Source organism: Excalfactoria chinensis, chromosome 3 (assembly GCF_039878825.1).
Source record: "Excalfactoria chinensis isolate bCotChi1 chromosome 3, bCotChi1.hap2, whole genome shotgun sequence".
Classification (NCBI taxonomy): Eukaryota; Metazoa; Chordata; class Aves; order Galliformes; family Phasianidae; genus Excalfactoria; species Excalfactoria chinensis.
In genome coordinates this window covers 21,995,481-22,230,102 of record NC_092827.1, presented here as the reverse complement: position 1 = coordinate 22,230,102, position 234,622 = coordinate 21,995,481, and the positions used below count along the sequence as shown (strand labels likewise).

The window sequence follows — 234,622 nt, the reverse complement described above, 5'->3', positions numbered from 1 at the left end:
AGAAGTTCTGCTCCGTTAGAAAAAGTGAAATGTTGAACAGTGCTAAAGTAAATAAATAGTAGGTAGAAAATAGAAGTCAAGAGATTGCACATGTAACTATTTTCTTTAATGAGTGTAACTGAAGGAGCGTGCTACTTCTGGGCCTCTGGGCTGCAGGGTTTGTGAAAGGCTCAGAGCTTCGGGAATTCTGTGGAGACAGACTCTAGCCTCTATATCTGACCTTCCAAGTTAACATAGAACATCAAACTACAACGTTCTTACCTCAGTTCACATCAGTCCATTATCCATCACAGCATGATACTTTGGCAAATATTCTCATAATAATAGCACAAGGTGAAATCAAACAAAAACCCACACAAGCCACATAGATTAAGTTATCATATACTTGTCCGTGATGGTGGCTGTTCACATGGGAAGATGAAAAATACCATTCATAAGGAGCTGCTGGGTAATTTGCAGCCTACAGTCAGTCCCATCTTCTTCCTAGTAGGTTTGGTTTAAGTGATGAAACATATGATTGGATATCTTTCCATTTTTTTAGCATCAGTTTTTATAACTGAAATTTCTTAAATCCATCCATATATATATATATATTTCATTTCCCAACATTTCTGGCCTCAAATAAAGGCCAATGGTTGTGAATTGCACAATTTATAATGGTAGCATCACCATTCTCACCACCAGCACCCACACGTTTGTTTTGAATTGAACACATTTGATAACTTTGGACACCCCTTTGTTCCAGCATTATGAAAAAGAGAAAATCGAAACTCTGTTTTCTCTTTATGAAGTGGTTAACTGTAATACGCCTTTATATTGAACTACCTTGATTAAAAGTTCTTTTTAACAGTTCTCAGAGCGTTGTTAACAAGTGAGTCGTACATACCAGTTTCTCCTTAGACAATCTGTTCGTTTAGATGATGGTTTCAGTGGTTATTTAAGGCACATTTCAGAAAACTCAGATTATGACAGACTGATAAAATCAGCATGTGTGTGTGACTGTGTATGCATGCAAATGTGCAGCTGTCTTTTGTGCAGAAAGTAATTTATTTTATCTTGCTACTGGAGTATGGCATACATCTTCTTATGCATACACACAGATCTTTGAAAAAACGAACAGTTCTGATTTCTGTCTTAAGAGCTCTATCACCTTAATGCAAATAAAAAGTTCCATTTTACACTTCCAGTTCTACTTTATACATACATTATCAACATATTCATGTTTAGTTGTGGTTCGTGTGCAATGATTTATATCAAGTTATTATGTCTCCAGTTGAATTACCAATTTGGAACAGATAAATAAAACAAAAGATAATTAAAATAAAATATTCCATGTTGCTGTATAAATTGGGCAGGAGGATATGCTTTTTAGAAGTTGAGTTTTTCTAAATAGAATTTGATGAAAACTACATTTTGGGTACATTAAGTAATATATTTTTAAATAATGGTGTACCATTTTGAGAATAAGAAACGGAAGTTTATTGTTATATTATTCTATAAGATATGCTGTTGGAATATATTTCTATATTTGAGACATAATAAATCTGTAATACTACTTTGTTCTGCTGTGATTTTGCTTCTGAGACAAGTGACAAAGTGACACCCACTTCATCTTATTTTAAAGGCAAAAGCGAGACCTTGCTTAGAGTTATTCATGATTTTGTTGCAGTTTAATTTTATTACAGACATTTTGAAAAATGACTTTTGTTATGTCTTCTGATATGTCCTGTATTTTTTTAAGCTGCAACTGGTTGGACCATCTCCTTTATTAATAAATATCACACCTTGAAATCATACCTCAAAACTGCTCGTGCTCCACTCAAAATGTACTAGAAATGCAGAAATAATTGTTTAAATTCTCCTTAAAAACCTAACTAATCATTCATCTATTTGAAAGGAAGGATAGTGGCGCCACACCTCCTACATGCTCTGAATAAGGTTATATGTATGCATTCATACAAGCTGGTTCAGAACTAGTGTACAGGGCTTTTTGTTCTTTTAATGGGTCCTATCAGATATCAGTGGTTTTATATATATTTATACATAGCTATACACATATAAATATACATATAATGTGTATGTAAATGCATTAAATTATGTTATCATGTATGTAATCTGTACTCATTTATATAATTGCTAAGATAATTCCATTATCATTTAGGACAACTGAGACTTCTTTTTAAAGTTGCTTAAATTTTCTGGATCCTTAACAACTGGGAAGAGTCTAAAGAGTTTAAAAAAAAAGAGAAAAAAAAGAGAAAAAATAGAGTAGACTGTACAAAATCAGTGTTTCATTATGGGCCAGAACATCTTAATTTTCAATTTACTTGTAATGTCACCACTACAGTTGTATGTCATTGGCCAAAATCAAATGTTTACAGGATGCTACCAGTGACAGTTTGTATGGCATAGAAGAATTCAACTTGTAGAAGTCAAACTTGAAAGGTGTACAGCATTCCAGTGGCAGTTATTTAATTTGCCTTTACAAATGCATAATCCTGTGAGACTTTATGAAGACAAGGTGAACTCTGAGTGACTGAAGTGCAGAGCATTTGTATATTCTCTGGTGTGCTACTCTGTATACCACATAACAGTCTGTCTTCAGTTTGGAATTTGATGGGCATCTCTGCTCTGTCTGGACGTCCATTTCAACAAGGTATTTGTAGTGTTAAGTATTTCTCATTTTGGCCAGAGGTAAAAACCCTTAATTAGTCAGGGAATAGGTCTGGAAGACCTGATGATAGTCAAAAACATGCTTTTTTAGATTGCATTTGCCCTCTTAATGCATGATGAAGCTAAAAATTAAATTCATATAAAGCCATCTGGTAACAACATAGCAGCACATCCAATCACTATTGAACTCAGCTAGAGATACCTCCGACAAGCATTGGCATGGATGTCTGTGAACAAAAAGGATGATCTTGATCTGTTCTGTTCTTGCTCTGTCACGTACCTCTCTCAACATTTATCCTGACTGACACATTCCTTCTGACCCTATGACTTTGCTTTCTGCATGACCTGTTTACATTTTTAGATAAATTTGTGTTTGTGTTGAGTGATTACACAGGTAATACAAAGGAGCCATGTGAGAAGTTCAGATATCTTCAGGAATAAGAAACCAGTCCCATGCAGCTGCTTATTTTGCATGCTACGTGTACCTAAAGGACTAGAAGGCAGCATTTTGTCTTGGTATTATGATAGAAGTCAAATGCCAGACAATTTGGAGCTTCACTGCACTAAATAGTATGTACCTGGTGCTGTGAGTTACATCTCTAGTCTTGACACTGGAACTGTGTCATTTTTTAGGGACAGTACAGAGAAGTTGCACTCTTGGCTTAAAGTTCACCTATCTCTTCACAAAGTGGGATTAGAACAGTGGCTGTGCTATAGGCTTTGTCTGAACCACTGCAGGAAAATGATCTCTGACACTCTTCAAATACCACTGCAATGTGAAATTGCTGCTTTTTTTTTATCACGTGGGAGGTCAGATGCTTCCGTTTTCTCAACCACTTACCGGAAAGCCATTTGTCTAGATTGCTGACTGCATACTTTTCTGTTCCATTTTTTTCTCACCTTGTCTTCTAAAGCTTCTACCAACATCTATGTAAATTGACTTTGACTTAAAGATGACTCCAAAGATGGCAGAAAAGGTCCTAGGCTTCCACTCATAATATTCTGAACTGTTTCAGGATTAACCAAAGGCTTCTAACAACGAAGACTTTAAAATCATGCTCTTCACAGTCTCTACCAACTGTTCCGCTCACACATTCATCAGCGCATTGAGAGAATCTGACATGTGGTGCTTGAATGACGAACAGGCCACATGTGAATTATACAGAATTATCTGTTACTATCTCATCTGCAGTCAGAGAAGTTGCAAACTATGATTTACAGTGTGTTACTGGATACTTGCTCACATGGCTTGAGCAAGAGCTTGATTAAAAACAAAAGAAAACTAAACTAAAAATCCAACAAAAAGCAGCGAGAGTAGGTTTTCTTGCCATCTTAATTCAAATAAATCAGCACCAAACATAGTACACGAGGAATCAGGAACCTCATATGAATTAAATGGACCTTTTGTATTCTGTTTTCCATGTTTACAACACATGACACAGGCAATTCTCTCGACTGCTATATTTTCAGCTAAACACTTTGTGCTCTGTTCCTACAACTTTTTTTTTTTTTTTTTTTTTTTGCTGCCAGATGGGCACCATCAATTATTATTATTAATACAAATAGATATTTCCATTGCTTTAGCAGATGTTAATGCGTTATAAAATAGGTGTTACTATTATCCCTACCTTACAGGCACAGAAAGGTGGAGACATTTGCCTGAGATAAGAGCAGAGGAGAAGCAATATAGTGAAGACAACCAAAGTGTCCCAGTGCTCTAAGCACCACTTGTGGAGTGACAGATACACTTCACAGGCCTGTCCCTGCAGCTCAGATTCTTTACTGATTGTAGGCTTTATGAGAATGTGTAATTTACATTTATCAAGTACTTTACTAGCTTTATGTGGGTTTTGTTTTTTGTGAGAATCTGGGCATGTGCCCAGACAAAATCGAGCATGTGCATGTGCGAGAGTGGTTGTAATTTGAAGGTCCTTCTGTGGACACAACCAAGATCTCCTTGAAACAGATCCTGGAGCACCTTTTCATCAGAGTTGTAAATCTGCACCAGTAGGGCTGAAGGCTTCCCTCCCTCTTCTTCTTTGCACACTTCTCCTTCTCTGTGGGATGGTTCAGCAATGAGTTAAGGCTGTGTTAAGAACTCCATAGCAGGGGACCTCAGGGCAGATGTTGGCTTGAGATATAAGAAAAACATATTTTCTAGGGAACAGTTCTCTGAAAGAGAGAAACTGAAGCAAAGATGTGGGAACGGGATCTTCTCTGTATAACTTGTTCTGGTCTCTTCTGGGGCTCCAACTGACTTGTGAGCAGAAACATTTGTGAAAATGAGAAAGATCTTCAACTGAACTGTGAGAGAAACCTTGGAGGGGGCTTTTTGTCTGCCCTTCAGAAGTCCTTCCACAAAGGAGAAATCCAGGCTCAAACCCGGAGCTACACAGCTGCACAGAGACCAAAAGTTGGACAAGACTTGGGGGAGAAACATGGCACATACATCAAACTCCCTAAATTAATCTAATTGAAAAACAACACTTTTCATGCTCACTTATTTTCTTGGTTGCTGAGCTGAGCTGTCTTTTATTAACTTGCCACAAGAAAGTGTGTTCTCTTTTATTTGGGCCAATTATATACCCACCACTGGGATTCCTTTTCAAAATGAGTGTTTCTTCCTTAACCCCTGAAACAACTCTTTTCAGCCTTCTCCACGTGTAATCTGCTTTATTATTCAAGACTAACAGCTCCCACAGGGAATGCTCTTCCCCAGACTTGTGCTGCAGGGATGGAACAAAGACAAGACCTGCCAAACTGGTTACTTGTTTAATTGGGATGTGAAACTCTGAAAAACCATTTTGCTGACATTTCCTTTCCTTTTCTTCACATGTGTTTGGGATTTTCTTGGTTTGATAACATGCTATAAATGCTTGTCAGTAAAGATGTGTAGGTAAGTGCACCGTTTCAATAAATCTCTTTTTTTGACGAGAATTTGTATATTTATCAGGGGAAAAAAAAAACAACAAACCAACAGAAATGGTTTCCTCTTCAAAAACAGAATGGATAAAGACACACACACACAAAAAAAATTAATTAAGGAAACAAACTACTGATCTTCATTAAATTTCCTGTTTTGCAATCTATTAATGCAGACAAAATTAAAGAGTTGCTAATTAGCAGGATCTACATTTCTTACCATTGGACTTACACCCATTGACCAGAAATTTACCCTCAGATACACTAATTCACCAACATTATAGTGGCCTTGAAATCCTCATAAACATATGTCTTATTCTGTTTATCTTCGCTTGTGCCAGAATACAAATTAACTTCTTAATCCTCAATTTTCTTCTCATAATCAAGCCACTGTGCTTTTGCTCTTCCACCTATCCACAACAAAAAATAAGCTGAAGGTCATGACTTAAAGTTCTGGGGGAAATATAACACTTCAGAACTGGAATGAAATTCCAAAACTTTCATTAAAAGTTTAAATAAAAGATCATAACAACATTAGACATTGGAAGAGTCCTGACCTAGGTTGCTGGGGCAGGGGGCCCAGGTCTGGCCCACAGCTGGTAGAAAAAGCAGCCTGAGAGGGCTGGGCTGCACGGTGCCTGCAGACTCTTGATGAGGAGACAGTGCCTCTGGGGACTGCAGGTTCCCAGCTCCAAGGAGGAGCCTGCAAGCTGCATTTTCCCTTTCTGACTTAGTCCAAACATGGAGGTGTCCAAGAGCTCTGCATCATGTCCCACAGAATGGTGCATGGCGGAGAGTGCATTTCATCTGAAAAGTGCTTAAAGAAATGCCTCTTTGACAACGATGGAAAAATATTCACTACAAAATTCCCAGCCTGGCAAAAAGCTCTGCTAGTGTTTCTGAGTGAAGTTTCGCTGACATTTTCACAGAGGTTTGCTCATTTTTGGCAGGAAGGTATTTGACCCCTCTCCTCAATCATGTTACACCCCATTTCCACCAACTGTTTCTAAGTCTTTTACCATTCTCTTGGCTTCTCCCATGATGTAAATACAAACTGCAGTAGAAGGAACAGTGTTCCTCCAGATTTACTCTAAAATAACTAAGTAGCATGACTAAATGTTTCCTAGGATATTTTCCTCTCACTTCTCTGAATCTTTCCCCTTAACTGACCTCTTCTGTTAAACAACCTATAAGAAATGAGTCAAGTAATAATTGTCAAGGCAACAATCAGATGACATGCAGATGACATGCATTGTTTTTTTTTTTTTTAATTCAGTAACTAAATATAATACACACCTATGCTATCACTCCCCTTACAGACCTTGGCTACAAAGCAGAAGGAACAGGCTTGCATATGTTTGCAGCCATTAGCAGATGTGTACATTCTCTGAAAGCCTTTCTTGTAGCTGTGTCTTCTAAAAGGGGGCTATAACTGAGATCAGCACTGGTACCCTCCTCCATGTGCAGCAACAGCAGAGCAGAAGGCTTCTACCTTAGTCTCTGCTATGCCCTGGCTCTTGAGCTTTTTAAGAACTGTCAAGCTAACCAAGCTGTTTTAGTTAACTGATGGGACCTTTCCTTCATTTTTTAAACAGACTGTTTCACTAGAAAGATATCAGATATAGTAGCTTCCTTCAGGAGGATCAGTTCCTCCAGAAGTGCAGCTAGGAATGGTAACCTCCCAGCTGATATATCTGGATCGTGAAACACCTGTCCCAAGGTAGATTTTCATTACACAAATGTACATTATTTGCATTCTAGTGATTGAAAACGACACTGTTGCTTTCTACCAAGGTAAAACTCTATTAGATAGCAAATCACACCTGTGCTGTTTTCCTCTCACTGGTTCTGTCTTTTTTCTCTATGATCCAGTTTCCACCATTGCTAAAAAAATACCTCCCATTCATTGTATCAATAACCACTATTTACTTTTCTGAGGACTGCTCTAAATTTCATGTATTTATAATTACCCATTTTGTACATAATTACCACAATCATTTATATGCAAACAGCTGTTTTGGTAATTACATTGTTTGCTCATTTTCCCACCAATATCAGGCTTTTTCAAAGTCATGATTCAGTCTTTTCAAACTGAAGAAAATGTGATATTATGTTAATGAAAAGTTGGGCAATTTCCCATTTTTCCCTTAAAAAGAGAAAAGGAAGTGTTTCTAAGACTATTTCTATGTGACATAGTCCAGCAGTTTTATGTAGATACTTGAGCTATCCCTATTCCAGAATCAGCGCTGTTGTTGCCGCATATTTCCAGGTTGTTTGTAATGCAAGCAGCATGCCAGTCAGAACCTATATTTTGACACTAAGCAAGTGGAAGTACACTTCCTACACTATGTGGTGTAGAAATACATGGGGGGAAAAAAAAAAAAAAAAAAAAAAAAAAAAAGAGTTGATCATTTGTGGACCTCTAAAGAGAGCTGACAAGTTCTAAACCATTTTGCAGAGGTTTGTAATTGATAATTTAAAGTGCATGTTTTTCTGTGTGCCTCCTCTGTGGTGTGCAAGAAATCCAAGGCGAAAAATCAAAGGGTCCTGAATTCATTGAGTACATTTCTGTAAGGGATGCTCAAAGAGATGCTGAGCATCAATTTGCTATGAAATCCAGCTGTAATTTTTCACTTGGGATTTCCTTTCTCTTGAGCCTGTCTTGTATGCTTCAGTTTCACATAGAGCCACAGCTGTCTTAAAAGTTCTAACAGCACCATCTTCTGACTATCATCTTGTCAGGAGAACTTTTAGGTAATTTTATCTTTGCTTCATTGCATCTCTGAGGGTCCCAATTTTGTGAAAAGGCAACAACTCCCATGCTTCATGAGTTGCTTTGAAGATGCAGTAAAGGGAGGTTAACTGCATTAGACACTGAGCAGTACAATCATCTGCACACAGGTAAGAATTTCTACCCTTTGGCAACCTAATATTGAAATATATACACACTGCCAATGAGAATGCCAAGAGAACTAAATGAAAGTAGAAAATGTTCTACTGATATTTTTGATACTGGCTAGGATTGTATGCTAGATATTTTCTGTTTTCAGAGGACTATTACTTTATAAATATGGTCAAGCTAGTAAAGTTGTAATGTATCTCAAGGTGGCCTTATTTAACCTTTGCTTTGTTAACCATAAGACTGCAAATCCTCATTTCAATAAAAATGGCTGGCGCAAATTTTCTGAAGGAATCCTTTTATTTGGGTAGTTTTGTATGTCAAACTTATTTTAATTATTGCTTACATTCTATCATATAGGGACCCTTTCTCCCTATTTTTGTCAGGATGGGAAAGTAAAAAGCCAGTAGTGACTGATTAAATCAACTTATTTTGGAAAGCCTGAGGATTGATGATTGAAGTTATTAAAACTTAAGATACAGCTTAGATGGCATAAACCCAGAGCCTTGTGTTTCATTTAAACTAGAGAAATACAAAGGCTCTGAATCTCTGGATTGTTTCCTTGCTTTTGTCATTGGTTCACTATGGAATGCTGGAAAACAAAAATTCCATATTTGCATGTGTTTGTGATGCATTTATAACAGAAAAGTGAAATGAATTAGCTTTTGTGAGACATTCTGAGATTGAAATTTGTATAGCAGAACAGAAATAATACTATTCCAGACAATAAATGCTTTTGCTTTGTTTCCTAATTCTTGCCTACTATCCACTTCTTTTTTTGATAGACAAAAATTTTTAGCCATGTATTTGCCTTGACAAGACTCGGGAAGCTTGTTCTGTGCTCATCTGTAATACAATAATAGCAGCATTTATCAATAGCACATGAGAATTGAGAGGATAAATGGCTTAGTGATAAGGAGGGATTCAGATATAGCAGTAGTCATGTAAGTGTATTTAAGTTATTTGATTATACACATAATGTGATATATTACCTTATTAGAAAACCGTACCTTCTTTTCTAATTTTTATTTTAATATGCTCACTTGGCTTCTATGTAATAGTTTGTTCTGTACTAAGGATTATCTTTGGCCGTGCCCAAAGAAAGTTACTTGCTCAGGCTATCTTTTTATTTCTCATATCAATTCCTTTCAAATGACTTTCTCCAGTCTCCATAACATTTATGTCTTTGTACTCTGAATTATCTACAAATTATGAAAAAAGTCTGTGTTCAGAGACGAGGACTTACTGAAACTGAGAGGAGGTTTCTCTAATTAATGCCATAGTGGGGGGATTCAGTGCATTGCAAAAATCTTAATGAAGATGCACATGCTAAAACGAAGTGCAGTGCAGTAGAGAATTGAAACTCATGCCTATAAATACATTGCGGTTGTGTTGATCTTTATTTCCCTGATGACACTGACCTATATGTGAATAAGCTAGAGAGAAGTACAGGTGGTTATAGTGATATTCTTTACTGTATAGCTCCTTTAGGGCATTTATTGTCTCTAGAAAGCAAAAGTTTCAGGCTTTATGCTTCAGTTTTAGCATACTCCATGTCATCTACAATTTTTTACATTGGAAGTATATCTCCTAAATCATGGTGAACTTGCTGGATCAAAATATTTTCTTTCTGCTCCCATCTCTGCATTTATTTTCAGATTAAAAATAAAAGGCAGATGAAACCACATCTCAAAGGTCATGAGAAAGTGGAGAACTATCTCAGACTAGCTTGGAGCAAGTAAAATGTGCATCAATTTAAAATACCCGTGAGGTGATATCCCCAGATGGGTTTAGTTCTTGCTTTGATTTCTGGCATATACATACATATTTGTTTCATCTCCTGTACAAGTTGAAGACTCTGAACATCCCAAGGGACCAAAAGCCCTTGAGGAAGAACACAGATGCCCTGTGAAAGATTTTAGTCTTACTTTTCATCTTAAATTTTCAGCTTCTAACCCTCTTTATAATTCTGCACTGTAATGTGTATTTAATATAACTACATTTGGGAATACATCATGCATACCCCCTGGAATACCTATGTGCTTCCAAGTGTAACCACCCCAACCACTATCAAGGTCTTCATTTGTCTCTTCCATCCATTGCACTAGAAGACATCAGGTCAATTCCTTGCTGATCTGATGATCACAAATCACCAGCTTCCATATCAAGGCCTGCTAGAACAATTACTTGCCTGATCACTCTCTTGTCCCTTATCACTTCCTCTCATCTGGTTAAGGTAACAGATTTGCAGGCAATCTTGTCTTCCTGTCTGCTTTTCATATCAATGCTTCTGAACCTTTTCTAATCACTGTCCTCTGTGACCCAGTCCTCAAAGTTGCCTGTCACTTCCTTCACATTTCTCTTCAATATTAGCTTTCTAAAAGGGAAAGGTAAGGCATAACATGTCTTTGGGGTAATGCAACGTTCAAGAGAGAATGAAGTTGAGGCAATGCAATGTCATCTCTTATTACATGCAAAGAGGAAACAGATTTCCATTTCTTCACAGCAACATCTGCTCTTTTAGATCAGCATTTCATACAATACTACAGAATCTTTGTGACAAACTATTTCTGTATTTGTACTTTAAGCCATGGCATACATGAGAAATTCTAAACCACTATAAACCTTGCTTTACTAGTTTTACCCTTCCTAGCATCACTACTTATTCTGTCACTTGTTGTTTTCCTCTTCACATGCTACTGGTTTTAGTTATCTGTCTGTTAGCATACTTTCTGACTATTTGCATACATACATCTTTCAATGTGATGTTTACTGCTTGTGTGCTGTCCTTGCATGTTTATTAAAAATAAGAAAAAAAAAAAAGAAAATGTCTCTTCTTGGGATACAGACTGGCCACTCAATGCATTTTAAATAATTGCAGAACCATAGAATTGCTATAGTTGGAAAAGACCTTAAAGATCAAGTCCAAACACAATCTAACCATAGTACCCTAACTAACAACCCTCCACTAAGTCATGTCCCTGAGCACCACATCCAAACAGTTTTTAAACACATCCAGGGATGGTGAATCAACCAACTTCCCTGGAAGTCTATTCCAGTGCTTAACAACCCTTTCTGTAAAGAAGTTTTTCAGCAATCAATCTGCTGATGAGTGCCACAAATTGATTTATGGACTTGGAATACCAATGGAAAGGCCAGAATACAACCTGAAATTCCCAAGCTGTACATTTTGCATTTGACTTCCAGTGTTCCTCAGATGACAGATAAATGTCAGCTACAAAAAACTAGGTCCCTCTAGCGTATGACCCTATACATGGCTAACCTGTGGCATCTTCCAAATAGTGTGTACATCAAAGTACATTCAGAGTACAGGACTTACTTCTCTCTGAAGAACTGAACAGAAAGTAGAGCATGGATTAGGCTTCTCACACCCTCCTTTGTCTACATGTATCAGTCCCAGTTCTCACTGTCAAAAGGCAGCAATACTTTTGCATGAAAACAACAGTTTTACCAGCTGAACAGATAGACTGAATTTTCATAATTAGACAATAGACTGAAACTTCACAAAGCAAAGTCATATGCGATGGCAGCAAAGTACAGCCCAAGCACTGTTGTTTTCATGCAAAAGTATTGCTGCCTTTTGACAGTGCAGTCTATCTGTTCAGCTGGTGCATTTTGAGGTAGCTTTATTATATTTGATTGATATCACCTAGAGAGTTGACACTCATTTGCAGCAGTGAAAAATGAATCTTTCCCATGACACGGCAACTCTGTGACAGTACTGTGCACACTGAAAGGAAACCTGGATCTGGAATTTATCCAATAGCCAGCATACATCTCAGTGACAAATAAAGGAAAGTTGCAAAAAGGCCAGATTTTAGTCCCATGGGTTCTACAGGCAGTTGAAAAGCTTGAATTTCTATAATTTCTAAGCTTACTATTGTTTGATAAAAAGCACTTGCAACACTTTTACCAGTTGATGGAAATCTGATTAGAATCCCAGTATAAACTCTTTTCCCTCTAGGGCTCACTGACTTTTTCTGTTTCACTGCCATTGACATAAATTTTGAGTCGGTAAAATCACTATTCTTATGTTTATTTTTACCTGATACTTAAAGTATTTGTCAATTCTTAGGACTCAGACAACCGCAGAAAGATCTGACTGATAAATCACAATGCACTGAGCTTCTGCTGTCCTTTCAACTATGACTGTGCTGTAACTGCTGTACTTCCTAAGCTTCTTCATCAAACTCTAAAAAATAGGTAGAATTAGTCCCGGGACTGCTTAGTGATCTTTGGGTCCTTTTCCCAAGGAAGACCACAGGAAGTGAGATAAATCTTGAAAAGTTTTGGATGAAAGTACTTTATAGAGAGTTTAGAAATTCTTAAGAAGCAGGAAACAAGTTTGTTTAAAATTAAGGTAATAAAGTAAGCATTATAAGAGATATAAAGCGAAATTGGTTATTCACTGAAACATAATTTTCAGCCACATAAATAATAATAGATAGCAGAAGAAACTATTGTGAGGGAAACTGTGATAACTGTAATGATAATCAATCTTCCAAGAAAGCTCAAGCTGAGTTCCTCTCCATATGACACTTAATACCTTATGCTTACATAGTGCATATTGCCATTGGAGGCCGAAGTCTGACTAATGGGAATAAATTAAGGAATCTCTTTAAGTCATCAGCATCCTCCTTTATAACTTGTTGTTAAGCACTACTTTAATTAATCAAGTGTTATTTAAATGCAGATTCTGGCTATGTCCAACTCTGTTTTCCCTTTGGCAGGTGTGATGATAAAGCATGTCAATTATCATACATGATGTCTGTTCGAAAAGCCTAGTGCAGACTTGTAAAACTCAGAAGTTATTGCAGCGTTTATAATTATCCTTGAATCATTTATGATCATCACGGCTGAAATCCTCTGGGACACCTGCACAAATTAGGGACTTTCATGACATTTTCAAAAGTAGTTTTGAAACCAGGAATTAAAAATTCCAAACTGATCTAGGACTCCAAATGTTACTTTACAACTAGAATGAACATCTTCAACCAAACACAACTTCATAACAATGCCAACTTAAACATCATTGAATCCTCATGTTGACAAAAGCCAAGGTTCGTCCAGTGCAGCACCCTAAAAGTGCTCAAATACCTCCCTCTGAGGGCTCAAGGACTGGCTACACCTGATCAGCAGCTAAAGACCTTGTGGAAAGTATAAAGCCAAGCCCCACCCTTTGCAGAGTCCTGACCTCTCCCTTCTGAGGTTTTTTGGCCCCTTCCAGCTGAGCCACTCAGCAGGGAAGCAGGACAAAGAAATCATGTGGGGGAAAAACAAAAAACAAACAAACAAAAAAAAAAAAACAGTTGTTTTCTCAGCACATTGAGAGGTTCAGTACAATGCTTGTCAAATGCTGGTCAGTGTGACAGGTAGGGTGGGAGCACAGGGTGGACAGAATGTTGCCTGCCTCAGGCTGCATTGGAAAGTGTCTCAGCACACTGGATTAAGCTACACAATAAAAACACGGGAGTGAAGGTAGCTTCCTCACCTTTCAGTAAGACAGCAGTTTGCAGAGGTTTCTTTAACTTTGGGAGATTTGCACTTTTTTAATCTGAGGTCACCTCCTACTTGGAGGCCAACTCACCTGACTGCATCATGTGTGCCGCTGTACATCCACAGCTGTTTCAGTGGTAGCAGGTGACTCATGAGCTGACACCAATGCTCCCGGATCTTTATGGGGCTAATCTGAGCACCTCTTCATCCCACGAGAGCCCACTGTCATTTTCCATCTATGGAATATTCCTCCCCTTCATTTTCTTCACCTTCCCAGGTATGTGGCATGCACTCTGTCATTCTTGGCTGTTTATACCTTAACTGTAAATTAAAAGCAGAGTGCTTTCAATTCTGGTGGTGGATATTTTGGTATTCCAAATTAAGTGGCCTTAATATTTTCTAACAGAATTGTTTTTCTTTCAGTAGCATACTTAAATCTTATTGCAGGAGGGAAATTTCTTAATCATTGAGAAACTCACATAGGAGATGTGGGCATTCATCCACTCAGGCTGCTCTGAACCTTAAATTTGTCTCTAAAATCTGGCGTAGGCTGCAGGACTGCTCCAAAGGGCAATATGGAGGAGGCCATCTTGCTTACAGGGACTGATGAGGAACTTAACTCTATACGTGTGCATGATGCCAAACCATTTGTCCTTTAGGGTACAGGGTGAGCTCAGGCTCCTGTTGTTCATTAGTACTGATGTAGCTTCTACTGATACCTCATCTTGGTCTCTAAAACTCAGCTTTTTAGGTGAAAGGGAATGCTGACGATTACCTTTTACAATCAATATTGGGTTTTAGGTCAAAGACTGCAAAAACCTTAGCTTGAAAAGGAATTCATGGCATGAATTCTAGCTACATGGGGCCTTCATGCACTGTGGGCTTCGGCAAATTGCTTTAGCACCGTGTGCTTATTAGCTTAGTATGTTCCCCATTCAGCTTCTGGATCCTAGAGACAGCAACTTAACTCCTACAGAGCACCTTGGGAACAGCGAAGTATGTGAAGAATTGGGGTCATCGTGCTGTGCTTTTTGATGATTGTACCTGATACAGACCAAGGTCCTGGCTGAAAAGGGGACTTATGCTTTTAAGTCACTTAGAAGCTTTTGAAAGTATCACTGCTTGCTGTATTAGCTGAAAAATGTTTTATATAGAATGTGATACTCCCCAGTTGCTTCAGGATATGTAATCTGGACTCTGAACCCTGTGGTCACTGTGAAGCCTCCCATTCACAGAAATGTTAAAGAGATGTAGACCAAGAAAGCTTACTGCATTTATCTGCCGAATGTAACAGGAGATCTTCACATAGTAGATGATCTAATTTTCCTTAGACCCAGCTCATTATTTTGGGTGATCTCACTACAGAAAAGAATGGAGTTGCTTATACAATTCTATCTCAGCAAATAGCTTAGAAGTACAGTAGCTTTTTCACCTTGTCTGCATTCTTAGCTTTACTTCTGTTCTACAGCTGCCAGTTACAAACTTGTTTTTCATGTGACTGAAGACAAGTAATTTTTTTTTCGTGACTCCAATGCTCAGTAATTGTGTATATCTAAAAGAAAAACAAAGCAGATACACAAATGCTCACAAAAACTGCCTGTTTCCTCTGTGCATTTGAAACAAACCTCATGATTCAAGATGGCTTTTTTAGTTTCTGTAACTATCTCTATGCTAAATTCAACATGGCCAGGGCATGGGTCAGTTCTGTTCCCACGACCAACCTGTTGTACAGCTCTGAACTACTTTTTAATAATGTGTTCACTCTGAGTATGGCTTTGGCTCATGCTAATTAGTACTCTCACACATTGCAGTAATTCAGGGTTCGCATAGGCTGAGGGACAGCTCCAAGGGGCAATATAGTTGAGGCCATCTTGCTTACAGGGACTGATGAGGAACTTAACGCTATACGTGTGCATGATGCCAAACCATTTGTCCTTTAAGGCACAGGGTGAGCTCTGGTTCCCATTGTTTGTTAGTATTGATGTAGCTTCTACCGATACCAGGAGATAAACACAGTTGCAGGACCAAAAAGAGCATTCAGCAAGGAGGAGATCTTTGCTTCAGCCAGAGAGGATGAGACCAGAATTATCAAATAACAGAGCAGCCAAGCAAACATGGCACACAACAGCAGGCTGTTTCGTTTTGTATTTTTTTCCCTTCAGAGTGTTCTCCAACTTGATTTGACCCTGTTATTTTGAATGAAGAGAGGTGCCACACTCAGGTGAAAAGGCTTGGGGTGGTGAACCCAGGCAGTAGCCACTCAGGAATGTACCTGCTTCCTGCAGAGTTCAGGGAAGACTGATGACAAAAATAGCTGTAAAGGAGAGGAAAAAAAAAAAAAAACAAAACAAAAAAAACCTAATCAGACAATTATTCCCTATTTAGTGATGGTTGACACTTTCTAGTTGACACTTACTGATTTCTGCATTAAAAAATAAAATATATTTCAAATTAATTATTCAGGCTGTTTAACATTATCTCTCTTTTCCCTTTTGACTTGCATTTGCCATATTGGATCAAATTTATATGACTTTCACTCTCAGAGGGTTCTTTAAAATGTTCTTTAATAAGAGTTGGCTCATTAAATAGGCTTTGAAGGTTTTTATATTCCTCCTAGGATACAAAAGGTTTTTATTAAACTTGACTCTAGTAACTTGTTTATCAGTAGACATATAGTTGATTGAGATAAGCCTGCGATATTGAGTTTCATGAGGTAATGTTAAAAATATTTTTAATCTTTTCAGGTTTTTGTTCTGTTCTAAATTGTGTCTGTTGTATCATAAAAATATTAGAAATACCTCTTCTCCCATAATTGCATTATGGGACATTTCATTGTATCATTCTTCAATAAGAAAAAAAATAACGTATTTCTGGCTTAAAGAAGATGCAAAGGTAAAATTAAGTGGAAACAACCAAACACTGAGACGTATGCTTGAGAGAAAAATAAAGATGGTAGAAGTACTCTGTGTTCCCCAGCACTGGCAGAAAATATCAGCTTTGTGAAAAATAAAATAAAAAAAACAAACCAAAACAACAACAAAATAAGCATTATTTCTCTACCAAGAGCACCAAAGAGTGAATGTGTTTGATGTGTTTTTACATGTGAAAGGAAGACTTATAAACATTCATTTTTTCATTAGTCCGGCACTGGATTTCAAAATCAATAAAGCATTCCCTGAATCAACTTTTGCTGCAGATTGTCATAAGGTAACTTTTGGAGTTCATATTCTGCTAATACACTACTTAAGTTTGCACAGCTGGGAGACTTCTATTTTTTCCTGCAGCCTTTTCTCCCAGCTCCCCCATTCTTTTTTGTTATTGTTTGAAATTCTGAGAATGTTTTACACACATTTCCAATGTACAACATTTGGACACTGATAAACGAATGACAAGTATGATATAAAGCCTAGTGCAAGACCCTGCGGGGTCTATCCAAAGAGAAGCACACATCTGCCTCCAGCTGTGCGGCTATTTAGGAGCAAAATGACTTGTCCTGGGTTGGGCAGAGATGGTAATTATTTTCGTTGTTGATGTGAAGATCAAAGGTTATTCTCAGGAAGTAAGGACAAGGACTGTGGTATTTACCAGGAAAGATTTATACAGGACATAATTTAGTACATGGTTTGCACATTAACCTGGTGCTAATGCATGTAGATGACAGAGAAAATGTAAACAGTCCTGATGCAAGATAAATTATAATTGGTGAAAAGCAAATTAATCTACTGGTCATGAATCTCCCACAAGCTAGCAGAATCTTGAGCAGCTGCTGCATTCCACAATCACACTTTGAAAAGAGGCTGCCTGATCTGAGGATTTCTTGCTACAGTGCAAATAACTTCCTCCTCCTGTCACAGTGTGGCTTTTTTTTTACTTTCTTTTAATTAATGAAACCATTGCTTTTAACAACAGCCTCCAGTCCTAGATGTCCTACCTCATGGTTTTCTTCTCATAAGAGTGAATCCTTAGGGTTTGGGATTTTCAAGGTGCAAATTAAACACGAACCCCCTCCTCAAAAGCACAGAGGTAAAAGTTTATAAATTACTTTTTTTTTTTTTTTTTTTTTTTTTTTTTTTCATGGTAACTGAGTTTACCATGACCTCATGGTCAGTAGATGAGATGTAATGTTTACTTCTCCACAGTTTCCTGATACCAGGCCAGAAATCCATGAAATAACTTTCTAGTGTTTTTGGTACTTAAAATCGATTTATACATGAAAAGTTTTTCCTCTGTTAAAAGTTACTCAGTATAAAATGCAAATATACAAATTGTGTGAGGAAAGAGGGAAAAAAAAACAAACAAACACAAAACAACAAACCTATAGAAATGATATGTACATTAGCATCTCTTAGAGCAAAGCAAGACTGAACTAAGATTTATGCACTACCTATTAAGACATGTAACATTTTTCAGTTACACTGACACAAGCGTAAAAGCTTTTCTTTCAAAACCTATGAATTCCAGTATCAATAGAATCTTAGTTCTCCTTTCTAAGTCAGATTGATCTCTGATTTGTACCGGTTTAATTCAGGAAACTTGCATGAGCTAAAATGAGCCACACTACTGTGATATCAAGATAAATGAGCTTTGATTAAAGACAAAATGTTCATTGCAGAGTACCTTGACAAAGCATTACCTGTTTGGGGGAGGCTTAGCCAAAAAAAAGATGGCAAAGCTATTTTATACTTGTTGCTCATTCACAAATATTCATGGGAACTTGCTTTTCCATTTTTGTTAAAGTTCAGGTATTCATCTCCTGAATAAGTGTTAGGCAATGGACAAACAATGCGGAGAATGAACTTACAGACTTCTCCCTATCTTTGTCTGACTTTCTTTCCATTTGTGTATGAGCAAGAAAGCACACCCAGGGACCCAAAAGCTGTATTCTCTTCAGATGGCTTTGCTATGATCCAGCCATCAAGTGTCCAGGGCAGTGGTAGACTGCCCAGAGAATATCTCCGCAGGCTTTTGCATGGTAGAGAAGTTTCCACTATAAGCAGATTTGGTTTTCTAATTTCGTGCAGGCCCCACTAAATCTCTCAGCATAGACTAATCTGCTATTACAGCAAGTGCAGCCAAAAACCAGAAATTCTCCAGCTAATTCCGGCTGCAAGCCAAACCTCACTGTTTCCCACTGTTCTGCCCTCCCACAGAACAAAATCTTACTGGGTTCCCTTAAAATAGCAAATGAACTTTGAATTCATTGAAGGAAAACCAATGCAAAACTGGGCTAATGAAGTCAGGGGGTGCTCCTAGTTTAACACATAAAGACTTAAAATATTATATATTTTAGCATCCTTTGAGAATTTATGTTATTGAATCTAGAATGACCAGAGTTGGAAGGGACCCATAAGATTCATCAAATCAAACTCTGTGATGCAGCATTTCTGTATTGCTAAACCAGTGCGATGGTGTGGATTAACTGGTCCACAAACTGAAGAAAGCAGCAGCAAGATAGTTTGGAAAGGAAGCTCCACACCTGTTTTTTTCAGGCACAGTAACCACCTGGCACAGTAAGACTAACAGTGATGAGATAACCAGTCATTACAAGACTGAGATAATTAAAAACTGACCTGATAGGAGCATCAGGTACAGAAACCATAGCTTCTTTATTTACCTCGATGATTTCAACATTGAAAGACGTGGGTGCCAGCAGTCCATAGTGTCAAACTGCTAAGAAAGGAGCACTGTGAAATAAACAGCAGTTTTTTTGCGGGCACACAGAGAGTTTCTACCAAACAAAGTAAATCCACGTCAGGTGGATCAGCTACTACCAGGAGAGAAATGGCCACATGTGCTTTCTGGCTCTGCTGACATCTGCAATACCACACCAAAACTACTATAAAGTAATAAGCATCAGGAGAGAGTCATCTGCACTCCCACTGATTAGTGACCCAGAAGACTGTTTGCCCACATAGCTATCACCGATTCATTTAGGAAGAAATATCCTCTAGTATGTATTGTATTGTCTGTAACAGTAATACTTTGTGAGGAAAGTTCACGAGGAGCTCAACTCTTTTTTATTTCCTTTTTCATTTTCAGAATGTTCTAGTGCATTTTTTTTTATGTTTTTGCTCCATTTTACTCTTATTACTTGGTTAATGCTATTTTTAATATTTCCCCTGAATGAGGCTGAAGCAAAATTGTTTTGCATCAGTTTCCATTCCACAGAGATTTACTCCTATTCCCTATAATAGTAGCAATAAATAATAGTAAAAAGTGTTTTGTATTGACAAAAAGATAAAACTTTCAGAAGGTTTTTGGGAAAAAAAGTTATCTTTAGCTTTCAGAAGATCACACAGTACACTCTTTATAAGCAAAAGCACATTGAATGAAGTTATATAATGTAGAGTTCACCTCTCAAGTACATTTTAACACGTGTCATGTTTTCAAGGATGAATCTATTCTCTATGATTTTACCTATGTTATATATCTTGCAGTAGAAGCTCATAAAACTCTGCAGTATTGCTAGTCACTTAATAAAGACTAATAACATTAGTTGGCCAGAGCTGGGAAAAACAACTGAAATGGTCCATGCTGCTGACAAAGCCAGATTGCATAATAACTCTCAGCAAATCTGTAGAACGCGAACAAACTCCTTTGAGAATCTTTCATTTGTTAAAAAAAGAAAGAAAAACAAACAAACACCAACCAGTGGCAATATCAGAATCCAATGGATTTTTAAAAACATTTTTACTAGCATTTTCTTGCAAACCTTATAACCTCCTACTGTCACTGAAACAGCTGTTTCACAATATAACTGTGGAGAGCATATTAATAGCTATTGTGCTATTAAACAGGAAAGAAATTAGCAGCCATTGCATCATCACATTCAGTTTGTTCATTGAAAAGAAGAAAAAAGGAACAAAAAAGCCTGTACTTCCTCCAAGCCATGCAGCTCTCTTACATCTTCTTCTTTGCAAATACAATTGCTGAAGCTGGGTTAATGAAGACTCCAGTTATGTAGGAATGCAGCCTTCAGGCAAAGTTCATCAAAGGAATACAGATAATTGCTTTAAAAATACTGGGAAATCCTTAAAAATACTTCAGTGGCACTTAACTCATCCACTTTCAAACTGTAAACTCGTCCTACAAGTTACTGCAGACTTTGCAAGGGAAGCCACAGTGTGTGGTGCAGGTCGGCCTCCCAAAGCCATGGGGCTGCTCCTGGCTGGCCATAAATTCCCTGCAATAGCACATTCCTCACCATGTGAATCACAGGAAGCCACAGCTGCTAGATTTGGGTGGATCACCTTGTTCAGTAGCAAGATCAGCTGGCTGATAGGAGAAAGGAAAAACAGAGGAATTTCCTGGCAGCAGCCTGTAAGTGATGTATAAGAATGTTCCTTCATACCGATTGTGTTTAGCTGGTGGAACTCAATGCTGCAAGAGCACATGGAGGGAGATGGGATCTGGAGAAGGCTGATCAGTTCATTTCTAGCCACTGAGAATTACATGTATAAAGGCTAAATTTATAGATGAGAGTTTTAAGAGACAGAAAACTTTGCAAACTTCAGGAAATAAACCAACTTCTAATAGATGGCTTTTGACGTACTACCTATTTATTTCACCAGTATTCACAGGTGGCTGATGAGTAGTCATGGAACCCTGTTAGCTGATTGAAAGTGTGACAGCTTTATACCTGCTTATAATTTGGAGCACGTTTTAGACTCCACAGTTACATTAAAAATGAGTTGGCATTTTGTTGTGTGTGTACCCTACCATTTTCAAGTCCAAATAGTTTCTATGCAGTGGTGTTTAGCTCAGAAGTCATGGTAGTTTCCAGTTTCAGTGAACAATGTTTTACTCCTCACTGTCAGACAACCTTTGATCTCAGCAATAACCTGATTTTATCTGCTCCATGTTCCCAGAATAAGGCTGCTGAATGTTAGAAATGGTAGAAATCATTTGGCAAACTTGTATCCTGCTTCACCTTGCATTAATTAAGTACAGGAATGTCAAGAGGATAATAATTAATTCAAAATGCATATGAAGATATTCATCTGTGTGAGAGCAAATCTTTCAGGAAGACTCTTTACTGACACAGTGCACTGTTGATTTTGCTGAGCTGAGCTCTGCGCTAAAATGTTATTAATTTATGGCATCCTTAGTTACTTGCTATTGACTATTATTTGGTGAGCAGATTTCTGTTGCCTCTGGCTTGTAGACTGCCAAACTATTACAATGAAGAAATCTGAAGAAAAAAAAAAAAAAAGAAAAAAGAAAATAAATGAAGGAAAAGTTCAATATTAACTCTAGGATACCATCTTCAGTCTTTGTGGCTGTAACATTTCACTACACTGACATGCAAAACTGCAGGTCCTCTCCTGCACTGAGCTCACGCCCATTGTAAAACCTACAGATGGGTGAAGGCAAAAGAAGAAAGTGCTGATGTAGAGACCAGACACCGTGCTTGGCTGTGTCCTTGGGCAGAGCATGTCCCCTGGGGACTGCACCCCACCACCCTGTGGAAGCATGGGGTGATCTGGTGGCATGGTGTGCTCAGCCCAGTGCTGGGCTATGATGCGGCTGCCCAGAGGCCCCCTGAAGGTGGGTGGGAACCCCCAGCTAGTCCTGGTGCTTTGCAACACCTTGTGGTTGGAGCAAAGAGCTGCTTTTGGTTGCTCCTTGAGTGCCTTCACATTAACTACCGGTGGGGATGATGAGGGCAGGAGCAGGATTGCGAGCTTTGGATTTTGCTAGTGTTTCAAGACTCGTGGTGATTTTGAAGCTCTGAGGTTAAAAAACTTCTTAAATAGGAGCATACAGTTTTGTTTTCTTTTGTTTTACCCCTTTTCCAATATTCAGATCCATACTTTAACAACTCATTTTTAAAGGATTGTGTCTCCAAATGACTAAATCAGGCTGCAGAGGTTTAAGTTACTTTTCCAAAAACTTTAAAAAAGAAAAACTTTTTTGAGGCCTCCTCCAGTATAGCACTGAAATCTTTCTTGAAAGCCACGAGAAGTTATAGTGAAGGAAAACTTACACATAATTGAAAACTCAGAATCTAGCACTAGCAATAATTCTAGGCAGCTTTGTGTAGGCAGGCCCCTGCACAAATGCATTAGTTGTAATTTGGATGCTGTTGCAGCTGGCTGCCTGGTGGCTCAACATTTCCCACTGCACTGCAGCATGGCATCGGCAGTGAGCAATCCAGTCTCATTCTCCAATGCAGTGCATCTGTCCCAGCTCCCAGCTGCTAACTGTAAATTCCTCAGCTGTGTTAGGAGGTATCACCTAGGAGCAGATAAGCATATATCAATATTCATTTTCAATTCAATCCTTTGTTTTTATGCTCCATTATTATTATTGTTATTATTATTATTGTACTTCTGAGAATAGAGAACTAGTTTTCTCATCCTGGTTTTCACATGGTAGCCAAGTGCTTGGCAAATAAATCCCTCTACCTTCATAAGAGAGTAGCTAGATGGAATTTACCATATAAGTCTAAAGAAATCTTGCAAATTGGATACATTTGGGCCTAGCTTCATAGGTGAAGTTGAGCAGTGTAGTAGCATTACCTGGCCAAGCAAGACACAGCGCTTCTATTGAGTGGTGGAAATACTGCATTTCTCACTGCTAGGGAAGACTTTCTGAACTGGGCAGCAGGAAAAGGAAATGTTGACAAAAGGGGAAGTAAAAATGATGAAAAAAAATCATTCAGAAGTTCTGCAAGAATAGGAACAATAGAGGAATAAAACTCCTCATCTATTTGTTCTGTTGCTAAAAGTTTAGCTGTTTGATTTTGTGTTGTATCCCCCAAAAAAGATGCTAAATGCCAAATGTTAAAAAAAGTATGAGTGTACGGGTAAAAAAAAACAAAAACGGATTTATCTGGAGGATAAGAGTTAAATCTGTTTATAATTCAGAGTGCAGATACACATTCATGCTGGTGCAGCAGAACTTTTCAAGACTGAAATAGCTTCTCAGGTTGCAATTTTTAAATGATTTTCCATATATTATGTGGATTGAGATTAATCTTAATTTTAAATTGGTCAGAGAGCCCTTCAGAATTAATCAACAGATTTCTCCAAGTTGTACATATTTTTCTACCTTCCTTTCTTTGAGTCCTTGAATTTAATAATGTAGGGATTTCCTTCTACAAAGATGGATCTGCTAAATAAATTTGAATGAACTTAAACACTTAAAAAAAAAGAAGACTAAAACCCATGAAAAATATGGTCTGATAACATCAGGAGTCTGAATCTATAATCCCCAAAACACAACTGCTTGAAATTAAATCTGAATCTACACTCTCTTCTATTGTTATTTAGAAACATCAATTCCTTTTATGGCTTTTTAGAACCTTTTCTGCAAGCCTACAGCCTGAACATAAAGTTTATATAGGAAAATATTCTAGAATAAGGCTATTATTATATAAGACCCATAACTCCTACGGAATTTCCCTTACGAAAAGGGAACTCCACACTGGCCAGTTGGCTTTCCTGTCATCTTTGCTGGTAGAGACATTCTGAGGGGTTATATTGTTGGTAATGCCCCATATGCTTCCTACATTAAGAAGGTGAGGGAGAAGAACACCTGCCATAAGTCATAATGAAAATCACTCTGCAAGGTAGAAAAGCCCTAAAAAAAAAAGGGGGTGGTGGTAGTGGAAAATCTATTTCTGAATTTCATTGTGGAGTTGTAGAAGGCATTCCCAGCCAAAAACTGATCAGGTTTAGAAACAAGTGATGGGGACAGTCTCTATGTTGCATTTGCAGGATTATGGAAAAGGCTAGAAAAGAAAAAGCAAAGAGCTGCCATGTTTCTAAAGCAAACTGGTGGGTTCTGAGGGTGTTCTGTGTTGGCAGCACTGACAGACCACACCTGTTCCCTGGTGTAAAACACCAAGCAAACACAAACACATAACAGCAAAATTACATTCCTGTGTACCTCACAACAGATGGTGTGTAGAAATCACAGAACAAACTGACATTTAATAATACAACTGCTCAATATAACTGCACTTTGAAGCAGGTTTTATGGTGCCAAGTATCGTATACATCTCCTAAAATGTACCTGTAAAATAATCATGCACGTATTACAGATTTTGATCCATTTATTTGACAAACATAACAGTGCTGGGAGGGGAGGGCAAGGGCATCACCTTTCCTGCAGCATCTACTGCAGCTCCAGCTGCGGGCACAGCTGGGAGCTCCTCTGCTCCACCCCACACATGGCTTTTTGTAGCTTCAATGATTTTAAACTAAGACAGGGAAGGTCTGGGATATTAGAAGGAAGCTTTTCACTCGGAGGGTAGTGATGCACTGGAACATGTTTCCCAAGGAGGTTGTGGATTCCCCATCTCTGAAGGCATTCAGGGTCAGGCTGGATGTGGCTCTGGGCAGCCTGTTCTGGTGGCTGGCGACCCTGCACATATCAGGGGGTAGAAACTAGATGATCATTGTGGTCCTTTTCAACCTAGGCCATTCTATGAAGATTCTGTGATGATGATGAATCAACAACCAACAAACACATGAATCAAGTACTTCATTTTACTTGTAGTTGGTTTAGCCACCATTTCAAATAGAGCTACCTGAGTGGTTTTCTGAAAAAATAGTCCATGCTTTTACCTACAAACCTACCTCGTGGTGTTTGGGTTACAGCATATTTCACACAGCAGCGTTAGACCTCCAGCCATGGATGTGAGCAAACCAACTTGAATGTACTGCTGTTAATTAAGTGGATGAAACAGGAAACAGGGAAAAATTAGCTCAAGTTCAGTGGTTACTTGCTGCAAATTTGTAAATGGGCTCTCTAATGTGCAGATAGGTAAAATAATGCTCATGTTAAAAGTTATGTGGAAAACAAAGGTTCTCAGCAAGCTAATTTTACTCTGTTAACAAAGCATGGTTTCAAACCATTCTTGTTAACCATCCACCCACTTTCTCTTCCTTCAGCACCTCAGATCTGCAGATAGGAGGTACAATTGCAGTCCTTTGTTTCATCTTGAGATCTCTTTACAAAATAAAGTCTGCTTTTATCCTGTTGAAACCTATGTGCTTTCCTTCATTGTTTAATGCTAAAGGAGCTGAGGTCTAACTTTAAAGTAATCCTTTGTGCTGCCTTTTTACTCCCTCCCCCCTGCTCCCTATTCTTTGTTGTATGTATAGTCTAACTGTGTGCCTTCAATTGAACTTTTCCCCCGGTAAATCACACACTTAAAGCAGGAAAGAAAAAAAGAAAAAAAAAAGAGGCTGGGGTGAAACCCTGGCCCCACTGTAGTTAATGGGGTTAGGTTTCTACTCTAGTGACCACTGCTCTTTTTGATGCTCCTTTTAATCCTTCCTGAGATGTTTTTCCCCTTCTGGAATGGAAGTGCTCTGTGCAAATTTCAGATGTAGATGGTCTGCTAGAATGAACCCAGGGCCACAAGTTTGTGTGATTCAACTGGCTTTGTCAACAGCACTTGGTGCAAGAATGGAGTCATGTCCTAAGGACAAGTACACCATTCTTAACATAGTTGCAGTTCTTAATACAGTTCCAAAAGAGTGAACATACAGAAACTGTCCTTGCATTTACATTCATATTTGTTTGTGTGCCTACGCCTTTGTTTTTATTTGCATTTTTATTTCTTCTTCTCTATTGGTGTTTTTTTAACCTGCCAGAGTATCACAGCATCCAAGATAGACCTGTGTGCTCTATGGGGTGCTGTGAGAATTTGTAGCAGAATAGAATGCTGCAGAAGGCAAGCAGAAAGGGATGTAGAAGTAAGGAAAGATGGTCAGAAATAGTCTTCCTTCTTGGACTACCAAAAATAAAGGAAAAAGGAAAGAGGAAAATAGAAAAAAATTACCAGTTGAATGTTGCAAAATGTGGTGGGGATCTTGGCTGCTGAGTGGGGCAAGCAGAAGAGATTGTCTGCAAGACTGATGTAGTGAGGTTAGGGGGACAGAACAGTTAAGACATTATGCTGAAGTGTTTCCTGTGGTGGCCTGCAGTTTTTCTTTCATGCCTGTGATACAGCTGCTCTCTGACGAAGCCGCAGGAGATGAGATTGATGGCAGGCTTGTCAAAAGAGTGCGTGCCTGAACACTAAACCCTTCCCCCTTCCCCCTTCCCCCTTCAGTAGTTTCATCCCATGGTGATATCCTGGCCATCTCCTTCTTTTCCATTAAGTAATCCCACTGAGAGCACACTGAGCCCTCAAGGCAGCACATGCTTTCTGCTGAATCAAATCAACAGGAGAACAGAGATTGGAATAGATATGCCTGTTCACTTGGAAGGAGCAGCTTCACATTTATGTATCTTTCCCTTCCTTCGTCTTTGAGACCTGGGATATGCACCATCAGGATCCTGGGGAAATGACTTTCTGAAAGTCACAGGGATGAGCTGATACTGAGCAATGGTACCACCTTTCTGAAAACAGTTCTGTAAAAATTCTTAACTTTCTACACATTGGCCTTCTACAAGAAAAACTTCTTTTTACTTAGGCTTTTATAATTCATGTAGCTGCCTATACTCATCTTTAGCCTATAAGAAGGAGTAGTTCCACAGTCATCATAGTATCTTTTATCCCTTTGAGTTTCTCTTCAAGTATTTTCTTATTCTGTTCTCCTGAACTATATTTTTCTTTCAGATACATCCATGAGAAGGATACAAAGAGACACCATAGAGATCAGTGGTGTTAGCATTTTGCATAGTATGCTGAGATACTGGGGATGTTGTCTTGAGAAATGGAGAAAATGTCTAAAAACCCTCAATCTCTTTAGGTTTTCAAAAAGGTGACTGAGGGGATGATTTGATTGCTGTGTTTAATTACATTTGTAGAAACTTTTTGACATTGCAAACTCATCTGAAATAGGAGTCTCATGAGGACTGAAACAGCCAGCAAGCATCAATGAATTCAGAACATAGTTCTTTGTTTTCTTACTTTTACAGCTAAAGCTAATTCCTGCATTTGAAAATACTTTACTTAAAAAATTACTTAAGTGAAAAAAGGTTAAATAAAAGGTCTAGCAAACATTTTGTATTGACCTAACCTTTTTGTTTGTTAAAGCAAAATCTGGGTTAACTCATTATGTTGATACTAACTGCTCTAGCAGTCCAACTATCACTGTATTAATTATTCTAGTGCTAAACAGACATCCCCCGCAGTGGGCTTTGTATTCTCAAGTTGATGTAATCAAAATGCAACAGGATTCTGGAATCATCTGAGCGTTCTAGGGTATGCAAATAACCATGGTCTTCTGTCAATGGGAAAGTCAGGGAATGGCCTACCCGTATTTTTATCTATTAATTTGTCTCATATATGTTGAAAAGGAAAGGGAAAATTTAGCCAAGTATTGTTATTATCATTTTTCAGTCTTAATATTGATTTAAGGCTTTCATTTCATAATGTATTAATGTTAGCAGTGACCTTCAGATGGAGCTTTCTTATGCCCTCTAACTTCTGCCTTCATGATTTGAAGGTCCTCAGCTTTATAAAAGGCACTTCGCTAAAATAGCTATTGTGTAGATGGTAGCAGAACACGTCTCATTTACAATGTTATAAGGAATGTAAGAAATATAGACATCCAGGATGAGATTGTTGAAGCACTCAGGGATATGGAACCCTTGGGTGATGACCCAAACTCTTCTCTTAATGAAGAATATCAAATTCAGCATTTAATTAGAAGTAAAATTATGAAATGAAACAATCTATTTTTTAAATTCTTAGGAGGCAAAATGACTTTGTTCATATGCAACTCTTGTATCTGCTTTCTGGGATAAGTGGTATCAAGGGTCTTTCACTCTACAGAGTACCAAATTTAAGACAATAAAGATGAACCGTCTTCAGCAAAAGTACTCATGTCTGCTCAATAGGCCAGACAGCAGCTCTGGACTCCAGCAAGCTGTTCTGAAAAAGAAAGCATTTGACTAATTGGACAAAGGTGGTTGGTGGAGCTCTAAAATAATCACTACCATCCCTCATCTTTCCCAGCCCTAAATATGCATTTGAACTCTATCTTTTAATCATTTTTTTTTTTTTTTTTTTTTTTTTGGCAGAACTCTTTAATCTCCTGTCCTCCATACTCACGAAAATTCATTTGCATGTGAGTTTAAATAAAAATCGCTATTTATAGTAAATTCATATTGTCTGAATTTTTAATATACTGTCATGAAGAATTTTTCAGTGTTTTGCTTTCAACAGTGATTTATACGTGTGCTCTACATATACCCTCTAACTACTGACATTTGATTTTTTTTTTCCTTCCAGTAGCAGTCATCATTACTCCTTCCTATCTTTTTCTAAAATGCAGTTCAAAGTCATTCAAAAACAGCTGCAAATTTGATTTGAATTTTGTTTAACTGTTCTTACAAAGTGAAAAACTAAGATTTTGGAAATGAGAAATTTCCGAATGCTTTAAAGTCTAGTGTTTGGTTTACAGCGAATCTAAGATACCCTTCATAAGCAGGTTTTGACACTATCAGTGAACTCAAAATTGGATACAGAATCACAGAACTGTGGGGGTTGGAAGGGACCTCTGGAGATCATCTAGTTCAACCCTCCTGCTAAGCCAGAGTAGCTTGCACAGGTAGGCAACCAGCTGGGTTCTGAATATCTCCAGGGAAGGAGACTCCACTGCATCTCTGGGCAGCTCATATCACTGTTCTTGTCACCCTCAAAGTAAATAATTTTTTTTTGTTTTTTCTCACGTTCATATGGAACTTCCTACTACATTACAGTGTTAATACATTTAAACTTGCAAGGCTAAATCTAATGTTCAGATGTGCTTTCTGTGAACATTATATCCTCATTCTTTTTTGGAAAGTGAAGACCTGAAAACAGCTGTTAGCCTCAAGAGAACAATGTTTTGAACATTGTTCGGATGTTTGCTGCTGTTTTAAATTGTTTCAGGAGACCAATGTGCAGTGCTATTTAGTTCCTTACACAAATAGATAAAAAGTTACATAAAAAATTAAAGACAATAAACAATGAAAGCAAAAAGAAACATCTTGTTTTATAACCAGAGCACACTATGTGCAAATACTTCTTTTCATGTTTGTCCATTGATATCAAAATGTAGCATCAATTGCAGCAGACATATTTTTTATCATGACAGCCCTTTTCCTTTTTCATCCATTCATCAAAAACTATAACAGTCTCCTGCATTATTTATGACTTGTAAGAACTAGTTTAAAGTAGTACCACCATTGTATTTATTGCTTAGATCATTAACATTTGGAGAGCAACTATGGTCTAGTGAAATGTAAGCGCTAATAGATTATTCATTCCTGAATATATATATTCACAGTTCTCACACAGCCAAAACATGTACTTACCCACTCTTTAGTTCTCCACTATTCAAAGCAGAGAGCTATTGTTTTATAAGCCAGGATTTATTCTCTTTTTCTTTCACAGGAGGCTTCCATTACATGGCTATCAGTGATAGTACTGAAAATCAGCATGGGGGGCTAGGTGAACCTACGTTAAGCATGATAAGTGGAAACCAGGGAAAAAACAAACACACACAACAACCATAAAATATAAAATTAAAAGTATTCTTGATCTTTGCTTGTATCAGTGTTCATTGCTGTCACTCCTTTTTCATTTCAAGAAAGGAGCTTGCCTGGTTTATCTTACTGTTTTTATTAAATGAAAACAACAGTGGCACAATTAAAGATCTCTGGGTGCAGTTCCTTAAGGAGAAGAACATCAAGAGCAGATGAAGGGCTGTTGAACCTATAGCTGTGGGAATGCTTGTGGGAAAGGCTGGAACAGCCAGGAAGAAAGTGTCAGCCAATAAACCTGAAAAACTGTCCAAACACTATCATAAAGCCCTTCTCTTAATAACATTTTTAATTCTAATAATATTGTTTGGTTTGTTTCTTAACGCACTGTGTTTATTATAATGCAATTCTTGAAGCTGCCAATCTATGGGATCTCCCCTAAACTCCCTCAATACACTGTTTTGGTAGTTTCCCTTTGTATCGAGAAGGTCCCTTAATAACTACACACTGCTAGAGGCATTAAATAGGCCACCCACACTTCTAACATGCACAGTCCACATTTCTCTCTGTTCTTCATGGCAGCTAGCCTAATGGAAACGATGTCAAGGGGTGCAGTGAAACACACTGTTTGCCTCTTGACTTCTATCTTAGGGCGGATCTTTTCCTGTTTGACAACTATTCATTTACTCAGAGCACACTTAAGTGGAGTTCATTTAGTGCTGACAGGAAAGGAAGAGTGCCACCTGCCATATCATCATCAGCAGACCTGGCTTACAGCCTACGCTGCTGCCCTCTGGTCAAGCCTGCATACGCAGACCTGTAAGTTGCTCTAATGACACATTGCTCTCAAGTTTATCGTTCACACGTGTTGCATGATTGTGACCCATAAGCAGCATCTGCAGTGGTGGGAGCCTCATTTCTGGCTGACTCCAGACAGCTCATGCTTGCTCTGTGCTCCTCCCGTCTGTCTGGCCAGCTCCTCTGTCTGCCCAGAAGTAGACAAGCGAGCACAGATGAGGTTCTCTAGGAAGTACATGTCTGTGTGCAACCTTTTATTACAGACAGAGCTCATTTATTACAGACTCTGCTTATTTAAAGTTGCCTGACATTTCTGACTATAAAATCTAATTTTCAACACTGAAGTGTAACCGTCTGATCTGAAATGGTCCAAGTCAGTAGTCCACCTCAGACTGAAGTGATTGTGTGGGGCATGTGCTTCTTTATTTGAAACTTTCAGGAAGAAAGTTAGGGACAAAACTACACAGCTTTACAAGAAGTGCACTTCTTTTCCCACATTACAAAAATGATAGCTCTTTGGTGAGTTTTTCTTTGAAAATTGTGCGTGCCTTCATAATAGCAGGGATGACTGCCAGCTCAGCTGGCATATGGCAGCCTTTAACGTAGGGGGGTATTCTTTTAGTGAAAATGTGTCCAACTCTGGCTGACGGTTAGGCCACCAGCTCAGAAATTACAGCCTGCCCTGTAATTGCAACTTCCTTTGCTGTTGCTGGAGCCACCTGGAAGAGTGTGGACTGGTTGTAGGCTGCTCACCTCCATCTCTTGACCTACCAGGCTCCTGTCTGCAGCACTGTGAAAACTCATGTCTGAGACTGACAGCTACTCTACAAGCCAACTGTTTGAACCATTCAACTGATTTAACTGTTCTCTACTGCCTAAGCAATGGACCAGTTCCATTTATGAACCGTACTTCTGATTAGTGGTGATCCCTGGTGTGTGCCATCCCTCTGGCAGTGCTGTGGCACAGAGGGGAAAAGCACTAGTTAGCACAGGAAAGTTAGCTGAAGCCATTTCTCTGATATTACACATTATTCCATAGCATAGTCAGAGCTACTGCTGCGACCTGAACAGAGGATGGCCAGAGTACTCAAACTCACCCAGTTAAAAAATGATGGTATTTATAACAGAATTCAGACATTCAGAAACCCTGTATTCAGTCAGATTTGTAGAGAGGCAAAAAGCCAGGTTCCTTAGAAGGATCAATGGGGAGCAACACCAGGAAGAAAAAAAATTACTTTCTGAAGGCTGCCCCTTGCAGTCAGAGCCCAGCACTCCTCCCCTGCTATCACACTGCTATCAGCAGACACTAAAAATGTGACCTACCCTTCCTAGTGATAATGAACAAAGAAGAAGGCCACTCTAAGTGTGTTATCGAGTTACTTCATTTGTTCAAGTGGAAGAATTTTTGTCTGGTGTACTGGGACATCAAAGGGCAGATTCTGTTCGCTTTTCTGTTTTCTTTTTTCTTTTTTTTTTTTTTTTCCCCAATTTGCTTTAAATGAAAGCCCCTGGACCTTTACACATAAAAGAATTGTAATCCAATCATGTTCAGATATTCAAAATATAGGAAATTCCAGTATAAAAGTCTTTCACCCTGACAGTGTTTGTATGAAAGCATAATTCAATAATACATAAATACAGAATGCAACCAGTTATTTTTTACAAGTCAATCACAACCTACATCATTTTTTATTTCCTAACATATAATCACTTATCTCTGTGTCTGCTGTACAAAATTTTATTGAACTGGTATTTTTACTACCTCTCTGTTACATACCTAACATTATTTCCCAGGCAACTGTTAAAAAAAATTCTCAGCTTGATCCTTTCTTCTTTCTAGAACTCTTATTCATGAGTAACGAACCTGATCACTTACACATTTTTCTACTTAATTTGACATTTTCTTCATGTAAGTATCCTGAATTTTAATGAAGCAATTAAGTCCTTCAATCATAATTACAAAGAAATACAATTGCATAAAAGAAAAAAAAATGCATAATACCAAGCAATTGCGCACTATTGTTTCTAATAATTGTTTCTAATAATTTTTACTGTTGTAAAAGAAAAAAATACAGTCTGCATTGTTTTCAAGCAGAGCAGCTTCTAGAGAGCTTTTATCAACAGCAGCTGTCACAGATGGGTTATGTTAGTTAAGAAGATTCCAAAACAGGAAAAAGAGAAAAGAAAATGCTCATATAAATGAGAAGTATATCAGCTTGATTATAATAGTCTTTCATGAAAAGAACATTTAATGCTGGACTCATCTGTGTTTCCTTAGACATGTGTGAGGAAGTGTAGACCATAAAAATATAGTCCAGAGTACTTTTTCCCATCTAAAAACTTGCATTTATTCACATGCTCAGTGATTAAATAGAACACAATTTATCATTCTGCATATTTTGAGGACTTCGTAGGAGCCTGGATGAGCAAACTGTTAAGAAGATCATGAATCCAAATGCTAAATTTGTTAGTAAAAGAATAATACTTTATTGCCAGATTTGTTTCTGAATGGTACTTATATTTTTATCTTAATGTATCACAAATTTATATAGCTATTCATTTTTATTTCAATCTTTAGAGAACTTTAATTAAAAAAACTGTTTTACATTGACTTAGCATAGGCAGTCACAAACCAAAATGTATTAATAATCTGAAAATGACTGGAACTTTGTCTGACATGATCTCACATTTGTATTTTTAGTCATGTCAATAGAATTAGCTGTAGTATACGCTGAGATTTCTGTATCTATGCTACACAGCTCTTCATGAAGAGAAAATAATGGTGGTGGCTGTTGTCAAGTTCATTGCATAGTCAGATGGAAGAACTAATTAGCATCAGAACATTGACTTAAGTAACACTTCTCTAGCCAAATTCATCAGCATAATCTAATAATAAGCCATTCATTTCAGTTTTTGTTATTGAGATTATGTCTCTACATTCTGTTGACTTGAGTGCAATGCATATAGTTCCAGAAATGTGAATATTATCTTATGTACAGAGGGCTCTAGCAGTCAGAGGTCCTTCTGATTCCACAGTTCATGTCCTTGGCAGCCAAACTGGGCACCTTCACTAGGACAGTCAATAAATGGAAAAGAAAGATAAAGATTCAGATCATCTGAGGTTAAATTGGGATCTTGTCTTTCTGGGCCATGCACCAAAGGCAGTACAGTACTGTGTGAATGGAGGTAGTACTACTGTTTGTCACTTCTCAACAGGCCAGCCAAAGACCATATATGATATTCTAGGTAGTAATAGTAGTTTCAACATCTAAGTCCATCTGACAGAACAGATAAAATATGTGAGAGGGTCAGAAATCTGAACCCTTTCCTTTGGCCGCATCCCTTATACTCATGTAGGCTGAAGTTATCCATATCCTCCCAAGGCACCTAGCTTTCTCCATTTATTGCATAGGGAATACAGATTCTTGACTCAGTGTTATGAATTTCATTCCATGATACTGGCACAGCAAGTCAAATGCAACTGTGTGATACCAATATGCTCCTCTCAGAGCATGCCTGAACAAGAGAGTAAGATACACACAGTGCACTTTAAGCTATACTGATATCTGAACTGTACAACCTGCAGAGGAACAACACATCTCTGCACTTAGCCATGGCTATGCTGCTTTTCAAACTAGTTACTTTCATTCTTGATATTTTGGCATCCTGGATATATTAGAAAGGTTTCTTTAACTACCTGTATGACATAACCACTGGTTTGTCGATGGAAATGAGGTGCTGGAGGAACATCATTGTAATACACTGAATAGAATGATTAAACCCACGTGATCTCAGATTTATTAATCACCTTGTAAGGTGGTGTTTCTAGTGTAAAATGAGAACTGCAAATGGAAAATGTGAAAACAATGCATAGGTTTGGATATGCTCCAGAACTTCAGTCTTTTGGAGAACATGCTTCACTGAAAATTTGTCTGTTTGCTTATTAAGAACTAAGAAGCTCACCTATCCCATTGCTGACATCCTCATCTGTTCAGACATCTGTAGTGTCTGAAACAAATAATTAATTCACTAAAGTTACAGTTTGTACTTAGATTGAAGATTGTTGTGTTTGTGATAAGTAAAGTCCCATGTTCCTGGAAACATAACTGCTATTTCAAACAACATTGATCTAATCCCTCTAAACCTGCACCCTATTGTTATTGAAAATCAGAGCCTAGAGAAATCTGTTGAAGATCTATGCTTCTAAGCATGTCTGTAAGCTCTTTTTGGATATCTGCTATGTATAGAGTTTTCTAAACTCTGTTAAGATAAGGCATGGGGTGTTCTATGTGGGAACTGTCATATAACACATTGTAAAATTTGTTAAAGTTTAAAAAGTTTTACTGTATCAAGAGGTCAGAAAGATAGGAGATTTGGGAAAAGGAAATGTGTTAGCTTGCTTTTAATAAAGACAAAAGGAAAGGTCACTAATTAATGCATACTAAATCTACCAAAGGATTAGAAGGTGCAAAATTCTAAATAAAAAGGTAGTAGTGATTGCATGAGCAGATCCAATGATTCTTTATGTTTTATATTCTTTGTGAGCATAACAAAATATTTGGTACTAAAAACTAAGGTTTTTTTTTTGTTTGTTTGTTTTGTTTTTTTGTTGTTTTTTTTTTTAAATAAAGAAAAACCAAAACATTTCACAAAACTGTATTTTTAGGAATCATTAACTATGAGAGGTAGTAAACAAGATAGCAAGAAAGATAGAAAAAAAGAAAGTAAATGAGAGATAGTAAAAAAGGATGTATAGCAATGAATGACTCATAGAGCCAACTTCTAAGCAAAATAACAGACCTCAGTTCAAACTGCTGGTAAAATTAAATTTGTTTGAATGAGATATCTTCAAGTAGCCCTCTGAACCAGTAAAATTGAAACCAGCTATTGAAAGTACATCATCAAAAGGACTCACTGGAACCAAAAGCGGAAGAGGCTGTTACTGATTTCAACATGAGTGAATTATGCAAATAGAAAGAGATACAAACAAAAATATAATTTATTTTTCCTTAATCGGTGTTAATCAAACACAGAGTAAGAGTTTTAGTTTGCTATTTCCCAAAAGACAGTCAGAATGAAATATTAAGGTAACTCATCCTTTTCCCTAACAATTTTTTTTTCTTGTTCGTTGTTTCTACTATGGGAGGATCTTGGCCTAGCTCTTTTTCCCTTCAGCCATAATTTATAAAAGGTCCAACTCCTATGTTTCCAATGTAGATGTAGTGGAAAAGCTAAGAAGAGCACGTGTGTAAGGGAGCAAAACCAGCAGCCTTTTTTGTTCTCACTTCCATGAAGTAAATACCCTTGTTTGGTAGACCACAGGAGGAAGTTCAGCCCGCATGTAACATTTTCACCCAATCTCTTGTTCAAAAGCGTTAACCTAGTTAGCAGAACTGAAGTCATTCTGCCAGAACACTGTATACCTTTGGCATTCCCAGATAATCAGACACAGAATATATTCCTGTAGGTATAATTGAATTCTGAAATAAGTACTTACTGTAGTATAAAATACACTTGGGCAGCATTTTCATTACAGCACTTAATCCAACAGGAATCTGTATGAGTGCCTCAGAATTCCCCCAAAGAGTATCACGTTTTCAAAAATAGGTTTGACAGATGTACAATGGGTCATGAAGTACTTAACAGAGATAACACCTCGAAAACATGATTACTTCCACAATGAAATGAATAAAAGAAAGGTGTAGAGTCTTAAATAAAACAAGTCTGAAATGCTGCACATCTGACTGGTGTACCAAAGAGGTCGAGCTTTCCAAGAAGAGAGCTGAACCTTATTACAAAATGGATGTGAAATATCTGCTCTCAGGACATGGCTTCCAAAATACCAATTATTTTATTGTGACTGTAGCACATTTAAGACAAAGGCTGGTAGGAGAAGTATTTTACTTGCGTTTTAAAAAGCATTCCTAAAATCTTTGAAAATTATTCTAGTGATTTACTTTCAAAACCACTGTACCTAATCACAAGACATAATAGAATAATTCTGAATAGGTTTTCAGCTGCCAAATTAGTTTCAGAACTAAAATAAGTCTAGAACTTCTACGTCTGACTTTTCAATATTATAGAAAAATCTACATATAGAGGCACGTATTTCCATTTGATCACTTTAAATGATATTTCTATCATCTTTACCAGAGAGATTGGAAAGTATGTTCAGGTAAAAAAATATGTGCTATAAATATATTTCTGATAAGAAATCTCATTAAGTATATATATAAATTCCCTTATGTCCAAAAAGAAACAATAATATACGAAGCAGATGTTTTCAGCATAGGCAACTGTAGAGATTGTATATATAGTTACTGAAGTTGTATGGTATAGAGTTTTATTTCCACTTACACAATATCAAAATATTTCACTGCTATGTGTCTGATTTACCCAACCACTTGCAGTTGCTTCTTAACTATGCAGTTTGTACATCTGTTAGCTCTGATTGCCTAATAGTGACTGTCAGGTAATCAGAACAGATTAATTTGCATGATGATGATATATTACTTCTTCAACGGCTACCAGCTGAATAGACAAATCTCTGCTTGATGGGATGACTACAGCCCTCCTAAAGCTTTTCAGAATTATTACAATGCTTGCCAGCAGTAATGATTCTGTTTCTCTCCTCCCTTCTCTTAAGTGCAAGCAACCACTCCCAGTTTAAACCAAATAAAGAGAGAATTTACATACACAGAAGAGAAGGAAAATCTCTTCCCTCCAGACCTAGTTCTGCTGCAGTTAGAGGCAGTGGAAGTTTTGCCAATGACCTCAGTAGGAGTAACACTTTGTAAACTTCCTTTCTTCTAGCAGCCCAATAAACTTCTTATCTGCACATTGACTGCCACATATTTGTACCACATATTTTTACCTACAGTTTGACTAGCTTAACACTGGGAGAAGTTACATAGTCATAAATTTTGGAAGCGTTTAATAGAGCTTTTAGGCACACAGCCCCCTGCAAATCAGCAGAAACTATGCAGCTGAAACCTGACATTCACTCTGCAAGTGCTATTGAGGTACCTTTTTCTTGTATATCCTGACTGCTAATGGACATAAGTGTTTTTATATCAGAATAATGAATGTAAAACAGATATTAGTTACTTGTTATATACACTATTGAAATGTGAATTAATGAAACAGAATTTGTGTATGGATGGCAAACTCAGGGAAAAAGATACAAAAATAAAGATATTACTGCCTATAATTCAACCTTTGACATATTCATTTACTAGTGGCTGAGGAGGAAAGCTGGTGTTGCTTTTTTTGTTGGCTCTTACAGTTCTAGTTATAATTTGAAATTTGGAGGAGGGAAAGCAATTAGTGAGATTATATGTATAATTGAAGAGTAGACAAATGCAGGCAAGGCTATTTTCCAAATACCAGTCTACTAGTGTGTCTCTGTGAGGACTTGAAAGAGTATCATAGAGGCCAGGCAGATGCAGTCTTTTCTGACTAGAGGAAGCAGAAAAGGCAACTGTAATGCAGCTATGAAATAATCACGTATGCCCATTAGGCTCTGGACATATATCTCTCTTTAAACAGAGCTGCTGCACAGCCATCATTTACATTAAAACTCCCAGCCCATTACTAACGGGTGACCTTGTGACCTTCGTTTAAATGCTTCACATCCTATTGCTTTCCTTTGAGCCACCTACTTTTTGAATACTTTTACAATGAGTCTTAGCATTGTCATGTATTTCCAGGTTCCAATTCTGGAAAGTGTTTCTGTTTGAGAAAAAAAAAAAACAACTCCACCATGTGCATTACTTTACTTTTCTTGTGAAATTAAAATGAAGCATGCCATTACCTTTTGCTTTCCATAGCAATTGACTGAAAATACATTTGTGAGCTTCTCTGTCCTGAGCTCTGGATGATGGCAGCTAATTTTCCCAGTCTTTCAAACAAACAACAAAGAAAAAGCAACTAATGTAATCATAAATGCATTGAAATTAAATACTAATAAAGGGTCTTTGGAAGAAAGCATATATTCATGTTCCCACTTAAAATAAAGGTTTATTCTACTTGAAAAAGATATTTGAAGCATTCCAGCTTTCTAAAGCCTTGCAGTGCACTTCTGCAATAGCTTGTTACCCATTACCGAATAGATCTAATTATACTTTCTCTGTGGTAGAGTTACAGTTACAGATGTTTTTTTGCTACTGATTGGAACGTCAGTAATAATTTAATTAGATATTATGACAGTTTCCATGCCTTATATGTTAACACAGTTAAATTCTCTCTGTAAACTAGTTTTGAGAACAAATGTTTCTGTTCAAGAGCTTTTACAGTGGAAATGTTTCAAAGGTAGAAAAAGCTAATTATAAGGCTTTTTTCCCCTTCTAAATCCTGGAACATTTTCCATGGAAATATGGTCAGTGGCTGAAATGTCAGAGAGGCTCTAACTGTCAGGCACTGAATAGTAAATGGAAAGTATATGAAATTTAAACTACCTTACAATCTAAGTTAAGCGGTACTATTTGTTTATATAACTATAGTGACCCTCACTGTGCAGAAGATATGCTTTTTACTGTGTGGTTTGCTTGTATGCAAGAACATTGAATGGCTGTATTATATTTAATTAAAAGCAATAGTGGGCCTACCCAGATGTTAAAAGGGCTTGATCTCAACAGTGTGTTGACATCAGATGAATAGGAGAGGCCACCTGCTAGCTCCACTTTTGGCTTTGTGGATGATTTGCATTCCTGTGGCCTGTTGCTCTGCATGATTGCTCTCAGCACTTTACAGCCCCATGAGCTGTTTAATATCATGGATACCTTCCAGTCATGCAGGCTATCTCCTTTTGTAACATCAGTGCGAAAGAAAGAATGACCACTTGCATGATTTTGATGGCTAGAGTATGATGTTTTCACTTAGTATATACCACATCAGAGAGCAGGAAACGCTTTTATATAAACTGGCTTAAGATAAAAATTAATCCATTCTTGCCTAAGAGCACCAACAGACTTTTTTTCTCTTTCTGAAGGATAATGCTCATCATTTGAATCTGCCTACGATGTGGCTCAGTCTGTGAGCAGTACCCTTGTCTTTTCACTTGAGCTCAGAACATATTTAGCGCAAACATATAAAATGAGGATAACTTACTAAATGTGTTCAGTGATTGCCTGAACGTTGAAGATCCCTTTAGCAGTCTAAATGTACTCATGAACACAAGTGCAGCTGTTAGCTGTATGATTGTATTTAAATGAGAAGTAAGAAGAACAGGATCAGAAGAAAAAGAAACAATCATAACAATATTTTGCAGTGGGTAATATTAAAAGACAGAAGAAAAATGTGAGATGCATATTTCCATATATTTTCCTCTCCTGGAGTTACATTTGCTGTGTAAGTGTAAGTTTCAACTTGAATGGTACAGCATCATCACTCAGGGAGCAGAGGGGTGCCATTAGCCACAGTTGTTTTCCAGATTATTTTGCATTTGTGATCTGTATTTATTATTTCAGAAATGCGTTGACTTCATCCCAGACAGTTCCACTAATATTTCCTTGTAGTTTAATACTTGGTATTAAATAATTCATTCAGCAGACACAAAAATGCATCCCATTATGCTCTGATAAAAGGTACATTCATTTACTTAAGGTCTAGAAGCAAAAGCTAACAATTTAACTTACAGTAGACTGCTGAAAAATACATTTGCTTTTTTGTTTGATCTATCTTTTTCATTATGCAGTATGATGATTAAGGTACAAGACTGAAAAGTGGATATATATGCAATAGGTGCAATAATTCAGTTTTAACTTCATGTTAAAGGATTGTTAAATGTTGAATATTTTAATTCAACCTTTTGCTATGACTGGACAATGATTTTTTTGTGCTAAATTAGCAAACTGAAATCTAGGATAGCTGAGATTAAAGCAGAATGTATATACCAGGAATACAGTTTTTCTGACTCATTACTACTTAATGCCTTGTGATAGTGGTATATGAAATTCCTATGCATTTAAGATTGTGATTTCAAAGCTGCTCATGTGTCTTAATTTTTATTACTCAGCATACCCACGGACAACTCAAGTCTTCATGCTTAGAGACAGTAGAGATTTTATTTTGAATTTCAGAGGATAAAATGCCCCTCACACTTAAGGGAAATATGGTTTCAGGCTCATCCTTTGGCTGTAATGGTCTGACTGTTTCTACACCACGAGACTTCAGAGGTCTTGGGGCATAGGAGCTGCCAGAGTCTTGTGGCTAACTAAAGTTTTTCACAGGCTGATTAAACATTTTCTAATCAGCAACTGTGATTCAGAACATCAGTGAGTGAATTGGTACCATCCCAGGGAAGACTGCAGTGACAGCTCAGTGACCTGTGCCAGTGCCACTGGCTAAGTAGTAGGTGTGTGGCTGCCCCAGTTTTCTTGCAGGAAAATTGACCCCAGTTTCCAGATTGTGAAACACGATCAGGCAGAGATATCTCTTCAATCTGTAATTAAATATACAAAACCTTAAATGGGAGTAAAGATGAAGACAATTCACCATGTAGATCATTTCTTACAAGCTGCCTTTATTGACTCCCTGCTTTCTAAGTCCAGCTCATGGGTCCCTGATTCTGCCTCACTCTTGTACAGGAAATCCAACACGTGGCTGTGAAATCTGTTAGGGAACTATATTTGGGTACTGAATGTCCACAACTGCAGCACTTGAATACTACTATTTTATTATTATTATTATTATTATTATTATTATTATTATTATTATTATTATTATTATTATTATTATTATTATGGTTGTCCCAGTAGTAGGATCTGCAGAGAAAAAAGATCAGATTCTTGATAACACTTGCAGTGTCTGCATACACACCAGACCTGTGGTGTTCACCTGGACTGCCATTGCAATTAATAAAACTATAAGGACTTAGAGAGCATGTTGCAACTAATACAAATGTTGTATACCAGCCATTTAAAGGTAACTGTGGAAGCTAGGTATTGTATGCCCCGATTGCAGCATAAACTGCAACTACTTAAACAACACCATGTAAAGATAAGAGAACATACTGATATCCTCCCAGAAAGCTGGATTGCAGGGCATTTAACTAAGAATTCATACAGCTGGTGTCCACTATGCTTCTTCTGGAGGGGCCACACAGGCTTAGGAAAGCTCAAGAAACTGAGACTGGCAGCAAATTAAAGTTTAATATGCATTGCAATTTGTATCTTTTAGAATCCTACATCACTTCCTCATCATGACTGTGTGTTAACTGCCATTACATCTGAGTATACGAAGTAATAAATATGTCCCAAGTGCCAAGTAAATAATAATAATAATAATAATAAAACAAACCCGAGGCATTTCTCCATGTGGGAACCATCCCTAGTGAACTATAGTTCTGTAAAATGAAACTTATTACTGTTCTTCTACAAGTGTTTTCCTTCACTAGAAAGCTGCTATGGAAAATGACAGAGTTTACTTTTTTGTTGAGTGCTCTGTATATGTTGTATGCCTTATCCAGATACAGCTTTACAGATGGAAATATTTGAAGTGAGGCTGAGTGCTGTACTGAGTTGCGATCTGTTATAACAGGAGTTTTCTCAGTCTAATTCATTCTGTTTTGCACTAGTCAGGTGCTGCAAACCAGCTGTTGGACTAGCTGATATATACAGCTGTAAATTCTCCTGATGCATGAATGCCCATGTAATGCTGATAGAAAAAGACTTGAAAGCTTCGTTCCAATAGAATTTCAGACACAAAAAATCATAGAATCATAGAATCACCAAGGTTAGAAAAGACCTCCAAGATCATCTAGTCCAGCCATCCACCTATCACAAATAAATATATCACCACTAAACCATGTCCATTAGAACTGCATCTAAACATTTATTGAACACCTCCAGGGATGGTGACTCCACCACCTACCTGGGCAACCTGTTCCAGTGCATGACCCCTCTTTTGGAGAATTTTTTTTTTCTACTGTCCAGCCTGAACCTCCCCTCAAGGAGGGAACTCAAGGCCATTCTCTCTCGTCCTATCACTAGTTATGTGGGAGAAGAGGCCAACCCCCACCTCACCACAGCCTCCTTTCAGGGATTTGTAGAGGGCAATAAGGTCTCCCCTGAGCCTCCTCTTCTTCATACTAAACAATCCCAGTTCCCTCAGCTACTCCTCATAAGACTTGTGCTTCACATCCCCCACAGCTTCGTTGCCCTTCTCTGAACATACTCCAGGGCCTCACTGTCTTTCTTATAGCAAGGAGTCCAAAACTGAATGTGGTACTTGAGCTGCAGCCTCACTAGGGCTGATCACCTCTCTGCTTCTGCTGACAGCACCATGTCTGATACAGGCCAGGCTGCCACTGGCCTTCTTGGTCACCTGGGCACACTGCTGGCTCATGCTTAGGCAAGCACTGAGCAAAAACCCTAGGTCCATTTCCTCAACCATCTTCCAGCCACTCTGCCCCAAGCCTGTAGCATTGCCTGGGGTTGTTGTGACCACAGTGCAGGACCCAGAACTTGGTCTTGTTCATCCCATTGGCCTCATTGCATCAATTCAGTCTGTCCAGATCCCTTTCTACAGCCTTCCTAACCTCAGGCAGATCAACAGTTCCTCCCAGTGTGGTAACACCTGCAAACTTACTTAGGGTGCATTCAAACCTCTCATCCAGCTAATTAGTAAAGATAGTGAACTCTGGTAGAGCTCAGAGGGTTGTGACCAGCAGTGCAGAGTCCAGTTGGAGGCTTGTATTTAGCTGTGTTCCTCAGAGGTTAGTGCTGTGTCTGATCTTCTTCAACATCTTCATCAGTGACCTTGATGAGGGGATAGTGTCCACCCTCAGCAAGTTTGCTGATGCTATGAAGCTGGGAGGAATGGTTGACACACCAGGAGGCTGTGCTGCCATTCAGTGAGATCTGACAGGCTGGAGAGTTGTGCAGAGAGGAACAAGATGAGGTTTAACAAAACCAAGTATACAGTCTTGCATCTGGGAAGGAAGAACCACAAGTACTACTCCATTAACTCTACTCACCAGCACTCTGTGGGCCTGGTCCTCCATCCAGTTCTTTACCCAGCAGAGAGTATACTTGTTCAAGCTACAGACTGACAACATCCTTAAGAGAATACTGTGCGAGATAGATAGTGTCAGAAGCTTTGCTGAAGTCTAAGTAGACTACACCAACAGCCTTTCCCCCATCCACCAAGAGAGTCACTCAATCATAGAAGGAAATCAGCACCTGCCTTTCATGAATCCGTAATGGCTAGCCTGATCCCCTGCTGTTCTGCACATGCCATGGGATATCACTTAAGATGATCTTCCATGGCACCAAGGTCAGGCTGACAGGCCTGTTGTTCCCTGGCTCCTCCTTACAATCCTTCTTGTAAATGGAAATCACAGTGAAATGAAATGAAGTGAAATGAAATGAAAACAAATTGGATTTCCCCAAATAGGTGATAGTCCAGAACATTCCTGCACTACACTACTCCCTGCCTCTTTAGGTTTATGAACATATTCATATAATTTTGAAGCAGAGCTAACTTCTACCGCACTCAAATAAGTTTTTGCTGAACCTCAGCAACACTGAAAATGACCTAAAGCCAGCTGTGTCACTCATACTTGTCAAGGGGTTATATTTAATTAGCGCTAATTAAGGAATTTAAGTAGAAGAGAATATGATTATATAAATCTAACTTTTAAAACAAATATAAGATTATCATTCCTTTGACCATATCTCAGAGACTGCTTTAAGATAATATCTCTAAATATGTCCCAAACATGATAAGGAATTGATAGTGGATGTTTTTGTTGCTATAGCAAATGGAGTGTCAAGACATGATGAAAACAACTGCTATATATTGCTATTGTATACATAGTGATGGGGTTGCAGGGCACCACTCTCTTTGCTTATCTTTGTCTATTTTTAAGCAAAGTGTTAATTGAGTGCAAATGTGTCTGATTCTGTGATGTAGAGAACTGTGCTTTGTTGACAGTCTTTAGTCTCTTGATTGCTTGTTTGGTACTGACCAGCTGTGGCCTTGAGTGATGAAATATCTTAAAATATGAACTGTGCTTTCTTCAAAGTATGTATTCTTCCTTCACAGAAACCAAACCTTTAGATTTAGCTTACAGGAAGAGAGGAATTTTGCTACAATAAGTGCTGTGGGGGATGGGGATTTGGAGGGGGGGCTCAGTTAAAGGAAAGAGGATACCGAGGAATGTTAAAAGCAGATACTGTTATCACTCAGTTTGAGTACTGAGTTTACCTTCAAGTACAGTTGCTTCAGATCCTCCTTCTCTAACCTTAAAGAAAGCCTTTCACAACTATTGTGACATACTTTAAAAAAAGATTCAGCATTGAGGGAGGGTGGGAGGGGAAGATCCCTATTTTCTCCTCACAGTATTTTTATAGGGACTATATAGTGAACCCTCTGGATTACACGAACCTTTTAAAAGTTCTGCCTTCACAGTAACAGTTCAAACAAATAAACAAACAAAACCACAGAAACATATTTTTTTTTTAAATCAGAAATTCTAACCTGGAAAAATCTCAGAATATTTTCACATAAACTCCAATGTTTAGAAAATTAGAAAATATACATGCCATTCTTGATGGATATGTGTTAACAACTTCTCCTGCAATCATTGCAGGGAATCAAACACACTTTCCCTCAGATTCTAATAGAATATCTATATCTAGCATCTATATTTGAGGACAAGCCTACCCACAAGACAAAATCTGAAAAGCTTAGGACCTTCGTGCTTAAAAAATAAAGAACTGACCCCAGTCTCACCTTATAAGCACACTTGGGTGGTAACTGACTGAAGTCTATGGCTCCACTGGATCTGGAATGAGGCCACTGGGACATTCATTTCAACAAAGCTACTCAGATGGGATGAGAATTTGCAGGACCAAGTGCTAGTAAGTTGCTTGTCCCTCAGAGAAAACATCTCTTGCTACCTCTTTTCCAGAATACAACTCATTATTTGTATTTTTAGCATAGTCTCTGGTGTGTCTGTGAAGTGTGTGCCTCACAAGATATGTTCCACTTCCTTGAAAAATAAATGTAACAATCGTATTTGTGGCTCACATTTGCTTCAGTGGGATTCCTGTTTGCTATGTCTTTGTAAGTCACACATTCTCTGCTCTCAAATCAGCTCTCTTACCTTCATTTGGCTCCACTGGGAGAGAGCAAAACTGTCTGTGATTCTCTTCTCTAAAGCATTTCCTTCCCTTATTCTTGTGTTTATTATCTGAAGAAGGTGAGAAAGTTCTATCTGGCTTTATAATTTTCCTGGCTAGCCTTACTGCTTTCCATTGGCAGAAAAGTTGGCATCCTGCAAGCACATCTTTCTAAGTTGTACTTGGTGGGAACTTACACTGATGTGGGCACAGCGCAGATCTTAGCAGCTGGAAATGGACTGTCAGGCCTAGCCAAAGACAAGTGTTGAAAAAGACCAGAGATTCTGATTTTTATCAATAAATTCACTAGAGTATTGCCTTTTTATTTGCAGCAAGCACATGAGTTGGATATGTTTGGATATGTTAAAGTTGCAGTCTTTCACATGTGCATGCCATTTACATATGTATATGTGAGGCTTCATCTTGTACAAATCTTTTTGGTAAGCTGGTATCAACAATTAAGCTAAAAAAAAAAAAAAAAAGGATCTGATTTTTATTTTATTTTTATTTTTATTTTTTTTGCAATTCTTCAGTTATGACAGATGACACTTCAAAACAGTGCGTGGGTAGCTCGCTTGAGATAATCAAAACAGATTTACTTCTGGTGTGATGAGCCAACAGGAATTACAGTGTATGGAGCTTGAATAGACTGTACCCAAATTTCTTACAATTGGAGGCTGGAAAAGGGCAAAGAGAGAAGGTAAAGTAGAAGGGGTTAGAAATGGAGTATGTTATTCCCCTTCCTTCCAAAATGAGTTCCAAAATTATAAAACTGCTGTCAAGACTGTGTTCTCAACCTACAGTAAAGAGTCCAGTCTGCCAATGGATGATTTTCCACCTTTGAGACTCCTGTAATTTTTCAGTGAAGCCAACATAGCAGAACACCCACTGAATAAAACAACTCTAACTACTGTTTGGAGGGGGGAAAAAAGAGTTTAAATTTCTGTCATCAGAAAGAAATGTTATTCCTAAGCCACTTTGTTGTGGTTTATTACCCAGTCGAAATGTTACCTTTGAGGATGTTTTCCCCCTGCTACTTGTGAGCACATTAGCAGGTATCCTGAATCTGGAATATCTCTTCTTGAAGCATGATTATGGTTATCTACAGTCCTAAAGCACCGCACTCTTCAGACTTAAGAAGGCAGAGCAAAGGTCAGTGGAAGCTCAGCTCATGACTTTTTACAATCCAGCTTTTTCTTTAGCACACACTGTGAGGAAGTCCAAGCTGTGGTGTTTCACTCTCATGAATGCCTTTTGGCTTTCACTTCAGCTTTGAATGTAAAGTTGGATAACTGTTTTAAAGGGCACTTGAATTCAGTGTCCTCTGTAACATGCTGTTCTGCATCTGTTTAAGAGGTGTTCCATGTGCTTTTGGCAGATGATATATCCAACCATTTTGAAATGTTTTAAAAGGCCAGTTTTCTGAACTGCCTGCTGCTGTGTATGCTGTAATTCCAATTCAGGATTTTGAAGTTAATGGTAGATTCAGTATTTTAGTTTTACTTTGTTGTGAAATTAATAAGCAAAATAAAATACCCTTCCAAAACAAATAACAGAGGAAGAAAAAAACAAAAACAAAAAACAAAAACAAAAAAACAGATTTAAAGATTCTGTGGTATGTCTTTTTATATTTGGAAGACTTCATCTTGTTTCTTCTGATCTATCAAGAGTCAACAGTTTTCACTGTAGCAATATGGGAGGCTTCAGGCCCAGAAAATATCACTGCAAAAGAACAATATTGTTAATTGTTGGGTAAATAAAAAACATTGAGGGTAACTCCCAGACTAAGAAGATCAAATCTTTATAAGCTTATCTATTGTGACACTCCTCACTGTCCTGTAGACAACATGAGATGAAATACAGAAAGGTTGTTTCACCTTGCAGCATGATGCAAAATATTTATCTGAGCAAGTAAGATGGGATATGTGGGAGCCCCCTCTTTCATTTCAGTTCTGCTCATTAGAAAAAATAAATAAAAATAAAAAAATAAAAGCTGTTGTGACAGAGCTCATGGCAGAGCTTAAAATTCAAAGGCTGTTGAACTGCTTATCCTTATGTCAACCTTAAACCAGTGCTACTTTTTTGGCAGTTACAGCAGACAGCCATTCTAGATGGGAATGGTTTGCAGTTCCATTCATCTGCCATGGACATACAAACAACGTATCACACCTTGCATTTCAAATCCATTAGCTCCATACAAACATCTCATTCACTAAAGTGCTTGAAAAGATCAGGCAGCCATGTTATGAGACTGATTCACTCCCCAGATGGACTAATTGAGTCGTGGTTGTCCCATGTTCTGTTCACCAGCAAACAAGTACCTTGATTGTAGTTTAGGTATTCATATGACAGTATTTAAATTCTGATAGGAATATACATGAATGCTATGCAAGTTTATGTCTCAGTATTAACAATAAAAGGTACACCTCACTGTGTGTTTGTGTTTATGCAAATTTTCTACTTAGAAAGTGTATTATTGGAAATACTAATCTAGCACATTTTCACACGTATAGAGAACGGACAAGTTCTTCCAACTTAGCATATACTAAGTATCATCCTCCAAGTCATGTGCTTACAAAATCCAATTGGAATAGTATGTATCCATAATATATAGGACCTGATACTTTTATTTAGACTTCTAAATTTACATTAAAAAATGCAGCTAATGCATTTTTAGCTAACAAAATACTGTTCTATAGAAGGAAATGGTCATAACAATCAGACATTGCTGGTGTTGAGGGTGCTTAACTCCGTACTTCAGTAGCTTTCATATAAAGCTGGCAAATAGGATATTGGGGTGTTCACTCAGGACCAGTTATTTTGAGTAATCAGAACTGATGACATAATGAAATGCCTTTCTTTTTGCCCTGTACAGCTCCACATTTAAAAATATTATGTGTCTTAAGTTGGGAGTGCTCAGCACCTCACAAAACAGTCCTGGAGCAGCACAGATGTACAGTTGCATTTTATTAAGCTAACATTAAACGTTCACTTTTCAGCCTTGTTATCAATTTTATGCTGTTCGCATGCCATTGTAGATCGCCATTTTCAAATTTGTTGCTTTTGCCTTACAGTAAGAGGCAAGTTTACAATATTGCAGAACCGGCTGCACCTTGGTTGAAGCAGATATATTGCAGGCTTATGTTAAGCAGCCACAGTGTTACACTGTTTCTTCTGATCTGTCACACCACTGTGATCACCGATTAGAGCCTCTCCGGAGCCAGGGCGGCCAAATGTGCTGCCATCCCTCCAATCTGTGTGGCAAGTCTCTTACGGACTCTCCCGACATGAGGGAGGTTTGGTAGCTAAGGAGGGTTTTGCCTTAAAGAAACGTATCAAATCGGAGGTGGTTGTAATTTGGAGCATAAATCATACATCAAGTAACCTAACTGTAGTTTGCCCATCATTTTTTTTCACAAGGAAAAAATGCATAAAAGGTATTTTGATGGGGAATATATAAGTGGTGTTGCGGAGTGAGAGAGAATTCTTGCTTTAAAGGAAGACTGACCCTTTACTTGAGAAAACGTACTTTATCATTAAGGTTAATAAAGGTATCTAAAATAGTATGTGTCTGCAAAATTCCACAATAATTTAAAATGGATTCCTGTTGAAGAGCAAGGCTCACCTCAGACCGACTTCCACATTTGTCAACTTGCAGATCAGGGTCTAAAAAGTTTACGTCTCAGTGGGAACTGTCCTTTATCTCCTTTCAGAGCAGGTGAATCTGTCAGAAGGGAAGAATGATCCCAACAAGACTCATTCTAGCCCACTTTATCTTTCAGTCTTGTTTTGCTTTATTAAATTTTTTAATCAATTCGTCAGGTTAGTCACCAAGCTTTATTCTCTATTATTACACTAATTTTAAAATGATACTATTTTGTCTGCAAGAATAATGAGATAAAGTCCTCGGGGATCGGCTGTGGATACGTGGCCACTCCTTTACTCATGCTCTCATGAGGAGGATTAGTCATGTGTTGGTTTAACACATCCCTACAGGCAATGTCTTATTGCTTAAGGTTCAGAAATATGAATAATAAAACTAGACCATAAGCTATTTAACTTGCTAGAAATTAAATTTAACAGCTTCAGCTCATGAATCCAGCTGTAAAAGTACATAGAAGGCATTAAATTAACAGGAACACGTGGAAATCTACAGGATCGTATTGCAGAGGAACCAAGTTTTGTGTTTGTCTTACCAGATAATGTGGTAAGACTAGACAAAACAGATTTCTTTTTCTTTTCCTAGCATGAAACTTTTCATTCCACTGTGGAAGTCCTTCTCTGAAGAAATGTCACTGCTATAGAACAATACTCATAGCCCTGATTTGTCCTTAACTCAGAAAAACATCGCATCTCTCAACTCGTTACTTTCCTTCATCCCATGTTGAAAAAATAAAAAAGTAGAAGCACTTATGCAGGATTAAAGCACCCAAAGAATCACATGCCTTTTTTCCTTCCCAAATGTAGTGATTAATCTCCCTAAAAATACAGCCTCTACCTACAGACTCGTGCATATTCTTAGATCACAGCCACAGCAGTGCAGTGCTAATAGCATTAGTGTTTGAGATCATATCCATATAAACAAAAATTACTAAAATCCTGCATCTCAAAATAAATTCCAGTCCAAAATAAGGTGTTTTTTGTTTTGATTTGTTTTGTTTTGTTATTTTTATTTTTTTATTTTTCAAAGTAAGGGCATTGCTTTTGTTACCAATTCTATGCACTCACTGCAGCAATAGGCAGTAGTACAGGGTGGATCATCTGGGAGTGTTCAGTGATAGCACTTAAGATATGTTTGAGTCTTTTGTGGCAGAAGGTTCACATAGGAAGTTGTTTTTGCTTCCTGCTATGACTGGCTTTAAGATGAGTGAGAAAGTAAGGATGATAGTGTAGGGGCATCATAAAAACATGAGCTTTTAATCTGTTATAGATATATCAGTAGGGTATTATTGGGGTAGGCCAGGTTACAAGCAGAAATGAACATCTGGCCACTTGTCTTCCTCCAGATCCTACATGTACAACACCTGCAGAAAGCCCGAATACTGTGTAATTACATGGGACTTTAGGATTTCTCATTGTGTGAGGAAAATAAAGTGCTTTTTTTCCCATGAGGAAAATCCCAGTTCTGCTTTTGAGGCCAAGACTCCTTCTATGCTGAAATGGTGTTCTGGCAGCAAAAGTCATGACAACGGACTTTGATGGTATATCTCTGTACAGACCAGTGTACCAGTAATGGCTAAGAAGGAGAGCCAGGGCAGTGATCAACTGTTAGCCATCTCTCTTCCTTCGGCAGAACTACACTAGCTGCACTAACAGTAGGATGTTCTGCTTATTCATCCATAGCACTCAATAAAAGATGAACTGCTATCAAAGTCTTGGGTCATATCTTGTATGAAGTCAGTGTTCCCCTGCTGCCTACATATCCTTTATGTAGTTCCCGGCTGGGCAGCCCTTTAGGAGAAAGCTGATTTCATCATAACCTCATATCCATCAACTTTATTGTTTTCTGACATCATTGCTCATGCCCTTGTATGTCTGTTGCTAGGTGACATCACCTATTGTGAAATCACAGCTGAAAAAGTGTTGTTCAAGTTGTCATGCTTACTGTCCAGCTATTGTATCCAGCCTTATCTTTTGTGGTGGTAGAGATGGAAGGCTATGGCAATATAGAAGGGAGCAATCAAACCTTACTTTAAAATTACAACCTGATTAATATGCTTATCCAAAACATAGCACTGCATACTGGTACGCATGATGTGTTTTGTTCACATCAGGGGCATATATTAAGATATGTCTTTATGTCCAGATAGACACAACCACATCATGTCTAAGGCATAGCTAATAAGTAATCCGTCTCAGGAGCTGCAGTCCATTGGCTATTATAAAAAATCAGGTGAGGAACAAAAATTGAATCTGCTTCTAAGGAAAACTCTTTAATTCTTCCACGTGTCCACTGGGTAAGCACTTGGTGTATTTTTTAGCCCTTTGTTTTCAGCTATCTTTTCATGCATGCTGTCATTAGTCCTTCTTAGAATTCTTCTAAGCTCTTAGATTTCGTGATGTCTTATGCAAATAATCCCTACTAGTTAAGAATTGCCTAAATATGTATTGAAATAAAAAGATTTCTATCAGTTTGAAATGTTTCGCTTGCCATGAAATTCATTCTTGCTTTTATGCTATAAGGGAAAAATGTGACATACTCAATTTGAACCTTAGTTAAAAAGTCCTCCTTTTTTCTGATTTGTCATGATGGCATGTGTTAAGAATCAAAGGAATTATTTGCTTTCTTAATGGGATGGGAATGTAATTTGCAGTTTGTTTTTAAAAGCTGAAACACTGTTTTCAGATATCATTCCTCAGAAAATATGTTTTCAATTATACCCCCTCCCCTTTTTCTCTTAGACTAGCTACACAGTATTTTAAAGCAAGATACATTAATGTTTTACATAAAGATGCTTCTCAGATATCTTCTTTTCTAAGTTTCCATTTTTTTTTTTCTTAGAATTGCTTATGTGATATCTAAAATAATAGGCCACTTATTTGATGATGTCCACCTCACTAATTGTTGACTGTGTTCAATATTGCTCTGTCTCATGAAAAGCACAGACCATGAGTGTTATATTTATAGACTGATAAGGCCAATTGGCAGTAAAAATGAAATGTTCTTTTAATGTTTTAATTAAGTCTTGTATTCTCTGTCTGTGTGGAGAACTAGCTGCATAATAATTCAAGTCAGGGAATTTCAGGTAACCCAAATTTTGAATACAATAATACAGTCATACAATATAATACAATAATTACCATACTGAACAGACCATTTATGAATATATACAAAGATCCCAAATCTGTCTGGGCGGACAAGAAGATTAATAAGAATTGCTTCATATCTTCCTTCAGAAACAACACTTCAACTCTTTTTGTCTTTACAACTCTCTCCTGAGTGGAGTCTTCATCAGTGTTAAGCTTGTTCCTTTCTGGTTAAAACTCTGCCTTACACTTTGGGAGCTTCACCTATCTTCTCTACTCTCAGGGCTTGACTTTCATCTCCTTCCATTAAAGAAGATCCCATCTTATTATCCCCCTAGCATATGACTGTTTAAGTGCCAGAGCAATGATTTACTTAAGAGATCTAACAACAAAAAACATATAATTTCTTGCATTTATTATGAGGTCTTCAGAAATGCATCTGCCCCTCCTTAGCCAACGTGCTCACTCATAAAATTTAGTCATGACACGGAAAAACAGAAAACAGCAAGAGATTCTGTACTCCTTGGTTTATTCCTAAGTGTTTCTGTCCAAAGTAGTTTATATTTTTGTATCTTTGTCAGTAAAAGGCTTTTAAATCTGATTATCTTCTGATTACCTTCCCCTTCCCATATTTCTGCTCTCTCTTTTAGCATTTTGATAAATTAGGGTAGGGACCATTATTTTGTGGATGTTTTTGTTTTGTTTTGTTTTGTTTTTAATGCCTAGATACAATCAAGCTCAAGAGAAGTGTGGAAGTATTATTTTCATATGTTCATAATTAATATCTTATATGTTAGCAGAATGATCTCTTGCTGGAAATCATTGTTTCAATAAAAAGAAAATAGTCTGTAGGTACAACAGAACACCTCTAGATGTAGCATTCTGTGAATTAGCATCCTGTGAATTAGCATTCTATGACCTTTCTGTCCTTACTGTAAAAAACATAAGTATCAGACATTTCATCTATGAAGCACAGCATCCTGTCAGTGATGGCAGTCAGTACCAGATGTTTTAGACAAAGGTGAAAAAAATCCTTACAGTAGGCAGATGTTGGATTATTTCTCTATTAAGAAGATCTCATCCTAAACCCTAATACTTAGAGATTGTCTGAAACTCTAAAGAATGAGGTTTCAAGTTCATTCCAGAAATCTTCTTTAGTGTCTTATTATGTTTGTTGTGGAACAATGGCAGGAATTGTGTTGTGTGGGCTCCAGATGTAGGTTCAACATTGTTTCCCATGCCGGAGCAACATGCAAGAGCACAATCTGCTCAACCAGTATATTAAACTGTTTAGCTGTTAGCTCCTAGCAAGCATAAAGAAAAAAAAAAAATGGCAACAACATTATACTAACAGTTTGGAAATTTGATCGATATTCACCTGGACAAGAGAGTGCATTTTCCTGTCTCTAGGTTGTACTGCTGCTAAACTCCTAAGATTTTCTACAAGTCATGGAGATATCTGTCCTTCATAAATAGCTTGACGTACTTTTGTAATGGAAAAGCTTTGGCAACTTAAACTCAGTGGTTGCTATTTCAGGCACCCATTTACCATGAGTAAACACCACTGTGTTTACAATGGGAACACAAGTTCATTGTCTCAAGAAACTACATGGTGACAACAGTATGGCCATGAGCAGGAAATGGATGCTAATGAGGCTGGAAGAGCTGCTCTGGCAATTCCAGAAGTCTCTCTGGGACCAACTGCAAAAGAAATTAAACCTTCCCCTCCTCACTGTGATGCACTGGAGAAAAGCTCTTGCCCTTGTGTTTATAGGGCTGCCTCTGCTGTTAGGCCTTCTGGAACTCCATGCCTCTCTTCATTCTTGTCCTTCAAACAACCCACTGAAAGAGAAGCATAAGAACTCAAACACCTCCATTAACATTGCTGTATGAGCATTTTTGATAGCTCACTCCTTGAGCTCAGAGTTATAAATCTGGTTTATAATAATGAAGGCATTGGGTCAAATTGTTCCTTAACATGGTATGAAACACCTCAAAAATTTCAATGGAAGTCCTGTATGGGCAGCAGACAAAAAAGCTTTTTATGAAAGCAATAAATAATAGCTTCAAGTCCAAAAGTCTAAAAGTCTATTTACCTGTTCTCCTCAAGGGAAGCTACAGATATTTAAGAATCTCTCAGCCTTAGAACCAGCAGTACTTAAAGGTCAAAGAAAAGTCAGAATTCTAACACTAATGTATAACTAAAGAAATACTCTGTGCATTGTTTTTAATTCCTTATTACTCAAATTCCTGGCTGTGCAGTGATCCAGTGTCAACATTTGGTTTGGCATTTAGGATTCTCTCCTAGGAAATAGGAAGTGTGGGTTCAGTACTCTCAAGGCTTCTCAAATCCTGAGCCAGTAACTTCATGGCTGTTCTTCTGTGCTTGAAGTTTCCTACTGGCCAAACCTTACTCATGATATGAGCATATGGCACTGCCTACAAGAGACACCTAGGCTTCCTTCATTGCACAGCAGAAGCAAGCCTAAATCTTGGCTGCTCCAAAGAACTCCCTGTGAGTGATGCGGACACCTACCACTCTGAACTGGCTCTGCAGAAATATTCAGCTAATAGGCAGTCTACATCTCTCTAAAGGCTCATAAATGCTGCAGTGCCTTATTTAAAAGCCTAAAGTAGGAGGTTTGACTAATACTGTTCATGCCTATTTTAATTCTCCGCAGTCACATGCAGATCTGTATCTGTTAACCCCAGCAGGCAGCTGAGCACCACACAGCCACTTGCTTCCTCCCTCCCTGCGAAATGAGGAGAGAATGGTAATGGGAAAATGGAGAAAAATTAGGGGTTGAGATAAAGTCAGTTAAATAGGTAAAGCAAAAGCCACACGTATAAGCAAAGCAAAACACATATAAGCAAAGCAAGAATTCATTTGTTACTTCCCATTGGCAGGCAGATGTTCAAGGCTCATTCTTTGTAATGGTTACATGGGAAGGTAAATGCCATCACTCTAAAAGTCTCCACCTTCCCCCTTCCTTCACCCAGCATTTATTACTGTGCATGACACCATGTGCTGTTCAGTAACAGATAAAACACGGGTGTGTTACCAACACTGTTTTGATCACAAACCAAAAACATAGTACCATATGGGCTGCACTGAAGAAAATTAATGCCATTCCAGCCCAAATCAGCACACTAGGAGCACACTGTCACATTTTAAAGCTACTCTTTGCAATTAGAAAGATTAGAAAACTGCTAATTTTCTAAGGAAGCTAATTCTTTCGTTGTCACAAACCCCTAGACCTTCTATGTGAAATGAAACCCTTCATGCTACTGGTATACAAATACCTTCTGCTTTGGAGGCAAAATATCCTTTAAATGGGGGAGAGAATTAAGGGTAGAGTGGAACAGTTGATATTGTGAATGACACTCCTATGAGAAAGAATGTTCTCTTTTACAACATGGCATCAATATCTCCATTTGAAGGTTGATTTTTTATTATTTTTTTCTCCAGATGAACCTTAGTTATGTTTTTGTTTCAGATGCTTTGGACTTGAGAAAGTGTTTATTATAGCAACAGTATTATGTAGTAGAGCACATAAATATTTAGGTGATCTTGTCTTATATTATGATGAAGTGAAAAAGTGGATATAAAAAACTTACAATTTTTACCAGTATTTTATTTTAACTTGCTTTTGCTACTATTACATTGGAAAGGGAATCTCGTTGTAAATACCATTCCACTACTTCCTATGCAGTCCCTTCCTCTAGAGTTACAGCACTGATTCAGTCTTTGCTATTGAAGCCAAAAAATACAACCTTTTGTCCTAACTTACGCATGCTACCAAAGAGGATTTCAGATCACAGAACACAGCTGAAAACTGCAGTCTGACTCCGAAGTTAAATGCAAACAGAAATGGAATAAATAAATGACACACACATTTACTTGAGGATCTCAGATTACTTTGTCTTACAGTGCATGTGATACTTGTTTTTCTTCCCCATTACACACTATTTCAATTTATTTTTCATTATTTAGTAGTATTTTGTCCAAAAGTTTTGTGCTACATTGATAGTTTAACAACTGCATTCAATTGAATATCCATTTTAATTATACATTGTTTAGTCAAAATGATATAAAGTAAATTGAAATATGCCATATTAAACACAAAGAGACTACCTTGGCAAGCATGCTCCCTACAAAATTTTGCTGTAAGGAACAGAAAATTGCACAAGATGCATTATTTCTGTCTTTTCCATCATTGTTATTTTAGTTAGAGAGAAAGCAGTTTAAAAGAGGAGTTAATAGGACAGAGTACATATCAATAATTTAGGAATGCAACATAAATCTTCAAAGAATGATTGGAAATTTTCTAGAGGTTACAAATGTTTTGGAACCCTAGTAATCTCAGAATTAAGAGAAGGTTGAAAAAAAAAATCAAAATATTAAAAAACATTGAAACAAATCCCTGTCTACGCATGTACAAATGCATTCAGTAGATGGTAGCTGCTGTATTTTTAATGCAACATCATGTATTTTAAGCACTCTAAAGAAAAAAAAAAATGCCCTCCAGGCTAAGTATAAACCTTTATTCTTAGTGACAACATAGCTTATCTCCAGCACTTAATACCTTGAGTCTGAGTTCTTACACATTCTTATAGTTTTGACTAAAATCAGGAAAAAATAAAAGTTCGTAAAATAACTCTCTGTACTCTGATTTTGCAATATATTTTTAATGTAGCATGCAAATACAACCTTGCTTTGGATGTTACAGTTCAGAAAAGCCATTTCATTGACCCACTTAGCTGCCATCCTCCATTGTGTTTTTAAGGAATTGCCATTTAGAACTCAGTTATCTCAGTTAATTGAGGGGGTACTACATGAATCTTCTTGGAATCAATTATTTCAGTTTTATGCAGCCACCACATTGAACTCTGGTTGTTGTATCTGCATTAGGAGGATAATGTTTGTTAAGTAATACCTTTGCTTTTTCAGGTTTTGGTTGGCAAATTAGGACACGTTTATACTGCACTAGAGGACTTCCTGCATTTATTTTTTGTCCCATGTTGAGTACTGCTGGTGACAGAGAATAGATAGAAAAATTATAGTGACAGACAGGTTACTGTACTGGCATTTAAACACTGCTGTTCCTTTGGGACAATTTAATGACAGGGACATAGCAGATGAGCAAATACAGTCATTTGTGAAGGATAGGTATATAGCCAACACCTAAAAAAAATAAATAAATTCAAACATAGTCATTCTTGGTATGGTCACAAATTATTTTCTGTTGTATATCAGCTTAGTAATTACAAGAATAAAACAAAAAAGAATAATGAAATCTAACTTCTGAATTTTATTGTCTACATATATTTGTGCCAAATTAGATAATACATATATATTGTGCCAAATTAGATAACTGTCAGAGCTGTAACTGATTCACTGTCACTTCCCAGAAAAGTTCTTGCATATTAGATTTTAGTATATTGGATCCTAGGATTTGTAATAAAATCACCAACAACCAAGTTAGCAACTCATCAATCTCTATTTCTCTTGTTTTTTCACTGCCTATTTCACTCAGTTCCTATCCGGGCTTCCCAGAAATGATCCAGTCCTACTCCATCTCTTCTTCCCTGCCCTTAATGCAGAAACCGCATTCAGTTCTGACAGTCTGTAGCAGGGACACATTGGCTATTTGTCTCTTTTATCTACCTGCCTCAAAGCTATTACTGTATAACCTTTAGAAGATTAAGTTTGGCACCATATCTCATGCAAGATACAATGAGATTATATATTTCTATTTTCAGATTACATTTCTTTTTCATCTTTCCCTAATAGCAAGATGACAGAAAATAAAATGATAAACTTGTACATGTCATTTCTGGGTATTATCATTTAAATTAAAATCGCTATACACAAAAAAATGACTAGATCCACTTTTGGCCAGTATCACAAAACTTGACATAGATAATGCTGTACGTGTCATCCTGCTGTAATTTCAGTCCACTTTCAGATTCTGTGGTGACTCTTTCTCTGAAACCAGCAGCAGGTTTGCAAGTAATACTGGCCTGAGACTTTCCCTGTCTGCACAAAGCAAGTAGAAATCAAGTACTGAGTTGAATGGAATGACAGTACGATGGACTTAATCACATTAGCTGGATTGGGTCTTATTTAAGCATATGTAGCCAATGCGGCTATCTATATCTGAGTAGTTACTTCTGATTCTTGACATTAGGTACATATGCATACAGCAGAATGTGGTTCATGTGTTCTTAAAATAAATGTTTAAAATAAGTTAGAAGAATTGCTCCCTATGAGAACACAAAAAAGGTCTACATCTTTTTTGTTGTTATTGTTTCTCTCTTCTCTGGAAAACTCTATTCTCAAAAAGAACTACAAACTTCACTTGCCAGCTGATTATTTTGTGGTATTTTGCTTTAATTCCAATAAATGCTAAGCATTTCAGAAGAAATGAATCTAGCATAGAAGTCACCCCAGCATCTCCTTATTCAGTAAACACTTCTTAAGGATGATTTAGGGTTTCTGTGTAGTGAGTGACATTAGGGGGGTGCTTACTGGAAGAGCAAGAAACCCAGCCCGACTGACAATCTATACTGTTCTGCTGACTCTCAATAACATAAAGGGAGGAAGGAAATTGGAGGCTTCTGCCTATTCTACCTTACACTCCATATAAGAAATAACATCTGTAATTACTGGCAGAAAAGACTGGCTGGAGAGGGAGATACCAGCTGTATTTATGTGCAAAACAGAGATGGAAACAGTCTGTGTAATGGTAGGCAAAATACGTGCTCTGAAATGTTTTCTTAAATATCATAGTAGCAGTTTTAAAATCCATTCAGGCATCATCTCTTTGTTCCTCCTGATAAAGCTGAGTAGTAGGTAGGATCCCTAAGACGAAGAACTTAGCATGGGAAAGATGGAGTCAGGCAACAGACATATTTGTTCACCATTTATGGAAAATGTAACCCATAAATAAACCCTTTCTGCTTCAATTAGTTTTTGACTGCGATAAGCCTCACAATGATTACATTTAGCTGTGTAGTGCTGGCACTTTGGAGGGCCCTTGAGAGGTTCAGAGTACCATCCTCAACAGTGAAAAAGGCAGTTTCCTTCATATATACAGCATAGCTGACAGTACATCCCTTTCTTTGAAGAGTCTGTGCATCAGTGAATGGCTTTCATGATTAAGAAACAAACTCTAAGCTCATAGAATTTCCTTATCTTTAACTTAATACTGCTTAGTAGCACTAGAATTATTATCTTTTTTTTTTCTTTTTTTTTTTCTTTTTTTTTTTCTTTGTGTGTGCTAGTTGGCTAAAACACTGCTATCTGATTGAATTAGAGAAAGAATAGACAAGAACAGGATCCAACATCTGGCAAGATGCAACTTGGACTTTCTTCCTGATTATGTCTGTTTCAAATGCCAGGTGTCTATCACCTGGGGTGCAGTCTTTCTTTGGCAAAGTAAATCTATTACTACTTCTCTGAAGAATGCTGTCTCTGAATGATGCCGTTGCTAATGGAACACTGATTTACTGCCACAACTGTAAAGAATCTTTTTTAACATTGTGTTACACTTCCCATCAATTTAGATCAACCAGACCTACCATATGTGAGAAGTTATCTGCATTTTTCTCCAATAAAACTGAAATGATGAAAGCTTTGCTTTCCCTAAGGTATCATCCACTATTGGTAGCGCAGTTGTTTTTTCTTTAGCCCCCATCTTCTCTGACAAGGCTGGAGCATATTATTCCTGCAATGCTTGCCAGAATTCTATGGCTTATTTGTTGTTTGAGACTCACCATATGTGTCTTTGATCCCTGCCTAGTAGGCACCTTGGCTGCTTGCCAGTTTGGCACTTAATGATTATCAGCGGTATGAATAGCTCCCTTGCTTCTGATTCTGTCCTTCTCGCTGTCATCAAATCTCTCTTTAAACAACTTTCTTATTTTATTTTAGATGCTTGTAAATGATCGACTTATTTTTACTGTGCCTCTCTTGGCCAAGGGTTTGTGTCGCACTGCAGGAAATCCAGCAGTTCGGTGTTTCCACTTCTAATGATCTGACTGCCAACTACCTGTGTAATTGCATGGAAACAATAAGCAGTACAGAAATATCTCTCATGGTAATAGCTGAAGTTTCTCTGCATTTTACCCAAATGTGCTGGTTCTTACCATCTGGTACACTTGGTGGCAGGATTTCCATGAGATTATTTATTGTAGTGAAAAGCATTCCTTTTAATAAACATTTTAAAACCTTTGACCAGAATACGGCAAGCCAACGACAATGATAGATTCAGAGGAGTATCAAAATGATAAATAGTTTTACGAGACAGATGGAGAGCCAAAAGCCAGCCATGTGCAATTTCTGTTCACTATTCTGATATACCACTAAACACATCTGAGTCCTTCCATGTGTTCTTGTAAACTGACATTCCTCCAAAATGCCATTTTTGAACAAAAAAAAAAAACCAACCCCAACAAACAGAATCAAAATAAAGAACAGCACAGGGCATGTAAAGGTCCAGACCACAAGAGGCCTGTGTGCTGCAGTAGAAAGATCTGCCAGAAGTCTCCATTCCTTCCATCAGTAAATATGCTGGTCCTACCACTGAGGCTAGATAAGGTTAAGCAGCACATGGTACCATGACAACCTTCAAGTTAATTCATACTGTAGGGTGAAGTTAAGTAAGTTTTTTAACCCCTGCAACTAAATGACAGCATCAGCATGATTAGGTCTGCACATAGTGCACTCAGAGCTGCTTCTACTTTGTATTGTTCCACATGACTCCCATCCATGTGATCTGGTATAGCTCTAAAGCTTTTAGCACAGTGCTTTTCCAGTAGATAAATCATCATTATCTTAAGAACGAGCCAATTTCAGATGAATACTGTGCTCATACAAATATGTCTCGATTTTATGGCAGCTGTTTACATATAATTAGGAGCACCAGTCGAAAAAATCAGTGCTAAACTGCCAAGAATGAATATATATATATATATCTGTTTTCAGGGGAATGAGAGGTGCAAAAGAAAAACAAAACAAAATGAAACCAACAAACTACGAAAATCTGTTTATTTGGGATTATATTTTCAAGTATCATCATTATGTTTTCCTTCTCTGCTCAACACTACTGGGATTTCAGTTAAAAATGCTCCTTTTCACCTTAGTTAATGGCACTCTGAGTCTTAAAGCAGATTTGTGCTACAAAATGTTGATAGAGGCCTTAGTGTGGAAGGGGACTGTGATGCACCGAGCCCCAGAAATACAACATTCAAACCTGGCATGATGTTTTTCTGGTTATGATAACAGTGAAAATGCTTATACTGAATCTTGTCATGAAACTAATTTCAGACATATATATATATATATAAATGAGTAAAGGTCTGATTCCAGTGCTGGAGTAACTGGAGAAGAGTCCAGGTCAAGTAGGCAGGAGAGGTACGTTGTATACACAGGTGTACTCTACCTTTCCCACATAATTGTGTTTTTCAGCCTATTTCCAATTCGGTGAAAAAACACAGTGCAAAACAAACAAAAAAATTTACATCCATGCAGTATTTTTCTCTTCACATACATCACATCTGAAATCAACAGCCTGTCACAGGGACACAGAAGAATACGGCTTGTTTTATGATCAGCCTTTGTGTATTTTATCCCCAGTTTTACAGGCAGCAGGACTCAGAGTCAGCACGTAGCGGGTAATTTGTGGAATCTTGAGCTCTGAAACATGTAAGAATTTTGAAGGCAAATACTTATCTGGTAGAAAAGAGAAAGGATATGAATTCCTTCAGATTTCAGCCAGCAGAGAATCGCCTCTGCACTTTCCTGTGGGCAGGTTTGAAACTGCAGAGATGCCCAAGACTGGTGTTTTATAACACACTGTAAAACCATATTTAAAATATTTTTTTTCTGTCACGATCCTCAGAAAACAAACATTTCCCAGCCCTTCAAACACATCCCAGCGTTGTTTTACAGGGTTTCAAGAGACAGAAGAACAAGCCTGAAATACAAGTGATTGCCTTGAGACTCTCATGCCTATCAGCAGAGGGCTGAAGCAGGGACTTGGCTGTAAACTTGCTAATCTTCTGTAAAAAATGAGGGAAAGGTGAGTGAAATTATGAACTTGCTGATACCCCAGAAAAGGAACTATCCAGAAAGCATAAGGTATTTCACTTGAGAGGAGCCTGGAAAATTGGCTGACACTAAGCACTGAAGGGAGATGACAAAATACAACCTGCTGCTTTTGAAGAGAGCTGCTAAATGTGAGCAGTGTGCTGCTTGCTCTAAGTTTCCACGGCCCAACTGCAAAGCAGACGTGCTGACAGGCACAGGAAGACTTTTGTCAAAGATGTGCTGCCACCTGAACTGCCAACCAGGAAAGGTTTTATCTGGAATCAGGGTCCCCAGGCAGGCCGGCTCCCTGTCAGTCCTTCCTTGACCCTCTCTCCTTGCCCAGCGCAGAGCACAGGCTGGGCTCCATTCCCCCAGGATGTGTGTGCTTGCCGTCGCCCTGCGGCAGAGCGGTTGGCCGTCCCACGTTCGTGCCTCCCGCCCGGTAGAGCTGTTGTCCCCGCGTCCCCTCAGAGCTCCCTCCTCGCTTTCCCGCAATGTCAGGCAGCTGCGGAGCCGGCCAAGGCACCGCCCGACGCGGGCTGGCAGCGCCCGGGCTGCGCAGCGCTCGGGACGGCGCGGAGGGGCAGGTGAGGAGCGGGGGCAGCGGCAGCCACCGCCGGCTGCGCTGAGGCGCGGTTGCCGCATCAAACTGTAGGCGGCGGGGGTGCCGGCACGGCGGGCTCTCGCCTTCCGCCAATCGCAGGCGCTGCCGGGACCGGGCTGCAGCCAGTGGCTGTAGCGGGAGCGGGGCTGGGAAGCCGCGCTGACCTTGCGGCTGGCCGCCCGCCACCCCGCCATGGGTACGGTGCCGTCGGCGCTGAAGCACTGCCTCAGCTATCAGCACCTCCTCAAGGAGCAGCTGTGGATCGGGGAGCCGACCGCGCCTCCGCACCCCGGGCAGGTACCGCCCCGCGCCGCGGGGGGTGGAGGGGTGGTCTGGGGCCGGCCCTGGGAGGCGCCGCCGCCGCCAGGGGGAGAACGGGGCGCGGCTACCGCCATGCACCGCCGGGTGGGGGACCTCGTCTCGTCCTGCAGTTACCTGCGGCATCGCTGCGCTGTCTGGTCTCTGAGTGTCTACGCACCGTGTTGGCCTTCTCTTGGTCAGTACTGCAGTACTTCTCATGTGCTTGAGGTTACGAAGGCCCTGCGGAGGGTTCTGGATAGGCTGGATCGATGAGATAAAGCCGACTGTATGAGCACCATCAGGACCAAGTGCTGCGTCCTGTACGGCGATCACAGCAACCCCAGGCAGTGCTACAGGCTTGGGACAGAGTGGCTGGAAAGGTGCACAGAGGAAAAAGATCTGATGTGTTGGTTGACCGCCGACTGAGTATGAGCTAGCAGTGTGCCCAGGGGACCAAGAAGGCCAATGGCAGCCTGGCCTGTATCAGAAACAGTGCTGCCAGCAGGATCAGAGAGGTGATCACCTGCCTGTACTAAGCCGTGGTGAGGCCATACCTCAAGTGCAGTGTGCAGTTTTGGGCCCCTCACTGCAAGAAAGACAACAAAGCCCTGGTATGGTTCCAGAGAAAGGCAGTGATTCTGTAAGGAGTCTGAAGCATGAGCCTTTTGGGGAGCAGCTGAGGGATCTGGGGTTATTTAGTCTGGGGGCAGCTCAGAGGAAACCTTATTGCTCTTTACAAGAGGAGGTTGTGGCGAGGTGGGGGTCAGCGTCTTCTCCCAGGTAAAGGTGATAGGATGTGAAGTAATGGCCTCAAGGAGTACAAGGAGAGGTTCAGACTGGCTATTAGGATTGTTTTTTTTTTTCTCAGAAAGAGTGGTCAGGTGCTGGAACAGGTTGCCCTGGGAGGTGGTATAGGTGTTGCTCTGAGGGACACGGTTAGTAGGCATGGTGGGGGTTGGTTGACAGACCAAGTGATCTTATAGGTCACTTGCAACTGTAATGATTCTGTGAACATGGCAGGTTTTAAACTATGCAGGTGGGCATCTTCTGAGTTGATCCGGTATCAGGGATGAAGCACTGTTAAAAAAGAGTTCCACTCGTGCATCTCACACTTCTACCCTTCCATTATAATTCACAGTGCGAAAAGTGAGATAGTTTAAAAATTGTGGGGTGCCAAAAATCTTGACAAGGCACAGTATCATATTTGCTTACCTGAGTTCACTTTTCACAAACTCAAGTTCTGGGCCTCTCATAGAGCTGCCCATGGTGCTGCCCACAGTTCCAAGCCATGCGGGTACTGAGCCTGCTCCTGGTGCTGCTGTTGGCACCAGTGGAACTGTCATACCCTCCTGTAGATTGCTGTGCTCTTATCAGGCATGGGCTTGTCATGGAGCCCACCAACATGCTGGTCAATAGGAATATTCAAACGTTTTCTTCTGCATTACCTCCCTGTTGTTTTGTTGGATGATTTTAGTAATATTTTTTTTCACCTTTCATGGATGTTCAGATTTTCATTTTTCTCACATGGGTGCTCAAACAGCATCTAAAAGTTTTCCTTATGCTTGAGTGCATTCTTGTAACTACTATGTTCAAGAAAAGATGTTCTACTTTATATGATAGAGAAACCACAGTAGTTCAACTGATGGCTGTAAAAATTGAGATGTTTTTAGTTTGTTAGATAGCTGCTGTTAGGACCTGGGGGATGAGTGGGCATAGAGGGAAGAGCTTAAAATAGGAGTGTGTTGCCACACACATACAAACTTGTATACTCAGATTAAATATGGAGTAGAAGTTTTAAGAATCAAGTGCTGGGGATTTGTAGTAGCTTTTGAATCAAAATGACAGACCTATATTAATTAGGTTTAGAAATCAAGTTAGATGATGCAGTGCCCATAGGAGCAAAAGTGAATGACTTCCTAAGAGAGTTTGAAGCTTGGTTAATAAGGACTGTGGGAATAAACATTTAAGTGATTCTTAAAATACAGGCTGTTCCAAATTCAGTTTTTTGATTGTGTCACATGACTTACAGTACATTGGACGGAAATGAGTTTGGTGAGTCCAAATGTCTACTTCAGTGTGAATATTCATCTTCTGCTTTCAATCAGTGCATCCTACGCGACTGCAGAAAGGTAGTAGCTCAACATAAATAGGTAATAAGCATCTTTCTCTTGGACAAGTTGTATTTTTATGAGCCACTGGCTAGATGTACTGGAAGGTGTGTTATATTAATATTTATCTGCTTTGTTGAGAGCTGCTTGTATCTATTACACGCAGAGCTAAAATGATTAAAAAATAATGCTCTGGTCTCTCACTGCTGGATGAGGCTGTGACTGTAGGAGCCACAAATCTAAATAATGCTTATGTGTACAATGTAATCTTGTCTAATTTCTGGCACAGATTTAGGGTCCTGTGTTGGATTCAGTATGCTGAGTTATTAACTGATTGATATGTTATCACTGCAATCATAGTATACATTAATGTTAGTTATATAACTGCAGATGAATTCAAAACATGTATAAATTTGTATAATAACAAACCAAAGCTCAGGTCCTTTAATTTAGACAGTTAACATCTGTTTCAGTGCCTAGGTCACAGTGATTTATATGTTATATGCCTAATTATGTTTAATGACCTAGACCTAAAATGCACAGCCTTATGATTCCATGTCTACTCACAAACTGACACTCTTGAAGAAGGAGATATATAGAAGAAAGACAGGGAAACTCCAGCAGAGGGCTATGAAGATAATTAGGGGCCTGCTCTACTTCCTTTATGAAGAAGGCTGAGAGCCCTGGTTGTTATCGGCATGGAAAAGACTGAGCAGGGATCTTGTGAATATCTTATGTGTGAGAGCCAAGTTGAGGCCAGGGTCTTTTTGGTGGTGCCCAGTGGTAGTACAAAGGGCAGAGGGCACAAACTGGAACCTAGGAAGTCCATCTAAGCTTTTTTTTTCTGTGAGAGCAACAGAGCACTGGAACGGGCTGCGCATAGAGACTCTGGAGTCTCCTCTGGAGATGTACAGGACCTGCCTGGATGCTTTGCTGTGTAATCTACTGTAGAGAACCTGCTTGGCAGGTGGGCTGTGCTCCATGATGGTCCCTTCCAACTACTATGGTCTATAATTCTGTAGCTGTCTTGCTTTTGCAGTTTTAATTTAGTAGTTTAGATACTGAAGTATGCTGTCATTTTTTAACGGTACGCTAAAAACCTCTCAGATTTATTTTTAAAGTAATTCAAGAATAATGTGATGAAAACTGACAAGTTTATCTCTTTTTGTCTTTACCACCTCTTGTGTTCAACAACTTATTCTTGATTGAAATTACAGCATAAAAATGGAGATGTCTGATATTATGCTGCCTGGGAAGAAAAGGCATGTCTGTTATACATGAATCTTTTAGTTACTCCTCAGAGTGATTGATTTGGGACATACTGCACTTAATGTTCTTTTTATCTCTGTGTAATTATATGTTCCAGCAACAAAAGTGCACTGCAGACTCTTCTTATATTACTAGGTTATTTTACTTTTTTATTTAACATATTTAGTTTAAGAATTATACAGGATTTCTGGTATTGCAAATATATTATAGCAATTACAGTGTACAATAAGTACATCATAGTTTACATTCAGTTTGTTTTGTTGTGCTGAAAGTTGCATAGTCTATTTTTTGTGGGAGGAAAGAGAATTTGAAGGTTGTAAACTTTATATTGTGGAATTCTGGTTTCCTAAGTTTAGAAGGATGATATTACTGAAAGATGCTTAATGAACCCAGTACTCAGTAGAGAGAAAGTACATTAATTTCAAGGGGCAAGGATCTGTCATCTTTTTTTTCCCCTCTCTCTTTCTCTCTGTGCTTTACCCAGAACTTTCAAAGTATTTAGACTTAACATTGTCTTTCATGTAGTTTAAATAACACATTGCTAAGAAACTTTGAAATTCCTGATTTTGAGCCTTGTGTATTCCTCTACATGCTGTGTCAGTACAGAATGCATCCCAAGAATGAGACTTTTCTAGTTTGTTACAGATTTCCACCCATTTCCAAGCATTGCTTATTTACATGATAAGACAGAAGGCTTATGATGTTATTCAACCAATAAATACAATCAGAAGAATGAAGTAGGAAGGGTTACTCAAAATGAAGAATAATTTAAATTGTTAACTGTTGATATCAGCATGTTGTATCATTTCTTGATGACTTTGGGGATGGTAAATGACATTTAACATGCTAACACTGAAGGTACAAAATGAAACACAAAATACACTCCTACTGAGTTTAACAGCAGTAGAGAGAGTTCGCTGTCAGACTCTTTCCAATATTTTCCTTTAAGTCAAGTGGAATTTTCCCTTTAGAAGATCAGTTCAGTAGGCTCATCTCAATTTTTTCAGCCAGATATTCTTCATGCTGTGATATAACAGCTCGAGAACATTGCTGGATAAAGCGTTGAAGACTGGAAAGTCTGAAAAGGCCAAGCAGTCAGTTTTCTAAAGGTGCCAAACAGAATGTTACAAGGTCAAGGTCGGATAATAAAGTGTAGGTTTGACACATGTGAAGTCACTGACTTTTTTTTTTTTTTAAATGCTATTGGATTGTGAATGATGGAAAGATAATAGAAAATTTTTAGCTGATCTATGCTATATTGGGATTGTTATGTAGGTTTAGAACTTTGTAATGCAGCTGGAGATGTTGTAAAGGATTTTACAGATCTTGCTCTGCAAATTTGGGAATTAAAAAAATACACAGGAAATTTCTGCTCAGATCCAACATCTGTTTTTTGGTGAGATCTTGTTTTTGACTTGTCCCACCTCCACCTCCTTCAAAGACTGCATACGGGCAGGGATGTTCATTTCCTCTCTTGCCAGCTCAAGGAGGGAGATTAATTTCAGACACCCCATGTGTCAAATCATCATTCTGAAAATTCATATGTCTTGAGACTATTCTTCTTAATTCATTTTCTAGTTGCTTTTGCTGGGGGTGAAGATAAGTGACTTGTCTAAGATGAGCTAGATTCATTTAATTTCTACAGAAATAAATGGAGCTTTTATCATTAGCTTGGATTTTAATCTTAATAGTGGTTCAATTTACAATTTGTGGATCTTCCAGTTTCAGAGTTGCTGTAATTTGAAGAAGGAAATCTCACAACCTGCCTCATCAAACTAGGAGTAAGTCAGGCATGGAAGGTTTCGTAAAGCAAAATGTTTACTGTTCGTAATGAGTCAAATTTTGAATCCTGAAAATGATTGTTGATGATACTAAGAAATTGTAATGACAGCAGTTTCTGTGGTTGCTTGGATCAACAATTTGTTTATTCTTCCTTGGGCTTAAAGGTAGAATGCTGGGTACTTAGAATGAAGTTACATTTATTTACTCTCAATTTTAATCCCTTTTTTTTTTTTTTTAATCTTATAATTGTTTTTGAGGAAGAAGGTAGCTCTTGTTCTTGCAGAATCTGAGATGAAAGATTCACTTGCATATGAAGAGGTGTAAGAGGTGTGTTAGAATTTCAGTTTCCTTGTCAATATCACATGGGGAGAAACTGGTGCAGTGTAGGTACAGTCCAGACATAAAGCTGAAATGAGTTCTTGTCACTCTCTTCTCTTTCACAGCGTAAAAATTGTGGTATTTAACCAAGGAGATGATTCCCTGAAATCTTAGGAATTGAAGGTTACCGAAATCCTTTGATGTGTCAAATGTGGAAGGAGTTATGTTAAAGGAAACTGTAGGGGACTCCAGCAAAGTAGTTATTTAACACTTCAGGCTGTGTTGAACTCTCTTGTATTGTTCAGCTCCCTCATTCATTCAACAAAGACTATTTTCTTTAGCATTCTTCTGTTCCCCCCAAATGTATATTTTGAAAGATACATGAAGTATGAAGAGGAAAATGTGTGTTAAAGATGGTGCTTACTGTTGTGAACTTGCTGGGGAATGTGTGCTGAAGTGTGTGCCAGTGCACATCATCTTGTACACGTGGACCCTGGTGCACTAGTAGTGCCATCAAGGACCATTCACCCAGCTGCTTGTAAGTAAGGCTCATCAATTAACTGATCTTCAGAAAATACTGGAACAGAAAGATGTTAATTTTAAGAATGTGAAAGACAAGCTGCCAGACACAAATTTATAGGAAAAGGTTCCCTTTGACTGTCTAACCCATCTATTTTCTGTCACGTGGAAGAACTCAGCAGGATATTGAAGCTCTCAGAAAACTTGCTTTATTGGCTGATTTGGAACGTCTGAGATAAGAGCATGTAATATGAGGCCTGTAACTGCGTGATCAAAATCAGGCTTTCCAACTGTGCTAAATACCAGTAAAGCTAATTCAGCATTTTAGCTTTTCAGCAAAAGGGAAATATTTTATTGCTGCTGTATTAGTGGTTTACACAGGCATAGACCTCATGGGACAGAAATGTCAAAATTGTGCACAAACTATAAAGCTGAGTAGTGGAGTGGAGATAAAAGGTTTCTTTTCAGTTTTGCAATGTATTGGTAGGGACGTAGGATTTAATGAATAAAGAGTTTATTCAGGAGATTATGAATCAGATACGGACTTTATTTTTCTGACTTTCTGGCATTTTAATCAATATCTTGCTCCAAAGGAGTCAAAAAACAGAAAAACCTTACAGGGTTAGTTTTAAGGTTTCTTAAGGTATTGAGTTGAAAGTAATCAACTTTCCAGACTTTGACTGGGTTAGATGTAATGATTGGCAGTGAAGATTTTGACCATTGTTTGAGACAAAATCTGATTGTGAAACAGAAGCTGCGGGGGATAGGGAGTACATTACTTGCTCCCTATCTCAAGTGTTGTGGTACCTCATGCTGTTATTAGATTATTCCTTTGTTAAACAGAGATTTATTTTTTGGCTTGATATAAATGAATGAAACTTACTCCAATTTTTATATTCCGTTTGAATGTATTAGCTAGATTAAATGTATTTAAGAGTGCTTCTCAGCAGCTTTAAAAAAAAAAAAAAAAAAAAAAAAAGATTTATTACACGCAAAAACTGCTAAGAGTGTGTTGGTAAAAAGCTGTACTGGATAGACTCGATAGATATTTCTTCTTTGTTTGGCTGGTTGTTGGTTTTTTTTTTTTTTTTTTTTTTTTTTTTGTCCACAGATGTTAGCTGTTTTGTATGAGAATAAAGGTGTTAGTTTATGAGTTTCTTGGAAAAAAAGAAAAAGTTTAAAGGCTTTGAATGCATGAGATGTGGACTGAAGCGCCAGAGGACATGGGTGGAATGTTAGGTGAAACCCACTGGGAAATAATTGAACAGCAGCATCTGGAAAGGAACTATATGTGGCTTTAGGGTTTACTTTTAATGCAAGTAGTTAAGATGAGATTAAATATTGGTGTTAGTATGTGAGAAATGGGGGAGCAAGCTATGTGATGAAGGTATATCATGTGGAACACTGGGATTAGGAAAAAGATTTAACTGAATCTATAGCTGATCACAGCTGAATTTTTAAAAGCTTGGAAACGTAATTTGAGTTGAACTATGTGTTGGCTTCATAAATGGCAAAACAGCTTAAAATAAGAATATATTGGGAAAGAGAAGAGAAAGGATAGGGAAGCTGCTTGGACCTACTATTTGTCACTTTGCCTAAATGGTATGGAAATGGCTTAGTTTAGCTATGAACCCAGCTGGCTGTTGGCTGTATGGAGAGGAATGTGCTGGTGCTTGAGAATTGTCTTACCTCCCTTCCTGTCGTCTTTTCATCTTTAGAACTTGATGAAGTTGCTTAAGTGTAGTTGACTGGTACTGTTTGAGAAGATCCAAGGTAACTGAGACATCTCAGAATGTTGGCCAGTACCAAACAGGATTTATGGGAGATCTGTGTAATGGTAGCTGGCAGTCAAGTAGGACACATCTCAAAAAGTGCTTGTAATTAACCATCTGAATTGTGCCCATATTACTCCATTGAATTGTTCTGTATGCTTTTGGCCATTGCTGATGGTGCTGAGAAATGTCATCTAAGATGCTCTATCATATCTTGTACTCCATGTCCCAAAAAGGCCACAGGTCCCTATGTCCTACATTTTGTCTTAAGACTGTATATGTGAAGGTGTAAATTGACTTTACTAAGCAAACCTGTAGACAACAGTGTAGTGTTGATATATTCTTGTTCACATATCTTAAATTCCAATTCAGTTTTATCAGTAAGGTCATGTGTGGACATTTTGGGCTTAGTGGTATTGCTGGATTCACAGAATCACAGAATCACAGAATGGCCTGGGTTGGAAGGGACCTTAAGGATCATGAATCTCCAACCCACCTCCCACATGCAGGGCCACCAACCTCCCCATTTAATACTACACCAGGCTGCCCAGGGCCTCGTCCAATTTGGCCTTGAACACCTCCAGTGGTGGGGCATCTACAGCCTCTCTGGGAAGCATGTTCCAACACCTCACCACTCTCATAGTAAAGAACTTGGATTGCCGTTTAGACCCTAATGGTTATCATCTATCTTCAGAGTTTAGAGCAATCCTTTGTTAGTAAAAAGAAAGGACAGCTAATAATGATAATTTTAGATATTATTTACATATTTTACATTTAGTTAACACTGACCCACTGGTCTTATTATCAATCCTACAGCAGTGCATTCTTCTTTTCATATGTTGTGTCTCTTAGTTTCCAGAATATTAAGGCTGAAAAAAAGTCTTTGCAAGGTCAAGAAGTGGAAGCAATTAAACATCAGGAGATCCCATGATTACTTTTGCCATGACAACCTTTATTTTTCCAAAGTAGTCTGAAGTGATATGATTCCATTCCGTTTTTCTCTTTGTCACAGTTTCTCCAGTACCACTCATATTCTTCTTCCTTTTCCACTTCACTGTTTTCATGTTTGCATGATTAGATACGTTAAAATTTTATACATTGGTGTCTGTTCATAATACATACTATACATTGGAAACTTAACCAGTTTGTCAGAAGCCTCAAGTATACATAACATATCTTTACAGTGACATATAATTCTATTTGCTTTGAAGTAAGATGATAAATAATATATTTATTTTAAAGTGTGGCAGCATACCTGTATTTTTCTGAATTTTAGATAAGGAGAAATTTCAGTATCTTTAATTGTTATCACTTAAATGGTCAGAAATTGATATTCTTTAAATATAATCACAATTTACTGATTCTGATGTGAAAAGTGGAACATTCTTATAACACTGAGAATGTTGTAGTGTTCAAGATACCATAATTTCCTTCCTGCTATTGGGAAATTATTATGGTAACACCTTACAGATGTTACTCTTCTAAGGAGCTTCATAGATCTCAGATTCTCCTGGAATAAAAGTTGCCAACTGTGGCTAAATAAATAATCATTAAATTACTGTCATTTTTATCAGTGTCTTTTGGGGAGAGCTGTGGAAAAAGCAGCAGTAGACCAGCCCAGCTGTACTTGAGCTAAAAATTTCCTTGATTAGGTATTGGTTTTGGACACAGAAGGTGATTTTGATGACACTAATAATTGAGGATAGTTTATTTGCTTCCAGCTTTTTACTTGAATTCTCAAGGATCTAAACATAACTCACTTTTATTGACAATGAGGTATTCAAAGAGCATATCTGATAGGGTGAATGGACTGCCTTGTCAGTGTATTCATTTTTTTTTTTTGCCATTGATAGCTTGAAGTATTATAAAGGGCAAATTGCTTTCACATGTTGGTCTTGTAATGATGATCATGCCTCTGCTTTTTCAGTGTGTGGAAAAACACCACTCTTTCTACATTCTAGAATTCTGTCTTCAGTCTTGCCTGTAGAACACCATACACACCATAATACTATTACCATAAATAATAGTAAAGGAAAGTGTGGGAGGTTTTGGCTCCAGTGTCATCAGTATGCTGTTGATCACAGTTCTCTGTATCCTTTTCATCCAACCCAGATGGCAGAGTATAATTGCTTTTCCAGACTTTGACCAAGATAGGGAAATGGATGAAAGTGAGTTGGCTGCAAATCAACTTGGTTAATGGAGAAATGCTGCTTGTTAGCCAAGGGGAGCATTTAGGAAAACAGAAAATGGTAACATATACACTCTGTCCTGAAAATTCATTTTTAGTTTTTGTTAAAGTGACCAGCAGTGCTGGGATCTTACTAACAATAGGCCTGTAGTACTGTTTGTTATTAATGATTCCCCTGTAACACAAGTCTAACTGTGGTCATCAGTGCCTCTGCTACTGCCTGATTCTAGTAATACATTCCCTTCATCATTATTTTGCAAACATTACACAGTCATCTGTGACTACGGAACATCTGTCTGCTTTTAGGTTGCATGAACTATTGTTAGCTGTGATTGACACTTGTATGCAAACTTCTGTGATAACACATGCTCTCCATTTGTAGAAAATTTTTTTCATTTAGAAAATGGCAATTCAAGTTGTCCGTGATAATTCAGAGTTCAGATTCATCCAGGAGTCTGTTAGTTGACATACTCTGTTTAACATTTTTGTTCTGTCACAATACTTTATGTCATATACATGCACGAATGAGGAGGAATATCTTGGAATAAGCTTAGAATAGCCTATGGACTTGATTTTATTCTTCTGAGTATTTTGTGATAGTTCCGCTCATTTCAGAGCATCCAACATCCTGGCAGGGAATAGGGCATGATTTGCAGTTGCTGTTAGAACTAGCTGCTACTATTGCTGGACATTCAGTCTGCAGTTCCTGACATTTCATATCCTCAAGGCTGTCAGAACAGCAGTTTGAATAGCCTGCATCTGCCCGGACAGGTTGGAATGCTGGAACAGGTTGCCCAGTAAGGTTGGGGATGCCCCCTCCGTGGGGCTGTGTGGGGCTTTAAGCAACCTGTTCTAGTGGGAGGTGTCCCTGCCTATAGCAGGGGGATTGGAATTAGATGGTCTTAAAGGTCTGTTTCAACTCAGTCCATTCTGTGGTTGTATGATTAGGTAGTCTTACTAGGTTTTGCTCTCTTATTTACTGTTGCTAATTTTCTCTCTAGCATAGCTGTTACTGTGTACCTGAGACATAACCACCAGTTTGTGTTCTGTTATTTCACTGTACCTGTGCTTTGCACTGTTTTGGGGTTAGAAGCAATACATGAAGAGTTACAAAGCAGTAGACTGCATTAGAACTGATGCCAAATAATATAGTCTAGCAACTCATTGTTTTATATACTGCCATTGGGGGGAAAAAATTGCACATGCCTGATGTAGTATTTCCGTATAGTTCTTCAAACCTGGAAGAAATAATACTTTTACATTCTGTGCTTGCATCGAATAATGAAGAGATCAAGAAGAAAATCCAGTTTATGAGGAAACTGAGATGTCATTAATAAGTACAGAATACGGTGAGATCAGTATGATAGCCAGTGCAATTTGTTTAAGTAACAGGAGTAGTTTCAGAAAGCAATCCAAATGCACGATATGATAAAAAAGTGATGAGGAGACTTTAAGCCTGTTTGTATTACTTTTGAACTCATAAAAGAGGGAAAATGAGAAATAGTCTAAGAAAGAATGTTGGTATAATCTTTCATGTAGTTTGAATAATATAATAGGAAAGAACTTATTTTCTGTACTAAAAATGTATTAATGAAATATTAGTACTTAGGCTTTTAAAAGAAATGTAGAAGTAGACATTCCTAAACAGTATTCAAATGTGTGACTGCTCTTTCAGTTAAACAAGAAGGAAGGAGTCAGGGTTTTAATCTGTGTGTATTTGTAGTTCAAGCTGAGTTCACTAGAATTGGTTATACAGGCAAACTATCTGATGGAAGCAGCTGCAGGTTTTATTTGCATCTCTGATCAGCTACGGACATCCGCTGCAAGCCAAGGGTAAACTGCATCATAGAAAACAATACCCAGCAGGTGTTGCACACAAAAGATGCGAGAGATCACCTCTTTAGTCTGCTGTAAAGGAAAAAGGTCTGAGGTGAAAACTTCTCTTATTCCCAGTGTTTGGCTCCTGCAAGCAGAGATTGTATTGATTTATGGACTCTGTAAAATTGTTTGGAAAAGATGCTTTTCTATGTTTGGCCCTAAACAGGTGTTCTTTCATCCAGAAAGGGGTTGCTTTATTTAATCTGTTGTTATACGAAATATCTTGCTGCATTTTGCTAAGATCTAGGAGATACCAAGCTGGGAAACAGGTGTAACATGCTTATTAGTACTCTGGTGAAGTACTCGGGTTTTCTTAGCAAAATGTGGCCTAACATGGCAGCATCCACTTTCTTTTTCTTTTGAGTGGATTTGTATTTGTGTATCAGACGGAGCTCTTTTCCTGTTAGTTGGAAGTTTGCTGTATTTTTCATGCCAGAGGCCTCTGCTTGTATTTAGAGCCCATGTCCTATCAGGACTTATCCTTTGGTATGACTCTCGTAGCATCTGATAACTGCAGCCTCCACTGGATGAGGAAGCAATGCAGTGGGATCAGAGAGAGTTAATGTCCAAACACTAATTTTCAGAAAGAGCTTACAGCTGCTACTGTGGAACATATTACATTGCTGGCCTTTACTTGCAGTAGTGGCCGCTAAGAACTACTAACCGTTTTGTGTAGGTGCGACTGATGGAAAGGGACAAAGAAAAGGAGAAGCAGGCTATATTCTGCTCATAGCACTTAAGGTCACTCATGGTAAATAAATATTTGCCCCGCATCTGGCTGAGGGAGGGGAGATTAGAATGGCCTTGGGGCTGGGGATGGTAGCCAGGTTCAACCAGTGTACAGTTTTCTTAAGCTTTAGGTGAATACTGCTTTTAAACCTTGACCAGAGTAGCTTTCTATTCTATTCCATTCTATTCTAAAGGATTTCCAAAAGGAATAGTAATGAACGGATCATATTTGCTTTTAAAAAATTGTTTAATGTAATTTGTAACAGTGGTAGCAGATTTTTCTTACTTATTGCAAGTTAATATTCTTTGCAATTGATGAATTTTCTGACCACCAATATTGCTAAGTGGATGGTTGGACTGAAGGATCTTGAGTTCATTTCCAACCTTGGTGATTTGAGTTTTCTCTTGACTATTACAGTCCTCTTTATTAACCTAATTATACCAAAGAACTGTCAATTCTGGCAGCATAAGCATTTATAGTTTGGCTGAATTCCCCTTGTGTAAAATCACATTTATTTCGTTTTTGAATGACTTGTATTTAGTTGTAAACAGCCTTGCAACAATTTAATAGGTGTGATAGCAGATTATATTTGGATTTCACAATTAAAGGTATTGATGGTGGAAATGTTAGATGTATTACTTTGCAATAATGAATTCTCTGTTCAGGTAATTTCCCGATATATCTAAATCACTACTCTTTCATGAGCTCTCACAAGCCCTCTAATAAAAGTTATAGGCACATTTGAATTAAATTTGAAGAGGTTGACTAAAGTAGTAGCTGTATGTTTACTTCCCCTTAGAAGTCATGTGGATGTACTAGATTGGGTCCAGCAAAGGGCCACAAAGATGGCAATGAATGGGAGCATCCCTCAGATGAGGGGAGGTTGAAAGAGTTGAGATTTTTTAGCCCGAAGAACAGATTTTAAACATCTTAATGATGTATATATTAATAAATACCCAATGGGGAGAAGTCAAGCTCTTCTCAGTGACGCATCAAGAGGCAGTGGGCGCATACTGGAGGATAAATTACATTTAAGGATCAGAAAAAATGTATTGTGGGAGTGGTCAAATACTGGTGCATGTTGCCCAGGGAGGTAGTGGGTTCTTTGCATGTGAATGTTAACTCTGCATACAACTCTGCTTTATAGAATTAAGTTCATTAACAAATTACTATGATTATCTGTTTTGCTTCTTTTTGGTTGGTTGAATTCTTCTTTTTGAAGCAGATAGTCCAAAACTAGGCCTACTATTTCTACTCACCAAGTGCCATGCTTTTAAATTTCTGACATGTTTGTATCCTAAGATGAGGCTTATTATTTTGCTATCTTTTTTTAAGTGTGGTGTTATGGACTCATATTCAGTTTGCTGTTTGGTTTGATATCCCAGTACTTTTCTGTAAAATCGTTTTGTCAGGTACCATCCATCTTCTGAATTTTCCAAGTATCTTCTTTGGTTTTGGTCAGAATTGTCAAACTGGAGAAATGAGCAAAATAGAATTTGTAAAAGACAAACATACAACAATTATTTTAATTAATCAGTCAGTACTAAGTATGATAATTAATCAGACAGTATTTAATTAGTCAATAGGGATTACATACAGTAATGATAATCCTAAGTGTTATGCATTGCTTCATTTAAATGCATTGTGTTCCAGTAGGGGATGCTGGACGAGATGACATCCAGAGTTTCCTTCCTTCCAGTCTTGCACCTAGGAAGAAATAATTGCATGCACCAGTACAGGCTGGGGGAAGACCTGATGGAGAGGAACTCTGCTGAGAGGGACCTGGGCGTCCTGGTGGATGACAGGTTAGCCATGAGCCAGCAGTGTGCCCTTGTAGCCAAAAGGACCAATGGTATACTGGGGTGCATTAAAAAGAGCGTGGCCAGCAGGTCGAGGGAGGTGATCCTTCCCCTCTACTCTGCCCTGGTGAGGCCTCATCTGGAATACTGTGTCCAGTTCTGGGCTCCCCAGTACAAAAAAGACAGGGATCTCTTGGAAAGAGTCCAGCGGAGGGCCACAAGGATGGTGAAGGGCCTGGAGCATCTCCCCTATGAGGAGAGACTAAGTGATCTGGGTCTGTTTAGCCTTGAGAAAAGAAGGCTGAGAGGGGATTTGATCAAGGTTTATAAATACCTGAGGTGTGGGGGCCATAGTGGTGAGGCTGGTCTCTTTTCAGTAGTGCATGGGGACAGGGTAGGGGTAATGGGCCGAAACTTCAGCATAGGAAGTTCTGCACAAATGTGCCCAAGAACTTCTTTATGGTGAGGGTGACCCGCCTGGACACCTACCTGTGTGACGTGATGTAGGGAGCCTGCTTTGGCAGTGGGGTTGGTCTCGATAATCTCTAGAGGTCCCTTCCAACCCCTACAATTCTGTGATTCCATGATTCCACCTCAAACATTCTGTGGTTCTCTGTTTGTTTCTCCAGTGTGGAAATGGAATTTTGAATTTCAGTCCTGCCATCTAAAGCATTTCCAAAGTATTTGACTGTGGTATTTCTGTTCGAGTTATGAGTCTGTAATAGTATGAAATGAACAATTTACTTGTGGAAAATTTCTCAAGGGCTGATGAATTATTTTGATATGTGCTCCTGGCTAGTGGCCATACATCAGTCATGTCAGAGGCATGCAGTAGACATTCTAGGATGGATGCTCAGTTTATCGTTTTCATAGAATCATAGATTCATGAGCACGTTATAGGATGGTTTCAGTTGGAAGGGACCTGAAGGATCATGAAGCTCCAATCCCCCTGACACAGGCAGGGCCACCACCCTTCACATTTAATATTAGACCAAGCTGCCCAAGGCCCCATACAACCTGACTTTGAACACCTCCAGGGATGGAGCATCCACAACCTCTCTGAGCCTATTCCAGTGCCTCACTACTCTCATAGTAAAGAAGTTCCCCCTGACATCCAACCCAAATCATTCCTCCTTCAACTTAAACCCATTTCCCCTTTTCCTGCTGCTATCTACCCTTCCAAAGAGGTGACTCCCCTCCTGTTTATAGGCTCCCTTCAGGTATTGAAAGGCTGTAATTAGGTCACCCCACAGCTTTCTTTCCTCCAGACTGAACAAGCCCAGCTCCTTCAGCCTGTCTTTGCAGGGGAGGAGCTCTAGCCCTCTGATTTTCTTTGTGGCCCTCCTCTGGAACCTCTCCAACAGCTCCTTGTCTTTTTTGTACTGGGGGCCCCAGACCTGAACGCAATACTCCGGAGGGGGCCTCATGAGGGGAATATTCACCAGGTGTGTCCCTCCATTTTCTGAATCTCTGTATATATTCTTCATATCTCCGGGTGAATCTCCCCACCTTTTTCCCTGGTTAAATTGGGAATTAATATATTTTATATCCATCTTCTTATGGTGTGAACTGTATAAACAAGTCTCTGCTCTCTATCACTTCAATCATTGATGTGTAGTAATATTTTATTTTTTTCCTGTTTATTTCTTCTATGTCTTGTAAAGTTTAGAGATGTCTGTGCATTCAGAAAATTGACCACTGTTTTCTTTGTTCTCCTTCCAGCAATTGTTTGGGTGGTTTTTTTTTGTAATCTCAGAGCCTTTACTCAGTTTTTGGGCATTTATCCATGTTGCTGCACGTGTGCATACAAGGTCATAATGCCACATCCCTGCTGATTTGTCTTTAAAGCCATTCTCTTGAGCACATATGCTATCAGATGGACCTGCTTTTGCTCACTTGTCCTCTGTGGCAGAACACCACCTTGTGGAAAAGGAAAGCAGAGGCTTCATCTCGATTAGATTGAAAAGACCAAATGTTCAGCTTATTCTCCCTTGGTTTTGGGTCTCTTTAGTTACTTTTGATCATCTCTGGGTAATATTTGCCAGTGCTGTTAATCCCCATGTAGATGAGCTGCATGGAATGAAAGTGAGAAGTCTGAATAAACCTCGGTGCCTTTATTAGAATTTTTGAAGCAGTGACAGAGCTTAAGAAAACATGTTTATTTAATTTGATTACATTTATGGTTATGTTAAATTGCACTGCTCTAATTAAGGATTACTAGGATTTTCTATAATAAACTTGATTTTTCAGCTATTTATAACTCAGGAAAAATACTTCCTTGCAGAAATTTGGCATCCAGTGACTCGAGCTGAATGGTATAGCTTTCCTTCTTCTAATTCCTTTTTTTTTCCTCTTTTTTTTTTTTTTTTTTTTTTTTTAGACTTTTTGGCTGGGTTCTGTTTTGAGGGAGGCAGTTTTTTGTGGTTTTATATGCTTTTTGTTCTCCCTTGGCAAGGCTCGATACATGGAAAAAACAAATTTTCCAGGCTCTTAGTCTTTTATGTCATCTATTTCCTTCTTGATATTTCAAACATCGTGCTTTGCTAGTCATTACTCTTTAACTGAGCCAGTATATAATTCAATAAACAGTCACCTCTAAGTATCTGCCATAACTACTTTTTATACTTCATTACATGAAAGTAGTTCATATAATACAATTAAGTGTTATTTTTTTCTAAAACAAGACTGATTTGCCTTACATGCTTAGTGTATCATAAATACTTGTTTATTTCTGTACGGTTCATCTTTTTTTGGATTCTCTTCAAATATAAAAACTATTTCTCATTTATCTGTTTATTACAGAAATAGTTCATTTAATGCCGTACTTAAAGGTATCAAAGGTCTCTTAAGTCTTTTTCTTCGCTGGTTCCGAAAACTCTTCCCATTTACCCAAGGGGAAGGCGCACATTTAAAATAACTGTTTTAGAGTAAAGGGGACTCCATCACTCAGTTCACAAAGTCCCGATTAAGGTCTAGGGCCATCCAGATAGAAACCAGAAGTGTTTAAACTCCATGTAAACTCTTAAAGACTTTGGTCTGTTCTGTGGATTTAATGTTTGCCTAGTGAATGCAAATGGCGTAGACCCTGGCACAGATGACTAGTGGCCTGTGCTCACTTCTTCAGCTGTGTTTTAAGTGGCATCCAGATATTCTGCAAGTGTGACACTGTGATCAGAAGACCAAGCAAGAAAGCAGGGAGTCTCATTTTCTGATTCCATTTTCAAGTATGTATCTTCAGCTTCTTGGATGAAGGTCCTAACTGCTTGGTTATTGAGTCCCATGAGCATAGGACAAGTGAAATGAAGGTGAAGAGACATTTCTTTCCCCTTGAATTCAATTTGAATACAGACTGTAACAAATGTCACCTGAGAAGTTGGCATATGTAGTCACAAAGCCCCTGTTTTATTTCTGAGTTCTATTCAGTGATTATGTACTGTAAAATGTGCAAATAGTACACAGGGGGCTGAATTTGTATTTGTGTCCTTTACTTGTTACCTGAGCTTTGGCAGTACAGCACAAGAGAGTCTGTGTGTTGTGCTGGGGAGAAGGATGATGAGAAGAAGAATTGTGAGATGAGTAAGAAGCTGGCTGAGGAGGAAATAAGAGATTATGTTGAAAGCAGATGTATTAGACTGAAGAGGCATTGCTGGTGGAGATCCTCAGGTCATTTTGTTTAATGTGTTTCTTCAATAATGCTAACTCAAATATATTGAGTTGAATGTATTTTTGCTAAAATGAGGTGCTCGTGGTAGTCCACATGTTTTAATTATGAAATATCAGGGTGGTAATGTCTAGTGATGACAGAAAGACAACCATGTCAGTACCGTACTGGATAGCACACAGGAAGAACTGGGTGACCTTGAGGACAGAGCAATAGAATATAATAGGTGAAACCAGATGAAATGTAATGCCAAAGAAGTCTTTCCTGGTCTGAGAGCCAAGATGTTTACTCTAAGCTCTATGTTTACTCTAAACTTACTCTAAGTTCATCAGCATGAAGGGAGTCAGGATTTGTCTGTAGCACTGCCACGAATTTCCATTTTGTGACTTGTCTTCATGAAAATCATCCTGTACCCTTTGGTCAGTGTTATGGTCAAGAATAGAGTTTAAATTGGAACTGACTAATGAGCAAGAGGGCTACAGAGAAAATCAGATATGTATGCATGTAATATCACAAGTGGAAAATATAAATCTGTACTGGAATGGCTTTCTGCAGCATCATTTGCTCTGTCCTCTGTGAAGTCTGAAGGCTGCAGAACTCCAATTGACTGGCCATGTAAGTGGCTACAACACATAGTACAGCTGTGTGAGTTGTTCTGTAAGGACAAGTACAGCTCTTCCACTTGACTGGAAGTTTTACCACAGTAGGGACTGAGCAGGATTTACAGGATTTGGCCTAGGAGTTGAACATTTTTGCCACCAAAGTTTTATGGATATTTTTCATACTCTGAATTAAACTTTGCATTATCTATTTTAGCTTCTTATTTTATTTTATTTTTTTCTTTCTCCCCCCACTTTTTTTTTTTTTTTTTTCCTCCCAGTCACAGTTTTATTCACAGCAACACTGTGGCATTTGTCTTGTAACAAGAAGGATCTATAATCATGAAATAATCCAGATTTATGCTTGAAGCTGTGCCATATTTGTGAAAATAACTCGAGGGGGGAAAAAAAGAAGAGGAACAATATGCAGCAGATGTGAAGGTTTTACCTTCCCATTTAAGTAGGTTTATACTGTCAGCGAGTGTGGGCTTAGCACAGGCTGACAAAGTTTTAACTTACCAGATGTTCCACGTGATCAAATAGATACTATACAGCTGTTTCCCATTCTTTTTACTGTGCTCAGATAAATATACAGTAAATGCACTGAAATATGTTTATTGTGTTTTGGCCAGTATGTCTCCTGTTACTGCAGAGAGCTTCCTTTAATCCTCAGGTGCTGAGAACACAAGGGAGAACCAAAGGTGCTGTAGAAGTGTGGTGCAGATGACTCATTTTCTTTCCATTGCTGTGAGGAGAAATTAGCAGCACTTTGATTGGAACTACTCTGATGTTACTAACAAGGAAGGGATGAAGCACACATTTTGAATGTTGTGAGATTGGTGGTCTTACTCATGTATGGCACAAACAACTTCTGCGGGCTGTGCCTGATCTCTGTGCAAGCTCTGACTCCTGCATACAGGATTGGTCCCCTGGAGCTGACAGCTTCATGGATGCAGTGGAGTTTAGCTGCCAGGGGAGGTCATGGTTGTGAGAGAGATGCAGTCCCACAAGTAGCTTGCACTAATCCCATTAAGGGCTTTAGCACGAACTGAAGACACCTAATAGAATTCTGGATTCAATGCAATATAGAAAACAGGGCACCTCTGGAGCTCCTGGTGGGGCTGCCTGTATTCTTCATCCTGTCTGTTCATCCAGGAGCTGGCTGCCTGCCCGAAGATGGCTGTTTGATTTGTTTTTTAAAGACACAAAGCATTTTAGGGTCAATCTAAGCAACTACTCTGAAGTGTTTCAGGACTTCAAGGTGCAGGTTACATTAACTGCCGCACCTGTCAACTTGATTCAATAACAGAGCAGCTAAATAATAAAAAAGGAAGTTTCATTTCCCCTCACCTGCTTTTCTGCTCTTGTTTCTTGTTCCTCCCCCTTCGACTCCCCATGCTCTCCTTAGCCCTATAACCTTACTGTTGCCTTCTTTCCCTCCTTTGAGCCTCCTGCCTTTTCGAATCTTCTCTTACACATGGAAAATTCCTCTTGTCTACCAGTGGCCTTCCTTGTTCCCCTTTAAATCCTTCTTTAAAGCCTTCATCTTCCAGCAGAGGAATTACTTTCATCTTTCACTAATAATCTCTTCAACGTTTCTTGACTTTGCTCTGTTCTTTTCAGATTTATAGCCTAGTCTTGCAAACCTTTACACAGAAGTAACTGTTTGGTTAAATTGAGAACATTTAGGTAAAAGTTTGGAGGTTGGTAACACTTGCTCACTGGGAAGCTTTTAGAAATGGGAATATTTCTCACTTTGTAAAACAAAAGGTTCACTTATGGTTTTCTGTACGTTCTTACAATAAGCATTTGTGGCCTCAGTAGCTGTAGAACATACACGTCAATAACTTCTGCTTTTCATTCCTTAATTCAAGGTGTGGAACGTATTCTCACAGATTTTTTAAAAATTTACTGTTGACAATATGACTTTATACCTGGAGTAATAGAACAGGTACAAGCTGTGCCTTTTATCTTAGAGGTCTTCATTGTTTTCTGTTTCAGGAATCCCAAGCATCTGGTCTGCCTGAGTACATAAAGATTGTGGAAGTCGGCCCAAGGGATGGTTTGCAAAATGAAAAGGTAATTTCTTTCTTTTTTCATGTGTGTGTATCTTGACATAAATATCAGTTTCTTTTCGTCGCGTAAAATACATGCATTATACTAATTATATTTCTTCCATTTTATACAGGAAATATAGTTAGTTATGTGTATTAATAACTGTCTTGCATGTTAGAATTAAAGTATATTACTGTTTAGCCGAAAGTTAAATTGCATCACCTCTTGCTATACTTGATTAAGTAGCCTTTATTTTATTCAGCCACCTTCTTTTCCTCTGAAATTTTTGTCAGCTAATCACATTCTGTTATGACATAATTGGCAAACACCGCAAAACACTAGCTATCTTTGTAATATGGAATATGTCGGTATATATGTATGGTAGGAATAGTACGATAGATTTTGTCATAATTCCTGATGAAATGAAATTATGGAAAGAAAAATAAATATTAGTCCTCTGATATTATTTGCCTAAAGGAGCATAGGGAAGTATGGAAGTAGATTGGAAGGGTCTGTTGAAAACAGAATATGTTTGTCAAAACTCAAACAATAATCTTTTTCCATAAATGGAAGTGTTTCCTCATTTTATTTTCGTGCTGGAAAATATGGTCTAGAATCCTGTGTACCATTTAGTGCTTTCCCTGAATGGTAGATTCTGCTCTCAGTAAGCAGTGTAATATGAGTGTAGTTGATTATTCTATAAAAGATGTACTGATTATTGCTAGGAACATGTCACTTATAAAAATAACTCACTTCATGAAATACTTTACATTAAAATGTCTTTGTGTTCACAGGCGATTGTCCCAACTGATACCAAAATAGAGTTAATCAACCGACTTTCTAAAACAGGCCTTCCTGCAATAGAAGTGACCAGTTTCGTTTCATCCAAATGGGTGCCTCAGGTGTGTAAAAGCATCACAATTTCTACTTTCAATTTACATGTCATTCCATGTGGTAGAGTTTTCCAAAAGTACAGCCTGTACTTGTACAGACTGTACTTATCCAAGAATGTGGAACAGGAGTAATACATTGTTTCTGTAAAATCAGATTCTGTTGTCAGATGCTATTTACGCAGTTTTCATGTTTCATGGTTTTCTCTAGATTCGCTGAAGTTGAGCTAATAATTAAAACATAGTCTCAATGTATGCACCTTTATATAAGAATCATATGTTCCTTTATCTATCTTTATGTCTTTGTTCCACAGTGTGTTCCAATGAAAAATAACAAGTTGAAAGTATTTTTATTGTATTCACCTGTGTCCGTTGAAGGTCTTGTTGGAACATGCAGGCTTTATAGCTTCTAATTATAATCTAATGTTAGCCAGAGCCACACATTGCATGCCCTGGAGTGGGAATCACCTGCAGTGAATGCAAACGCAGTGTCAGCAGCTGAACAAAAGTTCTAAGGAAAACTGGTTAGAGTGAGGGAACAGCAAGAATGGATTGCTCCAGAAGGGAAAGGGAACCCTGAATCAAACACAGTAACCAGGGTAGCAGAGTCTGTAGCCTTGTTGACAAAGGGTCACTCCAGCAGTGCCCAAGAAACAGAGCAAGGTAGATGAATGTAACCAAGACTGGCAGGAGTACACATACTGAGGCAAGTCCATGGTGATTTTGCAGTTCAAGACAGGAAGTCACATCTATCTGTGTAACATAGTCAGAATCCAGTCAACAGATACATAGCCAAGCATGGGCTTGGTTGCTCCACAGCTGTGCTGTTCCTCAAGCAGGGAGGAAGCAGTAGAGCCTCAGCCTTTGACTGAAAAGGGAAATGTCTTTAACAGAGCTGTTTGGAGGAGCCTCTGCGGAACCTTCTTCCAGCTTTTTCTTACTTCTAGCTTTCTACTTCTAGCTTTCTTCTTTCAGCTTTCTGCTTTCTTTCAAAGCTGAAATCTTAGACTTAGTCATCACTCCCAAACATAAAAAAAGTCTGTAGAGCCAGAGAAAGAAAACCTAATTGCACAGAACATGTGCAAACTGGGGATACTTCAGAAATGTTCCCTAGCACCAAACCAAGGCAACTGACTTCCCTGACTCTGAAGTTCCCCTGTATACGCAGAAGCATTGGAGTATTTGTATGTCTAATAAGGACCACACATTATTTATGAAGTAAAATATGAATATAATTGATGTGAGAAAATATGCCAACTTTTAACATTTTTATTTGCTCGTCTTCTGTTAAAATGTATAAAAATTTTGTCCAGTTTAAGCTGTTGAGAATGTGTCCTGAAAGTGAACTGTATTCCAGACTTTCTTCTGAGAAAAACATGATATGGTCATACTTTTTCTTGTTCTTGAGATAGCAGAGCAAACTGGCTGTAGAGCACACTCTGATTTATCTCAGTGTTTCTGGGATCACCAGTGAAGAACTCAAGGAAAGGATAAAAGAAGGATGATGGCAATAATGCAGAAATTCTTTGGTGGCAGTGTACTTTCAGTTGTGCTCATTAAAGTGCCTGTGCTAAGTGTCATCAAACTTTGCTGCTACAGCAACAGAGAATCTAACATAAAGTTTTTAAACACGTGAGGGGAAAGTCTTAAAAGAAAAAAAAGAGATGGACTTCTTCATTTTCTATCTAATTATTTCCTTTTCCTATCAGCCATTAAGAGCATCAAATTTAACACTGTTGTGACTGTTTCAGAAAAAATGAACAATCCCTTTTTATCTTAAATCCACATCTGAATACTTTATTTTAATGACTTAAGTTATGCTTAAAATGTTTCTTTATTTAAAAGATAAGATTGTGTTGCTTTGATAGGAAGTGCAGTCTTTAGTTTGTCTTTTCTTTGCTCATTTTTATTTTCAGGAGTAGTTGGAATAAAATTCTTGGTTATGTTTGGATTACTCATTCACTTGTTACTTTTTGTTACTTTCAAGCTCTTTTATGGCTTCCCATCCACTCTTTTTTTTCCTTTTTTTTCCTTTTTTTTCTTTTTTTTTCTTTTTTCTCTTTTTTTTTCTTTTTTTTTTTCTTTTTTTCTTTTTCTTTGTCACAGAGATTCTGTTGCTGAAAAAATGCTAGAAGTTCCACAGTAGCAAGATGCCATGTAAACAGGATCCTACACCTATAACTTAAATGCTCCCAAATTATAAATACCTACCATTCGAAATATTATTTTTAAATACATTTAGAAAATAAATATTTTACTACAATTAATTTTTTTTTTTTTTTTATCATGAAACGTGAAAATGGGATTTTACATACAGGAAAAATAGTAATGGGAAAATATACTACATAAGGTATTTTTTGGACCTGGCAGTTTTATACAGTTTGAAACTGTGTCATTTTGATTTTCTAATATATTTTAAGTTGGACAATAACATGTAGAATTAGTTCCAACATTTGCCATTTATTTAGTCATTTAGTTTTATATGTTCTCCTTTGCCCTCAGAAATTTTATTAATTTGAGGAATGAAAAACTGTTCTTAAATAAGGCAATACAGAAAGTTTTTTGTAAGTTTATCAAATATGTTAGGTATAAAGACTGATATTGTTTACATAGAAGCAATTACAGAAGTTTGCTTTGTACTATTTCTTGATTCCTGATGAGAAATAAGTTGTATCAGCCTATAAGACATTCTGCATACGTACCATGTATCTGCTAGGTGCACGTTGGGCTTATGCTGTTGGAGACAGGCATGCATTGTTCTGATATATTTGATTCAGCCATTTTCATAATAGGAAACCGGTGATGTGAGATTCTAGATTGCTGGTAGTATGGACACTTAGTAATCTAGAATATACTTCTGATTCAGATACTGCAAACTCTCAGTATTTCACATCTTAGAGTTCCAAATAACAAGTAGTGACAGCTTCATAGTTTATATATTTTTTCATACATTACTCCTAAGTTGACTCTGCCCAAGTATGAAAATAATCAGTATTGTTTGTTTGGAAATTTATATGAAAACTGATGTAAACAGCATTTAAAACATTCTGTGTAGATTGATTTTTCTAAAACTCAAAATCTGTAAGATGCAAAATAGGAATTATATGTGATGTTAACTTTATTGTTTTCGAACATGGGCAAAATTGCTCAGCTGTGGGCTGACAATGCAAATTATTTCTGTATTTTAGATGGCGGATCACGAAGAAGTAATGAGAGGCATTGAGCGTCATCCTGGAGTCCAGTATCATGTTCTCACACCTAATCTTAAAGGTTTTCATTCAGCTGTAAGTGTGTTAGTAGCAGACATTCACAATTACCTCCTCCATATTTTCGTTTTTTTTCTTCCACTGGTGAAAATATCCATCAGTCCTTGTATATTCATATAAATGATGCTTGCATAAAAAGGAGAACTCTTTTCCTTTCTTAGACTTGTAGGCACTGGGAAAGTTTCTGCAGAATTTTTTCTCGTTAGAAAATAGTGAGTGAATCAAATGAAAAAGGTTTATAGGAATGTATTAAATTCTTTAAATTTTTCATTTCATTTCATAAGTTCTTAACTGTTCCAGTTCATACAATGTAAATATGCATTATGTTAACACTCAAAATGGTATAGTTCAGTTTTCATAAAGCAGTGCATATTGATACTTGTCTTTACATAGTTTTTTGAAGGGTTTGTTTTTTTTTTTTTTTTTGTTTGTTTGTTTTTGGTTTTTTTTGTTTTTTTCCTGAAAATGTTTCATTCTTTCATGCTTTGCCTTGAAAGAGGACAGGCCATATTTGGAAGGCATACTGTTTTTCAGATGGACAGTTGTGGTGTAGCCTGTCATTCAGTTTCCATACAGCATATGCGATCTCTGTTAATTAGAACTCTATACATAAGTGAGTCAGCTACCAATAGTCAGCCAACATTGTCTGCAGTGGTAACATGTGTAAGTTATATTAGATCTCTGCTTAGTGATATAGTTGAAGGGAAAACAGTACAAAAATACTTGCAGGTGATTCCTCTGCTGACTTCTTCTCAGCAATATCCAAACACCCTCTTTCTATATTCTCTGCTCAGCTATGACACTGTTACCAGTGGAGCTCTCGATCATTGCGATCAACTGTATTAAGCAGATCTTATTTGTTACTGTTGCTGATGCTCCAGTCAACTGTATCAAGCAAATCTTGTTGGTTAATGTTGCTGCTCTGTGTACTTGTGGGTTCTGGTCAAAATCTGCTTCCTGGGATAAGCAAGGAACTGACTTTGTACAGAAGGTGAATATTTCAGAGATGTTACATGGTCATTTCTTTTGAAAAAAAAAAAAATAAAATAAAATAAATTGTTATTTTCATTCTCTATTTTCCTACATTTTAAAACTTAAATTTTATCACTTAAAAATACATATATTTTTATATGCTCATGATTGCTTAGTAGAAGAAAGAAATTTGTCATAGGGCAATGAACTCAAAGTTTGATTTGATTGATTTGTATGCAATAGATTAAAAAATAAGTAATTAAACTTATACTTTAGAAATAGAGATTTATAAAGTATTTTAAAGTTCCAGAAGCTCTTATGGAATTAAATACTTAATCTCGTCCTCTAATGTATTGTTGTACTTCTGTTCTGTTGAAATGTATTTTTCAGATTGCAGCAGGGGCTACAGAGGTCTCAGTATTTGGTGCAGCATCTGAATCTTTTAGCAAAATGAATATTAATTGTTCTATTGAAGAAAGCATAGAAAAATTTGAAGAAGTTGCTAAGTCAGCAAGAAATATGAATATTCCAGTGCGTGGGTAAATATAAAAATTCTTAAATCTCATAGAATTTTCAGAATAATATTAGAGAGTTTATTTTTTTTTTCCAGTAGAAAAGAACATTATCATATTTTTATGTAATAAATTAATGAAATAATAGCCTTTACTGTGATATTATTTTCCAAAGTGAATATATTTAGTAATTCTGTTCTATATCTTGCAACAATTAGCGGCAACTAGATTTATCTGAAAATTACAGTGGATATATACAGATCCATTTTATTACGCAGTTGTTACTTTTTTTATCATCACAGATGACAGAAAAAAACCTTATTTTGTTTCACTGATGCCATTCCCTGAACCTTAAAAATTATACTGAATGTTTTTATTTGTAGTAGTGTTCATGATGTATCACTTCATACAGTGTATAATCAAAGTACAAAAATAATGAAACAGATATATTCCTAAAGAAAAATTATTTTTGTTGAATGTTGTTGTGAGAACTTGAGGCTCTGAAGCATACAAGATATCTACTGCATGAAACTTTGAAATCTCCCAGTATTTATCTTTTTCTAGAATATTTTCTTTTAAAATTTCAGAATTCCTGAGTAGTACTGGCCCTTCAGCAATCTTTTTCTTTTCTGTTGCATTATATTGAGCTTCATATCTAAGATTGTTTCAAAATGAAACTCAGCACTGGGATTCACTTAGGAGTGCTAGTTATGCAAACTATATCAGGCTCAGGAAATACCTGCAGCTGAAAAGAAGTAAAGTTAGATACATCAGAGACTCTGTTCTTGGAAACCTGTCTGGGAATAAATACTGAGATCCATCTTTCCTTCAAAACAGTGAAGAAAGAATACTACTGCGCACTTTTTGCACAGTGTAGTATTTGCCTTGAGAAAAGATTTTATAATATGTCTCATACATTCTTATGTCCTTTTTGCCTGGCCTGGTCTGGCCCACTTTGCATGGACAATCACTTGGATAGAGAAGAACTTCATTAAGAAAGAATAAAATTGTAATGGAGTTTAAATACTCCAACTAGCAACTAATCTCTTGAGTCAAGCTTTGCCTTCCTAAGCAACATCTCTTATGAGAAGTCTGTTATTTAACCAGTCTCTACAGCCGCTGTTTGTTGTGTTTTTCTGAAACTGAACTCTGATCTGAGAGTGTAACTAGCAACTTAAGTTTTCCAGGAAGACTAAGCTCAGGGATTAGCGCATGTCAAACAGTGCTTTCTTTTTCGTGTTCCTGTATTTCACTACCAAACATCAAACATATGGCCCAATAGAGCCAGCCAGCAATCAAGGGAATCCTGAAAGCTTGTGGATCGCATATATTTTTGGATAGCTATGGGTGTCAACAATTGGACTTTCCGAATATGTAAACTGCAGGTGATGAAGAAGCCCCCTGTGGTGGACTCTAGATTGATGTTGAAGCTTAAAGTGGTAACTTATATTCTCTACACTAGTTTGCACATGTTTAAGAAGCTGGAACCCTGCTGCTTTTTTTGCACAGAATGTGCGTCTAAGGCATTTGTAACATGCCAGCAGCAATTATTCTGGCTCTGATACACTGACATGTGATGGAAATAGCCATTCCCATGATAGGATTCTACAACATTCCCATACATTTATTGTTAACTACCTGATCAATTATATATGGCCACAAGGCAGAAAAGAATGAGGAAAAAAAAACCACACAGTAATCCAAAATGAGATTATTTAACTCAGATAAAATATAATCAGATTATGTATATATTGAAGTAGGTTTGCACTTGTGGAGCTTTACACTGTGTTTAATGACACAGAACAGAATGTGGAAAAGACAATCAGGAGGTGAAACTTAAAGCTATCTTTAGCAGAAATATTCATTGCAATCAAGGTGACTTTTTTCTGGATATAAAATAATCAAGAGTTAGTTATCAGAGCCTGTGATTTGTGACCTTGATATACTAATCCCATATTCAGCTGATATTAAAAGAATTAGTGTCAAACGAAATAAATGTCATTTTCCCTAAAACATTTAAATAACCTTTGCAAGATTCTCTGAATGCTAGAGCAAGCAGAGTTCTGTAGTTTATAAAAATTTACAATAGATAGATTGAATGTATCTTTGTGGTGCAAAGTAGCATAAAATGAAGCTGTAGAATGTGAGGGCAAAGATTTGCATTCTGTGCATCAAGAATTAACTTTTTTTTTTTTAATCAGTCTCTTATAGAATAGCTACTTCTGAAGAGCTGTAGCCGAACTCTGCAGCCTTTACACATGCACACTCCCAGGACTACACATTTTGGTTTCTAATATAAATGTTGTAGGCAGAATATTTTGTTTGAATTACTTGGCTAATAAAAATATGCATGAATTGTATTTCTATTAATTTCAGTACAGGGATTGTTTCCTTTCTAAAGCACTATTGTTGTTTAAAGTGTTATTTATTTTCAGGAAATGGGTAATTTAGTGTCTTGCCCTAAATCCTTATTTGTGCAGTTGAAAAATACTTCCAAAATAATTTTAAGGGGTTCAAATTTTATTTCCCATTTTTACTAGCAATTTAGAATGTGTGTACTGAGTGTAAATCATTGGCAATCCTTGAATCTTACGAAAAATGCACTCAAATAGTTGAAACTAAATGTTAGGCTTTTGCATGTCTTACTGTTGCTACAGCTGCACTAACACTGACTCGATCATCATCCAGAAAATTTATGTTGTCAGCTGTCACATTTAGAATCTGTAGTGCAGTACACAGTTTTCTAAATGTTTACTAAATAAGTTCAAATGTTTATGAAGAATTGAAATCTTGCATATGGTCATAGAAGTTTGACTATTTATTAGCATCATAAAGGGGTTTTAATTTTTAGTTTTTGTACATGCATAAAAACTTTACAATAACATCTGGGACACATTCTGTGAAGACACTGTGCCAAATCAGTGTTATAAACTGTGTGGTCAGCTAATGACTACTATGCATGTTTTGCATGGGACATGGCATAAAACATAGCTGGTTTTAGGACTGTATCTTTTAATGCATCATCGGATACTATTACAGGTATCACATCTTTTTCAGTGATTAAAAAAGAACTCAAATAATCCAGGATAAGTGAAAAATTGTGGCACATGCTAGTTCCAAGTAATCACTTGGGCTGTGTTTTACTTTAAATGTAATTTTAATATAAGTGTAGGTATGGTGAAAAAATTAAGTAAATTCTGGTTAAGCTGTATTCTTCAAAGTTAATATGGTACATAATTTGAACAGATAAATTGCTGTTACTGCAGTAGAAGGCCTTTAAGAATTAAGGAGTTTCTTGTCCACACTCTCTGCCTCTTTCCACAAATGGCACTTCAGTTCCTACTTTAGTTTTGTGACAGTGAAACAGTATAATACTATTTCTCTGAAACGTTTTGTTCTGTATAGGATTGTGTTTGTCCTGAAGAAAATTAATGGGAAATTTAAAGCTGAAATGTTGCAATTATTATTTTTAATTTATCAAAAAGCACCTTTCCATGACCTGTAATTTAAAGTTGTATGTATGTCACAGCCCTGAAAAAAAAAATTCCTGTGGATAGCCCATTTGAGGCCACTTGGACTATTTGCATGTGCAAGTCTGAGTGTGTATGCAAATGTTTAGTGTTTCAGCGTTAGAAAAACAGATGGAAATGTTTGCTGTGAAATAGCTTCTAGCTCTGGAAGTGTTTCCCTACAAAGCTGCTGCTTCATAAATTAAAGCACGTGTAATCACACATTAATTCTAAACTGATGTATATAATTCCTTTGTTTATAGTCTATAATTTCTAAGAATGAGCAGCAGCGTGCCCAAGTTCACAGTATGGAAAAGATTATTGAATTGTATCAATATTTGGCAAACATCCATGCTTGTATGGAATTCAGTGCCAGTTGGTACACTTGAAATTTGGGAATATTTTCTTTTCTGTGGCAGGTAAATGTTATACAAACAATTACACACATAAAATTATTCAAATTGTGCAAACGGTATATTTTTCATTATGTTGTAATAAAGCTATCTTAACATTGAGATTTAAATCTGTTTACTTCCTCGTTGATCATAGTAAATGCTTATTATTGTACATCTGTGTCAGTATAAAAAGTAGGAAGATACAAAATAGTACAAAACCTAACAGAAAGAATCAACTTTTATTTTCTTTATTCTGCTAGAGATACTTGGATTTATTCTGAGGGGGAGAAAAAAAAAAAAAAAAAGAAGAGGGGGAGAAGAACACATTAGTATTCTTTTGATGTATTTTTTAGCAAGCAATTCCAGAAATGTTTATTTCTATAATATTTTGAGTATCTGAAACTTCTGATTTTCAAGACAATTTGATCTTAATAATTTAGTTCAATGATGCCTTCTTCCATTTTTGACAGTTTATCTTAGATACCTTAATTCAAGACATTGCTGGCCTTACAACACTGTATTTTGCATACCCAATGAGAAGCATTATGAGGTGAAACTCCAGCAGTGCAGTTTTGCACAAATCAACGTGGTTTATAACTGTGTATATTTTACCAATAAAGACAGAAACTTAGAAGTCATATTTTTTGGATTTTTAGAGTACTTAAGGCTAGACTACATGTGCTTTATATGAATTGTATTAAACCCTCATAGTTAGGCTAGATAGTGTAGTTCTTCGGCATAGCCACAATTATATTAATAAGAGGGTGATTTGTATTATTATCCCTGCTTTAGGAAGTTAGTAAAACTAGCTTAGCACATTCATCTTGCTATATGTGAGTCTATGTTTGAGACTGTGGGAACAACAAATGTAGACAAGCATTTAATAGACTTGGAAGCAATGCATTTTAATGTGTAAATAGTAAACTAGTCTACAGGGTTGTGCAGTATTAAGCCATCTGGTCACAGGCCCCTGGAGAAGTTTGAGAATCCAGAGACTGCTTGGAGTTCGGACTCTGCATTTCTCTCTACTGGGCAAAAGTTAAGAAAATAATGAAAGAATTTTGTCAAGGTGGATGATTACTCAATATTAGAAGAGAGATTTTCATTGAAAACCATGTTATACCAATTTGTACTCATCTGTTTTGTGCCAGTAAGATAGGAAATATTACTGTAGGACTGGAAGTGTATTTATTTCTCTTATTTCTTGTACTTCTCTGAATTAAAGCAATCCCTCTTCATTGCAAGTATTGATGTAAAATTAGATTTAAATTGTTTGTATGAAATTATAAGATAACCATGCAGTGTTTGGTAGTATGTTACTGATTGCTGCATGGATAATTAGATATAGATATTAAACCTGAAATGCCCCTCATTATAGTAACAGTATTCTGTTTTTAGAGAGGTTGAGAAATCTCTCACAAAATTTAGTGGTGTTTTCTGGGCTTTAAAGTACATTAAAAAAATACTGGACTTATTTACACATTGTGAGGCTGTCTTGGAGATTTTGTTTCTAGAAGAATCTCCTTTCCCCCCTCTCTTCTTTGTATTCCCCTCTCCTTCCAGTAAATATTGCGTGTTTCTAACAAATGGCTTCCTTTGCAAAGAGACAGAATATATCAACCTTAGTATTATGAATTCGTTAAATGATAAGCATATACATTTTAGCACGAACATCCAATAAAAATAAATACATCTGCAGTGAACATGGTAAATTATATGCGAACTTACACTATAATAATAAACAGGAAACAGCAGCATCTGAGTCTGCAACTGGCTTCTCAGGAGGCTCTGTGCTTCCAGCTGTGGTAGCAGCTGTGGATCTGGCTCTCAAACTCTTGCTGAAACAAGCTGACAAAGGGCTGATTACAACATGGAGTTGAGTTTCTGCTTGGATTCATTTTCATTTTAACACTTTGGTTTTGAAAAGTTTGTTCATTTACCCTGTTTGTGGTTTCATATCCTACACTTCACAGTCATTGGGCTGGTGTGGTGATTATCACTGCTCCTAGTCACCTTGATCTTGGGGACTTTGTACTGTCTGTACCATTTGTGGAGCACAGCAATTTAGTTTTGGCTTAGTGGAAGAAACCGAAAACTCTCTTCCTCTTCCTTATCCCTCCCCATCCCCAGGGGCTGTTCAGCATTTTTGTCCAAAATATTACACAGTAAATTTGTTGGGTTTTGTGTTTTAAATTGTTGTAGTATGCATAGAAAGCAGCTTAGGAGAAGCTCAAATGATAGTCACCTGCAGTGAAGTCTGAAAAACATGCGAGAGACTAGGCAAACTCTGCCTGGGGAAGCAAGCAGAAATCTTTTTATCACCTTTTTTACTAAAGGAATCAATTGGTTTCATAAAACCTGAGTGAGAAAAACAGCATCTACCTGTGTGTTCAAAGTAGCTTTATAGGTATTTTCACATATTGCAAATTCTTTCTGCTCCAATTGCTTGAGCTCTTTTAGTGATAGCATGCTAAAGACATAGTTAAGCTACTAAAATGCCTGGCCTTCATTCAGCAAAGATTTAAGCACATAGTTAGAATTAAACACTTCCAATTGCTAAGTTTGCTTTGTAAACTTCCAGATATTTGCTTCTGCTCATATACTGAGGAGTGTCTCTGGTGATTATCCTGAGACCAAGGCAGTCTTTCTCATTACAAATTCCTCTTTCAGTCTTGCAATCTTTTTTAGAAAACAGCTGTATTCTTCAACTTAAGTGAATCCCCAAATTAAATCCCAGTTGTCTCTGTAACTTATTGCTAAAACTCTTCCCTCTTTTTCCCTCTGCCTCTTTTCTTCACACAAGATCTTGCTTTTTCTCATGTGGAAAAATAGATACACTGTGCTCTTCCTTCTGTCATTCCCTTCCCATAATCTTTTTCCTTCTCCTCCACTGTCAAGCAGCAGGAGTTTCTTGTCTAATTTCCATCTGTACCCCTTCCACTTGCCCCAGTGACCCCATGTTCTGTTCTCCCTCTTATTTCATCCCTCCCTTATTCTCTTTCTTAACCTCTCATTGTCCTCTGGCTCTTTTCCATTGCAATATAAGTAAGCATTTGCCTCTTAAAAATTGCACCTTTGACCCTACTTGGTTCTTTATATCATATCTCATTGCCTATCATTCCTTCATTTCTAAGCTCATTGAAGGCGCTGTTTATAATTACTGTCTGGAGACCCTTTTCTGTAATTCCCTCCTATAACTCCTACACTTTGGCTTCTGTTGCTTGCTTGCAACTGCAACAGCTCTCACCAAACTCCCTGATGACAGGATCTCAGAAACAGTAGTCTATCGCCATTCTTCTTGCATTGTCAGTAGTGTTTGCTGCAATGGACCACGCTCTTCTTTAAATGTATGTCCTTTGTTTCTTCCTGTGTCTCTATCTTGTTAATTGTCTTCTTTCTAATCAGTTTTCTAGCATGTTCTTCAGAGTTGTCTGCCATTTTGAAAGGGATGTGGGTGGAGGTCTTAGGTTTTGGCTGGATTCTCTTTTATACCTTATGGATCATTTCAAATACTGCAAAGAAAATGTAGTTGCCAAATGTATCTGTAGATAACAGATAACTTTATATTAAAACCTATCTATCTCCTCTTCCTCAAGCTTATTAATTTGGAATCACACAAATGCAATTACAAAGCATCCCACCCAGAGCTCCTTCGAGTGTCCTGGCAAATTCTCAGAGGAGAGAAATGATTATCTTCCCTCTTTCACAGAGGCATGCATGTTTTCTCTTTTCGTGTAATAGATTGTACTGCTGCTAGCTGTACCAGCCCTTGCAGGCATCTGTTCCAGCTTTTTATGTGAATGACTTAAATCGTGTCTGCTTTCCAATGAGAGAACGTAACAAGAACTTGTCAAATGAAATTAATGTTCTATATTCACTTCTAGAAATGCTTATCCTGATACATGTTTGGAGTGCATTTCACTGTTTTACAGTCTCAGGCATTTCACTTCCTTTGTCATTGCTGCCTGTTGAGTCCCATTTCTGTTGATTCTGTCCTTTCTTCATAGAATCCCACTGCTTTTTTGATAAGGACAGTACCAAGAAATTTGATGTTATAACCACATTTCTTATTGTAATTCATTAAATGAGAGCACTAGACTAAATTCTGCCAAATCCTTAGAGTTCATCTTTGACAAGTTCTACTAAAAATAATTATTTCGTTATCCTTAGAACTTTGCTCTCTCTGGCTGGAATTCCTTTACCTGGCTAATTTTTCTGTTGTCTCTATTTTCTACAGTGCAGTGTTGAATATCAGGTGCCCAGTTAGATTATACTTGCCATATTTTCCTTGTTTAAAATTTCATTCCAGTTGCAGTGGTGGAAGCATGCAGGGAGTTCATAATCTCAAACAGATTTGTGCATTGTAGTAGGCAGATTCCTTAGGTCACCACATAATTTCATACCCCAGCAGGCCCAGCTGCATTATGTGAGCTCAAGCAAGTTTCTGCTAGCTGATGGGAACTACAGGGAGTCAGTAGTTCCTTGTTCTGTAGGTACCTTTTGTCCTATTTTTACTTCTGTTTGCCATATGCCTTTCCAGATGTCATTTGTGCCACATTATCACTACTAAATGCAGGTCTTACTGATCTAAGGTATGTAACTGCTAGGAACATGCAAGTTATATATAATTAAAGGGAACATGCAAATAAATACTGTATGTTTTGTATTTACTTTGCTCTGGTTTTGCCTCACTTCATAGTGAGTGCTGTGGTTGATGTTGCAAAATCGTTTCATTAAAAGTCTGTATGTTTGCTAACTGTAGGCACAATGGTATTGTGTTATGACCAGTCCCTTTGGCTCTGCCATTTGTCATGTTTTGTAGCTTTTGAAAATCTCTTTGTATGCAGACAAGAAAATTAAGGAAATTTTCTCCAGTTGTTTCTGAGTTTTATGTTTCTGAAAAGCAGAGCAGTGCTTAACTGTTAAAAGTGGCTACTGTTTCATGTAGATAAGAAAAGTTGCAATGTTAAAATTCAAATGGTGACAACTAAATTGAAGGATAAAAAGTGCATGGCTGAGTTTGAAAAACCTGGTTTTCATAATAACGTAAAGATAATTGGAATCATGCCTACTGGGCATCTGGGTTAAAATTACAAGCAGGATGTATTGGACCCAAGCGCTTTTGTGGAAATGAACTTTCTTTTGCATTTCTTTATCAGGGCTAATCAAGATGTTTTTTTAGGTTCAGGATCTGCTTCATTCTCGCTGCTAGTCCTGATGTGCCAACAGCATGCCTTGAAATAAAGGATGGAATATATTCTGTGCATTAAAATACTGACATTTTTTCACAATTTGTTTTTGCTCGTTACTCATCCTGATTTCACATTATATCAATATGTTTCTCTGTCAACTGCAAAGAAAAAATATGCATTTTACTCTACGGATCTTGACTACGTACAAACTGGCATCTTTTCAATCTGGTTTCATTATACAGTGTATAATTTTCTGTTATATTCTTTAGTGCTGAGGGAAGGGAAGCAACAGGGGAATGATGAAGGCTCTTGCTCTCCTATTAAGCAGTTGAGTAACCTCCCACTGGGGCCGGGGCTTTGCCTGCCTTTGAAGCTGTTGTAAATCCCTCTATAGCTACACTTATTTTGATTTTGAATGGCTGTTTCTGGTTGGTTTAATCCTAATCCTAATCAATTTAAGATAAACAATTAGAAACGTAATTGGAATTTCATGTTTTTTAATTGTTATTAAAAAAAGGAAATTTAAACCCAATTCTACATTATTGCGGCATTAAGACTGAACAATGAAGATTCAGCTGTGGCCTTCAGTTTTTGTGCTTTGTGGAATAGACAGCTGCTGAGAGACACAGTCTGGTCTCGATTTCTTATTGTCCCAAGCAATGAAGCTGTAGGTCTCCTGGGGCACTGGGACAGAGATGCCAGCACAGAGGGCCAAAGCTACCCCCATTCACTGCAGTTCCAACTACTGTGATGAAGTGGTGAGGTAGTTTTAAGTTGCTTGTGTCTTTCTACTGCTCTCTGTGATCCAGGTTGCAGGCACAAGGAAGAAAGTGTTAGGATGCTTCCTCTGAATAGCTTATGTGGGCCAGGCAAGGCAAAACTTGAACATGCTCTTGTAACTTATAAAGGAAATGCTGAGAAAAATTGAAGTTTCCTGCAGCAGAGTTAACTTGGCTGCGCTGCCAATGCTTTACAACTTCTAATATATACTGAGCATAAATAAAAATATAAAACTTTGTTCTGTGATTTAAAAAGAAATTTGGGAATCCTGCTATTTTCATCTCATGTAATTTTAATTTTTCATTAAAATCTTTATTCTACATTGATTAGCTTAATTGTTCAAGATTATATGTAAGCATTTTTTAAAATTTATTTTAATGTATCATGGACAGATACATAAATGCACATATAAAACAGAATTATCTTTGTGTGTTGTTCTTTTTACTATAGGTATGTGTCTTGTGCATTGGGATGCCCATATGAAGGAGACATCACACCAGCTAAAGTGGCGGAAGTAAGAGTGAAATTGTGACATTTCTTTTAATGAAATTAATATACATTTGAAGATGTCTATAAGTCATATTATCTATTTAATCCTAAAAAAGATCTTTAATGAATAACAGAAGAAAACTAACAAACAAACAAAAAAAAAACAACAAAAAAACAAAACACAACTAACACTCAAAGTGGGTGCACAACGTCACTATTTTCCTCCACCATCTGTGGTCATGTGGTGTGTTTTGATTGTTATGAGAATGGGGTGTCTCTCAGTCATGAGAAGATGTATCATGTACCATTTCCTTCAACAAGAAAGTACGGAAACACTTAAAGAAATAGTTGTGTCAGTGGACCAGGTTGTTTGAGATGATCCACTCTACACTGGCATGAGTTATTGCTGCTGTCAGCCAGCAAAATCACAGGTAAAACATTGTGTTTTGGCAAGTGCCGCACAAGTCTCATGTGACTGACGCATGAACTAATCCCCAACATGATTTCCTGCAACTTAACTCATTATTCTCATCTGATGAAGAACACCTCTCTCCACCAATTTTTTCCATTTTCGATAAAGACAATGAAGATGGTCTTAGTCCAGCCTTTTCTTTCCTAGCAGAGTTGGCAGACTGAAAAAACTGGGAACTGGAATACAAGTGTTATATTTTGCAGGAAGATGAAGAGTGCAGCGAGGGTGAGATGGACAGCAGAGATAAAAACTGGGAGGGAATTCAAGCAGCACAAGATCAAACACAACAGCTTTCCTTCTGGAGAAAGACTTGTCTTTTCTATTACACTTAATCACCTATTTTTGATGATCTAGCAAAATCTGCAAACCACTTTTTTTTGGTAGCACTAGCAGCTAGTCAACATTAGTCTGATTTATTGTGTTCTCCTTGTGTGGCTTTCAGGTCCCATTCTCATGCATCTTCTTCTGTGTACATCCCAGATGGAATCTGTGATAATACTGCTCCCACAGCAGCCACATAATACTTGAACTCTTTGAAAAAATAGCTAAATTGGAAGGTACTCAGTATTTCTAAATTAATTGGTTTTAATATGAAGTGAAAGTTATAAGTGACACAGCTTTACTTAGAGTGGTGATGACAGATTCAGCTGTGCTGTTGGTAAATTGCTTACTGCAATATCATGTTCCCCAACAGGCTTCTTTCCATGTGTTGCTTGTTTTCTTAAACTAGCTACTCTCCTTGTGCAGAAAAGCCCCTTTTCAGATTGACAGTGGGTGTGCTATCTAATGTTCCAAACATGCATATATTTACATACACAGCTATTTTATGCCTAAATTTTAGTATGTGTCTTTTTGTGTACCTCTACACCATTGTGCATAAGTTTAAGAATGAAAACTTCCTCGTTAAAGTTACTAATTCAGGCCTTTATTCAGCAAGCAGACATGTTTCTATAGAAATATATGATTAGCTGTTAATGGATTTTATGTGAACATCTGCACTCATCCTTTGCTGAACCAAAGTGATCAAAATTACTGGCCCTTGTTGCTCACCCTGTCAGAGATCTGCCTCTTGGGTCATCATCTTTCTTGGGATGGGAGCATCTGATTGTGCATTGTAATCAACAGCTATGATTGAAAGGTTTAGGCTGTTTTGATACTGTCAATGAGAATGAACAGTTTTTTTTTGTTTTTTTGTTTTTTTAATGGAAACTTTAACTGAAGCAAAAACAATTAGGGGAGAGAGGCGGATCATCAACCTACATACATTTCAGGCTTAGTATGTCATAACTGTTTTACAATTATCTAGTGAGTCCAAGCTTCAGATAAATATAGAATACATCTGGTTCATCCATATAGTTCTTTGTTGAAAGTAAAAAACAAAACATAACATTTTTAATGTATTATAATAAAACTACATAACTCATTTTTATCACTGTGTTTCTCCTTGGAATAAAGTCTCTGTTTAATTGTTTTCCAGATAAATATTTATTCATATTAATATTAACCATGGAGTAATTTCCATTCACTGATCAGGCTACAGCAAATATACCTAATCTTGTTTTAACATCATTTTATATTATTGCAAAGTTTCTCTTGCATCACAAGGACTGCAGTGTGTTTTTGTGTTGTTACTCACTTAAAAGTGTTAGTAACTAGACTATGACCTTTTGTATTAAATTTAAGAGTATAGTTTTAGATTTTCTTTGCAACAGTATTCACATGCCTCTGGGGTTGCAGTGCTGGGTCACCAACTTCCATTTTGATCAATGCTTGGTGTCAGGGCAGTGCTCCCAAAGGGAGCGGCCCAAGGCTGAAAAACTCTCCAGTAGTGCAGAACACAGCTGTTCAATTACAAACCTATAACACATTCTGGTTACATTGTGTTGTGTTCTCTTGTCCCCTACCTTAATCTCAAAAATCCACACTGAAAACTTACAAAACTTTATAACTAATGAGCTGCCTCTTAGTATAGTTGGTTAGAAAATTCAGCATGAGAAACACTCATTCATTTTCTAAGCATGCATGTTCTTCTTGAAACTAAGCATCTCTCTTTTTAAGGGTCAGTTTAAGGCTAGATCATGACAAGTCAATGATGATGTTCAGTTTTGTTAGCAAAGTTTCCCATTTTCTTCTTTCAGAACTATATATTTAGAAAGCTGGAAGACAGAAGAACTCAGCACAGGTTTAAAGGGAATTCAATAGGATTTCTAGCAGTTGATATAGTCTCCTTGCCATCACTAAAATACTCACCTATAAAGTGAATCAAGTGGGGAAAAGAATGTGAAAACGAACAAAACAAAACCCGATGTTTGGGGACTAACTTGGCCTAATTCACCTCTAACTGCAGATGATCCATTTTATGTTACAACAGCAGTCTAGTTTAAACATCCGCAGTGTGTTGATGATATAAAAATATGCTGCAAGTTACAATTAATTTTTGCGATCTGGTGAATGCCCTTCCCTTTCTTAATTGTATATAGAATATATACTGATGTGACCAAAGGACTCTTTGACTATAAAGCAGGAGTTTTACTACATTTGCAATGTTCATAGTGCTTACAGGCTCTAAGCAAGACAACTCAGACCACTTGAACTTCTTTTTCAGCTGTTCTTTGAATTAAGTGAACAACGATATAGATCCAGTACTTGTGGGACTGCTAGTGCAGCACTTTGTCAGCTTCCTCAGGCATATTCACAGCAATCCTGCTGATGAAGTCTTGGAATTGCTTTAACAGCTAAGTGCAGTGCAACCAAAGTTGTCCTGGAGAAAAGTCATGTTTTTTTAATTTCTAAACAGTTGATGTCCAGATTAGGATTCCTCTCCAATGGAGTGGCCTGTTGAGATTGCTGATGCACAGTGGGAAATGCTAAAGGAGACATACATACTCAGCACGTGCAAATCACTTGAAGCCTTTTCCAGATAAATTTGACAAAGTCAAAATAGGAAGTTCCTACATTCAATGTCTAAAGCAGTATATTCAGTGCAAACATAATTGTTGCTTCCTTGTGTATGTCTGTCCTTGTGCAATCTGATCTCATACTCACACAGTGAACTCAGCAAAGACATAATTAAGGCTCTATTTCTGTAAGAACTGCAACTATGGGGTTTTGCTTGTTATGAAGAGAAAAATTTAAATAAATAAATAAATAAATAAAAACTTGAATGTTAATTGAATTACAGCTTTGCTTTTATATGTATTTTAATAAATGGCTTAATGAAAAGCAAACATCTTAAAACTTCAGTTTTCATTGTTGTTTTCAGTAACAAGACAAAGCCAAATCAAGCTACTTTTTGATTATTTAATGTCTTAACTAAGCCACGTGCTTGACTCTATGTAATAAGCAAACAAAAAGGCAGGTCTTTTACCCTGCGGTTTGTAATCTGAAAAGTACATGGAGAAAAACAAACAGCTGGGAAGTGCCCAGAGAGAAGAAAATGCTGGGAAAGGGCTTGACAGAAGTTCATAATGTAAAGTCTTGCTTGTTTGAAGTATCTGGAGAGTCAGAAAGCAGTTGTTGATGGATTGCTTAGTTGTTTTTTTCATATGCAAAATCAGACCTATAAGCTTAAAAAAGGAGATGATGAATGGGATGTTCTTCTTGGGGTGCAATTTTGAAGAATGAATAGAGGTTTTCTGATACGTAGAGAAGTATACTCTTTTTAATGTGTATTCTGGACCTTATTTTTACTCTTTTATCTTGCCCTCTTCTTGTTTCTGTTTCTGATCAGGTGTCTAAACGTCTGTACAGTATGGGCTGTTATGAAATTTCTTTGGGGGACACAATTGGTGTGGGGACTCCTGGAAGTATGAAAAGAATGTTGGAAGCTGTTATAAAGGAAATCCCTCTGAGTGCCCTTGCTGTTCACTGCCATGATACTTATGGGCAGGCACTAGCCAACATCCTCACAGCCATACAGGTAACGTGAGTTCTTATTTTAAAGTCATGATAGAAATAATAGCTTAGTTCAAGTGCGCAATTTAAAAAAAACTCCCACCTTTAATGGAGAGGAAACAGCCACTCATTAAACTTTCAGCAACTATTGCTTGCTTTTCAAACTGTCTACAGGTGTTATTGAATCATAGGATCCTTGATGTTGGAGTGAACCTTTAAAGGCCATGCTTTCCATACCCCTGCAATGAACTGGGACATCCACAGCTAGATCAGGTTTGTTGTAGCCTGATCCAGCCAGGCCTTGAATGTCTACAGGGACAGGGCTTCTACCACATCTCTGCAGTGTATGCCGGTGACTCACCACCCTCAGTGTAAAATACTTTTTCCTTATATCCAAACTAAATTTGCCTCTTTTGGTTTGAAACCATTTTCTCATGTCCTGTCTCCACAGACCCTGCTAAAGAGTCTGTCTCCTTCTTTCTTGTAGCTCCTCTTTAGATACTGAAAGGCTGCTATCAGGTCTCCCTAGAGCCATCTCTTCTGCAGGCTAAACAGCCCCAGCTCTCTCAGCCTGTCCTCACAGGAGAGGTGTTCCATCCCTTGAATCATATCTGTGGCCATCCTCTGGATGTGCTCGAACAGGTCCATGTCTCTCCTGTGCTGAGGACTCCACATCTGGATGCAATACAGTGCAGAGTAGAAGGGGAGGATCACCTCCCTGACCTGCTGGCCATGCTTCTTTTGATGCAGCCCAGGATATGGTTGGCTTTCTGGGCAGCAAGGGCACATTTCTGGCTCATGTCGAGCCAACTGTATCCTGGGCTGTGTAAAAAGAAAATTAATGCCACTGTATTTGAAAAGCAAACAAACAAAGAAAAAAACACAATTGTAAAAAAATTACTGCTTTTTTTTTTCTACAAGAAAATGTCAAAAATTATTCTGCAACCTTGCATGAAATAGAAAGTAATCAGTTCTGAATTCTGATCTACTTCTTATCTTTAATTCCATACAAAAACACTAAGAAACCTTGATGATTAATATATTCCATTTATGTTACATGAATAAGGGAGGTAAAAAACTTTTTATTCTGATGTCTCGGATTCTGCTTATCCAAGGAATGTTTGTACATTCATTGTTCATTAAACTAAAATCTCTGCTTTACAGATGTGTCTAAATATAAAATAGAGTAATGCATTATTACATCTAGATTTCAGGCTGATAGGCCTCAGTTATTGACAATCATGTACACAGAATTGGATAGATAATTTTTTCTGCTATTAACACACCTTCCATATGCTTTTATATTTATGAATTTCATCTTTCAAACAACTTTGCATCTTGCTAATGTTATTTCAAATTCATGGGTAAATTATCAGGAATAATTAACTTCTGTAAGAGATATTTTACACTTTGTGTTTATGTTTTTTAGTGGTTTTATTTTATTTTATTTATTTTTTATTAATAATTTAACACAATTCAAAAAATAGACTACAAATTCTAATGGAGTTTTTGTCAGGATAGCATCTTAATGAAAAATACTTTCATGGGTACATGCATTACTAAGGAGAGACAGTATTGTTCTGTTTTATACTTAATGACACTTTCTGATTCCTTACATTTCATGATGTTACTTTTAAGATAAACTTTTCTTTGTCCTGTCTTTTTGCTTTGGCACCGCTCTTATCATTTTGTTTAGAAAATAACAGCAACTTATTACAACACAGAAGTGTTTCATTCAGCATTAGAATCTCTGTAGGTATTTGGTTAAATGCTGAATGACAAAATCTGATTAAAAACGGTTCTAACTTTTACTTACAGTATATTGTTATTACTATAGTATTCATTATTGACCCTTACTCACTTTTACTGTTGCAAATGTGTGTGTACGTGCCATGGGATAAATAAATTGCCAATTTCACAGTTAGCTTCAGTTGCAGATGTAATAGCTAAAAGCATGAAAACCCCTGAGTATGGGAGTAGTTTGCCATAAAAATGCTTGAAGGATTGTTTTCAGATCCTTCCTTAAAATAATTGCTGTCATGGTGCCTACTAAATACTGAGCTATGATTACGCTTTGTTACCCCTGATATTTGTTGTGATACTCATGTTTACATCATGCTGCTATCTTTTTGTTTACATCTGAACTCTGGAAGAGTTAAACGGGAAAAATCATCTGAGGTTGCTAATGTGCAGTTTAGGCTGTTTAACATGTAAATTCAAGAAAGCAACAGACCTGAAAAAAATCCCTAGGCAGCCTTCTCTGATTTCTGGGAAGCCAGGGGTGCCTAAGCTTCCAACAGCAAACTTCCTTATGTGCTCAAGTTCTGCTACAGTGCATGCCTAAAGGTGCTGTGTTTTTGGCTGAACTGAGCTTGTCATAGATTTTGCCAAAATTTCCTGATGAAGCAGGCATTACACAGTCTCCCTGGCTGGATTTATGCAAGCAGCTACTTGGCTTGGCCTAAAGGTAAGTCCCCAGACTCTTGGATACTCAAATGGGTCTGGAATGTCACAACACATCCTGCCTCTGTGGCCTAGCTCTGGCTCTAAGTAATGGCTTTGTTCGAAGAGATGGGGCAGCTAGCAGTGAATTATAGCTATTCAGTGCTATTTCTAAAACATGGCAACTGTGGCTGGTCAGTTGGATTATAGATGCCAAAGGTGGATTAGAATTCCAAGTCACTTTGTAGTCCCTGCTCCTGTGTTTGTCTGTGTTTTCTTTTCTGCCAAAGAGACATGAATGGGCAACTTAAAGTACTGGAGCTAAACTGTTGACTTCAACTCAGTGATTTGTTTCATAGACCAGATTCCCATAGATGGAATTCCTTACTCTGCCTGCTTTATGGGTTTGTGTGACAGACACAATATTTCATCAGGAGTGAAACGTGATTGAGGGGTTATAGAAGTAACGGGCTGCAATTATTGTTTCAAAACAGTTTTCAAGAATATTCAGTAGGTAAATTACAGTGCAATCTACAACCTCCAATTGAGTACTATTGCATTGTATATTGTGTTTCCTAAGAATTAATGACTGACAGCTGGAAAGCCACAAATCACTCTACACTAATTCAGGCATTACTTCGATGGGAGATCTCCTTGGAGTGGAAAGAGGTGCTGGTGATTCAGTAAGTGATTTTTTATACAGATCACATTGTCCTATGCAGGATTATACTACCCAGAATATTTTCTTTTGTTTGGGGCTGGTCCAAAGTCATCTAGAACTGACAGACCATATCTGTATAAGAAATTAGCAGGGAAGTAGCCTTGTAATTCTAGTATTCAGTTTTATGTGTGTTGTTTTAGCAAAAGGGTAGGTAGTGAAAGATGGAAGAGAGATTAGCCAACTTTTAGGGGATAAGTAATTTTTTAAGTTGCTGAAGTGAATAATATGGGTAGAAAGCATTACATTAAAGAAAAGAAAGGAGATTCACTTTTATGAAAAGAATCTATATAAAATGTGAAAAACATGAAGTGATGTTTCAGAACAAAACATTAAACAGAGGTGACTGGTTCTCTTGGTTAGCTGGCTTAATATTAAAACACCAGAATACAAAATTAAATGAGGAGGCAAGTTTGGAGGACAAGAAATGATGTGATGATTTAATTAGAAGTTGTGGTATGTTGAGTGAAATTGCATATGTGTGCTAGCTAATGTGACAAATACAAAATGGGGCTAAAAGAAGTAATAAAACATCTATAGAAAATTGTTACAGACCTCCAAGGAAGACTAAAAAGAATGGTCAGGAAACTTCTGTGCTGGAGAGGTCCCAAAAAGGTAGACCATTTATCTCAGGAGATTTGAGTTACCTTGATAATTGACTCCTGTAGCATTTATGGAATGGGTAAGAAAGGAGAAGTTTTTTAATGGAAATAGTAAAAAACTCTGTTTTCTTTTAATAGCTTGTGCCAGAAATAGCTTTGACTGTTTTTGTAGCACATACTTGAACATGAGAAAAGAATATGCTAACAGGTAAGTGGGAGTTTTGCCCTGCAGTGATACCTCAGTGAATTAAACAACTGCATGGTGATCTCACAGAGTTTTGTCAAATTCAAATTACTATCTTAATTCATTAATATGTTCTGATCCCTACACTACTGGGATCAAGTCCTAATTTTGAGAAAGCAAGTGTGAAATTCCAATGACTTACAAGGAGCTGTTTTAATACACTGTGTGTAATATTTCTACCTTATTAGAATACAAAATGAGTTTGACAATTAGTCAAATTTATTATTTTTTCATTAGTGATTTCTTTTTCAAGCAAATAGGAACTCTGAAATGAAATGCACATGTTAGTACCAGAAACATAAACTAGGAAGTCTATAATTAAGCTTTTGAGGCTTAATTTCAGATTTGAGAATAGCGTTTCTCATTACAGAAATTACAATATGTTCCCTTATAGAGATTGAAAAAAAAAAAAAAAAAAAAAAAAAAAAAAAAAAAAAAAGGTAGTATCACATTAATACCTTTAAGGTCCTTGAATTTTAAAAATTAATTTATTTAAAAATATCAACAGAACCAACAAAGTAGAGTGGTTGGCTGCTGAACTCTTCCCTTCATAACTTAAATAGATTCTAGATACCTTTTTACACACTGAAGAGATTAACCAACTTATATGTTTTTATGCTCAAGTTTACGTATGGAATAAGGGCTACATTCACACAAAGGCAGGCAGTGTTGATATGGCTAAGTTTTAAGTGTCAGAACCAGGAACAAAGATGCTGAAGGTCATGGTTTATTAATTCACAAGGATTGTTATGTTGCAGTAACAGAGTTCACAACAGCCAGGAGCCTGAAATGGGAGAGCCTTAGTTAGACAACTGAAAGAAGGATTATGTTTTAAATTCCCCTTTACACGATTCCTAAGGGCTTGCATTTGAAGCCTTAGGTGAGATCAGTTTTCTAACCTAGACCATCTTCTGGATGTTCCTGATCCCCCCCCCTTTTTTTTTTCTTTTTCTTTACCCCCCTCCCCCAGTCACAAGATTTTCTTTTCCTGACTGATTAACTTGCCTGTAGCAAGAGCTGACTGGTGGTACATTTAGCTGCTTGTTAGAGCCAGCTCACCATTAAGATGTCTTGCCAAGAAATTGCTCCTAAGATGCTCCTGTTGAAGCTCCCCTTCCTTCACCTAAGGTTGTCTTTAAACCTGAAATCTTGAGCTTTGTCCCCTCATGAGCTCCCCTGCAGCAGAGCTGCATCTGTGCTTGTGACCATTCTTTTATTTTGATTCTCAGCCTCATCCTCACCCACTGGCTTAGCTTTGAACCTGGCTTATCATGGGATTACTGTATGATTGCTGGGCTGTTACTGATCCTGGCTGTGAACTAATGACTGAGCTTCTGGCTCCTTTTTGGTGAGACTGTTTCTGCTGCCTGCCTAGCTGTGACTCTTGGCTCCTGATTTGCCATCCTTTGAGGAGCAGACTGTCCTTGGTGCTGCTGAGACTGTTAAGCATTTAGGGGAGAGACCAGGAACCGGTGTCTTCTGCTTTAAGGATAGATTTGAGTGGCAGCTAGTGATGAGTTGGGAGAAACAGCAGTTTGAGTTAGCATGTATCATGTGATCTTGGAGCTTAGCTGGTGGCCTTGTTTATCAAAGAAGCGAGATATTGCTATTAAGTTAATTACAGAATACATTTCCATGTGTCTGGTTGCACACAAAGCCCTTACAGTACTGCACGGAGAACTTCACTATGTTTAAGAGGGTACAAAAAAAAACCCAACAAAACAGTTTGAGGCATTGATGTATATGGCAGAGGAATATCAAGATTTTGAACTAAAATAACTCTTTTAAGCACCAGACCAACTTTAGGCACATTTAATTAACATAAATTTCTGTTTTTAGTCCATTATTTCTGGAACTAATTGACCTAATGAATATATGCATAATGATGAATTTCCAGTTAAGTACATCATCTGTAAGAATATTTCTTTACTAGAAAATTTGCTTAGCATTTGTATCCTGCAGTCAATTCTTGTTTTTTTTTTTTTTGTTGTTTTTTTTTTTCCCCATTTTTTTTCCCAAATAATTCTATTAGATGGTTTATGGTAACTGTTGAATCATAGCCTGAACCACTGATTGAGCACCTGGGGAAAGGACCCTGTCAGCACTGGAAGCACAGGTGAAGGCAATTGAGATGTGTGACTGGAAGGGGTAGAGCCTGGCTGCACCTCTCTTAGACCTCATTTAAAGGCTGACTGCCACTAGGGGAGGATCTCTGATTGGAGCTCCCACTCTTGTGGAGTTTTGTCTGCAAGCCTTGATCTTTGGAAGCGAGTGAGCACTTTCCCTTTGTAACACCATTCTATTTACGCTAGTCCCTTTGCTACTGCACTCCTGTATCACCGGTCCATCACATTGACCTTTCTGATTGTAACAGATGGATAGTAAAGAATGCAGCGCTCGTGCTAATGTGCCCTAGTAAGTGACTATTATGTGTGTCTGAGAGCTGTACAAATTTGAGTAGCTGAATAAAATAGAAAATTAATAAAGAGGAAATAGCGATAGATTATCATGGAGGTATCTATAGTGGTGGAGGAAGGTTGAATGGGAAGGAGTATATTTGTATTTTATAGATGTTCAACTGTTTAGGGATTCCTCTGGGAATTTATTACATTTTTACTTTTTCGTGAAATGTGAATAATTTTATGATTTATGTATAATAGTGTGTATGCCATCTTAGTGTTATTGATTCTACAAGAAGCAGTGCAATGAATGTTTGAAGTATAATTTTAAGAAGCCTTATTATGTAAAAAGTTATAAGCAGATTTTACTGTGGCTTAGTTTTCATGAGTTTTATGTCCTGGTTTCTTCTTTGTAATCCATTTCCAAAAAGACACAAAGTTAAAAGGAACTGGAATTTATGGTGAAATCCCCCTTTTTCTTCATTATGATGTAAAGGCATAGCTGGGTTCTGAGTTCTTGGGTGGCTGCTTGGGCAGAGTCATAAAATTAACAGCGATTTTAAAACTAGATGAGCTCTATTGCAAAATGCTGTATTAGCAGAGAGTGGCAAGAATGTGAAGTAAAACATCAACAATAAAACTGAAAGACTCTCAGTTCCCTGCTTTTCTAAAAATGAAACAGCAACAAAAAAGCAGAAGAAAGCCTGTAAAGGAGAGCAAAGAAAGCATTATTAACTCAAAGCATCATTCATTCAGGCATGCACATTTCTTTATGTGCTGATTTAAACATTCACCATTTTAGATTGCTGAAATTTGGGATTGCTTTTATCTGCCTGCAGTTGGGTTTTGACCAGTATCTAAATTCCTTCACTAAACCAGAGAGCACAGTGTTGTGTGTGCACAAGCCTTGAAAAAAAGCGTAAAATCTCCATTGATTCCTAGGCCTTATGTTTGTCATGGAGAATTGTACTTCTTCCTAATGACCATAGGCCACAGTTGTGGTAGTACTATAAATATGAGATATATCTGCATCTCTCATATTGTATTCCTTATTAGTAACCCAATATTGGACATTCAAAATGGTGTATGGAAAGAAAAAAGTAATCCTTTTTTCTTTTTTTAAGAAATGCTGTCTTTTAAATTCCTTACCATGCACAATCATTTAGATCTATTGTGTAGGAGAATAAACTGACCCTTCTGTTGAAGGCTAGAGAAGACAGGTAAACCAGCATTGAAAATGTATTGAGCCTTGCACATAGGCATTGTGTTAGACTTGAACTAGGGATTTGTCGTGGAACACTGAATATGAGTTTACTATCTGTAGAAGGTAGTCTGGCCTATAGATAAGCAAGTCAAAATATACTATATATTATATATATATATTTTTTTTTTTATTTTTTTTTTTTGAGCAATAAATAGTAATGGAGGAGATAAGCTTTTATGTGGTGGACTGCTGAAGTTCTTGATTAAGCAGTACACTAAATACCACTAGGATTTTGTTTTGCCATGTACTGGGATGCCCATTGCCTTGCAGTGAAATGAATTACATCTAAACTCATTTTTAATAGTTTACTTAATGTTTCAACAGTATGCTAAAGACAGTTTTTTTAAGCCAATAGGGAGGTATTATTATATGGAGTGAATGAGGTACAGGAGGCAGGAAACATAACATTTTGGCTTGTCTTTTCCTGAGTTGGCATGTCACTGTACATATCAGTTGTCGTCGGTTTTTCATTCATAAAATGAAAATAAGGCTTGTCTCTTTTTTTTTTTTTTTGTGTGTGTGTGAGATGCTAGAAGGAGGATCATCAGAATACTAAAATTATTATTATGAAATGCAGATTTCAAAGTAATTATTTAAATTGTGGCTTAGAAGCTTTTTTCAAATAGAATATAATTTTCAGATTTGGAAAGCTAAGGTGTGCGAGTGGGCAAATAATCAAAATACATACGTGCACATTCAAATCATCTGAGTCTAGTAACACGCCATTTCCTTTCTCCTGCACAGACTGGTAGTCTGAAGAATTTATTCAATGCAGGGTGGGGGTGGGAAGGGCTTACCGTATGAAACACTTGTGTGTTTTGAGATTTTTAAAAGTATTAATATTGTTTGTGTTTTTAATTTGAGAAATGCATAGAATTGCTGAGGTTTTAGCAGACCTCACGAGTTTACTTTATTCTGCTGTTCACAAATGAATCAAGGTGTGCTAGGATACTGCGGAAGACTTAACAGAGAGCTCCAGAAAGTAATTTCAAGGTTCAGATAGGGAAACATTAGAAAAAGCACAGCTTGACTGAGAATGGGATTCAGGAAGGGCTGGTCATGCTTCAGTATTTTGCTGGAATTCTTTGAGGCAAATACTGCTAAAGGAGACAAAGGATACACAGTGGCCATCATATGCTTTGATTTGTCAGAAGACAGTTTACAGTGTTCTGTATTGGAAATTAATATTAAGGTGTGGAGATGTATTAAGTGGAAAGGTGACTCAATGACATGAAACAAATGCAGTTATAAAACAGAATTTCTTCAAGCTGGAAAGCACCCATCAGCAGAGATGTGGAAGTACTGGCCTGATTAAATATGTAATTCTTAGTTTCATAGTGTTTTTAAAGGCAATTGGTCTAAGATACAGAAATTAAAATCTCTAGACTTAAATTTAGAAGTTTTAGACTTTTGTTATGGCACGGTAGCTAGCACAAATTGTGTGTGTAAATCTGATACTCTAAAATGTGCAAAAGGAAGAAGATCAAAATGAGGAGAATATGAATAAACATAATTCTTTGGTAAGGTAATTTTTTTTACTTATTTATTTTTTACAGCAAGCCTCTCCCTTTAAAAAAAACAAACAAACAAACAAACAAAAAAAACACTTTCTTGAGCTTTCTGGTTTTGGATTTCTTTGGGAGCTTTTTAGTCCTAGGTACTTAACAGGTATCTTTTGGGTTTGAAGTGCAAAGGATACTTTTGAACTACTTGCCAGTGTCCTAATAAAGCCATTAACAATAATCCAAACTTATTTAGAAAATGTCAGCTTGTGTTTTTATTATTCCTTTTGTTCATTTGTCCCATCAGAAACAGCATGAAACATAGGTATAGCTGGTAATTAAAAAGTTCACATTTAATCTGAAAAAGTATACTTTAAGAAAGAAAAGAGTGAGTAAAATTGCTCAAGAATGAAAACTAACAAAAAAGAAGTGAGCAAATCTGTGTTTGAAAACAGATAAATGAGAGGAAAATGGCAGGTGAACTGTGAAGAGATACCAGATTGTGGTGTTTCTGTTAAAGAAACTTAGGAGAGTACACACTTGAGGAAAGTAGAAAAACAATTGCATTATATCAAATAATATCACACTGTTAAAAGCGGTCAGCTAGTTACTTTTGCAAGTGAAAAAACATACTGAAGAAATGAGTATATCAGACCTACATATGGGAAGAAAATGAAAACTTAAGTGTTCATACTGAAAATCCAAGAGAGATTTTCCAGTGTTTTCTCTGTTCTTTTTCTTTTTGTGGCTTTTTCTTCATAAATATACTGGTTTTATATTGTTGCCTGTAATTTCAATGAAATAAAAAAGCAAGAGAATAAACAGACAGTACCACTCCTCCTGCTTTTATTGCTTTCCGCTGCCTTTAGCAGGATGTGCATAGTATGCATTTTCTGAAGGGCTGGATGTTTCTGACCTTTCTATCTGTGCTTCAGAAAAACTTGATAGCCTGATAGTTAACAAATAAATTCTTCACTGCAAATATTGCAGCTGTTACACTATTTCAAGGAAAGAAAAAAGTTCAAAAGTGGACACTGCTTCATGATTTTTGGTTTTCAAACCTTTTAGTTTCACACTTCTAGAGATAGTAAAGGTTATTATATTATTTTTTATCAAAATAGCAGCCAAAGTTGCAAGGTGAAAAAATATACATTTTCCAATAGGTAGCATATATGGCTTCTTAGTATATTGTAAGTGATTATCAAATAATAGAAGTCCTCATTATTCTAGCTGATGATTGAATTTCAGAAGCTTTCAACCCTAGTTACTGAACCAGAAAACCTCAACTCTCCCTGTTTCAGAATACTAATCGGACAAAGAGACTCTTCATCAAAAATAGATTATTCTCATTTCCAAATTCTCTCACTAGCACTGACTTGGAACAGTATATACTACTTCCCTCTGGCTTAAAATCAAGCCTCAACTAACTTTTAAGCCATTTTTAAATAGTGTTTAAACTGAATTTCTTATGCAAATTCATGTGTGTTTCTGTATGTCTCTGCAAGTTCATATGGATTTGTCACTCTAGATCTAAGTGGAATATGCATGGAGAAATCACTGTAGTATGAGAAAAATAAAATCTAAAGTGGTTTAAGCATTTTTTTTTATCTTAAAGGCAATGATTAATTTCTTTACTAATAGCACCGAAGCTGTGGATTTATAGGAGGAATGAGTTTGTCCCCAAAATTTTGTCGTCATTCCTAGTTTTTTCTGTGCTTGCCTATATAGACATTTTTTTTCTTAGAATGCTGTTTTAATGTAGTTTTCGTAATCTCCACTCGAATGCTTTCATTTCTGAGTTTTCCATGCTGTAAGTGACGTTCAGTTGCACATTTCATTCTTCAGTGGCAGTGATATGTTCCAGTTTCAGCTTTGTTGATAATTTTCTGATACATTAAATCCAGAACCATTAAGACGGTTCTGTTTTGATTGACCAATACCTGAAATCTAGCATTGCTTCCATAACTGAACGTCTGTCTCCTCCATAGAAGTGAAAGCACTTATATGAATGTAAAAATAAGCAGATTAAGATAGCTTACTGTAAATGATTGTTACATCTTCATCAGTTGCTGTTCTACTGCATCATTTTTTACTTGCCATATCTGGAATATTGTAAAATGGAAAGTAATTAGAGTCAGTAGAGAACAAGGAGACAATTCTGTCTTATTTCACCTTTTGCCAGTTGATAATAAGTTTGGAAATTGTGCTTGCAAATAAGGCTTTCACAAGGTAGCACAGTACATGATATAGGTACTTAACCCACAGATTAAAAGCCCTTCTGAGGACAGTGCTCCATACAGGATGTTATTGTCTACCTCTGTTCTCCTTTGTAATTCCCTTTTTTTTTTTTTTTTTTCTTTTTTCTTTTTTTTTTTCTTTTTTTTATATACCATTCTTTGTCTCCCTCAGAGCTTGACTGGATAAATATACTGCTGGCAACTCACTGACAAGAAGGGAAAATGATATGAGCAGATACCGTGTTGCTACATCATCTAATCATAATATTTTCCCTGGCACTTAACATTAATTTTCTCTTCTCACTATTTTCCTAGCCATTGTTTTGTAGTGGTAAGTCCACATAGCCAGAGCAATAGTCTTCTCACAGACCTCCTTCTATCATCCCAACTGTGTCTTGTTTAACTTGACTATTTAAATGGCTGGGAGTCAGCATCATCCAGTTCTGAAGTGGACTGGGCAGTAATCCAGCTCTTTCTGTTAGAGACAGACATTCATTTTTTTGGAATAGAAACAAATTACTTCCAAATGCTGGAAATGTAAGAAGGCTTTTCAGAAAAGGTTTTCAGGTGTTTATAGAACAAATTAGTATAAAATAGTTTTCAAAATGCTAAGCCCAGTTTTAAATAAATATTTAGTGCTTTTAGGAGTTGTGAAAATATAGCACTAGAAAACTGAAGTCACTAATCTGTAGCATGTATAAAAAATGTAGTGAGAGCGCAGTGTCAAATTCCTCATGCAGTTTTTCTGTGGTGCCTCAACTGGATTGAATGCATAAAAAGGTAGTACTTCCTTTTTTTTTTTTTTTTTTTTTTTTTTTCCCCTTCCTTTCTCCCCCTGCCCCCCTTTTGTTTTACATAAGACTTACATGGCTGGCTGTAAGTTTGTCAAGGTGGATGCCCATTACAATCCAAAGCTGAACTATTTTAAAACAGCTTTTGATGCAATGTCTGGAAATCTAGATTATCTGGATTGGAAAATGTGGACTTTTTGTAGAATCATAGAATGATTTGAGTTGGAAGGGACCTCGAGGATCAAGTTCCAACCCCACTGCCACATGCAGGGTTGCTAACCAGTAGATCAAGTACTAGATCAGATCAGATTGCCCAGGGCCCTGTTCACCCTGGCCTTAAAACACTTCCAGGGATGGGGCATCCACCACATTTCTGGGCAAACTGTTCCAGCACCTGATCACTCATTTGATTTGAAGGTGTTTCTCTGTGTGTGTGTCTCATTTAGACACTCTCATTTTTCACAGCTATTATCTATCCCTTTTGGTTTTATGATGTCATACTTATCTATACACACCTTCTACAACACATAAAATGGGATTTCCATGTGCAAGTACTTTACCCAGATGACTCATCCTAGATCTACTCCATCTTGTCTAGCAAGTTCCATTGTCTGCATTCAGAATGCCTCCCACAACATGCATATCTTTATCAATTTCTGTTTTGTCAGCTGTCATGTTAAATTTAGGTATCAGCCTATGTGTCTTAATAGGTGTAGCACTCGTGGAATTGCTGTATAGCTACTTTTTGTGTTCCCAGTCTTATTATCCTCCAATTCTAGTTGTCTTTTTTTCCCTTATTCACTTATTTCATACTATTTCCCATGCTGTATTCGTTTTTGCCATAACTCCATTTGAATCAGTCACCTCTCTTTTGCTGCCTAGGTTCAGTGAAATGTCAAAACTGGCTACATTGTGGCCATAAATTACCTGTCCCTAGGCCTCTCTGGTATTGAGGCTGGTTGATATGAAAAGCTGCATCCATAAAATCAAATTGCCTCTGAAGTCAATGCAGTCACCTCAAAACTGCCAACTAAGGGTGATCTCTAATTAGTGCTAGTTCCCAAAATGTGCCAGAAATGGTTTGTTGAAATCCTACATAGCCAAGGCTGAAGCTGGGCCAAGGTTTACGGGAATAATTATGCACAGTGTTCAATTGATTTCCACTACTTGGGAGTCTTCCCTTACACAGTTTACTTTACTGGTCCTGTATGTAGCAACCAGAGAGCACAAGTTATGTTAATGGCAGGAAAGAGAGCATTTGCCATTGTTCCTAGTGGTAGAAGCCACTGGCTGTCCCCACTCCTGAGGTTTCCAAGTCAACCCTGGCTGTGCTCTCTGCTGCTGGAGTCCGTGGAGGTTTTCACTACCCCACTGACAAGAGTCTTCATCACACACCAGTACACTGTGCGTGTGTATATCTGTACATACACTGTAAGTTTGTGGTGAAGGTGGGAGTCCCCAAATTACATGCCCTTGATTCAAGGCACCAAACAGGAGCTCTTCAGGATGCTATTATCATTGTTTTGAAAAACTGATCTATTTCGGCTGGGTTTTTCCAAAGGAGTGTAGTTCAGGGCAGACATCCATCCCACAGGATTTCAGCTCAATTAGCAAAAATTGGCAGAGCTGTAAGTCGCGTACCATAGGATCTGAGTAGGGAAGATGCTAACCAGTCTTTGTAGCTGATACTTTCAATATGCCAATTTAAATTAAATTTATAATTGAAGTGCACCACCAAATTAATGTCAGTATTTAAGAAAGTCATCTGAAGCATATTCTTGATTAACAATTTGTGTTAATAGACAACCTACTTCCTTCCATGATTAAGATGTGCTTATGATTCTAGGATATGTACTTTTTGATCTAGAACATCTGAGTATGCCAGTAGTTGTGCACTGACCTTTATGTTTTAAGATAGCCTCCCTCTGGATGGACTGTGGTATTTGCTTTGAGCTTACATGCTGTACACTGAGAAGCTATGTGGTACAATGACGGTAATGTCATGTAGTATTTCAACACAACTTTGAAACAGTTCTGAAGAGAAAATCAGAAGTTTAGTTAGGATGCATTTATTTTAATTGCATGTAAGAGCATTTTGTCATGGCACTAAAAAAATAAAAAAAGAAAAAAATTACAAGAAAGTTTTTAGAAATTCTCCCTAAAATCATCTTGCACTTTAATCAGGCTGTGACTCTGCATAAATCTGCTAGAAGAAAATAAATGGTTTTTAAGCTTGTGTATTTTTCCACCCTGTCAGAATGATTCTCCCTTCCTTTTTCTCCTGAAGTAGATGTTTTTTTTGTGGGTTGTTGTTTTTTTTTTTGTTGGTTTTTTTGTTGTTTTTTTTTTTTTTTTTTTTTTTTTTAGGCTTAACAGTAAGTGTAAAATAAGGACAGTATTGCTACAGTGCTCCTCACTTGAAAATGGTATTAACTTACATTGTTTGTGAATATGGTAGGGTCAGACTAGTTTGCCATGGCAGGAGTAGCCATGGGAAATAACTGCAACTGGGTCCCAAATCTCAGTGTCTCCAGCAGGGAAGTGCACTGTTTACAGCATGATGCTTACTTCCTTTTTGGGCAGCTCTACAGACAGCTGTGCTGAGGGGGTGTAACTAAACCTCTAGCCATTTTTGCATGTTTATGGCTTCTCAGAACCAATTATGTTGTGATCCAGCAGGCAGTGAAAGAGAAAGATTTAGTTCCTATTGTTGAGACACATCAGGCAGCTTTAAATAAGCTTTCAAAGTAAATTGAACTGCAGAAAGACTAGGGATTCTGGTATTAGACATAGTGAAATTTCAAATTCTCTGTAAGAGCATTTGTTCATTAGGTCTTTGTAGCTGTATGAGAACAAATGGTTGTCTTGCGTAACTGCAATGAGCCAAAGATGACTCTTCTTTGGTCAAGACAGAAACCAAAGCTGATGCAGTACTTAAAGTATGACAATCATCTTTCCCTTCTGTGCTGTCCAGAAGCAATGCTGAACCGCTCTTCTGAAGCAACTCATTTGTCATATATCTATTCTTTTTCGTTTGAAATATTACAGTACAAATTGAAACAGCCAGGGGTTCGAAAACAAAGCCTTTTTGATCATTGTAAAGACAAATGGATGATACGTTCCATAATTTTTACCAGCTTGCATATTTTCCTGTTTATTTAATTCTTTTCTCCTTTGTTGCCTAGTGCAACTACTATACAGTGACACATTGTCAGAGGCAAATGATGTGATTTGCTTAACATAAAGTCCTTTCAAATGCAGAATGTAAACAATTATAGAAGGAAAGATTTTTCTCTGATCTACGTTCTTTGTAGTTAGATGTTGCTCGCACTAAGAGTTATACCAGTATGTAAGAATTTTTATTTTGATGGATCTTTTCCACTTATGTATGGACAGAGTAGAAGTAGTCTCAGTGAGGCAAATAGCATGCATTTATAGCAAAAGAGAAGATGCTAAGTTGAATGTTTTTTTCTGTTCTGGCTTTAACATTAAAGTTTTTTTTTTCTTGAGCAATTTGCAACATTTTTTTTTATCTTTTTTTTTTTTTAATTTTTTTTTTTAAAAGAACTTTATGCAGCTTAAGGAGAAATAGTGGAAACTAGATTACAGTTTGCAGTTGCCCGCCTTCATACTACCAATTAGTCAATGTATTAGAAAGCATGATTCTCTTGGAAATACTCTAATATGATAAGAGATTATAATGCAATGTGATGAATATTACAAAACTGATCCACTTACAGCAGAATAGTAGGAGCTGAGAAACTGTCACACTCTTTTAAAGTTTACTGCATTGCGATGAAAATGATGCTGAAAACTTGACTTAAAAAAAGGTTAATTTTTTTCCTATAATGTTTAAATGATGCCTGATTTGATTACATTTTCTCTGGTCACTTTACAGTCGTTATTATCTGTTTAATCCCATCCTGGATTCCTATTCAGGACATTACATTTTATAACAAAACGGAAAGTTATACTTCCTTGAAATTACACAGATGAATGAGTAAAACATTCTGGAGCTCCTAAAATGAGTTTGCTCCTTGGTTCTGAATCTTTACAGTAGAAGCTGTATTTTCCAGCAAGACCTTGATGGTCCATTTGTTAAATACATTTGTTTGAGTCTTGATTAAAATTAAGCATGTGCATAGCTATTTGCAATTCAGGGGTTATTTAGTGGGAATGAATAGAAAACTCAAATTTACTGCTAGAAATCCTTTTATTTTAATTTTAATTTTTTTTTTCTTCAAAACATTTAGAAGTGAATAAATATTTAATAAACAACAAGAATATGTATTAATTTATTATACCATAACTTGCATTGAAATTTTGCTATAACTTATACTTACCTGAGGTCTTCCTTCTTAGGAGTGATGGGAAAAATAAAATAAAAAAAAAAAAAAAACATTTCTTTTTATTATTGGATTTTGTTTGATATTGGTTTTGTTGTTTTTATTTTTTCTGTGGTGGTCTGTTTTGTTCCTTGCAGTGGTTTTCATAACACAGATACCAGTGAGGGGAAAAAAAGCTGCATTGTAGCTATTGTAAATATTCTACAAAATGTCCATCTGAAGCCCCTCAACCTCTGGTAATTAGAGGCCATACTGTGGAGATTGACAGGGTAAATTACCAGTTAATGTTTACACAACAAAACATATGCCCAGTACAATATCCCACACTGATGTTACTGAAACCAAAGTCCGGAAATGTACAGTGGAAACAAGACGTGGTACTTTTCTTGTGCCAACACAAACAGCAATTACAGCACAGTGTGAGAGAAGTCATAAGAAATACTACTGCATATCAGTAGTTCAACAAAGTCAGCACTTTTGTGTAATTGCAGGGGGAAAGGGCTGAAAAACATTACAGAACTCAGCAAGAAATGGCCCTTTATACTTTTAAAGTGATCCTTGATAAAACAATGCTGGGGTCATGAGAAGGCTACTCTGCCAATTTTGCTTCACTGTGGGATCCATTGACATCTGGCTGAGCTGCGGAAGCTGGAAAACTTCTTTAATATTCTCTTGACAGTAAAATGGACATGTGGAAAACATTCTAATCTGTTAATCTTTGGTGCTCCTGAAGAAAAAGGACATTTGGCTTTATACTTTGCGATGATAAATATTAAGTCTCCAGGTCTCGCTGTAAATAAGTTAAAAGCATTCAAATGGAGAATGTATTTCTTATTTTCCAAATATGGGAGAAGATGGATATGCACCTGTGTAATCCAGATGATGTAATAAATGCAAGGAGTTTTTTTTCTAAGGGTAGTTTACCATGCATCTTTGGCGATTTGTTCTTCTTTATGGTGAATATATTTATTCAATGAATAATTGGGAGAAGAATCTCCAAACTTCCTTATATCCCACATACTAAAATAGACTAAATTTGTTTTTTTTTTTTTTTCCACTCAGGGGATTATGAAAATAAAAATACAAGGGATTCAAAATAGTAGTTTGCCTGAATAAAAAGCTGCACTTTTTATTTAATAGTATTTAATAGCATTAACTCTACAAATCCTTTTTGACCTGACCTTTAATATGGAATAATGTTGAATGATGGAGATAGACATTCATTTAACTTGAGGTAAAATGTACTTCGTTACTGTCATGAAATACAGAAATACCAGAAATGAGAAGAGCGGTTATCTATCACATAAAGAAGTAACTGCAATGAGCTTATACTATGTGTTGTAAATATGAAATGTATATTCAAAAAAGGCAAACATGGGAGAACAAAACTGGAATTCAAAATTCTGCAAATATTTATACATTTTGAATTAGACTGAACAACCAAAACAATGCATAGAAATAATGCATCTATACATTTGATGAAAATTAAAGTGATTTTCTTGTCTAAAATAGCAAATTATGCTATTGTAACACGTGTTCCGTGCTGGAAATGTTTGTGACTTCATTTGGGTGACTTCTTTTACAAAAGAAATACCCGTGTAAAATAAGAAAACTGTTGTCTCTCCTCATCCCTCCATCCCCACAAAAGAAAAACACAACCAAACAAAACCAAAATACAACAAAAAAAAACATGTAAGAACAATTAAAAATATGAAAACAGACTTTTGTTCCCTATAGAAACAGGCCTATTTCTTTCTGCCTGCTTATTTGGGAATAGTGGTATTTCAGTGATTGTTACTGAGATCTGCCAGAGGCATCAAATCTTTGAGTTCCAACTGCAGGGTAGAATTATTTTAACAATCGTAATAGTAATGATATAGGCCTGATGTTCATGGCCTTGCTTAAGCAAGCTCCCACAGAAGAATAATTTCAGTAAAGTAAGAATTAGTCCAATCTACATTTGAAAGACTGTGTTTGCAAGAGTTCTATGCTTGTAAAACAGCTTCTTCTAAGAAGCTGGCTTTACTGACAGGACTTCAAATGTTGCTGTTGCCTAAGGAAAGTACAGTAAAATCTGATTGAAAAGTCTGTGGGGGGAAGATGAAATTACAGAAGTTCTAGGCTTCTCAAGACACACAGACAGACCCACCACCATCCTGGTGCTTCTGAAATAGCTGAAAACATGAGCTTTGGCACGGTATTCTATGTAGATATTGTTTAGATGGGTTTTGTCTGTTGAGCTTCCCCAGCTTCCATGCCAGTGAGGCAGCAGCAGTTTTAGACTGTGAAGACCACACATGCTGTATGGGTGATCAGCCCTTAGGGAGCTGATAGTACTCCACAACACATCTGGAGATACCAGCCCCAGGGATGTGGGGGCAGTCCCCCTTTTTGCTGGCAGGGTGGCAGGTGGGTGGGATTTCAGAAATAATACGGGGAATGAAAGTCAAAACAAAGTGGTTTCTGTGGGTGGGTGATGTTCCTGGCTCTAGGGGAGTCAGGTGCTGCTGTGTGAGGGCTCTGGCTGAATTAAAGTCAGCTGGGATTGTAAATGCTGTTACCACTCCTTAAGATGTCCTGTTGTTTACATACTGCTATGGAATGAAATAGCTCTGTTCTGCTTTTCCAGCTTTTACGTAAGCACCATCATTGCTACAAATGAGTTTTAGTATATTTATATCTATGTTTACAACAACCCACCTATTTCTTTTTCTCAGATAGGTACAAGCTTGTATCCTCTGCCACTTAGTGCATCCTGCTGGAAGTGTTGTGTATACAAAGTGAGGGAAATTAGACCTCCAGGAACAGTTTTTGGCTACTCAGCTCAAGCCACAGAGTGGATCAGAAGAAGCTGGTCTTCTGGGAACTAAAAGGGGTAGGAGCTGGCTGACGCTTATCTGGACTGAATGAGGAGATTGAAGAATTTATAATTTCTTTCCAAAGTACAAATATCAAAAAAAGGGGCAGCCAGGATAGTTGAACTAGAGTATATGATCCCTGAATGTAGGAATAAGCAGCCTTTTCAGGCACTGTGATGCTCGAGTCAGATTTGCTATTTTCACTGAATTCATGTATTCCATTTCTGCCACATCCACTTGAAATACTAGAACAGTGCCTTTCTTCTGTCCACCATAGTAGCACTCACCATTTTCAGTACTGTAACTTACAGTGAAGTGCATTCCCTGCAGCCAATATCTCAGCCATTCATTTTCTTCTGTGGTTCCCATCTTTAGTGCACTCTCAGCTGATGCTCTGTAATTCAGGCATTATGATAATTCAGCCACTTTATCTCAGTGGGCACATATCTGCTCAGCTTATCCTCTGTGAGACATCTCTGGCAAAAAGAGTGGGTTTTGCTTCTTGATGAGACCTTCAACATCATCTGTTCCAAACAAGCTTTCATCAGTCTCAGCACATTCTTTCTCTCTCAGAACAATCCTCAGGATCTTTACCAACGGATTTAGTAATCATTTTGTCTTCCCTGTTGATTCTAAGACCTTTATTATTATTAATTTACAATGTGATGTAGCACGTGAGAAGAACCTTGTCGCTACATAGGTGTGGCGTAGGTATTATTTTATCTGTGTACATAACACTTTTCTTCCCACCTACTCCACTGTTGTCCATAGTTTTTCTTCTCATTCTCTTTTCCTTCTGATCCCAAAATTGTTATTTTATCTGTTTGCCTCCTGGCTGTCCAAACTTGAATCTGTAACCTGGATATCCCAATTTTTAAAATCAGATTAATTCATATGATGTAACAAACAAAGTGTGAAACTACCAGAGCTTTAGCTGAGAGCAGGATTTTCTGCTTCTAATCTCCTGCAACAAAACTGGAAAATCTGGAAATGCCCTGGGTTGCTTGGGAAGGGAAGAGGAAGAGAGGAATGGTAGGAAGGGAGAACAGAAAGCCATTCAGTGCCCTTATGATCATCACATCTTCATGGGTTTGGAAATGTGTCTCCTTCTCCCCCCCCCCCCAACCCCCCCCAGCAGGGCCAGTGATCCTTAGTAGGGAACTAACTCTAATGTGCAGCCCTGAATAAGCAAACCACAGTGTCCTGTAAATAAAGGGGAGTGCATGCACTGTAAAGAGAACAAAATATGCCTGCAAAAGCAATACTAGTGAAATCAATAATAATAGTGGTTTCTAAATTTTAAGATTTTGAGTAGGACATTCTAAACTTTTCAGAATCTCAAAAGTCCTGACAGAAGCCATTCTCCCTTACATTTAATGACATTGGTTCCTCCAACACACCCAGGAGACTTCACTGAAGGACTGGATTCACAACACAGCGTGCTGAAGCCAGTTGGTGAGATGTTTCCCATAGAGGTGACACAGTGTAGGGCAGAGGCACAACTTTTCAGAGAGAAATTGCTCCCTAGTTAGTTCTTTGTCAAGAGTGAACATGGTCAGTTGCTGGTGCTTTGACTCTCGGGAATTTTAGATACCAAGCTGCCCTGGTTCCTGACAGGGAGATGAAGCTTTCCTCAGCCCAGGCTGTGTGAGCACTTAAAGTCAGTGTTACTCCTGTTCCACATTTGATTGTGTAAAGCTACAAGAATGTCTCCAAGAAGCCGTGTTAGAATTATTGAATATTAGCATAACAAAGCATTTTTTTCCCCCAAAACTTGTTCTCGGAAGCAGCCAACTCCATTTTTCACTAAAACTTTCCAAAACAATACAGCCCGAGGCAGAGACACGGCATGGAAAATATAAGATCCAGCAGTTAAAGGCTGACAAAGTAATAAACAACTGAAAGTAGGGCCTTATGATGGAAAGTGTTAGGGAACTTTAACTCTAGATGTCATTGCCAGCTTTGCTTATAATAAATGTGTCAGTAGCAATATGAAAAGATGTGTGCAATACGTTAAAGGAATGCTGTTTTAACCTATTTTATGCAGCACGTCTGCCCACAAATTGCTTGCATCTCAGTATGTTTTGGGAGTAAAGGATATATATATATTTGCTGAGCGTACTAATTTTCTAAGTAAATGAAATGTGAAATAGTAGATTTTAATGTAACAGTGACACCCTGTGGTCAGTAGTGATGCTGTTTATTCTGAAATGCGTTTTCTTTTGTGATGCCTTAATTTTTAGCAAGAGAGGAGTAAAAGAGAAGCAGAAGGGAAATGAATTTAGCTTTCCACAGGGAGAGGTGCCACAGGGAGAGGTGTCACTGCATTGTATTGCTTTGTGTGTAGAAACACATGCTTCTAATTGTTCATGTACTAAAAAACTATTCACTTACATATGTTGTTTAGTGAAGTAAAGGGGGATGGCAAATCTTGGTTTTAGTCAATTTGAGAGTATAACTCATGAAAAAGTTTTCATGGATATTCCCTATAAGTTTTCAGAATAGATGAGTTTTGTAGGTACTTGATAAATGTAATTGACTATAGATAGATAGATAGATAGATAGATAGATAGATAGATAGATAGATAGATAAAAAGTTAAAAGCCAGAGAAACTCAGTGTATATATTACGGTTTCAAAATCTCATGGTTTAAAGAAGTATAGTATTTTTGACACACCTGGCTTATTGTTTCTGAACTACAGTTTATGCATCCCTCAAGTTACTGATGCTGATCTTGCTATCAGGAATTTAGTGATCATCAGAACTCTACAAGTCTTTAGAAAGTTTGGAACATTTAAGTGGTCCTGGAAGCCAAGCCGTTGTTCACCCACATACATCCCTATGTAAACAGCTCAGTGAGTGTTCCTCTTGGATGTATTCTATGAAATAGCTGCAGGTCAGTGTCTCGGGAGTCTTAGAACAGTACAGTACCTGTTAGGAAGTGACAATGAGACGGTGGGCTTTTTAAAGACATCATATTGAGGGTGAATGTTTTGCCAGCTTAGATTGTTGAAAGGCTTGAAACTCATTATCTCCTTTAAAACCCTGACAAATATTGTACATGTGATGAAGGATGAGGCCTTGTTTTACACTTCATGTCAATTTTTTTGCTTTCCTTTTAGAGCCCCTTCTGCTTTTAAGGGCTGCAAAAGCAAAACAGCTTCATAGCTGCTCAAACTTGCAGAGAAGTTATTTATTAGGTGCTATTTCAGACTCTGAGCTTGGACAGGCTGTGCTGTAATATTAGCCTCCAAATTAGTTAGTAGTGCTGCTGAAGGATGTTTTCCAACATCTGTTTTTAGCACTGTTAGAATGGATCTTGGAGTATGTGTTATTTAAGTACTTTTTGAATGGGGCCATACTGGAGATGAACTGCGGCGATACTGCACGTGAATCAGAAAACATGTTGTAGATGCCTATCACTGAAAGAAGTACCATATGCAAAAGCAGATGGATTCTGCTGAGCCTGATGCTTAAATAGCAGTATGGTACAGCAGGCAATCAGAAGTGTTGTAAAGATAACTTTAAAGAACACAGATCTAAAGGCAGAGAACTGCTCACCGCAGATTAAGAGAAATTACTTGAAGACATCAGATTTGAATTTAGTCAGAGCTGCTGTATTATATACACCATGTCAAGACCTTGTCTACAACTTGCTGAATGTTTAAATGGCAAACCCATCCTAAATGCAGATACAGAGAGGTTTATATCTTGATTCTCAAAGTGTTCCAAAGTAGCATGAAAGCTGCCATTTTGGGATTGTTAACTATTTAAAACTGTGACTATACTTCCTCCTTTCTCTGTTTAGCAAAAATAGTTGGCCATTTAAATGAGATTGTCTCCCAGTAATCATCTGTCATCTGGAGGTTGTTGCAGAGTAGAAAGCTCATGCTTACGTAGGCAAAATGGAGCTCGCTCCAGTTTACAGTTTAAGTAGTTTGAACTTGATGCAATGAAGTTGCCTGAAAATCCTAGGATCTACTTAGACCAAGATGTGTATTTTGTTTATGTTGCTGTGATATCCTGTACCTTTCCATATGTTCACAAACCCTTCCAACAAAGAGTAGTAAGAAACATATACTGCAGTGATATGGACCTTGCACTATAAATGCACCATTACAGTGGCATCACAGCTATCTTATAAGCATGTCTGTTTTCAGATGCTACACTGTCACCAAAATTTGATGTTTTTCCCAGTTTTGCTCAGTGAAAAGTGTTTCATGAGATAATTCACTAGAAGGAGATGACTGTTTATATGATACTAAAGCTAGTCCTGAGTTTGCTGATCTTCTTTAACATCTGTGATGTCCCTCAGCACATAATTTACCTATAACTTTATCCCCCTGTCAAAGTTTAACAAAAATAAGCGCATCAAGAAATATTCTCTAGCAGTCAAGATTTAACCTGACAGCTGGGGAAACTCCATAAAGGACATGTTCTTCTAGCTTTTCACTGCTCAACCAGTCATTTCTGGTGGAAATTGTTCTTATGGAAATCACAGAACCAAACTGAGAGAGCAAGCATGGTTGGAGGATGCATGCTTGCATCAAAACAGCACATCTATATTGTGGTCTCCCTTTTTTCTTCTGTAGACCTTCACCATACCCTAAAGCTAAAGCAGTAAGAGACCTTAGGTGTGTTTTGCAGTTGGACTAGATGATCCTGTAGGTCCTTTCCAACTTTATTATTCTATGATTCTGCAGGGATGCTTGCAAGCCCATCAGCTGCCACTTTGGAGCTCAAAGCAATGATTTCCAGAGTAAATGTATGAATGTTTGCAGCTAGTGTGAAAGAAACAGAATTTCCAGTTGAAAGCTATCAGAAATGCATACCCTCTGTGTATTGGACACAGATGTGTTGTATAACACATTTTTTTGACCGGTGGGTTACACAAACAAAGTGTGTGACAAGTGACTGAAATGTGAAACGTGTACTTGGGTGATTCACTCCATAATTCACAGATTAGTATACTTTTAAGTACAATATCCCTTCTCAGAAAGTCTCATTGTGTGAGCAATATGAAACAGTACTTACTGCTTCGCCTGTCATGGTTATTTGCTTTGTCTCATTTGAGGTCTTTATTACAGGCTTTTAGCAACTACCTAGCTCAAGATAGTGTTTCCCTTTTTAGAATGGGACATAGCACAGCACTTTGTTGGAATCCTCTTTTATTTTTACCCTTCAGGACTGCTAGAAATTCAAAGAGCCAAATTCAAAGGCCAATGATGGAACTATGGAAAGTACTGTTAGAACTTAGAAGCAAGTACAACAAAACCTTAGGAAAGTTTATTTCAGAACTAAAACCTCCCACAAGTAAGGTGAAGCTGATGGGTGTATTTGGAAAGGGGACTTCGCAATTGCAACATCCAGAACTCATCTTCAGCCTGCCTTTCCAGGTAGTAGTTGTATGTGTGGCTGTGAAGGAGAAACTCAGATGCACAGTTTAGCCTGTGGGGATGGTTAAATACTTGTATGAATGCGAATAACAGAAGTCAGCCTGTACTGCAGTCAGACTTCTAAACTGCTCTTAATAACTTGCACATGTAAACAACAGAAATGATTTAACCTCTGAATCTCTCAGGACTCCACATTAAGATTGGGGTGAAAACTTGTCTGTGCTCAAGAATTCCTGTTTTCATTTTGAGTTCTGGGTGCACCCTGATTCATTCTGTCTAAACTTTTGATGTATGTCTGCCTAAATTTTAGGTGGTTAGCCCTAGTAGGAGGGAGCACACTAGTGTGCTTAAGGTACAGAGATGCTGGTGTCTCTGAAGACCTGATGACCTCTCTGATATCATTGCCTACCTCTTGAGTATTTCTAGACCTTGAATGCTTCCAAAGGTACCTATCTACAAGGGGAAAGCCACAGAGCTTTCTCTGGTAAGGCAGGCCCAGTGGCTAGGATCACATGCCTAATGTAACAGAAGAAAAATGCTTCCTCATTTCAGCTTTATTTTAAAATCTGGTCACTGAAAGAAGAAACTAAACAAAGCACTGGCAATTACAATGTCGAGTTCCTTTCCCTATGTAGTATCTATTGGGGAAAGTCAGTAATTGTTTTTAGTGTTTTTTATTGTGATTATCCTGAGTGAGCAAAGAGAAAGAAAGGAGGAGAAAGAAAGAGACCAGTAGGATGGAAAAACCATCCTAAAATAACCCTAACTCAAACTCTTGCCCAAATCAGAGAATTATGAGTTAAGTCTTAATTTGAATTTGAAAGTTTAAAATTGTGCTTCAAGTATTTCCTTAAAAAATATTCAAAGTAAGGATCAGAGCCTATACCTCCGGAGAACTTCCATGATACCCAAACTAATGAGTAATTCCAAGCAACTTAACAATCAGATTTTGGAATGCTTTGCTAGGATATGAAATTGAATGGGCTTGGGACTGTTTTCTTCTAGGCTTGTGAAGACTGTAAACAAAGAGTCAGAGTCACCAGGATACTGCTCTTTATGCTTTCTTTTTTTTTTCTTTCTTTTTTTTTTCTTTTTTTATTTTCTTTTTTTCCCAGTTGTTTTAAACTCAAACTCTTTTAAAAGGTGTTCCCAAATGTAATTATTCCTGACATTGAAGTGTTCAACTTGCTGAAAATACCTCATAGTCTTCATCTAAATCAAAACCTAAGAAAATGTTCACGGAGTTGTTAACATGGTGATTTCATTGCCTCTAATAAGAGAAACTAGAAGAAAGTTAGAGGAAAGAAAATGCTATTACTGACCTTTCTTGTGGAAGGACAGAACACATTGTAGAGTACTTATGTAGCAAAATCATTTAATGACACATAAATCAGATGCTAAGATTAAAACTTTCAACTAGCAAAGATTTTTGCATATGCTTAAGATTACATATTTGAGTAATGTATTGATTGTGTTTAGTTATTAGAAAGCCTTTACAGAATAGATACAGGCTCCTTAAAAATAATTCAGAGATATAAAGAGAAAGATACCACAGAACTATGTTTGGCTCTAAAACAGCAATTAGTTTATCTGCCAAAATCACACATAAGTTCTCTGTTCCACATAGTCTTTTTGGAGTTTTACCTTATAAAGATGTCAGGACTATAAGAAATTTCCTCTGAGGAATTTGTGGAGATGTGAATTTTATCTGTGGTAAATAATGTGTATAGTCTGCCATTTATCAATAATTATAAATAATACTTGTTGATGGTAACACATTTTTGTGTTGTTATTTTCCAGATGGGAGTTGCTGTAGTGGATTCATCTGTTGCAGGTTTGGGTGGCTGTCCTTATGCAAAAGGTGCTACTGGAAATGTGGCAACAGAGGATGTGATATACATGCTTAATGGTCTTGGGATCAATACAGTAAGTTACCTTTACTTTGTATTTAAGACTTTAAGGCATATTGAACAATGTTGCTATGCAGTAAAATATTGGGAGCAAATGGTAGTTTTTGCCAAGTCAGTGTTTTAACATGGCTTGTCACAATATGAATTATGTTCATGAGCATTATAGAACAGAACTCTATTTGACAGAGATTTGAATAAACCCTATTTCCGTACCTGGAGACATGAGTAGCGTGTTGAACTTAGACATAGACTTCGAGGGTCAAGTTCAAAAGAGAGCATAGTAGGAGCTGACAAAACTGAATGCATGTGGCTTGCATTTAAATCACTTCAAGAAGAGCTATGACATCTGCCATACAAAGATCTAAATTACAAGGAATTGTTTGTCTGTTGAAGTTCAGTGTGGCATTCATTCTAACAGAGTTGCTTGACATAATAGGGTCATGGAATTTCTTTCTGAAATGAACATCCCCTTAGCACTGCAAAATCATATTCTGTGTCTTACAGAGTTCATTGTAACGATCACTGGCTTTCATATATTTCTCAGGGAGTTCTGGTTAGATGTCAGATACCTGTTCAGAAAAGTTTTAATCTCAAGTGTCCATTGTACAAGTGGACTCAGTTTTTAATTGTTCATAGGTGATTTGGGGAGACTTTTTTCTTGAAGGAGGTGCACATTTAAAATAACAGTTATTTAGAATGAGGAGGAGAAACTGTGTATTTTAGTTTACATTGCCATGCACTGTTTAAATTTAGTCTTTCAGAATATTCTTTCTCTGGAAAACATACCCACTGACTTTTCTGACTGACTCCCAGCAAAAGGAATCAATTGAAGAAAAATACCTAATTGAAAGTAATGTACCTTGTTCCAGTCTGGTTGATAAGATTTATTGGTCTATGAGTTATTTGGAATCTAGCTTATCCTAAAGGCTAATGCCAAATCCCATGAAGATAAATATCTCATCCTCAAACATTTAGTGCTCTTTTTTTGATTTTAAATTATAAAATAGCAAAGCACAGTGCTTTGCTTCTTGACTCTTTTCTGGCCCATTTAAAAGAGAGTGGTTTACTGGATGAGAGACAAATCCATGGATGTAGACAGAGTCTCAAAATTCTTATTTTAGAATATGAGCTTTGGTCTTTGCAGTCTTGGTTGGTTTTGGTACCATGGCCATTTCTGTAAAATAGTCATTGAAAAAAAAAAATCTATTAATATGTCCCTTTTCATATAATGGCATAAAAATGAAATTATAATTACTAATGATGCTCATTTGGAAAGAGCTCCTTCTCTTGTTCCTTTCAGCGATGCACTAAAGCACTCATTTTGTTGACTAAAGTCATGTAAAGTGACAGCCAAAGGATGGGTGGTTGTTAAGTACATGTTACTGTGTTCAGATTGACTAGATGCATCAGAATAATTATTAATATTTGCTATATACCATTCTGCACAGTGCCTAATCAAGAAATGATACATCAAATGAATGCTGAGAAGGATGAATGTGAAATTTGCAGCATAGTCTATCTACAAACAAACTGATTGGCTATGCCATAGTAAATGGACAGAAAATAATGTCATGGATCATTCATGTTCATGAAACTTCCTCATGAAGGGGAGAAGAGGGGCAGGTGGTGATCCACATTCTGTTGACCAGCAATAGAACCTGCAGGAAAGGCATGGAAATGCATTAGGGGTGGTTCAGACTGGATATAAGGAAGAGGTTCTTCACTGAGGGGTGATCAGGCACTGGAACAATCTCCTCAGGGCAACAGACATAGCACCAAGCTTGACGGGGTTGAAGGGGCATTTGAAAAATACTCTCAGATGCATGGCCTGATTTTTGGGTGGTCCTTTTGTGGAACCAGGAGTTGGATTCTGTGATCCCGATGGATCCCTTCCAACTCGGGATATTCTATGATTCTGAACTTTATAGGGACCCTGTATATTTTATAAAGACAATTTCTATATGGTTCCTGTGTAATTATAGTAAACAGTACTTGTGCTTACAATGCCTTTGAAGTTTGGTTAGCAAACAATAAGCCTTTCTGAGAAGTGACTAAATACTGCTACCCTCATATCCTGACAATGAAACTGAAGTTCCTACGGATAATAGACTTGGTATTTATGAGTGCTGAATGAGAACCAATTAACTGAACTCAGCAGGACTTAAAGACCTGTGCTTTTTGGCAGATGCTTTTCTGTAAGTAACTCATTCATGCTCATAGATGCAGTTGGAGAAAGTTGGAGAAACATGGAATAATGCTGAATATATGAAATGGCTACCAAATACACCTGACTACATGTCTAAGCATCTATCTGAAGACATTATTTTGACTCAACAACCTTACAATATCTGTCACTGCTCTTCACCTATCTGTGAGCCGTGCTTTTAGATGCTGGGATTTGTGCCTTCACTGTAACCCATTTGGGTCCATGCCACATAAGAATGGTGATTTAAGAGGCAGATATGTTTGTGTTCCATTTAGTGAATGTGAAATGCTCCTTCTCAACGTATATCATGTTATACAGTGTTACAGTGCTGAAAATGTGATTTTTATATAGTTTTGGTTTCTTATTTTGACATCTTACATAACCTAACCACCAAGTATGTCTATGATGGAACGTACCTTGCTTCTTCCTAGTAAAAAGCTCAGATACGTTAAGAATTTTGAGACTGTTATATACAAAAATACTCTACAAAATAAAGCTGAGTAATAACCAATGAAGTATAAACAGAATGAGCTGAAATTACCCTTGTTATAACTCTTTAAAAATGAACAATAAGCTTGAGATGGTGCTAATTGCTATAGCTCATTGGGAACCAGTCCCATTTTTTTTCCCCCCAAGATAAAAATGTTTTTTATTACATTTTTGTGAAGTATTTTCTGTACTCAACAATTGTAACCAGCTAACAATTGTAGCCAGCTCCAAGAATGTAAAAGACTAAGTTTACTATAGAACATGGAAATAAGAAGTTCTAGAGCTGTTAAAAATTCTGTGCAACTAAATGAGGTCTTGGTATAAACTTCACTGCAGTATTATGAGAATAAGGTTATCGCTCTTTAGTGCTGACTGACATACTACTCCCAGTTCTGTGTAGCTACTCAGTATATTGGCAGTTGAAAGCCCTGCTATGCATCCTTTCTATTGGCTTCACTGGTTTCTAATTCCCAGTCTTCGGAGCAAAAGCTTGAATCACTTACATGATCTAACTCTAAAACTTCAAGTGTATATGAGTCACTCAAGAGACCATTTAGCTAGGACCAATCAAGCAGCTGCAAGATTTTGCTCAGTTGTGTTACCAGTGAAAACTGTAATTTTGCATCCAGGAGAACTTTTTCAAGAAGGTTTTATTTGTTCAAGAGAATGCAGAATCATGTTTCTCACTGGTGTTAGATACCAATACATTTCCTCCATTTTCATGAAATGCAGATGGAATACTTATGAGCATCAAGCTTTTTAGCACTTGATGGTTAGTAAGTGTAGTACATATTTAGACAATGTATTTTTCTTCCAACTTCCAGTTATTATTCCAGTTCTTTATTCCAGATTCTTCAGAGTTCAAAATTTATTACTACAGTATTTGGTTCACTACCATTAGAGTAAGAGATCACCCTTATAATGGTAGAACTTCCCACCAATGGGAAGCTGTGACTGTTGTGCAAGGCACCACAACTTTACTGACCTCCATTACTGACTTATGATATGAGTCAGACACTTTCCAAAAATTAGACCCCAGAGCAAAATAAGATGACATTTAAGCATTTTCAGTGTGTGTGCATTTATTGTTATTAATAACTTTTACCTCTATTTTTCAGGGAGTCAATCTTTTTACTGTGATGGAAGCTGGAAACTTCATCTGTACAGCTTTGAACAAGAAAACGAACTCAAAGGTTGCACAAGCTTCCTTCAATACTGGAGCTATCAAGTAAATGGATTTTCTTTGTGGATTAATTACATTTGTCATCTACCTTGACCAAAAATACATATATCAAAAAAGCAAATATAAGAAAACCATTTCAGCAAAGAACTAAAATAGAACCCAGATATAACTTTCTGTTATGGAAAGAGTTTCCATACCGTGGTGTCTTGTTGAAAATAGTCTTATAAGCATGAAATAAATGACTGTCACAATTAACGCTATGCTTCATAATTATACAGGTGAGAACACTGTATAAACAGCAGGACATTTTAATATGCTTTAAATCAAATTTTGGTTTTTGGTGTTTTTTTGTTTTTTTTTTTTTTGGTTGAAGTGGTTGGAAACTGTGGATACATAGTTAACTTTTAATCAAGATGACTTTTAGAGTAGTACAAATATTTGCAGTAGTTTATGAGAGCCTACATTGTGTGTGGTCATTCTCTTATGTGTTTTATTTATCTGAATCTGTATTTTTCATTTGTCGACTCAGTTCTGTTATGAACACAGAGCCAAATCTGAATTCACCATAAGAAATTTTTAGCAATAGCACTTTTGTTATTGTGTTTTGTATAACATCTGTTAAGTATACGGATAACTTTATCTTGTTCCAAGACTTTATGGCTTATGGCAGCCTTCCAGATCCTCCAAATCTAATGCAAATTTTTTTATTTATTACATATGTTAAATTTGTTGTAGTTGCTTTTTTTTCAACTGTTATTCAGGGCAGAAGTGATAGGACAAAAATTTTGTCTGTATTCTCAGTCAACAACATGACTTTGTCTTCTATAGCAAGTTGACATTTTCATTAATTTTTGAGGATAGTACTACTCAGTTGGACTTACACAGAGAGAAGCACTGATAATATTTCTCTGTGTTCTTGTGATGGTGATACTTTACTTTTAGATGTCTTAGTTCAGCAAGATGCTAGTGAACTGCACTGTCATATTTAGACCCATAACTGACAAATGCAAAGAAAAGCCTTATATCTATAAACAGTTCAAATGCTCCATGAAAATATCATCATTTTTCAATTTAAAACATCAGTATTGTCACTGATTTTGTGTAGAATCTTATCAGAATTCTCTGTGCACTTAGCTTTTTTATACTTTTTTTTGAAAAATAATCTGGTAACATGATAGTTCAAGGCCCGGGGCTATGGTCTTTTTCCAGATTCTCTGTTTACCCCAAAATGTGGAAGCTTGGAAAAAGGTAAGATGAAAAAATCTGAAAGGCAACATGTAAAAAAGGAAAAGGCTGAATCATATTTGTGTGGAGCTCAAATCTGCCAGGTTAACACTGAATATTAGCTTGCCTCTGAAATTCTCAAGTGAAACTTTTTTGATATATTTTAGCCATTGCTGGATTTTAGAATTGTCACAGCTTAACAAAATCAAACTTGGCATGCCTTGTAGCTCAAAGATATCAATTTAATATAATCCTTTTATCCTTTTATCTGGTTTATGCTTTAGTGAAAGTCAAGATCAATATAAGCTGTATTTTTTAAACTCTTCTCCACAGTAAGAATAAAAAAAATAAACAAAGAAATATTTGTTGGTGAGGCAGAATATATCTTACCTATCAATCCAGAATACTGAATTGCACACCTCCTTATGGTATCCAGTAGGAAGACCTGCAAGTACCCTTAAGGATATGGATTCCATGATCTGCTTGATCTGCTCTGGATGCATAGTTTAATCACCTCAACAAATGTTCTGTCCTCATTTTCCTGTGTTTCAGTGGGGTCTTTGTGATCTAGCAACCATTATGGCTCATCATGAACTTTAATAAAACTGCTTCTTGAATGTCTTAGTGTGTAGTGCGCTGTAGGCTTTTCAGCAACCAGGCTGCTTCGTTTAGAGTTCAAAGTCTCTGAACTCTCCCTGTGCACTGAAACAGGGTACCTATTACACTGTGGGGATGAAAAACTTATAATGCCTCAGTTCTTTACAGGTTTTGCTTTAGAAACTACTTGGGAGCTTATGAAGAGCCTTAATTCCAAGTCTTTTGCTCTTTAATGATGTGAGCATTGGAAAAGATGAGCAGTCACATCTGGAGCCCGTACTTTACCCACATGTTCATCTTCTCAACCACATAGTGAGTTATAGTAATCCAGGGTGGAGGTCACAGGCATGTAGATTGTTTGTCAAGATCGTTTTAAAGGAGAAAGAAACATAGAGCCAGATTAAAAAATAATGAATGCTTATGTGCCAAAAGTGCCACCTGGGATGAATTTAAGCCCGGGTCCAGGTGAGCAATCCCAACAAAATCCCTATTTGCTTATGGTGTGACTGAGAATCATTAGACATCTCATGTTCATGCTGCTAAAGTTTGTTGGGCACATAATGTTCTGCTGCTTGCTTTCTGGGACTGGCATTGCTTTGACTGTGCAGAACATTTTAATGCCTACTCTTTGCCTTCAGAAAATAGACATATATCAACCTTAACATCAAGGACTAGTCTGGTTGTTACTCACATAGATAATACTGAGTTCAGTGCAGCATAATAAAACAGTTGAGACTACATCCTTTCAAAACATGGCAAAAGCAGAATGCATTGTGATGATGCTACTGCTTTCCAGCAGTGGTTGTGGCCATCTAAATCCTTATGCTGCCATTCAAAGTGGCTGCTCTTCTAGTCCCTATCAGTGTCTCCCATTGAGTTCACTTCACCCTGAAGTAACTCTGCTTGTGGAAGGCTTGAATGAAGAATTTTCCTGTTGTGCAGCCCTATTCCCTATTTGTGACCCTATTATTATGACATTATAAAATATACAGATTTGTTGAATAATGTAAAGAAAAAGCAACAGAGTGCTAAATATCACGATCACACAGTTAGAATGTGGGGACATGCTGCCTTTCTCTGTCTGTTTTGGTGACGCTCCTATATAAACACTGAAAAGGGGAGAGCATAAACCCTGGCATCCTGCAGAGGAGAGGAGGAGTGCACATTGACTGCTCTCTGCAAGTCTTACCAGAGCCAAATTAAATGTTCCAATATATTTATTTCTGTTCTTTGAAAACTGTCTTCTGTGGTTCACTGTATCAAAATCATTGCAAAGATCTTCTGGAACAACATGGATATCATTTTACTTATTCCAGGGCCATGGAGTATGTAACTGGAGTATCCAGGGCAGTCTTTGGTCAGTGGCCCGCTCTGAGCCTATGAAGGTTTGACAGATGACCTATGTAGCAATGCTGAACTTTCTTTAATTCTTCCACAGTAGTTTTTCTTCTTTCCAAGTTGTTGGCAATAGCTAGAAAGTCGAATACTGGCTCTTGGAAGGTCAAGATACTTTATTCTAAAAGCATGGCTTGTACGTGTCTCTGGAGAAGTTGATTACTTCCACTAGTAATGGCTGTAATGGCTGTAATTGTTCTTCACTGGACAACAGTGTCTTGGAACCCTTACATGGGCAGTGCTAATGTCTTCCAGCAGCAGTTTGCTTTGTAGTTGCAGCTTTTATGTGTTTGGGCAACTTGGCTCTGGACCAGCACTTTAATGTTTTATTTTCATGTGTAACCAGAGTTTATGGGACAAAGAAGTGAATACTCTGGTCTTGTGAATAAGTCCAGAGAAGCTTCAGCTAATTTTCCTTTCTTAATAGCATCATTTGAGTTCATAAAACTTTTACTATCGTAATAAGGAGTCACAGAATGAAGACTGCAAATCTGCAAGGTAAGACTCCCATGTTTGGGGTCAGCACTGTTGAAATGAAATATTGTTTATCCAAAGGTATAGTGTGAATGTATGAGATATGCCCATTTTTCCACAGAGTTGCTTTTAAGTGGTGGAAATATTGCTTAAATACCATGCTAAATATCTGAAAATTAGGATTCCCTGGCACCGAGTTTTATATGATTTCTCATAAGTTCTTTTTTAAAAATAAAATATTGTCCTGTTCATATACTATTAGCAGGATAACTGTTAGTTTCTCTAGATCCAAAATGTATGCAGAAGAGAAAAAATGTCAAAATCAGTCTTGAGAACTGAACGAAAGACACACTTCCTTTCAGTTCTTGTTGATAAATCTTTTTCTATTAAGGTGCATTTCTAAGCATTATTTTTCTCTAAGGTTCTTCTCTAACACTGTGTTGTTCTTCAGTGCTACCGTGTCACCACAGGCAGAAGGAATAAAGCTGAAGTCAACTTAGTCCCTCCAAGCTGTTGTAGAAATGGTGATATGTTTGTTAATGAATCAACATGTACCCTCTTGGCTATATCCATTTGTGATTTTGCAATGTGTGATGTAAAAGATGAAACGAAATCTCTCTTGGTGTTTATTGAAACTGATACGGTCATCTTTTATGCCAGATTCAGCAGCTCTTATTAAGCAACTCACACGTATGGCATTAGCAAATATAAGCCATCCCTCTGACATGTCTTCCTGTGTTGACTTTTCTGCTTCATAATCTATTTGAAGTACATTTTCTTGGAATTACCTCTCTATCAGTTGTCCCCGCGTGCTTTTATAGATGACAAATCTCTTCTAAGTAACTAGGAAAACATTTTTTTCCCTCCATTAACTAAACATTAAAAGTGACAGGCAGTAATGGAGGTACAAGCTGAAAAATTCAATGAGGCTTCATCCAGCTTTCGATGTTCCCCCGCAGAGTAGAAATCTCTGCCCTGTAAATGGTGTCAGAGATGCTCTGTATAGCACATGGGAGATGGAACAGCTTCAGTATGTAGTCTGAAATGTCAGCATGTTGACTGGGGAATATTCTTGGAAAAAAATGCAGTAAATATCCTAACCCATGGCACTGAGCTGCCTCAACCTGAGCTGCAGACATTTGGCTTCATCAGCTTGAATCCAACAGTAAAAGACTGCCATGGTAATTTTTTAAAAGAACAAAATGGTGTTCATTCTTAAGGCACCACACTGTGGTGGTGATGGTCCTGCTTGCATCCATCAGTTGTGTTAGTAGGTTATCCTTCTAAAAAGCAAATTCTCTCACATCACAAGCAAGTGCGGTGGCTGAAGAAAATCTTCCTTTTGGAGAATTCAAGACTCACTATGGCACGACAAGAGAAATGGTGATTTGAATTTTAAGCTTTGTATCTTCACCACTGCAAAAGGAACCAAGTCCTGGATATGTCTCAAAGACTCTTTACATTTAATTTGAAGCAATCTTTAGATAAACAGCATAAACAATATTGAAAACAAAAACTGGGATTCAGTATTCCCTGTTTCAAATGAGCATAAGACTAAAATTTATGCTTTCTCTCTCACCTGGTTGTTCTTTATTTATTTACTGTGCAGTGTCCCAGCTCCAATGAAAGGGAGGCTGTTAGAAAAGGTAATACTTCTTCTGGATCCACTCACATGCTTTCCTGTGCAACCGCTTATAGGGAACCTGCTTTAAACATGGGTTTGGCCTAAATGATCTCCAGCCCCTGTGATTCTGTCTTTCTAGGTAATTCTGTAATGAAGCTAATCTATGGGGCACATTATATTGTTGGGTGTTTCCTAATCATATCTGGGACAAAAGTGGCAAAACTGGGGGTACTGCTCTTCAAAAAATGCTGACTGATCTATATTTGTGTAGTTGGTGCTGTGCTGCACAGTGCTTCTTTGTTCAAGAAGTAGCTAGAGTCTAATCATGATACCTGAATACAGATTATCACAGCAGAGATTCCTTTATTTAATAGTTAATGTCTACATACAATTGACAGAATACAGTGCCACTATGAAATATAAATCAAAGGAATTGTGATACAAGCACATGTTACGTATTGTAATGGAGGAAATATCCTTTAAGCATTAAAGTTAGTCCTAATGCCCATAAAATTCCACAAGTACACAGTACATATATAGTACATACACAGTATCCACTCAGTATCTTGCGGTCTTTCAGAGTAAGTCACATGCTTACCCCAGCTTAAGATTTTACATGCTCCTGTGTGTGAGAGTTTGTGTCTAAGCACACATATGAAGAGTTCCTAACATCTTAGTATAAACTAATTAGAAAATTTGGTGGATGTTATGATGAAAAGGTAAGACATACACTGCTTGCGATAGCAATACAAGAAATGCTAGTCTGTTACCTTGTGCTGACCAGAACCTGAATGTTAGAAAAACACAACAGACAACCAACTTCTAATAAACAGAAGCTTAAATCTAGTGAAACAACTCAGCTACAGGCAGAAATCTAGAACTCATTGCCACAAAGTGGAATCCAGAACGGTGTGTTAGGGATCAGGACTCCCAGTACAAGTGCACAACGAGAATTAGGCACTTCAAGTATGGCCTAGAGACAATTAATATGAAACAGAGATGAAGAGAGAGGTTGTACCTGATCTCTCAAGAAACAGGCATTTCACTCTGTCCCCCAACAAATGTTTTTGCCATTGGGAATTCAGATCATAGAATGTTTTCTAAAATTGTTGTTTTCAGACTGCCGAAGTTCTCTCATTTCTTTATGAAGCATCTTGGAAGGAAAGGAATAACTGGTTTCAACAACAACATACTGGTCAAAACACCCGCCCAGACACCCAATTAAATTCCTCTTCACTCTGACAGGTGCTGTAATCCTGATCTCCCTCTACCTCACTGAGTGCTCCACAATGAAACTGCAGGACACCTGCCTCATAGATATCCCACTGGGTACATGGAGGGAACCTAGAGAACTAAACTCCCACATATATGCTTTCTAACTGCTCTCTGAAATGTCTCTGAGTGGACTTTTTTCCTTTCGCCTGATGAATTCACGTCCATAGGGTGGCTCCCACAGTTTGCCCCACTTGCAGTTTGTTGCAAAGCGAGACTCACGCTGATATGGCATTAATATCAGTCATGTGAGTCTGAGGATATAGTGAATGTATAGCTCAGGACAGATCTGTGAATCTACACAAAAATATGTTTCTTTTTTTCAAGCTTGTGAAAGTTTTAATGTGTTAATAAATAGAAAAATCTTCTGTATGCACAACTACAAAATACCGTAATTTATAGTAAGTTTTCTAATATATATTTTATTACCGCATATGTACAACAGGCTGGCTTTCAAGAGTAGCCTTAAAAAGCATAAGCAACAAAGTAGTTCATCTGTGACTTTTATAATGGACCATAAATGTTTCAGAAGAATGATCTGGCGAGGGACTTCTTGACTCGTGTTTTGTTCTGCAGTCTCTGAAAACAAAGAATGTGCATGTATTAAGCTATAAACTATATGGCTTTTGGTTTGAACTTTGGCTTAATTGAAATCAGTGGCAAAATTCTGCTCTTTTCATGATGAACTCTGTGGTATAAAGTAATTCCCTTCACCATTATTAATGTGCTGTTCTTTCTTCCATCCCCTGTATTCTTTAAATCTGAGTTTTATTTATATGCTGATATTCCTGTAACTGCAAACCTAAAGAGAAGGCCTCTGTGCCCATATATCCTTGAATTGCCTTTTGCATTTTTCTGCACGATTCCTCTTTGATCTGCCTCTGAATTTAATAATGAAATTCGACTCAATATCCCCCCCACTATATATAGCTCCTGCTACATCATGTTCTGTTACCTATCATCTGACAGTGTAATTCTTGAAATCTGGCCATTTAATTTGGTCCAAGAAAATGTATCATTTAAGAAAAGGCCATGTTCATTTGATTAAGTGAATGCACATTTCTGTTTTCTTACCAAGCACTGGCATACGGGCAGCTTTTCATACTGTGTGTGGGAATGTTTACAGAATCCTATCAGCAAAAATGGTATTTGGCAAGAATATTAACTACAATAGCAGCATTCACAGTTCTGTTTCTAAATATGTTATAATGCTGAATGTTCTCATTTCCTTTCTGCACTTCCTCTGCCTTCTATAGGGCTAGGAAGGTAGCCTTGCAGAATTTTCGAATTCAGATTTCACCTTCCCCTGCCATGGGACAGGAAATGAAGCCTCCTAAAGCCTGAGATCTCCGTATGAATGGAGGGCATTGTAGATATGCATCGTATTTCACATCTTCCCGCTGACACCCGCAATGTCAGTTATTTCCATCGCTGGGACATGCTGGACTGTTTTTAAAGACAGCCACAGTGCCAACTTTCAACTAAATCAAAACATTTTATTTTCTGCTTTTCCAATTTCCTAGAACCAAAGATTAATACTCCTATCGAATTACCTGATCTTTAGGAGAGTCAACAGGACTATTCCTAGGATGAGAACTATGCAGGAGGAATAGGCAATAATGTAGACTGTTTCACCTACAAGCCAAAACCAGAAAGCAGACAAGAAACATTCTTCAGTGACAAGAATCAGGTTTGAGGTCTGAATTGGAACATATACATTTGCACGCTAAATTAGCAATCAGTTCTGACGCCGGTAATTAAAAGGAGGTGGAATGCCAATGGTGGGAATTACTCCTTCTTCACCAGCTGGTGCAAAATCATTTTCAGACTTCTAGTAAATACCAGCTCCAAAAGCACTTCACATGTGTAGCACTACCTTTTACTCTACCCCAGGGAAACTGCAACAGCTTGTTATTCTGATTTGTGTTTTGGAGTATTTTCCCTGTTGATTTTAAGATGTCAGCTTTATTCGATGTATTGGGGGAGATCTGGCTCTTAAATATCTGCTTGGCCTCTTTTACTTTTTCACATATTACCATAATTGCAGTGTGAAGCAATACTCAGTCTAGAATCAAATTAATGTAAAATGGGATCTAACATTGTGTTTCTGGGCCCCGTGCCCATGGAGTTTCCTCTTTCTCTTAGGCTTCTCACCAAGAAGTCACTTAGGCAGCTTATGTGCTAAAAATTCTGACTGCTGAAAAACTGGGAATTGTTTCAACTTTTGTTTTTCGAAAGAGGGGAAACTTGGTTTTCCTGATAGAGTGAATGTATCACTTTTGATCAAACATTCTGAAGGGAAAATATTTGGCTCAGATGGAAGCATAAGCCCAGAACATGCCATCAAGATGTGCAGAGGTTCAAGAACAAAAGAACCCAAATTAAGAGGCACAGGAATGAAAATGGGACCCTTCTACTTGCCTATTGCAAGATGTTCATGATGAGATCATGCTAAAAGCCATATATTTTCTCTTGCCTTCTGAGAAGCGTGGGAATTTGTAAAGCTGGGAGAGGGCAGAGTTTTGTGGCTGAAGTGATAATTCTTCATTTTATATTTTCATTTTATATATTCTTTGTTTTCTAAATACTTGAATGTGCCTATTTATCTTCCCTTAAAAATGTTGTAGGGTGTGTGTTTCTTGATAGGCATCCTGCTTGTCTAAAAATGCAAGGAATGCTTTATGTTAATTTTCACTGTTAATCTGTCTCCATCCAGGTCTCAAAATGTGAAACACTGATAGGGGAGTTAGGAAATATAGATATGAAATCTTGGCTCTGTTCATCCCAAATCCCATCCATGAAAACTACCAGAATACACATGTAAATTCCTGTATGACATGATGGTCTGTGTGAATCCATTTTTCTCATCTGAGTATGATCTTAGCAATGGCTTAAAGCTTAAAAACCAATACCCTAAACAAATAACAAAAACACTGACTGAAATTAAGCCCATTTGTAGTTGTGGGTCTGTAAACAACTTTAGCTCTCATGCTGTTGCCCTGTTCACATTTCACTGGACAGCAGACATCACAATGATTAAAAACATTATTAAAAGTTCAAACACTTTCCTACTCTTGGCAGGATAGCAAATAAAAAATGCAGTGTACATAGGTCACATCATGACTGGGTTCTAAGAAGCAGCTGTCTGCCTTACTGCTTCTCTTCAGCTGACTGAGGTGCAAAAGAAGAGACCTTGTTTGAGTTATCTGACTGGATGGGGAAAGGGATGCAAATATCTGTGTCCTGTGAAGACTGAGAGGCAACAAACCGCAGAAACACAACTGTAGTGCTAGTAAGACCTGCCTGTATAGAAACACAGATGCTGCAGTGATGAAGTTTAGTAGAGGACAGCCGTGGGCTCATCAGCTGAAACAATTAGTAGGATCAGTCACCTGTGTAAATCTACATGTATATGTAGTGAGAGAACTGTGAATATTCATTAGACAAATTAACTCTGGCTGGTGCTCTAAGGTTTATTGGCTACCTGCAGGCCATTGCAGGCTTTCTTCTACATTTATAAAACAATGAGACTGACAGTGTTTCATACCTTACAAATTAGTGTTGCTGGAGAGGAACTAATCTCAGTTCTCACAGCATCCAGTATAATTATAGATAAAACCCGCCAATTGCATGTTTATCTAGATTCTCAGCACAGCAAAACTACTCAGTAGAAAATATCTGATAACTCTACAATTTAGGAGGAAAATAAGATTAATTCCAAGAGTCTTGGGTCATGCCCAATTTTACTGTATCTCACAAGAACCAGAGAAGAGTTGTATTTTCCTAGTTTTTTGTTTCCATTCAAAAAATGCTCCAGCTCCAAAGCTCTACCCTGATGAATGTGAATGCTTATCTTCATGCATGATTCATTTTTCAAATTAAAGTGTAGGAAGCAATCTTTTAAATTATTTGAATCTGCAAAATCATGGAGATGATTTGCATAGGATTAATTCAAAACAAGGCTGAAGGTGGATAACTGTGTGGGTAATAACAGCATTTTTTGAAGTTTGGAGAGCTTTTGTCATCTGTTTTTTGTACTATGACCCAAGACTCTGGCCTCATTTAAGCTTCCAGAAGCAGTCTCATCAACTTTGAAAATAATCAGGCCTCTGCCTACATCACACTGTGTTAACTGGGACATTTCAACCCACAGGTTGTCATGTATCCTCCTGGGTATGTGAGCAAGTGAAAATCCTGTTAAGACTTTTAAACAGGCCTGTTTTTACATGGCAAACCAAAGGACGAGAGGCAGAGGACTTCATCTTTATACCTTCTTCTTGAGATATCTTGTGGTTCGATATTCCCGGGACAAGCCAGTTTCTTGTGTGGCTGATCTCACTGAGCTAAACAGAGCCCTTTTACAGAGCAAGGGTGACCTCTATCTTCACTCTTATGCCACGTGGCCAATAGTTGCCAAAGTACTTTAGACATCTAAGTCTGTTTTCAAATATCACAACCTAATTTAGGAGGCTAGGGTCATTGACATATGCCATGCCAGGCTGTAAAATATTACCATTGCCTCTACATTATGTAGCAGTTTCTCTGCAGCAATATTTTATGCATGCTATTCTCCTTCTCTCGGTAAGAGATGGAATAAGTTGAATTTTATTACAGGCTAGGAATGAGCACTTGTACAGTCACCAAGGGCAGTTTGTCCACAGCACATGGTTACCTCTTGATTATGGAGTTGTGCATTTCAATTACGTCAGACCCAAGATATCTGGCTACTGCATTCACACCAAAGCATCTTTGCTTATACCCAAGTCTGACTTAATTCCCAACAAAGAGGGTCATATTCATTTGCACATATGTTTCTATATATGCCTATATTTATTATTTACTATGAAGCACTCCTTTTATTAGAAATTATTCAATTATCGGAAGATGCGCAGTACTACTGTGTGAAACAGAAAAGTTTTTTGAACTGTTTTTTGGGCAGAAACTTTTTTGAGATAAAGAATTAAGGGATAGTTGAAGAAAGACTGAGTTTCTTTCTTAGCTCGCTCATCTACAGACAGACATTAATTTGAATTTGTGAAAGATCTTTGTATTTCATGCAAGTTAAGAATTCTTCTGAGATTTTGAGCCATGGACAACACATAGGCAAGTGTTATCTCCAGCATTCTGAGTTCAGAAAATATTCTTTAACATCTTCAGACACTCAAAAGTCTGTATTTGACAACTTAACCATTTTGCATCTGCACCATGGGATTCTTCTTGGGATTTGATTTCAATAAAGATAAATACTTTGTAAAGACGATAACTCCCTTTGCAGACAGAGTAATACTCATTTACTAGCATATACATTCAGGGTACAGGGATAGATTTTTGACAGTGGGATTTATGAAATAATTTGCAATATGGTTTTTATCATCAGGTAGATATCCTGAAATCAGATTCTTCTTCTTGACCTGGCTTCCTATGAGACATATATCGCTTAGAGAGTTCCCAGCTAGTGCACATGACAGCTTCAATAAGAGGAATATTTTATTTTATCTTTCAGGCTGATCAGCATTCTTTTTATTTTTCTAAGGCCATCCAAAATTCTGTTAGAGTTCAAGGATGGGTTTTTGGAAAGTGTTTCAGCAGGAGCAGAATTAACTGGGTGCAGCCTGAGCTTTGCAAACATTTATCTAATTCTTTGAGGGAAATACACATTGCATTCTACCCAGTAAAGGGGTCTGCAGTTAGAACTGGTCACTGGGGTGACATAGCTCACATTTTACATTTTCTCACTAACAGGAGGATCTCTTCCATTGCAACATTCATTATTTAACCTCTAAAGTCTAGTTCCAGCCAGCTGGAGATTCAGGATCCCCCTGTAGTTGGCAAAAAAAAGTCAACACTTCCAGGATACAGCAAAGAATTTTTATGCTAAAGTTACAGTGGAATGCTCAATTATTCATGACATTTGCCTCAGCAATCCTGTTCCTACCAGTCTATATTTATACTTCCCAGGTTGGCCAATTCAGCAAAAGCTGAAGGGTGGACTTGGTGAAATATCCTTTATTTTGTACTGTATGTGAAGCTTGAATTATTTTTTCACTGTTAAAGGTGTTCAGTGTGAACATTTCTTGTAAAAAAGGAACTAATTTGTAGTAATACCTAGATTACTGCAGTCTGCTCTATGCAAGGTAAAACAAGAGTTTCTCATTACAGACACTATTTGTGTTTATTAAATCAATATCTTTTATGTCACTTAGTTGCTTACTGTAAATGCATAGAAAGAAAAGCAGATGTTGTTTTTCAACCCATGAGATACCATGATCCACAATTGCAGGCCCTGCTGTTGCATGAGAAGATAATAGCTGATGGAGTGTAATGCAGCACCCTTCTCAGATCAACTACTGCATCTTTCTAGTTTCACTGTAACTAGTATGGCACAAAAAGTCAAGAAAGTTAGGAGAGAAGCAGGCGTGACATCAAAGCTAATCAATTATTTTACATATTACTATTGATTCTATATGAGTTGGACTTGATGATCCTTATGGGTCCTTTCCAACTTAGGAAATTCTGTGATTCTACAATTCTACTGCTTTGTAATGACTGTATGGAGAGTCAGACTATGGTGGGCTTAATAGTATAATTGTCCCCAGTTGTAATATAGTGATTGTGAACTATCTATATCAAAACCAGTTATCAAAGTAATTGGTGCAGCCTCATTATCTTTATTTTGTGGTTATATAAAGAAAGCAAGTAGAAAGATTTTTCCAAGTAATGTTGAATGAGAGTGGAACAGGTAAAGTTCACCTTCCTGAACCCACTCAAGGGAGGTAATCTTTAGTCATCTCTGTAACACAAGGGAAATTTCAATAGTGCTTCTATTAAAATCACAAAGTGATTTGCTCAAACTTACCATCAATTGAAGATGAATGCAGCTGTGTTCTGGAAAGCTTTTCTCCTGGTATTTCTGTATTCATCCAATGAAAACCTTTTGTAACTGAAATTTGACCTGAAGATTGGAAACGTATTAATTTAAATGATTACTTTTAAATAATAATGTAAATAAGTATTATTACTTGGTGTTTTGATAAGAGCCTCAGAATTTAGAAAGGCAGCTATAATGCCAATCCTTTACTTAGCCAAAGCCTTTGGATACCCAGCTTTTGATTGACTAGCAGGATATTCATTGCACCACAGGAACAAGCAAGCTTCCTTCTGCTCTTTAATATCAGTTACCTTAGGGAAGTTCATGTCACAAAAATACTTTTATTCTGAGACTGCTTCATTGAATGGCAAAACCTGATAAGCAATTATTTGATTATTCTAATATGATAATCATCTTTTTTTTCTTGCTATGTAAAGAATAACTAACAGAGTTAGTTTGGACCATTAGATGCAGCCATGGAGCAAACAAACAAATAAATAATGTTCATCAGCAAACTCATTGCCAGCACAGTCTCAGATCTAACAGTGTTATGGAATTACTTTGTCAGAGGAGCTGCTATTGCAGTTTTAAACTTCTGTCAGGCTGAATTGTCTGATTGTACTGATTGTCTAAGCTTAAGTGCAGCACTTCTGCAGTTACTTTGTTTTTAAAAGTCAGTTGGATGGAACTATGACATCATCATTCCTTTTCACTGAAATCTATGGAAATAATAACTTCTCCCAGGCTACCATATGAATATATAATTACATATAGATGCATTAGCAAGCTCGTGTAATGAGTGCCACGTTATGTGTTTTGGGTAGTCAGGTCTTAGGTCTGGTTCGCAGATGGCATGGCCAGGAGCTGATGCAATAGGTGAATATTCAGCTTCAGTTTTAGGCTGTGTTAGTCCAGTTCAGCTTCTCCTGAACCACTCTGGGATGTAACTCATGGCACAGTATGTGAGGACAAACAGGGGGATTGCTTCAAATGCACTCTCCTGACCCACATGAAAACACTGATATTCTCTTGCTTGTTGCCATTCATTGCACTAACGATTGAGTCCTAAAGAAGGTCTTAGCAAGGAGTTTTATATTTAGTACATCCTGGCCTGCATCATTCTGTGCCACTGTATAGAAAAACAAATTAATTCTTCTCCTGAAAAAAGCAGAATTTATTGCATTGCCTTTTGTGTCCAAGTTTCTAACACAAGATCTGTGCTCAGAAGTTAAAGTTAGAGAACTCTCAGTTTAGGTTTGTATTCTTTCTCATTACTGTTAAGTAACTACGTGAAGGTAGCAGATCATTAATTCTTTTTATGAAGCTTCACAACAAAGTTAAACTGTGTCTAAGATACCAATCATTTGTAAGGTTAACATTTATTAAATCATTTCCTAAATGTGTGTTAGCCAAGTTACAGTTTTAGGTAGGCTAATATTTAGACTCCAAGAAGAAAAGGAAAGAAAGAAAAACATAAAAACATAATGCATATTATGTTCTATGTACCAAATATGTACCATATTGACTGTTCTAATGATGTGCCACAGTACAATATTAAGTTAGTGACAGAAAGGCTCTGAAGCTTTTCTAATCTGCATAATATTATTCACCCCCAAAACTGTTTTTTTTATTGTTATTCCAGTTGGAAAATTAGTGTGGTGAGGCTTGTAGCCAATATATTACTGGTATAAAATATTGCCCACAACCAGAGAAAACAACTGGCACATGCAATTTGTGTTTCAATTTGGATTAAAAATCTGCAGATATGAATCTTGGCAAAATCCATGGTATTTTAGCAGAGATATAGTTAAGATTTGCTGCAAGTTAGCATTTTAATTTAAGATTTTAAATTAATTATTCTTTAAAGTATCATCTGTTACTCACGTAACTGACTGAAGCAGGATGTGCTGTGAAGCATGTGATGGAAGAGCTTGCACAGCGACTGTTCTGCTGGTGGTGAATTCTGACAGGTGCATTCTACACGCAGCACTGTGCCCCAGTTGCTGATGTAGGCTGCTTTGCAATCAGCAGTTGCAGAACAGGGCATGTCGTCTTTGATTAAAGTTTCAAGACAAGCTTCATCATCATAGCATTCTTTGGTGACGTGTCTCCAACATTTGGCCCAAAAAGTTTTGTATTTTTTCCTGCCAGAAAAAGAAGTGTACGGTAATGGTTTTGAAACTGATTTCACAAAAAGATAGTTAAGGATGATCATAAAAAGAGAGTGCATTCTCAAAGTGCCGTGTAAGCCTTAAAAATCAAAATATTCAGCAATAGGTGGCATAAATTCTGCTCTGATTTGTACCTTCTTGGTTTCAGTGAAACTGCAAATTTGTAACTTAAAATAACAGCATTACTCAGAAAGTTTTTGGAAACAATCAACTGTATCCCAAATCAGCACCTGTGTGTTCTTTCCAAATGTCCAGCAAAAATCATTATGAATGCCAGTAGTCCCAGACCCTCAAGGATGAAATGTAGGCAGAGGGATAAAGCCAATCACCACCATGAAAACAGAAGAGGCGCCTTTCTAAGGGATTAGATAGATAGATTGTCAGGCAAGATGATAAGAAGAATAAATACTGAATTTAATTGAAATAAAATAATCTGCATGCAGTGCTAAAAGCCAGCCAACCAACCAAAAATTCCAGACAGAATGCTAACAAGATATAAAATGTCCAAGGATCTGGAGAAAGAATTTCATTGCAAGTATTTGCCCTTAAAATTAATTGACAGTGAAGAGAAGTTATGTGAAGAATTGTTTCTCAGCTCTATAGATTTAAATTATTTTAGTATATTTGCTCTTAGAGTAGAACAAAATTAATATTTAGTGCTTTTTGTAATAACCAAAAAGAAATCTAATTAAAGATTAATTAAGTAATCTGTAGATATTGACTGGAAACCAGTTTATTACTTACATTAAATCTTAGCAGACAAGAGGGGTAAACTGTTGTGTCGTGTACTGTAGTATCTTAAAATATTCTTTCATTAGTCATGACATTAGACTATTAATTTAATATTGATATTGTGTAATTGTTGAAAGCAAGTCACATAGAAAAATGTGGACTTACTTATAAGCTGTAAGTCCAGCTAGTACCTTATTGTAAATATTTTCATGACACCAGCAAAGGCTTCAAAGCAGATGCCACCTCTGTGCTAATGGAATTATTTTTGTCCACCTTCAGATTTATAGATACGGCTTGCTGTAATTCACAGAATAATTTTGCTAATTATGTCCACTTCTTGTCAGTGCCAGGAAACATTAATGCTTCCAAAATAATGGATAATTCAGCAAGTGTCCATTATGGCATTGCATGTGCGCACATGCACATGCACAGACTTACACTTGTAGCCCAATTCTTCCTGACATAAAAAGGGCATTTCCCACTGACGTCAATCTGAGTGGCCTGCACTGAACAGAAAGTGTCTCTCGGTCTCCTGCTTTGCTTACTCAGAGTAAAATTAAACACAGCTTTGAGGTGAAATTGATATGTAACCCACAAGAGAATCAGTGACTACAGTGAAAATCGATGTGAGCCAATTGACCATCCCCAAATGGTGTCAATTAAATAGAAATGTGAATATGGGCTAATCCTGTTGCATGTTTTCTAAAATAAAATCTGAAAACTGTGTTCCTCTTCATGACTTTGGAGGCCTGTACATGTTTCAGGGCAGCTTTTTTTTTTTTTTTTTTCCATGTATATCTGAGAATAAAAGAATATGAAAGTTTTATGAAGGGCCAAGACAGTCACACAGCAATTGGATCCAAAGGGTGAGATGCTAAGGTGGAAGAGGTAATTATTTTAACCAAACAAACTTCTCCCAGTCTGCTGCATAGTTTGTGTAAACTGATAGGGGGCAAAGGAGCAGACTGGCAGGTGTTATCTGAAGAAAGTGGTAATGAAAATACCTCACAGAATAGTTTGTCCAGCCAAAATGGTGTTAAGAGTCATGAAACAGGCAGAAGAAAAGGCCACTGATGATCCAAGACCTGTCTGAAAATGAATGTTTGTGGTTTGCTTGTGGGGTTACTTATTGAATTACCAGATTCAGTGCAGACATCTATGATAGATGTCCAAGTGGATCCTGCTGCTTTGTAGACTCTTTTCAGACTAGACTTCAAAGAATTGCTGTCTGTGCCAAGGGATAGATAACCTAACTTTTTGACTGGGTAATTGGGTAAATTATCCTAATCAAACCTAATAATGTGCTATGTATAGCCTAGTAAAATGTTCTCTGCCTACATCTGATTCCTCTAAATATTTTAAATATTCAATGCAGTTCTTACACTAGATGATTTAAAGGCCCCTTCTATTTGAGTTTGTGTGAAGAGAGTTTGTGTCTCTAGATGCCTATAGTTATCATGCAAGAGTAAGTCAAAGGGGTGAAAAGCACTTGGTGGGGAGGTGGTGTGAGAAAACTGTGTTCTAAAACTGATAACTAAGATGTAAAGATCAAAGATTAAAGGTGGCAATTCTTTGCTGTTTGTATCTGTAAAGTATGACTTTTTGAAATGTCAAACACAAGACATGATACAGAATTTATGCAGTGCTGAAAATCATTTTGCTATAGATGAGAAGTACAAAAATTATTTGATCAAATCATTATTCACAGGCACACAACTGGGCGAGATTAGGAAAAGAAATCTTTATTCTACTTACCTGCATGATTCATTTTCCTCACACATGTGAATTACTCTTAGACATGACGGGAGTGGAGATGAAGTAATTGCACAGGGCTTGCCATGAAGAAGTTCTTTGGCACTGTGGCAGGATTCATCAGGCTGGATGCAATCACAAAATGTCATCATTTGGGCAACTTCAAAAGGCATGTTGTGATAGAAGAACCTCATGGCTGCCTGGCATTCTTCCATGTTGCACTTCTTATTTGAACAGACCTTGAGGTACAGGGACAACTGTTTGTTACATACTTCATCTTCAACACAGTCCATGTTCACATCCAAACAGGATCTGTTTGCTGTATATGCTAAAAAGAATAATGATTTTAAAAATGAAACCACAAAAAAACCTTTTTCACATCATGATTGGTAGTCAGCCTGCCTGCATTATTACCTTTAAAAACAAGTTAGACTTTCCAAAGCTCCAAGCCATTGCCTCTCCTAAGCTCATTTTGTTGTCCTCATTTTCAACCCTTCCACTGCTTGTCTTTCTCATACAACCCCCTTGTAAGTTCCTGCCCTACCAGATAAGTGAGGAAGAAGAAAGTGAAAAATGGCGAGATAGAAATATCTTCAGAGTATTCAATAGCTTCCAGGAGCTACTGACTAATGGATACTTAAAAATGCTGACATCTTCAGTGCAAGTGTTTTAAATCTAGTTCAGGCTGTGCTCTGAGCCTTCCAAAACTATATAGCTATTTCTAGCCCTAAAAGGGTTATGGGGTAAGTTTTGCTTCTATAAATATAACAGAAACAGGACTGTTACCTATCATTTGTGGATTCTCATCTATCCAGTAGTTTAACTAAAATATCAGGGTTCTACTGACTCCTTGATCTTCATTAATCTGAATGAAAACTATTCATTTTATTCTGGAGATACAATGCACATTATTCAAGAACAGAGCTAGAACGGGTTACTAGGATACAGAAATAAATTCATACCTTGCTTGGAAAGAGATGATAAACTCCATTGTAACTTGGTTTCCAAACTAATGTTGTCTAAAACAGAAATATATGGATATACATATGAGCAGTGGAGATAAACCATGTCTTAGCTTAGTTTTCAACTTTAAAGCATTGGCTGTTTTGCTGAAATAGTGCTAGTAGTAAAAATAAACAAGAATAAAATAGCTCAGCTCAGTGATTAGTCAGTATTTGCCAGCTTTTAACAAACTCTAACAGCACTGTTACATATATTCATAGATTTAATGGCCGTTGATACATAATTATACATGCTGTGAAATGAAGGGGAGTTTGTAGAGATGCTCGGCTCAGAATAAAATCAGGGTTATTGTGAATAAATAAGGCCGGTGACCTTAACATATTAGTCTGTGTACACACCATTTTAAAACTCAGAAGCCCTGTTGTAGTATGAAGTCAGTGCAGGAAGAGAATTCTTGTTTTTAGAAAACTTGTTTGTTTTTTGTTTGGTTGGTTATTTTTTTTTTAGCTTTAGTGTAATGCTAAAAGAGGCTGATTAGGGTCAGGAGTTACCAGTGAAGGAAAATAGTGTTTTCACTCAGGCTTTCATTTTGCTTTCAGATTATTCATTTGCATCTAAATAAGCCTCTTAAAACTATCCTGTTTCCAATAGTAAACTGCAATGGTTTAAGAAGGTTTTTATCTTATTTTTTTTCACAGACATGCTCCCTATGTGAAAGGGTTCTGATTCCTGCAATAGCACCAACCTGTGTCAGTGTCCTGATTTTTATCATGATCATCACCATCATCATCATCTTCATCACCATTTTCACTAGCTACTGAATCTTGGTTCCCTTGAGAGTATTGCAAACAAGGGTTGCTAAATATTCTTTTCCATATTTTAAGGCATCTCCTTTGAAGTGGCTCTGAGCACTTGCACTCTCCCAGCACTGTTTTTCTCAGTTCATTCCATGCTGACATACATTCCTGGCTGCCCACACTACATTTTGCTGCCTCTGCCCTGCATGCTCGCTGGAAGCTCTTATACACTGAAGAACAGTACGGATCCTCTTGACAGAATCTTTTCGCAATGTTGCAGTCCTTTTCTGATTCATTGGGGTGTCTTTGGCTTTGGGGCTTCATGTGATGCCTAAGACTCAGCTCAGCATCAGATCTTGAGGAACTTTCCAAATACTCTGTGCAAACAGGTAAACAAAAGAAAAAACAAACCACATATTGAATAGAAGTTTCAGGTCGGGATGTTATTATTTCCTCTGGAATAAAGACATATTCTACTAGTGTGTGTGTGATATACACTCATTGATGTCAGCAAAGAGTGATAGATCAGATGAATCAGAGCAGTGCTTACTTTCCAGACTTGTTCTCCAGATGATTTTACTGCTCTCATGTCAGATTTACTAATCATTAAATTGGGTGTGGAGCTGCCAGCCTGACGAGCACCAAGTATTTCTCAGTTACAAAAACAGATTTTCCAGTTCTCAGAACAATGCAAAATAAACTAGAAGGAACTGGGCCCCTTGATTACAGTGGAATTCTAAAAAGGAATCTTTCTGTGTATTAATTACAGCTTTATTGTAAAGCTAATTGTGAAGGCAGTCTTAGTGTTCCCCACACCACGTAGATGCAGTGAAGAAGGGTTTGCAAAACCATTTGAATTCCTCACATGCCTCTTGCTAATTTTATTTATTTTAAAGCATTGCTTTCATGTGCACAATGAAGTGTTAATATCATAGAAAAGACAAAACACAACTAAATCGAGGGGGTGTGAATTATAAGGTTTGAGAAATACACAAATAAACCTGAATCTAGTTAAAGTGAGGGTTACAGAGTTATATTTTTTTCTTCTTCACAATTAACATTTCCCATTTAACTACTACCTTTGTCAACACTGCATCGATTCCTGAGTGTAGCTGTGATGCTGCAGGGACCATCTGGAGTGCAGACACAGTTTTTGAATCCTGGATATTTGTCAGCCAGTGCCTGGATGATTCTATTACAGCCAATTGCATCTTCTGCCTTGCATCTATTACCTGGAACACACAGTTAAAATTATAATGCTGTTAATGCTTATGAACGCTTAAGGGATATGGTTACATAAAGCAATTCAATTGAAGCACAAAAATAATATGTTTTGCCACAAGAAGATGGCTCAAACCTCGTTTTCCTTGAAAACCTGACATAATTTACAAATTTTAAATAATATTCAGAGCAATGTAATGAAGATGTGGGTACAATATTGCCTTCTTTTATTCGGCTTGACCTGCTGCCAGAATATCTGTTTCTGCTCGCTTTTCCAAGGTACATAAAATGTTAAAATGATTACTTTTGATGGGAATTGAACAGAATTAGTGCACTTTTGGCTTAAAGAGGAGTTCATTTAAGGGACCATGTTCACAGTGAGGTAAGCCAGCACATATCACTGTGCTGGAGCTTGATGATAGAAATACCTGCAGGGGAGGGGAATAGGGGAGGAGCATAGCTGGGATCTGAGGCCACTCAGGAGCATGAGTCAAAATAAATCAGTTAGCCCTCTGCTTTACAGACTAAATGGTTTTACAAGTGCATTCATTAATGCCTGTGAAAGTTTCAAGTTGGTTAAGAAAGTTACACAGGAAACAATTTATTACCATTTTTTAAAAGGTTTTATAATGTGAAATCCATGTTCTGCCTTGTGAAAGCAGGCACACAGCTCCCCGGATCAGCACATTCCCCTCTCTTTGCTTCATGCATATTAGTTATTTTGCCATATGTAGGGTAAGGCATACATATATAGGGCTCACGAGATTCAGACTGGTCATGGGGCAGCACGAAGATCTGTTTTAACCTACAAACTGCTTATAGCTCCTGTCTGTGCTCTGTCAGCAGTGGTGCCTGGCTGCCTGCCTTGCTGCTTTCCAGGTGAGTGGTGCCTTCTGTCACCAGGGCTGCTGACAACTGTAATGTGATTACAGCTTTAATGTCATTTACAGGTTGCCGACATGAATGGCAGTGGAAAGCAGTGAGATGAAAGAGCACAAGAGGAAGGAGAGCCTGAAGGAATGAGAATTAACTTCACAATAGTGCATGTCCCCATCCTACCACCCCTGAATCCTTTTTCAAATAGTGCCTGCACCACACTTTCTCCATTTACCATTACAGACTAAGGAGGGTTTGGGGATCCATGAAGATGTGCACTGCTCCAAGGGGATGTTGCAGTCTATCACAGATTACCTCCCAGCCTCCACTTCCACTTCATCTCTTGTCTCAGTAAAGTCATGGTGCCTTAGCTTGCCTTGATATCTCCATCCTATATCAACTTGCCTTCTCCACATTTAGCAGCAGTGTAAGCCCCATCCCTAGAGGCTTTCAAGGCCAGGTTTGATGGGCCCTGGGCAGTCTAATATAGTGAGCAGCAACCCTGCCCATGGCAGGCAGTTGGAAATGGAGGGGCTTTAAGGTCCCTTCTAACTCAAACCAGACTGTGATTATGATTCTATGATTCTGTGAGTCTATGATTCTATGATGTAGAGAATAGCCCTGGCCTTTATCTCTCATGTTTCTTTCTCTTCCTTGTAGCCAAGGAACTCTAAGGAGGTCTAATAGGATATATGGAAGGGTGTGGACATGGGACACTCTCTGACAGTAATGATAAGGAGTACATGGTGACATGGGGACTATGGAGACATGTTGAGGCAAGTGGGAGGACATTCTATTCTGTGAAATGAGAAAGGAATAATAAAAGAATTTCAGGATACAACTTCAGGAAGACAAATTTCAGTTGTGGATAAAGAACAGCAAATACCAGCTTGTGTAAAAAGTTGTTAATTTACAAAATTTACGACTGTTTTCCTCATGGGTTTAAGGACACTTCCAGGGTGGAGCCAGGAAGAGATAAGAAGAAAAGAAACTCAAATCACATTATATTCCATGCAGGCTTCCCAGCCTCACTTCTTAGCTCACCCACCTTCATGGCACCAGCCACACTTCTGTCTCTGTGTCCTACAAACGCTGCTGAATTACTGCATGGGACGTAGGTTGTAGGGCTATGAACTTAGAAAGACCATTAACAGAATCAGGAAGCATATCAGATTTACCCCTTGCCTGGCCTCTTGAAAGCTGTGTAGAAATAACCTATTATCAGCACTGGTCTGTTTGTACACTCTGTTGATTCAGCTGTGATGAACAGCAGAAAATATTTTATTGCTGGTTTTCAATTATTTCGCTTTATCATTCATTAGTTCTAGGTAATAAATTTTAGCTTATACAAATGCTACCAAGGCATTTACAAAAAAATGTTCTCTGACCTCATGCTTGGCAGCCATTCCTCATTGTCTGATTTACTTATGTGTACATAATTTATGTACACGTGAGCACAGATAAAAGCATGACAAAACAGAAGCTTACAGTTCCAGGGTGATAATCTCTCTTCTTGCACGGTCAGCGATCCAGTCATCTCAGTGGTAACTGCGTCAAAAGACTGCAGTGGAAAGTATGAGTTTTTCCCCTCTAGCACTGGTGAACCACGTGTGAAGTACTGTGTTCCCTGTACTGGACTCCTAAATGTAGGAGGGACATGGGCATACTCAAGCGTGTCCTGCAAAGTGCCACAAATACGATCAAGGGATTGGAGCTTCATGAAGAGAGTCTGAGAGAGATGGGAGTGTTTAGCAAAGCCCAGGGGTGTACTGACTGTACACTTCATGCAAATAAATACCTGAAAGGAAGATGAATCAGACAGGACCAACTTAGTGACAGAACAAAAGGCACAAAGAGAAGTGCAAAAAACTCCATTTAAAGATCAGGAAAAAACTGTTTTTACTGTAGGAGTGGTCAGACAGAAGGGGTTGCTCAGGAAGGTTGTGGAGCTCCCTGTTTGGAAATATCAAAAATTCAATTGGACACACTCCTGGAAGACATCTTATAACAAGCCCTACTTGACCAAGGATCTTGCCCTAAATCTGCAGAGAACCTTTCCAGCCTCAGTGATTCCGTTTAGTCTAACAAAAGTAAACTCAGTAAACAAGTATGCTTAGAATTGTCTATTTTATTCTTTTTCTTCAGAGAAATAAAAGAAAAAAAAAAACTACATCAAACAAACCTTAAAAATCTTCATTCTGCAATGCTGAAACATTTTTGGTATTTTCAAAGCGAAGATTTTGGATTCAAAATTTTCAATATCAAAATTGAATATTTTAATCTTTTCCATCCTGACTTGGAAACTGACTCATGGACATTTTGATCCCCTTTTTTTTTCACAGTAACACAAAAGAAAAGACAATAGAAGAAGGGTTTGTCTCAGAAGACTATGAATTGAGATTCTGAAAAAGCTTTTGTAGTAGAGAAGCAGAGATGGACAGAGTGACTGAGGAAGAAGTCACTTAGGTTGAGTGTCCCCAGTCCTGCTCTTGAGAGCAAAAGATGGAGGTCATGATAATGCATGCATTTAACTTGGAGGTTGTCTCCTGAGTGACTGAACTGCTGAACTTGTAACACAGAACAGGAGCATTATAATCATTTGTAGTTAGGTTTTCATAAAGAACCTAGTAAAAGCAGCATTTACCCCATTGCCTATTGTCTCTAACTAACATGCTTGTGCTCAACACTGAAGAGACTCTTTCCATTCACACAGCTCAGCCACTATTTTCTCTTGCACAAGTGGAGTACTTTTGACAGGTCGTATAATGTTCCCAGTAATAATGTTGTTATTTAAGTTTTCTGTTGCTGTTCCAGTGGGCTCTCTTAGAGATACCATCAGTGTCTGACTTTGGGTTCACACCCTCTGAGGTCATGGCACATAATAACCACATTTAGAATAATTTGTCCTAGACATAATTTGAGTGTTCTGCAATATCAAAGAGTCCTTGCCAAAAGCCATTATCCTAAGGAAATATACAAATGCAAAACAAAACAAGCAATCACGGGAAGAGTTTATTTTCAGAAGGGTTCTCTGGCCCAGTTATATGCCATCAATATCAGTGAATAAGTACACAGGAGAATAAGCGAGGGAAATAGCATAACATGGGAACATGCAAAAATTCTGAAGGGGATTCCAGAGAACTGATCATGCTGATTCACCTCACCTGGCTGTGATGAAAGCTACAGTGCAAATCCTGACCTTTAGGTCAAGTAACCTTGGTGCTAATGCCTTTGTGAGTCATGTGAAAGATGCAAATTCATCTTCTAATTTGAGGAAGAGGTTCGGGTCTAGACAGTTCATCTTTAGCTCACTGTCTTGATCCTGAAAGTACAGCATATTCCAACACTTTTCTTCAAATACCAATTTTTGAAAATGCACATAAAATATTTAAAAACTCAACAGAGCACAAGCTGAAACCCAGTTCCTCTGGGGACTGTTGTAGCCATTAGGATATCATGTATTTTTCATTTACTCTGTCCTTGGCCGTTCTGTGCAAAGCAGATGTGTATCTGGAACAGGACACACTAAGAAGGAATTAACAGATGACTTGCTGCTCTAATTATTTTAAATAATGCCTGTGACCTGGGACACCTGGGTGCAAATCTCTGCAACAAATCTGGCAGCGGGATCATTCAAGTAGCTCACACTGCAGGTGTGAAGTCAGAGAGTGTCGTCTTTGGCCTGGCATCTTACACAGACCAAGCATGAGGGGGGCCTCTGAAGCCACAACAAACAGAGGGATGTTCATTTCATGAATTCTGCTGCATTTGAAGCTCTAAACAGATTGTGGCATCAGGATGTGGCTGGTTTTGTTCAAGCTGTGTCAATATAAGGAGAAGGAGCATTTCCATGATGAGATTTAAATACTTTGGTGATTCCCAGTGATCAAGAAACTGCCCTATAGAATTAAGTTGCTAGAAATGGCAATTAAATATGTAAATCCTTTTGGCTGAATCTATGAATAAGACCAAGGCATGGACTATGCTAATGGCAAGTGTCTGTGTCTGGATTGCTGCATTTTAGTATGGTACCTGGAATGGACTGAGTCAGCAACATGGTGAAGATAGCATGGACAACATAGCATAAGGGCAACGAAGCTGTGAAGTCTTGAACACAAGTCCTACATGGAGCAGCTGAGAGAACTGGGATTGTTTAGTCTGGAAAATAAGAGGTACAGGGGAAACCTTATAGATCTTTACAACTATCTGAAAGGAGGTTGTGGCAAGGTGGGGCCAGCCTCTTCTCCCACATAAACAGTGATAGGATGAGAGGGAATGGAATCAGGTTGTGCTAGGGGAGATTCAGGTTGGATGTTAGGAAAAATTTCTTCTCACTGGAATGGGCTGCTCTGGGAGGTGGCTAAGTCACTGTCCCTGCAGGTGTTCCTTTAGGAGGATGTTTTTCACACAGAGGGTGGTGTAGCACTGGAACTGGTTGCCCAGGGAGGTTGAGGATGCCCCATCCCTGGAGGCATTCAGGGTCACACTGGGTGTGGTTCTGGGCAACCTGGTCTAGTGGTTGATGACCCTGAATACAGCAGGGGGATTGAAACTAGATGGTCATTATGGTCCTTTTCAACCCAGGCCATTCTATGATTCTCTGATTCATTCTATGATTCCATTAAAATAAGGGATTTGTTTTACTGGGGAAATATTGCTGGTAAGTGGATGATTGGACTAGAAGATCATAGAGGTCGTTTCCAACCTTGGTGATTCTATGATTCTATGGTCTAGAATCTCTCCTGAGAGGCTTTTTTTTTTTTTTTTTTTTTTTTTTCATTCGGCACAATATTTAGCTGTATGGGGGGTCCATCTGTCCCGTAACAGTTGAATTCAGGGCCAGAAAATAGTCCCTGGACCATTTTATATATGTGTACTGACATAGCTTTTGGTGGATCAAGACTCTTGACATTTATCAGTACACAGAAGAAACATTACTAGCTCATCTTAATGAAGCTGCCATGCTGTACCACCACTCTTTTTCTCCCTTCTGTATTCACATAATCTAGTAAGTGAATACTTAATATTTAATGGTGAGCTCTTTAAACCTTTACATAAAAATTTAGATTACAAAAAAAGGGAGAGGTGGTGACTGATACCCAAGGACATTTACATGGTTTGTTCAAGAAGATAATAGGTTTCTGGAGAAAGCAACATTTTCTACATCCGAGATTAAGATGAGTTTTAGGTCAGACATATGCCTGCTCTTGTCCCACTCAGAACATAATCATATTTTGCTTGGAGATGTTGGAAATGATGCACCAAACACTGAAATTGCAGTAAAGAAAGAGAGAGACTGATCTGCTTTCTTTTATGTAAGAATGTGTTAAACAATTCAAGGAGCATTAGTCACATTCATAACCCGCAATTTAGTGTACCGTCACTCCCTGGAAGTGAATCACTCAGACATATAGGTACTATTTTCACTGAAAAAAGTCAATATACCTTCCTATATCACAACTTTCTTTGAGGAATGCTTTATTTAATTTGCTTCTTATTGTAATACAGTATTAAAAATTACTCTAGCAGACTACCCCACTGTTTTGGTTATGGCATGAAATCAACTCTGAATTACAGAGAAAAAGGCTGAAATCTTATTCCAGTTGCATGCTGGAAAACATTTATCATAATCACACAGGAAAATAATTTCCCCTGAATTCAGATTTGCTGAGTTGGCTCAGACTCTGACATTGCATTTACCATCTTATTTAAGGGACATTATCACTGTTAGTTAAGATACATAGTATTGGCCATAGTCAAGGATTTCAAATATCACCTGTCTGCTGCTACCATTTGCTCTTTGGAATGTCACTGATTTCAGTCATTTACCACATCAATATTATGGCACACTATGAAAGTACAACAACTCAGCTATTCAAAATGACAAAGTATGTACCATAAAGAATTACCTGAAATACTGCAGATATCTTCAACCATCGTCCAGACACTCTCACACCCATTTGCGACATTCATACATTGCTTACTGAAGCGTAGGCAATCAGTAGTCTGGGCAGTACATGTACTTGTGAAGTACATGAGAAGCACTGTAAAAACAGAATATAATGACTACTAAACACAAGTAATGTCTTTTCTCACTGGAACTTAGATTAGAACAATACAATTTACTGTATTTTATCTGTAGATTAAAATGATCTAATAATTTACTTTTTTACTGGGTGAGAAGGGCACTACAGAGGGACTTGGATAGTCTGAATTGATGAGCCAAGCTTAACTGTATGAGTTTCAATAGGGCCAGGTACTGTGGTTGAATGCCCCCTGATGGAAAGAGATCTTGGTGTACTGATGGACAGTTGGCTGAATATGAGCCAGCAGTGTGCCCAGGTGGCCAAGAAGGCCAATGGTATCCTGGCTTGTATCAGTAATGGTGTGGTGAGCAGGACTAGGGAAGTCATCCTGCCCCTGTACTCAGCATTGGTTAGGCCTCACCTTGAGTACTGTGTTCAGTTTTGGGCACATCAGTACAGAAGGAATGTGGAGGTGCTGGAGCAGGTCCAAAGAAGGGCAACAAAGCTTGTGAAGGGCTTGGACAATATGACCTATGAAGACAGACTGAATCAACTGGGACTATTTAGTCTGGGGAAGAGGAGGTTGAGGGGAGACCTTATTGCTCTCTTCCAATATCTGAAGGGTGCTTACAGCAAGAGCGGGGTTGGTTTCTTCTCACTGGTGACAGGATGAGGGGAAATGGCCTCAAGTTGTGCCAGGGTAAGTTTAGGTTGGAGACCAGGAAACACTTCTTTACAGAAAAGGTTGTCAAGCACTGCAATAGGCTCCCAGGCAGATGGTTGAGTCACCATCCCTAGATGTGTTTAAAAACAGTTTGGACGTCATGCTCAAGAACATGATTTAGCAGAGGGTTGTTAGTTAGGGTAGTATGATTGGATTGTGGTTGGATTCAATGATCTTTAAGGCCTTTTCCAACCTGAGTGATTCTATGCTTCTATGATTATATTATTAGAACAAAGATTTTCCTCAGTTTTACAGCTGAAAAATTCAGAATTTTCAAAGTTTCAGTGTGGCTTATTTCATATTGTTTTTACTCCAGTATTATGACATTAGCCATAGCTAGACATGACATCTGTCTACAGATATATAGAAATGACTGGAGTTCTGAGGGCCACAATAAAATACAGAAAGGAAGATTGAGTATGACATTCAGAGGATGTATCACTTTATTTGATTGAAATTTCATGAAACTGCAGGCTACACAGGAATTCCAATGAATAGAACATACAAGAGATCTGACAGTTCTACAAGTGTTAGATAATAGACTTCTATTCAGTATCTTTGATTTTATTTTGCAAATCATCATCTTGAAAGCAATCCCCATGTTTGCCTCTTTATCTATTTCCCTGAGTGCACTGAACCTAAAGGCAGTGTTGATTGCATTAGAAAGTTCTAGAACTTATAAAAGACTGATACAACATTTTTAAGGTAAAGAATTTTAACTCAGGACCACCTCTGGCTTATCTATAGAAAATAAGATTGCTTTGCTATAAGGAGACAAACCAGTTGGGGGTTAGTCCTTTCATCAGCATTTCCATGGTAACACAACCTCTAATTTGTAACCATGTATATTTGATGTAAAATTAAGTTTCAGACACTTATTTAAGGTTTTATCAAACTAGCTGCTGAACATGTGCTGGAAATTTTCTTTGATTGCCATCTCTTTGGGCAATGCCACTTTTTATGACGTTCAGTCAAGTTCATGTGGAATTTGAGGAGTTTCCATCTGTCTTTAAATCCTTACACATGAACTGCAGGAGGGATGAACTATTCTCTCTGTACTTGACAAGCTATTATTATGAGAAATTAAGTGTTTCAAATGATGCTTTTGAGAAACAAGAAACCAAATATAGATCTTAGTAATTTCATAGAGCTCCTGCTATTTAGAGGTGATGCTATCCCTTCTGTAAATGATGTTTAACTTTATATAATGATACTACTGTAGGGGACACATCCCTGAGACACATTGATAAGGATGCTGTGACATTTAGTACATTATATTTAATAGGTGCAATAGCATTTAGTGTGCTGCAGAGAAACAGAAGAGGCCATGTGCACTCATCATAAGAAGTGAAGCTAGTGCTTATCCTTTCCTACTTGTCCATAATCCTCCCATTTCTCAGATCTATGTTGAGCTGATTGTGAGATCAATCATTTTAAGCCTCAAACACTCATGTAGGCTGCTTCTCTTAGTCAGCCGCAGACTGATAGAAGGAACTTCTGCAGTGAGTGCTGAAAAATGTTGAACTGGCCCATGCAAAGAAATAATTTTTTGGCTCATTGCCACAAAATGCAGCTCCCAGGATTGGTTGTAAAGAATTCTTCTGAAATGTGAAGTTACTCACTGCTTATTGAGATGACAGAAAAAGTAGCTATATGGTATAGTCCTGTACAGGTGAAAATGGTTTGTGTTTGTAAGGCACTGAAAAACTATATATCCAGGAACATTTTAAGAAAGGATGCTTTGCTAGGTGAGCATTTAAATAAGCTTTAGGTACTGATGCAATGGGATCTAATGATATATTACGATCTTTTATTTCCTCAGCAACACACAGAGGGCATTCAGTGTCAAGTCGACACGAAGCAGACTGGCCTATGATTTTAGGATCCAATATACTCCAGTTTAAGCACAATTACATGAACTGATAGCCTTTACTTTAATCACTCTCTTTATTTACTTACTCTGGTTTGGATTACTCAAAACTGGTTTGCTATTAGGAAAGTTCAGGGCATCTAAAAGACACTTTGAGCTAAAAGCTTTAAAATGATGTAGTTTGACACAAAGGCACTAACATTTAGACTTCTACGGTTATCTCTTTGCACAAGTGTAAAGTTGATTTTTTATTTTTATTTTTATTTTATTTATTTATTTTAAAAACTTTATGTCTAAAGAAAAAGGGGGAAAATGGATATTGTTATTGTCTAAATTAGCAACAAAGGCACAGGGGAAGTATGATCTTTCTTCCAAGACTGGTGAATAATTATCTGCTAGATAATAATGAACAGGAAACTCAGATTTCTCGAGCTGCGTCTTCTTATCCAGCAGCAAGTGTAGAAAGATAGCAAACTCCAAAGGAGAAAAGCAAACAGTAGTTGTTGTCAGGGCTACAAATGTGAAAAGGGACAGCTTTATTCTAGTAAAATCCTAGGTAGAACTTGCTATGGAATGTTTTAACAGTGGAGTGGAAGTTTTGAGTAGTGAGATGGTAACAAGAGGAGCAGTATGTATAAGAAAAGTACAGAGTAGGAAAAGAGGAAAGAAGAAATAAAAAGAAAACTTGTCTCGTACTCACTTCTACCAGTTCTTTTTCTACCAGCTTTTTCCTATTTTTATCAATTCACTCTCAAGGGGGAATATGTCAATAATTACCTATATAACACTGCCAGCACTGAACACTATCCCATTAGCAAACAAGTGCCTGTTTATTTACAAAAAAACATCCCATTTGTAGATCTCCTCACCAGCTGTCAACTTATCATCAGTGCTGGCGGTGTTTCCCTGCCTTACCTCTGGCTCAGCCTAGTTTGTGGGCCAGGATGAAGAAGTCCAAGCCACAGGGCCTGGATATCACACACCGGTACGAGCCACCTCCAGGTGCCTGTTCACCCTAGCGTCTCGCCAAAGGAAGAGTACTCCTGGCGGCGCCGCATCCCCCCACCGCCCGCGCACTTACCGAGGCAGGGCAGCGCGTCCATGGCCGGCCGCAGGCGGTGCAGCTTCGCGCCGAGCAACGGCAGGTGCCGTGAGGCACCGCCCCTTCAGCACCCGGAGTGGGGACAGCGCCCGTCCGGCCCGGCGCGGCCCCCGAGGAAGGCGCGGGGAGGGACGCGGGGGAGCGGGGCCGGGACCCCGGCAGCGGCTGGGGAGGCAGAGTTGAGAGCCCGCCCGCGAAGACTTCGTGCCTTCCTCTTCCCACCTCCTTCGGGCGGGAGCAGCCCAAGCCTCTCTCCACGCCCAGAGCTTCCCTTTCTGCGTTTGTTATAATCTTCTCATTTGTCTTTTTTGCAGTAGCAGTTGAGCTGGACCGCCTCTAGGTGAGAGGTAGTTCTTAGGTGTTTATCATGCAATTTGCCATTCCTCCTGTACTCAGCTAGCATTTGATTTCAGAAGGAGCAAACAGAGAGTCGCTTTGGCTGTTACCTATGATCCCTTCTGAGATACCTTTTCAAACATTTAGGTTTTTTTTTAACTGTTGCCACGTTTGACCATCTTCTGTAAGCATTTTCAGTGCACTTAGGAAGTGATTTTGACTTTTTTCATCTCAGATGTGGGACTGAATCATTGTCTATTAAGGAGAAAGAGTAGCTGTGGACCATCTTGGGCAGCAGACCAGAGGAACAAACAGTGAGTATATATACAGACTAGGAAATTAGCTAAGATATATATCTAAAAAATCACAACCCCTTGCAGTACAAGTGTCAGAAACTGACATGACTACTTAATAAAAGATAAACCAACCAGGAATTTTATAATTGATGATAAGCTGGGTGAGTTTCTCTGCAGATAAATGAGAGCTAAAGCATGGTTTTACTATTCCAGTTTAAATACACTTCTGCAAGGGTTAAGCTAAGAGAAGCTTGTATACATAGATGGGTAATTTTCTTCAATTCCTGAACAACTATCAGGCAACTTGACAAGTCAGCCACAAAACATGTGAGTGAAATCATGTACCTAAAAACCCAGATCCAACATAGAATTCTCTGTTAGAAGGGACCTCAAGAGATCACTGAGTCCAACCTCCCTGCTGAAGCAGGATCCCTACAGGTCACACAAGAAGGCCTCCAGACAAGTCTTGAATATCTACACAGAAGGGGAACCCACAGCCTCTCTGGGCAAGTTGTTGCAGTGTTCATCACCTTTACCATAAGGAAAATTTTCCACATTTGTCAGAACTTCCTATGTTGAAATTTTTAGGCCACTATTCCTTGTTCTAATGCTACACACCACCAAGAAGGGCCTGGCCTTATCCATTTGCCTCCCACTTCCCTTCAGATACTTATAAACATTAATCAGATCTCCTCTCAATCTTCTCCTTCCCAGGCTGAATGGACCCTGGTTACTCAGACTTTTCACACATGGGAGATGTTCCAGGCCCTCAATCGTCTTTGTGGTCCTCTGCTAGACTCCTTCTAGGAGATCCTTGTCTTTTTTGAACTGGGGAGCCCAGAACTGGACACAGTAGTATAAATGTGGCCTCAACGGGGCAGTGTAGAGGAGGAGGATCACCTCCCTTGTCCTACTGGCCACAATCTTTCTAATTCCTCCTAAGATACCATTGGCCTTCTTGGCCACAAGGGCACACTGCTGACTCATGGCTAACCTGTTGTCCACCAGGACCCCCAGATCCTTCCCTACAGAGCTCATTTCCAGCAGTTTATCCCCTAACCTGTACTGATGCACGCAGCTATTCCTCCCTAGGTGCAAGACTCTACACTTGCTCTTGTTAAACCTCATCAGGTTCCTCCCTGCCCAGTTCTCCAGTCTGTCCAGGTCTTGTTGAATGGTAGCACAGCCTTGAGGTGTGTCTGTTAATCCTCCCAGTCTTGTAACATCGGCAGACTTGCTGAGGGTGGATTCTATACCTTCATCCAGGTCACTGATGATGATGCTAAACAAGACTGGACCGAGAACTGACATCTGGGAAACAATGCTAGTAACACACTTCCAAACAGACCCTGCTCTGCTGATCGCTACCCTCAAACCACCTCATTATCCACTCATCTATCCTACATTTTCTAAGTCAGAGACAGTGTCAAACTCTTTGCTGAAGTCAAGGTACACAACATCCACTGCTCTCCTCCCATCTATCCAGCCAGCAATGACATCTTAGAAGGTGATCAGGTTGGTAAAGCATGATTCCCCCTTGGTGAATCTATGTTGACTACTCCTGGTAACTTTCTTATCTTCCAATTGATTGGTGATGGCATTCAGGACAAGTTGTTCCATCACCTTTCCAGGGATGTAGGTGAGGCTGTCTGGCCTAGTTTCCTGGATTCACCTTCTTCCAATTTTTGAAGACTGGAGTGACAATGGCTATCCTTTAGTCTACAGGCACCTCTCCCATTTGTCAAGACCTTTCAAAGATAGACAGCAGTTCAGCAATTTCTCAGCACACGTGGATGCAACCCATTGGAGCCCACAAATTTGTTTGTGTTGATTTGGAGTAGATGTTCTCTGACCAGATCCTCCTCAACCACTGGAAAGTCTTCCTTTACCCAGTCTCTCTCTCTTACCTCCAGGGTCTAGGATTCCTGAGTGCTAGTCTTATCATTGAAGACTGAAGCAAAGGAGACATCCAGGATCTCTGCTTTCTCAGGGTGTCCTGTTACCAAGGCACTCAACTTGTTCACTAGGGAACCCACATTTTCCCTCGTCTTCCTTTTACTGTTGACATACTTAATAAATAAATAAATAAATAAATAAATAAATAAATTATTGTTATTCTTTACCTCCTTTGCATGGAATAATTCCATTAGGGCTTTAGCCTTCCTTGTTGTATCCCCACAGGCCCTGACAACATTCCTGTATTCTTCCCAGATTTACAGGTGTTTTCCACATTTCATGGATCCTCTTCTTTCCTTTCAGTTTATCCAAGTTCCTTGCTCATCCATGCAGGTCTTTTGCCACTTTTCTTCAATTGCTTACTCTTGGGGATGCTCCAAGCTTGGAAGAAGTGGTGTTAAAGCACCAACCAGTTCTCACAGGGCCCCTTACCATAAAATGCTCTAATTTTGTAAAGATGATGTGATAGTCAACTTCTCTTCCAGTTCTCTCAAAATTTAATTATAAGTATTAATTCACATGTCAGAAGAAGTCCAGATCCTTAAGATACTTTAATTTTTGCCACATGCAAAAGGCATTAAATTCTGTATCACTTGCAAAATCTTACACTGTCTTCTCTCAGCTGTTTCTTCTTATTAATATCCACTGCTCTCATCTTCAGTATGTTCCTTTATCAGCATAGGGTTTATCTTCAAAGAAAACTTCCAGAAAAAGATATCTAAGTATTTCTCAAATTTTATAAAATAAAATGAATAAACAAAGAAATAAAAAATATTTGCCTCAAAAACTATTTCTTTCAGACCCACATTTTGGATGAACATGTTTTTTGCCATCAAAATAATAAAATATTTAGCTGGGTAACCATATTTCTGGCATAGAATTAGTTAGCATTGCACATATCTTTGCATTTTTGAACTTTACATAAGTTCTGATTGCATCACTTGTGTCTGAAAGAGATGCCTTTCACTCTGGCTCTAAAAAAAAAAAAAAAAAAAAAAAAAAAACAAAAAAAAAAACCAAGAATTTTGTCAGTGAATAAATTGCATTCACTCAAAAGAATATAAAAGTTTTAATTATGAATAAAATAAGTTCTTAGTAGTGTCATAATATTTAGAGTGAAAATCAGAAAAGAGAGCAAAGATGAGAAAAAACAAATTTTTCTTACAAAAGCAAAAATTAAGGCCATATCCTCAATTTCCAGCACACCAAGGGGTTACAGGAGTCAAAAACCGCCAGTGGCCTTTACCCTAAGTACACTCAATCTCTGTTGATGTATCATCTTCATTCACCAAGGAAAAATACTACATTGTGTGGTAGGAAGCCCCAGGCCAAAGAGTTTCTCCCATAAATGAAAAGTAGATGAGTGAGTACTTCATCTGCTAGAGCAATTAAATATCTCCTCTAATTTTCCAGAGAGAAATACTTTATTTCAATTGTTCAAAAATCGACATTTTCTTGGCACATAAAATTATTGTCTGTATCATTGGTATTAAATGGCAGTTGAGAGAGAAACTGTGAGAGCAAGCAAAATAACCAGTGTTTTCTATTTTAAGGGTCTTCAGAGATCTTCTGGAGCTGCACTTGCAGACATTGTGGACTAAAATGAGTTACCAAAGTTAAAATGTCCAGTTCTTCAGAAGTGCTGATACTTGTTATTCCTAGTGGCCTGAGTAGGAATAGCACCTTTGAACATCATGCAAGTTTTATTTGAGTAGTTAGTAGTTACCTTTTTAGGCACTCATCTGAAGAAAAAGAGACTGGCTATTTAATGTAATTTTTTTAAAGTATGCATGACTTTCAGCACTTTGAATTCACATCTCAGAAGCATGTCTGTGCTTAGAAAAGTAGTCTGGAATCTCCCAAAATCAATCTGAAGTGAAACTTCCTTAATACAGAATTTACCACAAGTGAAGAAGCAGAAAAAGAAGTGCAAAGTAATTTCCGAATACCACTAGTGCATAAGTAAGTATTCTTTGTAAATAAGTCATTCATAAATAGAAACAGGATATAAATAAATGTTTGAGACTTCTTTCAAATACGTAGAGTTCTTTATATGGTACAATGTTTTAGAACATTCCACAGAATCTAAAATATATAAAAATAAATATCTACAGTATTTACAAAGTATGATACAATCCACTTTTTAAAAAGACTTGTAAAGACATGTTGTTTAGCTCATACTGAGGTAAGTAGGTTTCCATAAGACTGAGAAGAAGTAGAAGAGGCAGTCATTTTGCAGGAATCCTTTTGTCCAGTTGTTCTAGTCTGTAACACAGCTAAAAACAAATGCCATTCTCAGCTGTACTGAGCCAAAGTCATCCTTGTTGTAATTCCATTGAGGTAAGTTTAGTTACACTAGGGACAAATTTATCCCATTCTGCATTCTCTGCATTGCCAGTACATCCTGCGGAAATTCTCACTGCTTCATCTAAATTTGAAGACATATTCACCCCTGGTATGTGGAGATGCAGTTCCATTGACTTCAAAGGGCTGAATGCAGCTGTAATACCTGTAAGATAAGAATTTTAAGATGAATTTACTGCTTGTAACAGGTAGTTGGCTGGCTCACCCTGCAACTGGCATTTTCTCTGAATGGTATAGATGTGTTGATTTACTAACAAAATAATATCTAGATGTTCCAAATTACACTGTAAATTTTAAAAGACTTATTTTGCCTGAAGCTTTAGGGGATTTTTGATGTATTAAACTTTTAAACACTTTAAATATGTTCAATATATTCAATGTGCATTATTTTGTAAATTGTCCTGTTGTTCCTTATCCATGTGACACTGAATAGCAGAGCACTACAGGTTCCACTACAAGAGAATGATGATAAATAATAGACTAAAACATCACCTATAGTGTATATGCGTTTCACTGCTGTGATCTTTCTTGAGCCATACATATAGAAATGGCAACAATAAAGGAGAAGGGCAAATCTGGCTAACCTGGTCACAATGTGGAGAGTAGACAGTAGTTAATTACCGACCATCAGCTGCCTACTTCAGAGACCTCTGAAAAGCTTTTTAGGCACTGTGGACTGTGTTTATAGGGTGTCAGTACAGCTAGCAAAGCACTAGTGACAATTTAGACATGTCCTGTATTTACTTTGGAAATTAAAGGATGCAGTGATCCAAAGAAAATATTTAAATGAAATATTTTTACTCTATGCCTTCTCTAACTGCAGCTCAGATTTTGAAGGAGATTAAATGAAATTTTGATTCCTAAATATATCATCAAAGTTTTAGCCTACTATGTAAAATATATTTTGTAACTTAACTTTTCTTACTCTCAGTTCTTAATTGTGAACACTTCTCATTATACCCAAAGACTGTTCTGTGCACAACTAGATTTTACTAGCACAGCATCAAAAGACGTGGGGACAAGGATACTATCAGTGGGTAATAAGTAAGTGCATTACCATTTGTAGTAAGTGTGTTTATGTTGGTCAGCACAACATGTTCTGAATGCTTTGAAGCATTGTCGAAATTGCTGATCTGGGTGGTCAAAGATTTCCGACTCTCTGTACTGGCACGACCTCTTGTAAGCCGTTCATCATGATGACTGTGAATACCAAAGATGCAACAAGAAAACGCTGCTTTAAATTCTTCTCTAAACTTCCCTGTCAAACAGAAGAAAAGAGTAATGACAAAAAATTCTACTGTAAATCATGTTTCAATCAACTTTGTAGCTTAGAAAAAAAGGAGTTATCTAATGAAAAATTAATCCAGAACATTAACATGGTTTTCTAGCTCTAGTGAATCAGCAAATGACATTTTAAATGTCTTGGAGAAAGACAAAATACAACCTTCATAAGAAGATATTTGAGGTATGGTATGAAGTCTAAATAATTCTTTTCAAGACAGGATGGACAAAGTAGAACAAACTATGAAGCTAAGGTGTGGATAATTTGTTTATTAACAACATATTAAAAAAACACCCAAATAACTAATTGAGCAATAGTAAGCTTAAATGACTGCATCTTTACATATGAAATGAGAGAGGTTATTCTGCATTTCAATTTCAATAAGTTTTTTAAATGTTGTCCAACAGAGCATTAGTCTGCTTTCAGAGCTTGGGATAAATTGTTCAGATCATCCTCACACTAGACATCACATACACACACACACAAAACAAAAAAAAAAAAAACAAAAACCAAAAAAACAAACAAATACACAAAATGTGCAATGAGGGTTAACAAACTTTTTTCTCCCTGCATTTATCTGTAATTCCACCAGTTTTGGTCATGATTCTGCAGCTCGTAGCCAAATAAGACAAACAAACAAAGACAAACATATAACTAAACACTTGCAACCTCCAAAACCTGATATCTGCATACAAAATACCAACTGGGGATAGCCCTTGGAGTGTGCTAACTCAGACATTATCCAGTGATTTAGAGGAATGGTAATTGTTTCAGACTGAAGTCATACCAGTGAGTACTCCAGCAAATTAATGGCATGGACAGTTGAATTCAAGCACATGGACTTGGGCCCTGGCACTCTTTTGGTTAGTAATAAGTAGATAGTTTGAAGACAAAGGGATTCATCAGGAAAATTCTTCCAAGAAGAGGATCTAGCTCTCACTGGAGGAGCTCAGCTGATGTTATACAGTCATTATTCTTATTTTCTACAGCTTATTACATTTAAACTGTACGTTATATTTGAATTCTAGATAACTGCAACTTACCACTGAGGAAGTTATAAATAATAGGATTGGCCGCACTGTTTGCATATACAAGCCAGTGTGAGAATGTGAACCAGGCATATACAGTTTCTCTGTCATCAGCATGATTAAACATCCCAAAAACCCTAAAGAAAAAGAAAAGCAAACCTGAAAGATGGCAAAATTTGTGATCATATAAAAAGGAGTAATTGCCAAATTTTAGCCTAATTTTCCTTTTGATGACTTATTTGAGGTATCACAGAAAAACAAATTCAATGCTGGTGTTTGCTTGAGAGAATAAAGTCTTCTCCCTATGCATCAGCATCTATTCTTAGTGGTTTAGCACAATATAGAGAGCATAAACACTTTGGAAAAGTGCAGATGAATGACTTTTATGCTATGCAGCAACATTAGCGGGTGCTAGATAAAATAGGAAATGTTGTTTTTTGACCAATTCATATTACTGGGGCTTCCAGCTCTGTGACCATTATCCAACAGGATCTCTGTGGAATTAGAAAGACATTGAAATGGCCAAGAACTGAGCTATGGTGGCCACAGTAGAAGCTTCTGTCTTCCAGAGAAATCTGCCCTGATTCCTTACACCTAATTTTTTCTATTTAAATACACATCCACCCGCAGGCCTACTCTGCTAGTGTGGTGGAAGCAGCCTCTGTAGTTCCTCTGTGGTTTAGATCAGATGGGGCCTGAGTTCTGGAAATATTTGTTTCTATATTGCCTACTAAGTGATCTGAGAATGGAAAGTGTTTAAATCAGACCTCAGAAAAATGTCAGAATTCAGTGGGATGTATTCTAGCCTTCATATCCAACTTTAAAAATCAAATATTTCTAAAGTACCAACAAAACAATGTGTTGTTTTTTTTTAAGGATCCTTTGCCTCTTGAAGACAGTTAATGGTTTCAAGATCTAACCATCTGCTATATGTCATTATTTGTCAGTATGCCAGTGGTCTCAAGAGATGTAACTGTACCAAAACTTGTCAAGTTCTGCACAACAACAGAGTGCAAACAATTACGTCTCAAATGAGCAGGAGAGAAAAAGGTAAAAAAGTAAAAAAACAAACAACCAAAACCCAAAAAACAAGAGCTTAATGGAAAAACTGAGGGATTATCCTAAAAATAGATTCAAAATTGGGTTTCAAAACAGTACTTTATGAAGCTTGGGTAAAAGTCCTTGGGGTTAAGCCATTACACTATTTTCTCCTGGCAGCTTTCAGCTGCTGTTTTAGGGAAATGCACTTCCAGGGTTCATTTACAGCAAACAAGCTGTAATCCCATGTAAATGGCAAGTTTTAATGAGAAGATAAGACAGATCACTTTCATGAGGAAGAGATTACTAATAAGGCTCGTACAATCTGTCCAAGATTTTCAGTACTGTAGATTAGTAGAGTACATTTTTTTCTTGCAAATGTATGCTCATTTTCAGTCTCTTTATCATGAAGTAATTAGGCTTTGTCCTTCAAAAGTATCTGTCAGAATATTAAGATTCTCATAACAGATGACTGGTTTTAGACAGAAAACCTTACTAAGTTTTTACATTTTGAGATAAACATTACCTTTTCAAGATATTAAGGATGCTAATTGGCAGATAGCAAAGTGCAAAAACCAGGAGGACAACCATTAGCATACGTGCTGTTTTCCTTCTTGCACGAATCTGTTTTATTTCAGCTGCCACAGCACTGATCTTTGACTTTGTTGACTGTCCCAGCCCTCGTTGCTGTGCTGATGACTGCAGAGACTTCCATTTTTTCTGAACAACAGAAGAAGTTCCAGGGATCTAAAAAGGACAGAATAAGGGGCATCCTTGTCATTGGCACTTAAAAAATGAGGACTGTAAGTAGCTGTAACAAGAAAAATAGACATATTGACACGTCAAGACAACTTGGATGGAGAAGTATTCTATTTTATCATATTAATTTACGCCGCTGGGAGAAACAAATCAGATTTCAGACACATTTGAAGGAGTGCCATTTGTCCAAATATACTAACTTATGCATTAAAATTACTCTTAGTTACCACTTGATTTGCCTTGATATCTTCAGACTATCATACTTAACAGCCCTACTACTACACTTACTTTGCTACAAAGATGTATGTTAACTGTTTTCTTACATGACAGTATTTTATTCTATTAATATATTGCTAATTTAGGCTATGACAGTTTTTCAGTGATAGAAAACAAGAATATAAAACCTACGTTAGCAATAAAATTTTCAAATACACAATCTAGATGATAATGAAGCATTTAAAGATATTACAGCTAAAATGTGGATCTTGTCTTCAGAACTGAATGGATATGCAATGATGAAAGGAGGATCACAGACAGCATCAAGATGTAGGAAGAGTTAAGTAGATCATAGACAACTCTCAATGGGTTGATGTAGCACCAAGCTACAAAAAAGACATTGCAGTGTTTGCTTTTTGCGTTCTTATATAAGCCAAGTGAAATAAAGCAATTTTGTTTCAGTTCTTCAAAATTATTTCCTGTGTTCAGCCACATGTGCAAGACCATGGATGGCAAGGATTTTCTCAGAGAAATCAATGTCATTTATAATGTTTTCAATATTACACGTTGTGAAAACCTTTTGGGTAGAAGTATAATTATATAATGAGTAATGCAATTGTCTACAGGATGAAGAGTCCCACGAGTGTAAAATGATTCTTGTTAAAAATTATCTGAAGAATTTACATCCTCTATTGTAGAATTTTAAAATTAGGTCTTATCCGCAGAAACTAACCAGAAGGAAATGAAATTTTGGATACATTTTTTCAGGGAAAAAAACCACAAAAACAAAAAAATTTAAAATGGAAACACTCTAAACTAAAAAGATGCACATGCTGAATTGTTCTAGAATAGCTAGTATGTATTTTTCCATGAATAGCATCCTTGCATAGAGGAGCTCTTTACTGAGCATTTATGTGCACCATCAAAGCTGGTTTACAATAATTTGATTATCTGGCAGTGTTGTCTTAAAACAAACAGAAAAACAACATGGCAAACCAGATAGAGTTACATAATAACCAGTTTGTTTTGTTGTTGGTAGTTTTTTTCTTTAAACAGAAGTCTGTATGAGCACAAACCAAAAAGAAAGGAAGGAATGAAAGGGAAAGAGAAAAGGAAAGGGAAAGGAGAGAAGAGAAAACAGAAAAAGTAGACACTTTTTTTTAATTCACTTTCTTCTACTCATTCAATTTAATGAATATTCCTACTAATCCAGTTAAATAAAAAATGCCAGGTTCATACCTGGACATACCTTGTTCTATATGAAGAATTTAATCTATTTAGCTGTGGGTGTAGTTCTGCAATGTGTACTTGCCATGCACTAAAGATGACACACTAAGATTCTGAATCTGGTTTATAGGGGGTGTTCTGTGTTTCTGTTCTTTTAACTTTGAAGTGGAAGATTTTCCTTCTGTTTCTCATATATTGAATTACCATTTTTTGTAGCAAGAACTCATCAGATAATGGAGATGTAAGCAGCAAAAAATCAGCTAAATCTCTACTGACTGCTCCCTCCTGATGATGCTGAAAATTCACAGGAATGGTTCTGTGACCATCTTTCTTAATAGATGCAATTTCAAAGAAGATAAATAGTAGCTTGGCTCAGAATTGTGACTGGCTAGCGTTAGACATGACTGCGTACATGGCTTGTTCAGGTATGTATGATCTGTTCATGTAGAAGTTGCTTCTCGGCTCCATAAGCAGTCTTCCATAGCAAGAGATGACTATCACTTGTAGTAGGGACTGTGTACAATGTACAATAACACTGTACATCAACATGACAAATATTCAGAAGTTTATGATGAGAACCTTTCTATCTTTTCTACCTTTCTACCCTTTTAATGTCTGTCTTTACGTAACAAAGAAGTGGGCTTTGCTACTGATAGTCCAATAACCAGTGATAAAGTAAGAATTTTATCTGAAAAAAAGGCCATCTATCCATAGATGCATAGTTGTACCAGGACCATCTAAGGGCCAGAACACTTCAGAGGGGTGTGCATATACTGAGAGATTTACAAATCTGTATTTAGGTAAGCACATATGTTACATATGTACAAGTATAAACACATCGATAAAATGCATGTATTTGCTTTGGTTATTGGATCACTTATACAGTGATTTGTGAAGCACACAAGTCCAAAAAGTTGTGTTCTTATTCTCATATGCACCTTTCCTCTATCTCCTCAAATTATTACCAAGGGATTTATGAGTAAACTCAGTCTCCCCAATTGTAAGAACAGCTTGTGAAGAGTGGGAAGGGGTATTGCTGCTGCCAAAATAAAAATGGGCAGGGTTCCTGGTTGTTAATATAAAAAGACTTTAGTGTCAGTGCATTTGGACATCAGTAAAACCAAGTATACAGGACTTGATAATATAAATTATGTATCAACACTTTTACCATAAGTCCACTCAGTTCTATTTATTTGTTTAGATGTCACTTTTTATCCACTTAAAATCCACAAGAGAACACTGTCACTAAGTCACTACTTCCTTTCTAATAAATAAAATAAATTACTCAAAATCCTGGTGTTTGTGGCATGATTGTTCTTCCCTTTGCACAGATGAATCATTAAATCAAAGATTGCAAAGTTTATATGTGAAGATCTGCCTGAAAGACACAGTCAGTAGTTTTTAAGGGTTCTTGTACGAAGTACAATAAAGATACTTTGTAAATTTCTCTTATCTTTAGTCATCTGAATGTCCGTATGCACAAAACGCTCCATTTCAAAAACAAAAACAAAACAAACAAAAAAACAAACAAACAACAAAAAAAAAAAAACAGAAAAAAAAAAAAAACAACCCAACAATGAATCTTTAGAAAATCTGTAAGGCATAGAATAAAAAATTACTGTTTGTGGTGTTTTTTCTATCACACACGCCTGGAAGGCATTGCACCTTGCAACAAGAACACCATATTTAACTGAAGTTCTCATAAACAGCATCTTTACTTAACTGAAGATATTATCAAATAATACAGTACTGCATTAATTTGCTCTACATGACTGATTGTGGCACACCTGTTGCACTTAGTAAAATGCCTGATGTCTGCAGCCAACTTGCAGCTGTTAATAGATGTGAACTGGTTTTAATTGTACTTACTGCAGACTGTTGTACATACTGCTGTCATCCAAGCTAGGAAACAAGGTTTCTGCAGTTTCACATCAGAGACAGCCCTAAGTGTATAGCAGTATTTGTCTTTTTGCCACCAAAAAAACCACAACAAACCCTATCCACTTTTTAGTGCATAGAGTGTATAGGGAGAAAAAATACTGTGAAGAAAAAACAGAACAACTAGAATAACTGAAAAACAAACAAAAAAACCACAATAAAAAATGCCAAAATTGCTTATTTCCAGCAACTCATTGTCTGCTTTGAACTTTAACTAGCATTTTCAAACTATGTTCAAGTTAAGAACTGTAGCCTACATTAACTAAACTAACGGTTTCAGATTATAGGAAGATTGTAAAGAAAACAACAGAAGAGAAGGTTAATACTGGGTGGTAACCCAGAAAAACCTTTTTCCTATTGAAGATTCTTATCTTGAAACTATTTTACCATTTAAACTTATTATTTATAACTCCAAATGTAAGAAATCAAAAGTAAAAATAATAATTCAAAGATAAACAGCTAGATTTTACACTAGTTTAACCGAACAGTATTAAAAATGAGACTAATTCCTATTCTGATGAGATATCAAGCTGCCTTATGGACAGCTTGGGTTTCATATTTTAGTTATTAGAAAGAGAAATTTTTTGTCATTATGTGGTTTGTTTTTAATTTTTATACATATATATCTTCAGAAATCTGAAATCCACTTGAGATTTCCACAATGACTGAGCCAACGAGTAAATGCTCTTGTTGTGATACATAATACACACTGGCCAAGACAGCCTCAACTTCAGACAGTATAAAACATAATGGTGAAAGAGAAAGGGTTTATGTCTATGTCCTGATAGCCACTGTCAAAGCCATTTGAGAGGGAATATCTTTCATTATCTCTGCAATAGGATGAACTGATTGTCTTTCATAGAATGATAGGGCAGGGGATGGTGGGAGGCTACAGCTACAGATAAATCCTGGACAAAGCAGAAGACTGCAGAGGGAATCATAGATGATCATGCATGATAGATTATGGCACTGTTCACATCCAAAAAAATATAATATATATAATGTATTACATAATTCAAAATGTCAGAGGGGGAAAACATTTCTGAAAAAAAATCATGATTTGTACCGCTTTGGTTTGCATGTTGTTCGCTTGCTTGTTTGATATTGTTTTATTTTATATTTTTATTTACTTTTCCATATCTTTTAAATGAAAACTGAAAAACTAGATGTTCGTGACATAAATTATGCCAACTGTTTCTCAGTAATTCACATCTATCATTACTGATCCTAGCCAGGTTAACATGACTCACATCAGACAAGTTCAATCTCACATTTCTGATAGATGAACTTTCTTTTCCGACTTCTGTTCAGACTGGACCTGATTAAAACTGAGACTTTACAGAATGAAAAATACAAAAGCAACTGTACAAACTAATAACAAAATGAGCATCTGACTATTCTAACTTTTGGCTATCACAGAAGAATTTATCAGCACACAACCACCATATACGATCACCAATAATTTTTCAGCATTTCAGATATAATGGAAGAGATCTTTCTACTCTCTAAAATCAGTCTTTCTGTTGACTTTTCCTCTCCTTTCACAGACACAAACAAGAAGAGTTTTACAGTTAGCCTGACTACCTTCATTTTTGAATTCTCATTTTCTATCCAAGGTGACTGTAAGATAGCAGTGTTGATGGACCTGGTGACAATGTAAAAATCCATGCAAAGCAGATCCTATGTGACAACATGGAGCATACATAGAAAAAGGGTTCACATGGGAATCAGCCACAGCCATAAAAGAAAGCAAAGTATACTAACATAAGTAACTTACCTGGCGACACCACAGCTTTCGAAATATTTGCAAATAGGCCAACACCATAAGACAAAGTGGTGCCATGTACGTCACCAGGAAAAAGCATGTGTGATACATTTTGGGGTAAACCTCAGCTGGAAAGATGAAAAAAAAAAAAAAAGTGTATTTAAATATAAGTACAAGTCAAAAACAATTTGTGCCATTATTGATAATTGATTATTTGATTAATGCTTAGCCGTAACTTGAGTTTGTATATTTTCTGATGATCTCAAAATTGTTAAATTGTTTTTGTACTTCAGAAAATGCAGCCTCACCACAGACCAATCAGACAGGGAAATACTGACATCCAGGCTCCACAAGCGGAGAGATCAAGAGGAAACTGAAGGCACGTGGCTTACTGGGATCACAGAAGGTCAGAGCTGAAAGCACATTCCTGCTATTCAGAAGGAGGTGCCACCCGCCCCTTCAGTGCTTTGCAGGCATCCAGGCCCCATTCAGGTAGAAGGACAGTGAATATTTAAAAGGACATCTGGAGTTTATGGCTTCCAATTTACCATTCCAAGTAAAGTGAAACATTAAATGAGCCTAGCTATCTACAAAGAACTGATGAACCAGGTTGGAGGAAAATCCTAAGACTTGCCTTTGAAGTTTAACCACCTGGAAAGTGCCAGCTGCTTAACATCAAAGGAAAACTGTCCCTCCTCCACCCACAGCAAAGCTCTTTGTAGAGCTTTTCCCTAAGAAGCATGACTCTGTTTAGCTTCTCAAGCCAATGAAAATCTTTAAAGCTGTTTGACAATCACAGCAGCAAGGAGGCGGAAGGGCGTGTTTGGGGTACTGTTCATTTATCAAGCAAGTGAGTTGCAGACTCCTTGAATGAGAGCATCAATCAGTCTGTGGGACCTGGCAATACATCAGCTGCCTGATTGGAACCACTGATTATCTTACTCTAAAGTAGAAAACTGTTTTTTGCCATCCACAACTGACTTAATGGACTGTGGGACAGGACAAGATAATTCTTAGCCAGAGTAACCATCACTTTAAAAAGAAATTAATGATTCTCACATCACTGGCTACTGTTTTGCTGAAAAGAGAGAATGGGAGAAAAAGAAAACAGTCACAGGGGCTGGAATTGAGGTGGGACTGGCAATCCCATATAGCATGATTACTCCACCTGATAAATGACAGATATGCTAAAGTTTTCTTCTCTCTGTTGCAAGGGTTACTAAACAAACTTCAGACTTTATTGTAAAGTTTCTTTCTCAGATCTGTGTTGCAGTCACAGACTTTTGTTAAGTAGGTGTAAGTTTGAAACTACATCTTCCTGGTTTTGCCAGAATTTTATATATGAATGTACGTATACATATAAACTGAAAACTACCCAGACTCAAAAATTTTTATTATGGCTAACAAACAAAATATTCCCATCAGTCATAAGTGCACAATTAAACTGCTACCCATGTCAGCTTCCCACAGAATAGGGAAAAATAGCAAAATTACCAACTTTTTAGAGCATCCATGGAACGTTCCCAGATTCTATAGTCTCAGGAAGATATCTATTCATTTTTGGACTTACAATATGCAGATGAAAAACAGCTTGATAAGTATTCTTTTATAATGAAGCTCAACAAGTAAAAATGTTAGAAAGTACCCACACATAGCAGAGAAAATTACATTACACAACACAGTTGCTTTCAAACTATGTTCCTGTGTTGGAGTACTTACAACTAGTTAAATACTAAAATAACATTTCTAAGCAGTTATATCATTCTTGCGCTATCAATCCATCACAAAGCCAAGCATGATTTTAGTATTTGCAATAATCTGACTTCCTGCTGCATTAAAATATTCTTTACATATTGCTTTAACTTCTGCATTTTTAAACCACTTAATATAGTTCAAACATTCTCACTCCTTGCACTTATTTTGGACATAACAACCTAGTTAATTTGTGTTTTTAGTATCACTCACACACTGGTCCAGGTCTTATTTAACTCAAGTAGCTTCTAACACTATGCAATATAGTTGTGCCTGTTCAATTGCTGCACAGTGCTCTTAAATAACTTACAGCATTGATCAACATTCAGGGTCTGTTTGTTCTTTTCTACACTCTAGGTAACAATACAGGGTGTACAAACCTTCGTGTAACAATGCAATTTCCAGCTACATTATTTTCCAGAATTAAGACAATATGTTTTTGTACTATATCTAGGAGGAAATGGAACACAAAGTCTTCCTTTTGTCTCCATTTAACCACATAGTATTTGGAAAGGATTATCTCTGTATCCTTTTTATCATATGCAAAGAGGTTGGCTAGTGCACTTTGGCTAACACCCTTTTCACGAACAGCTCTAGGAGAATGTGTTTAGCTGGCTTGAACACATTATGAACTCATTTTAATATATGTTTATTTTATTTTGGCACTTTATCATCAAATTCAGCACATAGTAATTACAGACTATTATAGAACTGTGGCCAATGCTGGCTCCTTAAGTGAGTTGGATCCTTCTGCATTCCCAAATAAAATATTGTTATTTGACAGTACTCAAAATGAAAAACCCTCAGCCTAGAATTGGCAATGAATTTTATATTCAGGAATTCCAGAAGCAATTAAAAAGAAATTGAGTCTTGTTTTAGACTGAACTATTACACCATTTGCAATCACTGACATCCGTCCAACCATATGTTTGAAATTTTGTTGTTAGTCAGAATGGCTACTATTTGTTCTCCATTTAGGAGCCCAAGTGTCACAGTGTGGATCAGACCTTCAGACAGACACCAGACTTGTGCAGATTTCAGTAGCTGAACATAAGTCTGGGTACAGTGCTGTCTCCTGCTTTGGCATCATTGACATTTTCCTGGACTGTTCCAGACATCATCCTATCTGGTAGTCCACCATAGCACCTCATGTTTCAATGGGCCTGAGTTCCCAGAATTAGTATAGGCTTCTGAAATACTTTGGAAAGTGTCACTAAGCACCTCCCGTTAAAATTTCAGTCTTGATGATTCACAGTTTAACATCCTTGGGATATAAGGTGCTCATGATACTCTGAAAAGTTTTCATTAGATGTATCTAAATTTTAGACAACATAAGTTATTTTCAGTTCTAAATGAAGCAAATAACACTCAAATATAAGCACTTTCTTCTTCACATGATTTCAGTCTCCTTTAGAATTTGGTCTTGAGTGTCTGCAGTTTGAAGCATATCTACTCTCTCTTTGCAAGTATGACTTCTTAGGAACACAAATTTCCTTCTCCTTCAACCTCCTCCTGATTAGATCTCTTTCATCTTAGATACTCCATAGTCAAACAAAGGCAAAATAAAACCCAAGGAAAAATGCAAGTGTTCTCATGGAAAATATTAGCTCTTTAATCATTCTTCTGGCTGCAATGATCACCTATCTTTTCAAATTGATGTCCTGTTATGCACATTTTGTTTTCCTATTTGGGGGCCTTTATGATTTCAAACCCAGATTCTCAGTAGAAAAATTACTTCTTCCATGCAGTGGCCCAAGTAACTGTATTTAGACAATTTAAATTAAATCAGAATTATTTGTGGCTAATGATACTCCATTCTTCATGATCAGAAAGGGATGTATTATATTTTTCCCTCATGGCAAATAAATAGTTAACTCTACATTTACTTAGACATTCCATGATTCAAGAACCTACTTGTAACTTAATAAACAGAAAGGTCCTCTTCTCTGCTTACTAAGGTATGCTGTTATTGCAAAGTGATTAGAGGATTATTTTTTATAGGCATAAGAAATGCACAAGCAGACTAACTAGCAATAGTGGTGTTTTATCTCTGGAAAAATAATTTATTGGAAAAGCATCAGGATAAAAATAGAACTGTTATCTTTAAGTAAAATGAAAAGCTTTCCCATTTCAGAAAACTTTAATGGATTTTTAATGTGAAATTTTCATTTTATGTTCAAAATTAATTAAAAATATATATCTTTTGGAGTGTTGACTCTTCAGTCCTGAATCCACACACAAAAATAACTCAATTCTGCAGGCAAGTGCTTGCCTTTACTGTTCCTCTTTTCATCTCTCCTGATGTCTGAGTAAAGGCTAACAGCATCACCTGAAGAGAAACAGATTTCATTTTGGATATATACACTCCACTGGAGTAGAGCCTGGGAGCTTCTTTTATATAATGGGTACTTCAGATGTATCTGTGGGCTACAACTATTTTCGTCCAGTACTGAATGAGACAACCTTTGAAATATTTTCACATTACTGTGGATTCAAGTCTGAAAGATAAATTTTCCTGTTGGAAATCAATGGCAAATGGAGATCTGGAAATTTTGAGATTGTGTTCCCTGATGAGATACTCTCCTGACACCCTAATTAATTAACTACAGTGCTCTCCATCATTTTCAGTTCCTAGGTTGATTAAAAGATTCTTTGCTTCCTACCTAACCTTCAAGTGAAGAAGGCATGGATAAATAACTCCAAAACCATTGGAAACAAATTGTATTCAGAGTGAATACTGTGAAAGAAAATAGTCACCAAAAATATTGCAGATTTGGATTCAAAATTTGTATGTGAATAAAGAACACTAGAAGTACAAATATGCCACTCCCATCTGAATTAGGTCTTACTTTAACTTACATAGCTTCTGCACAATTTTGTCTGGAATGATATCCAACTAGCTAATGGCCATCTCTGCCTCATTGCCTTGTCCCAGAGGACTAATGAGGATGGAAGAGATAAAGAACAGGGAATGTGAAAGCCATTGTCTTCTCATGAATTCCACAATGGCCATACAGAGGCCATTAGCAGGGGAGGAACTTTCAGAATAGCACATAGAATGGAAGAGCCCTCAGCAGTTTAAGTTGCTTGAAATTATTTATCACAGTAATTAAGTAGAAGTGGTCAAGTTGTATTTTTTCTTAATTGTTCACAGGACTGGAATCTTCAACAGACACAGCTCTGATGGAGAATACAATTGTTTTAGAGAATGCCTTGAAGCTATTAAACAATCACATGTTTTTTGGCAAACTTGGCTTTATTTTCCTGTGTGTGAATAATGGTATTACTGGTGGTCACTATATCCAGTGTCAAAGTGATAGCATGTAATGCATATGCTCTATTAGCATTGGAGTTATGCCAAGGACAATAAGACTTGAATCTTAACCATTCAAATGAGTGTCTTACACAACTTGCTATGTGGACTGAGACAAAATGTAAGTAAATACTCCCAGGCAATGCTTACGACTTCCTGCATCTGAATTCAAATACAGAACTAGTTAGATTCAAAGTTAATCTCAAAAGGCAGAGTAACACTTCCTGGATAGAATAATTTGTAAATGATTATAATATTAATATTATTTAAAATATCTCATCCATGACAAATCTCAAACTGTAGGCTAACTTGCTACCCCATATCCATGACGTCTCTGTTAAGTTCTGTTATTACATGCAAACTGAACTGAAATCACAGGAGGTATCTATGAAGACCTAATTAAATACCATCAATTAGCAAAATCAATATATCAGGTAAATATGAGATCTGTTTCTGTGTAATTGTTTATGAAGACTGAATTACCTAAACCTGCAACTTCCATCAATCACTGAGTATTATATAAACATAAGCATTTAAAAATGGGAATATTTTTACCCTTTGGCAAACATCAACATGGCCAAGACATTGGGCAGCCTCATTCAATTAAACTTGGTTTCAAACATACTTTTAGTCTTAGCAGTATAAAAGAAAATAAAAATTCAGAGTATTTCAAAAACAGTAGTTCTAGGAAAGGTTATATAATTGTGAACATTGTCATATGTTTATGAAACTTGACTGCATTTTAATATGCTCTGATATTTTTATTACATAACAGAAGGAAAAATTCAGTCTTTATGATCAATGACACACTCACCTCCCCAATGCTCATCACACACTGTGAACAAGGTGGTTTTATTGGCTAATCCTGGGAACACGCTGCTGCACTCCATAACAATAGCCTGAGGAATCATTATGATGCAGGACACAATCCAGATAATTATAATGCTGTTCCTTGCACGCTTGGCTGTGCTTTTAAACATCAAAGGGTGACAAATTGCATACCATCGATCCAAAGCAATGCAGCTAAGTGTTAGTACAGACACAGAGACTGAAACTGTCTGAAGAGAAGGAAATATTATGTAAATGTAAACGTAATTATTCAGTTTTAAAAACGATTTCAATTTTCAACATACCTAGCTTTCTATTTGAACATACTAAATGAAAATTGTTTTCATAAAAAGACTTTGTTTTAAGTCATCTATTATGGAATTCTAACAGATATACTCATTTACTGTAGAATCAAATAGAAAAGTTCAGTTGGAAAGGACCTATGAAGATCATCAGGTCCATCTGCCTGATCACTGCCGGACTAAATAAAAGTTATGTATATTATTAACAGTACTGTCTAAATGCCTCTTGAACACTGACACCTGTGGGGCATGAGACAGCTCTCAAATGAAGCCTGTTCCAGTGCTTGACCACCCTCTCAGTAAATACATTTTTCCTTGTATCTATATTTCTATATCTTACATGTGTATATGATGCACATACTAGGGTTCTACCCAGAGTAGGAATAACAGTCAGATTCTGAAATAATTAATTTATGCAACTTAGAATTTGCAAAATATGCGAAATATTTATTCTAAAATGGTCGGGTACTTAGATCTTTATTTCTTTGATGAACATATTTTTTTTTTTTAATGTGCTTTTTCTTTCTGCTGTATTTGATTATCAGTAACACTGATTTACCTTTTCAGTTTTCAAAGGAACAATGGAAATCTAGAATCTCATGAAAAAAAACAAACCAACAACAAAACAACAAACCAATGAACTTAAAGCAGACTATGTTATTTTAGCCTTCTATTCAGTATAGAAAACAGCCTAACACTTTGGTTTTATTTTTCAGTGATCATTTCAGTTTCTTTTCAGAATTTCTCCCATTAGAATGGAGGTTTTGAAACAATATTTGTGCTTTTCATACTATCCAGCAGAAGACTTACTTGCTGGAGAACTGTTGCTCTCGACAACATGGGTTTTTAGCCTGAACACGCAGGTCTCTGCTAAAAACACAGATCATGCTTGGGGCACAGAGATGACCAACTACTTGCATTCAGATTTGTACTTAATTCTTTTGATTTATAATGACTAAAAGGCCAAGTTGGTTGCCACTCTAGTATTCCCAGTGAGTTCACGTGAACATCTATACTTAGGAAAGGTATCTGCCAATCATATTGGTGCAAATAATCTCATAACTACTTTAGTTCACTGGTACTGAGTGGCAATAAGACAGAAGGCTTGATCAAGTATATTAAAGGCAGCCAATATGATTGGTTCTCAGGACATTATGACTACCTCTAAAGAAAGCAAAACATGTCATTAAACATATGTGTAGGCATGGAGTTCCTTCAGACTTCTTCAGAAGTTCAGATTCTATGTTATGGATACTTGTGTAGCTTTTTAGGCCCCCTTTACAGAGTATAATTCTGTACATAATTCTATTACCAGGCTTTTTTGTTTATTTGTTTGTTTGTTTCATATCTCTTCTGAATTGTTAAAAAAGATCACAAAAAGTAAAGACAATCTAGAAGGTGCATTGCCTGTGTCTAACAACATTTGCTAAGCACATATTTATTCATAGTGGAACAGTGATTTCATGATCTGTAGGTATATCCTGAAGTACCTACTTCAGTAGCTGTGACAGGTCTGCATGATCACCATAAGCAAGATAATGTAGCTCTTTCTCTTTTTTGTAACATGGAAAACATGTATACAAACATAGTAGAATAATACCTGTAAGTAGGGAATTGCTTTGCAGAGATGCTGCCCAAAGAACCAAGTTTCTGTGATGTCCACCACTAAAGTTGCTGGAAGACAAGTAATTGTGACCAGAATGTCAGCCAGAGATAGATTCACTATGAAATAGTTGGTGACTGTTCGCATGTGATGATTCTTCCACACTGCAATACAAACTGAATTTGGAAAGAGAAGTTAATAAGCTGGAAATGTCTTAGGGAACATTTTAACAGGAATTTTTGTTGTTGTTAGAATTAAAGAAATGTTTTCCCTTGTTTAACAGGGGGACAGAACATTTGGGTGTGTTGTTTGGTGTAGAAGCTGTGTGTTTCTTTTTAGAGTGGAAAAAAAAAAAAAAAAAAAAATTGCTCATGTAGGGAGATTCTCAATAAACAAAGAGTCGTTTTCCACAGACCACAGTGGGCAAACATCTGACTTATAATAAAGTAGCTTATTGTACTTCAAGTACTATTTTCACTGACTATTCTCACAACATCCTTCATGCCTATCTACTGATTCTACTCTATGGCAATAAATATCTACCTCTGTGAAGGTTTATCTTTTTCTTATGCTATCGTGATGCTTGATTCAAACTGCTACATGGAGTCTTATAAACTGTATCAAGAAAACAACAATTTAAAAAACGATTTTGCTGGACATAATGTGCCTATTGCACCTGCAGAGAATCTGTAGCATCTAGCTGGGAAGAAGGTATCTATGATTTGAGGTAAGTAAATGAATGTAATTTTTGCAGTATTAAGAGCAATGCACTTTAAATGTGGTATATTTTTTACCATGAGTATGATAATCAAAAACAGTATGTAGAAGATACTTTAAAAGATGTACCTTTAAATTTTGTTCTGTATCTTCTCTTTTTATCTTTTTCAATTTTGAAAGGCTTTTTCAAATGAAACAAATCCCTTCTTTAACATGGATGCAATACATTCATAAGCAAATGCACTAAAAATGCCAAGACTGAGTCTGATAAACTTGCCTAAAATAGATTTTGTAATGATTTTAATAGTTAGCTCCTCAGAGATCGTAACAATCAATAGCTTTTGAACATTGTAGATTCACCAAAAGCTCTTTAAAGACTCATACTCAGCATTTTCTTGAAATACCACAGTATAATTCTTGTAAGAAAACAGTACAATTAATGCTATATCAATGATTTTTTTTTCCTATAAACACTATTTCATCCATCATACAAATCTAAATGAAGAGTCAAAGTCTCCTTTATCTGTCAGGATATAGCACTATGCTTAATTTAGAAATACCAAACAGATCACAGAATGCCACAGAAAAGAGTTTGAAGGGTTCTCAAGAGCTATAAAACAGAATCAGCTAGAGTTCAACCATTCTCTTATTAAACTAACACAGATGGCAAAAAAAAAAACAAAAACAAAAACAAAAAAAAAAAAAAAAACAACAAAAAAACCAGCCTTGAAGTCACATAAGTTCTTGAGATAAGATGCTTCTTCAGATCCTAAGAAGCATGGTGTGCATGAAATCTTGTGCCCAACTCCCAACTAATATCGGTTGTTCTAATAAAATATATTTCTTCACAAATCTTGTCTTGCTTAAGTCTTTATACCAACCCAACTATACCAGAAGCACCACTAAGCTGCTGTTGGCAAGTTTGCATTTCAAAATCTGTTGCAGGTGAAAATATCACTCCTCTCTTAAATGTGCTGCAATGCTAAGCCATATTTCCTTTCAAAAAAAGAAATTAATCTTTTAATGTCCAATCTACTTCTATTTTGCTGCTCTTTATATAACATTTCTGTACACAGGCAGCAATGACAAACAGCTTTTCCCTATTCATAAGTGAGATATGATATATAAAGATTGTTATTATATGTGTACTCAGTTTTCTTTTCATATTGTACAACTTCAGAACTCTGATTTTTAAAATTTATTTATTTTTTGTTGTTACTGTTGCTCAGTTTTAGAATTTCTGCAAACATCCTCCTTGATGAGCTAAATGGTGAATGGAGCTAAATCCAGCTGGTGACTGGTCTTGAGAGGTGTTCCCCAGGGGTCGGTGCTGGGGCCTGTCCTCTTCGATATCTTTATTGATGACCTGGATGAGGGCATTGGGTGCACCCTCAATAAGTTTGCAGATGACACCAAATTGGCTGGAAGTGTGGATCTGCCTGGGGTTAACAAGGCCCTACAGAGGGATCTGGACAATCTGGAGAGCTGGGCTGAAGTCAATGGGATGAGGTTCAACAAGACCAAATGTCGGGTCCTGCACTTTGGCCACAACAAACCCAGGCAGCACTACAGGCTTGGGGCGGAGTGGCTGGAAGATTTTGTAGAGGAAATGGAAATGGACTTGGTATTGACTGATGCTCAGCTGAACAGAAGCCAGCAGTGTGCCCACGTGGACAAGAAGGCCAATGGCATCCTTGCTTGCATCAGAAACAGTGTTGCCAGGAGGAACAGTGAAGTGATTGTCCCCCTGTACTCAGCTCTGTTAAGGCCACGCTTCGAGTACTGTGTCCAGTTTTGGGCTCCTCACTGCAAGAAAGACACTGAGTCCCCAGAATTTGTTCAAAGAAGGGCAACAAAGCTGGTGAGGGGTCTGGAGCACAGGCCATATAGGAGAGACTGAAGGACATGGGAATGTTCAGCCTGGAGAAGAGGAGGCTCAGGGGAGACCTTATTGATCTCTGTAACTGTATGATGGGAGGTTGTAGTGAGCTGGGGGTCAGCCTCTTCTCTTGTGTAACTGGTGATAGGACTAGAGGGAATGGCTTCAAGGTGCACCAGGGGAGATTTAGGCTGGACGTTAGGAAATACTAATTCTCTGAAAGAGTGGTCAGGCAGTGGAATGGGCTGCCCAGGGAGGTGGTGGACTCAGCGACCATGGAGAAGTTCAAGGAACGTTTGGATATTGTGTTGATGGTTTAATGAGAACTATTGGTGATGAGTGGATTGTTGGACTAGATGATCTTGTAGGTCTTTTCCAACCTTGGTGACTCTGTGATTCTGTGAAAACCTCTATTGTGTTAATATGGGTGTTCTTAATATCTTGTCAGTGGTTCTGACCTGGTTTGGCCTGGTTCCATGACTGAATGGGGTGTGGGCACTCACCCCAAGATGGGTCTAAAAGCAAAACAGCAGCAATGAGCTTCTGGGAGAAAAGCAATTAAGTAGATATGGTAGTGGAATGTGAGATAACACAATATAATAAAGTATAATTAGAATTGAAGTTACAAATCAAATAAAATGATTCAGTGTCCAAAACCAAAGGCCTTACACTAATGCTGAAGGTGAGATCGCTAGGGAGAACACATGGCAGAGATGAGCAGAAAAAGAAAGGGTAGTCTCCTGACTCTGAAACAGTTGTATCTTTCACTCTGAATGGAAAATGGAAATGAAATAATTAAATCTTCTGGGATCTGTAGTTCTTCTCTTCTGAGAAAGGTACATTTGAAACCCACAGTACTGAAGCATTAATTCTTTAATTCCTAATGCACTACATTCTGTTATGAAGTGAGATACCAATAACAGAATCAGAAACTATGATAATTCTAATATATGCAAACAAAAGTGCAAATTATGTACCTTGTAAGAGTTTGATCTTTGAGATATGACAATATCTCAAATTGTTTGAATATGTTTTTATTTGTGGGTTGTTTTTTTTTTTGGCTGTTACCCTAGATATCTAAAAGGCAAGGCTTATAAATCAATAGGAAACACATTAATTGTATTTACTGCTCATTTGGGTGATTTAATTCATCTACTCAAGTAATTATTTATTTACCACTGTAAGATAATTATAACTATCCAGGTCTTTACTACTGCCACTTGCTTCATGGAATTACTAAAATTATCAAAGAATCATAGAATGACTACAACTATAACAGACATTATGACAATGCAGATACAGTCAGCATGTAACAGAGGAGATAATCCACAAAGTTAACTAATGTGAGTTCCATTTCACTGGCAACAAACCATGCAGGAAATCAATTCATTGCATTTTGCATGTTGTATTCAAAGCCTTTTACAAGTGTCAGCAAACAAAACCTTAGAGGGCTAAAAAGAAAATAAATAATTTTCATCTCTGAAGTAAGGGAAGTAAAGCACAGAACAGAAGCTGCCAAAGGTCATACAGTAAATCAGATATAGGATAAGGAACTTAGACTCCTAATTCTCAGCTCTGTGCTAAGCCTTCCAGATCACACTAGCTTAACAAAGATGGAATTTAGATGAACTTCAGGACTTGCTGCTCCTCAGGGAAATAAAAAGGACTGTGCTTCATGCTACTTAGGGAGTAGCAGTGCACACTAGGCAAAACCAATATGCAGAAAGTAGGTCTGAATTCCTTTGAATTCTAATTTACAGGGACAAGAGAGTCCTGAAAGGTGAAAGAAATAAGAATTTACAAACATAGAAATGAAAGATAATTTCTATATGCTTGTGTGTTTACCTGTCAGAACTCACGCTTTCTTTGCTGCACAGCCCATTTTCCATTCTTTGTATGATGCATAATGCAGTAGCAACTTGATTGGCATGCTTACATACTGCCATAATTAGGAAGTCTCCCAGAGACTTATTGCCTGGCTCTGTTAAAAAACCCAACCAAACCAAACAAAAAAGGGTATGTTTAAGAAAGATTGCTTAAAAAGCCCCTGAAAAGAAAGGATTCTAAAACGTTTCCCTCTACCCATTGCCCTCTGCTGGCTGAAGTACGGCATTCACCTGCTCACGCACTGACAATGTTTTTCTTTAGTGCTAGGCTAAACAAAACTGTAAGGATTTGAATCAAGTTCTCTGAACAGGGCAGAATGGTATAAGTGACAGCAAGTTAGTTCAATGTATTTCTTATAGACTGGGTGTCTTTCTGAGTCCACTGCTTGGTACAAGCTTGTTCAGTTGCCCTGGAAATCAGCTTTATATCTACACCGGTGATCTAGCGGATCACTGAAAAGGTCTCTATGGGATGTTCAAAATGTATTACTTTATGGGAGTGCAAAGTAGTCTGACTATGCCATAGAATATATTAGAAGTAATTAAATATCCCAGCAAAATAATTTTGTATGCTAGCCACTCTCACCCCATTCAGGATGCATTTTCATCTCAAATAGCTCAATGGAGAAGTGGAGGCATGCAAATCCTGTGCAGACATTACAGGAGTATGCCAGAGAAAGACATTCTGGAGTGCAGATATCAGTCTACACAAAGGGAATAGCAGACATCAAGTTGCTTCCTTGCTGACCCTGACAAGCAATTATGAGAAAGGTAATAACAATTCTCAACTGGAAGTGTATTTTGCCAAGGAGAACTCCAAAGTCATGAAAGGTGAGACCAGCACCAGTCTTTCTAAGGATTAAAAATAGGAGACACCACAGACTTAATGGGTTGCCTGTTTAGTTAGAGCATCTTGTGGTGCCCCAAACTGGGCTCTTCAATAGATCTATGAACCAATAAAGACATCACTGAATAAGTCCAAACCTTTTACACAACCTTGGATATCCACAGCTATGAGTGTGTGAAAGGAAGAGTGTGGAAGAACATGCATTAATATGGGCAGGGAAGAAGAGAGGCTCAAAAATTCAACAAAAAAAAGTGGGAGATAAACAGAAAAATTATCCTGTATTGTGCTTCCAGACTTTCAGTAGACTTTCAGACTTTTTAGAACGTTGTATTGGAACACAAATACTTGCCTTATTTATTTGAATAATTTCTGTATTTTAGTTTTCATTTTATAAAGTTAGTAAAGGTTCCATTTAATAACTCAAACAAAAGCAAGCAAGCAGATGCTTTTGCGGTGTTTCGTTGTTTTGTTTTGTTTTTTTCCCCCACGAGACTCAAAAGAGCTTTGATCAAAACGAAAATGACTGCTATTCTTGCCTCGGCCACACAGTGTCAGTAAAAGACTGCAAACTAACTCGAGTTGTCAGGCAGTGCTTGGGAAAACTTCAGTCTTTCCCCAGTGAGGGCAGTTCTACTCTAAGTAAGTTGTTTTCAGCACTCACAAGCATCCCCCGCCCCCTCCGCGCCCTCCCCCCTTGAATCCCTGTTGGTTTTGTGCCCCAGGGCATTTTAATTAGAGACTGTAATTCCACCTATTCAATCAGTGAACATAGCTCATTGTATCTAAAGATGAATATGAAAATAATACAGAGGCTCCAGCTGGTGTAAAATGCAGCTGTTTGCCTCCTGGAACACTTACACTGTCTTGAGCATATTAAACACTATGCTGATCTCCTTCCATTGGTGAATAGCTGGTTCAGCTGTCAATTCATGCCTTACAGAAGACCTAAATTATTTTCCTAGCACTCCAGAAGTCTCATCAACCTCATTTAATGGGTCATCCTCCAACTGGACTTTTTGGTCAAAACAGAAATGTATATATATATATTTGTAATAAATTCCACCTGAATATAAATAAAGTGTTATATCTTTTTCTCCATTATGCTAAGCTTCAATGGCTTTAGTTCACTCTAGAAACTCATTATCACAATCTTTTGACTAAAAATATGTCCACAAAGAGGTTACATGGCTATAAGCACTAGTCATCAAAATTTGGTCCTTTACATGGATTTCTGGGTGGTCCTGTGAGGAGCCAAGAGTTTGACTCCATGATCCACCTTTGTCCCTTCCAACTTAGAGTATTCCATTATTCAATGAAATATCTCCCTTGTTCTTTTGCATGTGATGACATTACTGCGCATCAGAGCATCAGTGGTGGAGTGTCTTATCAACATGATCAAGCTGAAATAAAAGCTGAGTAGATAAGCTAGAAAATGAGATTCCATCAGAGCTCCTGTTGAAACAATAAATCAATGCATACTGTTCAGTAGAAAAATCTATCACTGAAATTAGTTTCATTATGTTCTTTTCCTGATTGAAAATTCTTCTGCTTTAACATAAGTGTCTAAAAATTAGGTGCCTAAGTCCAAGCTTCTATTATTTATCTTAGGAAAGCTTTCTAAGAGACTTTCAATACCTTCATTGGTGATCTTGATTAAGGGGTGAGAAGTACTTTATGTAAATTGCAGAGGATATATAATTAGGGTTTTTTTTTTAAACCAGCAGTGAGAACAAAAGATCTAAAACAAAGAGATTTCTGCTGTGAATAGGAAGATGATATCTAGGTCCTATGCTGTCAGTCTTTTACCCACTACTAGGCTCTGAACTCAAACAGTCTAAAATAAGATCAGGGCTACATTGAAAAAGTAGTAGAAAGAGTGATACAAAAACCAGATACTTCTGATACAGTGGTTATTCTAATGAAAATATTGAAAATATTCCTACAGTTGGTAATAATGCCCAGCAGAGATCTCTCCTTGAATATATTAATTGGAAGCTGAATAGATGGATTATGTTCTAGGCTGCACCTACAAAGGAATTACATACCCTGTATGAAAGGTGACAGATTTTCCTCATAGGACAGACTAGACACCCATCAACAGAAATCACTGAAGCCTGACAAAAGGAGCACATGTGAGGTGTGCAGCCCATGTATGAAGAGGTAAACAAGTCTAGATGTGCTGTTTCCTTTGCTTTGCATATACATTGCACAGTTAGCAGCAATATAACTTTTGAGGTGTTTTGTAGCTACCAAGTGCTCTGTTCTACTCTGACTTTTAAAAAGAATTATGAGATGGCGTTGTTGGCTGTCCATTTCTGTATTTTAAATACAGCCTCATTACAGGGCAAGAGAAGAACGTAAGAACTAAGTTCTGATTGCTGGAAGCTTATATGTACAAATTACAATTGGGAGTAATCATCTAATTTGCACAGAATTCATTTTCTAACTCAGCTGCATTACATAATCTTAGGCAATTAACAGTCTAATGGAATGGGAGTTTTTACTGGAAGGTCAGCTACACTATGCAAATAGTCTGCTAAGTATATTAGTTTTGGTCAATTCTGGATGAAGCAGAAGTTGTCTTCATGCAGTTTCCAGAATTGACTGCATGGATTAACACAGACTGATCTGTTTTAAATTGCCTCACCACACACATTTATACTTCTTTATCTATCCATCATAATGATACAAACCTACAAAATCCTTACACACACTTCATGTTTGAGATAGAAAGAGCTTTTAATGTAGCTGTCACAGTGCACATAATATTATGATAAAAAATTTCACACTTCACTGTGATTCAGATTTAAACCTGTGTGGCCTGTTAAAATCAAAGTGAGCTCCAGAGCTGAAAAGCTGGGCAACTTTAGAATTATACATTTCAAAAATGCATCCAACAGTACAAAATGGAATTGCATTAGGAAAACTGAGGGAAAAGTGTGTTAGTCCCTGTTCAGCTCTTGGTAGACTGGGCTTTACTGTTTTTGGAAGTCTTGTGGAGCTGGATAGAGGCTGAAGAGCCAAGATGAGATATTTTTCTTCTTCCATATGTGTATGATTCTTTCAAAACCTCACTCATCAACACTAGGCAACATATCCTGACGCCCTATCACTCTCAAGGCTGCATCTGTTTTTAGACTAATTTAATGATCTGGTCTTCAGATCTATCAGTCCTACAGCTATGAGAATGTAAAATAAAGTAAGATGAGTTTTTTTCTAAAAGAGTTCCACATGTTTATCAGGAGGACATCTTGAAAGTAAAAATGACACAAAAGCAACAACAACAAAAACAACAATAATGTTTGCTATTTGCTTCCTAGGCAATCTGCCAAATACATGTGAGTATGGGAATTCTGACTACTGACTGATAGTTTGCTCTTCTGCAGAAGCTGCTGAAATATCCAACCCTTTAAGTCAAAGTTTGTGGTATACCAAATAGTATCAGATAGGAAATATTTCATCAGCAGTGCAGAAAGCAGTTGCTGGTAGGCAGATGAGTCTTAAACTAAGTTTTAGTTTAAAACAAAACAAAAACAAAACAATATTATGAAGAACAGCTATGAATTAAACAGGATATGGGAGTCCGTATGAAAAGGAATACTTTTTTTTCTTTTCCTTTTTCAGTACATTCTGATGGTTTCTGACCACTGAGACTGGGTACTTTCCCAATTGTTCTGATTCCAGTCCTCCTCCTCTGTCATCAAATGAGTTTACAGCAGAACTATTGTTTTGTATTCTGGTCCTCATCAGAGGGGTGGTAAGAGAGGAGAGGGAGTTGATTGTCCCCTTCTGCCCTGCCCTCATGAGGCTTCGTCTGGTGTACTGCATCCAGACCTGGGGCTCCCGGCATAAGAACGTAGAAGTATTGGAGATGGTCTACAAGAGGTCCACAAAAATTTCAGAGGGCTCAAGCACCTCTCCTGTGAAGAAAGGGTGAGGGAGTTGTGCTTGTTTATCCTGGAGTAGAGAAGGCTCCAGGGAGAGCTCCTTGCGGCCTTTCAGTACTTGAAGGGAGCTTATAAGCAGAAAAGGGACCAACTTTACAAGGGGTGGTAGGACAAGGGGGAAAGCATTTAAATGAATAGAGGGGAGACATAGATGAGATGTTAGGAGGAAATTCCCTACTCAGAAGGTGGTGAATAACTGGTTGTCCAGAGAAGCTGTGAATACCGGTAGCAACTCTGGCTATGGCAGGAGAATTGAAACTAGATGATCTTTAAAATCCCTTCCAACATAAGCCATTCTGTGATCCTATAGTTCTATGAAGATCATGGCATCATTTACAGGAATGCATGGCTCATCCAGTTCTGCCAACACTTTCATGTACGCACAGATCTCAGTATTCTCCAGACACCTGGGGAGTGATAACAGAGCAGTCACTAAAATGTTACAGTTGCCTACTGATAGCATTGACTAGAAGTTTGTTGTTAAAACCTTACATTCGATTTTTCTTCTACACTCAGAAAGAAAATAGTGCTAAAATCAAATAATAGTAAGTAAACATCAAATGAATGGTGTTGAGTTTATGAATCAGACTGTGAACTGTGAGGAAGGGACAACAGTTGGGTTCTGTACAGATGTCACTATAACATGGCAGAAGAGATTATTATAAAAGATGGAAAATAATAGAACTATCCAGAGAAGAGTAGTTCTCTGTCAATTAGGCAGGATTTAATTCTTAAGTGAAAAGAGAAACAAATATCACTAAATTCTGTGAAAAATAAGGTCTCTGAGTCCTCTGGATGATGTTCTGCATGGTCTCCAATGCACAGAAGCCAGCAGTGCTGAAGAGCTTCATGCTGGGTGCTGGCAGGTTGCTCAGGCTCTCAGCCCTTGCCAGCAGGGAGAGTGCCAAGACAGCCAGCAACCCGGCTGGCAGGACACTAGAAGGCTGCTTGTGTTGTATCCTTTCCTTGAACACATCAAGTGATCTCTGCCGTACCATCTCTGCCGTACCATTCAGTTTTGATGAGTGCATGTTCCTTGAGGAAAAACATTTCATAAGAAAAGTTCTGACCCACTTGAATAAATATGTTAAATGAGAACCATTCCCATTCTTTATCTGTGTAATTGCAGCTGAATTTGTGGGGCTGGACATTACTTATTTATCCCTTTTAGTCTTATTCCAGTTTTTAACCACTGCAGCTACTTCATGAGGAATCTTTATGCCCATAACCAGAGACCTCCATGCATACTAAATATATCTTCTTTAATTTCCCGCATTTCTATTTCAAGCATTTATTTATTTATTTATTTATTTTTTTAAATAGAGAAGAAGTAGATGATTAGTTCAAAGTCAACTGTTAAGAAGTACTTTGGTTTTCTCTAGCTTTGCAAAGAAGTTGTGATTTTGTTTCTGTGTAAGGGAATACTTTGGTCTTATATGAAAAACAGAAAGTCCTCACCCTCAGTGACTGTTCTGCTTCTACTGATAAACCATGCCTAAATGAAAAAGAAAATAGGACAAAACATACTGATGTTATCACCATGATTTCAGTTTATCCGAATGTCTCAAAACCTTCAAATCTGTTCCTTTTTAGTGGCTTCCAGTGAAATCTCTGGTGAGCAGCTAGAGTGGGCACACACAAGAATTACTGATGTGAAGCACCTGAATGTTGTAATCAAACCTGCATTCAAACACAGAGGCTTGCTAACACCTTTCATTTTAGCTGGTTTATGTAGCAGTTTGGACAGAGTATGTCAACTCTCCTAATTAAACTGGAAGCAAAATAGCAATGCAGATCTTGCTGTATGCTACTATTAGCAGGACAATTCCTGCAGAGCAGATCAGCCAAAAGCCCAGTAAATGTCAATCAAAGTTCAAACTTTCTACCGTGGCTGTTAATTAAGTGTCAGAATGCTTAACTGTAGTTCATTACTAATATCTAAGGGTTGAACTGTAGTTCATTACTAATATCTAAGGGTTGTGCTGTGCTTTCCACTTGCACAAATGTCATTCTGAGAGCACAGTGAGTGACCTCATTCTGTGTGAATGCACAATTGAAAATGATAACCATATATTAAGATTTTCAAGGGTCTTTCCAAAGTGCTAACTGTGTGAAATACAGACAAATGGAAGCAAAACTCTGACTTCTCATCTCACACTAGTCCAAATGCATTAGTCAAATCTAAGCAGAGGAATGTACTACATCATTAAGGATGATGTGATAAAGCACTAAAACTTTACTGAGACACTGTTAGCCACTAAAACTACATCTGGTTTACTCTGAGAAGGTCCAAGACTAAATTACAGATTAACCTTAAGTAAGAACTTTTCATGCAGGAAATTTTTCCTCTTGGATACTTAAGAACACGAACCATTCTCAGATTTTCACTGCTAAACAAGGTTTCACAAAAATGTCTTTGGCAAGACCACATCAGTTGCTCTCCTCAAAAACAAATGAGACTGCAATCAGCTTTCTTGCATAAAGATGAGACAGTTTTCAGCTAATGAGCACCTGCACCTGCAGATCCCAACAAGCCGGTAGTTAACAGTGATAGCATTGTGGAAGGGTGAGATCTGTGTGATGCACAAAGGCAAATGGCTTGGATAGAAGCAGTCCTGCCAAAGGAGAGGTGGGCGGACATCTAAATGCCAGCTTTCACCCCAGGCACAAAGATAAGGTAGGCATGTCAAGGAGGAGAACCGATATTGCCTCTGTTTGCAAGTGAAAAGAGAGGAAGTCTTTTCTTCTCGTGCTTCAGGGAGAAGAAAAGAAAAAAAAAAAGTGTAAACAGAGGGAAAGCTCCGATAGCCGACGATTTGACCTTGAATACTGAAAGCCGAGAGGACAGCTTGTTTGCAGAATGGGTAGAGGGGGGCGGCTGAACACAGACAGTTCTAAAAGCTGTCCTCTTTCAGGATCAGACGGGAGGCACTTTTCATTCTAGTACAAAGCACAGACTCTGTGACAAGGCAGCTGTCTTACACTGTGAGCACAGAGCAGCAGACCAGCACACACGCTGTTACACAGCCTTTGTGGTGAAGGCTCCATGGCTTGGCCAAAGTACACTCTCGGTGTTTACCAGCAGTTCCAGACAAAAATAGCACCATCAGTCCATCGAAAGAAAAAAAGAGCCGTGCAAAACGTTGTCTTTGGCTGAAGCTTTATTTGCATCGTGCGTCGGGAAGCCTGGATCGCCGGCAGAGCGCATGACGTGCTGAAATTCATGAATGAAGGGCCCACATGGCAGGGCTGGGCGCTAGTGAGCCGCTCCGTTCATGAGAATGTCAGTGATGGGAATGAAAAATGCAAATGGCCGTGGCTCTGGTGGAGCGGATTTTCACGGCGTACTCCGCTCCCTACGCGCACGTTCATTCACAAAGACGTTATTTATCGCTCTCAACGCGTTCCGCGCGGCCATCTCCCCTTCGCCGAGGCGAGGACGGCTGTCACGTCACGGTCACAGACCGGGCGGAGGACGAAGAGCAGTGCAGAGCCGCTGACCCCCGGCCCCCACACGGCCCCCGCCTGTCCCCGTCAGCGATGCCCAAGGGAAGCGGCGAAGCCCCCCGCCGCCGCCTCCCACACGGGTGCATGGGAGCGGGGAGGGGGCGGGTGAGCGGCGGGGAGGAGCCCGCCCCCGCCGCCGGGGCTGCGCAAGAGCCGCCAGCTGCCGGACCTGAGGGCGGACAGCCGCTCCGTCCCCTCGCTGCAGAGCGAGGTCCCGCGTCCGCTCCCCATCGTCCGTCACCCCGAGGCCGTTCCCCAGTGCTCGTCCGTTAGAAAACGAGCGTCTCTTACAGACAACAGCTGGAAAATGCCCGCGTTCGTGATTTCCAGCCCGGGGGACGGGGGGAACCGGCGGCCCAGGGAGGGATGAGAGGCGGGGCCGCCGCCTCGGCGCGTTGTTTCAGCACCTCATCTCGCGGACAGCGACGGAGCCCGCGGTGGCTCTACCCACCCGGGCGGCCCCTCCGAGCTCCGAGCTCCGACCCGCCCCGGTGTCCGCAGCCCCTTCCCCGCAGCGGGGAGAGGCGAAATCTCCCCTCTAGTGAAGGCAGGTTGGGCAAACTTCGGGAGCCAGACTCACCCAGCACGTTCCCGACGAGAGCCACGATGAACACGACGATGTATCCGGCGATTAGCGCCCATTCGTATTCCTTAGGATGCAAATACTCCTTCCAGAGGTAGCGCAGGAACTCCTCATCGTCGTAATCGGCAGATGGGGCTAAAAAGGGCTCCCGCGTTTCGTTCAGCTCTGGAGAGGACGTCCAGTTCCTGCACGGAGGCGAAGCATCCTCGGGCTGAGTCCCGGACATCCCTGGTGGTGATCCGGGGGGCTGGAGGAAACCCTCTCAGCGCTCCACAGCTCTCTCTCGCCCCTCCATTGAGACTTGTGATTGCCAGTGCCAAGCGGGGTGTGGGGAGAAAATGACGCGGGAACTTCGGGAACCAATGCGGGACCAGGCTGGGGCTTCGAGCCGGCCCCACACGCCCGGTTGCCTTTCCCCGGGCGGGCAGGGAGCGCAGACTCTGTGGCCGAGGGGAAAGGCATCCAGACGGTTGCAATGCTCTCTTCTGACTCCACTGCTTCACTTTTCAGCTCTTCCGCGTTTGGACGTGAAAGGGCATCACCTCTAGGTGAGAGGACGTGAATTCGACGTGCTGCTGCAGAGGACACACAGGATAAAGGGAGCCATAAAAAACAAGACTTCCTTGTCTCTTTGTGAAAGTTGTGTGATTCTACTTCTAATGAATAAACTTAACACAGATGTTTAACAGCCAGATGTTCATGAACACTTAGCTCTAGTGGGCACTGGCTAAAACAGATGAATGGGAAAATCTCAGTTGCTATAAGCACCATTTCCATTATGAAATGATAGATCTCACTCAGTTCAGTATCTGTGTGCACTGCCAGAGGAATGTGACTCTGCTTTGACTGTACTTCCAACACATAAACTTAAGAGAGAGCCAGATATTCATAAACACTACAGTGCTTAGCTCTAGACAGCTCTTTAGCTTCCTGAATCCTTCATAAGCGTACAGCATTCCCTAATGCCTTCAAAGTATAATCCAGCATTCTTCTACCAGATGTTGCATTTGAGCACACATTTCTATAGACCTGCTCTCTTTGATACAGCTTTCCTTTCATAAAATAAAGAATCCCATTTCTATTCTACAGGGAAGTTACATGAACTTTTTAGGACAAAGATATTAAAAAATGAGATAAACTTGGATATAGAGGTAAGATCAACATCTCACACAAACTAGAAAGGTACATACTGCAAACCTCATAAATAAAGATTAGACACTCCTCAACTAATGAAAACAGCTGAGGTTGTATCAGTAAATGTATGAATACTGAGAAGATATTTAAGCTCTCTTGAGAATGTGGGAATGCAGGTTTACTTGTCACATAAAAAGAGACACATTTAAGGAGTTTGTTGTGGTCTTTACAGCAGACACAGAATATGGCCATTTGGTGATCTGTAGAAGGAAGCTACACACTTTTCAGCTTGTTTCATATATTAAAAAGCTGACCCATAATTTCAATATTTGCTTCCAAGTAGCCATGAAGTAGTGTTTTGTGGGTTTGTTTTTTGGTTTTTTTTTGTTTGTTTGTTTGTTTGTTTTTTTGGACTGAGTTCTTTCTCTCTCAGCAGCAGTAAGTAATTGAATTAAAAAGACACAAATATTAAGAAACAACATGGTTTAATGAAAAATAGATCCTAGAGCTCTCTTTTTTTTTTTCCCAACTAGATTGTAAGTGTGATTGATAAAGGCATAAATGATTGATTACACACATTTATAAGTTGCACAAATGTGCTATTCCTAGAGTGCTGTAAGACATTTACTCTTATTAGTACAGTACATTCTGATCAAGTAGACTATACAGTAAAAAATCAATATGCCACACATTATAAAGGTTAAAAAGTGGCTAATAAACAGATTCCTGAATGAAACAGTAAACACAGAGCCATCACTGATCTCACGTATTTCTGATGTCAGTTCTGGGTTCTGTTGCACTCATTAGTCAATGACCTTGCAGAAGCTGGCAAGTTATCAAAAAAATTAGTGATAATCACCTACACACAAACACCATCACAATTCTGTAGGCAGAAAACTTTGTGTGATAACTGATGTATGCCTGTAGAAACAGATGAAGGTACATAGAAATGTGAGAAAAACTCAGCTGAGCTAGAATATGCTTCAGCCACAAAAATCTGCTACTGGGGAAGTACTTCTCAAAGTGAGTCATTTTAGCAGTATATTTGAAAATCAAGATGATTTAATGCTTTTCTAAAAGATAAGTGCCAGCCGAAATGGGAATTAATTCAGAAAAGTTGTCTGACCTGTAGTATGAAAGAGGTCAGACTGGATGATTAGAGTAGTCCCTTCCAGCTTTCTAATTTGTGGAAATGTGTTAGTAAAATAGATTAATTTGATGAATTTTACAGCTGATTTATCTTTTAATTATATTATTTATAACACAACCAGTGCAAGAGTTTAAGTCTGTTTCTTTCATATGCAAGTGAACAATAAATGCTCAAAAGTAATTCTTATTTTGTTACCCCTTGTCCCCCCATTTTTTTATTAACAATTTAAAATTCTGTAACTTGTGGTTTTAAAAACTCCTACAATGAATTTACAGGATGTTCAGCAATTTAAAAAAATAAAGGGGGTGGGGGAGGGAGGTGGGGGGGGGTGGGGAATAAATTCAGGTTTATCTCTATTAAAATGTTTATCTAATTGGAATGCTCTCTAGTACTTTATTTATCTGAAGTCTTCACATATAATGATATAATTTCTAATCCACAATTTTCCATTACGAATCCCCAAATACTGAAATTATCAGCTCTGACAGATATGTCCTATGGCTTTCAGTGCCACTTATTGTATGATATTAGATAATGTGAATATAGATCAAACACAACTCTATGCTTTGTTGCATCTGATAGCTTAATGGATCTGACATCCACAGAGAACAAACCAACTGTGCTTCAGCATCCAGACTTAAAGGTTTATTAAGCACATTTTCTCTCTCCATAGTAAACATTCTATTGCTGATTTATGATTTTATTAATTGCACAAGTTGGCAGCAGTTTTTCCTATGTTAAAGACTAGTCCTTTCATCTTAAACTGATTTTATTCAGAGGATTAGTGTCATACTATTCTAGTACCATATCACATTTGGAACCTTTTATCAAAGTACAATGAAACTTAAAGTTCCAGACTTAGGTTAAGTGGAAGCTGAGCCTTAGGATCTCTTGGCTGAACACTTAACATGTTTTCATTCTTGGGAAACCCATAAACATATCTGCTGAAGAGAAGTAGACTGTAGTACTGGCAGTAGTGATGAATTGTGTGAATATGTACTTCCTTCCCATTTTTCTTTCACTACTCTGATTTAACAACTTTTCTCTGCCTCCTCTCTTGCTGTTATGAAATATGCCACATGATTGCTCAATAGAAAAACAGCCTTACCATTTATTTGCTTGAGCAATCCTGCTCGGTCATATGCCGTGTTTTGTCTGTGAAATCCCTGTGGTATCTTTCCTCCTGTAATGTTATTTCAAAGTGGAACTACTGCTTCCCTGGCAGCAGCACTAAGAGTTCTTGAAAGAATTTGGACTACCATCAGCTAAATATTGTGAAGAAGGGAAGATGCTAAATGAGAGCAAGTGAGAGGGACAGCTGGAAAAGACCAGGTTTGAAAACCTCTGTAACCATAAAATTCAGAGGGGTAATAAGGGCAATAACTACCAAAGAATAATAAAAGAAAATAATAAAGTGTAGGCTTGTGAAAACAATGGAATTAATCAGAAAACCTTATAAATGAACATAATGATGTTCCATAACAAAACACAATTCTAGTACCACTTTTTCTTTAGGACCACCTTTTGTCTTATCATTAATTCATTAATCAACTGTAGGCTAAAAGAGCAAAACTAGTTTTAGCATGATAAATATTATTCAGATCAGCTGCTGAATCTTTGGAAATTTTGATGACTTAAAAGGTATTCAGCAATTGGCCTTGTTTAGCCAACTTCAGGCATTTTTCTCTTTGTGTATAGAAACCAGAACAGGATCCTGCTTTATGCAATTCAGCATCATGGTAAACTGCAATTACCCAGATATATTAAGATTAGCAGCTAAGCTCTATTGATTTATTAGCTCACTAGCACCATTACAATGAGTCAAATCCAGGACGACTTTTTCTAATTCTAGCAATGATCAGATAAGAAAGGTCAGTGGATGGCTAATTCACACTGCTGTCATTACTAATATCTACCAATACAGAGGTATTTCAAGAGAAAAAAAAGTCTGATTCCAGCCTTCCAACTTGGTACAATTTATAAAAAATATGTATTAGTGTAAGCGCATGATTCCTCCATGCTTCACTTGGGCCTACTTCTTATTTACTGCCAAATACTAAAAGAAGTTCTTAAAACTGTTAGTTTTGTTTAGGAAGTGGAATGTGCTCCATGTGTAATATTCACTCTTCCATTAAGTCTACATTCAAAAGCAGTCATGTTTAATGATCAGGATACAGATCCAACCTCGATGGAGCAAATTACGACACGCCTTTCCTGAAGATATATATAAGCTGAAAAAGGGATGACTATGTGCACTTCTTCTTTAGAGAAGATATGTCCAATGACAATTTCAGTCAGCAGGGTAAAATAACTAATAAAGAAAAAGCTCTTATTCACTTCATGTTTATGTGAATACTGAAACTCATTGTAGAAACCAAGGCAAATTTCTTACAAAATTGTTCAATTTGTTTCAGCTTCCAGCAGGTGCTGTTTAGATGAAACTTTTCACTTGAGTGGTTTGAAGCCAAATAAAATTAAACTTCAAATATAAAATGTTTTTTTTTAAAAATAACTTCCCTGGCATCTATTCCTGATCCACTTGGAAGTAGCACAGGGTCTTTATTGTGATCTGAGACAAGATAGGTATGTTCACACAGACTATATTGAGAAATAAGAAGGTAGAGGCACAAAGATCTTTTTGATAGTTTTTTTTTTTTTTTTTAATTTTAATTAAAGCCAATAAAAGTCTTTCAAATGCATCTACTTATTATATGAGGATTTTAATGTCAGAGCTCTGTATCTATCCTTTGCAACATTCAGAAAGGATCTATGTTCTTCAGAATGAAAATTCCAAGTAGGTAATGTGGATTAATAATGGGAAGTGAAACAGTGTCAAGGAAGTTTTTAAGTAAGTTTCAGTGCTATGAAAGGTAAATGGTATTGACTTGCATTACAGGTTGTGACCTATATTTTCTGTATTCAGATTCAATGGCGTACTGCCACTCAGTGACATAACAGCAGCCCAAAAGTACCACATTGTCCTAATGCATTCACCAGGCTGTTCCTTCATTTTCTAATTTCTCAGAAAAGCAGATTGTATTGCATGGGATCAAAGATTGCTCTAAACAGTGTTACATCTCCAACAGTGGTCAGAAATAAGTGTTTAAAGGAGAAAATAAGAGAAAGGCAAGTTTACAGTGATACTTTCCACAATTAGAACTTCCCAAATTTGAGCAATCAGCAAGTTAGCAGCTTCCTGAGGGAAAACATTAGCTGTCTGGTTAATAGGCATTATGGTTTATGTTTAACTGTTTTCTGAAGCCATCCAAACACTTGGCTTCTGCAGTAGCAGAAGTGTAGTTCCTTTACTGCCCTTGAAAATGTTGCTGGATAATTTTCTTCATGGGTTTTTTGTTTGTTTGTTTTGTTTTTGTTTTCATATATGCTATAGAACAGAATATTTCTCATTCCACTTCTTATCACTTGCAATATTCTTTTCCTGTCAAGTTTTAAGAAGTCTTATTTTGCTTAATCAGTACTTTAATAGATCCCACTTTCAACAATCAATATATTTTTGTTATTCAATTAATTGTATCAGAAAAGATTATTGTCTTTTCTATGTATGCCTCTTCCTAAATCAATGAATATGGTGCCTGGTTCAAATTGAGTCCTATTACTATTCACTTTTCTAGTTTCATCAATGGATTTAATTGCCAACAACAACAAAAAGTTGAATTAACAATTGCCTTTCCTATAGAATCATCAAAACTACAGCCATTAGTGGTCATCTCCATCTCCCCAAGTATTGAATATTGTATTTTATATTCATCTGTTATTGTTAGTTACATGTTTCACTAAGTCTTACCTTGCTTGGCTGTGCATCAAAGAACACTATCATTATTATTCATTATCCAATTTCCTATTAGATAGCAGCTGGCTCAGATATTTATTCTCCTAAATATTGTCAACTAAGAAGTCAATCTGCAAAAAGAAAAAAAAAACAACAACAATGCAATAAAAGAAGAAAAAAAAAAAAGAAAAGAAAAAACAATAATAACAAAACAAACAAACAAACAAACCCAGACTGACATAAAGGAGAGGAAATGAAAAAAATCCTTAATAGAGATCAACTTTGTACTGCAAAATTTATCTCAGCCCGAATATCAGAATATCAAACTTTTAAACCTATATTATCATAATAGTCAAGTCACCTTGCATTTTGTGAGTCAAATCTATCTTCAATTCTTATGCCTGAGTACCAGAACTTATGATTAGAGACAAATATTTCTCTCTTCCCTTTGCCACTTGACAGCTTTTGAATCTTAGATAATTATAACTCTCTCTACTCTTAAAGTCTTTTTGTATCAATGATTTAAAAGAAAGAAAGGCATGTATGTACTTTGTAAGATGAGCCTATTATCTATAGAGAGGAGGATTTCATTTAAGGACTTTGCTACCTGCAAATACAATTGGGAAAGGATCAGTTTTGTCACCAGTCTTGTGCAAATTCACCTCCTGTGCAGCTGTCAGTGTCCTGAGTTGGCTGATCCTTGTGCCAATACAGATGTGACCTAATTTTTGCCAAGGGACAGGAAATCCTTTAGGATAGAATCATAGAATCATAGCATATCCTGAGCCGGAAGGAGCTCATAATGATCACAGAATCATAGAATGACCATGGTTGGAAAAGACCTCCAAGATCATTCAGTCTAACCATCCACCTACCATCAATATTTCCCCACTAAGCCATATTCTGTAGTACAACAGCTAATCCTCAAGTCCAACTTCTAGCTCCACACAGGAAGACCCAGCATAAGAACCTTGCATTTTCATGTGTTATAAGCAATCTGAAAACTGTCAGAGTAATACATGTCGACAAATTATCATAATTTCTCGTGTTCACCAGAACAGAAGAGGATAAACACTTACTTTTCCATGAAGTTGACTTGTGATGCAATGCTTAACATGCTTAGAGTGATGATCATGAACCTGGAGATCATAGCAGACTTGAAATCTTAGGACTATTCCAGCAACACTTTTGAGGGAATGTATAGGTCTGTGCAATCCTTCTAGTAATTTTTAAAGACAAATAATACATTTTTTTTTTTTTTTTTTCAGGATCTCAGACTACAGGTCATAAAATACTTTCACTCTATACAGTATTAATTCTTACCTCTTCTAAAGAAAACTCAGATTAGGGTTTTCAAAGATTCTTAAATATATATAGTCTTATAAAAGTGATTTTGATTACTTTCTTGTATTGAGAAATAAAACAATACATTGCATTTGGTTAACTATAATTGTCTGTTCAAGTATTCTCACATTCAGGATCTGTAAGCATCTAACTTATCATAGTTGAAAGTTCAAAGAGGCCTTCATTGTTTTCAGTATTCACTTCTTGTAATTATACTTTCACTCACAGCTAGTCTTTCTACTAATCTGTGTGATTAACATGATGCTTATAAATTCTACTTGCTGCCTAAATACAGCAACACATACTGGGCTCTGAAGAACTCATTGCAGGAGTATTTGTTTCTAAGGCTTGACATGTTTAGGCATTTCTCTATAGTTGCTTTTAAAAGGCTGTAAAATTAGCCATAAGAAGAAACATCAACGTTAGGTAACTGAAGAAGCGCCTCATAACAAATACAATAGCTATATCCACATTGTTGTAAAATATGCCTGTCAGGATTGTGTTTGTTGTAGCAAAATTTTAGACCAACTACCCAAAGAATTGTTCAGACACAGTTTGATGTTAGAAATGGAAACACTTAACTTCCTGAATGTTTTGTTTTGAAAAATATAATTATATTGGATGCCCATTTTTCATTTACTGCTTTAGAACACCTTGTGAACAGTCTTGTCTCAGTTTACTTTTAGTTGGTTCATAATTAGCTAAGATCTGAAGCTAAAGACATGGTAGAGCAAAACTTGGGAAAATGTTACCTGGAAAAAACATTATTCAATTTTTTCCGCTCAAATTTCCAGTCTATAAATGTTTACACCTTCTCAGATGTCTCTTACATTTCCTTTGGTGTCTCTGTCTTCTGAATTTCACAACTACAGCTGCTCTAAGTGTAGATGACATCCTTGGAAAGCCCAGCTGAAATCTTAGGGCTTTCACTGCCAACAGGATTATACGTAAAGTGCTTCATGAGGATTTAGGATGACTATAAACATCATAGTTGGTTGTAACCACTTATGGAAAATTCTGTCATCACCTAAGACCAGCTTCTAAATCCTTGTCTGCAAACTGGACTCACAGAACTTCCTTCCCATTACTGTATGTGAAAACATAAAATGGAAGTGCTGTATGTGAAGAAAGTGAAGGATGGTAAACTAAGCACCTACATTAGGATGAGTTGCAGAACTCCTCCTACTGCTGCATTGGCTGAAGTTCATACTAAATTAATTAAGTCCAAACTATATTGAGTCTTCAAAAGAATGTTCTGTCCCACAGTTTATTTTGTTTGTTTGTTTGTTTTGTATTGTTTTGTTATGTTTTGATACTGTAAATTTTCTTAATAATTCATTTAGCATCAAAATAGTGAGCCTGGCTTCAGAATATCTACTCACATCTACAAATGCCTGGATGCCTAAATGGAGTTGATTCCTAACCTTTTGTAAGAATACATGTATCATGTTTTAGGAAAAATAAATTACTTTTTAAAATTTTTATTCCCCTTGCTAGATAATAAGTATGAGCTAGATCGAGAGATGGAGAATCTACACTGAATAAAGAACTGGTATAAGTGCCTGTAATTTTAAGTTATATTCTTGTTAAAGTTCACTGCAGGTCTCTAATTTGTATGTATTCTCAGTGAGAAAGCACAGAGCACTTTAAAAGAATGTAGTATCATTAAATTTATCAGTGGTGTTGTCTCACAAGTAATACTGTTGGATGTGCTAGTCAATCTATCATTCAAATAGCACGCTGCAGATTCTGAAGATCTTTGTAAAAGGGTGCTGAGAGCGATAAAGACAATGAGAATATGTTTGAAAAGAAAATGAAAAATGAGGGTGATTTATCACAGGATGCAGATCAGATAGGATATCAGTGAATATATGCCAAATAATGAGCAGCAAGAGGAAATCAGCCTGTGTATTTCTATTCTATTTAACTCATGGTGCAAAAAGGAGGAATAACAAAGTGAAATTAGTAATGGGAAATATGCATAGATCCAATAACTTTTCTTCCTACAAAGTTAAAATAGCCTGTAAAATTAATTAAGGCCAAACATTAAGCTATTTTACAAAAGCTCTCACCATTCACAAAAATAACAAGAATTTCCATGGTTTTCATTGTATATTTTAACAAAAACTTTGACTTATCCTCAGTCTTCAGGTTTTCAAATTTTTCTGTTTGAACTTCTGTGAAATTTCTGAAGTTTCCCATGGAAAATTAATATACCTGGGGTCATTTTGCTCATGTGTTAATGCAATATAAAATCTATGCAATAAATGTGTTAAGCTGTACCTTTAAACAAGCCAAATTTCTTGCCTACACAAAACCCATCTAATGTGAGTACACACAGTATTCACAGATACTACTGTCATCTACTACTTTTCAACAGGAAAGACAGATGATTACTGCTGAACTGACTGCATTTTTCTAAGTTACATTCAGTTCAAAATAAAATTATTCAAATTAAAACAATTAAAGAAAATTACATCACTTCTTGAATACAGCATCTGTCTCCTTGGAAGAGTTTCCTACTGTCTTGAAGCATTGGTGTAAAAGCTGCATTGATGCACAACTCAGGACACAGAAGCTACAGCTCAGATACGCAGATTTAGCCACAAAAAAATGTATCTGCACAGTGTATGTAGTAACACCATCATTCACAAATTCCCCTTGTTCCTTTCTCCCACAGAGAAAATGTAAGACCAACATTAATAACTTATAAACTGACTAAATTATTCTACAGTAATTCAAGACGTTTACACAGAAGCAAGTTTCCTATTCCTATTCCTATTCCTATTCCTATTCCTATTCCTATTCCTATTCCTATTCCTATTCCTATTCCTATTCCTATTCCTATTCCTATTCCTATTCCTATTCCTATTCCTATTCCTATTCCTATTCCCAAACTCATTAACAGAGCTCAATACTGTAGGCTGAGGTCACGCTGGATAGCAAGTAACACTCCAGAGAAGAGGACTGATGCTGCCTCTTGTGCATCAGTGTCTCTTAGGCAACTAGTATTTAACTAATCATCCAAAAACTATGGCTTCCCTTTACTAGGGACAAGAGACAAGTTAGTCAGATCATGTTTATCCTCTCTGTGAGGAGAAACACACTTTAGAAGGAATATCTGAATATGTGAACTCTGTGAATAATGTTTTGGTGGACATTCATTCATAAGCAGCTAAGAAAAGAATGATGAAATTATTCTCATTTAAGCAATAATAATGAACTTGAATCCTTGAGAAAGTTTAACTCTGTATCCGAATTTATAATATTGACAAACCTACTTTTCATTTTTTTTTCCCCATTAAACTTTGTGTATTTTTATTGTAAGACAAAGACTGTTTAAATAACCATGGTAAATATATGCATGTGTTCTACTAAAGAGTCTTTGAACAGTCTCAGGAAAGTTCTGCTGTTCAGAGTGGAATTTGACTACAGATCAGCAAAGCATTTACAGTTCACTTTTTTACTTGCTTATCACTTGAAGAGTTTGTGCACGTGTTTAGCCAATATGTAATTTAATGTATGCCAGTGTCACAGGTTACCTAGATCTACCTGTGCCCATGACAGGGGGAAGCTGCCCCGTAGGGCCCCCGGCCCGAAAGGGAAGGGAAAAGGGGAATGGGAAAAGAGAACAGTGGTGGCAATCTAAGGAGGTAAACTTATTTTACTAAATATGATATCGGAATACAAGATAACAATATAATACAATATGATTGAGGCTAATAAATCAAACAAAATAGAGAAGGAGAGAGTCCCTGAAAACCGAGAGGTCTATTGTGAGCTCTAGTCTACATGGATGGAACACTTCCCACTCTCCGAGAGTCTGAGAGAGAGAGAGCTCCAGCCTGGGAGCGAGATAATATCTATATCCTCCTCCCGTGACTTACCTCTGACCACAGAGTCCTCTGGGATACGTAGTTTTCTCCTGAGAGCTGAGTATTTGGGACATTGTTATTCCACAGAACTGGAATATGAACTTTTAATGATCCTTAATGCACATGATGTTATGATGTGGAATATTGGCAGCAACATTACAAAACCGTGACAGCCAGGGTGTCATCTTTGGCCCCTGTGTTAACATGCCACAGGATAGCTACATCAACATTACTTTGCTCTTTGCTTTGAGTGTCTTTGACTTATATCACTTCTGGTACTGGCTAAATCTGTGTAGAAAGCTAAACAAGATCTGAGCTATATTTGAGTATGATTTGGAGGCTAAAATAAGGCAGGAGACATTTCCAACAGGCAGTTTTTGGAGTGCTACCCATTTTCCAAGAAAAGAGTTTATTTGTGCCAATGTGAGTCATGTCAACTGGTGTCATCAAAGAAAGGCTCCTGGCTTGTTTTAGGTGCCCCGGATCCTCCTTGTCCTTGAAAATGCATGTGACATTTTTGTTTTTTCAGTCAGCAGGCATTAAAGTGGTCATTGTCACCTGTACTGAAATGCTTAACCGTGAAAAGCTTCTGGTAAAAGTGTGTTCAGGATTTTGAGAAGAATTTTTAACCTAGGTCAAGGGTCATCTGCACAGTTATGGTAACATAAATAAAACCTCTGTTCTCCTTGAAGCTTTGGAACTACATCCATGTCCTTATTTTTCATTTGGTTGCAGCTGGTACTGCCAGATGACCCAGTAATGCTCAGCTCTTAGATTGATGATGGTTGTAGCATGTTCTGTGTCTTGCAAATATATCTGAAAGGGATTGAAGGGAATAATTGGTAACCTATTCCAGAGAATTCAGCTGCAAGTCTGCCAGTCCATGGAATGGGCTGTTGTGTTTTATATGTATTTTTTTTTCTTGCTGGAACACACGTTATTTACTTAGTTAAGATGGATTTTCCCAGGAAGAGAAGCATCTTTGATGTTTTCTGTGACAAGTGCTATATGCATTACAGTTGGACTGAGATTTTAGTTAAATTAAATTAGACAGTGCAAGTAATAAATTATAGCAGTTATAAATCAATAAATGCCCATGAAAGTTAGCACAAACTGCCTTGTTCTTATTCCAAAAGGCTGAACTCATAAGAAAACCACAGCAGCCTAGAAAAAAAATAAGAATACACAGTTAAAAAAATGACCATCCTTGAAGAGGTAACTGTGGGAACAGACATGAAAGAAAAATGTGGGAGGGCAAATAGAAAATTAAAGAGATGTGCAAATATTTCTAATGTCCCAAAGAAAATCACACAGTTGGAAATCAAACTCATATCTCCTAATTTGCATCTTTGACACCAGACATGTACATGAGACTGTGACCGAGGTGGCCTCTTAAGACATGAGGCATCCACAAGCCCAAGCATTTTAACATACTCTTTATATCTAACATTATAGACTTCTGTAGGAGGAGTGGATCAGAGCAGAACTGTGACCGTGTGCTCTGTAGTTTTGACTGCTAGTCAAAGACTCCATTCCCCACATTGGTTACCTGCTGAGAGTTACGTTACTGGGAGGTTGCTAAAAAGGCTTGAACAAACACTGCTTTTCATCTGCACCTGTGAAGGCTTCTGACAGACTCACTTTGGCTCCCTGGAACATAGGGGAGTCCCTTAGCGATTTCTAAGTCAGGTTCTAATAGGGGTGATGTTTGAATGTTCTTCATCCTAAGCACTGGTACAGAAGCCCACTGTTTCAAGGCAGGAAGCCAACTGCTGTTGCCAACAACTTACAGCCTGGCATGGGAGCTTTCATCTGAGTAAAGGAGTGGTATTTATCATGAAAGTGAGTCTATGTCTATACTAATAAATTAGTATTCTCAACACAGTTCTCTAGCAGTTGCATCCATACTATTTAACTCTTACACTCTTCTAATGAAGGCACCCATGTACAAACTGTTCATTAGTGCAAGCAGTGGTGTAGTCTGAATGCACACAGTTCCTGTCAGTCAGTATTCCCTGCAAGCTTGATGCCATTCTCAATGAAACTCATAGAATTAGACAAATTAACTGGCACGCTTCTGCATAAATATTTCAAGTTCATTGATTACACTCACTAATTATTTTCATTTGACTGGAGAAAGGCATGTGGCACAACATCATATGAATGTTTCCTTGGATGCCTGAGCATGACTAGATGGATCAACTACTGCAAAAAACAAAACAAAACAAAACAACAACAAAAAAAAATCTATTGTGGAGTCATCCAGCATTTCACAGAGCAAGAGATAGATCAAGGCCATTTAAAATTATTCGACCTGATCACAGTCTCAAGGTCTATTCAAAACCAGAAGCACTTGCAGAAGTGTGCCAGTGGTGGTTCTAGATAAGTATGAGGAATTGCCTTTTCTCCCAGCAGTACCCATAAAATACTTCTTTAAAATAAATAAACAAATAAAATCAGGAAAACAAAATGTCCTGACTCACAACCATTTGGTTTGGTTGCTGTCCAAGCATTTCAGATTTATTTTTTTTTTTTTCTTGGGTGACAGAGGTGATGGTATGCAAAAGTTCTGGGGAGCAACTTGAAAAGATTGATTTGGCAGTCGATTCATTTGCAAGGGAGGAGTACTGTAAACTGTGCTATATTACATGTATTTCTCACACTTAAATTGCTTACAGGAAACAAAGGATTATTATTAAATTAATTAAAGGATTCTAGTTTGCCTTTTATAAAGATGTGGGCTAAATAAATGAGCCAGCCATGACAGGCCTTATCTTATCAGGCACTGGCACAGCTAAAGATAATTCTGGTTTCAGTCATGTACATCTGCACTATAAAATCATGGATGATAAAACTGCACTGGAAGAGTTCAAGGAAAAAAAGAAAAAGAAAAACTCAATTTTACTTTTATTTAAACCATTAAAATACTTTTTTTTTTTTCCCTGAAGTTTCCTTAAAATTTCTCAGTATCTTAATTTCCAAAAAGACAAAACAGTGTTGAAGTTCTGTTAAGAGTCACATTGCCAACAAATAGCTCCATGCTCTGGGAGGATATACATACTACATTTAGCACACAGAGAGTCATTTGCCCTAACCTCAACTTCTCTCAAGGTGACCCTGAAAAATGACAATGTTTGCATGGGTGCAAATCACAAGTTTACACTATCTGGGACATATAGGAAAATCCTTCTTTTTATTTTATGAATGTTTATTTATACAAGACACAACTGTAGATTAAAAAAAAATAAAAAATAAAAAATTGAGAATGGAACCCAAAGTGCTATAGTTTAGTCTGAATGCAAAAGCTCACTACCCACAAGTTTTCTGTGCTGGGCTATATCTCTCCTTCGTTTATAGCTGTTTAGATACAAAGATATAAGATAGTACCATTAGCTCATGAGAATCTTACTAATATTTTCTATTTGGGGATAATTTGAAACATTTCCAACATGCTGATGTTGCACATTTCAGACAAGGCACCACACCATTCCATTTGAAAATGAAAAGTGTTCTGTATGTTAGGATACTGTCTTCAAATGGTAAACTATAATAAAAATCAAAGAAAGATCCCACCTACAGTCCCCACATGGCATAATCCGTGTCAGTGCATGGCATGGTCTGGGTTCTGGAATTAAGTGTTCACAATAAAGTTATTAAAACTATCCTTGACATGATTTTCAGCCACACTACAGAATTCCTTTATTAAACAAGTCCTGGGAATAGTTCAGGAGGTAGCACAGGCAAGGGAATATTCCCAGTAGAGTATCTGAATAATGAATCCTCCTGTCTTGAAGACAGTTTAGGACTGGAAGATTAACTTGGACATTGTTACTTTACTAACATAGATGTAACTTGACAATACATAGAGCATACCATGAATATTAATTTATTTAATTTATTTTTAAGTACTCTGTCTAAAACCTGACCTTATCATCCATTTGTACTGGTATACAGAAAAATTAGCTTTCAGATTCCCTTTGAATATTCAAGCAGCATGTGAGAATAAAAGTCAAGACAGCTGATAGGTAAGATGCCAGAACTGGAGGAAAAAAGATTGCCTGATCTCAGGGGATCTAACTTTACCATTAAGGTAATGTCATTAAACATGATAAAAAGCAACACTTGTAATCCTCTCACCTGCTGCAGAACTGTATTTCTGCAAGAAGAATTGAGCAGTAGAACATCTGCTAATGTGTGCTAAATCATTTCCTTTATCCACTGACTGCCTGTCACATATTTGTACAGAACTGGTTTCCCAGACAAGCTAGTGAGAATTTTCTGATTTGCATTATTAATCTCACTGGTCTGTAGAAGGAAACTCCCAACCTTTTGAGAAGTAATGAATTATAAAACTAAGATTCTTCAGTTCCTGGGACATGTGAGCTGACAAGTTCTTTGGCTTCACACTTGAATGCAGGATAGCTGGTCTTTGGTGCATGGCAAAATTCCATAGGTTGCTCCAATAGTAATGCCTCCTGTTTATTTCCATGGAACCTACAAAAGGTACAAAAAGCACAATAACACTCCTTGAGAAAGAAAATTTTCAGCTGCAGAACCCTATTTTTCAACACACTCACCACCATTAGCTATCGGTTTTCACCAGCAATGAACAAGAGCTCTTCATTTAGTGGTGTGACTACTGTACGTGGCTGTTTGGAACCTTTCACTTCACCATTGTCACTGTTATAAGCCAGCATAATAAAATAGGAGGCACTACTTTCAGAGCAGCCCTCATATCTATCCCAAATGCCTCTAAAGATAATAGAACAGTGATGCTAGATTCTCTTTAACAGATGGTGTTCTCTTAGCACATATTTTATTATTTATATTGTATTAACTATGTCACAATAGTCGTTTTTATCCAAAATAATTTAGATGCTGAACTGGGACATCTAAGTCAGGATAGTCACCTTCTTAGGGTCAGAAGAGAGGGAGGGAGGAAGGCAAAGAATTTTCTACAGAACCAAAAGCAGACAGATTTGTCTAGAAGCCCTCTTACAACAGAAGAAAATTCAAGGTTCTGTGCTTTGGCCATTTCATTGTTAATTGCTTAAAGATAAGTAGAAAGAATTTTTTACCCCAGCATGAATCTTGAATGGGTGCCCAATAAACATAAAGCTTTGCTGTACTCTTGGTATATTTAGCTTTGTAAACTAATCACAGGTTCCAGGGCTAGACTAAACACACAACTCCGATCGTTCTCAAAAGTAAGGGTAGGACTTCACAGTGTCATCAAGCTGATTCTTTGTTCAGAGAATTTTGTTAAGGTAATTTCCTACTACAGTATCCGAGAATGTACACTCAACACTCACTTTAGAAATTTATGTTGCCCATGGTGTACATAGAAGATGTACTGCCATCACTTTAACCCACAGATTTCATTGTGATGTTTTCTTTGTTTCTTTTGCTAACTATTTACACCAATGTTTCAAGGACTGACCATTTATATAACCTCATTTTTGCATCTTGTAGGATTTGGATCATAGAGTCAGAGATATAGCCTTCACTTCTGAATGTACAATGGCTGCTCTGAAAATACTACCTTCTATTTTAATGTGTTGGCCCACAACGTCAGAAACAGATGTTGGTGGTATGGAAGTAGCGAACATTCGCACCAATATTCCATTCATTTTGTTTCTTCATGACAGATGGCAGCAGAGAGGCAGTCTGACAGAATTACATCTGACATGGAAGTGTGTATGAAGAAAAGGTGTGGAATTGAATTCCTCCATGCGGAAAAGATTGCACTCACTGACATTCATGGATACTTGCCAAATATTTTTGAAGACCAAACAGTGGATGTGAGTGCAGTGAGGCTACGAGTGGTGTGCTTAGGGGTGGCAACAGTGAAGTAAAAGACAAGCTATGTTTTGGATGGTCATGAAAAACTGTCATGCTATAAAACGAAGAGCATGTTGATCATCTCATCTGTGCAAGTGAGATGGTGACTATGTTGAAAACTTTTTTGTGTTTTGTGTCTGGGAATTTGCTCCATCAAACAGTGTTATTTTGCTTTTTGTATCTGTTGTAATTTCCATGGAATTAAATAGGAGACATTGTTTTATAGAAACCTATGTAGCATTAGGCATACTTGTTAATTGTAAGCATATTCTAATTTTTACATGTGAATGAGATCTACGACAGACAATTTTAGTTGGCATGCAAGACAAAAAATGATACATGGTAAGTGCATTATTTAGTATTAACAAACTTATTTAAACTAATAAACTAATCCAAATATTGTGATTATTTAGAATTTATTAAGTCCTTAAAATGTTAAAAAAATGCATATGGCATATTTCTAGCTGGTAACTAATCCTTTAATAAAGAGGCTAAAATTTATTTTGGCAGACAGAAAGATGTTGCATATTCCAATTTCTTGATTGTTTTGCTTTTATTTCTAATATCAAGATAAGAATTTGGAGCCTGTTTTTCTAAATATTTTCCCTAGGTTTTATTTAGGAAATATTACTGACAATGAATTATTTTGTTTGAAAAAGAAAAAACGTGACAGTTGAGCAAAAATAGGTGCAGATATACTCTGAACAAGAATAGAAATCAGTATCTCTCATGTCTAAGATGTTTTCTTTTTTTTTTTTTTTCTGCTGCTGTCAACTTGTTCTACTCCTGAATCATGAGATCATCTTAACCGTAAAGACTGGTGAAGAAAATGGTCAGTAATTTGGATGCTTTGCACAGATTTAAACATTTCCACAACTGATAATGCATTTGAAAAGACCTACAATCTACTTGTTCCTTGCAGGTATAAAACCCTTAATAAAGAGCAAGGAAGTACAAATATCACAGAATCACAGAATCACAGAATGACCTGGGTTGGAAGGGACCCCAGTGATCATGAAGTTCCAACCCCCCTGCCTGGCAGGGCCACCAAACTGCCACATTTACTAGATCAGGTTGCCCAGCGCCCCATCCAACCTGGCCTTGAACACCTCCAGGGACGGGGCATCCACAACCTTCCTGGGCAGCCTGTTCCAGGAACTCACCACTCTCCTAGTAAAGAACTTCCCCCTAACATCCAACCTAAATCTTCCCTCTTTCAACTTAAAACCATTTCCCCTTGTTCTTCTACAGTACAATGTACAATGGTAGCAAAAGGAACAATTGGGAAAAATAAAATAAAAGCTTCCAATATGCCTGCAAATCTTTGATTATTCATTAGCATAGCAGGATTACTGATTCACTTATCAGTAGAGGCAGTGTATTGTGCTTAGCCAATTTTCATAACAAATACTCATATCAAGAAACAACTGCTGTTCAGATGAAGTATGGAGGGGGGGGAAATTTTGCTAAATACAATGTTTGTTTCTGAGTGTACTTCTCAAAAGTGTGTCATGAACATTAGTTAAAAGTGACACAGAGGTAGCTGGCAGGGAATTATGTTAAAAACAAGCAAACAAACTGATAAAAACAACATAATATATGGATATATATATGTTTGCCTCTATAATAAATAAAGGATATCTTAGCTTCTAATATCTTATTGAGGCTGAGGAAAACTTGAGAATATATGGATTCTTTCACTTTTTATCTTGCAACAGAATGAATTGTTGGAGTTAGAAGCATAAAAACGAACAAGAGACTTAGTAAAGAAAGTCTATATACTCAGCTGTGATCTGCACTATATGAAATTAATAGAAAGCTTTTTTGCTGAAGAAATGGGAAAGAAGATCTCTTTAGTACTGAGTATACTTGCCTTTATTTTAAAAACGGCTTTCCATTTTAGAAAACAAGAGAACTGAAGACCAACATATCCAGCATATGCAGGAGATAAAAATGGAAATTCAGCTAGCAGATGGTTTCATGGATTGGTTATGAACCTTACTTAAACTAGAGTATTTTATAGCAGGCTTTTCCTCTTCAATAACGTGAGATCATGGCTAGGGAGGAAGAGCAGTTACATCTCTATTGGACCTTGACTGTTCAGTGCTGACACGATAGAAGACACAAATCAGAACAGTTTAGCACATCCTTAAGCTATCATTATTGCTAGAGACCTGCTTTGAATTATTCTGGAAAAAACTTAATAAGGGCAGCTATCGTTAGATAAAAAGAAATTGATAGAGCAACTGCTTCAAAGTCCCTTTCAGATACCTAAGCTTTGGCAAACTACTCTGGAATGAATAATCTGAGGGATCTTGGTTCTTGGTGAATTCAAATTTTGAACAAAGAGAGAGAAACATATTCAACCTCTGAAGACACTGATATTCCTTGTTATTTTGCTCGAACAGCTCACAGTGAGCATTTATTTGATGCTTGTTACCTTAAAAATAAATTATACTTATACTACAACTTTTTGTTGTTGTTGTTTGTTTGTTTGTTTGTTTGTTTGTTTGTTTTAAATTCTTGCTGGGTAACTTCAGTGTAAAAAGCAGAAGTTTATATCCAGAAAAGCAAATTGGAAATCTCATTCTCCAAAACTCACATTTCGCTCAGTGACTCATAGTCACTGGGCATGTTCCTTGTAATTCAGGATCCCAATCAGGCACTATGCATGATCAAATGTACTTTGGCATGGAAAGCTAGTTATTCTCTCCATCTTATTCTGTGTAATTCTGTGACCTAGTTGAACAGAGTCCAGAAAAGTAGCTTAATAGGAAACCTCACAAAAATGCTAAAATACTAAAAGATAGGCAGGAAATAGTAGCCAATAGGTAGGAAAGAAAGAAACTCAGATTGTTTTAGAAGCTGATGACATGACTTCTAATGAAAACAAAGCAATGGGCTCTTAACCACTGACGTGGTCACTAATCAAATCCAAGACATTTTGAAGTTCTGAAATATTGTTTAGCAGTGATCCTTTAAGAGATCCTTCTTCATTCACTCATTATTCCTAAGATTACTTCCATCTTCACTGTGGTCTCACTCTGTTCCTTCTCTTCAAGAAGTTTTTGATATTTGAGCATTTTATGCTTATTGATCTTATTGCTTCATGTTTCTCAATTAGCTAGCCTAGTCTTACTCGCCCTCTTCCTTCTAAATTCATTACTGAGGCTGATTTCAATTACAGATAGGCTCATGCCATGAAATTCTGATCAGGCTTTTGATTAGGCAAATCTTGGGCCCTCTATGTTCATTTCTCTGGCTCAGAAACTTGTTTATCTATGACTAAATCCACTGAAGATGATCTCTCCTTTATAACTGGTTCTAAAAATTTGATGTTAGACTAATGAACATTAACTAACTTCACACAACATAAATTCAAAGTTGATAGATTTATTAAAAATATTAGCTACCTGACCATGGACATCAACTTCTTTCAATGTTCAAAGATTAACAAAGACAATAATTTTATCTATGTTTTCCTTAAATCCAGTATTTCTATTTCAGTTGTCTTATTCCCAATAACATTCTGGTATTTTAAAACATCAGTTTCACTGTAACTCAAGACAAAATATTCATTTGTTTCAACACATTGTCTAGATTATCCTTCTTCTTTTCACTGTAGGACCAGTTCTACTTTCCTTTTGTTTGTTTGTCTATTGTTTTTTTTTTTGTGTGTGTGTGTTTTAAAGCCACTTGAATGCAGAGTGATTCATTGATTTTGCAAGGTGCTACTCAGCTTTCTTCATTAACTTGTATGTTCTCATTAATTCTTTTAGTCTCTTATTTTTTTCTAATATTCTGTATGGAGTAGTTTTTTATTTATGGAGACTCATAGTTCCGATGTCTTTTCCTATTAAATTAAGCTACAAGCATCACAAAGTTTTATATTCTTCTGAACAAAAATTCTACATGCCAATTTATGGCTAAGTCTCTGTGCAGCCTGACCTCAGCTGGCTTCAGTGAGTCTTCTAACAATAACAATATGATATTTTTTTCTCCTAATCATGTCACTTTACAGATCTAGTTTAAAACAAAGTAAATTGCCAGCTTAAAAGGCACCAGGAATGATGTTTCCAACTTCTATGAAGAGGTGAAGAGGTAAGGGATATGAATGTGTGACTGATGGTAGACAAAGAACAGATTGATCTTAAAGCATATTTTCAATTTTAAAAAAGCATTACAGGGATATATAAACCTTTAGCCACAATTTCTTTCTTGCAAAAACAAGAATACCAAACAAATTAAATTAAAGCAAAATCAACATAGTTTTAACATTTTAGCTATCTTTCTTCCAAGTGAATAAGCTTTTGATCACTCAGTTTAACATTAGAGTTTACCATCAAATCTTCACTAAAGCTCTCGTTGCTTTCTAGTTTGAAATAGGATCTTTTCTCATGATTATTGAATCACATGGTAAATAACTGATGTTCTCTACTGGGTCCAGATTAGAAAATCCTAGAGAGAGTACATAAGCAAATTTTAGCTTTTTTTTTTTTTTTTTTTTTTTTTTTTTTTTTTTTTTTTTTTTTTTTTTTTTCCCACGTGAGTCCAATCATATAATGGACTACAAGCATTTATCCATAAAATATGATTTTCATCTGGATGCAATCAGATTGAAGCTTTTACATATTATAGTCTATACTGCTTTACAGTTTATCACATTGTTAATACACAGTTTAACACTATTTTGGCTTTTCTTTCAATTTTTCCAAATGGTACATAAGAATACATTTCATAAACATATGCATATAGTAACTCCAAAATGAATTATCTTGGTGTTTGATTGTATCAAAGAAATTTTAGCATGTATTTACAGTCATTGGCAGCTTTATTGTTCCTTCAGCAATATTCTATAACACCTTGCAAAGAAAAAGGAAGTTTCCAGGACATCAGGATTTTTGCTTTGTTAATGTCATTTTTTGACCCATCTTTGCTAAGATAAAATGTAACAACTGTAACTGTGTGAAGTAATGAAGCAAGGTTAGACATTCAGTTTTTGAGGACTAATTTAAATTCAGTGACTGAGTGTGACTTTTCACACTATGTAAACTTGTTATGATTCAGATACCATGTTGATTAATATCATTTTATTTCTATTGAACCACTTCACCAAATAGTGTTTACACTATTCCTATTTGAATTTATTTGAAAATATAAGGATGACATTTAGATTAACGTTGTTAGATGATTATGATGTACAATAAGTTTATAGATGTGCAGATCCCCAAGGCACATATCCAGCACTGTCCTTCCATAATCCTGGAGCGGTATCCTCAGGACATTTTCACAGATCTACAGTTTCAGTATATTACATGAGAGCTACTGTGAAATGTTGTGTGTCTAAGAGTGAGTTTCATAGGACAATACAAGCTAAGCAAAGGTAATGCATAAGCTAGAAAATGCCAAGATGTACTTTCAAAATTTATGTTCTGCTTTGGGGTTAATTGTCTCCCTGGAGCTGGCTTGTGTGTTCACATTAAGAAGAAATTTACATGAAGTGTAAATGACAATGAAGTCTCCTGATTTCAGGTGCCTTTTTTGTCAAAGAAAATTCATTCTTTAAAAATGAGGTGAGCCAACATTTTCAAATAATTTTCTTAACCAATATTTAGTGCACTTTTGTCTAACTAACCACGAGGTGTGCATTTCCATTGCATGAATTTAAGTTTAGTAATCATGTTGCATACCTGACATAATTGTAGAAAAAGAACCTCAGTTTTTAATTTGTACCTTTCTTTTTCCTTCATCTTGTGACAAGGTAATCTTCTTTCCAGGAATAGTTTTAGTTATGATACTTCAACAAAAACACCCTTATTATTTTTATTTTCTAGGGACTGAACTTATTAAAGGCTTGTCTAGAACAGTAAAAATTCACATTACTCAATGACTTGCTAATCATTTTGTTTCTTGACAAAGAAGCAGACAGATTGACAAAGTACTGTGAAAATACTGAGGAAAATTTGTATTGTGGAAGAGTAAGCATGTATGTCTGTAAAAGAATGAAAGAGTAAACATTTCCTTGTGATAACACTCAGTATTGGCTACAATGCCTAACATCCTCTATTACAGATAGAGTGTTCAAAGATGCTGTATTTGGGAAGCTTTCAGACTGTCTCTCTTATCTTCCTTGGCCTTAGCTCAGCATTGGTATAGGGAAGTATAAAGAAAACACATCATATCTCTATTGGTCACACACTACTGATCTATTAATGCACCTCAGTTTTCTTAGGCTACTGTGGAACATCTCCGACTTTCACAAATAGGACTCATTAAATACCTTCTGCCAAAACTTTTCTACCAAATTTGTTAAGCACTAGAGCTATATTTCCTAATTAGATGGGAATTCTTGGTTCACAAGCAGTAAAAAGTCTCTCTTGTGTTGTGTACTCTAAACTACTTTGCATCTAAACTACTTTGCCTAGATGTGTCCAGGGACTTTGAATGATGCTGTCTACATCTATATAAAGAATACACATAAAGAAGACAGCAGTTTTCTAAAACTTCTGATAAGGTTTTGAGGTGCTCTTGTATAGGTTGTTTCAGTAGGACTGTATAAGACCTACTGTAGTCTCATATGGGGCCTAAAATCTATGAAAGACCTACTTCTGTTCTCACAATTGTAAGACACCAGTGGCTGATCTTGTCTCATATTCACAAGGGTCTCCCAAGATATTTTGACTTAGCAAGTATTTTTTCTGAGTAAGGACAATGTTAAACTAGCAGAATCCACCTCCTCCCATTTTCTGTTGTGCAGTATTTTCTTTTATTTCAGTTCTTATCCTTGAGCAAGAGGTGTAATAAGGAATAAGTAGTGGAATGAACATCATTTAGTTCTGTGACAGTAGAAACACTTTTGCAGTCTGTCTTGGTCATAAGGAAACTAGAGGAGACATTATTATTGGTGATACTTATTTTAAATTCCACAGGAAGAGTGTTTGTTTTTGTAGGTTAGTTAATTCAAAGACAAAACTGCAGACCTCAGTTTAATGAATGCGGAGTTGCATAGATATAACTGAAATAATAATTTTGCATGATAGAAAACAGCAGCCACATCCTTACACTTGAAAAAACTTAGTAGTGAATATAGACAGGTAAATAAATAATACTCTTCTAATACATCATGCTTGATTTATTCCCACATTATGTATATGTATATGAAAAAGAAAAAGTCAAAATTAAAAATAAAAATGTCACATAAATTTTAAAAATATGCTTACATTTTTTTTAAAGTCTAAACACTCCAAAAGTCAGATAAGACAATTTGTAGGGATTTGAGGTATTTTTAGCCGAAGAAACCATGATAGAATGAATTTCTAAGGGTTGACGATCCACCTACTACTTGCAGGTAGATTTTGCAACATCAGCAAGAATTCTGATGATTAATGGTGGCTTAAAGGAGGATGTAGCACTTAGAAATATCCACTGCTAACTTTTACAAGCATACTTCCAGCCCACATCTGCTTTCCTTTTTTTTTTTTTTTTTTTTTTTTCCTGTTCTTAAATGGAATAAATGCATTCCATGACAGATAGCAGAAAGAAATGGATATTTTGATCACTGCATTTAGTTTAATAGAAAAAGAATCATAGAATCATAGAATTACTCAGGTTGGAAAAGACCTTGAAGATCATCAAGTCCAACCAGCCTAACCAGTAGCCTATCTCTTAAAAACAAACAAACAAACAAACAAACAAAAAAAAAAACAAACCACAACAAACCTCTGCTAAATCATATCCCTGAGTACCACATCAAACGGCTCTTAAACACATCCAGGGATGGCGATTCAACCACCTCCCTGGGGAGCCTATTCCAGTACCTAACCACCCTTTCTGTAAAGAAGTTCTTCCTAATATCCAACCTGAACTTGCCCTGGCACAACTTGAGGCCATTTCCCCTCGTCCTGTCACATGTCACTAGTGAGAAGAGACCTGCCCCACTCTCACTGTAAGAACCTTTCAGGTACTGGAAGACGGTGATAAGGTCTCCCCTCAGCCTTCTCTTCCTCAGACTAAACAGCCCCAGCTTCCTTAGCCTCTCCTCGTAGGGCTGATTCTCCAAGCCCTTCATGAGCCTCGTTGCCCTTCTCTGGACCTGCTCCAGTACTTCCATGTCTTTCATGTGCTGAGGTGCCCAAAACTGGACACAGTACTCGAGGTGAGGTCTCACCAATGCCGAGTACAGGGGCAGGATGACTTCCTTAGTCCTGCTCACCACACCATTCTTGATACAAGCCAGGATGCCATTGGCCCTCCTGGCCACCTGGGCACACTGCTGGCTCATATTCAACCGACTGTCCATCAGCACACCAAGGTCCCTTTCCGTCTGGGAGCTTTCCAGCCACACTTCCCCAAGCCTGTAGGGTTGCCTGGGGTTGTCGTGACCAAAATGCAGGACCCAACACTTGGCCCTGTTGAAACTCATTCAACATTCTCATTGCTGAAGAAATACATGGAAGAAACAACGCTTCTGTTAGAATACAATGGACAAGAAAATAGAAAGCCAGCAGACAGATGAATCATTGCAGAGGCTCTGATAAAAATATAGTGACCACACTCTGACATTCAATCAAAACCTTTAGTTGTTTTTATGAATCTTTCTTCAGAATGTAGTAATTTAAAAGAAGAAAAAAAAAAAAAAAAAAAAAAAAAGAAAAAACCTCTCAAAGTAGTGGATAGAATTTTATGTGGGGATTTTAATATTTCTGGTCAACTGATTTATTATCTTGCTTATTAGCATATCAACTCACTAGTTGATATGTACAACTATACAATATAGAATGTACTATACATACAATATACTACTATACACAATATAAAAATAAAAATATAAACATATAAAAATATAATAAAATATATTACTATATACGATTTTTGTACACAGGCACCATATTTAGAATGTATTTACTAGAGTATTCAAGTAAACTCTCCAGTGTTACTGTGTTCAGTCAGAAAACAAATGCAGACACCCACACCTAAGATCATTTTGGATCTATCGACAACAGCAATTACAGCAGTCCACTAAGCCAATTCATCAAAGTAGTTGGTGTTGAGAATCCAGCATTCACTCTATAAGTGTTTCAAAAGGCTCTCCCTATGAGTAGGTCAGCTTGGTCCCTGTTATGGAGTTCTCACTAGTGTCCAAGGTGTATCTGAATAATACCTTCCAGTTCAGTCCCACCCAAAATGAGATGAGTTTGCATGTATACTATGTTGTCATGGTTTTGTGCTGTCAATATTCTACATCATCATGACATCATGTGCGGTATGAACTGTTTTGGTGGTATAAGAAAGTGTAACAGAGGGTATGTGGAAGTGTAACAGAGGGTATGTGGAAGTGTAACAGAGGGTATGTGGAAGTGTAACAAAGGGTATGTGGAAGTGTAACAGAGGGTATGTGGAAGTGTAATAGAGGGTATGTGGAAGTGTAACAGAGGGTTCATGCTCCAGATCTGTGGAATGGCAGCATCCCGAGTACTCAGCTCTTGGAGGAAACTACATATCCCAGGGGACAACGCGGCCAGAGACGAATCACCAGAGGAGGAGGACACACATATAATCTCGCTCCCAGGCTGGAACGTCCCTCTTTTCGCCCTGTCTATCGCTTTGGAGCGCTCCATCCCTGCCGTCTCGCTCTATCAGCAACGTTCCAGCCTGTCGCCTAGAGATTGCAGTAGGCCCCCGGTTCTCCGGGACTCTTTTTCTCTCTTTCTTTTTCTCTGCCTTGTTTGATATAGTAGTTGTAGTTATATTGTATCATATTGTGTCTCGTATTTAGTAAAATAAGTTCTTTCCTTAGATTGCTGCCGTTGTTTTTGTTCATTTCCCCCTTCTAGGGGCAGCAGCCTCTATCACGGATAAATCTAGATAACCCGATTACATATGTGAATCAAAACAAAGCCAGTGAGGGAAGTCCAAGTATTCTCTTTTAAAGTATATCCCTGAAATGGACTAAAATACCAATGTTAGATTCCCTCTTTATCTGCTGAAGACACAAAGCCCAGACTCTCAAGATGAGATGTCTATATCAGTTCATAAAAAGTTAACTCATAAGAACATTCTTGAAAGTACAAGTGATGTTGACGGTGCCTGCTATCAGATTAGAGGGCACGGATATCATTTCTTAGATGACACGAGGCAGTTACCATGTTCCTCTGCTCATTGCTCTCTGGTACACTCCACTCTGTTATTTTGCTACAGTGGTCTAGCTCTAGTTTTGAGAAGGAAAATCCTTTTCTGGAACAATATCCTGCTAAGTAGAAGTTCAAAGTTAAAAGCCTTCATGCTGAAAAAAACAACATGTCTTTATTTCTTGATTAATAACAAAATACCACCATCTTCTCCATTCCAATTTAACAGAAAATGAAATTTCTTATTCAAGGGGCCAGCTGCATGGATTTCTTTGCTGAATATAAGTTTTCAAGCACTGTTTTTGTGGACAGATCTTCACAGATACCAAATTTCTAAGACTGAAAAGTCTTCCAGTATGCCCCCAACAAAAACTGATATACACTGAAAATTTCATAGCTAAAGTGAGAGCCAGTAAATTCAGGGACTCTGAGGCCTGGGTACTCCAAGAAACAATTTGGACTTAAATTTTGAATATAGATATGGTAAAAAAGCTGCTTCTAGAAATGATGTTTAGTTTAAATTGGTATCACTTGTAAAAATGAATGGCTACTATGAAAAACAAAGCACTTATTAGTAACAACCAATTTTCTTTGCTTGGAACCAGAACTTTCATTGCCAAATACATCAGGATGATGCTGATTTTCTTTTTTTCCCCCACTAAGATTTCTTAATAGAAAACAGATGTAGTCAATTATATCTTCCGTATATCTACCATCTTTGCCACCTGCTTTGTGGTGCCTTCATATCCAGACCCACAAACTTCTGCAAATGTGGGATGACATACAAAATGGAGAATATGGAGGTGAACAGTGTTTTGGTAAAGTTGATTGCCATTGACCTGGTAGTGGACATTATCCTCACAGGGCTAGTTTTACAAGGCCCTTTCTCCAGCAAGAAAGAATATTTATTCTAGGAAAGTTAAGAACAAGTCTGAATAGCCTTCTGGCAGTCCTTCTTCATTTACCAAAGAAAGAACATCCCAAGAAAGATTAACCCCACTTCAGTGAAATGAGGTTTTTTTCCAATTACCTTAATTACCTTCTATTCAAACATAAATGCTTCAAGCCAGGGGTCTTCCTTTCATGTATATAAGCACCTAAAATACTTGGCAGTGGTAAATTAAATAAATGCTTTTATAATTAATATACCTTGCAGTAGAGTTTACTTCCAGCTCACTGTTCTGGACTCTTTCCCTTTGAAGCTTGCTAGGAATAGGCTCCTCTAGGGTTGTATGGATTAGGATATTTTCAGTGAAAAATTGGGATAATAAGATAAGTAGGAACCTCTAAAAAAGAATACAGGGACACAAACCTGACCGAACAAAATAACAGAAGTAAAGACAATAATTTGAGTTGGAAGGCACCTTTAAAGACTATCTAACCCAACTGCCCTGCAATGAACACCTACAGCTACACCAGGTTGCTCAGAGCCCTGTCCAGCCTGAACAACCTCATAAGCCACAGCAATTGGTGGGACATCGATAATCTGCAAGCAACCTGGACTTGGCAGTCCTGAGTGTTGTGGGTGATGGAGACAGCTGGTGATGGAGACAGAAATATGCAAACTGATGAGGGAATTTCCAGGGGAAGGAAAAGCATGAATAGTGGAAGGAGGGAACAGAGAAAAATGAGTATAAGAGGGCAAGTTAATGGGGCCAGTTAGTATGCTTATCTGATTGAGGGCTGCCTCGAAGCACTAAAGTTTCTCCTGTTTCCTTACTAGCTCATTCCCTAACTTCCTCACTCTCTACCTTGTGTGTTTGGGTCTGGATCTGGGTCTGGATCTAGGTCTGGACAGGGGTAGCAGGTGGGTGCAGTGTCCATGCTGGCATTGTATGGACCTGTGGCATGAGTATGTCTGCAGCAAGCACTGAGCCGACCAGCTGGTAGGTAAGAGTGTCTAGGGTCTGGCTGGCGGTGTTAGACAGAGATACCACACCAGTACTCAAGGAATTCATGATGCTGCTTTTGCTTGTGATCCTAGAGAATAGTGTGTGTGTGTGTCTGCAACAGTGACCTCCTGACTCTGTCAGCACCAGAGCAGGAGCACTTTCACCTTCTGAGAACCCTATCAAACATCACTTGCTGTTGAAGGCAGCACCTGGTCTGTGTAACTGGCCCTGGCCCTGTCCTGTAAGTGCCCTGTGTGTCTCTGGTAGGTGTTCAGCTTCAGTACTGGTTGAACTAGCAAATGGGAAAGTAGCAACTGCTCTTGCAGCTGGGCAGGAGTCCTGGGAATGTCCTGGATGAAACAGACACTTCTAATATCCCCTTAGTGGGATATTACACAGCCAATTTGGTAAGACAAATTTTTGACCATTAAATATTCTGTTAATCTCTGAGAAATAATTGTTCTCCTTTATGGAAGTCATTTGAGAAATAAGAATGAATATTAACATACTTGATGAATAATATGTTTTCAAAATTACTTTTGGAATAAAGTCCTTAACCTTTCCAAAAAACATTAGTTCACATAATTTATTTTTTTTTTTAGAAATAATTATACGATATCATGTATGTAAGTAGAAAGGAAAAAGTAATTATTTTTACAGTAGATCTAATTATGAAAAGGTTGTATGAAAAATGGAAATGTCAACCTTAAATTAAGATCACATTGGACTAAAGTTCAAAAATGCATGCTTAATCAAAAGTAAATAGTCCCTCAATGTAATCTGGGAGCTATAGTAAAAAATTACCAGTAAAACAGAATAGGAAAAGGAATATTTCTACATACTGTAACATTCATTCACTCTTGTTTCTGCTTTTATTAATAATTAGCTGCAATAGATTATTACATAGATAATTTAATTTTTTGTTCCTAATTTGTTTTAAGAGACTTGTTTCCAGTTGTCCAGACACAGCAAACCAATCAGAAATAAAAAATTCTAGGTGTCAGGATGACAAGCCTTTCTTAGTGTCCTGGGCTACTTAATTGTGCTTAAAAAAATGGAATGGTAAGACCCATGAGCACTGCATTTAGGAACATATTCTTGATTTTCTCTGTAGCTGTTTTATCCCAAACACAACCTAAGTGGAGATATACAGTACATGGTAGATACCTCCAACCTATGTTCTTTTGCAAATGCAGCCTACTGGTGTGGGATGAACTGATGGAACAAGTCTTGAAAAAGGTCTTTGAGAGTTATCTTGGAATAAATGTTTTTATCCTGTCTTTTCATTGCTTGTTTCTTTAAAAATTCTATGATTTATCATGAATTTTAGATGTACAGATACACAGAATACATTTCTTTTTATATGCAAAAGTTGTTCTATGACAAGTAAAGACAGGAAGTGTATGTATGTGTAAATATGTTCTCTGAAGGCTGGTGTTTTGTCAGCATAACTCTTCGGTGCTTTAGGATGGGTTGCAAAGCACCAGGATACTGGAAGCATGTGAGATATTTAATTGGGAGCAATGTCAGGAATTTAAAAACATTCAGGAACTATTACTGAATCTTACCTGCAGAATTAGAGGACAGGTAAGTATTTAAAATTTAGTGAAAAGTTTCTGGAGCTGACAGTTCTTAGCACTCCAGAAGATCAAGCTTACTAGTATATGAAACTGTCTATCTGAATCTAAACAGGACTAAGAATGTGTGTGGCTTTACTGGTAAGACTGGCTTTCCAGAATCTTAGGTCCCTAGGACCAGTTCAGAAATATGAAGAAAGGATGACTTACCCTTGGAAGAGGAGAGAGAGAGAAGGTGGCAGAGCATTTTCAAACATATGAGAAACAAGAATTAGGTCTATTAAGAACAGACTTACAAATGGCAGATCATCCCTGACAAACTTGCTAGCCCTCTACAATGGCCTGATAAATATCCTGGTCTGAGGTTAGAACGCAAGTCCAGTTAACCCTTTTGATGAAGAAGAAGAAGAAAAATCCAGATGGCACACTAATTGGAAAGGTTTTCTGCTCATGAGAGCATCATTCAAAGGGTGACTATTTACACCACTGTGGATTTAACTTTGCTTTCATTCCTGGAAAATGTCTTCAGAGAATTGGGCCACTGCAAACTGGTCAGGGACTGGACCAATTTTTTTGGCCTTGATAAGGAGGGAAGTATCATTTTGGCAAGAAAAGATGAGAAGAAATTTGATGATCATATTTTAAGCTTACTTTTATAATCCTGAGTGTTGAGTCAGAGTCCATTGTGACAGTAACCTGAGGCTTTTACTCTATACCTTGTGTTGAATACACAGAAAATGGAAAAATTCAAAAGACCCACAAAGCTGTGATTTTCAGTCAAGGTTTGTTGAGTGCTGTGGTCAACAAAAATGCTATTTTCCTGTTATGAACAACATTAAACCACATGACAGCTATAGCACTTAAAATTATGTTGTCCTTGTGTGGAAACACTGATGGCAATTGCATTTCCACTGACTACAAATTAATCTGTTCAGAAATTGCTATTCTTTCTTCCTTCACCAATCCAATTTGGAGAAATACCAACAAAAGAACACTATACTTTTTTTTTTGTTTGTTTTTTTACAGTTTCTGTTCTTTTCCCATTTGATGACATTTGCTCACAAACACACACGCACACCCCAAAATA

At 37.5% G+C, this 234,622-nt stretch overlaps 3 protein-coding genes across 7 annotated transcripts; 1 reads left to right on the top strand and 2 right to left on the bottom strand.

Annotated features, from left to right (window-relative positions):
• The first annotated feature begins 63,672 nt into the window (after positions 1-63,672).
• HMGCLL1 (3-hydroxy-3-methylglutaryl-CoA lyase like 1) lies at positions 63,673-140,230 on the top strand. Of its 3 annotated transcripts, none has more exons than XM_072333175.1 (9): positions 63,673-63,795; positions 84,737-84,814; positions 85,585-85,692; positions 88,869-88,964; positions 90,309-90,457; positions 100,757-100,820; positions 104,998-105,186; positions 131,761-131,886; positions 135,684-137,595. In XM_072333175.1, exons 1-9 carry the CDS (start codon positions 63,703-63,705, stop codon positions 135,795-135,797), a joined length of 1,017 nt encoding a protein of 338 aa, XP_072189276.1. In that variant the 5' UTR covers positions 63,673-63,702; the 3' UTR covers positions 135,798-137,595. The 3 variants fall into 3 exon arrangements, with proteins under 3 accessions (XP_072189276.1, XP_072189275.1, XP_072189277.1); XM_072333174.1 differs by lacking the exon at positions 63,673-63,795 and adding an exon at positions 63,863-64,109 and having other exon boundaries at positions 135,684-140,230; XM_072333176.1 differs by lacking the exon at positions 63,673-63,795 and adding an exon at positions 64,286-64,308 and having other exon boundaries at positions 135,684-137,587.
• Positions 140,231-141,192: 962 nt separating this feature from the next.
• GFRAL (GDNF family receptor alpha like) lies at positions 141,193-167,597 on the bottom strand. 3 transcript variants are annotated; one of them, XM_072332754.1, is made up of 10 exons: positions 167,416-167,597; positions 163,624-163,758; positions 156,697-156,849; positions 155,566-155,994; positions 154,820-154,876; positions 153,861-154,185; positions 151,087-151,346; positions 149,191-149,286; positions 143,888-143,969; positions 141,193-142,913 (listed from the first exon to the last, which is right to left on the bottom strand). In XM_072332754.1, the coding sequence occupies exons 1-10, from the start codon at positions 167,435-167,437 to the stop codon at positions 142,826-142,828; spliced, it is 1,647 nt and encodes a 548-aa protein (XP_072188855.1). In that variant the 5' UTR covers positions 167,438-167,597; the 3' UTR covers positions 141,193-142,825. The 3 variants fall into 3 exon arrangements, with proteins under 3 accessions (XP_072188855.1, XP_072188854.1, XP_072188856.1); XM_072332755.1 differs by having other exon boundaries at positions 142,179-142,215; XM_072332753.1 differs by lacking the exon at positions 143,888-143,969.
• Positions 167,598-171,077: 3,480 nt separating this feature from the next.
• On the bottom strand, positions 171,078-203,114 carry HCRTR2 (hypocretin receptor 2). The gene is made up of 8 exons (XM_072332913.1): positions 202,803-203,114; positions 189,437-189,615; positions 187,521-187,764; positions 181,654-181,769; positions 176,263-176,483; positions 174,714-174,835; positions 173,446-173,646; positions 171,078-172,533 (listed from the first exon to the last, which is right to left on the bottom strand). Exons 1-8 carry the CDS (start codon positions 203,029-203,031, stop codon positions 172,340-172,342), a joined length of 1,506 nt encoding a protein of 501 aa, XP_072189014.1. The 5' UTR covers positions 203,032-203,114; the 3' UTR covers positions 171,078-172,339.
• Positions 203,115-234,622: the final 31,508 nt, after the last annotated feature.

What these genes read in the sequence shown, in the direction of transcription:
- HCRTR2 (XM_072332913.1), bottom strand. Translation starts at nt 203,031, where the DNA reads ATGTCCGGGACTCAGCCCGAGGATGCTTCGCCTCCGTGCAGGAACTGG. An exon ending in TCTCGTCGGGAACGTGCTGG is followed by an intron (nt 189,616 to 202,802) that starts GTGAGTCTGGCT and finishes TTCCAAATTCAG; the next exon opens with TTTGTATTGCAGTGTGGAAG. An exon ending in TATTTATAACTTCCTCAGTG is followed by an intron (nt 173,647 to 174,713) that starts GTAAGTTGCAGT and finishes TCTGTTTGACAG; the next exon opens with GGAAGTTTAGAGAAGAATTT.
- HMGCLL1 (XM_072333174.1), top strand. Translation starts at nt 64,005, where the DNA reads ATGGGTACGGTGCCGTCGGCGCTGAAGCACTGCCTCAGCTATCAGCAC. An exon ending in CGCCTCCGCACCCCGGGCAG is followed by an intron (nt 64,110 to 84,736) that starts GTACCGCCCCGC and finishes TTTCTGTTTCAG; the next exon opens with GAATCCCAAGCATCTGGTCT. An exon ending in CACCAGCTAAAGTGGCGGAA is followed by an intron (nt 100,821 to 104,997) that starts GTAAGAGTGAAA and finishes GTTTCTGATCAG; the next exon opens with GTGTCTAAACGTCTGTACAG.
- GFRAL (XM_072332753.1), bottom strand. Translation starts at nt 167,437, where the DNA reads ATGGACGCGCTGCCCTGCCTCG. An exon ending in GGACGCGCTGCCCTGCCTCG is followed by an intron (nt 163,759 to 167,415) that starts GTAAGTGCGCGG and finishes CTGTTTTTACAG; the next exon opens with TGCTTCTCATGTACTTCACA. An exon ending in ATCATCTCTTTCCAAGCAAG is followed by an intron (nt 154,186 to 154,819) that starts GTATGAATTTAT and finishes TATTCTTTTTAG; the next exon opens with CATATACAGCAAACAGATCC.